The sequence below is a fragment of the Hypanus sabinus genome, unplaced genomic scaffold (assembly GCF_030144855.1).
Source record: "Hypanus sabinus isolate sHypSab1 unplaced genomic scaffold, sHypSab1.hap1 scaffold_81, whole genome shotgun sequence".
In the NCBI taxonomy this organism is placed as follows: Eukaryota; Metazoa; Chordata; class Chondrichthyes; order Myliobatiformes; family Dasyatidae; genus Hypanus; species Hypanus sabinus.
In genome coordinates this window covers 48,060-336,417 of record NW_026781662.1, presented here as the reverse complement: position 1 = coordinate 336,417, position 288,358 = coordinate 48,060, and positions in this window count along the sequence as shown.

Genomic DNA, 288,358 nt, shown 5'->3' with positions numbered 1-288,358 from the left:
ATCACACACTCCCAGGGTCAGACACACAGAGATTATTCCTCTACACGGTACCATCAAACACTTCCGGGGTCAGACACAGAGTGATTATTCCTCTACACGGTCCCATCAAACGCTCCCGGGGTCTGACATAGAGTGATTATTCCTCTACACGGTCCCATCAACCACTCCAGAGGTCAGACACAGAGTCATTATTCCTCTACACCGTCACATCAAACACTCCCGGGGTCAGACACAGAGTGAATCTCTCTCCACGCCGTCCCATCACACACTGCCGGGGTCAGACACAGAGTGATTATTCCTCTACACGGTCCGATCAAACACTCCCGGGGTCAGACACAGAGTGAATCTCAATCCGCACCGTCCGATCACACACTCCCGGGGTCAGACACACAGAGATTATTCCTCAACACGGTACCATCAAACACTCCAGGGGTCAGACACAGAGAGATTATTCCTCTACACGGTCCCATCAAACACTCCCGGGGTCAGACACAGAGTGATTTTTCCTCGACACGGTCCCATCAAACACTCCCGGGGTTAGACACAGAGTAATTATTCCTCTACACGGTCCCATCACAGCCGCCCGGGGTCTGACACAGAATGATACTCCCGCCACACTGTCCCATCACACGCTCCCGTGGTCACGCACAGAGTGAATCTTCCTCTACACAGCCCATCACACACTCCCTGGGTCAGGCACAGAGTGAATCTCCCTGCACACCGTCCCATCAAACACTCCCGGGGTTAGACACAGAGTAATTATTCCTCTACACGGTCCCATCACACACGCCCGGGGTCAGACACAGAGTGAATTTATATCCACACCGTCCCATCATACACTCCCGGGGTCAGACAAAGACTGATTATTCCTCTACACTGTACCATCAAACACTCCGTGGGTCAGACGCACAGTGATTATTCCTCTACACGGTCCCATCACACCCTCCCGCTATCAGACTCAGAGTGATTAATCCTCTACACCGTCACATCGCACACTCCCGTGTTCAAACACAGAGTGATTATTCCTCTACACGGTCCCATCAAACACTCGAGGGGTCAGACACAGAGTGAATCTCCTTCCACGCCGTCCCATCACACACTCCCAGGGTCAGACACAGAGTGATAATTCCTCTACACGGTCCCATCAAACATTCCCTGGGTCAGACACAGAGTGATTTTACCTCTACACGGTCCCATCAAACACTCCCGGGGTCAGACACAGAGTGATTATTCCTCTACACGATCCCATCAAACACTCCCGGCGTCAGACACAGAGTGATTTTTCTTCTACACGGTCCCATCAAACACTCCCGGGGTCAGACAAAGACTGAATCTCCCTCCATAACCGTCCCATCACACACTCCCAGGGTCAGACACAGAGTGATTAATCCTCTACACCGTCACATCACACACCCCCGTGGTCAAACACAGAGTGACTACTCCTCTACACGGTCCCATCAAACACTCCCGGGGTCAGAAACAGTGTGAATCTCCCTCCACACCGTCCCATCACACACTCCCAGGGTCAGACACAGAGTGGTTATTCCTCGACAGGGTCCCATCAACCACTCGAGGGGTCAGACACAGAGTGAATCTCAATCCGCACCGCCCGATCACACACTCCCGGGGTCAGACACAGAGTGATTATTCCTCTACACTGTCACATCAAACACTCCCAGGGTCAGACACAGAGTGAATCTCTCTCCACGCCGTCCCATCACACACTCCCGTGGTCAGACAGAGTGATTATTCCTCTACACGGTCCCATCAAACACTCCCAGGGTCAGACACAGTGTGAATCTCCCTCCACGCCGTCCCATCACACACTCCGTGGGTCAGACACAGAGTGATAATTCCTCTACACGGTACCATCAAACACTCCCGGGGTCAGACAAAGACTGAATCTCCCTCCATAACCGTCCCGTCACACACTCCCGGGGTCAGACAGAGTGATTATTCCTCTACACGGTCCCATCAAACACTCCCGGGGTCAGACACAGAGTGATTATTCCTCTACACGGTCCCAACAAACACTCCCGGTGTCAGTCACAGTGTGAATCTCCTTCCACGCCGTCCCATCGTATGCTCCCAGGGTCAGACACAGAGTGATTATTCCTCTACACTGTCCCAACAAACAATCCCGGGGTCAGACACAGAGTGATTATTCCTCTACACGGTCCCATCAAACACTACCGGGTGTCAGACACAGAGTGATTATTCCTCTACACGATCCCATCAAACACTCCCTGGTTCAGACACAGAGTGATTATTCCTCTACACCGTCACTTCACACACTCCCATGGTCAAACACAGAGTGACTATTCCTCTACACGGTCCCATCAAACACTCCCGGGTTCAGACACAGTGTGAATCTCCCTCCACACCGTCCCATCACACACTCCCAGGGTCAGACACACAGAGATTATTCCTCTACACGGTACCATCAAACGCTCCCGGGGTCTGACATAGAGTGATTATTCCTCTACACGGTCCCATCAAACACTCCAGAGGTCAGACACAGAGTCATTATTCCTCTACTCCGTCACATCAAACACTCCCGGGGTCTGACACAGAGTGAATCTCTCTCCACGCCGTCCCATCACACACTCCCGGGGTCAGACACAGAGTGATTATTCCTCTACACGATCCCATCAACCACTCCAGAGGTCAGAAACAGAGTCATTATTCCTCTACACCGTCACATCAAACACTCCCGGGGTCAGACACAGAGTGAATCTCTCTCCACGCCGTCCCATCACACACTCCCGGGGTCAGACACAGAGTGATTATTCCTCTACACGATCCCATCAAACACTCCCGGGGTCAGACACAGAGTGAATCTCTCTCCACGCCGTCCCATCACACACTCCCGGGGTCAGACACAGAGTGATTATTCCTCTACACGGTCCCATCAACCACTCCAGAGGTCAGACACAGAGTCATTATTCCTCTACACCGTCACATCAAACACTCCCGGGGTCAGACACAGAGTGAATCTCTCTCCACGCCGTCCCATCACACACTCCCGGGGTCAGACACAGAGTGATTATTCCTCTACACGATCCCATGAAACACACCCGGGGTCAGACACAGAGTGATTATTCCTCTACACGGTCACATCAAACACAACCGGGGTCAGACACAGAGTGCATCTCTGTCCACGCCGTCCCATCACACACTCCCGGGGTCAGACAGAGTGATTATTCCTCTACACGGTCCCATCAAACACTCCCGGGGTCAGACACAGAGTGATTATTCCTCTACACGGTCCCATCAAACACTCCCGGGGTCAGACACAGAGTGATTATTCCTCTACACGGTCCCATCAAACACTCCCGGGGTCAGACACAGTGTGAATCTCCCTCCACGCCGTCCCATCACACACTCCCTGCGTCAGACACAGAGTGATAATTCCTCTACACGGTCCCATCAAACACTCCCGGGGTCAGACAAAGACTGAATCTCCCTCCATAACCGTCCCATCACACACTCCCGGGGTCAGACAAAGAGTGATTATTCCTCTACACGGTCCCAACAAACACTCCCGGTGTCAGTCACAGTGTGAATCTCCTTCCACACCGTCCCATCACACACTCCCGGGGTCAGACAGAGTGATTATTCCTCTTCACGGTCCCATCAAACACTCCTGGGGTCAGACACAGAGTGATTAATCCTCTGCACGGTCCCATCAAACAGTACCGGGTGTCAGACACAGAGTGATGATTCCTCTACACGTTCCAATCAAACACTCCGGGGGTCAGACACAGAGTGAATCTCCCTCCACACCGTCCCATCACACACTCCCGTTTTCAGACACAGTGTGATTATTCCTCTACAAGGTCCCATCAAACACTCCCGGGGTCAGACACAGGGTGAATCTCCCTCCACACCGTCCCATCACACACTCCCAGGGTCAGACAAAGAGTGATTAATCCACTACACCGTCACATCACACAATCCCGTGGTCAAACACAGAGTGACTATTCCTCTACACGGTCCCATCAAACACTCCAGGGCTCAGACACAGTGTGAATCTCCCTCCACACCGTCCCATCACACACTCCCAGGGTCAGACACACAGAGATTATTCCTCTACACGGTCCCATCAAACGCTCCCGGGGTCTGACATAGAGTGATTATTCCTCTACACCGTCCCATCAACCACTCCAGAGGTCAGACACAGAGTCATTATTCCTCTACACCGTCACATCAAACACTCCCGGGGTCAGACACAGAGTGAATCTCTCTCCACGCCGTCCCATCACACACTCCCGGGGTCAGACACAGAGTGATTATTCCTCTACACGGTCACATCAAACACTCCCGGGGTCAGACACAGAGTGATTATTCCTCTACACTGTCCCAACAAACACTCCCGTTATCAGACACAGAGTGAATCTCCCTCCACACCGTCCCATCAAACACTCCCGTTTTCAGACACAGTGTGATTATTCCTCTACAAGGTCCCATCAAACACTCCCGGGGTCAGACACAGGGTGAATCTCCCTCCACACCGTCCCATCACACACTCCCAGGGTCAGACACAGAGTGATTAATCCTCTACACCGTCACATCACACACTCCCGTGGTCAAACACAGAGTGACTATTCCTCTACACGGTCCCATCAAACACTCCCGGGGTCAGACACGGAGTGAATTTATATCCGCACCGTCCCATCATACACTCCCGGGGTCAGACACAGAGTGATTATTCCTCTACACTGTACCATCAAACACTCCGTGGGTCAGACACACAGTGATTATTCCTCTACACGGTCCCATCAAACACTCCCGGGGTCAGACACAGAGTGAATCTCCCTCCACGCCGTCCCATCACACACTCCCGGGGTCAGACACAGAGAGATTATTCCTCTACACGGTCCCATTAAACACTCCCGGGGTCAGGCACAGAGTGAATTTATATCCACACCGTCCCATCATACACTCCCGGGGTCAGACAAAGAGTGATTATTCCTCTACACGGTCCCATCAAACACTCCCGGGGTCAGACACAGAGTGATTATTCCTCTACACTGTCCCATCAAACACTCCCGGGGTCAGACACAGAGTGATATTTCCTTGACACGGTCCCATCAAACACTCCCGGGGTTAGACACAGAGTAATTATTCCTGTACACGATCCCATCACACACGCCCGGGGTCTGACACAGAATGATACTCCCGCCACACTGTCCCATCACACGCTCCCGTGGTCAAGCACAGAGTGAATCTTCCTCTACACAGCCCATCACACACTCCCTGGGTCAGGCACAGAGTGAATCTCCCTCCACACCGTCCCAACACACATTCCCGGGTCAGACACAGACTGATTATTCCTCTACACGGTCCCATCAAACACTCCCGGGGTCAGACAGTGTGAATCTCCCTCCACACCGTCCCATCACACACTCCCAGGGTCAGACACACAGAGATTATTCCTCTACACGGTACCATCAAACACTTCCGGGGTCAGACACAGAGTGATTATTCCTCTACACGGTCCCATCAAACGCTCCCGGGGTCTGACATAGAGTGATTATTCCTCTACACGGTCCCATCAACCACTCCAGAGGTCAGACACAGAGTCATTATTCCTCTACACCGTCACATCAAACACTCCCGGGGTCAGACACAGAGTGAATCTCTCTCCACGCCGTCCCATCACACACTGCCGGGGTCAGACACAGAGTGATTATTCCTCTACACGGTCCGATCAAACACTCCCGGGGTCAGACACAGAGTGAATCTGAATCCGCACCGTCCGATCACACACTCCCGGGGTCAGACACACAGAGATTATTCCTCAACACGGTACCATCAAACACTCCAGGGGTCAGACACAGAGAGATTATTCCTCTACACGGTCCCATCAAACACTCCCGGGGTCAGACACAGAGTGATTTTTCCTCGACACGGTCCCATCAAACACTCCCGGGGTCAGACAGTGTGAATCTCCCTCCACACCGTCCCATCACACACTCCCAGGGTCAGACACACAGAGATTATTCCTCTACACGGTACCATCAAACACTCCCGGGGTCAGACACAGAGTGATTATTCCTCTACACGGTCCCATCAAACGCTCCCGGGGTCTGACATAGAGTGATTATTCCTCTACACGGTCCCATCAACCACTCCAGAGGTCAGACACAGAGTCATTATTCCTCTACACCGTCACATCAAACACTCCCGGGGTCAGACACAGAGTGAATCTCTCTCCACGCCGTCCCATCACACACTGCCGGGGTCCGACACAGAGTGATTATTCCTCTACACGGTCCGATCAAACACTCCCGGGGTCAGACACAGAGTGAATCTCAATCCGCACCGTCCGATCACACACTCCCGGGGTCAGACACACAGAGATTATTCCTCAACACGGTACCATCAAACACTCCAGGGGTCAGACACAGAGAGATTATTCCTCTACACGGTCCCATCAAACACTCCCGGGGTCAGACACAGAGTGATTTTTCCTCGACACGGTCCCATCAAACACTCCCGGGGTTAGACACAGAGTAATTATTCCTCTACACGGTCCCATCACACCCGCCCGGGGTCTGACACAGAATGATACTCCCGCCACACTGTCCCATCACACGCTCCCGTGGTCAAGCACAGAGTGAATCTTCCTCTACACAGCCCATCACACACTCCCTGGGTCAGGCACAGAGTGAATCTCCCTGCACGCCGTCCCATCAAACACTCCCGGGGTTAGACACAGAGTAATTATTCCTCTACACGGTCCCATCACACACGCCCGGGGTCAGACACAGAGTGAATTTATATCCACACCGTCCCATCATACACTCCCGGGGTCAGACAAAGACTGATTATTCCTCTACACTGTACCATCAAGCACTCCGAGGGTCAGACACACAGTGATTATTCCTCTACACGGTCCCATCACACCCTCCCGCTATCAGACTCAGAGTGATTAATCCTCTACACCGTCACATCGCACACTCCCGTGTTCAAACACAGAGTGATTATTCCTCTACACGGTCCCATCAAACACTCGAGGGGTCAGACACAGAGTGAATCTCCCTCCACGCCGTCCCATCACACACTCCCGGGGTCAGACACAGAGTGATAATTCCTCTACACGGTCCCATCAAACATTCCCTGGGTCAGACACAGAGTGATTTTACCTCTACACGGTCCCATCAAACACTCCCGGGGTCAGACACAGAGTGATTATTCCTCTACACGATCCCATCAAACACTCCCGGCGTCAGACACAGAGTGATTTTTCTTCTACACGGTCCCATCAAACACTCCCGGGGTCAGACAAAGACTGAATCTCCCTCCATAACCGTCCCATCACACACTCCCAGGGTCAGACACAGAGTGATTAATCCTCTACACCGTCACATCACACACCCCCGTGGTCAAACACAGAGTGACTACTCCTCTACACGGTCCAATCAAACACTCCCGGGGTCAGAAACAGTGTGAATCTCCCTCCACACCGTCCCATCACACACTCCCAGGGTCAGACACAGAGTGATTATTCCTCGACAGGGTCCCATCAACCACTCGAGGGGTCAGACACAGAGTGAATCTCAATCCGCACCGCCCGATCACACACTCCCGGGGTGAGACACAGAGTGATTATTCCTCTACACTGTCACATCAAACACTCCCAGGGTCAGACACAGAGTGAATCTCTCTCCACGCCGTCCCATCACACACTCCCGTGGTCAGACAGAGTGATTATTCCTCTACACGGTCCCATCAAACACTCCCAGGGTCAGACACAGTGTGAATCTCCCTCCACGCCGTCCCATCACACACTCCGTGGGTCAGACACAGAGTGATAATTCCTCTACACGGTACCATCAAACACTCCCGGGGTCAGACAAAGACTGAATCTCCCTCCATAACCGTCCCGTCACACACTCCCGGGGTCAGACAGAGTGATTATTCCTCTACACGGTCCCATCAAACACTCCCGGGGTCAGACACAGAGTGATTATTCCTCTACACGGTCCCAACAAACACTCCCGGTGTCAGTCACAGTGTGAATCTCCTTCCACGCCGTCCCATCGTATGCTCCCGGGGTCAGACACAGAGTGATTATTCCTCTACACTGTCCCAACAAACAATCCCGGGGTCAGACACAGAGTGATTATTCCTCTACACGGTCCCATCAAACACTACCGGGTGTCAGACAGAGAGTGATTATTCCTCTACACGATCCCATCAACCACTCCAGAGGTCAGAAACAGAGTCATTATTCCTCTACACCGTCACATCAAGCACTCCCGGGGTCAGACACAGAGTGAATCTCTCTCCACGCCGTCCCATCACACACTCCCGGGGTCAGACACAGAGTGATTATTCCTCTACACGATCCCATCAACCAATCCAGAGGTCAGAAACAGAGTCATTATTCCTCTACACCGTCACATCAAACACTCCCGGGGTCAGACACAGAGTGAATCTCTCTCCACGCCGTCCCATCACACACTCCCGGGGTCAGACACAGAGTAATTATTCCTCTACACGATCCCATCAAACACTCCCGGGGTCAGACACAGAGTGAATCTCTCTCCACGCCGTCCCATCACACACTCCCGGGGTCAGACACAGAGTGATTATTCCTCTACACGGTCCCATCAACCACTCCAGAGGTCAGACACAGAGTCATTATTCCTCTACACCGTCACATCAAACACTCCCGGGGTCAGACACAGAGTGAATCTCTCTCCACGCCGTCCCATCACACACTCCCGGGGTCAGACACAGAGTGATTATTCCTCTACACGATCCCATGAAACACTCCCGGGGTCAGACACAGAGTGATTATTCCTCTACACGGTCCCATCAAACACTCCCGGGGTCAGACACAGTGTGAATCTCCCTCCACGCCGTCCCATCACACACTCCCTGCGTCAGACACAGAGTGATAATTCCTCTACACGGTCCCATCAAACACTCCCGGGGTCAGACAAAGACTGAATCTCCCTCCATAACCGTCCCATCACACACTCCCGGGGTCAGACACAGAGTGATTATTCCTCTACACGGTCCCAACAAACACTCCCGGTGTCAGTCACAGTGTGAATCTCCTTCCACACCGTCCCATCACACTCTCCCGGGGTCAGACACAGAGTGACTATTCCTCTACACGGTCCCATCAAACACTCCCGGGGTCAGACACAGAGTGAATCTCTCTCCACGCCGTCCCATCACACACTCCCGGGGTCAGACAGAGTGATTATTCCTCTACACGGTCCCATCAAACACTCCCGGGGTCAGACACAGAGTGATTAATCCTCTGCACGGTCCCATCAAACACTACCGGGTGTCAGACACAGAGTGATGATTCCTCTACACGTTCCAATCAAACACTCCGGGGGTCAGACACAGAGTGAATCTCCCTCCACACCGTCCCATCACACACTCCCGTTTTCAGACACAGTGTGATTATTCCTCTACAAGGTCCCATCAAACACTCCCGGGGTCAGACACAGGGTGAATCTCCCTCCACACCGTCCCATCACACACTCCCAGGGTCAGACAAAGAGTGATTAATCCACTACACCGTCACATCACACACTCCCGTGGTCAAACACAGAGTGACTATTCCTCTACACGGTCCCATCAAACACTCCAGGGCTCAGACACAGTGTGAATCTCCCTCCACACCGTCCCATCACACACTCCCAGGGTCAGACACACAGAGATTATTCCTCTACACGGTCCCATCAAACGCTCCCGGGGTCTGACATAGAGTGATTATTCCTCTACACCGTCCCATCAACCACTCCAGAGGTCAGACACAGAGTCATTATTCCTCTACACCGTCACATCAAACACTCCCGGGGTCAGACACAGAGTGAATCTCTCTCCACGCCGTCCCATCACACACTCCCGGGGTCAGACACAGAGTCATTATTCCTCTACACGGTCCCAACAAACACTCCCGGTGTCTGACACAGTGTGAATCTCCTTCCACACAGTCCCATCTCACTCTCCAGGGGTCAGACACAGAGTGATTTTTCCTCTACACTGTCCCAACAAACACTCCCGGGGTCAGACACAGAGTGATATTTCCTTGACACGGTCCCATCAAACACTCCCGGGGTTAGACACAGAGTAATTATTCCTGTACACGATCCCATCACACCCGCCCGGGGTCTGACACAGAATGATACTCCCGCCATACTGTCCCATCACACGCTCCCGTGGTCAAGCACAGAGTGAATCTTCCTCTACACAGCCCATCACACACTCCCTGGGTCAGGCACAGAGTGAATCTCCCTCCACACCGTCCCAACACACATTCCCGGGTCAGACACAGACTGATTATTCCTCTACACGGTCCCATCAAACACTCCCGGGGTCAGACAGTGTGAATCTCCCTCCACACCGTCCCATCACACACTCCCAGGGTCAGACACACAGAGATTATTCCTCTACACGGTACCATCAAACACTTCCGGGGTCAGACACAGAGTGATTATTCCTCTACACGGTCCCATCAAACGCTCCCGGGGTCTGACATAGAGTGATTATTCCTCTACACGGTCCCATCAACCACTCCAGAGGTCAGACACAGAGTCATTATTCCTCTACACCGTCACATCAAACACTCCCGGGGTCAGACACAGAGTGAATCTCTCTCCACGCCGTCCCATCACACACTGCCGGGGTCAGACACAGAGTGATTATTCCTCTACACGGTCCGATCAAACACTCCCGGGGTCAGAAACAGAGTGAATCTCAATCCGCACCGTCCGATCACACACTCCCGGGGTCAGACACACAGAGATTATTCCTCAACACGGTACCATCTAACACTCCAGGGGTCAGACACAGAGAGATTATTCCTCTACACGGTCCCATCAAACTCTCCCGGGGTCAGACACAGAGTGATTTTTCCTCGACACGGTCCCATCAAACACTCCCGGGGTTAGACACAGAGGAATTATTCCTCTACACGGTCCCATCACACCCGCCCGGGGTCTGACACAGAATGATACTCCCGCCACACTGTCCCATCACACGGTCCCGTGGTCAAGCACAGAGTGAATCTTCCTCTACACAGCCCATCACACACTCCCTGGGTCAGGCACAGAGTGAATCTCCCTGCACACCGTCCCATCAAACACTCCCGGGGTTAGACACAGAGTAATTATTCCTCTACACGGTCCCATCACACACGCCCGGGGTCAGACACAGAGTGAATTTATATCCACACCGTCCCATCATACACTCCCGGGGTCAGACAAAGACTGATTATTCCTCTACACTGTACCATCAAGCACTCCGTGGGTCAGACACACAGTGATTATTCCTCTACACGGTCCCATCACCCCCTCCCGCTATCAGACTCAGAGTGATTAATCCTCTACACCGTCACATCGCACACTCCCGTCTTCAAACACAGAGTGATTATTCCTCTACACGGTCCCATCAAACACTCGAGGGGTCAGACACAGAGTGAATCTCCCTCCACGCCGTCCCATCACACACTCCCGGGGTCAGACACAGAGTGATAATTCCTCTACACGGTCCCATCAAACATTCCCTGGGTCAGACACAGAGTGATTTTACCTCTACACGGTCCCATCAAACACTCCCGGGGTCAGACACAGAGTGATTATTCCTCTACACGATCCCATCAAACACTCCCGGCGTCAGACACAGAGTGATTTTTCTTCTACACGGTCCCATCAAACACTCCCGGGGTCAGACAAAGACTGAATCTCCCTCCATAACCGTCCCATCACACACTCCCAGGGTCAGACACAGAGTGATTAATCCTCTACACCGTCACATCACACACCCCCGTGGTCAAACACAGAGTGACTACTCCTCTACACGGTCCCATCAAACACTCCCGGGGTCAGAAACAGTGTGAATCTCCCTCCACACCGTCCCATCACACACTCCCAGGGTCAGACACAGAGTGATTATTCCTCGACAGGGTCCCATCAACCACTCGAGGGGTCAGACACAGAGTGAATCTCAATCCGCACCGCCCGATCACACACTCCCGGGGTCAGACACAGAGTGATAATTCCTCTACACGGTACCATCAAACACTCCCGGGGTCAGACAAAGACTGAATCTCCCTCCATAACCGTCCCGTCACACACTCCCGGGGTCAGACAGAGTGATTATTCCTCTACACGGTCCCATCAAACACTCCCGGGGTCAGACACAGAGTGATTATTCCTCTACACGGTCCCAACAAACACTCCCGGTGTCAGTCACAGTGTGAATCTCCTTCCACGCCGTCCCATCGTATGCTCCCGGGGTCAGACACAGAGTGATTATTCCTCTACACTGTCCCAACAAACAATCCCGGGGTCAGACACAGAGTGATTATTCCTCTACACGGTCCCATCAAACACTACCGGGTGTCAGACACAGAGTGATTATTCCTCTACACGATCCCATCAAACACTCCCTGGTTCAGACACAGAGTGATTATTCTTCTACACGTTCCCATCAAACACTCCGGGGGTCAGACACAGAGTGAATCTCCCTCCACACCGTCCCATCACACATTCCCGTTTTCAGACACAGTGTGATTATTCCGCTACAAGGTCCCATCAAACACTCCCGGGGTCAGACACAGGGTGAATCTCCCTCCACACCGTCCCATCACACACTCCCAGGGTCAGACACAGAGTGATTAATCCTCTACACCGTCACATCACACACTCCCATGGTCAAACACAGAGTGACTATTCCTCTACACGGTCCCATCAAACACTCCCGGGTTCAGACACAGTGTGAATCTCCCTCCACACCGTCCCATCACACACTCCCAGGGTCAGACACACAGAGATTATTCCTCTACACGGTACCATCAAACGCTCCCGGGGTCTGACATAGAGTGATTATTCCTCTACACTGTCCCATCAACCACTCCAGAGGTCAGACACAGAGTCATTATTCCTCTACTCCGTCACATCAAACACTCCCGGGGTCAGACACAGAGTGAATCTCTCTCCACGCCGTCCCATCACACACTGCCGGGGTCAGACACAGAGTGATTATTCCTCTACACGATCCCATCAACCACTCCAGAGGTCAGAAACAGAGTCATTATTCCTCTACACCGTCACATCAAACACTCCCGGGGTCAGACACAGAGTGAATCTCTCTCCACGCCGTCCCATCACACACTCCCGGGGTCAGACACAGAGTGATTATTCCTCTACACGATCCCATCAAACACTCCCGGGGTCAGACACAGAGTGAATCTCTCTCCACGCCGTCCCATCACACACTCCCGGGGTCAGACACAGAGTGATTATTCCTCTACACGGTCCCATCAACCACTCCAGAGGTCAGACACAGAGTCATTATTCCTCTACACCGTCACATCAAACACTCCCGGGGTCAGACACAGAGTGAATCTCTCTACACGCCGTCCCATCACTCACTCCCGGGGTCAGACACAGAGTGATTATTCCTCTACACGATCCCATGAAACACACCCGGGGTCAGACACAGAGTGATTATTCCTCTACACGGTCACATCAAACACTCCTGGGGTCAGACACAGAGTGCATCTCTGTCCACGCCGTCCCATCACACACTCCCGGGGTCAGACAGAGTGATTATTCCTCTACACGGTCCCATCAAACACTCCCGGGGTCAGACACAGAGTGATTATTCCTCTACACGGTCCCATCAAACACTCCCGGGGTCAGACACAGTGTGAATCTCCCTCCACGCCGTCCCATCACACACTCCCTGCGTCAGACAAAGAGTGATAATTCCTCTACACGGTCCCATCAAACACTCCCGGGGTCAGACAAAGACTGAATCTCCCTCCATAACCGTCCCATCACACACTCCCGGGGTCAGACACAGAGTGATTATTCCTCTACACGGTCCCAACAAACACTCCCGGTGTCAGTCACAGTGTGAATCTCCTTCCACACCGTCCAATCACACTCTCCCGGGGTCAGACACAGAGTGACTATTCCTCTACACGGTCCCATCAAACACTCCCGGGGTCAGACACAGAGTGAATCTCTCTCCACGCCGTCCCATCACACACTCCCGGGGTCAGACAGAGTGATTATTCCTCTACACGGTCCCATCAAACACTCCCGGGGTCAGACACAGAGTGATTAATCCTCTGCACGGTCCCATCAAACACTACCGGGTGTCAGACACAGAGTGATGATTCCTCTACACGTTCCAATCAAACACTCCGGGGGTCAGACACAGAGTGAATCTCCCTCCACACCGTCCCATCACACACTCCCGTTTTCAGACACAGTGTGATTATTCCTCTACAAGGTCCCATCAAACACTCCCGGGGTCAGACACAGGGTGAATCTCCCTCCACACCGTCCCATCACACACTCCCAGGGTCAGACAAAGAGTGATTAATCCACTACACCGTCACATCACACACTCCCGTGGTCAAACACAGAGTGACTATTCCTCTACACGGTCCCATCAAACACTCCAGGGCTCAGACACAGTGTGAATCTCCCTCCACACCGTCCCATCACACACTCCCAGGGTCAGACACACAGAGATTATTCCTCTACACGGTCCCATCAAACGCTCCCGGGGTCTGACATAGAGTGATTATTCCTCTACACCGTCCCATCAACCACTCCAGAGGTCAGACACAGAGTCATTATTCCTCTACACCGTCACATCAAACACTCCCGGGGTCAGACACAGAGTGAATCTCTCTCCACGCCGTCCCATCACACACTCCCGGGGTCAGACACAGAGTGATTATTCCTCTACTCGGTCACATCAAACAGTCCCGGGGTCAGACACAGAGTGATTATTCCTCTACACGGTCCCAACAAACACTCCCGGTGTCTGACACAGTGTGAATCTCCTTCCACACAGTCCCATCTCACTCTCCAGGGGTCAGACACAGAGTGATTATTCCTCTACACTGTCCCAACAAACACTCCCGTTATCAGACACAGAGTGAATCTCCCTCCACACCGTCCCATCAAACACTCCCGTTTTCAGACACAGTGTGATTATTCCTCTACAAGGTCCCATCAAACACTCCCGGGGTCAGACACAGGGTGAATCTCCCTCCACACCGTCCCATCACACACTCCCAGGGTCAGACACAGAGTGATTAATCCTCTACACCGTCACATCAAACACTCCCGGGGTCAGACACGGAGTGAATTTATATCCGCACCGTCCCATCATACACTCCCGGGGTCAGACACAGAGTGATTATTCCTCTACACTGTACCATCAAACACTCCGTGGGTCAGACACACAGTGATTATTCCTCTACACGGTCCCATCAAACACTCCCGGGGTCAGACACAGAGTGAATCTCCCTCCATGCCGTGCCATCACACACTCCCGGGGTCAGACACAGTGAGATTATTCCTCTACACGGTCCCATTAAACACTCCCGGGGTCAGGAACAGAGTGAATTTATATCCACACCGTCCCATCATACACTCCCGGGGTCAGACAAAGAGTGATTATTCCTCTACACGGTCCCATCAAACACTCCCGGGGTCAGACACAGAGTGATTATTCCTCTACACTGTCCCATCAAACACTCCCGGGGTCAGACACAGAGTGATATTTCCTTGACACGGTCCCATCAAACACTCCCGGGGTTAGACACAGAGTAATTATTCCTGTACACGATCCCATCACACCCGCCCGGGGTCTGACACAGAATGATACTCCCGCCACACTGTCCCATCACACGCTGCCGTGGTCAAGCACAGAGTGAATCTTCCTCTACACAGCCCATCACACACTCCCTGGGTCAGGAACAGAGTGAATCTCCCTCCACACCGTCCCAACACACATTCCCGGGTCAGACACAGACTGATTATTCCTCTTCACGGTCCCATCAAACACTCCCGGGGTCAGACAGTGTGAATCTCCCTCCACACCGTCCCATCACACACTCCCAGGGTCAGACACACAGAGATTATTCCTCTACACGGTACCATCAAACACTTCCGGGGTCAGACACAGAGTGATTATTCCTCTACACGGTCCCATCAAACGCTCCCGGGGTCTGACATAGACTGATTATTCCTCTACACGGTCCCATCAACCACTCCAGAGGACAGACACAGAGTCATTATTCCTCTACACCGTCACATCAAACACTCCCGGGGTCAGACACAGAGTGAATCTCTCTCCACGCCGTCCCATCACACACTGCCGGGGTCAGACACAGAGTGATTATTCCTCTACACGGTCCGATCAAACACTCCCGGGGTCAGACACAGAGTGAATCTCAATCCGCACCGTCCGATCACACACTCCCGGGGTCAGACACACAGAGATTATTCCTCAACACGGTACCATCAAACACTCCAGGGGTCAGACACAGAGAGATTATTCCTCTACACGGTCCCATCAAACACTCCCTGGGTCAGACACAGAGTGATTTTTCCTCGACACGGTCCCATCAAACACTCCCGGGGTTAGACACAGAGTAATTATTCCTCTACACGGTCCCATCACACCCGCCCGGGGTCTGACACAGAATGATACTCCCGCCACACTGTCCCATCACACGCTCCCGTGGTCAAGCACAGAGTGAATCTTCCTCTACACAGCCCATCACACACTCCCTGGGTCAGGCACAGAGTGAATCTCCCTCCACACCGTCCCATCAAACACTCCCGGGGTTAGACAGAGAGTAATTATTCCTCTACACGGTCCCATCACACACGCCCGGGGTCAGACACAGAGTGAATTTATATCCACACCGTCCCATCATACACTCCCGGGGTCAGACAAAGACTGATTATTCCTCTACACTGTACCATCAAACACTCCGTGGGTCAGACACACAGTGATTATTCCTCTACACGGTCCCATCACACCCTCCCGCTATCAGACTCAGAGTGATTAATCCTCTACACCGTCACATCGCACACACCCGTGTTCAAACACAGAGTGATTATTCCTCTACACGGTCCCATCAAACACTCCAGGGCTCAGACACAGTGTGAATCTCCCTCCACACCGTCCCATCACACACTCCCAGGGTCAGACACACAGAGATTATTCCTCTACACGGTCCCATCAAACGCTCCCGGGGTCTGACATAGAGTGATTATTCCTCTACACGATCCCATCAAACACTCCCGGCGTCAGACACAGAGTGATTTTTCTTCTACACGGTCCCATCGAACACTCCCGGGGTCAGACAAAGACTGAATCTCCCTCCATAACCGTCCCATCACACACTCCCAGGGTCAGACACAGAGTGATTAATCCTCTACACCGTCACATCACACACCCCCGTGGTCAAACACAGAGTGACTACTCCTCTACACGGTCCCATCAAACACTCCCGGGGTCAGAAACAGTGTGAATCTCCCTAAACACCGTCCCATCACACACTCCCAGGGTCAGACACAGAGTGATTATTCCTCTACACGGTCCCATCAACCACTCCAGGGGTCAGACACAGAGTGAATCTCAATCCGCACCGCCAAATCACACACTCCCGGGGTCAGACACAGAGTGATTACTCCTCTACACGTTCACATCAAACACTCCCGGGGTCAGACACAGAGTGAATCTCTCTCCACGCCGTCCCATCACACACTCCCGGGGTCAGACACAGAGTGAATTTATATCCACACCGTCCCATCATACACTCCCGGGGTCAGACAAAGACTGATTATTCCTCTACACTGTACCATCAAACACTCCGTGGGTCAGACACACAGTGATTATTCCTCTACACGGTCCCATCACACCCTCCCGCTATCAGACTCAGAGTGATTAATCCTCTACACCGTCACATCGCACACTCCCGTGTTCAAACACAGAGTGATTATTCCTCTACACGGTCCCATCAAACACTCCTGGGGTCAGACACAGTGTGAATCTCCCTCCACGCCGTCCCATCACACACTCCCGGGGTCAGACACAGAGTGATTATTCCTCTACACGGTCCCATCAAACATTCCCTGGGTCAGACACAGAGTGATTTTACCTCTACACGGTCCCATCAAACACTCCCGGGGTCAGACACAGAGTGATTATTCCTCTACACGATCCCATCAAACACTCCCGGCGTCAGACACAGAGTGATTTTTCTTCTACACGGTCCCATCAAACACTCCCGGGGTCAGACAAAGACTGAATCTCCCTCCATAACCGTCCCATCACACACTCCCAGGGTCAGACACAGAGTGATTAATCCTCTACACCGTCACATCACACACCCCCGTGGTCAAACACAGAGTGACTACTCCTCTACACGGTCCCATCAAACACTCCCGGGGTCAGAAACAGTGTGAATCTCCCTCCACACCGTCCCATCACACACTCCCAGGGTCAGACACAGAGTGATTATTCCTCTACACGGTCCCATCAACCACTCCAGGGGTCAGACACAGAGTGAATCTCCCTCCACGCCGTCCCATCACACACTCCCGGGGTCAGACAGAGTGATTATTCCTCTACACGGTCCCATCAAACACTCCCGGGGTCAGACAAAGACTGAATCTCCCTCCATAACCGTCCCATCACACACTCCCGGGGTCAGACAGAGTGATTATTCCTCTACACGGTCCCATCAAACACTCCCGGGTTCAGACACAGAGTGATTATTCCTCTACACGGTCCCAACAAACACTCGCGGTGTCAGTCACAGTGTGAATCTCCTTCCACGCCGTCCCATCGTATGCTCCCGGGGTCAGACACAGAGTGATTATTCCTCTACACTGTCCCAACAAACAATCCCGGGGTCAGACACAGAGTGATTATTCCTCTACACGGTCCCATCAAACACTACCGGGTGTCAGACACAGAGTGATTATTCCTCTACACGATCCCATCAAACACTCCCTGGTTCAGACACAGAGTGATTATTCTTCTACACGTTCCCATCAAACACTCCGGGGGTCAAACACAGAGTGAATCTCCCTCCACACCGTCCCATCACACACTCCCGTTTTCATACACAGTGTGATTATTCCTCTACAAGGTCCCATCAAACACTCCCGGGGTCAGACACAGGGTGAATCTCCCTCCACACCGTCCCATCACACACTCCCAGGGTCAGACACAGAGTGATTAATCCTCTACACCGTCACATCACACACTCCCGTGGTCCAACACAGAGTGACTATTCCTCTACACGGTCCCATCAAACACTCTCGGGGTCAGACACAGTGTGAATCTCCCTCCACACAGTCCCATCACACACTCCCAGGGTCAGACGCACAGTGATTATTCCTCTACACGGTACCATCAAACACTCCCGGTGTCAGACACAGAGTAATTATTCCTGTACACGATCCCATCACACCCGCCCGGGGTCTGACACAGAATGATACTCCCGCCACACTGTCCCATCACACGCTCCCGTGGTCAAGCACAGAGTGAATCTTCCTCTACACAGCCCATCACACACTCCCTGGGTCAGGCACAGAGTGAATCTCCCTCCACACCGTCCCAACACACAATCCCGGGTCAGACACAGACTGATTATTCCTCTACACGGTCCCATCAAACACTCCCGGGGTCAGACACAGTGTGAATCTCCCTCCACACCGTCCCATCACACACTCACAGGGTCAGACACACAGAGATTATTCCTCTACACGGTATCATCAAACACTCCCGGGGTCAGACACAGAGTGATTATTCCTCTACACGGTCCCATCAAACGCTCCCGGGGTCTGACATAGAGTGATTATTCCTCTACACGGTCCCATCAACCACTCCAGAGGTCAGACACAGAGTGATTATTCCTCTACACGGTCCCAACAAACACTCCCGGGGTCAGACACAGAGTGAATCTCCCTCCACGCCGTCCCATCACACACTCCCGGGGTCAGACACAGAGAGATTATTCCTCTACACGGTCCCATTAAACACTCCCGGGGTCAGGCACAGAGTGAATTTATATCCACACCGTCCCATCATACACACCCGGGGTCAGACAAAGAGTGATTATTCCTCTACACTGTACCATCAAACACTCCGTGGGTCAGACACACAGTGATTATTCCTCTACACGGTCCCATCATACCCTCCCGCTATCAGACTCAAAGTGATTAATCCTCTACACCGTCACATCGCACACTCCCGTGGTCAAACTCAGAGTGATTATTCCTCTACACGGTCCCATCAAACACTCCCGGGGTCAGACACTGTGTGAATCTCCCTCCACACCGTCCCATCACACACTCCCAGGGTCAGACACACAGAGATTATTCCTTAACACGGTACCATCAAACACTCCAGGGGTCAGACACAGAGAGATTATTCCTCTACACGGTCCCATCAAACACTCCCGGGGTCAGACACAGAGTGATTTTTCCTCGACACGGTCCCATCAAACACTCCCGGGGTTAGACACAGAGTAATTATTCCTCTACACGGTCCCATCACACCCGCCCGGGTTCTGACACAGAATGATACTCCCGCCACACTGTCCCATCACACGCTCCCGTGGTCAAGCACAGAGTGAATCTTCCTCTACACAGCCCATCACACACTCCGTGGGTCAGGCACAGAGTGAATCTCCCTCGACACCGTCCCATCAAACACTCCCGGGGTTAGACACAGAGTAATTATTCCTCTACACGGTCCCATCACACACGCCCGGGGTCAGACACAGAGTGAATTTATATCCACACCGTCACATCATACACTCCCGGGGTCAGACAAAGACTGATTATTCCTCTACACTGTACCATCAAACACTCCGTGGGTCAGACACACAGTGATTATTCCTCTACACGGTCCCATCACACCCTACCGCTATCAGACTCAGAGTGATTAAACCTCTACACCGTCACATCGCACACTCCCGTGTTCAAACACAGTGTGATTATTCCTCTACACGGTCCCATCAAACACTCCTGGGGTCAGACACAGTGTGAATCTCCCTCCACGCCGTCCCATCACACACTCCCGGGGTCAGACACAGAGTGATTATTCCTCTACACGGTCCCATCAAACATTCCCTGGGTCAGACACAGAGTGATTTTACCTCTACACGGTCTCATCAAACACTCCCGGGGTCAGACACAGAGTGATTATTCCTCTACACGATCCCATCAAACACTCCCGGCGTCAGACACAGAGTGATTTTTCTTCTACACGGTCCCATCGAACACTCCCGGGGTCAGACAAAGACTGAATCTCCCTCCATAACCGTCCCATCACACACTCCCAGGGTCAGACACAGAGTGATTAATCCTCTACACCGTCACATCACACACCCCCGTGGTCAAACACAGAGTGACTACTCCTCTACACGGTTCCATCAAACACTCCCGGGGTCAGAAACAGTGTGAATCTCCCTCCACACCGTCCCATCACACACTCCCAGGGTCAGACACAGAGTGATTATTCCTCTACACGGTCCCATCAACCACTCCAGGGGTCAGACACAGAGTGAATCTCAATCCGCACCGCCCGATCACACACTCCCGGGGTCAGACACAGAGTGATTATTCCTCTACACTGTACCATCAAACACTCCGTGGGTCAGACACACAGTGATTATTCCTCTACATGGTCCCATCACACACTCCCGCTATCAGACTCAGAGTGATTAATCCTCTACACCGTCACATCGCACACTCCCGTGTTCAAACACAGAGTGATTATTCCTCTACACGGTCCCATCAAACACTCCCGGGGTCAGACACAGTGTGAATCTCCCTCCACGCCGTCCCATCACACACCCACGGGGTCAGACACAGAGTGATAATTCCTCTACACGGTCCCATCAAACATTCCCGGGGTCAGACACAAAGTGATTTTTCCTCTGCACGGTCCCATCAAACACTCCCGGGGTCAGACAAAGACTGAATCTCCCTCCATAACCGTCCCATCACACACTCCCAGGGTCAGACACAGAGTGATTAATCCTCTACACCGTCACATCACACACCCCCGTGGTCAAACACAGAGTGACTACTCCTCTACACGGTCCCATCAAACACTCCCGGGGTCAGACACGTAGTGAATTTATATCCACACCGTCCCATCATACACTCCCGGGGTCAGACACACAGAGATTATTCCTCTACACGGGATCATCAAACACTCCCGGGGTCAGACACAGAGAGTATTCCTCTACACGGTCCCATCAACCACTCCCGGGGTCTGACACAGAGTGAATATTCCTCTACACGGGCCCATCACACCCTCCCGCTATCAGACTCAAAGTGATTAATCCTCTACACCGTCACATCGCACACTCCCGTGGTCAAACTCAGAGTGATTATTCCTCTACACGGTCCCATCAAACACTCCCGGGGTCAGACACAGAGTGATTATTCCTCTACACTGTCCCATCAAACACTCCCGGGGTCAGACACAGAGTGATATTTCCTTGACACGGTCCCATCAAACACTCCCGGCGTCAGACACAGAGTGATTTTTCTTCTACACGGTCCCATCGAACACTCCCGGGGTCAGACAAAGACTGAATCTCCCTCCATAACCGTCCCATCACACACTCCCAGGGTCAGACACAGAGTGATTAATCCTCTACACCGTCACATCACACACCCCCGTGGTCAAACACAGAGTGACTACTCCTCTACACGGTCCCATCACACACTCCCAGGGTCAGACACAGAGTGATTATTCCTCTACACGGTCCCATCAACCACTCCAGGGGTCAGACACAGAGTGAATCTCAATCCGCACCGCCCGATCACACACTCCCGGGGTCAGACACAGAGTGATTATTCCTCTACACTGTACCATCAAACACTCCGTGGGTCAGACACACAGTGATTATTCCTCTACATGGTCCCATCACACACTCCCGCTATCAGACTCAGAGTGATTAATCCTCTACACCGTCACATCGCACACTCCCGTGTTCAAACACAGAGTGATTATTCCTCTACACGGTCCCATCAAACACTCCCGGGGTCAGACACAGTGTGAATCTCCCTCCACGCCGTCCCATCACACACCCACGGGGTCAGACACAGAGTGATAATTCCTCTACACGGTCCCATCAAACATTCCCGGGGTCAGACACAGAGTGATTTTTCCTCTGCACGGTCCCATCAAACACTCCCGGGGTCAGACACAGAGTGATTTTTCTTCTACACGGTCCCATCAAACACTCCCGGGGTCAGACAAAGACTGAATCTCCCTCCATAACCGTCCCATCACACACTCCCAGGGTCAGACACAGAGTGATTAATCCTCTACACCGTCACATCACACACCCCCGTGGTCAAACACAGAGTGACTACTCCTCTACACGGTCCCATCAAACACTCCCGGGGTCAGACACGTAGTGAATTTATATCCACACCGTCCCATCATACACTCCCGGGGTCAGACACACAGAGATTATTCCTCTACACGGGATCATCAAACACTCCCGGGGTCAGACACAGAGAGTATTCCTCTACACGGTCCCATCAACCACTCCCGGGGTCTGACACAGAGTGAATATTCCTCTACACGGTCCCATCACACCCTCCCGCTATCAGACTCAAAGTGATTAATCCTCTACACCGTCACATCGCACACTCCCGTGGTCAAACTCAGAGTGATTATTCCTCTACACGGTCCCATCAAACACTCCCGGGGTCAGACACAGAGTGATTATTCCTCTACACTGTCCCATCAAACACTCCCGGGGTCAGACACAGAGTGATATTTCCTTGACACGGTCCCATCAAACATTCCCGGGGTCAGACACAGAGAGATTTTTCCTCTGCACGGTCCCATCAAACACTCCCGGGGTCAGACACAGAGTGATTTTTCTTCTACACGGTCCCATCGAACACTCACGGGGTCAGACAAAGACTGAATCTCCCTCCATAACCGTCCCATCACACACTCCCAGGGTCAGACACAGAGTGATTAATCCTCTACACCGTCACATCACACACCCCCGTGGTCAAACACAGAGTGACTACTCCTCTACACGGTCCCATCAAACACTCCCGGGGTCAGACACGGAGTGAATTTATATCCACACCGTCCCATCATACACTCCTGGGGTCAGACACAGAGTGATTATTCCTCTACACTGTACCATCAAACACTCCGTGGGTCAGACACACAGTGATTATTCCTCTACACGGTCCCATCACACCCTCCCGCTATCAGACTCAGAGTGATTAATCCTCTACACCGTCACATCGCACACTCCCGTGTTCAAACACAGAGTGATTATTCCTCTACACGGTCCCATCAAACACTCCCGGGGTCAGACACAGTGTGAATCTCCCTCCACGCCGTCCCATCACACACTACCGGGGTCAGACACAGTGTGATAATTCCTCTACACGGTCCCATCAAACATTCCCGGGGTCAGACACAGAGTGATTTTTCCTCTGCACGGTCCCATCAAACACTCCCGGGGTCAGACAAAGACTGAATCTCCCTCCATAACCGTCCCATCACACACTCCCAGGGTCAGACACAGAGTGATTAATCCTCTACACCGTCACATCACACACCCCCGTGGTCAAACACAGAGTGACTACTCCTCTACACGGTCCCATCAAACACTCCCGGGGTCAGACACAGAGTGAATCTCAATCCGCACCGTCCGATCACACACTCCCGGGGTCAGACACACAGAGATTATTCCTCTACACGGGATCATCAAACACTCCCGGGGTCAGACACAGAGAGATTATTCCTCTACACGGTCCGATCAACCACTCCCGGGGTCTGACACAGAGTGAATATTCCTCTACACGGTCCCATCACACCCTCCCGCTATCAGACTCAAAGTGATTAATCCTCTACACCGTCACATCGCACACTCCCGTGGTCAAACACAGAGTGATTATTCCTCCACACGGTCCCATCAAACACTCCCGGGGTCAGACACAGAGTGATTATTCCTCTACACTGTCCCATCAAACACTCCCGTGGTCAGACACAGAGTGATATTTCCTTGACACGGTCCCATCACACCCTCCCGCTATCAGACTCAAAGTGATTAATCCTCTACACCGTCCCATCACACACCCCCGGGGTCAGACACAGAGTGATAATTCCTCTACACGGTCCCATCAAACATTCCCGGGGTCAGACACAGAGTGATTTTTCCTGTACACGATCCCATCACACACGCCCGGGGTCTAACACAGAATGATACTCCCGCCACACTGTCCCATCACACGCTCCCGTGGTCAAGCACAGAGTGAATCTCCCTCCACACCGTCCCAACACACACTCCCGGGTCAGACACAGACTGATTATTCCTCTACACGGTCCCATCAAACACTCCCGGGGTCAGACACGGAGTGAATTTATATCCACACCGTCCCATCATACACTCCCGGGGTCAGACACAGAGTGATTATTCCTCTACACTGTACCATCAAACACTCCGTGGGTCAGACACACAGTGATTATTCCTCTACAAGGTCCCATCAAACACTCCCGGGGTCAGACACAGAGTGAATTTATATCCACACCGTCCCATCATACGCTTCCGGGGTCAGACACAGCGTGATTATTCCTCTACAATGTACCATCAAACACTCCGTGGGTCAGACACAGAGTGATTATTCCTCTACACGATCCCATCAAACACTCCCGGGGTCAGACACAGAGTGATTATTCCCCTACACGGTCCCATCAAACACTCCCGGGGTCAGACACAGAGTGATTTTTCCTCTGCACGGTCCCATCAAACACTCCCGGGGTCAGACACAGAGTGATTTTTCTTCTACACGGTCCCATCAAACACTCCCGTGGTCAGACAAAGACTGAATCTCCCTCCATAACCGTCCCATCACACACTCCCAGGGTCAGACACAGAGTGATTAATCCTCTACACCGTCACATCACACACCCCCGTGGTCAAACACAGAGTGACTACTCCTCTACACGGTCCCATCAAACACTCCCGGGGTCAGACACAGAGTGAATCTCAATCCGCACCGTCGGATCACACACTCCGGGGTCAGACACACCGAGATTATTCCTCTACACGGGATCATCAAACACTCCCGGGGTCAGACACAGAGAGATTATTCCTCTACACGGTCCCATCAACCACTCCCGGGGTCTGACACAGAGTGAATATTCCTCTACACGGTCCCATCACACCCTCCCGCTATCAGTCACAAAGTGAATAATCGTCTACACCGTCACATCGCACACTCCCGTGGTCAAACTCAGAGTGATTATTCCTCTACACGGTCCCATCAAACACTCCCGGGGTCAGACACAGTGTGATTATTCCTCTACACTGTCCCATCAAACACTCCCGGGGTCAGACACAGAGTGATATTTCCTTGACACGGTCCCATCAAACATTCCCGGGGTCAGACACAGAGTGATTTTTCCTCTGCACGGTCCCATCAAACACTCACGGGGTCAGACACGGAGTGAATTTATATCCACACCGTCCCATCATACACTCCCGGGGTCAGACACAGAGTGATTATTCCTCTACACTGTACCATCAAACACTCCTTGGGTCAGACACACAGTGATTATTCCTCTACACGGTCCCATCACACCCTCCCGCTATCAGACTCAGAGTGATTAATCCTCTACACCGTCACATCGCACTCTCCCGTGTTCAAACACAGAGTGATTATTCCTCTACACGGTCCCATCAAACACTCCCGGGGTCAGACACAGTGTGAATCTCCCTCCACGCCGTCCCATCACACACCCCCGGGGTCAGACACAGAGTGATAATTCCTCTACACGGTCCCATCAAACATTCCCGGGGTCAGACACAGAGTGATTTTTCCTCTGCAAGGTCCCATCAAACACTCCCGGGGTCAGACACAGAGTGATTTTTCTTCTACACGGTCCCATCAAACACTCCCGGGGTCAGACAAAGACTGAATCTCCCTCCATAACCGTCCCATCACATACTCCCAGGGTCAGACACAGAGTGAATTTATATCCACACCGTCCCATCATACGCTTCCGGGGTCAGACACAGCGTGATTATTCCTCTACACTGTACAATCAAACACTCCGTGGGTCAGACACAGAGTGATTATTCCTCTACACGATCCCATCAAACACTCCCGGGGTCAGACACAGAGTGATTATTCCCCTACACGGTCCCATCAAACACTCCCGGGGACAGACACAGAGTGATTTTTCCTCTGCACGGTCCCATCAAACACTCCCGGGGTCAGACACAGAGTGATTTTTCTTCTACACGGTCCAATCAAACACTCCCGGGGTCAGACGAAGACTGAATCTCCCTCCATAACCGTCCCATCACACACTCCCAGGGTCAGACACAGAGTGATTAATCCTCTACACCGTCACATCACACACCCCCGTGGTCAAACACAGAGTGACTACTCCTCTGCACGGTCCCATCAAACACTCCCGGGGTCAGACAGAGAGTGAATCTCAATCCGCACCGTCGGATCACACACTCCCGGGGTCAGACACACAGAGATTATTCCTCTACACGGGATCATCAAACACTCCCGGGGTCAGACACAGAGAGATTATTCCTCTACACGGTCCCATCAACCACTCCCGGGGTCAGACACAGAGTGATTTTTCCTCTGCACGGTCCCATCAAACACTCCCGGGGTCAGACACAGAGTGATTTTTCTTCTACACGGTCCCATCACACCCTCCCGCTATCAGACTCAAAGTGATTAATCCTCTACACCGTCACATCGCACACTCCCGTGGTCAAACTCAGAGTGATTATTCCTCTACACGGTCCCATCAAACACTCCCGGGGTCAGACACAGAGTGATTATTCCTCTACACTGTCCCATCAAACACTCCCGGGGTCAGACACAGAGTGATATTTCCTTGACACGGTCCCATCAAACACTCCCGGCGTCAGACACAGAGTGATTTTTCTTCTACACGGTCCCATCGAACACTCCCGGGGTCAGACAAAGACTGAATCTCCCTCCATAACCGTCCCATCACACACTCCCAGGGTCAGACACAGAGTGATTAATCCTCTACACCGTCACATCACACACCCCCGTGGTCAAACACAGAGTGACTACTCCTCTACACGGTTCCATCAAACACTCCCGGGGTCAGAAACAGTGTGAATCTCCCTCCACACCGTCCCATCACACACTCCCAGGGTCAGACACAGAGTGATTATTCCTCTACACGGTCCCATCAACCACTCCAGGGGTCAGACACAGAGTGAATCTCAATCCGCACCGCCCGATCACACACTCCCGGGGTCAGACACAGAGTGATTATTCCTCTACACTGTACCATCAAACACTCCGTGGGTCAGACACACAGTGATTATTCCTCTACATGGTCCCATCACACACTCCCGCTATCAGACTCAGAGTGATTAATCCTCTACACCGTCACATCGCACACTCCCGTGTTCAAACACAGAGTGATTATTCCTCTACACGGTCCCATCAAACACTCCCGGGGTCAGACACAGTGTGAATCTCCCTCCACGCCGTCCCATCACACACCCACGGGGTCAGACACAGAGTGATAATTCCTCTACACGGTCCCATCAAACATTCCCGGGGTCAGACACAGAGTGATTTTTCCTCTGCACGGTCCCATCAAACACTCCCGGGGTCAGACACAGAGTGATTTTTCTTCTACACGGTCCCATCAAACACTCCCGGGGTCAGACAAAGACTGAATCTCCCTCCATAACCGTCCCATCACACACTCCCAGGGTCAGACACAGAGTGATTAATCCTCTACACCGTCACATCACACACCCCCGTGGTCAAACACAGAGTGACTACTCCTCTACACGGTCCCATCAAACACTCCCGGGGTCAGACACGTAGTGAATTTATATCCACACCGTCCCATCATACACTCCCGGGGTCAGACACACAGAGATTATTCCTCTACACGGGATCATCAAACACTCCCGGGGTCAGACACAGAGAGTATTCCTCTACACGGTCCCATCAACCACTCCCGGGGTCTGACACAGAGTGAATATTCCTCTACACGGTCCCATCACACCCTCCCGCTATCAGACTCAAAGTGATTAATCCTCTACACCGTCACATCGCACACTCCCGTGGTCAAACTCAGAGTGATTATTCCTCTACACGGTCCCATCAAACACTCCCGGGGTCAGACACAGAGTGATTATTCCTCTACACTGTCCCATCAAACACTCCCGGGGTCAGACACAGAGTGATATTTCCTTGACACGGTCCCATCAAACATTCCCGGGGTCAGACACAGAGAGATTTTTCCTCTGCACGGTCCCATCAAACACTCCCGGGGTCAGACACAGAGTGATTTTTCTTCTACACGGTCCCATCGAACACTCACGGGGTCAGACAAAGACTGAATCTCCCTCCATAACCGTCCCATCACACACTCCCAGGGTCAGACACAGAGTGATTAATCCTCTACACCGTCACATCACACACCCCCGTGGTCAAACACAGAGTGACTACTCCTCTACACGGTCCCATCAAACACTCCCGGGGTCAGACACGGAGTGAATTTATATCCACACCGTCCCATCATACACTCCTGGGGTCAGACACAGAGTGATTATTCCTCTACACTGTACCATCAAACACTCCGTGGGTCAGACACACAGTGATTATTCCTCTACACGGTCCCATCACACCCTCCCGCTATCAGACTCAGAGTGATTAATCCTCTACACCGTCACATCGCACACTCCCGTGTTCAAACACAGAGTGATTATTCCTCTACACGGTCCCATCAAACACTCCCGGGGTCAGACACAGTGTGAATCTCCCTCCACGCCGTCCCATCACACACTACCGGGGTCAGACACAGTGTGATAATTCCTCTACACGGTCCCATCAAACATTCCCGGGGTCAGACACAGAGTGATTTTTCCTCTGCACGGTCCCATCAAACACTCCCGGGGTCAGACAAAGACTGAATCTCCCTCCATAACCGTCCCATCACACACTCCCAGGGTCAGACACAGAGTGATTAATCCTCTACACCGTCACATCACACACCCCCGTGGTCAAACACAGAGTGACTACTCCTCTACACGGTCCCATCAAACACTCCCGGGGTCAGACACAGAGTGAATCTCAATCCGCACCGTCCGATCACACACTCCCGGGGTCAGACACACAGAGATTATTCCTCTACACGGGATCATCAAACACTCCCGGGGTCAGACACAGAGAGATTATTCCTCTACACGGTCCGATCAACCACTCCCGGGGTCTGACACAGAGTGAATATTCCTCTACACGGTCCCATCACACCCTCCCGCTATCAGACTCAAAGTGATTAATCCTCTACACCGTCACATCGCACACTCCCGTGGTCAAACACAGAGTGATTATTCCTCCACACGGTCCCATCAAACACTCCCGGGGTCAGACACAGAGTGATTATTCCTCTACACTGTCCCATCAAACACTCCCGTGGTCAGACACAGAGTGATATTTCCTTGACACGGTCCCATCACACCCTCCCGCTATCAGACTCAAAGTGATTAATCCTCTACACCGTCCCATCACACACCCCCGGGGTCAGACACAGAGTGATAATTCCTCTACACGGTCCCATCAAACATTCCCGGGGTCAGACACAGAGTGATTTTTCCTGTACACGATCCCATCACACACGCCCGGGGTCTAACACAGAATGATACTCCCGCCACACTGTCCCATCACACGCTCCCGTGGTCAAGCACAGAGTGAATCTCCCTCCACACCGTCCCAACACACACTCCCGGGTCAGACTCAGACTGATTATTCCTCTACACGGTCCCATCAAACACTCCCGGGGTCAGACACGGAGTGAATTTATATCCACACCGTCCCATCATACACTCCCGGGGTCAGACACAGAGTGATTATTCCTCTACACTGTACCATCAAACACTCCGTGGGTCAGACACACAGTGATTATTCCTCTACAAGGTCCCATCAAACACTCCCGGGGTCAGACACAGAGTGAATTTATATCCACACCGTCCCATCATACGCTTCCGGGGTCAGACACAGCGTGATTATTCCTCTACAATGTACCATCAAACACTCCGTGGGTCAGACACAGAGTGATTATTCCTCTACACGATCCCATCAAACACTCCCGGGGTCAGACACAGAGTGATTATTCCCCTACACGGTCCCATCAAACACTCCCGGGGTCAGACACAGAGTGATTTTTCCTCTGCACGGTCCCATCAAACACTCCCGGGGTCAGACACAGAGTGATTTTTCTTCTACACGGTCCCATCAAACACTCCCGTGGTCAGACAAAGACTGAATCTCCCTCCATAACCGTCCCATCACACACTCCCAGGGTCAGACACAGAGTGATTAATCCTCTACACCGTCACATCACACACCCCCGTGGTCAAACACAGAGTGACTACTCCTCTACACGGTCCCATCAAACACTCCCGGGGTCAGACACAGAGTGAATCTCAATCCGCACCGTCGGATCACACACTCCGGGGTCAGACACACCGAGATTATTCCTCTACACGGGATCATCAAACACTCCCGGGGTCAGACACAGAGAGATTATTCCTCTACACGGTCCCATCAACCACTCCCGGGGTCTGACACAGAGTGAATATTCCTCTACACGGTCCCATCACACCCTCCCGCTATCAGTCACAAAGTGAATAATCGTCTACACCGTCACATCGCACACTCCCGTGGTCAAACTCAGAGTGATTATTCCTCTACACGGTCCCATCAAACACTCCCGGGGTCAGACACAGTGTGATTATTCCTCTACACTGTCCCATCAAACACTCCCGGGGTCAGACACAGAGTGATATTTCCTTGACACGGTCCCATCAAACATTCCCGGGGTCAGACACAGAGTGATTTTTCCTCTGCACGGTCCCATCAAACACTCACGGGGTCAGACACGGAGTGAATTTATATCCACACCGTCCCATCATACACTCCCGGGGTCAGACACAGAGTGATTATTCCTCTACACTGTACCATCAAACACTCCTTGGGTCAGACACACAGTGATTATTCCTCTACACGGTCCCATCACACCCTCCCGCTATCAGACTCAGAGTGATTAATCCTCTACACCGTCACATCGCACTCTCCCGTGTTCAAACACAGAGTGATTATTCCTCTACACGGTCCCATCAAACACTCCCGTGGTCAGACACAGTGTGAATCTCCCTCCACGCCGTCCCATCACACACCCCCGGGGTCAGACACAGAGTGATAATTCCTCTACACGGTCCCATCAAACATTCCCGGGGTCAGACACAGAGTGATTTTTCCTCTGCAAGGTCCCATCAAACACTCCCGGGGTCAGACACAGAGTGATTTTTCTTCTACACGGTCCCATCAAACACTCCCGGGGTCAGACAAAGACTGAATCTCCCTCCATAACCGTCCCATCACATACTCCCAGGGTCAGACACAGAGTGAATTTATATCCACACCGTCCCATCATACGCTTCCGGGGTCAGACACAGCGTGATTATTCCTCTACACTGTACAATCAAACACTCCGTGGGTCAGACACAGAGTGATTATTCCTCTACACGATCCCATCAAACACTCCCGGGGTCAGACACAGAGTGATTATTCCCCTACACGGTCCCATCAAACACTCCCGGGGACAGACACAGAGTGATTTTTCCTCTGCACGGTCCCATCAAACACTCCCGGGGTCAGACACAGAGTGATTTTTCTTCTACACGGTCCAATCAAACACTCCCGGGGTCAGACGAAGACTGAATCTCCCTCCATAACCGTCCCATCACACACTCCCAGGGTCAGACACAGAGTGATTAATCCTCTACACCGTCACATCACACACCCCCGTGGTCAAACACAGAGTGACTACTCCTCTGCACGGTCCCATCAAACACTCCCGGGGTCAGACAGAGAGTGAATCTCAATCCGCACCGTCGGATCACACACTCCCGGGGTCAGACACACAGAGATTATTCCTCTACACGGGATCATCAAACACTCCCGGGGTCAGACACAGAGAGATTATTCCTCTACACGGTCCCATCAACCACTCCCGGGGTCAGACACAGAGTGATTTTTCCTCTGCACGGTCCCATCAAACACTCCCGGGGTCAGACACAGAGTGATTTTTCTTCTACACGGTCCCATCAAACACTCCCGGAGTCAGACAAAGACTGAATCTCCCTCCATAACCGTCCCATCACACACTCCCAGGGTCAGACACAGAGTGAATTTATATCCACACCGTCCCATCATACGCTTCCGGGGTCAGACACAGCGTGATTATTCCTCTACACTGTACCATCAAACACTCCGTGGGTCAGACACAGAGTGATTATTCCTCTACACTGTACCATCAAACACTCCGTGGGTCAGACACAGAGTGATTATTCCTCTACACTGTACCATCAAACACTCCGTGGGTCAGACACAGAGTGATTATTCCTCTACACAATCCCATCAAACACTCCCGGGGTCAGACACAGAGTGATTATTCCCCTACACGGTCCCATCAAACACTCCCGGGGTCAGACACAGAGTGATTTTTCCTCTGCACGGTCCCATCAAACACTCCCGGGGTCAGACACAGAGTGATTTTTCTTCTACACGGTCCCATCAAACACTCCCGGCGTCAGACAAAGACTGAATCTCCCTCCATAACCGTCCCATCACACACTCCCAGGGTCAGACACAGAGTGATTAATCCTCTACACCGTCACATCACACACACCCGTGGTCAAACACAGAGTGACTACTCCTCTACACGGTCCCATCAAACACTCCCGGGGTCAGACACAGAGTGAATCTCAATCCGCACCGTCGGATCACACACTCCCGGGGTCAGACACACAGAGATTATTCCTCTACACGGGATCATCAAACACTCCCGGGGTCAGACACAGAGAGATTATTCCTCTACACGGTCCCATCAACCACTCCCGGGGTCTGACACAGAGTGAATATTCCTCTACACGGTCCCATCACACCCTCCCGCTATCAGACTCAAAGTGATTAATCCTCTACACCGTCACATCGCACACTCCCGTGGTGAAACTCAGAGTGATTATTCCTCTACACGGTCCCATCAAACACTCCCGGGGTCAGACACAGAGTGATTATTCCTCTACACTGTCCCATCAAACACTCCCGGGGTCAGACACAGAGTGATATTTCCTTGACACGGTCCCATCAAACCCTCCCGGGGTTAGACACAGAGTAATTATTCCTGTACACGATCCCATCACACGCCCGGGGTCTGACACAGAGTGAATCTCCCTCCACACCGTCCCAACACACACTCCCGGGTCAGACACAGACTGATTATTCCTCTACACGGTCCCATCAAACACTCCCGGGGTCAGACACGGAGTGAATTTATATCCACACCGTCCCATCATACACTCCCGGGGTCAGACACAGAGTGATTATTCCTCTACACTGTACCATCAAACACTCCGTGGGTCAGACACACAGTGATTATTCCTCTACAAGGTCCCATCAAACACTCCCGGGGTCAGACACAGAGTGAATATATATCCACCCCGTCCCATCATACGCTTCCGGGGTCAGACACAGCGTGATTATTCCTCTACACTGTACCATCAAACACTCCGTGGGTCAGACACAGAGTGATTATTCCTCTACACGATCCCATCAAACACTCCCGGGGTCAGACACAGAGTGATTATTCCCCTACACGGTCCCATCAAACACTCCCGGGGTCAGACACAGAGTGAATATATATCCACCCCGTCCCATCATACGCTTCCGGGGTCAGACACAGCGTGATTATTCCTCTACACTGTACCATCAAACACTCCGTGGGTCAGACACAGAGTGATTATTCCTCTACACGATCCCATCAAACACTCCCGGGGTCAGACACAGAGTGATTATTCCCCTACACGGTCCCATCAAACACTCCCGGGGTCAGACACAGAGTGATTTTTCCTCTGCACGGTCCCATCAAACACTCCCGGGGTCAGACACAGAGTGATTTTTCCTCTGCACGGTCCCATCAAACACTCCCGGGGTCAGACACAGAGTGATTTTTCTTCTACACGGTCCCATCAAACACTCCCGGCGTCAGACAAAGACTGAATCTCCCTCCATAACCGTCCCATCACACACTCCCAGGGTCAAACACAGAGTGATTAATCCTCTACACCGTCACATCACACACACCCGTGGTCAAACACAGAGTGACTACTCCTCTACACGGTCCCATCAAACACTCCCGGGGTCAGACACACAGAGATTATTCCTCTACACGGGATCATCAAACACTCCCGGGGTCAGACACAGAGAGATTATTCCTCTACACGGTCCCATCAACCACTCCCGGGGTCTGACACAGAGTGAATATTCCTCTACACGGTCCCATCACACCCTCCCGCTATCAGACTCAAAGTGATTAATCCTCTACACCGTCACATCGCACACTCCCGTGGTGAAACTCAGAGTGATTATTCCTCTACACGGTCCCATCAAACACTCCCGGGGTCAGACACAGAGTGATTATTCCTCTACACTGTCCCATCAAACACTCCCGGGGTCAGACACAGAGTGATATTTCCTTGACACGGTCCCATCAAACACTCCCGGGGTTATACACAGAGTAATTATTCCTGTACACGATCCCATCACACACGCCCGGGGTCTGACACAGAATGATACTCCCGCCACACTGTCCCATCACACGCTCCCGTGGTCAAGCACAGAGTGAATCTTCCTCTACACAGCCCATCACACATCTCCCTGGGTCAGGCACAGAGTGAATCTCCCTCCACGCCGTCCCAACACACACTCCCGGGTCAGACACAGACTGATTATTCCTCTACACGGTCCCATCAAACACTCCCGGGGTCAGACACGGAGTGAATTTATATCCACACCGTCCCATCATACACTCCCGGGGTCAGACACAGAGTGATTATTCCTCTACACTGTACCATCAAACACTCCGTGGGTCAGACACACAGTGATTATTCCTCTACAAGGTCCCATCAAACACTCCCGGGGTCAGACACAGAGTGAATATATATCCACCCCGTCCCATCATACGCTTCCGGGGTCAGACACAGCGTGATTATTCCTCTACACTGTACCATCAAACACTCCGTGGGTCAGACACAGAGTGATTATTCCTCTACACGATCCCATCAAACACCCCCGGGGTCAGACACAGAGTGATTATTCCCCTACACGGTCCCATCAAACACTCCCGGGGTCAGACACAGAGTGATTTTTCCTCTGCACGGTCCCATCAAACACTCCCGGGGTCAGACACAGAGTGATTTTTCTTCTACACGGTCCCATCAAACACTCCCGGGGTCAGACAAAGACTGAATCTCCCTCCATAACCGTCCCATCACACACTCCCAGGGTCAGACACAGAGTGATTAATCCTCTACACCGTCACATCACACACCCCCGTGGTCAAACACAGAGTGACTACTCCTCTACACGGTCCCATCAAACACTCCCGGGGTCCGAAACAGTGTGAATCTCCCTCCACACCGTCCCATCACACACTCCCAGGGTCAGACACAGAGTGAATATTCCTCTACACGGTCCGATCAAACACTCCCGGTGTCAGACACAGAGTGAATCTCAATCCGCACCGTCCGATCACACACTCCCGGGGTCAGACACACAGAGATTATTCCTCTACACGGGACCATCAAACACTCCCGGGGTCAGACACAGAGAGATTATTCCTCTACACGGTCCCATCAACCACTCCCGGGGTCTGACACAGAGTGATTATTCCTCTACACGGTCCCATCAACCACTCCAGGGCTCAGACACAGAGTCATTATTCCTCTACACAGTCCCATCAAACACTCCCGGGGTCAGACACAGAGTGATTATTCCTCAACACGGTCCCAACAAACACTCCCGGTGTCAGTCACAGTGTGAATCTCCTTCCACACCGTCCCATCACACTCTCCCGGTGTCAGACACAGAGTGATTATTCCTCTACACTGTCCCAACAAACACTCCCGGGGTCAGACACAGAGTGATATTTCCTTGACACGGTCCCATCAAACACTCCCGGGGTTAGACACAGAGTAATTATTCCTGTACACGATCCCATCACACACGCCCGGGGTCTGACACAGAATGATACTCCCGCCACACTGTCCCATCACACGCTCCCGTGGTCAATCACAGAGTGAATCTTCCTCTACACAGCCCATCACACACTCCCTGGGTCAGGCACAGAGTGAATCTCCCTCCACACCGTCCCAACACACACTCCCGGGTCAGACACAGACTGATTATTCCTCTACACGGTCCCATCAAACACTCCCGGGGTCAGACACGGAGTGAATTTATATCCACACCGTCCCATCATACACTCCCGTGGTCAGACACAGAGTGATTATTCCTCTACACTGTACCATCAAACACTCCGTGGGTCAGACACACAGTGATTATTCCTCTACAAGGTCCCATCAAACACTCCCGGGGTCAGACACAGAGTGAATTTATATCCACACCGTCCCATCATACGCTTCCGGGGTCAGACAAAGCGTGATTATTCCTCTACACTGTACCATCAAACACTCCGTGGGTCAGACACAGAGTGACTATTCCTCTACACGATCCCATCAAACACTCCCGGGGTCAGACACAGAGTGATTATTCCCCTACACGGTCCCATCAAACACTCCCGGGGTCAGACACAGAGTGATTTTTCCTCTGCACGGTCCCATCAAACACTCCCGGGGTCAGACACAGAGTGATTTTTCTTCTACACGGTCCCATCAAACACTCCCGGGGTCAGACAAAGACTGAATCTCCCTCCATAACCGTCCCATCACACACTCCCAGGGTCAGACACAGAGTGATTAATCCTCTACACCGTCACATCACACACCCCCGTGGTCAAACACAGAGTGACTACTCCTCTACACGGTCCCATCAAACACTCCCGGGGTCAGACACAGAGTGAATCTCAATCCGCACCGTCGGATCACACACTCCCGGGGTCAGACACACAGAGATTATTCCTCTACACGGGATCATCAAACACTCCCGGGGTCAGACACAGAGAGATTATTCCTCTACAAGGTCCCATCAACCACTCCCGGGGTCTGACACAGAGTGAATATTCCTCTACACGGTCCCATCACACCCTCCCGCTATCAGACTCAAAGTGATTAATCCTCTACACCGTCACATCGCACACTCCCGTGGTCAAACTCAGAGTGATTATTCCTCTACACGGTCCCATCAACACTCCCGGGGTCAGACACAGAGTGATTATTCCTCTACACTGTCCCATCAAACACTCCCGGGGTCAGACACAGAGTGATATTTCCTTGACACGGTCCCATAAAACATTCCCGGGGTCAGACACAGAGTGATTTTTCCTCTGCACGGTCCCATCAAACACTCCCGGGGTCAGACACAGAGTGATTTTTCTTCTACACGGTCCCATCAAACACTCCCGGGGTCAGACAAAGACTGAATCTCCCTCCATAACCGTCCCATCACACACTCCCAGGGTCAGACACAGAGTGATTAATCCTCTACACCGTCACATCACACACCCCCGTGGTCAAACACAGAGTGACTACTCCTCTACACGGTCCCATCAAACACTCGCGGGGTCAGACACGGAGTGAATTTATATCCACACCGTCCCATCATACACTCCCGGGGTCAGACACAGAGTGATTATTCCTCTACACTGTACCATCAAACACTCCGTGGGTCAGACACACAGTGATTATTCCTCTACACGGTCCCATCACACCCTCCCGCTATCAGACTCAGAGTGATTAATCCTCTACACCGTCACATCGCACACTCCCGTGTTCAAAAAAAAGAGTGATTATTCCTCTACATGGTCCCATCAAACACTCCCGGGTTCAGACACAGTGTGAATCTCCCTCCACGCCGTCCCATCACACACCCCCGGGGTCAGACACAGAGTGATAATTCCTCTACACGGTCCCATCAAACATTCCCGGGGTCAGACACAGAGTGATTTTTCCTCTGCACGGTCCCATCAAACACTCCCGGGGTCAGACACAGAGTGATTTTTCTTCTACACGGTCCCATCAAACACTCCCGGGGTCAGACAAAGACTGAATCTCCCTCCATAACCGTCCCATCACACACTCCCAGGGTCAGACACAGAGTGAATTTATATCCACACCGTCCCATCATACGCTTCCGGGGTCAGACACAGCGTGATTATTCCTCTACACTGTACCATCAAACACTCCGTGGGTCAGACACAGAGTGATTATTCCTCTACACGATCCCATCAAACATTCCCGGGGTCAGACACAGAGTGATTATTCCCCTACACGGTCCCATCAAACACTCCCGGGATCAGAAACAGAGTGATTTTTCCTCTGCACGGTCCCATCAAACACTCCCGGGGTCAGACACAGAGTGATTTTTCTTCTACACGGTCCCATCAAACACTCCCGGGGTCAGACAAAGACTGAATCTCCCTCCATAACCGTCCCATCACACACTCCCAGGGTCAGATACAGAGTGATTAATCCTCTACACCGTCACATCACACACCCCCGTGGTCAAACACAGAGTGACTACTCCTCTACACGGTCCCATCAAACACTCCCGGGGTCAGACACAGAGTGAATCTCAATCCGCACCGTCGGATCACACACTCCCGGGGTCAGACACACAGAGATTATTCCTCTACACGGGATCATCAAACACTCCCGGGGTCAGACACAGAGAGATTATTCCTCTACACGGTCCCATCAACCACTCCCAGGGTCTGACACAGAGTGAATATTCCTCTACACGGTCCCATCACATCCTCCCGCTATCAGACTCAAAGTGATTAATCCTCTACACCGTCACATCGCACACTCCCGTGGTCAAACTCAGAGTGATTATTCCTCTACACGGTCCCATCAAACACTCCCGGGGTCAGACACAGAGTGATTATTCCTCTACAGTGTCCCATCAAACACTCCCGGGGTCAGAGACAGAGTGATATTTCCTTGACACGGTCCCATCAAACACTCCCGGGGTTAGACACAGAGTAATTATTCCTGTACACGATCCCATCACACACGCCCGGGGTCTGACACAGAATGATACTCCCGCCACACTGTCCCATCACACGCTCCCGTGGTCAAGCACAGAGTGAATCTTCCTCTACACAGCCCATCACACACTCCCTGGGTCAGGCACAGAGTGAATCTCCCTCCACACCGTCCCAACACACACTCCCGGGTCAGACACAGACTGATTTTTCCTCTACACGGTCCCATCAAACACTCCCGGGGTCAGACACGGAGTGAATTTATATCCACACCGTCCCATCATACACTCCCGGGGTCAGACACAGAGTGATTATTCCTCTACACTGTACCATCAAACACTCCGTGGGTCAGACACACAGTGATTATTCCTCTACAAGGTCCCATCAAACACTCCCGGGGTCAGACACAGAGTGAATTTATATCCACCCCGTCCCATCATACGCTTCCGGGGTCAGACACAGCGTGATTATTCCTCTACACTGTACCATCAAACACTCCGTGGGTCAGACACAGAGTGATTATTCCTCTACACGATCCCATCAAACACTCCCGGGGTCAGACACAGAGTGATTATTCCCCTACACGGTCCCATCAAACACTCCCGGGGTCAGACACAGAGTGATTTTTCTTCTACACGGTCCCATCAAACACTCCCGGGGTCAGACAAAGACTGATTCTCCCTCAATAACCGTCCCATCACACACTCCCAGGGTCAGACACAGAGTGATTAATCCTCTACACCGTCACATCACACACCCCCGTGGTCAAACACAGAGTGACTACTCCTCTACACGGTCCCATCAAACACTCCCGGGGTCAGACACAGAGTGAATCTCAATCCGCACCGTCGGATCACACACTCCGGGGTCAGACACACCGAGATTATTCCTCTACACGGGATGATCAAACACTCCCGGGGTCAGACACAGAGAGATTATTCCTCTACACGGTCCCATCAACCACTCCCGGGGTCTGACACAGAGTGAATATTCCTCTACACGGTCCCATCACACCCTCCCGCTATCAGTCACAAAGTGAATAATCGTCTACACCGTCACATCGCACACTCCCGTGGTCAAACTCAGAGTGATTATTCCTCTACACGGTCCCATCAAACACTCCCGGGGTCAGACACAGAGTGATATTTCCTTGACACGGTCCCATCAAACATTCCCGGGGTCAGACACAGAGTGATTTTTCCTCTGCACGGTCCCATCAAACACTCACGGGGTCAGACACGGAGTGAATTTATATCCACACCGTCCCATCATACACTCCCGGGGTCAGACACAGAGTGATTATTCCTCTACACTGTACCATCAAACACTCCTTGGGTCAGACACACCGAGATTATTCCTCTACACGGGATGATCAAACACTCCCGGGGTCAGACACAGAGAGATTATTCCTCTACACGGTCCCATCAACCACTCCCGGGGTCTGACACAGAGTGAATATTCCTCTACACGGTCCCATCACACCCTCCCGCTATCAGTCACAAAGTGAATAATCGTCTACACCGTCACATCGCACACTCCCGTGGTCAAACTCAGAGTGATTATTCCTCTACACGGTCCCATCAAACACTCCCGGGGTCAGACACAGTGTGATTATTCCTCTACACTGTCCCATCAAACACTCCCGGGGTCAGACACAGAGTGATATTTCCTTGACACGGTCCCATCAAACATTCCCGGGGTCAGACACAGAGTGATTTTTCCTCTGCACGGTCCCATCAAACACTCACGGGGTCAGACACGGAGTGAATTTATATCCACACCGTCCCATCATACACTCCCGGGGTCAGACACAGAGTGATTATTCCTCTACACTGTACCATCAAACACTCCTTGGGTCAGACACACAGTGATTATTCCTCTACACGGTCCCATCACACCCTCCCGCTATCAGACTCAGAGTGATTAATCCTCTACACCGTCACATCGCACTCTCCCGTGTTCAAACACAGAGTGGTTATTCCTCTACACGGTCCCATCAAACACTCCCGGGGTCAGACACAGTGTGAATCTCCCTCCACGCCGTCCCATCACACACCCCCGGGGTCAGACACAGAGTGATAATTCCTCTACACGGTCCCATCAAACATTCCCGGGGTCAGACACAGAGTGATTTTTCCTCTGCAAGGTCCCATCAAACACTCCCGGGGTCAGACACAGAGTGATTTTTCTTCTACACGGTCCCATCAAACACTCCCGGGGTCAGACAAAGACTGAATCTCCCTCCATAACCGTCCCATCACACACTCCCAGGGTCAGACACAGAGTGAATTTATATCCACACCGTCCCATCATACGCTTCCGGGGTCAGACACAGCGTGATTATTCCTCTACACTGTACAATCAAACACTCCGTGGGTCAGACACAGAGTGATTATTCCTCTACACGATCCCATCAAACACTCCCGGGGTCAGACACAGAGTGATTATTCCCCTACACGGTCCAATCAAACACTCCCGGGGTCAGACACAGAGTGATTTTTCCTCTGCACGGTCCCATCAAACACTCCCGGGGTCAGACACAGAGTGATTTTTCTTCTACACGGTCCCATCAAACACTCCCGGGGTCAGACACAGAGTGATTATTCCCCTACACGGTCCCATCAAACACTCCCGGGGTCAGACACAGAGTGATTTTTCCTCTGCACGGTCCCATCAAACACTCCCGGGGTCAGACACAGAGTGATTTTTCTTCTACACGGTCCCATCAAACACTCCCGGCGTCAGACAAAGACTGAATCTCCCTCCATAACCGTCCCATCACACACTCCCAGGGTCAGACACAGAGTGATTAATCCTCTACACCGTCACATCACACACACCCGTGGTCAAACACAGAGTGACTACTCCTCTACACGGTCCCATCAAACACTCCCGGGGTCAGACACAGAGTGAATCTCAATCCGCACCGTCGGATCACACACTCCCGGGGTCAGACACACAGAGATTATTCCTCTACACGGGATCATCAAACACTCCCGGGGTCAGACACAGAGAGATAATTCCTCTACACGGTCCCATCAACCACTCCCGGGGTCTGACACAGAGTGAATATTCCTCTACACGGTCCCATCACACCCTCCCGCTATCAGACTCAAAGTGATTAATCCTCTACACCGTCACATCGCACACTCCCGTGGTGAAACTCAGAGTGATTATTCCTCTACACGGTCCCATCAAACACTCCCGGGGTCAGACACAGAGTGATTATTCCTCTACACTGTCCCATCAAACACTCCCGGGGTCAGACACAGAGTGATATTTCCTTGACACGGTCCCATCAAACACTCCCGGGGTTATACACAGAGTAATTATTCCTGTACACGATCCCATCACACACGCCCGGGGTCTGACACAGAATGATACTCCCGCCACACTGTCCCATCACACGCTCCCGTGGTCAAGCACAGAGTGAATCTTCCTCTACACAGCCCATCACACATCTCCCTGGGTCAGGCACAGAGTGAATCTCCCTCCACGCCGTCCCAACACACACTCCCGGGTCAGACACAGACTGATTATTCCTCTACACGGTCCCATCAAACACTCCCGGGGTCAGACACGGAGTGAATTTATATCCACACCGTCCCATCATACACTCCCGGGGTCAGACACAGAGTGATTATTCCTCTACACTGTACCATCAAACACTCCGTGGGTCAGACACACAGTGATTATTCCTCTACAAGGTCCCATCAAACACTCCCGGGGTCAGACACAGAGTGAATATATATCCACCCCGTCCCATCATACGCTTCCGGGGTCAGACACAGCGTGATTATTCCTCTACACTGTACCATCAAACACTCCGTGGGTCATACACAGAGTGATTATTCCTCTACACGATCCCATCAAACACTCCCGGGGTCAGACACAGAGTGATTATTCCCCTACACGGTCCCATCAAACACTCCCGGGGTCAGACACAGAGTGATTTTTCCTCTGCACGGTCCCATCAAACACTCCCGGGGTCAGACACAGAGTGATTTTTCTTCTACACGGTCCCATCAAACACTCCCGGGGTCAGACAAAGACTGAATCTCCCTCCATAACCGTCCCATCACACACTCCCAGGGTCAGACACAGAGTGATTAATCCTCTACACCGTCACATCACACACCCCCGTGGTCAAACACAGAGTGACTACTCCTCTACACGGTCCCATCAAACACTCCCGGGGTCCGAAACAGTGTGAATCTCCCTCCACACCGTCCCATCACACACTCCCAGGGTCAGACACAGAGTGAATATTCCTCTACACGGTCCGATCAAACACTCCCGGGGTCAGACACAGAGTGAATCTCAATCCGCACCGTCCGATCACACACTCCCGGGGTCAGACACACAGAGATTATTCCTCTACACGGGACCATCAAACACTCCCGGGGTCAGACACAGTGAGATTATTCCTCTACACGGTCCCATCAACCACTCCCGGGGTCTGACACAGAGTGATTATTCCTCTACACGGTCCCATCAACCACTCCAGGGCTCAGACACAGTGTGAATCTCCTTCCACACCGTCCCATCACACTCTCCCGGGGTCAGACACAGAGTGATTATTCCTCTACACTGTCCCAACAAACACTCCCGGGGTCAGACACAGAGTGATTATTCCTCTACACGGTCCGATCAAACACTACCGGGGGTCAGACACAGAGTGATTATTCCTCTACACGATCCCATCAAACACTCCGGGGTCAGACCCAGAGTGATTATTCCTCTACACGGTCACATCAAACACTCCCGGGGTCAGACACAGAGTGAATCTCTCTCCACGCCGTCCCATCACAAACTCCCGGGGTCAGACACAGAGTGATTATTCCTCTGCACGGTCCCATCAAACACTCCCGGGGTCAGACACAGAGTGATTATTCCTCTACACTGTCCCATCAAACACTCCCGGGGTCAGACACAGTGTGATATTTCCTTGACACGGTCCCATCAAACACTCCCGGGGTTAGACACAGAGTAATTATTCCTGTACACGATCCCATCACACACGCCCGGGGTCTGACACAGAATGATACTCCCGCCACACTGTCCCATCACACGCTCCCGTGGTCAAGCACAGAGTGAATCTTCCTCTACACAGCCCATCACACACTCCCTGGGTCAGGCACAGAGTGAATCTCCCTCCACACCGTCCCAACACACACTCCCGGGTCAGACACAGACTGATTTTTCCTCTACACGGTCCCATCAAACACTCCCGGGGTCAGACACGGAGTGAATTTATATCCACACCGTCCCATCATACACTCCCGGGGTCAGACACAGAGTGATTATTCCTCTACACTGTACCATCAAACACTCCGTGGGTCAGACACTCAGTGATTATTCCTCTACAAGGTCCCATCAAACACTCCCGGGGTCAGACACAGAGTGAATTTATATCCACCCCGTCCCATCATACGCTTCCGGGGTCAGACACAGCGTGATTATTCCTCTACACTGTACCATCAAACACTCCGTGGGTCAGACACAGAGTGATTATTCCTCTACACGATCCCATCAAACACTCCCGGGGTCAGACACAGAGTGATTATTCCCCTACACGGTCCCATCATACACTCCCGGGGTCAGACACAGAGTGATTTTTCTTCTACACGGTCCCATCAAACACTCCCGGGGTCAGACAAAGACTGAATCTCCCTCAATAACCGTCCCATCACACACTCCCAGGGTCAGACACAGAGTGATTAATCCTCTACACCGTCACATCACACACCCCCGTGGTCAAACACAGAGTGACTACTCCTCTACACGGTCCCATCAAACACTCCCGGGGTCAGACACAGAGTGAATCTCAATCCGCACCGTCGGATCACACACTCCGGGGTCAGACACACCGAGATTATTCCTCTACACGGGATGATCAAACACTCCCGGGGTCAGACACAGAGAGATTATTCCTCTACACGGTCCCATCAACCACTCCCGGGGTCTGACACAGAGTGAATATTCCTCTACACGGTCCCATCACACCCTCCCGCTATCAGTCACAAAGTGAATAATCGTCTACACCGTCACATCGCACACTCCCGTGGTCAAACTCAGAGTGATTATTCCTCTACACGGTCCCATCAAACACTCCCGGGGTCAGACACAGTGTGATTATTCCTCTACACTGTCCCATCAAACACTCCCGGGGTCAGACACAGAGTGATATTTCCTTTACACGGTCCCATCAAACATTCCCGGGGTCAGACACAGAGTGATTTTTCCTCTGCACGGTCCCATCAAACACTCACGGGGTCAGACACGGAGTGAATTTATATCCACACCGTCCCATCATACACTCCCGGGGTCAGACACAGAGTGATTATTCCTCTACACTGTACCATCAAACACTCCTTGGGTCAGACACACAGTGATTATTCCTCTACACGGTCCCATCACACCCTCCCGCTATCAGACTCAGAGTGATTAATCCTCTACACCGTCACATCGCACTCTCCCGTGTTCAAACACAGAGTGGTTATTCCTCTACACGGTCCCATCAAACACTCCCGGGGTCAGACACAGTGTGAATCTCCCTCCACGCCGTCCCATCACACACCCCCGGGGTCAGACACAGAGTGATAATTCCTCTACACGGTCCCATCAAACATTCCCGGGGTCAGACACAGAGTGATTTTTCCTCTGCAAGGTCCCATCAAACACTCCCGGGGTCAGACACAGAGTGATTTTTCTTCTACACGGTCCCATCAAACACTCCCGGGGTCAGACAAAGACTGAATCTCCCTCCATAACCGTCCCATCACACACTCCCAGGGTCAGACACAGAGTGAATTTATATCCACACCGTCCCATCATACGCTTCCGGGGTCAGACACAGCGTGATTATTCCTCTACACTGTACAATCAAACACTCCGTGGGTCAGACACAGAGTGATTATTCCTCTACACGATCCCATCAAACACTCCCGGGGTCAGACACAGAGTGATTATTCCCCTACACGGTCCCATCAAACACTCCCGGGGTCAGACACAGAGTGATTTTTCCTCTGCACGGTCCCATCAAACACTCCCGGGGTCAGACACAGAGTGATTTTTCTTCTACACGGTCCCATCAAACACTCCCGGCGTCAGACAAAGACTGAATCTCCCTCCATAACCTTCCCATCACACTCTCCCAGGGTCAGACACAGAGTGATTAATCCTCTACACCGTCACATCACACACACCCGTGGTCAAACACAGAGTGACTACTCCTCTACACGGTCCCATCAAACACTCCCGGGGTCAGACACAGAGTGAATCTCAATCCGCACCGTCGGATCACACACTCCCGGGGTCAGACACACAGAGATTATTCCTCTACACGGGATCATCAAACACTCCCGGGGTCAGACACAGAGAGATAATTCCTCTACACGGTCCCATCAACCACTCCCGGGGTCTGACACAGAGTGAATATTCCTCTACACGGTCCCATCACACCCTCCCGCTATCAGACTCAAAGTGATTAATCCTCTACACCGTCACATCGCACACTCCCGTGGTGAAACTCAGAGTGATTATTCCTCTACACGGTCCCATCAAACACTCCCGGGGTCAGACACAGAGTGATTATTCCTCTACACTGTCCCATCAAACACTCCCGGGGTCAGACACAGAGTGATATTTCCTTGACACGGTCCCATCAAACACTCCCGGGGTTATACACAGAGTAATTATTCCTGTACACGATCCCATCACACACGCCCGGGGTCTGACACAGAATGATACTCCCGCCACACTGTCCCATCACACGCTCCCGTGGTCAAGCACAGAGTGAATCTTCCTCTACACAGCCCATCACACATCTCCCTGGGTCAGGCACAGAGTGAATCTCCCTCCACGCCGTCCCAACACACACTCCCGGGTCAGACACAGACTGATTATTCCTCTACACGGTCCCATCAAACACTCCCGGGGTCAGACACGGAGTGAATTTATATCCACACCGTCCCATCATACACTCCCGGGGTCAGACACAGAGTGATTATTCCTCTACACTGTACCATCAAACACTCCGTGGGTCAGACACACAGTGATTATTCCTCTACAAGGTCCCATCAAACACTCCCGGGGTCAGACACAGAGTGAATATATATCCACCCCGTCCCATCATACGCTTCCGGGGTCAGACACAGCGTGATTATTCCTCTACACTGTACCATCAAACACTCCGTGGGTCAGACACAGAGTGATTATTCCTCTACACGATCCCATCAAACACTCCCGGGGTCAGACACAGAGTGATTATTCCCCTACACGGTCCCATCAAACACTCCCGGGGTCAGACACCGAGTGATTTTTCCTCTGCACGGTCCCATCAAACACTCCCGGGGTCAGACACAGAGTGATTTTTCTTCTACACGGTCCCATCAAACACTCCCGGGGTCAGACAAAGACTGAATCTCCCTCCATAACCGTCCCATCACACACTCCCAGGGTCAGACACAGAGTGATTAATCCTCTACACCGTCACATCACACACCCCCGTTGTCAAACACAGAGTGACTACTCCTCTACACGGTCCCATCAAACACTCCCGGGGTCCGAAACAGTGTGAATCTCCCTCCACACCGTCCCATCACACACTCCCAGGGTCAGACACAGAGTGAATATTCCTCTACACGGTCCGATCAAACACTCCCGGGGTCAGACACAGAGTGATTCTCAATCCGCACCGTCCGATCACACACTCCCGGGGTCAGACACACAGAGATTATTCCTCTACACGGGACCATCAAACACTCCCGGGGTCAGACACAGTGAGATTATTCCTCTACACGGTCCCATCAACCACTCCCGGGGTCTGACACAGAGTGATTATTCCTCTACACGGTCCCATCAACCACTCCAGGGCTCAGACACAGAGTCATTATTCCTCTACACAGTCCCATCAAACACTCCCGGGGTCAGACACAGAGTGATTATTCCTCTACACGGTCCCAACAAACACTCCCGGTGTCAGTCACAGTGTGAATCTCCTTCCACACCGTCCCATCACACTCTCCCGGGGTCAGACACAGAGTGATTATTCCTCTACACTGTCCCAACAAACACTCCCGGGGTCAGACACAGAGTGATTATTCCTCTACACGGTCCGATCAAACACTACCGGGGGTCAGACACAGAGTGATTATTCCTCTACACGATCCCATCAAACACTCCCGGGGTCAGACCCAGAGTGATTATTCCTCTACACGGTCACATCAAACACTCCCGGGGTCAGACACAGAGTGAATCTCTCTCCACGCCGTCCCATCACACACTCCCGGGGTCAGACACAGAGTGATTATTCCTCTGCACGGTCCCATCAAACACTCCCGGGGTCAGACACAGAGTGATTATTCCTCTACACTGTCCCATCAAACACTCCCGGGGTCAGACACAGTGTGATATTTCCTTGACACGGTCCCATCAAACACTCCCGGGGTTAGACACAGAGTAATTATTCCTGTACACGATCCCATCACACACGCCCGGGGTCTGACACAGAATGATACTCCCGCCACACTGTCCCATCACACGCTCCCGTGGTCAATCACAGAGTGAATCTTCCTCTACACAGCCCATCACACACTCCCTGGGTCAGGCACAGAGTGAATCTCCCTCCACACCGTCCCAACACACACTCCCGGGTCAGACACAGACTGATTATTCCTCTACACGGTCCCATCAAACACTCCCGGGGTCAGACACGGAGTGAATTTATATCCACACCGTCCCATCATACACTCCCGTGGTCAGACACAGAGTGATTATTCCTCTACACTGTACCATCAAACACTCCGTGGGTCAGACACACAGTGATTATTCCTCTACAAGGTCCCATCAAACACTCCCGGGGTCAGACACAGAGTGAATTTATATCCACACCGTCCCATCATACGCTTCCGGGGTCAGACACAGCGTGATTATTCCTCTACACTGTACCATCAAACACTCCGTGGGTCAGACACAGAGTGATTATTCCTCTACACGATCCCATCAAACACTCCCGGGGTCAGACACAGAGTGATTATTCCCCTACACGGTCCCATCAAACACTCCCGGGATCAAACACAGAGTGATTTTTCCTCTGCACGGTCCCATCAAACACTCCCGGGGTCAGACACAGAGTGATTTTTCTTCTACACGGTCCCATCAAACACTCCCGGGGTCAGACAAAGACTGAATCTCCCTCCATAACCGTCCCATCACACACTCCCAGGGTCAGACACAGAGTGATTAATCCTCTACACCGTCACATCACACACCCCCGTGGTCAAACACAGAGTGACTACTCCTCTACACGGTCCCATCAAACACTCCCGGGGTCAGACACAGAGTGAATCTCAATCCGCACCGTCGGATCACACATCCCGGGGTCAGACACACAGAGATTATTCCTCTACACGGGATCATCAAACACTCCCGGGGTCAGACACAGAGAGATTATTCCTCTACAAGGTCCCATCAACCACTCCCGGGGTCTGACACAGAGTGAATATTCCTCTACACGGTCCCATCACACCCTCCCGCTATCAGACTCAAAGTGATTAATCCTCTACACCGTCACATCGCACACTCCCGTGGTCAAACTCAGAGTGATTATTCCTCTACACGGTCCCATCAAACACTCCCGGGGTCAGACACAGAGTGATTATTCCTCTACACTGTCCCATCAAACACTCCCGGGGTCAGACACAGAGTGATATTTCCTTGACACGGTCCCATAAAACATTCCCGGGGTCAGACACAGAGTGATTTTTCCTCTACACGGTCCCATCACACCCTCCCGCTATCAGTCTCAGAGTGATTAATCCTCTACACCGTCACATCGCACACTCCCGTGTTCAAAAAAAAGAGTGATTATTCCTCTACATGGTCCCATCAAACACTCCCGGGTTCAGACACAGTGTGAATCTCCCTCCACGCCGTCCCATCACACACCCCCGTGGTCAGACACAGTATGATTATTCCTCTCCACGGTCCCATCAAACACTCCCGTGGTCAGACACAGACTGAATCTCCCTCCACACCGTCCCATCACACACTCCCGTGGTCAGAGACAGAGTGATTATTCCTCTGCACGGTCCCATCAAACACTCCCGGGGTCTGACACAGAGTGAATCTCCTTCCACGCCGTCCCATCACACTCTCCCGGGGTCAGACACAGAGTGCTTATTCTTCTACACGGTCCCTTCAAACACTCCCGGGGTCAGACACAGAGTGATTATTCCTCTACACGGTCCCAACAAACACTCCCGGTGTCAGACACAGTGTGAATCTCCTTCCACACCGTCCCATCACACTCTCCCGGGGTCAGACACAGAGTGATTATTCCTCTACACTGTCCCAACAAACACTCCCGGGGTCAGACACAGAGTGATTATTCCTCTACACGGTCCCATCAAACACTACCGGGGGTCAGACACAGAGTGATTATTACTCTGCACGGTCCCATCAAACACTCCCGGTGTCAGACACAGAGTGAATCTCCCTCCACACGGACCCATCACACAATTCCGTGGTCAGACACAGAGTGATTATTCTTCTCCAAGGCCCCATCAAACACTCCCGGGGTCAGGCACAGACTGAATCTCCCTCCACACCGTCCCATCACACACTCCCGTGGTCAGAGACAGAGTGATTATTCCTCTGCACAGTCCCATCAAACACTCCCGGGGTCAGACACAGGGTGAATCTCCCTCCACGCCGTCCCATCACACTCTCCCGGGGTCAGACACAGAGTGATTATTCTTCCACACGGTCCCATCACACACGCCCGGGGTCTGACACAGAATGATACTCCCGCCACACTGTCCCAACAAACACTCCCGGGGTCAAACACAGAGTGAATCTTCCTCTACACAGCCCATCACACATTCCCCGGGTCAGACACAGAGAGAATCTCCCTCCACACGTCCCAAAACACACTCCCGGGTCAGACACAGACTGATTATTCCTCTGCACGGTCCCATCAAACGCTCCCGGGGTCTGACACAGAGTGATTATTCCTCTACTCTGTACCATCAAACACTCCGTGGGTCAGACACACAGTGATTATTCCTCTACACGGTCCCATCAAACACTCCCGGGTCAGACACAAATTGAATCACCCTCCACGCCGTCCCATCACACACTCCCGGGGTCAGACACAGAGTGATTATTCCTCTACACGGTTCCATCAAACAATCCCGGGGTCAGACACGGAGTGAATTTATATCCACACCGTCCCAACACGCACTCCCGGCTTCAGACAGAGAGACATTATTCCTCTACACGGTCACATCAAACTCTTCCTGGGTCAGAAACAGAGTTATTATTCCTCTACACGGTACCATCACACACTCCTGGGGTCAGACACAGTGTGAGTCTCCTTCCACACCGTCCCATCGCACTCTCCCGGGGTCAGACACAGAGTGATTATTCCTCTACACGGTCCCATCAAACTCTGCCGGGGTCAGACACAGAGTGAATCTCAATCCACACCGACCCATCACACACTCCCGGGGTCAGACACACAGAGATTATTCCTCTACTCGGTAACATCAAACACTCCCGGGGTCAGACACAGAGAGATTATTCCTCTACACGGTCCCATCACACACTCCTGGGGTCAGACACAGAGTCATTATTCCTCTACACGGTCACATCAAACTCTTCCTGGGTCAGAAACAGAGTTATTATTCCTCTACACGGTACCATCACACACTCCCAGGGTCAGACACAGTGTGAGTCTCCTTCCACACCGTCCCATCACACTCTCCCGGGGTCAGACACAGAGTGATTATTGCTCTACACCGTCCCAACAAACACTCCAGGTGTCAGACACAGAGTGAATCTCCGTCCACACCGTCCCATCGCACTCTCCCGGGGTAAGACACAGAGTCATTATTCCTCTACACGGTCACATCAAACGCTTCCGGGGTTAGACACAGAGAGATTATTCCTCTACACGGTCCCATCACACACTCCCGGGGTCAGACACAGAGTCATTATTCCTCTACACGGTCAGATCAACCTCTTCCGGGGTCAGACACAGAGTGAATTTATATCCACGCGGTCCCATCACACACTCCCGTGGTCAGACACAGAGTGATTATTCCTCTACACGGTCCCATCAAACACTCCCGGGGTCAGACAAAGAGTGAATCTCCCTACACACCGTCCCATCACACACTCCCTTGGTCAGACACAGTATGATTATTCCTCTCCACGGTCCCATCAAACACTCCCGGGGTCAGACACAGACTGAATCTCCCTCCACACCGTCCCATCACACACTCCCGTGGTCAGAGACAGAGTGATTATTCCTCTGCACGGTCCCATAAAACATTCCCGGGGTCAGACACAGAGTGATTTTTCCTCTACACGGTCCCATCACACCCTCCCGCTATCAGTCTCAGAGTGATTAATCCTCTACACCGTCACATCGCACACTCCCGTGTTCAAAAAAAAGAGTGATTATTCCTCTACATGGTCCCATCAAACACTCCCGGGTTCAGACACAGTGTGAATCTCCCTCCACGCCGTCCCATCACACACCCCCGTGGTCAGACACAGTATGATTATTCCTCTCCACGGTCCCATCAAACACTCCCGTGGTCAGACACAGACTGAATCTCCCTCCACACCGTCCCATCACACACTCCCGTGGTCAGAGACAGAGTGATTATTCCTCTGCACGGTCCCATCAAACACGCCCGGGGTCTGACACAGAGTGAATCTCCTTCCACGCGGTCCCATCACACTCTCCCGGGGTCAGACACAGAGTGCTTATTCTTCTACACGGTCCCTTCAAACACTCCCGGGGTCAGACACAGAGTGATTATTCCTCTACACGGTCCCAACAAACACTCCCGGTGTCAGACACAGTGTGAATCTCCTTCCACACCGTCCCATCACACTCTCCCGGGGTCAGACACAGAGTGATTATTCCTCTACACTGTCCCAACAAACACTCCCGGGGTCAGACACAGAGTGATTATTCCTCTACACGGTCCCATCAAACACTACCGGGGGTCAGACACAGAGTGATTATTACTCTGCACGGTCCCATCAAACACTCCCGGTGTCAGACACAGAGTGAATCTCCCTCCACACGGACCCATCACACAATTCCGTGGTCAGACACAGAGTGATTATTCTTCTCCACGGCCCCATCAAACACTCCCGGGGTCAGGCACAGACTGAATCTCCCTCCACACCGTCCCATCACACACTCCCGTGGTCAGAGACAGAGTGATTATTCCTCTGCACAGTCCCATCAAACACTCCCGGGGTCAGACACAGGGTGAATCTCCCTCCACGCCGTCCCATCACACTCTCCCGGGGTCAGACACAGAGTGATTATTCTTCCACACGGTCCCTTCAAACACTCCCGGGGTCAGACACAGAGTGATTATTCCTCTACACGTTCCCAACAAACACTCCCGGTGTCAGCCACAGTGTGAATCTCCTTCCACACCGTCCCATCACACACGCCCGGGGTCTGACACAGAATGATACTCCCGCCACACTGTCCCAACAAACACTCCCGGGGTCAAACACAGAGTGAATCTTCCTCTACACAGCCCATCACACATTCCCCGGGTCAGACACAGAGAGAATCTCCCTCCACACGTCCCAAAACACACTCCCGGGTCAGACACAGACTGATTATTCCTCTGCACGGTCCCATCAAACGCTCCCGGGGTCTGACACAGAGTGATTATTCCTCTACTCTGTACCATCAAACACTCCGTGGGTCAGACACACAGTGATTATTCCTCTACACGGTCCCATCAAACACTCCCGGGTCAGACACAAATTGAATCACCCTCCACGCCGTCCCATCACACACTCCCGGGGTCAGACACAGAGTGATTATTCCTCTACACGGTTCCATCAAACAATCCCGGGGTCAGACACGGAGTGAATTTATATCCACACCGTCCCAACACGCACTCCCGGCTTCAGACAGAGAGACATTATTCCTCTACACGGTCACATCAAACTCTTCCTGGGTCAGAAACAGAGTTATTATTCCTCTACACGGTACCATCACACACTCCCGGGGTCAGACACAGTGTGAGTCTCCTTCCACACCGTCCCATCGCACTCTCCCGGGGTCAGACACAGAGTGATTATTCCTCTACACGGTCCCATCAAACTCTGCCGGGGTCAGACACAGAGTGAATCTCAATCCACACCGACCCATCACACACTCCCGGGGTCAGACACACAGAGATTATTCCTCTACTCGGTAACATCAAACACTCCCGGGGTCAGACACAGAGAGATTATTCCTCTACACGGTCCCATCACACACTCCCGGGGTCAGACACAGAGTCATTATTCCTCTACACGGTCACATCAAACTCTTCCTGGGTCAGAAACAGAGTTATTATTCCTCTACACGGTACCATCACACACTCCCAGGGTCAGACACAGTGTGAGTCTCCTTCCACACCGTCCCATCACACTCTCCCGGGGTCAGACACAGAGTGATTATTGCTCTACACCGTCCCAACAAACACTCCAGGTGTCAGACACAGAGTGAATCTCCGTCCACACCGTCCCATCGCACTCTCCCGGGGTAAGACACAGAGTCATTATTCCTCTACACGGTCACATCAAACGCTTCCGGGGTTAGACACAGAGAGATTATTCCTCTACACGGTCCCATCACACACTCCCGGGGTCAGACACAGAGTCATTATTCCTCTACACGGTCAGATCAACCTCTTCCGGGGTCAGACACAGAGTGAATTTATATCCACGCGGTCCCATCACACACTCCCGTGGTCAGACACAGAGTGATTATTCCTCTACACGGTCCCATCAAACACTCCCGGGGTCAGACAAAGAGTGAATCTCCCTACACACCGTCCCATCACACACTCCCTTGGTCAGACACAGTATGATTATTCCTCTCCACGGTCCCATCAAACACTCCCGGGGTCAGACACAGACTGAATCTCCCTCCACACCGTCCCATCACACACTCCCGTGGTCAGAGACAGAGTGATTATTCCTCTGCACGGTCCCATCAAACACTCCCGGGGTCTGACACAGAATGAATCTCCTTCCACGCCGTCCCATCACACTCTCCCGGGGTCAGACACAGAGTGATTATTCTTCTACACGGTCCCTTCAAACACTCCCGGGGTCAGACACAGAGTGATTATTCCTCTACACGGTCCCAACAAACACTCCCGGTGTCAGACACAGTGTGAATCTCCTTCCACACCGTCCCATCACACTCTCCCGGGGTCAGTCACAGAGTGATTATTCCTCTACACTGTCCCAACAAACACTCCCGGGGTCAGACACAGAGTGATTATTCCTCTACACGGTCCCATCAAACACTACCGGGGGTCAGACACAGAGTGATTATTACTCTGCACGGTCCCATCAAACACTCCCGGTGTCAGACACAGAGTGAATCTCCCTCCACACGGACCCATCACACAATTCCGTGGTCAGACACAGAGTGATTATTCTTCTCCACGGCCCCATCAAACACTCCCGGGGTCAGGCACAGACTGAATCTCCCTCCACACCGTCCCACCACACACTCCCGTGGTCAGAGACAGAGTGATTATTCCTCTGCACAGTCCCATCAAACACTCCCGGGGTCAGACACAGGGTGAATCTCCCTCCACGCCGTCCCATCGCACTCTCCCGGGGTAAGACACAGAGTCATTATTCATCTACACGGTCACATCAAACGCTTCCGGGGTTAGACACAGAGAGATTATTCCTCTACACGGTCCCATCACACACTCCCGGGGTCAGACACAGAGTCATTATTCCTCTACACGGTCAGATCAACCTCTTCCGGGGTCAGACACAGAGTGAATTTATATCCACACGGTCCCATCACACACTCCCGTGGTCAGACACAGAGTGATTATTCCTCTACACGGTCCCATCAAACACTCCCGGGGTCAGACAAAGAGTGAATCTCCCTACACACCGTCCCATCACACACTCCCGTGGTCAGACACAGTATGATTATTCCTCTCCACGGTCCCATCAAACACTCCCGGGGTCAGACACAGACTGAATCTCCCTACACACCGTCCCATCACACACTCCCGTGGTCAGACACAGACTGAATCTCCCTACACACCGTCCCATCACACACTCCCGTGGTCAGAGACAGAGTGATTATTCCTCTGCACGGTCCCATCAAACACTCCCGGGGTCTGACACAGAATGAATCTCCTTCCACGCCGTCCCATCACACTCTCCCGGGGTCAGACACAGAGTGATTATTCTTCTACACGGTCCCTTCAAACACTCCCGGGGTCAGACACAGAGTGATTATTCCTCTACACGGTCCCAACAAACACTCCCGGTGTCAGACACAGTGTGAATCTCCTTCCACACCGTCCCATCACACTCTCCCGGGGTCAGACACAGAGTGATTATTCCTCTACACTGTCCCAACAAACACTCCAGGGGTCAGACACAGAGTGATTATTCCTCTACACGGTCCCATCAAACACTACCGGGGGTCAGACACAGAGTGATTATTACTCTGCACGGTCCCATCAAACACTCCCGGTGTCAGACACAGAGTGAATCTCCCTCCACACGGACACATCACACAATTCCGTGGTCAGACACAGAGTGATTATTCTTCTCCACGGCCCCATCAAACACTCCCGGGGTCAGGCACAGACTGAATCTCCCTCCACACCGTCCCATCACACACTCCCGTGGTCAGAGACAGAGTGATTATTCCTCTGCACAGTCCCATCAAACACTCCCGGGGTCAGACACAGGGTGAATCTCCCACCACGCCGTCCCATCACACTCTCCCGGGGTCAGACACAGAGTGATTATTCTTCCACACCGTCCCTTCAAACACTCCCGGGGTCAGACACAGAGTGATTATTCCTCTACGCGTTCCCAACAAACACTCCCGGTGTCAGCCACAGTGTGAATCTCCTTCCACACCGTCCCATCACACACGCCCGGGGTCTGACACAGAATGATACTCCCGCCACACTGTCCCAACAAACACTCCCGGGGTCAAACACAGAGTGAATCTTCCTCTACACAGCCCATCACACATTCCCCGGGTCAGACACAGAGAGAATCTCCCTCCACACGTCCCAAAACACACTCCCGGGTCAGACACAGACTGATTATTCCTCTGCACGGTCCCATCAAACGCTCCCGGGGTCTGACACAGAGTGATTATTCCTCTACTCTGTACCATCAAACACTCCGTGGGTCAGACACACAGTGATTATTCCTCTACACGGTCCCATCAAACACTCCCGGGTCAGACACAAATTGAATCACCCTCCACGCCGTCCCATCACACACTCCCGGGGTCAGACACTGAGTGATAATTCCTCTACACGATCCCATCAAACATCCCGGGGTCAGACACAGAGTGATTATTCCTCTACACGGTCCCATCAAACACTCCCCGGGTCAGACAGAGTGATTTTTCCTCGACACGGTCCCATCAAACACTCCCGGGGTCAGAAACAGAGTGATTATTCCTCTACACGGTCCCTTCAAACACTCCCGGGGTCAGACACAGAGTGATTATTCCTCTACACGGTCCCAACAAACACTCCCGGTGTCAGACACAGTGTGAATCTCCTTCCACACCGTCCCATCACACTCTCCCGGGGTCAGACACAGAGTGATTATTCCTCTACACTGTCCCAACAAACACTCCAGGGGTCAGACACAGAGTGATTATTCCTCTACACGGTCCCATCAAACACTACCGGGGGTCAGACACAGAGTGATTATTACTCTGCACGGTCCCATCAAACACTCCCGGTGTCAGACACAGAGTGAATCTCCCTCCACACGGACACATCACACAATTCCGTGGTCAGACACAGAGTGATTATTCTTCTCCACGGCCCCATCAAACACTCCCGGGGTCAGGCACAGACTGAATCTCCCTCCACACCGTCCCATCACACACTCCCGTGGTCAGAGACAGAGTGATTATTCCTCTGCACAGTCCCATCAAACACTCCCGGGGTCAGACACAGGGTGAATCTCCCACCACGCCGTCCCATCACACTCTCCCGGGGTCAGACACAGAGTGATTATTCTTCCACACCGTCCCTTCAAACACTCCCGGGGTCAGACACAGAGTGATTATTCCTCTACGCGTTCCCAACAAACACTCCCGGTGTCAGCCACAGTGTGAATCTCCTTCCACACCGTCCCATCACACACGCCCGGGGTCTGACACAGAATGATACTCCCGCCACACTGTCCCAACAAACACTCCCGGGGTCAAACACAGAGTGAATCTTCCTCTACACAGCCCATCACACATTCCCCGGGTCAGACACAGAGAGAATCTCCCTCCACACGTCCCAAAACACACTCCCGGGTCAGACACAGACTGATTATTCCTCTGCACGGTCCCATCAAACGCTCCCGGGGTCTGACACAGAGTGATTATTCCTCTACTCTGTACCATCAAACACTCCGTGGGTCAGACACACAGTGATTATTCCTCTACACGGTCCCATCAAACACTCCCGGGTCAGACACAAATTGAATCACCCTCCACGCCGTCCCATCACACACTCCCGGGGTCAGACACTGAGTGATAATTCCTCTACACGATCCCATCAAACATCCCGGGGTCAGACACAGAGTGATTATTCCTCTACACGGTCCCATCAAACACTCCCCGGGTCAGACAGAGTGATTTTTCCTCGACACGGTCCCATCAAACACTCCCGGGGTCAGAAACAGAGTGATTATTCCTCTACACGGTCCGATCACACACGCCCGGGGTCTGAAACAGAATGATACTCCCGCCACACTGTCCCATCACACGCTCCCGGGGTCAAACACAGAGTGAATCTTCCTCTACACAGCACATCACACGCTCCCTGGGTCAGACACAGAGTGATTATTCCTCTACACGGTCCCATCAAACAATCCCGGGGTCAGACACGGAGTGAATTTATATCCACACCGACCCATCACACACTCCCGGCTTCAGACAGAGAGTCATTATTCCTCTACACGGTCACATGAAACTCTTCCTGGGTCAGAAACAGAGTTATTAATCCTCTACACGGTACCATCACACACTCCCGGGGTCAGACACAGTGTGAGTCTCCTTCCACACCGTCCCATCACACTCTCCCGGGGTCAGACACAGAGTGATTATTCCTCTACACGGTCCCATCAAACTCTCCCGGGGTCAGACACAGAGTGAATCTCAATCCACACCGACCCATCACACACTCCCGGGGTCAGACACACAGAGATTATTCCTCTACACGGTAACATCAAACTCTCCCGGGGTCAGACACAGAGAGATTCTTCCTCTACACGGTCCCATCACACATTCCCGGGGTCAGGCACACAGTCATTATTCCTCTACACGGTCACATCAAACTCTTCCTGGTCAGAAACAGAGTTATTATTCCTCTACACGGTACCATCACACACTCCCGGGGTCAGACACAGAGTCATTATTCCTCTACACGGTCACATCAAACTCTTCCGGGGTCAGACACAGAGTGAATTTATATCCACACCGTCCCATCATAATCTCTCGGGGTCAGACACAGAGTGAATCTCCCTCCACACCGTCCCACCACACAGTCCAGTGGTCAGACACAGTATGATTATTCCTCTCCACGGTCTCATCAAACACTCCCGGGGTCAGACACAGAGAGATTATTACTCTACACGGTCCCAACTAACGCTCCCGGGGTCAGACACAGAGTCATTATTCCTCTACACGGTCCCATCAAACAATCCCGGGGTCAGACAAAGAGTGAATCTCCCTACACACCGTCCCATCACACACTCCCGTGGTCAGACACAGTATGATTATTCCTCTCCACGGTCCCATCAAACACTCCCGGGGTCAGACACAGACTGAATCTCCCTCCACACCGTCCCGTCACACACTCCCGTGGTCAGAGACAGAGTGATTATTCCTCTACACTGTCCCAACAAACACTCTCGGGGTCAGACACAGAGTGATTATTCCTCTACACGGTCCCATCAAACACTACCGGGGTCAGACACAGAGTGATTATTCCTCTACACGGTCCCAACAAACACTCCCGGTGTCAGACACAGTGTGAATCTCCTTCCACACCGTCCCATCACACTCTCCCGGGGTCAGACACAGAGTGATTATTCCTCTACACTGTCCCAACAAACACTCCCGGGGTCAGACACAGAGTGATTATTCCTCTACACGGTCCCATCAAACACTACCGGGGGTCAGACACAGAGTGATTATTACTCTACACGGTCCCATCAAACACACCCGGTGTCAGACACAGAGTGAATCTCCCTCCACACGGACCCATCACACAATTCCGTGGTCAGACACAGAGTGATTATTCTTCTCCACGGTCCCATCAAACACTCCCGGGGTCAGACACAGAGTGATTATTCCTCTACACGGTCCCATCATACGCTCCCGGGGTCAAACACAGAGTGAATCTTTCTCTACACAGCCCATCACACACTCCCTGGGTCAGACACAGAGAGAATCTCCCTCCACACGTCCCAAAACACACTCCCGGGGTCAGACACGGAGTGATTATTCCTCTACACCGTCCCATCAAACACTCCCGGGGTCAGACACGGAGTGATTATTCCTCTACACCGTCCCAACAAACACTCCCGGTGTCAGACACAATGTGAATTTATATCCACACCGTCCCATCATAATCTCTCGGGGTCAGACACAGAGTGAATCTCCCTCCACACCGTCCCATCACACACTCCAGTGGTCAGACACAGTATGATTATTCCTCTCCACGGTCTCATCAAACACTCCAGGGGTCAGACACAGAGTCATTATTCCTCTACACGGTCACATCAAACTCTTCCGGGGTCAGACACAGAGTCATTATTCCTCTACACGGTCCCATCAAACACTACCGGGGGTCAGACACAGAGTGATTATTCTTCTCCACGGTCCCATCAAACACTCCCGGGGTCAGACACAGAGTGATTATTCCTCTACACGGTCCCATCACACACGGCCGGGGTCTGACAAAGAATGATACACCCGCCACACTGTCCCATCACACGCTCCCGGGGTCAAACACAGAGTGAATCTTCCTCTACACAGCCCATCACACACTCCCTGGGTCAGACACAGAGAGAATCTCCCTCCACACGTCCCAAAACACACTCCCGGGTCAGACACAGAGTGATTATTCCTCTACTCTGTACCATCAAACACTCCGTGGGTCAGACACACAGTGATTATTCCTCTACACGGTCCCAACAAACACTCCCGGTGTCAGACACAGTGTGAATCTCCTTCCACACCGTCCCATCACACACGCCCGGGGTCTGACACAGAATGATACTCCTGCCACACTGTCCCAACAAACACTCCCGGGGTCAAACACAGAGTGAATCTTCCTCTACACAGCCCATCACACACTCCCTGGGTCAGACACAGAGTGATTATTCCTCTACACGGTCCCATCAAACTCTCCCGGGGTCAGACACAGAGTGAATCTCAATCCACACCGACCCATCACACACTCCCGGGGTCAGACACAGAGAGATTATTTCTCTACACGGTAACATCAAACACTCGCGGGGTCAGACACAGAGAGACTAATCCTCTACACGGCCCCAACTAACGCTCCCGGGGTCAGACACAGAGTCATTATTCCTCTACACGGTCACATCAAACTCTTCCGAGGTCAGACACAGAGAGATTATTCCTCTACACGGTCCCATCACACACTCCCGGGGTCAGACACAGAGTGAATTTATATCCACACCGTCCCATCATAATCTCTCGGGGTCAGACACAGAGTGAATCTCCCTCCACACCGTCCCACCACACACTCCAGTGGTCAGACACAGTATGATTATTCCTCTCGACGGTCTCATCAAACACTCCCGGGGTCAAACACAGAGAGATTATTCCTCTACACGGTCCCAACTAACGCTCCCGGGGTCAGACACAGAGTCATTATTCCTCTACACGGTCACATCAAACTATTCCGGGGTCAGACACAGAGTGAATTTATATCCACACCGTCCCATCACACACTCCCGTGGTCAGACACAGGGTGATTTTTCCTCCAAACGGTCCCATCAAACACTCCCGGGGTCAGACAAAGAGTGAATCTCCCTCCACACCGTCCCATCACACACTGCCGTGGTTCAGACACAGTATGATTATTCCTTTCCACGGTCCCATCAAACACTCCCGGGGTCAGACACAGACTGTATCTCCCTCCACACCGTCCCATCACACACTCCCGTGGTCAGAGACAGAGTTATTATTCCTCTGCACTGTCCCATCAAACACTCCCGGGGTCAGACACAGAGTGAATCTCCCTCCACGCCGTCCCATCACACACTCCCGGGGTCAGACACAGAGTGATTATTCCTCTACACGGTCCCATCAAACACTCCCGGGGTCAGACACAGAGTGATTATCCCTCTACACGGTCCCAACAAACACTCCCGGTGTCAGACACAGTGTGAATTTATATCCACACCGTCCCATCATAATTTCTCGGGATCAGACACAGAGTGAATCTCCCTCCACACCGTCCCATCACACACTCCAGTGGTCAGACACAGTATGATTATTCCTCTCCACGGTCTCATCAAACACTCCAGGGGTCAGACACAGAGTCATTATTCCTCTACACGGTCACATCAAACTCTTCCGGGGACAGACACAGAGAGATTATTCCTCTACACGGTCCCATCAACACACTCCCGGGGTCAGACACAGAGTCATTATTCCACTACACGGTCACATCAAACTCTTCCGGGGTCAGACACAGAGTGAATTTATATCCACACCGTCCCATCACACACTCCCGTGTTCAGACACAGTATGATTATTCCTCTCCACGGTCCCATCAAACACTCCCGGGGTCAGAAACAGAGTGATTTTTCCTCTACACAGTCCCATCAAACACTCCCGGGTTCAGACACAGAGTGAATCTCCCTCCACACCGTCCCATCACACACTCCCGGGGTCAGACACAGAGTGATTATTCCTCTACACGGTCCCATCACACACTCCCGGGGTCAGACACAGAGTGATTATTCCTCTACACGGTCCCTTCAAACACTCCCGGGGTCAGGCACAGAGAGATTATTCCTCTACACGGCCCCAACAAACGCTCCCGGGGTCAGACACAGAGTCATTATTCCTCTACACGGTCACATCAAACTCTTCCGGGGTTAGACACAGAGAGATTATTCCTCTACACGGTCCCATCACACACTCCCGGGGTCAGACACAGAGTCATCATTCCTCTACACGGTCAGATCAACCTCTTCCGGGGTCAGGCACAGAGTGAATTTATATCCACACGGTCCCATCACACACTCCCGTGGTCAGACACAGAGTGATTATTCCTCTACACGGTCCCATCAAAAACTCCCGGGGTCAGACAAAGAGTGAATCTCCCTACACACCGTCCCATCACACACTCCCGTGGTCAGACACAGTATGATTATTCCTCTCCACGGTCCCATCAAACACTCCCGGGGTCAGACACAGACTGAATCTCCCTCCACGCCGTCCCATCACACTCTCCCGGGGTCAGACACAGAGTGATTATTCTTCCACACGGTCCCTTCAAACACTCCCGGGGTCAGACACACAGTGATTATTCCTCTACACGGTCCCAACAAACACTCCCGGTGTCAGACACAGTGTGAATCTCCTTCCACACCGTCCCATCACACTCTCCCGGGGTCAGACGCAGAGTGATTATTCCTCTACACTGTCCCAACAAACACTCCCGGGGTCAGACACAGAGTGATTATTCCTCTACACGGTCCCATCAAACACTACCGGGGGTCAGACACAGAGTGAATCTCCCTCCACACGGTCCCATCACACAATTCCGTGGTCAGGCACAGAGTGATTATTCTTCTCCACGGTCCCATCAAACACTCCCGGTGTCAGACACAGAGTGATTATTCCTCTACACGGTCCCATCACACACGGCCGGGGTCTGACAAAGAATGATACACCCGCCACACTGTCCCATCACACGCTCCCGGGGTCAAACACAGAGTGAATCTTCCTCTACACAGCCCATCTCACACTCCCTGGGTCAGACACAGAGAGAATCTCCCTCCACACGTCCCAAAACACACTCCCGGGTCAGACACAGACTGATTATTCCTCTGCCCGGTCCCATCAAACACTCCCGGGGTCAGACACAGAGTGATTATTCCTCTACTCTGTACCATCAAACACTCCGTGGGTCAGACACACAGTGATTATTCCTCTACACGGTCCCAACAAACACTCCCGGTGTCAGACACAGTGTGAATCTCCTTCCACACCGTCCCATCACACACGCCCGGGGTCTGACACAGAATGATACTCCTGCCACACTGTCCCAACAAACACTCCCGGGGTCAAACACAGAGTGAATCTTCCTCTACACAGCCCATCACACACTCCCTGGGTCAGACACAGAGTGATTATTCCTCTACACGGTCCCATCAAACAATCCCGTGGTCAGACACGGAGTGAAATTATATCCACACCGTCCCATCACACACTCCCGGCTTCAGACAGAGAGACATTATTCCTCTAAACGGTCACATCAAACTCTTCCTGGGTCAGAAACAGAGTTATTATTCCTCTACACGGTACCATCACACACTCCCGGGGTCAGACACAGTGTGAGTCTCCTTTCACACCGTCCCATCACACTCTCCCGGGGTCAGACACAGAGTGATTATTCCTCTACACGGTCCCATCAAACTCTCCCGGGGTCAGACACAGAGTGAATCTCAATCCACACCGACCCATCACACACTCCCGGGGTCAGACACAGAGAGATTATTTCTCTACACGGTAACATCAAACACTCGCGGGGTCAGACACAGAGAGATTAATCCTCTACACGGCCCCAACTAACGCTCCCGGGGTCAGACACAGAGTCATTATTCCTCTACACGGTCACATCAAACTCTTCCGAGGTCAGACACAGAGAGATTATTACTCTACACGGTCCCATCACACACTCCCGGGGTCAGACACAGAGTGAATTTATATCCACACCGTCCCATCATAATCTCTCGGGGTCAGACACAGAGTGAATCTCCCTCCACACCGTCCCACCACACACTCCAGTGGTCAGACACAGTATGATTATTCCTCTCGACGGTCTCATCAAACACTCCCGGGGTCAAACACAGAGAGATTATTCCTCTACACGGTCCAAACTAACGCTCCCGGGGTCAGACACAGAGTCATTATTCCTCTACACGGTCACATCAAACTATTCCGGGGTCAGACACAGAGTGAATTTATATCCACACCGTCCCATCACACTCTCCCGTGGTCAGACACAGGGTGATTTTTCCTCCAAACGGTCCCATCAAACACTCCCGGGGTCAGACAAAGAGTGAATCTCCCTCCACACCGTCCCATCACACACTGCCGTGGTTCAGACACAGTATGATTATTCCTTTCCACGGTCCCATCAAACACTCCCGGGGTCAGACACAGACTGTATCTCCCTCCACACCGTCCCATCACACACTCCCGTGGTCAGAGACAGAGTTATTATTCCTCTGCACTGTCCCATCAAACACTCCCGGGGTCAGACACAGAGTGAATCTCCCTCCACGCCGTCCCATCACACACTCCCGGGGTCAGACACAGAGTGATTATTCCTCTACACGGTCCCATCAAACACTCCCGGGTCAGACACAGATTGAATCACCCTCCACGCCGTCCCATCACACATTCCCGGGGTCAGACACTGAGTGATTATTCCTCTACACGATCCCATCAAACATCCCGGGGCCAGACACAGAGTGATTATTCCTCTACACGGTCCCATCAAACACTCCCGGGGTCAGACAGAGTGATTTTTCCTCGACACGGTCCCATCAAACACTCCCGGGGTCAGAAACAGAGTGATTATTCCTCTACACGGTCCCATCACACACGCCCGGGGTCTGACACAGAATGATACTCCCGCCACACTGTCCCATCACACGCTCCCGGGGTCAAACACAGAGTGAATCTTCCTCTACACAGCCCATCACACACTCCCTGGGTCAGACACAGAGTGATTATTCCTCTACACGGTTCCATCAAACAATCCCGGGGTCAGACACGGAGTGAATTTATATCCACACCGTCCCAACACGCACTCCCGGCTTCAGACAGAGAGACATTATTCCTCTACACGGTCACATCAAACTCTTCCTGGGTCAGAAACAGAGTTATTATTCCTCTACACGGTACCATCACACACTCCCGGGGTCAGACACAGTGTGAGTCTCCTTCCACACCGTCCCATCGCACTCTCCCGGGGTCAGACACAGAGTGATTATTCCTCTACACGGTCCCATCAAACTCTGCCGGGGTCAGACACAGAGTGAATCTCAATCCACACCGACCCATCACACACTCCCGGGGTCAGACACACAGAGATTATTCCTCTACTCGGTAACATCAAACACTCCCGGGGTCAGACACAGAGAGATTATTCCTCTACACGGTCCCATCACACACTCCCGGGGTCAGACACAGAGTCATTATTCCTCTACACGGTCACATCAAACTCTTCCTGGGACAGAAACAGAGTTATTATTCCTCTACACGGTACCATCACACACTCCCAGGGTCAGACACAGTGTGAGTCTCCTTCCACACCGTCCCATCACACTCTCCCGGGGTCAGACACAGAGTGATTATTGCTCTACACCGTCCCAACAAACACTCCAGGTGTCAGACACAGAGTGAATCTCCGTCCACACCGTCCCATCGCACTCTCCCGGGGTAAGACACAGAGTCATTATTCCTCTACACGGTCACATCAAACGCTTCCGGGGTTAGACACAGAGAGATTATTCCTCTACACGGTCCCATCACACACTCCCGGGGTCAGACACAGAGTCATTATTCCTCTACACGGTCAGATCAACCTCTTCCGGGGTCAGACACAGAGTGAATTTATATCCACACGGTCCCATCACACACTCCCGTGGTCAGACACAGAGTGATTATTCCTCTACACGGTCCCATCAAACACTCCCGGGGTCAGACAAAGAGTGAATCTCCCTACACACCGTCCCATCACACACTCCCGTGGTCAGACACAGTATGATTATTCCTCTCCACGGTCCCATCAAACACTCCCGGGGTCAGACACAGACTGAATCTCCCTCCACACCGTCCCATCACACACTCCCGTGGTCAGAGACAGAGTGATTATTCCTCTGCACGGTCCCATCAAACACTCCCGGGGTCTGACACAGAGTGAATCTCCTTCCACGCCGTCCCATCACACTCTCCCGGGGTCAGACACAGAGTGATTATTCTTCTACACGGTCCCTTCAAACACTCCCGGGGTCAGACACAGAGTGATTATTCCTCTACACGGTCCCAACAAACACTCCCGGTGTCAGACACAGTGTGAATCTCCTTCCACACCGTCCCATCACACTCTCCCGGGGTCAGACACAGAGTGATTATTCCTCTACACTGTCCCAACAAACACTCCCGGGGTCAGACACAGAGTGATTATTCCTCTACACGGTCCCATCAAACACTACCGGGGGTCAGACACAGAGTGATTATTACTCTGCACGGTCCCATCAAACACTCCCGGTGTCAGACACAGAGTGAATCTCCCTCCACACGGACCCATCACACAATTCCGTGGTCAGACACAGAGTGATTATTCTTCTCCACGGCCCCATCAAACACTCCCGGGGTCAGGCACAGACTGAATCTCCCTCCACACCGTCCCATCACACACTCCCGTGGTCAGAGACAGAGTGATTATTCCTCTGCACAGTCCCATCAAACACTCCCGGGGTCAGACACAGGGTGAATCTTCCTCCACGCCGTCCCATCGCACTCTCCCGGGGTAAGACACAGAGTCATTATTCCTCTACACTGTCACATCAAACGCTTCCGGGGTTAGACACAGAGAGATTATTCCTCTACACGGTCCCATCACACACTCCCGGGGTCAGACACAGAGTCATTATTCCTCTACACGGTCAGATCAACCTCTTCCGGGGTCAGACACAGAGTGAATTTATATCCACACGGTCCCATCACACACTCCCGTGGTCAGACACAGAGTGATTATTCCTCTACACGGTCCCATCAAACACTCCCGGGGTCAGACAAAGAGTGAATCTCCCTACACACCGTCCCATCACACACTCCCGTGGTCAGACACAGTATGATTATTCCTCTCCACGGTCCCATCAAACACTCCCGGGGTCAGACACAGACTGAATCTCCCTCCACACCGTCCCATCACACACTCCCGTGGTCAGAGACGGAGTGATTATTCCTCTGCACGGTCCCATCAAACACTCCCGGGGTCTGACACAGAATGAATCTCCTTCCACGCCGTCCCATCACACTCTCCCGGGGTCAGACACAGAGTGATTATTCTTCTACACGGTCCCTTCAAACACTCCCGGGGTCAGACACAGAGTGATTATTCCTCTACACGGTCCCAACAAACACTCCCGGTGTCAGACACAGTGTGAATCTCCTTCCACACCGTCCCATCACACTCTCCCGGGGTCAGACACAGAGTGATTATTCCTCTACACTGTCCCAACAAACACTCCCGGGGTCAGACACAGAGTGATTATTCCTCTACACGGTCCCATCAAACACTACCGGGGGTCAGACACAGAGTGATTATTACTCTGCACGGTCCCATCAAACACTCCCGGTGTCAGACACAGAGTGAATCTCCCTCCACACGGACCCATCACACAATTCCGTGGTCAGACACAGAGTGATTATTCTTCTCCACGGCCCCATCAAACACTCCCGGGGTCAGGCACAGACTGAATCTCCCTCCACACCGTCCCATCACACACTCCCGTGGTCAGTGACAGAGTGATTATTCCTCTGCACAGTCCCATCAAACACTCCCGGGGTCAGACACAGGGTGAATCTCCCTCCACGCCGTCCCATCACACTCTCCCGGGGTCAGACACAGAGTGATTATTCTTCCACACGGTCCCTTCAAACACTCCCGGGGTCAGACACAGAGTGATTATTCCTCTACGCGTTCCCAACAAACACTCCCGGTGTCAGCCACAGTGTGAATCTCCTTCCACACCGTCCCATCACACACGCCCGGGGTCTGACACAGAATGATACTCCCGCCACACTGTCCCAACAAACACTCCCGGGGTCAAACACAGAGTGAATCTTCCTCTACACAGCCCATCACACATTCCCCGGGTCAGACACAGAGAGAATCTCCCTCCACACGTCCCAAAACACACTCCCGGGTCAGACACAGACTGATTATTCCTCTGCACGGTCCCATCAAACGCTCCCGGGGTCTGACACAGAGTGATTATTCCTCTACACGGTTCCATCAAACAATCCCGGGGTCAGACACGGAGTGAATTTATATCCACACCGTCCCAACACGCACTCCCGGCTTCAGACAGAGAGACATTATTCCTCTACACGGTCACATCAAACTCTTCCTGGGTCAGAAACAGAGTTATTATTCCTCTACACGGTACCATCAAACACTCCCGGGGTCAGACACAGTGTGAGTCTCCTTCCACACCGTCCCATCGCACTCTCCCGGGGTCAGACACAGAGTGATTATTCCTCTACACGGTCCCATCAAACTCTGCCGGGGTCAGACACAGAGTGAATCTCAATCCACACCGACCCATCACACACTCCCGGGGTCAGACACACAGAGATTATTCCTCTACTCGGTAACATCAAACACTCCCGGGGTCAGACACAGAGAGATTATTCCTCTACACGGTCCCATCACACACTCCCGGGGTCAGACACAGAGTCATTATTCCTCTACACGGTCACATCAAACTCTTCTTGGGTCAGAAACAGAGTTATTATTCCTCTACACGGTACCATCACACACTCCCAGGGTCAGACACAGTGTGAGTCTCCTTCCACACCGTCCTATCACACTCTCCCGGGGTCAGACACAGAGTGATTATTGCTCTACACCGTCCCAACAAACACTCCAGGTGTCAGACACAGAGTGAATCTCCGTCCACACCGTCCCATCGCACTCTCCCGGGGTAAGACACAGAGTCATTATTCCTCTACACGGTCACATCAAACGCTTCCGGGGTTAGACACAGAGAGATTATTCCTCTACACGGTCCCATCACACACTCCCGGGGTCAGACACAGAGTCATTATTCCTCTACACGGTCAGATCAACCTCTTCCGGGGTCAGACACAGAGTGAATTTATATCGACACGGTCCCATGACACACTCCCGTGGTCAGACACAGAGTGATTATTCCTCTACACGGTCCCATCAAACACTCCCGGGGTCAGACAAAGAGTGAATCTCCCTACACACCGTCCCATCACACACTCCCGTGGTCAGACACAGTATGATTATTCCTCTCCACGGTCCCATCAAACACTCCCGGGGTCAGACACAGACTGAATCTCCCTCCACACCGTCCCATCACACACTCCCGTGGTCAGAGACAGAGTGATTATTCCTCTGCACGGTCCCATGAAACACTCCCGGGGTCTGACACAGAGTGAATCTCCTTCCACGCCGTCCCATCACACTCTCCCGGGGTCAGACACAGAGTGATTATTCTTCTACACGGTCCCTTCAAACACTCCCGGGGTCAGACACAGAGTGATTATTCCTCTACACGGTTCCATCAAACAATCCCGGGGTCAGACACGGAGTGAATTTATATCCACACCGTCCCAACACGCACTCCCGGCTTCAGACAGAGAGACATTATTCCTCTACACGGTCACATCAAACTCTTCCTGGGTCAGAAACAGAGTTATTATTCCTCTACACGGTACCATCAAACACTCCCGGGGTCAGACACAGTGTGAGTCTCCTTCCACACCGTCCCATCGCACTCTCCCGGGGTCAGACACAGAGTGATTATTCCTCTACACGGTCCCATCAAACTCTGCCGGGGTCAGACACAGAGTGAATCTCAATCCACACCGACCCATCACACACTCCCGGGGTCAGACACACAGAGATTATTCCTCTACTCGGTAACATCAAACACTCCCGGGGTCAGACACAGAGAGATTATTCCTCTACACGGTCCCATCACACACTCCCGGGGTCAGACACAGAGTCATTATTCCTCTACACGGTCACATCAAACTCTTCTTGGGTCAGAAACAGAGTTATTATTCCTCTACACGGTACCATCACACACTCCCAGGGTCAGACACAGTGTGAGTCTCCTTCCACACCGTCCTATCACACTCTCCCGGGGTCAGACACAGAGTGATTATTGCTCTACACCGTCCCAACAAACACTCCAGGTGTCAGACACAGAGTGAATCTCCGTCCACACCGTCCCATCGCACTCTCCCGGGGTAAGACACAGAGTCATTATTCCTCTACACGGTCACATCAAACGCTTCCGGGGTTAGACACAGAGAGATTATTCCTCTACACGGTCCCATCACACACTCCCGGGGTCAGACACAGAGTCATTATTCCTCTACACGGTCAGATCAACCTCTTCCGGGGTCAGACACAGAGTGAATTTATATCGACACGGTCCCATGACACACTCCCGTGGTCAGACACAGAGTGATTATTCCTCTACACGGTCCCATCAAACACTCCCGGGGTCAGACAAAGAGTGAATCTCCCTACACACCGTCCCATCACACACTCCCGTGGTCAGACACAGTATGATTATTCCTCTCCACGGTCCCATCAAACACTCCCGGGGTCAGACACAGACTGAATCTCCCTCCACACCGTCCCATCACACACTCCCGTGGTCAGAGACAGAGTGATTATTCCTCTGCACGGTCCCATGAAACACTCCCGGGGTCTGACACAGAGTGAATCTCCTTCCACGCCGTCCCATCACACTCTCCCGGGGTCAGACACAGAGTGATTATTCTTCTACACGGTCCCTTCAAACACTCCCGGGGTCAGACACAGAGTGATTATTCCTCTACACGGTCCCAACAAACACTCCCGGTGTCAGACACAGTGTGAATCTCCTTCCACACCGTCCCATCACACTCTCCCGGGGTCAGACACAGAGTGATTATTCCTCTACACTGTCCCAACAAACACTCCCGGGGTCAGACACAGAGTGATTATTCCTCTACACGGTCCCATCAAACACTACCGGGGGTCAGACACAGAGTGATTATTACTCTGCACGGTCCCATCAAACACTCCCGGTGTCAGACACAGAGTGAATCTCCCTCCACACGGACCCATCACACAATTCCGTGGTCAGACACAGAGTGATTATTCTTCTCCACGGCCCCATCAAACACTCCCGGGGTCAGGCACAGACTGAATCTCCCTCCACACCGTCCCATCACACACTCCCGTGGTCAGAGACAGAGTGATTATTCCTCTGCACAGTCCCATCAAACACTCCCGGGGTCAGACACAGGGTGAATCTCCCTCCACGCCGTCCCATCACACTCTCCCGGGGTCAGACACAGAGTGATTATTCTTCCACACGGTCCCTTCAAACACTCCCGGGGTCAGACACAGAGTGATTATTCCTCTACACGTTCCCAACAAACACTCCCGGTGTCAGCCACAGTGTGAATCTCCTTCCACACCGTCCCATCACACACGCCCGGGATCTGACACAGAATGATACTCCCGCCACACTGTCCCAACAAACACTCCCGGGGTCAAACACAGAGTGAATCTTCCTCTACACAGCCCATCACACATTCCCCGGGTCAGACACAGAGAGAATCTCCCTCCACACGTCCCAAAACACACTCCCGGGTCAGACACAGACTGATTATTCCTCTGCACGGTCCCATCAAACGCTCCCGGGGTCTGACACAGAGTGATTATTCCTCTACTCTGTACCATCAAACACTCCGTGGGTCAGACACACAGTGATTATTCCTCTACACGGTCCCATCAAACACTCCCGGGTCAGACACAAATTGAATCACCCTCCACGCCGTCCCATCACACACTCCCGGGGTCAGACACAGAGTGATTATTCCTCTACACGGTTCCATCAAACAATCCCGGGGTCAGACACGGAGTGAATTTATATCCACACCGTCCCAACACGCACTCCCGGCTTCAGACAGAGAGACATTATTCCTCTACACGGTCACATCAAACTCTTCCTGGGTCAGAAACAGAGTTGTTATTCCTCTACACGGTACCATCACACACTCCCGGGGTCAGACACAGTGTGAGTCTCCTTCCACACCGTCCCATCGCACTCTCCCGGGGTCAGACACAGAGTGATTATTCCTCTACACGGTCCCATCAAACTCTGCCGGGGTCAGACACAGAGTGAATCTCAATCCACACCGACCCATCACACACTCCCGGGGTCAGACACACAGAGATTATTCCTCTACTCGGTAACATCAAACACTCCCGGGGTCAGACACAGAGAGATTATTCCTCTACACGGTCCCATCACACACTCCCGGGGTCAGACACAGAGTCATTATTCCTCTACACGGTCACATCAAACTCTTCCTGGGTCAGAAACAGAGTTATTATTCCTCTACACGGTACCATCACACACTCCCAGGGTCAGACACAGTGTGAGTCTCCTTCCACACCGTCCCATCACATTCTCCCGGGGTCAGACACAGAGTGATTATTGCTCTACACCGTCCCAACAAACACTCCAGGTGTCAGACACAGAGTGAATCTCCGTCCAGACCGTCGCATCGCACTCTCCCGGTGTAAGACACAGAGTCATTATTCCTCTACACGGTCACATCAAACGCTTCCGGGGTTAGACACAGAGAGATTATTCCTCTACACTGTCCCAACAAACACTCCCGGGGTCAGACACAGAGTGATTATTCCTCTACACGGTCCCATCAAACACTACCGGGGGTCAGACACAGAGTGATTATTACTCTGCACGGTCCCATCAAACACTCCCGGTGTCAGACACAGAGTGAATCTCCCTCCACACGGACCCATCACAATTCCGTGGTCAGACACAGAGTGATTATTCTTCTCCACGGCCCCATCAAACACTCCCGGGGTCAGGCACAGACTGAATCTCCCTCCACACCGTCCCATCACACACTCCCGTGGTCAGAGACAGAGTGATTATTCCTCTGCACAGTCCCATCAAACACTCCCGGGGTCAGACACAGGGTGAATCTCCTTCCACACCGTCCCATCACACACGCCCGGGATCTGACACAGAATGATACTCCCGCCACACTGTCCCAACAAACACTCCCGGGGTCAAACACAGAGTGAATCTTCCTCTACACAGCCCATCACACATTCCCCGGGTCAGACACAGAGAGAATCTCCCTCCACACGTCCCAAAACACACTCCCGGGTCAGACACAGACTGATTATTCCTCTGCACGGTCCCATCAAACGCTCCCGGGGTCTGACACAGAGTGATTATTCCTCTACTCTGTACCATCAAACACTCCGTGGGTCAGACACACAGTGATTATTCCTCTACACGGTCCCATCAAACACTCCCGGGTCAGACACAAATTGAATCACCCTCCACGCCGTCCCATCACACACTCCCGGGGTCAGACACAGAGTGATTATTCCTCTACACGGTTCCATCAAACAATCCCGGGGTCAGACACGGAGTGAATTTATATCCACACCGTCCCAACACGCACTCCCGGCTTCAGACAGAGAGACATTATTCCTCTACACGGTCACATCAAACTCTTCCTGGGTCAGAAACAGAGTTGTTATTCCTCTACACGGTACCATCACACACTCCCGGGGTCAGACACAGTGTGAGTCTCCTTCCACACCGTCCCATCGCACTCTCCCGGGGTCAGACACAGAGTGATTATTCCTCTACACGGTCCCATCAAACTCTGCCGGGGTCAGACACAGAGTGAATCTCAATCCACACCGACCCATCACACACTCCCGGGGTCAGACACACAGAGATTATTCCTCTACTCGGTAACATCAAACACTCCCGGGGTCAGACACAGAGAGATTATTCCTCTACACGGTCCCATCACACACTCCCGGGGTCAGACACAGAGTCATTATTCCTCTACACGGTCACATCAAACTCTTCCTGGGTCAGAAACAGAGTTATTATTCCTCTACACGGTACCATCACACACTCCCAGGGTCAGACACAGTGTGAGTCTCCTTCCACACCGTCCCATCACATTCTCCCGGGGTCAGACACAGAGTGATTATTGCTCTACACCGTCCCAACAAACACTCCAGGTGTCAGACACAGAGTGAATCTCCGTCCAGACCGTCGCATCGCACTCTCCCGGGGTAAGACACAGAGTCATTATTCCTCTACACGGTCACATCAAACGCTTCCGGGGTTAGACACAGAGAGATTATTCCTCTACACTGTCCCAACAAACACTCCCGGGGTCAGACACAGAGTGATTATTCCTCTACACGGTCCCATCAAACACTACCGGGGGTCAGACACAGAGTGATTATTACTCTGCACGGTCCCATCAAACACTCCCGGTGTCAGACACAGAGTGAATCTCCCTCCACACGGACCCATCACAATTCCGTGGTCAGACACAGAGTGATTATTCTTCTCCACGGCCCCATCAAACACTCCCGGGGTCAGGCACAGACTGAATCTCCCTCCACACCGTCCCATCACACACTCCCGTGGTCAGAGACAGAGTGATTATTCCTCTGCACAGTCCCATCAAACACTCCCGGGGTCAGACACAGGGTGAATCTCCCTCCACGCCGTCCCATCACACTCTCCCGGGGTCAGACACAGAGTGATTATTCTTCCACACGGTCCCTTCAAACACTCCCGGGGTCAGACACAGAGTGATTATTCCTCTACACGTTCCCAACAAACACTCCCGGTGTCAGCCACAGTGTGAATCTCCTTCCACACCGTCCCATCACACACGCCCGGGGTCAGACACAGAGTGATTATTGCTCTACACCGTCCCAACAAACACTCCAGGTGTCAGACACAGAGTGAATCTCCGTCCACACCGTCCCATCGCACTCTCCCGGGGTAAGACACAGAGTCATTATTCCTCTACACGGTCACATCAAACGCTTCCGGGGTTAGACACAGAGAGATTATTCCTCTACACGGTCCCATCACACACTCCCGGGGTCAGACACAGAGTCATTATTCCTCTACACGGTCAGATCAACCTCTTCCGGGGTCAGACACAGAGTGAATTTATATCCACACGGTCCCATCACACACTCCCGTGGTCAGACACAGAGTGATTATTCCTCCACACGGTCCCATCAAACACTCCCGGGGTCAGACAAAGAGTGAATCTCCCTACACACCGTCCCATCACATACTCCCGTGGTCAGACACAGTATGATTATTCCTCTCCACGGTCCCATCAAACACTCCCGGGGTCAGACACAGACTGAATCTCCCTCCACACCGTCCCATCACACACACCCGTGGTCAGAGACAGAGTGATTATTCCTCTGCACGGTCCCATCAAACACTCCCGGGGTCTGACACAGAGTGAATCTCCTTCCACGCCGTCCCATCACACTCTCCCGGGGTCAGACACAGAGTGATTATTCTTCTACACGGTCCCTTCAAACACTCCCGGGGTCAGACACAGAGTGATTATTCCTCTACACGGTCCCAACAAACACTCCCGGTGTCAGACACAGTGTGAATCTCCTTCCACACCGTCCCATCACACTCTCCCGGGGTCAGACACAGAGTGATTATTCCTCTACACTGTCCCAACAAACACTCCCGGGGTCAGACACAGAGTGATTATTCCTCTACACGGTCCCATCAAACACTACCGGGGGTCAGACACAGAGTGATTATTACTCTGCACGGTCCCATCAAACACTCCCGGGGTCAGACACAGAGTGAATTTATATCCACACGGTCCCATCACACACTCCCGTGGTCAGACACAGAGTGATTATTCCTCCACACGGTCCCATCAAACACTCCCGGGGTCAGACAAAGAGTGAATCTCCCTACACACCGTCCCATCACACACTCCCGTGGTCAGACACAGTATGATTATTCCTCTCCACGGTCCCATCAAACACTCCCGGGGTCAGACACAGACTGAATCTCCCTCCACACCGTCCCATCACACACTCCCGTGGTCAGAGACAGAGTGATTATTCCTCTGCACGGTCCCATCAAACACTCCCGGGGTCTGACACAGAGTGAATCTCCTTCCACGCCGTCCCATCACACTCTCCCGGGGTCAGACACAGAGTGATTATTCTTCTACACGGTCCCTTCAAACACTCCCGGGGTCAGACACAGAGTGATTATTCCTCTACACGGTCCCAACAAACACTCCCGGTGTCAGACACAGTGTGAATCTCCTTCCACACCGTCCCATCACACTCTCCCGGGGTCAGACACAGAGTGATTATTCCTCTACACTGTCCCAACAAACACTCCCGGGGTCAGACACAGAGTGATTATTCCTCTACACTGTCCCAACAAACACTCCCGGGGTCTGACACAGAGTGAATCTCCTTCCACGCCGTCCCATCACACTCTCCCGGGGTCAGACACAGAGTGATTATTCTTCTACACGGTCCCTTCAAACACTCCCGGGGTCAGACACAGAGTGATTATTCCTCTACACGGTCCCATCAAACACTTCCGGGGTCAGACACAGAGTGATTATTCCTCTACACGGTCCCATCAAACACTTCCGGGGGTCAGACACAGAGTGATTATTACTCTGCACGGTCCCATCAAACACTCCCGGTGTCAGACACAGAGTGAATCTCCCTCCACACGGACCCATCACACAATTCCGTGGTCAGACACAGAGTGATTATTCTTCTCCACGGCCCCATCAAACACTCCCGGTGTCAGGCACAGACTGAATCTCCCTCCACACCGTCCCATCACACACTCCCGTGGTCAGAGACAGAGTGATTATTCCTCTACACGGTCCCAACAAACACTCCCGGGGTCAGACACAGAGTGATTATTCCTCTACACTGTCCCAACAAACACTCCCGGGGTCAGACACAGAGTGATTATTCCTCTACACGGTCCCATCAAACACTTCCGGGGGTCAGACACAGAGTGATTATTACTCTGCACGGTCCCATCAAACACTCCCGGTGTCAGACACAGAGTGAATCTCCCTCCACACGGACCCATCACACAATTCCGTGGTCAGACACAGAGTGATTATTCTTCTCCACGGCCCCATCAAACACTCCCGGTGTCAGGCACAGACTGAATCTCCCTCCACACCGTCCCATCACACACTCCCGTGGTCAGAGACAGAGTGATTATTCCTCTGCACAGTCCCATCAAACACTCCCGGGGTCAGACACAGGGTGAATCTCCCTCCACGCCGTCCCATCACACTCTGCCGGGGTCAGACACAGAGTGATTATTCTTCCACACGGTCCCTTCAAACACTCCCGGGGTCAGACACAGAGTGATTATTCCTCTACACGTTCCCAACAAACACTCCCGGTGTCAGCCACAGTGTGAATCTCCTTCCACACCGTCCCATCACACACGCCCGGGGTCTGACACAGAATGATACTCCCGCCACACTGTCCCAACAAACACTCCCGGGGTCAAACACAGAGTGAATCATCCTCTACACAGCCCATCACACATTCCCCGGGTCAGACACAGAGAGAATCCCCCTCCACACGTCCCAAAACACACTCCCGGGTCAGACACAGACTGATTATTCCTCTGCACGGTCCCATCAAACGCTCCCGGGGTCTGACACAGAGTGATTATTCCTCTACTCTGTACCATCAAACACTCCGTGGGTCAGACACACAGTGATTATTCCTCTACACGGTCCCATCAAACACTCCCGGGTCAGACACAAATTGAATCACCCTCCACGCCGTCCCATCACACACTCCCGGGGTCAGACACAGAGTGATTATTCCTCTACACGGTTCCATCAAACAATCCCGGGGTCAGACACGGAGTGAATTTATATCCACACCGTCCCAACACGCACTCCCGGCTTCAGACAGAGAGACATTATTCCTCTACACGGTCACATCAAACTCATCCTGGGTCAGAAACAGAGTTATTATTCCTCTACACGGTACCATCACACACTCCCGGGGTCAGACACAGTGTGAGTCTCCTTCCACACCGTCCCATCGCACTCTCCCGGGGTCAGACACAGAGTGATTATTCCTCTACACGGTCCCATCAAACTCTGCCGGGGTCAGACACAGAGTGAATCTCAATCCACACCGACCCATCACACACTCCCGGGGTCAGACACACAGAGATTATTCCTCTACTCGGTAACATCAAACACTCCCGGGGTCAGACACAGAGAGATTATTCCTCTACACGGTCCCATCACACACTCCCGGGGTCAGACACAGAGTCATTATTCCTCTACACGGTCACATCAAACTCTTCCTGGGTCAGAAACAGAGTTATTATTCCTCTACACGGTACCATCACACACTCCCAGGGTCAGACACAGTGTGAGTCTCCTTCCACACCGTCCCATCACACTCTCCCGGGGTCAGACACAGAGTGATTATTGCTCTACACCGTCCCAACAAACACTCCAGGTGTCAGACACAGAGTGAATCTCCGTCCACACCGTCCCATCGCACTCTCCCGGGGTAAGACACAGAGTCATTATTCCTCTACACGGTCACATCAAACGCTTCCGGGGTTAGACACAGAGAGATTATTCCTCTACACGGTCCCATCACACACTCCCGGGGTCAGACACAGAGTCATTATTCCTCTACACGGTCAGATCAACCTCTTCCGGGGTCAGACACAGAGTGAATTTATATCCACACGGTCCCATCACACACTCCCGTGGTCAGACACAGAGTGATTATTCCTCTACACGGTCCCATCAAACACTCCCGGGGTCAGACAAAGAGTGAATCTCCCTACACACCGTCCCATCACACACTCCCGTGGTCAGACACAGTATGATTATTCCTCTCCACGGTCCCATCAAACACTCCCGGGGTCAGACACAGACTGAATCTCCCTCCACACCGTCCCATCACACACTCCCGTTGTCAGAGACAGAGTGATTATTCCTCTGCACGGTCCCATCAAACACTCCCGGGGTCTGACACAGAGTGATTATTCTTCTACACGGTCCCTTCAAACACTCCCGGGATCAGACACAGAGTGATTATTCCTCTACACGGTCCCAACAAACACTCCCGGTGTCAGACACAGTGTGAATCTCCTTCCACACTGTCCCATCACACTCTCCCGGGGTCAGACACAGAGTGATTATTCCTCTACACTGTCCCAACAAACACTCCCGGGGTCAGACACAGAGTGATTATTCCTCTACACGGTCCCATCAAACACTACCGGGGGTCAGACACAGAGTGATTATTACTCTGCACGGTCCCATCAAACACTCCCGGTGTCAGACACAGAGTGAATCTCCCTCCACATGGACCCATCACACAATTCCGTGGTCAGACACAGAGTGATTATTCTTCTCCACGGCCCCATCAAACACTCCCGGGGTCAGGCACAGACTGAATCTCCCTCCACACCGTCCCATCACACACTCCCGTGGTCAGAGACAGAGTGATTATTCCTCTGCACAGTCCCATCAAACACTCCCGGGGTCAGACACAGGGTGAATCTCCCTCCACGCCGTCCCATCACACTCTCCCGGGGTCAGACACAGAGTGATTATTCTTCCACACGGTCCCTTCAAACACTCCCGGGGTCAGACACAGAGTGATTATTCCTCTACACGTTCCCAACAAACACTCCCGGTGTCAGCCACAGTGTGAATCTCCTTCCACACCGTCCCATCACACACGCCCGGGGTCTGACACAGAATGATACTCCCGCCACACTGTCCCAACAAACACTCCCGGGGTCAAACACAGAGTGAATCTTCCTCTACACAGCCCATCACACATTCCCCGGGTCAGACACAGAGAGAATCTCCCTCCACACGTCCCAAAACACACTCCCGGGTCAGACACAGACTGATTATTCCTCTGCACGGTCCCATCAAACGCTCCCGGGGTCTGACACAGAGTGATTATTCCTCTACTCTGTACCATCAAACACTCCGTGGGTCAGACACACAGTGATTATTCCTCTACACGGTCCCATCAAACACTCCCGGGGTCAGGCACAGACTGAATCTCCCTCCACACCGTCCCATCACACACTCCCGTGGTCAGAGACAGAGTGATTATTCCTCTGCACAGTCCCATCAAACACTCCCGGGGTCAGACACAGGGTGAATCTCCCTCCACGCCGTCCCATCACACTCTCCCGGGGTCAGACACAGAGTGATTATTCTTCCACACGGTCCCTTCAAACAATCCCGGGGTCAGACACAGAGTGATTATTCCTCTACACGTTCCCAACAAACACTCCCGGTGTCAGCCACAGTGTGAATCTCCTTCCACACCGTCCCATCACACACGCCCGGGGTCTGACACAGAATGATACTCCCGCCACACTGTCCCAACAAACACTCCCGGGGTCAAACACAGAGTGAATCTTCCTCTACACAGCCCATCACACATTCCCCGGGTCAGACACAGAGAGAATCTCCCTCCACACGTCCCAAAACACACTCCCGGGTCAGACACAGACTGATTATTCCTCTGCACGGTCCCATCAAACGCTCCCGGGGTCTGACACAGAGTGATTATTCCTCTACTCTGTACCATCAAACACTCCGTGGGTCAGACACACAGTGATTATTCCTCTACACGGTCCCATCAAACACTCCCGGGTCAGACACAAATTGAATCACCCTCCACGCCGTCCCATCACACACTCCCGGGGTCAGACACTGAGTGATAATTCCTCTACACGATCCCATCAAACATCCCGTGGTCAGACACAGAGTGATTATTCCTCTACACGGTCCCATCAAACACTCCCGGGGTCAGACAGAGTGATTTTTCCTCGACACGGTCCCATCAAACACTCCCGGGGTCAGAAACAGAGTGATTATTCCTCTACACGGTCCGATCACACACGCCCGGGGTCTGAAACAGAATGATACTCCCGCCACACTGTCCCATCACACGCTCCCGGGGTCAAACACAGAGTGAATCTTCCTCTACACAGCACATCACACACTCCCTGGGTCAGACACAGAGTGATTATTCCTCTACACGGTCCCATCAAACAATCCCGGGGTCAGACACGGAGTGAATTTATATCCACACCGTCCCATCACACACTCCCGGCTTCAGACAGAGAGTCATTATTCCTCTACACGGTCACATGAAACTCTTCCTGGGTCAGAAACAGAGTTATTAATCCTCTACACGGTACCATCTCTCACTCCCGGGGTCAGACACAGTGTGAGTCTCCTTCCACACCGTCCCATCACACTCTCCCGGGGTCAGACACAGAGTGATTATTCCTCTACACGGTCCCATCAAACTCTCCCGGGGTCAGACACAGAGTGAATCTCAATCCACACCGACCCATCACACACTCCCGGGGTCAGACACACAGAGATTATTCCTCTACACGGTAACATCAAACTCTCCCGGGGTCAGACACAGAGAGATTATTCCTCTACACGGTCCCATCACACACTCCCGGGGTCAGGCACACAGTCATTATTCCTCTACACGGTCACATCAAACTCTTCCTGGTCAGAAACAGAGTTATTATTCCTCTACACGGTACCATCACACACTCCCGGGGTCAGACACAGAGTCATTATTCCTCTACACGGTCACATCAAACTCTTCCGGGGTCAGACACAGAGTGAATTTATATCCACACCGTCCCATCATAATCTCTCGGGGTCAGACACAGAGTGAATCTCCCTCCACACCGTCCCACCACACAGTCCAGTGGTCAGACACAGTATGATTATTCCTCTCCACGGTCTCATCAAACACTCCCAGGGTCAGACACAGAGAGATTATTCCTCTACACGGTCCCAACTAACGCTCCCGGGGTCAGACACAGAGTCATTATTCCTCTACACGGTCCCATCAAACAATCCCGGGGTCAGACAAAGAGTGAATCTCCCTACACACCGTCCCATCACACACTCCCGTGGTCAGACACAGTATGATTATTCCTCTCCACGGTCCCATCAAACACTCCCGGGGTCAGACACAGACTGAATCTCCCTCCACACCGTCCCGTCACACACTCCCGTGGTCAGAGACAGAGTGATTATTCCTCTGCACGGTCCCATCAAACACTCCCGGGGTCAGACACAGAGTGATTATTCTTCTACACGGTCCCTTCAAACACTCCCGGGGTCAGACACAGAGTGATTATTCCTCTACACTGTCCCAACAAACACTCTCGGGGTCAGACACAGAGTGATTATTCCTCTACACGGTCCCATCAAACACTACCGGGGTCAGACACAGAGTGATTATTCCTCTACACGGTCCCAACAAACACTCCCGGTGTCAGACACAGTGTGAATCTCCTTCCACACCGTCCCATCACACTCTCCCGGGGTCAGACACAGAGTGATTATTCCTCTACACTGTCCCAACAAACACTCCCGGGGTCAGACACAGAGTGATTATTCCTCTACACGGTCCCATCAAACACTACAGGGGGTCAGACACAGAGTGATTATTACTCTACACGGTCCCATCAAACACACCCGGTGTCAGACACAGAGTGAATCTCCCTCCACACGGACCCATCACACAATTCCGTGGTCAGACACAGAGTCATTATTCCTCTACACGGTCAGATCAACCTCTTCCGGGGTCAGACACAGAGTGAATTTATATCCACACGGTCCCATCACACACTCCCGTGGTCAGACACAGAGTGATTATTCCTCTACACGGTCCCATCAAACACTCCCGGGGTCAGACAAAGAGTGAATCTCCCTACACACCGTCCCATCACACACTCCCGTGGTCAGACACAGTATGATTATTCCTCTCCACGGTCCCATCAAACACTCCCGGGGTCAGACACAGACTGAATCTCCCTCCACACCGTCCCATCACACACTCCCGTGGTCAGAGACAGAGTGATTATTCCTCTGCACGGTCCCATCAAACACTCCCGGGGTCTGACACAGAGTGAATCTCCTTCCACGCCGTCCCATCACACTCTCCCGGGGTCAGACACAGAGTGATTATTCTTCTACACGGTCCCTTCAAACACTCCCGGGATCAGACACAGAGTGATTATTCCTCTACACGGTCCCAACAAACACTCCCGGTGTCAGACACAGTGTGAATCTCCTTCCACACCGTCCCATCACACTCTCCCGGGGTCAGACACAGAGTGATTATTCCTCTACACTGTCCCAACAAACACTCCCGGGGTCAGACACAGAGTGATTATTCCTCTACACGGTCCCATCAAACACTACCGGGGGTCAGACACAGAGTGATTATTACTCTGCACGGTCCCATCAAACACTCCCGGTGTCAGACACAGAGTGAATCTCCCTCCACATGGACCCATCACACAATTCCGTGGTCAGACACAGAGTGATTATTCTTCTCCACGGCCCCATCAAACACTCCCGGGGTCAGGCACAGACTGAATCTCCCTCCACACCGTCCCATCACACACTCCCGTGGTCAGAGACAGAGTGATTATTCCTCTGCACAGTCCCATCAAACACTCCCGGGGTCAGACACAGGGTGAATCTCCCTCCACGCCGTCCCATCACACTCTCCCTGGGTCAGACACAGAGTGATTATTCTTCCACACGGTCCCTTCAAACACTCCCGGGGTCAGACACAGAGTGATTATTCCTCTACACGTTCCCAACAAACACTCCCGGTGTCAGCCACAGTGTGAATCTCCTTCCACACCGTCCCATCACACACGCCCGGGGTCTGACACAGAATGATACTCCCGCCACACTGTCCCAACAAACACTCCCGGGGTCAAACACAGAGTGAATCTTCCTCTACACAGCCCATCACACATTCCCCGGGTCAGACACGGAGAGAATCTCCCTCCACACGTCCCAAAACACACTCCCGTGGTCAGAGACAGAGTGATTATTCCTCTGCACAGTCCCATCAAACACTCCCGGGGTCAGACACAGGGTGAATCTCCCTCCACGCCGTCCCATCACACTCTCCCGGGGTCAGACACAGAGTGATTATTCTTCCACACGGTCCCTTCAAACACTCCCGGGGTCAGACACAGAGTGATTATTCCTCTACACGTTCCCAACAAACACTCCCGGTGTCAGCCACAGTGTGAATCTCCTTCCACACCGTCCCATCACACACGCCCGGGGTCTGACACAGAATGATACTCCCGCCACACTGTCCCAACAAACACTCCCGGGGTCAAACACAGAGTGAATCTTCCTCTACACAGCCCATCACACATTCCCCGGGTCAGACACAGAGAGAATCTCCCTCCACACGTCCCAAAACACACTCCCGGGTCAGACACAGACTGATTATTCCTCTGCACGGTCCCATCAAACGCTCCCGGGGTCTGACACAGAGTGATTATTCCTCTACTCTGTACCATCAAACACTCCGTGGGTCAGACACACAGTGATTATTCCTCTACACGGTCCCATCAAACACTCCCGGGTCAGACACAAATTGAATCACCCTCCACGCCGTCCCATCACACACTCCCGGGGTCAGACACTGAGTGATAATTCCTCTACACGATCCCATCAAACATCCCGTGGTCAGACACAGAGTGATTATTCCTCTACACGGTCCCATCAAACACTCCCGGGGTCAGACAGAGTGATTTTTCCTCGACACGGTCCCATCAAACACTCCCGGGGTCAGAAACAGAGTGATTATTCCTCTACACGGTCCGATCACACACGCCCGGGGTCTGAAACAGAATGATACTCCCGCCACACTGTCCCATCACACGCTCCCGGGGTCAAACACAGAGTGAATCTTCCTCTACACAGCACATCACACACTCCCTGGGTCAGACACAGAGTGATTATTCCTCTACACGGTCCCATCAAACAATCCCGGGGTCAGACACGGAGTGAATTTATATCCACACCGTCCCATCACACACTCCCGGCTTCAGACAGAGAGTCATTATTCCTCTACACGGTCACATGAAACTCTTCCTGGGTCAGAAACAGAGTTATTAATCCTCTACACGGTACCATCTCACAATCCCGGGGTCAGACACAGTGTGAGTCTCCTTCCACACCGTCCCATCACACTCTCCCGGGGTCAGACACAGAGTGATTATTCCTCTACACGGTCCCATCAAACTCTCCCGGGGTCAGACACAGAGTGAATCTCAATCCACACCGACCCATCACACACTCCCGGGGTCAGACACACAGAGATTATTCCTCTACACGGTAACATCAAACTCTCCCGGGGTCAGACACAGAGAGATTATTCCTCTACACGGTCCCATCACACACTCCCGGGGTCAGGCACACAGTCATTATTCCTCTACACGGTCACATCAAACTCTTCCTGGTCAGAAACAGAGTTATTATTCCTCTACACGGTACCATCACACACTCCCGGGGTCAGACACAGAGTCATTATTCCTCTACACGGTCACATCAAACTCTTCCGGGGTCAGACACAGAGTGAATTTATATCCACACCGTCCCATCATAATCTCTCGGGGTCAGACACAGAGTGAATCTCCCTCCACACCGTCCCACCACACAGTCCAGTGGTCAGACACAGTATGATTATTCCTCTCCACGGTCTCATCAAACACTCCCAGGGTCAGACACAGAGAGATTATTCCTCTACACGGTCCCAACTAACGCTCCCGGGGTCAGACACAGAGTCATTATTCCTCTACACGGTCCCATCAAACAATCCCGGGGTCAGACAAAGAGTGAATCTCCCTACACACCGTCCCATCACACACTCCCGTGGTCAGACACAGTATGATTATTCCTCTCCACGGTCCCATCAAACACTCCCGGGGTCAGACACAGACTGAATCTCCCTCCACACCGTCCCGTCACACACTCCCGTGGTCAGAGACAGAGTGATTATTCCTCTGCACGGTCCCATCAAACACTCCCGGGGTCAGACACAGAGTGATTATTCTTCTACACGGTCCCTTCAAACACTCCCGGGGTCAGACACAGAGTGATTATTCCTCTACACTGTCCCAACAAACACTCTCGGGGTCAGACACAGAGTGATTATTCCTCTACACGGTCCCATCAAACACTACCGGGGTCAGACACAGAGTGATTATTCCTCTACACGGTCCCAACAAACACTCCCGGTGTCAGACACAGTGTGAATCTCCTTCCACACCGTCCCATCACACTCTCCCGGGGTCAGACACAGAGTGATTATTCCTCTACACTGTCCCAACAAACACTCCCGGGGTCAGACACAGAGTGATTATTCCTCTACACGGTCCCATCAAACACTACAGGGGGTCAGACACAGAGTGATTATTACTCTACACGGTCCCATCAAACACACCCGGTGTCAGACACAGAGTGAATCTCCCTCCACACGGACCCATCACACAATTCCGTGGTCAGACACAGAGTCATTATTCCTCTACACGGTCAGATCAACCTCTTCCGGGGTCAGACACAGAGTGAATTTATATCCACACGGTCCCATCACACACTCCCGTGGTCAGACACAGAGTGATTATTCCTCTACACGGTCCCATCAAACACTCCCGGGGTCAGACAAAGAGTGAATCTCCCTACACACCGTCCCATCACACACTCCCGTGGTCAGACACAGTATGATTATTCCTCTCCACGGTCCCATCAAACACTCCCGGGGTCAGACACAGACTGAATCTCCCTCCACACCGTCCCATCACACACTCCCGTGGTCAGAGACAGAGTGATTATTCCTCTGCACGGTCCCATCAAACACTCCCGGGGTCTGACACAGAGTGAATCTCCTTCCACGCCGTCCCATCACACTCTCCCGGGGTCAGACACAGAGTGATTATTCTTCTACACGGTCCCTTCAAACACTCCCGGGATCAGACACAGAGTGATTATTCCTCTACACGGTCCCAACAAACACTCCCGGTGTCAGACACAGTGTGAATCTCCTTCCACACCGTCCCATCACACTCTCCCGGGGTCAGACACAGAGTGATTATTCCTCTACACTGTCCCAACAAACACTCCCGGGGTCAGACACAGAGTGATTATTCCTCTACACGGTCCCATCAAACACTACCGGGGGTCAGACACAGAGTGATTATTACTCTGCACGGTCCCATCAAACACTCCCGGTGTCAGACACAGAGTGAATCTCCCTCCACATGGACCCATCACACAATTCCGTGGTCAGACACAGAGTGATTATTCTTCTCCACGGCCCCATCAAACACTCCCGGGGTCAGGCACAGACTGAATCTCCCTCCACACCGTCCCATCACACACTCCCGTGGTCAGAGACAGAGTGATTATTCCTCTGCACAGTCCCATCAAACACTCCCGGGGTCAGACACAGGGTGAATCTCCCTCCACGCCGTCCCATCACACTCTCCCTGGGTCAGACACAGAGTGATTATTCTTCCACACGGTCCCTTCAAACACTCCCGGGGTCAGACACAGAGTGATTATTCCTCTACACGTTCCCAACAAACACTCCCGGTGTCAGCCACAGTGTGAATCTCCTTCCACACCGTCCCATCACACACGCCCGGGGTCTGACACAGAATGATACTCCCGCCACACTGTCCCAACAAACACTCCCGGGGTCAAACACAGAGTGAATCTTCCTCTACACAGCCCATCACACATTCCCCGGGTCAGACACGGAGAGAATCTCCCTCCACACGTCCCAAAACACACTCCCGGGTCAGACACAGACTGATTATTCCTCTGCACGGTCCCATCAAACGCTCCCGGGGTCTGACACAGAGTGATTATTCCTCTACTCTGTACCATCAAACACTCCGTGGGTCAGACACACAGTGATTATTCCTCTACACGGTCCCATCAAACACTCCCGGGGTCAGGCACAGACTGAATCTCCCTCCACACCGTCCCATCACACACTCCCGTGGTCAGAGACAGAGTGATTATTCCTCTGCACAGTCCCATCAAACACTCCCGGGGTCAGACACAGGGTGAATCTCCCTCCACGCCGTCCCATCACACTCTCCCGGGGTCAGACACAGAGTGATTATTCTTCCACACGGTCCCTTCAAACACTCCCGGGGTCAGACACAGAGTGATTATTCCTCTACACGTTCCCAACAAACACTCCCGGTGTCAGCCACAGTGTGAATCTCCTTCCACACCGTCCCATCACACACGCCCGGGGTCTGACACAGAATGATACTCCCGCCACACTGTCCCAACAAACACTCCCGGGGTCAAACACAGAGTGAATCTTCCTCTACACAGCCCATCACACATTCCCCGGGTCAGACACAGAGAGAATCTCCCTCCACACGTCCCAAAACACACTCCCGGGTCAGACACAAACTGATTATTCCTCTGCACGGTCCCATCAAACGCTCCCGGGGTCTGACACAGAGTGATTATTCCTCTACTCTGTACCATCAAACACTCCGTGGGTCAGACACACAGTGATTATTCCTCTACACGGTCCCATCAAACACTCCCGGGTCAGACACAAATTGAATCACCCTCCACGCCGTCCCATCACACACTCCCGGGGTCAGACACTGAGTGATAATTCCTCTACACGATCCCATCAAACATCCCGTGGTCAGACACAGAGTGATTATTCCTCTACACGGTCCCATCAAACACTCCCGGGGTCAGACAGAGTGATTTTTCCTCGACACGGTCCCATCAAACACTCCCGGGGTCAGAAACAGAGTGATTATTCCTCTACACGGTCCGATCACACACGCCCGGGGTCTGAAACAGAATGATACTCCCGCCACACTGTCCCATCACACGCTCCCGGGGTCAAACACAGAGTGAATCTTCCTCTACACAGCACATCACACACTCCCTGGGTCAGACACAGAGTGATTATTCCTCTACACGGTGCCATCAAACAATCCCGGGGTCAGACACGGAGTGAATTTATATCCACACCGTCCCATCACACACTCCCGGCTTCAGACAGAGAGTCACTATTCCTCTACACGGTCACATGAAACTCTTCCTGGGTCAGAAACAGAGTTATTAATCCTCTACACGGTACCATCACACACTCCCGGGGTCAGACACAGAGTGAGTCTCCTTCCACACCGTCCCATCACACTCTCCCGGGGTCAGACACAGAGTGATTATTCCTCTACACGGTCCCATCAAACTCTCCCGGGGTCAGACACAGAGTGAATCTCAATCCACACCGACCCATCACACACTCCCGGGGTCAGACACACAGAGATTATTCCTCTACACGGTAACATCAAACTCTCCCGGGGTCAGACACAGAGAGATTATTCCTCTACACGGTCCCATCACACACTCCCGGGGTCAGGCACACAGTCATTATTCCTCTACACGGTCACATCAAACTCTTCCTGGTCAGAAACAGAGTTATTATTCCTCTACACGGTACCATCACACACTCCCGGGGTCAGACACAGAGTCATTATTCCTCTACACGGTCACATCAAACTCTTCCGGGGTCAGACACAGAGTGAATTTATATCCACACCGTCCCATCATAATCTCTCGGGGTCAGACACAGAGTAAATCTCCCTCCACACCGTCCCACCACACAGTCCAGTGGTCAGACACAGTATGATTATTCCTCTCCACGGTCTCATCAAACACTCCCAGGGTCAGACACAGAGAGATTATTCCTCTACACGGTCCCAACTAACGCTCCCGGGGTCAGACACAGAGTCATTATTCCTCTACACGGTCCCATCAAACAATCCCGGGGTCAGACAAAGAGTGAATCTCCCTACACACCGTCCCATCACACACTCCCGTGGTCAGACACAGTATGATTATTCCTCTCCACGGTCCCATCAAACACTCCCGGGGTCAGACACAGACTGAATCTCCCTCCACACCGTCCCGTCACACACTCCCGTGGTCAGAGACAGAGTGATTATTCCTCTGCACGGTCCCATCAAACACTCCCGGGGTCAGACACAGAGTGATTATTCTTCTACACGGTCCCTTCAAACACTCCCGGGGTCAGACACAGAGTGATTATTCCTCTACACTGTCCCAACAAACACTCTCGGGGTCAGACACAGAGTGATTATTCCTCTACACGGTCCCATCAAACACTACCGGGGTCAGACACAGAGTGATTATTCCTCTACACGGTCCCAACAAACACTCCCGGTGTCAGACACAGTGTGAATCTCCTTCCACACCGTCCCATCACACTCTCCCGGGGTCAGACACAGAGTGATTATTCCTCTACACTGTCCCAACAAACACTCCCGGGGTCAGACACAGAGTGATTATTCCTCTACACGGTCCCATCAAACACTACAGGGGGTCAGACACAGAGTGATTATTACTCTACACGGTCCCATCAAACACACCCGGTGTCAGACACAGAGTGAATCTCCCTCCACACGGACCCATCACACAATTCCGTGGTCAGACACAGAGTGATTATTCTTCTCCACGGTCCCATCAAACACTCCCGGGGTCAGACACAGAGTGATTATTCCTCTACACGGTCCCATCACACACGCCCGGGTCTGACACAGAATGATACTCCCGCCACACTGTCCCATCATACGCTCCCGGGGTCAAACACAGAGTGAATCTTTCTCTACACAGCCCATCACACACTCCCAGGGTCAGACACAGAGAGAATCTCCCTCCACACGTCCCAAAACACACTCCCGGGGTCAGACACGGAGTGATTATTCCTCTACACGGTCCCATCAAACACTCCCGGGGTCAGACACAGAGTGATTATTCCTGTACACGGTCCCAACAAACACTCCCGGTGTCAGACACAATGTGAATTTATATCCACACCGTCCCATCATAATCTCTCGGGGTCAGACACAGAGTGAATCTCCCTCCACACCGTCCCATCACACACTCCAGTGGTCAGACACAGTATGATTATTCCTCTCCACGGTCTCATCAAACACTCCAGGGGTCAGACACAGAGTCATTATTCCTCTACACGGTCACATCAAACTCTTCCGGGGTCAGACGCAGAGTCATTATTCCTCTACACGGTCACATCAAACTCTTCCGGGGTCAGACACAGAGTGAATTTATATCCACACCGTCCCATCACACAATCCCGTGGTCAGACACAGAGTGATTATTCCTCTACACGGTCCCATCAAACAATCCCAGGGTCATACAAGGAGTGAATCTCCCTACACACCGTCCCATCACACACTCCCGTGGTCAGGCACAGTATGATTATTCCTCTCCACGGTCCCATCAAACACTCCCGGGGTCAGACACAGACTGAATCTCCCTCCACACCGTCCCATCACACACTCCCGTGGTCAGACACAGTATGATTATTCCTCTACACGGTCCCTTCAAACACTCCCGGGGTCAGGCACAGAGAGATTATTCCTCTACACGGCCCCTACTAACGCTCCCGGGGTCAGACACAGAGTCATTATTCCTCTACACGGTCACATCAAACTCTTCCGGGGTTAGACACAGAGAGATTATTCCTCTACACGGTCCCATCACACACTCCCGGGGTCAGACACAGAGTCATTATTCCTCTACACGGTCAGATCAACCTCTTCCGCGGTCAGACACAGAGTGAATTTATATCCACACGGTCCCATCACACACTCCCGTGGTCAGACACATTGTGATTATTCCTCTACACGGTCCCATCAAACACTCCCGGTGTCAGACAAAGAGTGAATCTCCCTACACACCGTCCCATCACACACTCCCGTGGTCAGACACAGTATGATTATTCCTCTCCACGGTCCCATCAAACACTCCCGGGGTCAGACACAGACTGAATCTCCCTCCACACCGTCCCATCACACACTCCCGTGGTCAGAGAGAGTGTGATTATTCCTCTGCACGGTCCCATCAAACACTCCCGGGGTCAGACACAGGGTGAATCTCCCTCCACGCCGTCCCATCACACTCTCCCGGGGTCAGACACAGAGTGATTATTCTTCCACACGGTCCCTTCAAACACTCCCGGGGTCAGACACAGAGTGATTATTCCTCTACACGGTCCCAACAAACACTCCCGGTGTCAGACACAGTGTGAATCTCATTCCACACCGTCCCATCACACACGCCCGGGGTCTGACACAGAATGATACTCCCGCCACACTGTCCCAACAAACACTCCCGGGGTCAAACACAGAGTGAATCTTCCTCTACACAGCCCATCACACACTCCCCGGGTCAGACACAGAGAGAATCTCCCTCCACACGTCCCAAAACACACTCCCGGGTCAGACACAGACTGATTATTCCTCTGCACGGTCCCATCAAACACTCCCGGGGTCAGACACAGAGTGATTATTCCTCTACTCTGTACCATCAAACACTCCGTGGGTCAGACACACAGTGATTATTCCTCTACACGGTCCCCTCAAACACTCCCGGGTCAGACACAAATTGAATCACCCTCCACGCCGTCCCATCACACACTCCCGGGGTCAGACACTGAGTGATAATTCCTCTACACGATCCCATCAAACATCCCGGGGTCAGACACAGAATGATTATTCCTCTACACGGTCCCATCAAACACTCCCGGGGTCAGACAGAGTGATTTTTCCTCGACACGGTCCCACCAAACACTCCCGGGGTCAGAAACAGAGTGATTATTCCTCTACACGGTCCGATCACACACGCCCGGGGTCTGAAACAGAATGATACTCCCGCCACACTGTCCCATCACACGCTCCCGGGGTCAAACACAGAGTGAATCTTCCTCTACACAGCACATCACACACTCCCTGGGTCAGACACAGAGTGATTATTCCTCTACACGGTCCCATCAAACAATCCCGGGGTCAGACACGGAGTGAATTTATATCCACACCGTCCCATCACACACTCCCGGCTTCAGACAGAGAGTCATTATTCCTCTACACGGTCACATCAAACTCTTCCTGGGTCAGAAACAGAGTTATTATTCCTCTACACGGTACCATCACACACTCCCGGGGTCAGACACAGTGTGAGTCTCCTTCCACACCGTCCCATCACACTCTCCCGGGGTCAGACACAGAGTGATTATTCCTCTACACGGTCCCATCAAACTCTCCCGGGGTCAGACACAGAGTGAATCTCAATCCACACCGACCCATCACACACTCCCGGGGTCAGACACACAGAGATTATTCCTCTACACGGTAACATCAAACTCTCCCGGGATCAGACACAGAGAGATTATTCCTCTACACGGTCCCATCAAACACTACAGGGGTCAGAAACGGAGTCATTATTCCTCTACACGGTCACATCAAACTCTTCCGGGGACAGACACAGAGAGATTATTCCTCTACACGGTCCCATCAAACACTCCCGGGGTCAGACACAGATTGATTATTCCTGTACACGGTCCCAACAAACACTCCCGGTGTCAGACACAATGTGAATTTATATCCACACCGTCCCATCATAATCTCTCGGGGTCAGACACAGAGTGAATCTCCCTCCACACCGTCCCATCACACACTCCAGTGGTCAGACACAGTATGATTATTCCTCTCCACGGTCTCATCAAACACTCCAGGGGTCAGACACAGAGTCATTATTCCTCTACACGGTCACATCAAACTCTTCCGGGGTCAGACGCAGAGTCATTATTCCTCTACACGGTCACATCAAACTCTTCCGGGGTCAGACACAGAGTGAATTTATATCCACACCGTCCCATCACACAATCCCGTGGTCAGACACAGAGTGATTATTCCTCTACACGGTCCCATCAAACAATCCCAGGGTCATACAAGGAGTGAATCTCCATACACACCGTCCCATCACACACTCCCGTGGTCAGGCACAGTATGATTATTCCTCTCCACGGTCCCATCAAACACTCCCGGGGTCAGACACAGACTGAATCTCCCTCCACACCGTCCCATCACACACTCCCGTGGTCAGACACAGTATGATTATTCCTCTACACGGTCCCTTCAAACACTCCCGGGGTCAGGCACAGAGAGATTATTCCTCTACACGGCCCCAACTAACGCTCCCGGGGTCAGACACAGAGTCATTATTCCTCTACACGGTCACATCAAACTCTTCCGGGGTTAGACACAGAGAGATTATTCCTCTACACGGTCCCATCACACACTCCCGGGGTCAGACACAGAGTCATTATTCCTCTACACGGTCAGATCAACCTCTTCCGCGGTCAGACACAGAGTGAATTTATATCCACACGGTCCCATCACACACTCCCGTGGTCAGACACATTGTGATTATTCCTCTACACGGTCCCCTCAAACACTCCCGGGTCAGACACAAATTGAATCACCCTCCACGCCGTCCCATCACACACTCCCGGGGTCAGACACTGAGTGATAATTCCTCTACACGATCCCATCAAACATCCCGGGGTCAGACACAGAATGATTATTCCTCTACACGGTCCCATCAAACACTCCCGGGGTCAGACAGAGTGATTTTTCCTCGACACGGTCCCACCAAACACTCCCGGGGTCAGAAACAGAGTGATTATTCCTCTACACGGTCCGATCACACACGCCCGGGGTCTGAAACAGAATGATACTCCCGCCACACTGTCCCATCACACGCTCCCGGGGTCAAACACAGAGTGAATCTTCCTCTACACAGCACATCACACACTCCCTGGGTCAGACACAGAGTGATTATTCCTCTACACGGTCCCATCAAACAATCCCGGGGTCAGACACGGAGTGAATTTATATCCACACCGTCCCATCACACACTCCCGGCTTCAGACAGAGAGTCATTATTCCTCTACACGGTCACATCAAACTCTTCCTGGGTCAGAAACAGAGTTATTATTCCTCTACACGGTACCATCACACACTCCCGGGGTCAGACACAGTGTGAGTCTCCTTCCACACCGTCCCAACACACTCTCCCGGGGTCAGACACAGAGTGATTATTCCTCTACACGGTCCCATCAAACTCTCCCGGGGTCAGACACAGAGTGAATCTCAATCCACACCGACCCATCACACACTCCCGGGGTCAGACACACAGAGATTATTCCTCTACACGGTAACATCAAACTCTCCCGGGATCAGACACAGAGAGATTATTCCTCTACACGGTCCCATCAAACACTACAGGGGTCAGAAACGGAGTCATTATTCCTCTACACGGTCACATCAAACTCTTCCGGGGACAGACACAGAGAGATTATTCCTCTACACGGTCCCATCAAAACCCTCCCGGGGTCAGACACAGAGTCATTATTCCTCTACACGGTCACATCAAACTCTTCCGGGGTCAGACACAGAGTGAATTTTTATCCACACCGTCCCATCACACAATCCCGTCGTCAGACACAGAGTGATTATTCCTCTACACGGTCCCATCAAACAATCCCGGGTCATACAAAGAGTGAATCTCCCTACACACCGTCCCATCACACACTCCCGTGGTCAGACACAGTATGATTATTCCTCTACACGGTCACATCAAACTCTTCCGGGGTCAGACACAGAGTGAATTTTTATCCACACCGTCCCATCACACAATCCCGTGGTCAGACACAGAGTGATTATTCCTCTACACGGTCCCATCAAACAATCCCGGGTCATACAAAGAGTGAATCTCCCTCCACGCTGTCCCATCACACACTCAGGGGGTCAGACACAGAGTGATTATTCCTCTACACGGTCCCATCAAACACTACAGGGGGTCAGACACAGAGTGATTATTACTCTACACGGTCGCATCAAACACACCCGGTGTCAGACACAGAGTGAATCTCCCTCCACACGGACCCATCACACAATTCCGTGGTCAGACACAGAGTGATTATTCTTCTCCACGGTCCCATCAAACACTCCCGGGGTCAGACACAGAGTGATTATTCCTCTACACGGTCCCATCACACACGCCCGGGGTCTGACACAGAATGATACTCCCGCCACACTGTCCCATCATACGCTCCCGGGGTCAAACACAGAGTGAATCTTTCTCTACACAGCCCATCACACACTCCCTGGGTCAGACACAGAGAGAATCTCCCTCCACACGTCCCAAAACACACTCCCGGGGTCAGACACGGAGTGATTATTCCTCTACACGGTCCCATCAAACACTCCCGGGGTCAGACACAGAGTGATTATTCCTGTACACGGTCCCAACAAACACTCCCGGTGTCAGACACAATGTGAATTTATATCCACACCGTCCCATCATAATCTCTCGGGGTCAGACACAGAGTGAATCTCCCTCCACACCGTCCCATCACACACTCCAGTGGTCAGACACAGTATGATTATTCCTCTCCACGGTCTCATCAAACACTCCAGGGGTCAGACACAGAGTCATTATTCCTCTACACGGTCACATCAAACTCTTCCGGGGTCAGACACAGAGTCATTATTCCTCTACACGGTCACATCAAACTCTTCCGGGGTCAGACACAGAGTGAATTTATATCCACACCGTCCCATCACACAATCCCGTGGTCAGACACAGAGTGATTATTCCTCTACACGGTCCCATCAAACAATCCCAGGGTCATACAAGGAGTGAATCTCCCTACACACCGTCCCATCACACACTCCCGTGGTCAGGCACAGTATGATTATTCCTCTCCACGGTCCCATCAAACACTCCCGGGGTCAGACACAGACTGAATCTCCCTCCACACCGTCCCATCACACACTCCCGTGGTCAGACACAGTATGATTATTCCTCTACACGGTCCCTTCAAACACTCCCGGGGTCAGGCACAGAGAGATTATTCCTCTACACGGCCCCAACTAACGCTCCCGGGGTCAGACACAGAGTCATTATTCCTCTACACGGTCACATCAAACTCTTCCGGGGTTAGACACAGAGAGATTATTCCTCTACACGGTCCCATCACACACTCCCGGGGTCAGACACAGAGTCATTATTCCTCTACACGGTCAGATCAACCTCTTCCGCGGTCAGACACAGAGTGAATTTATATCCACACGGTCCCATCACACACTCCCGTGGTCAGACACATTGTGATTATTCCTCTACACGGTCCCATCAAACACTCCCGGTGTCAGACAAAGAGTGAATCTCCCTACAAACCGTCCCATCACACACTCCCGTGGTCAGACACAGTATGATTATTCCTCTCCACGGTCCCATCAAACACTCCCGGGGTCAGACACAGACTGAATCTCCCTCCACACCGTCCCATCACACACTCCCGTGGTCAGAGAGAGTGTGATTATTCCTCTGCACGGTCCCATCAAACACTCCCGGGGTCAGACACAGGGTGAATCTCCCTCCACGCCGTCCCATCACACTCTCCCGGGGTCAGACACAGAGTGATTATTCTTCCACACGGTCCCTTCAAACACTCCCGGGGTCAGACACAGAGTGATTATTCCTCTACACGGTCCCAACAAACACTCCCGGTGTCAGACACAGTGTGAATCTCATTCCACACCGTCCCATCACACACGCCCGGGGTCTGACACAGAATGATACTCCCGCCACACTGTCCCAACAAACACTCCCGGGGTCAAACACAGAGTGAATCTTCCTCTACACAGCCCATCACAAACTCCCCGGGTCAGACACAGAGAGAATCTCCCTCCACACGTCCCAAAACACACTCCCGGGTCAGACACAGACTGATTATTCCTCTGCACGGTCCCATCAAACACTCCCGGGGTCAGACACAGAGTGATTATTCCTCTACTCTGTACCATCAAACACTCCGTGGGTCAGACACACAGTGATTATTCCTCTACACGGTCCCCTCAAACACTCCCGGGTCAGACACAAATTGAATCACCCTCCACGCCGTCCCATCACACACTCCCGGGGTCAGACACTGAGTGATAATTCCTCTACACGATCCCATCAAACATCCCGGGGTCAGACACAGAATGATTATTCCTCTACACGGTCCCATCAAACACTCCCGGGGTCAGACAGAGTGATTTTTCCTCGACACGGTCCCACCAAACACTCCCGGGGTCAGAAACAGAGTGATTATTCCTCTACACGGTCCGATCACACACGCCCGGGTTCTGAAACAGAATGATACTCCCGCCACACTGTCCCATCACACGCTCCCGGGGTCAAACACAGAGTGAATCTTCCTCTACACAGCACATCACACACTCCCTGGGTCAGACACAGAGTGATTATTCCTCTACACGGTCCCATCAAACAATCCCGGGGTCAGACACGGAGTGAATTTATATCCACACCGTCCCATCACACACTCCCGGCTTCAGACAGAGAGTCATTATTCCTCAACACGGTCACATCAAACTCTTCCTGGGTCAGAAACAGAGTTATTATTCCTCTACACGGTACCATCACACACTCCCGGGGTCAGACACAGTGTGAGTCTCCTTCCACACCGTCCCATCACACTCTCCCGGGGTCAGACACAGAGTGATTATTCCTCTACACGGTCCCATCAAACTCTCCCGGGGTCAGACACAGAGTGAATCTCAATCGACACCGACCCATCACACACTCCCGGGGTCAGACACACAGAGATTATTCCTCTACACGGTAACATCAAACTCTCCCGGGATCAGACACAGAGAGATTATTCCTCTACACGGTCCCATCAAACACTACAGGGGTCAGACACGGAGTCATTATTCCTCTACACGGTCACATCAAACTCTTCCGGGGACAGACACAGAGAGATTATTCCTCTACACGGTCCCATCAAAACCCTCCCGGGGTCAGACACAGAGTCATTATTCCTCTACACGGTCACATCAAACTCTTCCGGGGTCAGACACAGAGTTAATTTTTATCCACACCGTCCCATCACACAATCCCGTGGTCAGACACAGAGTGATTATTCCTCTACACGGTCCCATCAAACAATCCCGGGTCATACAAAGAGTGAATCTCCCTACACACCGTCCCATCACACACTCCCGTGGTCAGACACAGTATGATTATTCCTCTACACGGTCACATCAAACTCTTCCGGGGTCAGACACAGAGTGAATTTTTATCCACACCGTCCCATCACACAATCCCGTGGTCAGACACAGAGTGATTATTCCTCTACACGGTCCCATCAAACAATCCCGGGTCATACAAAGAGTGAATCTCCCTCCACGCTGTCCCATCACACACTCAGGGGGTCAGACACAGAGTGATTATTCCTCTACACGGTCCCATCAAACACTACAGGGGGTCAGACACAGAGTGATTATTACTCTACACGGTCCCATCAAACACACCCGGTGTCAGACACAGAGTGAATCTCCCTCCACACGGACCCATATCACAATTCCGTGGTCAGACACAGAGTGATTATTCTTCTCCACGGTCCCATCAAACACTCCCGGGGTCAGACACAGAGTGATTATTCCTCTACACGGTCCCATCACACACGCCCGGGGTCTGACACAGAATGATACTCCCGCCACACTGTCCCATCATACGCTCCCGGGGTCAAACACAGAGTGAATCTTTCTCTACACAGCCCATCACACATTCCCTGGGTCAGACACAGAGAGAATCTCCCTCCACACGTCCCAAAACACACTCCCGGGGTCAGACACGGAGTGATTATTCCTCTACACGGTCCCATCAAACACTCCCGGGGTCAGACACAGAGTGATTATTCCTGTACACGGTCCCAACAAACACTCCCGGTGTCAGACACAATGTGAATTTATATCCACACCGTCCCATCATAATCTCTCGGGGTCAGACACAGAGTGAATCTCCCTCCACACCGTCCCATCACACACTCCAGTGGTCAGACACAGTATGATTATTCCTCTCCACGGTCTCATCAAACACTCCAGGGGTCAGACACAGAGTCATTATTCCTCTACACGGTCACATCAAACTCTTCCGGGGTCAGACACAGAGTCATTATTCCTCTACACGGTCACATCAAACTCTTCCGGGGTCAGACACAGAGTGAATTTATATCCACACCGTCCCATCACACAATCCCGTGGTCAGACACAGAGTGATTATTCCTCTACACGGTCCCATCAAACAATCCCAGGGTCATACAAGGAGTGAATCTCCCTACACACCGTCCCATCACACACTCCCGTGGTCAGGCACAGTATGATTATTCCTCTCCACGGTCCCATCAAACACTCCCGGGGTCAGACACAGACTGAATCTCCCTCCACACCGTCCCATCACACACTCCCGTGGTCAGACACAATATGATTATTCCTCTACACGGTCCCTTCAAACACTCCCGGGGTCAGGCACAGAGAGATTATTCCTCTACACGGCCCCAACTAACGCTCCCGGGGTCAGACACAGAGTCATTATTCCTCTACACGGTCACATCAAACTCTTCCGGGGTTAGACACAGAGAGATTATTCCTCTACACGGTCCCATCACACACTCCCGGGGTCAGACACAGAGTCATTATTCCTCTACACGGTCAGATCAACCTCTTCCGCGGTCAGACACAGAGTGAATTTATATCCACACGGTCCCATCACACACTCCCGTGGTCAGACACATTGTGATTATTCCTCTACACGGTCCCATCAAACAATCCCAGGGTCATACAAGGAGTGAATCTCCCTACACACCGTCCCATCACACACTCCCGTGGTCAGACACAGTATGATTATTCCTCTACACGGTCCCTTCAAACACTCCCGGGGTCAGGCACAGAGAGATTATTCCTCTACACGGCCCCAACTAACGCTCCCGGGGTCAGACACAGAGTCATTATTCCTCTACACGGTCACATCAAACTCTTCCGGGGTTAGACACAGAGAGATTATTCCTCTACACGGTCCCATCACACACTCCCGGGGTCAGACACAGAGTCATTATTCCTCTACACGGTCAGATCAACCTCTTCCGCGGTCAGAAACAGAGTGAATTTATATCCACACGGTCCCATCACACACTCCCGTGGTCAGACACAGTATGATTATTCCTCTCCACGGTCCCATCAAACACTCCCGGGGTCAGACACAGACTGAATCTCCCTCCACACCGTCCCATCACACACTCCCGTGGTCAGAGAGAGTGTGATTATTCCTCTGCACGGTCCCATCAAACACTCCCGGGGTCAGACACAGGGTGAATCTCCCTCCACGCCGTCCCATCACACTCTCCCGGGGTCAGACACAGAGTGATTATTCTTCCACACGGTCCCTTCAAACACTCCCGGGGTCAGACACAGAGTGATTATTCCTCTACACGGTCCCAACAAACACTCCCGGTGTCAGACACAGTGTGAATCTCATTCCACACCGTCCCATCACACACGCCCGGGGTCTGACACAGAATGATACTCCCGCCACACTGTCCCAACAAACACTCCCGGGGTCAAACACAGAGTGAATCTTCCTCTACACAGCCCATCACACACTCCCCGGGTCAGACACAGAGAGAATCTCCCTCCACACGTCCCAAAACACACTCCCGGGTCAGACACAGAGTGATTATTCCTCTACTCTGTACCATCAAACACTCCGTGGGTCAGACACACAGTGATTATTCCTCTACACGGTCCCCTCAAACACTCCCGGGTCAGACACAAATTGAATCACCCTCCACGCCGTCCCATCACACACTCCCGGGGTCAGACACTGAGTGATAATTCCTCTACACGATCCCATCAAACATCCCGGGGTCAGACACAGAATGATTATTCCTCTACACGGTCCCATCAAACACTCCCGGGGTCAGACAGAGTGATTTTTCCTCGACACGGTCCCACCAAACACTCCCGGGGTCAGAAACAGAGTGATTATTCCTCTACACGGTCCGATCACACACGCCCGGGGTCTGAAACAGAATGATACTCCCGCCACACTGTCCCATCAAACGCTCCCGGGGTCAAACACAGAGTGAATCTTCCTCTACACAGCACATCACACACTCCCTGGGTCAGACACAGTGTGATTATTCCTCTACACGGTCCCATCAAACAATCCCGGGGTCAGACACGGAGTGAATTTATATCCACACCGTCCCATCACACACTCCCGGCTTCAGACAGAGAGTCATTATTCCTCTACACGGTCACATCAAACTCTTCCTGGGTCAGAAACAGAGTTATTATTCCTCTACACGGTACCATCACACACTCCCGGGGTCAGACACAGTGTGAGTCTCCTTCCACACCGTCCCATCACACTCTCCCGGGGTCAGACACGGAGTCATTATTCCTCTACACGGTCCCATCAAACACTACAGGGGTCAGACACGGAGTCATTATTCCTCTACACGGTCACATCAAACTCTTCCGGGGACAGACACAGAGAGATTATTCCTCTACACGGTCCCATCAAAACCCTCCCGGGGTCAGACACAGAGTCATTATTCCTCTACACGGTCACATCAAACTCTTCCGGGGTCAGACACAGAGTGAATTTTTATCCACACCGTCCCATCACACAATCCCGTGGTCAGACACAGAGTGATTATTCCTCTACACGGTCCCATCAAACAATCCCGGGTCATACAAAGAGTGAATCTCCCTACACACCGTCCCATCACACACTCCCGTGGTCAGACACAGTATGATTATTCCTCTACACGGTCACATCAAACTCTTCCGGGGTCAGACACAGAGTGAATTTTTATCCACACCGTCCCATCACACAATCCCGTGGTCAGACACAGAGTGATTATTCCTCTACACGGTCCCATCAAACAATCCCGGGTCATACAAAGAGTGAATCTCCCTCCACGCTGTCCCATCACACACTCAGGGGGTCAGACACAGAGTGATTATTCCTCTACACGGTCCCATCAAACAATCCCGGGTTCAGACACAGAGTGAATCTCCCTCCACGCCGTCCCATCACACACTCCCGGGGTCAGACACAGAGTGATTATTCCTCTACACGGTCCCTTCAAATACTCCCGGGGTCAGGCACCGAGAGATAATTCCTCTACACGGCCACAACTAACGCTCCCGGGGTCAGACACAGAGTCATTATTCCTCTACACGGTCAGATCAACCTCTTCCGGGGTCAGACACAGAGTGAATTTATATCCACACGGTCCCATCACACAATCCCGTGGTCAGACACAGAGTGATTATTCCTCTACACGTTCCCATCAAACACTCCCGGGGTCAGTCAAAGAGTGAATCTCCCTACACACCGTCCCATCACACACTCCCGTGGTCAGACACAGTATGAGTATTCCTCTCCACGGTCCCATCAAACACTCCCGGGGTCAGACACAGACTGAATCTCCCTCCACACCGTCTCATCACACACTCCCGTGGTCAGACACAGTATGATTATTCCTCTCCACGGTCTCATCAAACACTCCCGGGGTCAGACACAGAGTCATTATTCCTCTACACGGTCCCATCAAACGCTTCCGGGGTCAGACACAGAGAGATTATTCCTCTACACGGTCCCATCACACACTCCCGGGGTCAGACACAGAGTGATTATTCCTCCACACGGTCCCATCAAACACTCCCGGGGTCAGACAAAGAGTGAATCTCCCTACACACCGTCCCATCACACACTCCCGTGGTCAGACACAGTATGATTATTCCTCTCCACGGTCCCATCAAACACCCCCGGGGTCAGATACAGACTGAATCTCCCTCCACACCGTCCCATCACACACTCCCGTGGTCAGAGACAGAGTGATTATTCCTCTGCACTGTCCCATCAAACACTCCCGGGGTCAGACACAGAGTGAATCTCCCTCCACGCCGTCCCATCACACACTCCCGGGGTCAGACACAGAGTGATTATTCCTCTACAGGGTCCCATCAAACACTCCCGGGGTCAGACACAGAGTGATTATTCCTCTACATGGTCCCAACAAACACTCCCGGTGTCAGACACAGTGTGAATTTATATCCACACCGTCCCATCATAATCTCTCGGGGTCAGACACAGAGTGAATCTCCCTCCACACCGTCCCATCACACACTCCAGTGGTCAGACACAGTATGATTTTTCCTCTCCACGGTCTCATCAAACACTCCAGGGGTCAGACACAGATTCATTATTCCTCTACACGGTCACATCAAACTCTTCCGGGGACAGACACAGAGAGATTATTCCACTACACGGTCCCATCAACACACTCCCGGGGTCAGACACAGAGACATTATTCCTCTACACGGTCCCATCAAACAATCCCGGGGTCATACAAAGAGTGAATCTCCCTCCACACCGTCCCATCACACACTCCCGTGGTAAGACACAGAGTGATTATTACTCTCCACGGTCCCATCAAACACTCCCGGGTTCAGACACACAGTGAATCTCCCTCCACGCCGTCCCATCACACACTCCCGGGGTCAGACACAGAGTGATTATTCCTCTACACGGTCCCATCAAACACTCCTGGGTCAGACAAAGAGTGAATCTCCCTACACACCGTCCCATCACACACTCCCGTGGTCAGACACAGTATGATTATTCCTCTCCACGGTCCCATCAAACACTCCCGGGGTCAGACACAGACTGAATCTCCCTCCACACCGTCCCATCACACACTCCCGTGGTCAGACACAGAGTGATTATTCTTCTACACGGTCCCTTCAAACACTCCCGGGGTCAGACACAGAGTGATTATTCCTCTACATTGTCCCAACAAACACTCCCGGTGTCAGACTCAGTGTGAATCTCCTTCCACACCGTCCCATCACACTCTCCCGGGGTCAGACACAGAGTGATTATTCCTCTACACGGTCAGATCAACCTCTTCCGGGGTCAGACACAGAGTGAATTTATATCCAAACTGTCCCATCACACACTCCCGTGGTCAGACACAGAGTGATTATTCCTCTACACGGTCACATCAAACTCTTCCGGGGTCAGACACAGAGTCATTATTCCTCTACACGGTCAGATCAACCTCTTCCGGGGTCAGACACAGAGTGAATTTATATCCAAACTGTCCCATCACACACTCCCGTGGTCAGACACAGAGTGATTATTCCTCTACACGGTCCCATCAAACACTCCTGGGTCAGACAAAGAGTGAATCTCCCTACACACCGTCCCATCACACACTCCCGTGGTCAGACACAGTATGATTATTCCTCTCCACGGTCCCATCAAACACTCCCGGGGTCAGACACAGACTGAATCTCCCTCCACACCGTCCCATCACACACTCCCGTGGTCAGACACAGAGTGATTATTCCTCTACACGGTCCCTTCAAACACTCCCGGGGTCAGGCACCGAGAGATAATTCCTCTACACGGCCCCAACTAACGCTCCCGGGGTCAGACACAGAGTCATTATTCCTCTACACGGTCAGATCAACCTCTTCCGGGGTCAGACACAGAGTGAATTTATATCCACACGGTCCCATCACACACTCCCGTGGTCAGACACAGAGTGATTATTCCTCTACACGTTCCCATCAAACACTCCCGGGGTCAGACAAAGAGTGAATCTCCCTACACACCGTCCCATCACACACTCCCGTGGTCAGACACAGTATGAGTATTCCTCTCCACGGTCCCATCAAACACTCCCGGGGTCAGACACAGACTGAATCTCCCTCCACACCGTCTCATCACACACTCCCGTGGTCAGACACAGTATGATTATTCCTCTCCACGGTCTCATCAAACACTCCCGGGGTCAGACACAGAGTCATTATTCCTCTACACGGTCCCATCAAACTCTTCCGGGGTCAGACACAGAGAGATTATTCCTCTACACGGTCCCATCACGCACTCCCGGGGTCAGACACAGAGTAATTATTCCTCCACACGGTCCCATCAAACACTCCCGGGGTCAGACAAAGAGTGAATCTCCCTACACACCGTCCCATCACACACTCCCGTGGTGAGACACAGTATGATTATTCCTCTCCACGGTCCCATCAAACACTCCCGGGGTCAGACACAGACTGAATCTCCCTCCACACCGTCCCATCACACACTCCCGTGGTCAGAGACAGAGTGATTATTCCTCTGCACTGTCCCATCAAACACTCCCGGGGTCAGACACAGATTGAATCTCCCTCCACGCCGTCCCATCACACACTCCCGGGGTCAGACACAGAGTGATTATTCCTCTACACGGTCCCATCAAACACTCCCGGGGTCAGACACAGAGTGATTATTCCTCTACATGGTCCCAACAAACACTCCCGGTGTCAGACACAGTGTGAATTTATATCCACACCGTCCCATCATAATCTCTCGGGGTCAGACACAGAGTGAATCTCCCTCCACACCGTCCCATCACACACTCCAGTGGTCAGACACAGTATGATTTTTCCTCTCCACGGTCTCATCAAACACTCCAGGGGTCAGACACAGAGTCATTATTCCTCTACACGGTCACATCAAACTCTTCCGGGGACAGACACAGAGAGATTATTCCTCTACACGGTCCCATCAACACACTCCCGGGGTCAGACACAGAGACATTATTCCTCTACCCGGTCACATCAAACTCTTCCGGGGTCAGACACAGAGTGAATTTTTATCCACAGCGTCCCATCACACAATCCCGTGGTCAGACACAGAGTGATTATTCCTCTACACGGTCCCATCAAACAATCCCGGGGTCATACAAAGAGTGAATCTCCCTCCACACCGTCCCATCACACACTCCCTTGGTAAGACACAGAGTGATTATTCCTCTCCACGGTCCCATCAAACACTCCCGGGGTCAGACACAGACAGAATCTCCCACCACACCGTCCCATCACACACTCCCGTGGTCAGAGACAGAGTGATTATTCCTCTGCACGATCCCATCAAACACTCCCGGGTTCAGACACACAGTGAATCTCCCTCCAGGCCGTCCCATCACACACTCAGGGGGTCAGACACAGAGAGATTATTCCTCTACACGGTCCCATCAAACAATCCCGGGGTCAGGCACAGAGTGATTTTTCCTCTACACGGTCCCATCAAACACTCCCGGGTTCAGACACAGAGTGAATCTCCCTCCACGCCGTCCCATCACACACTCCCGGGGTCAGACACAGAGTGATTATTCCTCTACACGGTCCCTTCAAACACTCCCGGGGTCAGGCACCGAGAGATTATTCCTCTACACGGCCCCAACTAACGCTCCAGGGGTCAGACACAGAGTCATTATTCCTCTACACGGTCACATCAAACTCTTCCGGGGTCAGACACAGAGTCATTATTCCTCTACACGGTCAGATCAACCTCTTCCGGGGTCAGACACAGAGTGAATTTATATCCACACTGTCCCATCACACACTCCCGTGGTCAGACACAGAGTGATTATTCCTCTACACGGTCCCATCAAACACTCCTGGGTCAGACAAAGAGTGAATCTCCCTACACACCGTCCCATCACACACTCCCGTGGTCAGACACAGTATGATTATTCCTCTCCACGGTCCCATCAAACACTCCCGGGGTCAGACACAGACTGAATCTCCTTCCACACCGTCCCATCACACACTCCCGTGGTCAGACACAGAGTGATTATTCTTCTACACGGTCCCTTCAAACACTCCCGGGGTCAGACACACAGTGATTATTCCTCTACATTGTCCCAACAAACACTCCCGTTGTCAGACACAGTGTGAATCTCCTTCCACACCGTCCCATCACACTCTCCCGGGGTCAGACACAGAGTGATTAGTCCTCTACACTGTCCCAACAAACACTCCCGGGGTCAGACACAGAGTGATTATTCCTCTACACGGTCCCATCAAACACTACCGGGGGTCAGACACAGAGTGATTATTACTCTACACGGTCCCATCAAACACTCCCGGGGTCAGACACAGAGTGAATCTCCCTCCACACGGTCCCATCACACACTTCCGTGGTCAGACACAGAGTGATTATTCTTCTCCACGGTCCCATCAAACACTCCAGGGGTCAGACACAGATTGATTATTCCTCTACACGGTCCCATCACACACGCCCTGGGTCTGACACAGAATGATACTCCCTCCACACTGTCCCATCACTCGCTCCCGGGGTCAAACACAGAGTGAATCTTCCGCTACACAGCCCATCACACACTCCCTGGGTCAGACACAGAGAGAATCTTCCTCCACACGTCCCAAAACACACTCCCGGGTCAGACACAGACTGATTATTCCTCTGCACGGTCCCATCAAACACTCCCGGGGTCAGACACAGAGTGATTATTCCTCTACACTGTACCATCAAACACTCCGTGGGTCAGACACAGATTGAATCACCCTCCACGCCGTCCCATCATACACTCCCGTGGTCAGACACTGAGTGATTATTCCTATACACTGTCCCATCAAACTCTCCCTGGGTCAGACACAGAGTGAATCTCAATCCACACCGACCCATCACTCACTCCCGGGGTCAGACACACAGTGATTATTCCTCTACACGGTAACATCAAACACTCCCGGGGTCAGACACAGAGAGATTATTCCTCTACACGGTCCCATCACACACACACGGGGTCAGACACAGAGTCATTATTCCTCTACACGGTCACATCAAACTCTTCCTGGGTCAGAAACAGAGTTATTATTCCTCTACACGGTACCATCACACACTCCCGGGGTCAGACACAGTGTGAGTCTCCTTCCACACCGTCCCATCACACTCTCCCGGGGTCAGACACAGAGTGATTATTGCTCTACACCGTCCCATCAAACACTCCAGGTGTCAGACACAGAGTGAATCTCCGTCCACACCGTCCCATCACACACTCCCGGGGTCAGTCACAGAGTGATTATTCTTCTACACGGTCCCTTCAAACACTCCCGGGGTCAGACACAGAGTGATTATTCCTCTACACGTTCCCAACAAACTCTCCCTGGGTCAGACACAGAGTGAATCTCAATCCACACCGACCCATCACACACTCCCGGGGTCAGACACACAGTGATTATTCCTCTACACGGTAACATCAAACACTCCCGGGGTCAGACACAGAGAGATTTTTCCTCTACACGGTCCCAACAAACGCTCCCGGGGTGAGACACAGAGTCATTATTCCTCTACACGGTAACATCAAACACTCCCGGGGTCAGACACAGAGAGATTTTTCCTCTACACGGTCCCAACAAACGCTCCCGGGGTGAGACACAGAGTCATTATTCCTCTACACGGTCACATCATACTCTTCCGGGGACAGGCACAGAGTGAATCTCCCTCCACACCGTCCCATCACACACTCCCGTGGTCAGACACAGTATGATTATTCCTCTCCACGGTCCCATCAAACACTCCCGGGGTCAGACACAGACTGAATCTCCCTCCACACCGTCCCATCACACACTCCCGTGGTCAGAGACAGAGTGATTATTCCTCTGCACGGTCCCATCAAACACTCCCGGGGTCAGACACACAGTGAATCTCCCTCCACGCCGTCCCATCACACACTCCCGGGGTCAGACACAGAGTGATTATTCCTCTACACGGTCCCAACAAACACTCCCGGGGTCAGACACAGAGTGATTATTCCTCTACATGGTCCCAACAAACACTCCCGGTGTCAGACACAGTGTGAATTTATATCCACACCGTCCCATCATAATCTCTCGGGGTCAGACACAGAGTGAATCTCCCTCCACACCGTCCCATCACACACTCCAGCGGTCAGACACAGTATGATTTTTCCTCTCCACGGTCTCATCAAACACTCCAGGGGTCAGACACAGAGTCATTATTCCTCTACACGGTCACATCAAACTCTTCCGGGGACAGACACAGAGAGATTATTCCTCTACACGGTCCCATCAACACACTCCAGGGGTCAGACACAGAGACATTATTCCTCTACACGGTCACATCAAACTCTTCCGGGGTCAGACACAGAGTGAATTTTTATCCACAGCGTCCCATCACACAATCCCGTGGTCAGACACAGAGTGATTATTCCTCTACACGGTCCCATCAAACAATCCCGGGGTCATACAAAGAGTGAATCTCCCTCCACACCGTCCCATCACACACTCCCTGGGTCAGACACAGAGAGAATCTCCCTCCACACGTCCCAAAACACACTCCCGGGTCAGACACAGACTGATTATTCCTCTGCACGGTCCCATCAAACACTCCCGGGGTCAGACACAGAGTGATTATTCCTCTACACTGTACCATCAAACACTCCGTGGGTCAGACACAGATTGAATCACCCTCCACGCCGTCCCATCATACACTCCCGTGGTCAGACACTGAGTGATTATTCCTATACACTGTCCCATCAAACTCTCCCTGGGTCAGACACAGAGTGAATCTCAATCCACACCGACCCATCACTCACTCCCGGGGTCAGACACACAGTGATTATTCCTCTACACGGTAACATCAAACACTCCCGGGGTCAGACACAGAGAGATTATTCCTCTACACGGTCCCATCACACACACACGGGGTCAGACACAGAGTCATTATTCCTCTACACGGTCACATCAAACTCTTCCTGGGTCAGAAACAGAGTTATTATTCCTCTACACGGTACCATCACACACTCCCGGGGTCAGACACAGTGTGAGTCTCCTTCCACACCGTCCCATCACACTCTCCCGGGGTCAGACACAGAGTGATTATTGCTCTACACCGTCCCATCAAACACTCCAGGTGTCAGACACAGAGTGAATCTCCGTCCACACCGTCCCATCACACACTCCCGGGGTCAGACACAGAGTGATTATTCTTCTACACGGTCCCTTCAAACACTCCCGGGGTCAGACACAGAGTGATTATTCCTCTACACGTTCCCAACAAACTCTCCCTGGGTCAGACACAGAGTGAATCTCAATCCACACCGACCCATCACACACTCCCGGGGTCAGACACACAGTGATTATTCCTCTACACGGTAACATCAAACACTCCCGGGGTCAGACACAGAGAGATTTTTCCTCTACACGGTCCCAACAAACGCTCCCGGGGTGAGACACAGAGTCATTATTCCTCTACACGGTAACATCAAACACTCCCGGGGTCAGACACAGAGAGATTTTTCCTCTACACGGTCCCAACAAACGCTCCCGGGGTGAGACACAGAGTCATTATTCCTCTACACGGTCACATCATACTCTTCCGGGGACAGGCACAGAGTGAATCTCCCTCCACACCGTCCCATCACACACTCCCGTGGTCAGACACAGTATGATTATTCCTCTCCACGGTCCCATCAAACACTCCCGGGGTCAGACACAGACTGAATCTCCCTCCACACCGTCCCATCACACACTCCCGTGGTCAGAGACAGAGTGATTATTCCTCTGCACGGTCCCATCAAACACTCCCGGGGTCAGACACAGAGTGAATCTCCCTCCACGCCGTCCCATCACACACTCCCGGGGTCAGACACAGAGTGATTATTCCTCTACACGGTCCCAACAAACACTCCCGGGGTCAGACACAGAGTGATTATTCCTCTACATGGTCCCAACAAACACTCCCGGTGTCAGACACAGTGTGAATTTATATCCACACCGTCCCATCATAATCTCTCGGGGTCAGACACAGAGTGAATCTCCCTCCACACCGTCCCATCACACACTCCAGCGGTCAGACACAGTATGATTTTTCCTCTCCACGGTCTCATCAAACACTCCAGGGGTCAGACACAGAGTCATTATTCCTCTACACGGTCACATCAAACTCTTCCGGGGACAGACACAGAGAGATTATTCCTCTACACGGTCCCATCAACACACTCCAGGGGTCAGACACAGAGACATTATTCCTCTACACGGTCACATCAAACTCTTCCGGGGTCAGACACAGAGTGAATTTTTATCCACAGCGTCCCATCACACAATCCCGTGGTCAGACACAGAGTGATTATTCCTCTACACGGTCCCATCAAACAATCCCGGGGTCATACAAAGAGTGAATCTCCCTCCACACCGTCCCATCACACACTCCCGTGGTCAGAGACAGAGTGATTATTCCTCTGCACGGTCCCATCAAACACTCCCGGGTTCAGACACACAGTGAATCTCCCTCCACGCCGTCCCATCACACACTCAGGGGGTCAGACACAGAGTGATTATTCCTCTACACGGTCCCATCAAACAATCCCGGGGTCAGGCACAGAGTGATTTTTCCTCTACACGGTCCCATCAAACACTCCCGGGTTCAGACACAGAGTGAATCTCCCTCCACGCCGTCCCATCACACACTCCCGGGGTCAGACACAGAGTGATTATTCCTCTACACGGTCCCTTCAAACACTCCCGGGGTCAGGCACCGAGAGATTATTCCTCTACACGGCCCCAACTAACGCTCCAGGGGTCAGACACAGAGTCATTATTCCTCTACACGGTCACATCAAACTCTTCCGGGGTCAGACACAGAGTCATTATTCCTCTACACGGTCAGATCAACCTCTTCCGGGGTCAGACACAGAGTGAATTTATATCCACACTGTCCCATCACACACTCCCGTGGTCAGACACAGAGTGATTATTCCTCTACACGGTCCCATCAAACACTCCCGGGGTCAGACAAAGAGTGAATCTCCCTACACACCGTCCCATCACACACTCCCGTGGTCAGACACAGTATGATTATTCCTCTCCACGGTCCCATCAAACACTCCCGGGGTCAGACACAGACTGAATCTCCCTCCACACCGTCCCATCACACACTCCCGTGGTCAGACACAGAGTGATTATTCTTCTACACGGTCCCTTCAAACACTCCCGGGGTCAGACACAGAGTGATTATTCCTCTACATTGTCCCAACAAACACTCCCGGTGTCAGACACAGTGTGAATCTCCTTCCACACTGTCCCATCACACTCTCCCGGGGTCAGACACAGAGTGATTATTACTCTACACGGTCCCATCAAACACTCCCGGGGTGAAACACAGAGTGAATCTTCCTCTACACAGCCCATCACGCACTCCCTGGGTCAGACACAGAGAGAATCTCCCTCCACACGTCCCAAAACACACTCCCGGGTCAGACACAGAGTGATTATTCCTCTGCACGGTCCCATCAAACACTCCCGGGATCAGACACAGAGTGATTATTCCTCTACACTGTACCATCAAACACTCCGTGGGTCAGACACAGATTGAATCACCCTCCACGCCGTCCCATCATACACTCCCGTGGTCAGACACTGAGTGATTATTCCTATACACTGTCCCATCAAACTCTCCCTGGGTCAGACACAGAGTGAATCTCAATCCACACCGACCCATCACACACTCCCGGGGTCAGACACACAGTGATTATTCCTCTACACGGTAACATCAAACACTCCCGGGGTCAGACACAGAGTGAATCTCTCTCCACGCCGTCCCATCACACACTCCCGGGGTCAGACACAGAGTCATTATTCCTCTACACGGTCACATCAAACTCTTCCGGGGTCAGACACAGAGTGAATTTATATCCACACCGTCCCATCACACAATCCCTTGGTCAGAAACAGAGTGATTATTCCTCTACACGGTCCCATCAAACAATCCCGGGGTCATACAAAGAGTGAATCTCCCTACACACCGTCCCATCACACACTCCCGTGGTCAGACACAGTATGATTATTCCTCTCCACGGTCCCATCAAACACTCCCGGGGTCAGAAACAGAGTGATTTTTCCTCTACACAGTCCCATCAAACACTCCCGGGTTCAGACACAGAGTGAATCTCCCTCCACACCGTCCCATCACACACTCCCGGGGTCAGACACAGAGTGATTATTCCTCTACACGGTCCCATCACACACTCCCGGGGTCAGACACAGAGTGATTATTCCTCTACACGGTCCCTTCAAACACTCCCGGGGTCAGGCACAGAGAGATTATTCCTCTACACGGCCCCAACAAACGCTCCCGGGGTCAGACACAGAGGCATTATTCCTCTACACGGTCACATCAAACTCTTCCGGGGTTAGACACAGAGAGATTATTCCTCTACACGGTCCCATCACACACTCCCGGGGTCAGACACAGAGTCATCATTCCTCTACACGGTCAGATCAACCTCTTCCGGGGTCAGGCACAGAGTGAATTTATATCCACACGGTCCCATCACACACTCCCGTGGTCAGACACAGTGTGATTATTCCTCTACACGGTCCCATCAAACACTCCCGGGGTCAGACACAGACTGAATCTCCCTCCACGCCGTCCCATCACACTCTCCCGGGGTCAGACACAGAGTGATTATTCTTCCACACGGTCCCTTCAAACACTCCCGTGGTCAGACACACAGTGATTATTCCTCTACACGGTCCCAACAAACACTCCCGGTGTCAGACACAGTGTGAATCTCCTTCCAGACCGTCCCATCACACTCTCCCGGGGTCAGACGCAGAGTGATTATTCCTCTACACTGTCCCAACAAACACTCCCGGGGTCAGACACAGAGTGATTATTCCTCTACACGGTCCCATCAAACACTACCGGGGGTCAGACACAGAGTGATTATTATTCTACACCGTCCCATCAAACACTCCCGGGGTCAGACACAGAGTGAATCTCCCTCCACACGGTCCCATCACACAATTCCGTGGTCAGGCACAGAGTGATTACTCTTCTCCACGGTCCCATCAAACACTCCCGGGGTCAGACACAGTGTGATTATTCCTCTACACGGTCCCATCACACACGGCCGGGGTCTGACAAAGAATGATACACCCGCCACACTGTCCCATCACACGCTCCCGGGTTCAAACACAGAGTGAATCTTCCTCTACACAGCCTGGGTCTCTACACTCCCTGGGTCAGACACAGAGAGAATCTCCCTCCACACGTCCCAAAACACACTCCCGGGTCAGACACAGACTGATTATTCCTCTGCCCGGGCCCATCAAACACTCCCGGGGTCAGACACAGAGTGATTATTCCTCTACTCTGTACCATCAAACACTCCGTGGGTCAGACACACAGTGATTATTCCTCTACAGGGTCCCAACAAACACTCCCGGTGTCAGACACAGTGTGAATCTCCTTCCACACCGTCCCATCACACACGCCCGGGGTCTGACACAGAATGATACTCCTGCCACACTGTCCCAACAAACACTCCCGGGGTCAAACACAGAGTGAATCTTCCTCTACACAGCCCATCACACACTCCCTGGGTCAGACACAGAGTGATTATTCCTCTACACGGTCCCATCAAACAATCCCGTGGTCAGACACGGAGTGAATTTATATCCACACCGTCCCATCACACACTCCCGGCTTCAGACAGAGAGTCATTATTCCTCTAAACGGTCACATCAAACTCTTCCTGGGTCAGAAACAGAGTTATTATTCCTCTACACGGTACCATCACACACTCCCGGGGTCAGACACAGTGTGAGTCTCCTTCCACACCGTCCCATCACACTCTCCCGGGGTCAGACACAGAGTGATTATTCCTCTACACGGTCCCATCAAACTCTCCCGGGGTCAGACACAGAGTGAATCTCAATCCACACCGACCCATCACACACTCCCGGGGTCAGACACAGAGAGATTATTCCTCTACACGGTAACATCAAACACTCGCGGGGTCAGATACAGAGAGATTATTCCTCTACACGGTCCCATCACACACTCCCGGGTTCAGACACACAGTCATTATTCCTCTAAACGGTCCCATCAAACTCTTCCTGGTCAGAAACAGAGTTATTATTCCTCTACACGGTACCATCACACACTCCCGGGGTCAGACACAGAGTGATTATTCCTCTACACGGTCCCTTCAAACACTCCCGGGGTCAGGCACAGAGAGATTATTCCTCTACACGGCCCCAACAAACGCTCCCGGGGTCAGACACAGAGTCATCATTCCTCTACACGGTCAGATCAACCTCTTCCGGGGTCAGGCACAGAGTGAATTTATATCCACACGGTCCCATCACACACTCCCGTGGTCAGACACAGAGTGATTATTCCTCTACACGGTCCCATCAAAAACTCCCGGGGTCAGACAAAGAGTGAATCTCCCTACACACCGTCCCATCACACACTCCCGTGGTCAGACACAGTATGATTATTCCTCTCCACGGTCCCATCAAACACTCCCGGGGTCAGACACAGACTGAATCTCCCTCCACGCCGTCCCATCACACTCTCCCGGGGTCAGACACAGAGTGATTATTCTTCCACACGGTCCCTTCAAACACTCCCGGGGTCAGACACACAGTGATTATTCCTCTACACGGTCCCAACAAACACTCCCGGTGTCAGACACAGTGTGAATCTCCTTCCACACCGTCCCATCACACTCTCCCGGGGTCAGACGCAGAGTGATTATTCCTCTACACTGTCCCAACAAACACTCCCGGGGTCAGACACAGAGTGATTATTCCTCTACACGGTCCCATCAAACACTACCGGGGGTCAGACACAGAGTGATTATTACTCTACACCGTCCCATCAAACACTCCCGGGGTCAGACACAGTGTGAATCTCCCTCCACACGGTCCCATCACACAATTCCGTGGTCAGGCACAGAGTGATTATTCTTCTCCACGGTCCCATCAAACACTCCCGGGGTCAGACACAGAGTGATTATTCCTCTACACGGTCCCATCACACACGGCCGGGGTCTGACAAAGAATGATACACCCGCCACACTGTCCCATCACACGCTCCCGGGGTCAAACACAGAGTGAATCTTCCTCTACACAGCCCATCACACACTCCCTGGGTCAGACACAGAGAGAATCTCCCTCCACACGTCCCAAAACAAACTCCCGGTTCAGACACAGACTGATTATTCCTCTGCCCGGTCCCATCAAACACTCCCGGGGTCAGACACAGAGTGATTATTCCTCTAGTCTGTACCATCAAACACTCCGTGGGTCAGACACACAGTGATTATTCCTCTACACGGTCCCATCAAACACTCCCGGGTCAGACACAGATTGAATCACCCTCCACGCCGTCCCATCACACACTCCCGGGGTCAGACACTGAGTGATTATTCCTCTACACGATCCCATCAAACATCCCGGGGCCAGACACAGAGTGATTATTCCTCTACACGGTCCCATCAAACAATCCCGGGGTCAGACAGAGTGATTTTTCCTCGACACGGTCCCATCAAACACTCCAGGGGTCAGAAACAGAGTGATTATTCCTCTACACGGTCCCATCACACACGCCCGGGGTCTGACACAGAATGATACTCCCGCCACACTGTCCCATCACACGCTCCCGGGGTCAAACACAGAGTGAATCTTCCTCTACACAGCCCATCACACACTCCCTGGGTCAGACACAGAGTGATTATTCCTCTACACGGTTCCATCAAACAATCCCGGGGTCAGACATGGAGTGAATTTATATCCACACCGTCCCAACACGCACTCCCGGCTTCAGACAGAGAGACATTATTCCTCTACACGGTCACATCAAACTCTTCCTGGGTCAGAAACAGAGTTATTATTCCTCTACACGGTACCATCACACACTCCCAGGGTCAGACACAGTGTGAGTCTCCTTCCACACCGTCCCATCACACTCTCCCGGGGTCAGACACAGAGTGATTATTGCTCTACACCGTCCCATCACACACTCCCGGGGTCAGACACAGAGTCATTATTCCTCTACACGGTCAGATCAACCTCTTCCGGGGTCAGACACAGAGTGAATTTATATCCACACGGTCCCATCACACACTCCCGTGGTCAGACACAAAGTGATTATTCCTCTACACGGTCCCATCAAACACTCCCGGGGTCAGACAAAGAGTGAATCTCCCTACACACCGTCCCATCACACACTCCCGTGGTCAGACACAGTATGATTATTCCTCTCCACGGCCCCATCAAACACTCCCGGGGTCAGACACAGACTGAATCTCCTTCCACACCGTCCCATCACACTCTCCAGGTGTCAGACACAGAGTGAATCTCCGTCCACACCGTCCCATCGCACTCTCCCGGGGTAAGACACAGAGTCATTATTCCTCTACACGGTCACATCAAACGCTTCCGGGGTTAGACACAGAGAGATTATTCCTCTACACGGTCCCATCACACACTCCCGGGGTCAGACACAGAGTCATTATTCCTCTACACGGTCAGATCAACCTCTTCCGGGGTCAGACACAGAGTGAATTTATATCCACACGGTCCCATCACACACTCCCGTGGTCAGACACAGAGTGATTATTCCTCTACACGGTCCCATCAAACACTCCCGGGGTCAGACAAAGAGTGAATCTCCCTACACACCGTCCCATCACACACTCCCGTGGTCAGACACAGTATGATTATTCCTCTCCACGGTCCCATCAAACACTCCCGGGGTCAGACACAGAGTGATTATTCCTCTACTCTGTACCATCAAACACTCCGTGGGTCAGACACACAGTGATTATTCCTCTACACGGTCCCAACAAACACTCCCGGTGTCAGACACAGTGTGAATCTCCTTCCACACCGTCCCATCACACACGCCCGGGGTCTGACACAGAATGATACTCCTGCCACACTGTCCCAACAAACACTCCCGGGGTCAAACACAGAGTGAATCTTCCTCTACACAGCCCATCACACACTCCCTGGGTCAGACACAGTGTGATTATTCCTCTACACGGTCCCATCAAACAATCCCGTGGTCAGACACGGAGTGAATTTATATCCACACCGTCCCATCACACACTCCCGGCTTCAGACAGAGAGTCATTATTCCTCTAAACGGTCACATCAAACTCTTCCTGGGTCAGAAACAGAGTTATTATTCCTCGACACGGTACCATCACACACTCCCGGGGTCAGACACAGTGTGAGTCTCCTTCCACACCGTCCCATCACACTCTCCCGGGGTCAGACACAGAGTGATTATTCCTCTACACGGTCCCATCAAACTCTCCCGGGGTCAGACACAGAGTGAATCTCAATCCACACCGACCCATCACACACTCCCGGGGTCAGACACAGAGAGATTATTCCTCTACACGGTAACATCAAACACTCGCGGGGTCAGACACAGAGAGATTATTCCTCTACACGGTCCCATCACACACTCCCGGGGTCAGACACACAGTCATTATTCCTCTAAACGGTCCCATCAAACTCTTCCTGGTCAGAAACAGAGTTATTATTCCTCTACACGGTACCATCACACACTCCCGGGGTAAGGCACAGAGAGATTAATCCTCTACACGGCCCCAACTAACGCTCCCGGGGTCAGACACAGAGTCATTATTCCTCTACACGGTCCCATCACACACTCCCGGGGTCAGACACAGAGTGAATTTATATCCACACCGTCCCATCATAATCTCTCGGGGTCAGACACAGAGTGAATCTCCCTCCACACCGTCCCACCACACACTCCAGTGGTCAGACACAGTATGATTATTCCTCTCGACGGTCTCATCAAACACTCCCGGGGTCAAACACAGAGAGATTATTCCTCTACACGGTCCCAACTAACGCTCCCGGGGTCAGACACAGAGGCATTATTCCTCTACACGGTCACATCAAACTATTCCGGGGTCAGACACAGAGTGAATTTATATCCACACCGTCCCATCACACAATCCCGTGGTCAGACACAGAGTCATTATTCCTCTACACGGTCACATCAAACTCTTCCGGGGACAGACACAGAGAGATTATTCCTCTACACGGTCCCATCAACACACTCCCGGGGTCAGACACAGAGACATTATTCCTCTACCCGGTCACATCAAACTCTTCCGGGGTCAGACACAGAGTGAATTTTTATCCACAGCGTCCCATCACACAATCCCGTGGTCAGACACAGAGTGATTATTCCTCTACACGGTCCCATCAAACAATCCCGGGGTCATACAAAGAGTGAATCTCCCTCCACACCGTCCCATCACACACTCCCTTGGTAAGACACAGAGTGATTATTCCTCTCCACGGTCCCATCAAACACTCCCGGGGTCAGACACAGACAGAATCTCCCACCACACCGTCCCATCACACACTCCCGTGGTCAGAGACAGAGTGATTATTCCTCTGCACGATCCCATCAAACACTCCCGGGTTCAGACACACAGTGAATCTCCCTCCAGGCCGTCCCATCACACACTCAGGGGGTCAGACACAGAGAGATTATTCCTCTACACGGTCCCATCAAACAATCCCGGGGTCAGGCACAGAGTGATTTTTCCTCTACACGGTCCCATCAAACACTCCCGGGTTCAGACACAGAGTGAATCTCCCTCCACGCCGTCCCATCACACACTCCCGGGGTCAGACACAGAGTGATTATTCCTCTACACGGTCCCTTCAAACACTCCCGGGGTCAGGCACCGAGAGATTATTCCTCTACACGGCCCCAACTAACGCTCCAGGGGTCAGACACAGAGTCATTATTCCTCTACACGGTCACATCAAACTCTTCCGGGGTCAGACACAGAGTCATTATTCCTCTACACGGTCAGATCAACCTCTTCCGGGGTCAGACACAGAGTGAATTTATATCCACACTGTCCCATCACACACTCCCGTGGTCAGACACAGAGTGATTATTCCTCTACACGGTCCCATCAAACACTCCTGGGTCAGACAAAGAGTGAATCTCCCTACACACCGTCCCATCACACACTCCCGTGGTCAGACACAGTATGATTATTCCTCTCCACGGTCCCATCAAACACTCCCGGGGTCAGACACAGACTGAATCTCCTTCCACACCGTCCCATCACACACTCCCGTGGTCAGACACAGAGTGATTATTCTTCTACACGGTCCCTTCAAACACTCCCGGGGTCAGACACACAGTGATTATTCCTCTACATTGTCCCAACAAACACTCCCGTTGTCAGACACAGTGTGAATCTCCTTCCACACCGTCCCATCACACTCTCCCGGGGTCAGACACAGAGTGATTAGTCCTCTACACTGTCCCAACAAACACTCCCGGGGTCAGACACAGAGTGATTATTCCTCTACACGGTCCCATCAAACACTACCGGGGGTCAGACACAGAGTGATTATTACTCTACACGGTCCCATCAAACACTCCCGGGGTCAGACACAGAGTGAATCTCCCTCCACACGGTCCCATCACACACTTCCGTGGTCAGACACAGAGTGATTATTCTTCTCCACGGTCCCATCAAACACTCCAGGGGTCAGACACAGATTGATTATTCCTCTACACGGTCCCATCACACACGCCCTGGGTCTGACACAGAATGATACTCCCTCCACACTGTCCCATCACTCGCTCCCGGGGTCAAACACAGAGTGAATCTTCCGCTACACAGCCCATCACACACTCCCTGGGTCAGACACAGAGAGAATCTTCCTCCACACGTCCCAAAACACACTCCCGGGTCAGACACAGACTGATTATTCCTCTGCACGGTCCCATCAAACACTCCCGGGGTCAGACACAGAGTGATTATTCCTCTACACTGTACCATCAAACACTCCGTGGGTCAGACACAGATTGAATCACCCTCCACGCCGTCCCATCATACACTCCCGTGGTCAGACACTGAGTGATTATTCCTATACACTGTCCCATCAAACTCTCCCTGGGTCAGACACAGAGTGAATCTCAATCCACACCGACCCATCACTCACTCCCGGGGTCAGACACACAGTGATTATTCCTCTACACGGTAACATCAAACACTCCCGGGGTCAGACACAGAGAGATTATTCCTCTACACGGTCCCATCACACACACACGGGGTCAGACACAGAGTCATTATTCCTCTACACGGTCACATCAAACTCTTCCTGGGTCAGAAACAGAGTTATTATTCCTCTACACGGTACCATCACACACTCCCGGGGTCAGACACAGTGTGAGTCTCCTTCCACACCGTCCCATCACACTCTCCCGGGGTCAGACACAGAGTGATTATTGCTCTACACCGTCCCATCAAACACTCCAGGTGTCAGACACAGAGTGAATCTCCGTCCACACCGTCCCATCACACACTCCCGGGGTCAGTCACAGAGTGATTATTCTTCTACACGGTCCCTTCAAACACTCCCGGGGTCAGACACAGAGTGATTATTCCTCTACACGTTCCCAACAAACTCTCCCTGGGTCAGACACAGAGTGAATCTCAATCCACACCGACCCATCACACACTCCCGGGGTCAGACACACAGTGATTATTCCTCTACACGGTAACATCAAACACTCCCGGGGTCAGACACAGAGAGATTTTTCCTCTACACGGTCCCAACAAACGCTCCCGGGGTGAGACACAGAGTCATTATTCCTCTACACGGTAACATCAAACACTCCCGGGGTCAGACACAGAGAGATTTTTCCTCTACACGGTCCCAACAAACGCTCCCGGGGTGAGACACAGAGTCATTATTCCTCTACACGGTCACATCATACTCTTCCGGGGACAGGCACAGAGTGAATCTCCCTCCACACCGTCCCATCACACACTCCCGTGGTCAGACACAGTATGATTATTCCTCTCCACGGTCCCATCAAACACTCCCGGGGTCAGACACAGACTGAATCTCCCTCCACACCGTCCCATCACACACTCCCGTGGTCAGAGACAGAGTGATTATTCCTCTGCACGGTCCCATCAAACACTCCCGGGGTCAGACACACAGTGAATCTCCCTCCACGCCGTCCCATCACACACTCCCGGGGTCAGACACAGAGTGATTATTCCTCTACACGGTCCCAACAAACACTCCCGGGGTCAGACACAGAGTGATTATTCCTCTACATGGTCCCAACAAACACTCCCGGTGTCAGACACAGTGTGAATTTATATCCACACCGTCCCATCATAATCTCTCGGGGTCAGACACAGAGTGAATCTCCCTCCACACCGTCCCATCACACACTCCAGCGGTCAGACACAGTATGATTTTTCCTCTCCACGGTCTCATCAAACACTCCAGGGGTCAGACACAGAGTCATTATTCCTCTACACGGTCACATCAAACTCTTCCGGGGACAGACACAGAGAGATTATTCCTCTACACGGTCCCATCAACACACTCCAGGGGTCAGACACAGAGACATTATTCCTCTACACGGTCACATCAAACTCTTCCGGGGTCAGACACAGAGTGAATTTTTATCCACAGCGTCCCATCACACAATCCCGTGGTCAGACACAGAGTGATTATTCCTCTACACGGTCCCATCAAACAATCCCGGGGTCATACAAAGAGTGAATCTCCCTCCACACCGTCCCATCACACACTCCCTGGGTCAGACACAGAGAGAATCTCCCTCCACACGTCCCAAAACACACTCCCGGGTCAGACACAGACTGATTATTCCTCTGCACGGTCCCATCAAACACTCCCGGGGTCAGACACAGAGTGATTATTCCTCTACACTGTACCATCAAACACTCCGTGGGTCAGACACAGATTGAATCACCCTCCACGCCGTCCCATCATACACTCCCGTGGTCAGACACTGAGTGATTATTCCTATACACTGTCCCATCAAACTCTCCCTGGGTCAGACACAGAGTGAATCTCAATCCACACCGACCCATCACTCACTCCCGGGGTCAGACACACAGTGATTATTCCTCTACACGGTAACATCAAACACTCCCGGGGTCAGACACAGAGAGATTATTCCTCTACACGGTCCCATCACACACACACGGGGTCAGACACAGAGTCATTATTCCTCTACACGGTCACATCAAACTCTTCCTGGGTCAGAAACAGAGTTATTATTCCTCTACACGGTACCATCACACACTCCCGGGGTCAGACACAGTGTGAGTCTCCTTCCACACCGTCCCATCACACTCTCCCGGGGTCAGACACAGAGTGATTATTGCTCTACACCGTCCCATCAAACACTCCAGGTGTCAGACACAGAGTGAATCTCCGTCCACACCGTCCCATCACACACTCCCGGGGTCAGACACAGAGTGATTATTCTTCTACACGGTCCCTTCAAACACTCCCGGGGTCAGACACAGAGTGATTATTCCTCTACACGTTCCCAACAAACTCTCCCTGGGTCAGACACAGAGTGAATCTCAATCCACACCGACCCATCACACACTCCCGGGGTCAGACACACAGTGATTATTCCTCTACACGGTAACATCAAACACTCCCGGGGTCAGACACAGAGAGATTTTTCCTCTACACGGTCCCAACAAACGCTCCCGGGGTGAGACACAGAGTCATTATTCCTCTACACGGTAACATCAAACACTCCCGGGGTCAGACACAGAGAGATTTTTCCTCTACACGGTCCCAACAAACGCTCCCGGGGTGAGACACAGAGTCATTATTCCTCTACACGGTCACATCATACTCTTCCGGGGACAGGCACAGAGTGAATCTCCCTCCACACCGTCCCATCACACACTCCCGTGGTCAGACACAGTATGATTATTCCTCTCCACGGTCCCATCAAACACTCCCGGGGTCAGACACAGACTGAATCTCCCTCCACACCGTCCCATCACACACTCCCGTGGTCAGAGACAGAGTGATTATTCCTCTGCACGGTCCCATCAAACACTCCCGGGGTCAGACACAGAGTGAATCTCCCTCCACGCCGTCCCATCACACACTCCCGGGGTCAGACACAGAGTGATTATTCCTCTACACGGTCCCAACAAACACTCCCGGGGTCAGACACAGAGTGATTATTCCTCTACATGGTCCCAACAAACACTCCCGGTGTCAGACACAGTGTGAATTTATATCCACACCGTCCCATCATAATCTCTCGGGGTCAGACACAGAGTGAATCTCCCTCCACACCGTCCCATCACACACTCCAGCGGTCAGACACAGTATGATTTTTCCTCTCCACGGTCTCATCAAACACTCCAGGGGTCAGACACAGAGTCATTATTCCTCTACACGGTCACATCAAACTCTTCCGGGGACAGACACAGAGAGATTATTCCTCTACACGGTCCCATCAACACACTCCAGGGGTCAGACACAGAGACATTATTCCTCTACACGGTCACATCAAACTCTTCCGGGGTCAGACACAGAGTGAATTTTTATCCACAGCGTCCCATCACACAATCCCGTGGTCAGACACAGAGTGATTATTCCTCTACACGGTCCCATCAAACAATCCCGGGGTCATACAAAGAGTGAATCTCCCTCCACACCGTCCCATCACACACTCCCGTGGTCAGAGACAGAGTGATTATTCCTCTGCACGGTCCCATCAAACACTCCCGGGTTCAGACACACAGTGAATCTCCCTCCACGCCGTCCCATCACACACTCAGGGGGTCAGACACAGAGTGATTATTCCTCTACACGGTCCCATCAAACAATCCCGGGGTCAGGCACAGAGTGATTTTTCCTCTACACGGTCCCATCAAACACTCCCGGGTTCAGACACAGAGTGAATCTCCCTCCACGCCGTCCCATCACACACTCCCGGGGTCAGACACAGAGTGATTATTCCTCTACACGGTCCCTTCAAACACTCCCGGGGTCAGGCACCGAGAGATTATTCCTCTACACGGCCCCAACTAACGCTCCAGGGGTCAGACACAGAGTCATTATTCCTCTACACGGTCACATCAAACTCTTCCGGGGTCAGACACAGAGTCATTATTCCTCTACACGGTCAGATCAACCTCTTCCGGGGTCAGACACAGAGTGAATTTATATCCACACTGTCCCATCACACACTCCCGTGGTCAGACACAGAGTGATTATTCCTCTACACGGTCCCATCAAACACTCCCGGGGTCAGACAAAGAGTGAATCTCCCTACACACCGTCCCATCACACACTCCCGTGGTCAGACACAGTATGATTATTCCTCTCCACGGTCCCATCAAACACTCCCGGGGTCAGACACAGACTGAATCTCCCTCCACACCGTCCCATCACACACTCCCGTGGTCAGACACAGAGTGATTATTCTTCTACACGGTCCCTTCAAACACTCCCGGGGTCAGACACAGAGTGATTATTCCTCTACATTGTCCCAACAAACACTCCCGGTGTCAGACACAGTGTGAATCTCCTTCCACACTGTCCCATCACACTCTCCCGGGGTCAGACACAGAGTGATTATTACTCTACACGGTCCCATCAAACACTCCCGGGGTGAAACACAGAGTGAATCTTCCTCTACACAGCCCATCACGCACTCCCTGGGTCAGACACAGAGAGAATCTCCCTCCACACGTCCCAAAACACACTCCCGGGTCAGACACAGAGTGATTATTCCTCTGCACGGTCCCATCAAACACTCCCGGGATCAGACACAGAGTGATTATTCCTCTACACTGTACCATCAAACACTCCGTGGGTCAGACACAGATTGAATCACCCTCCACGCCGTCCCATCATACACTCCCGTGGTCAGACACTGAGTGATTATTCCTATACACTGTCCCATCAAACTCTCCCTGGGTCAGACACAGAGTGAATCTCAATCCACACCGACCCATCACACACTCCCGGGGTCAGACACACAGTGATTATTCCTCTACACGGTAACATCAAACACTCCCGGGGTCAGACACAGAGTGAATCTCTCTCCACGCCGTCCCATCACACACTCCCGGGGTCAGACACAGAGTCATTATTCCTCTACACGGTCACATCAAACTCTTCCGGGGTCAGACACAGAGTGAATTTATATCCACACCGTCCCATCACACAATCCCTTGGTCAGAACAGAGTGATTATTCCTCTACACGGTCCCATCAAACAATCCCGGGGTCATACAAAGAGTGAATCTCCCTACACACCGTCCCATCACACACTCCCGTGGTCAGACACAGTATGATTATTCCTCTCCACGGTCCCATCAAACACTCCCGGGGTCAGAAACAGAGTGATTTTTCCTCTACACAGTCCCATCAAACACTCCCGGGTTCAGACACAGAGTGAATCTCCCTCCACACCGTCCCATCACACACTCCCGGGGTCAGACACAGAGTGATTATTCCTCTACACGGTCCCATCACACACTCCCGGGGTCAGACACAGAGTGATTATTCCTCTACACGGTCCCTTCAAACACTCCCGGGGTCAGGCACAGAGAGATTATTCCTCTACACGGCCCCAACAAACGCTCCCGGGGTCAGACACAGAGGCATTATTCCTCTACACGGTCACATCAAACTCTTCCGGGGTTAGACACAGAGAGATTATTCCTCTACACGGTCCCATCACACACTCCCGGGGTCAGACACAGAGTCATCATTCCTCTACACGGTCAGATCAACCTCTTCCGGGGTCAGGCACAGAGTGAATTTATATCCACACGGTCCCATCACACACTCCCGTGGTCAGACACAGTGTGATTATTCCTCTACACGGTCCCATCAAACACTCCCGGGGTCAGACACAGACTGAATCTCCCTCCACGCCGTCCCATCACACTCTCCCGGGGTCAGACACAGAGTGATTATTCTTCCACACGGTCCCTTCAAACACTCCCGTGGTCAGACACACAGTGATTATTCCTCTACACGGTCCCAACAAACACTCCCGGTGTCAGACACAGTGTGAATCTCCTTCCAGACCGTCCCATCACACTCTCCCGGGGTCAGACGCAGAGTGATTATTCCTCTACACTGTCCCAACAAACACTCCCGGGGTCAGACACAGAGTGATTATTCCTCTACACGGTCCCATCAAACACTACCGGGGGTCAGACACAGAGTGATTATTATTCTACACCGTCCCATCAAACACTCCCGGGGTCAGACACAGAGTGAATCTCCCTCCACACGGTCCCATCACACAATTCCGTGGTCAGGCACAGAGTGATTACTCTTCTCCACGGTCCCATCAAACACTCCCGGGGTCAGACACAGTGTGATTATTCCTCTACACGGTCCCATCACACACGGCCGGGGTCTGACAAAGAATGATACACCCGCCACACTGTCCCATCACACGCTCCCGGGTTCAAACACAGAGTGAATCTTCCTCTACACAGCCTGGGTCTCTACACTCCCTGGGTCAGACACAGAGAGAATCTCCCTCCACACGTCCCAAAACACACTCCCGGGTCAGACACAGACTGATTATTCCTCTGCCCGGGCCCATCAAACACTCCCGGGGTCAGACACAGAGTGATTATTCCTCTACTCTGTACCATCAAACACTCCGTGGGTCAGACACACAGTGATTATTCCTCTACAGGGTCCCAACAAACACTCCCGGTGTCAGACACAGTGTGAATCTCCTTCCACACCGTCCCATCACACACGCCCGGGGTCTGACACAGAATGATACTCCTGCCACACTGTCCCAACAAACACTCCCGGGGTCAAACACAGAGTGAATCTTCCTCTACACAGCCCATCACACACTCCCTGGGTCAGACACAGAGTGATTATTCCTCTACACGGTCCCATCAAACAATCCCGTGGTCAGACACGGAGTGAATTTATATCCACACCGTCCCATCACACACTCCCGGCTTCAGACAGAGAGTCATTATTCCTCTAAACGGTCACATCAAACTCTTCCTGGGTCAGAAACAGAGTTATTATTCCTCTACACGGTACCATCACACACTCCCGGGGTCAGACACAGTGTGAGTCTCCTTCCACACCGTCCCATCACACTCTCCCGGGGTCAGACACAGAGTGATTATTCCTCTACACGGTCCCATCAAACTCTCCCGGGGTCAGACACAGAGTGAATCTCAATCCACACCGACCCATCACACACTCCCGGGGTCAGACACAGAGAGATTATTCCTCTACACGGTAACATCAAACACTCGCGGGGTCAGATACAGAGAGATTATTCCTCTACACGGTCCCATCACACACTCCCGGGTTCAGACACACAGTCATTATTCCTCTAAACGGTCCCATCAAACTCTTCCTGGTCAGAAACAGAGTTATTATTCCTCTACACGGTACCATCACACACTCCCGGGGTCAGACACAGAGTGATTATTCCTCTACACGGTCCCTTCAAACACTCCCGGGGTCAGGCACAGAGAGATTATTCCTCTACACGGCCCCAACAAACGCTCCCGGGGTCAGACACAGAGTCATCATTCCTCTACACGGTCAGATCAACCTCTTCCGGGGTCAGGCACAGAGTGAATTTATATCCACACGGTCCCATCACACACTCCCGTGGTCAGACACAGAGTGATTATTCCTCTACACGGTCCCATCAAAAACTCCCGGGGTCAGACAAAGAGTGAATCTCCCTACACACCGTCCCATCACACACTCCCGTGGTCAGACACAGTATGATTATTCCTCTCCACGGTCCCATCAAACACTCCCGGGGTCAGACACAGACTGAATCTCCCTCCACGCCGTCCCATCACACTCTCCCGGGGTCAGACACAGAGTGATTATTCTTCCACACGGTCCCTTCAAACACTCCCGGGGTCAGACACACAGTGATTATTCCTCTACACGGTCCCAACAAACACTCCCGGTGTCAGACACAGTGTGAATCTCCTTCCACACCGTCCCATCACACTCTCCCGGGGTCAGACGCAGAGTGATTATTCCTCTACACTGTCCCAACAAACACTCCCGGGGTCAGACACAGAGTGATTATTCCTCTACACGGTCCCATCAAACACTACCGGGGGTCAGACACAGAGTGATTATTACTCTACACCGTCCCATCAAACACTCCCGGGGTCAGACACAGTGTGAATCTCCCTCCACACGGTCCCATCACACAATTCCGTGGTCAGGCACAGAGTGATTATTCTTCTCCACGGTCCCATCAAACACTCCCGGGGTCAGACACAGAGTGATTATTCCTCTACACGGTCCCATCACACACGGCCGGGGTCTGACAAAGAATGATACACCCGCCACACTGTCCCATCACACGCTCCCGGGGTCAAACACAGAGTGAATCTTCCTCTACACAGCCCATCACACACTCCCTGGGTCAGACACAGAGAGAATCTCCCTCCACACGTCCCAAAACAAACTCCCGGTTCAGACACAGACTGATTATTCCTCTGCCCGGTCCCATCAAACACTCCCGGGGTCAGACACAGAGTGATTATTCCTCTAGTCTGTACCATCAAACACTCCGTGGGTCAGACACACAGTGATTATTCCTCTACACGGTCCCATCAAACACTCCCGGGTCAGACACAGATTGAATCACCCTCCACGCCGTCCCATCACACACTCCCGGGGTCAGACACTGAGTGATTATTCCTCTACACGATCCCATCAAACATCCCGGGGCCAGACACAGAGTGATTATTCCTCTACACGGTCCCATCAAACAATCCCGGGGTCAGACAGAGTGATTTTTCCTCGACACGGTCCCATCAAACACTCCAGGGGTCAGAAACAGAGTGATTATTCCTCTACACGGTCCCATCACACACGCCCGGGGTCTGACACAGAATGATACTCCCGCCACACTGTCCCATCACACGCTCCCGGGGTCAAACACAGAGTGAATCTTCCTCTACACAGCCCATCACACACTCCCTGGGTCAGACACAGAGTGATTATTCCTCTACACGGTTCCATCAAACAATCCCGGGGTCAGACATGGAGTGAATTTATATCCACACCGTCCCAACACGCACTCCCGGCTTCAGACAGAGAGACATTATTCCTCTACACGGTCACATCAAACTCTTCCTGGGTCAGAAACAGAGTTATTATTCCTCTACACGGTACCATCACACACTCCCAGGGTCAGACACAGTGTGAGTCTCCTTCCACACCGTCCCATCACACTCTCCCGGGGTCAGACACAGAGTGATTATTGCTCTACACCGTCCCATCACACACTCCCGGGGTCAGACACAGAGTCATTATTCCTCTACACGGTCAGATCAACCTCTTCCGGGGTCAGACACAGAGTGAATTTATATCCACACGGTCCCATCACACACTCCCGTGGTCAGACACAAAGTGATTATTCCTCTACACGGTCCCATCAAACACTCCCGGGGTCAGACAAAGAGTGAATCTCCCTACACACCGTCCCATCACACACTCCCGTGGTCAGACACAGTATGATTATTCCTCTCCACGGCCCCATCAAACACTCCCGGGGTCAGACACAGACTGAATCTCCTTCCACACCGTCCCATCACACTCTCCAGGTGTCAGACACAGAGTGAATCTCCGTCCACACCGTCCCATCGCACTCTCCCGGGGTAAGACACAGAGTCATTATTCCTCTACACGGTCACATCAAACGCTTCCGGGGTTAGACACAGAGAGATTATTCCTCTACACGGTCCCATCACACACTCCCGGGGTCAGACACAGAGTCATTATTCCTCTACACGGTCAGATCAACCTCTTCCGGGGTCAGACACAGAGTGAATTTATATCCACACGGTCCCATCACACACTCCCGTGGTCAGACACAGAGTGATTATTCCTCTACACGGTCCCATCAAACACTCCCGGGGTCAGACAAAGAGTGAATCTCCCTACACACCGTCCCATCACACACTCCCGTGGTCAGACACAGTATGATTATTCCTCTCCACGGTCCCATCAAACACTCCCGGGGTCAGACACAGAGTGATTATTCCTCTACTCTGTACCATCAAACACTCCGTGGGTCAGACACACAGTGATTATTCCTCTACACGGTCCCAACAAACACTCCCGGTGTCAGACACAGTGTGAATCTCCTTCCACACCGTCCCATCACACACGCCCGGGGTCTGACACAGAATGATACTCCTGCCACACTGTCCCAACAAACACTCCCGGGGTCAAACACAGAGTGAATCTTCCTCTACACAGCCCATCACACACTCCCTGGGTCAGACACAGTGTGATTATTCCTCTACACGGTCCCATCAAACAATCCCGTGGTCAGACACGGAGTGAATTTATATCCACACCGTCCCATCACACACTCCCGGCTTCAGACAGAGAGTCATTATTCCTCTAAACGGTCACATCAAACTCTTCCTGGGTCAGAAACAGAGTTATTATTCCTCGACACGGTACCATCACACACTCCCGGGGTCAGACACAGTGTGAGTCTCCTTCCACACCGTCCCATCACACTCTCCCGGGGTCAGACACAGAGTGATTATTCCTCTACACGGTCCCATCAAACTCTCCCGGGGTCAGACACAGAGTGAATCTCAATCCACACCGACCCATCACACACTCCCGGGGTCAGACACAGAGAGATTATTCCTCTACACGGTAACATCAAACACTCGCGGGGTCAGACACAGAGAGATTATTCCTCTACACGGTCCCATCACACACTCCCGGGGTCAGACACACAGTCATTATTCCTCTAAACGGTCCCATCAAACTCTTCCTGGTCAGAAACAGAGTTATTATTCCTCTACACGGTACCATCACACACTCCCGGGGTAAGGCACAGAGAGATTAATCCTCTACACGGCCCCAACTAACGCTCCCGGGGTCAGACACAGAGTCATTATTCCTCTACACGGTCCCATCACACACTCCCGGGGTCAGACACAGAGTGAATTTATATCCACACCGTCCCATCATAATCTCTCGGGGTCAGACACAGAGTGAATCTCCCTCCACACCGTCCCACCACACACTCCAGTGGTCAGACACAGTATGATTATTCCTCTCGACGGTCTCATCAAACACTCCCGGGGTCAAACACAGAGAGATTATTCCTCTACACGGTCCCAACTAACGCTCCCGGGGTCAGACACAGAGGCATTATTCCTCTACACGGTCACATCAAACTATTCCGGGGTCAGACACAGAGTGAATTTATATCCACACCGTCCCATCACACACTCCCGTGGTCAGACACAGGGTGATTTTTCCTCCAAACGGTCCCATCAAACACTCCCGGGGTCAGACAAAGAGTGAATCTCCCTACACACCGTCCCATCACACACTCCCGTGGTTCAGACACAGTATGATTATTCCTTTCCACGGTCCCATCAAACACTCCCGGGGTCAGACACAGACTGTATCTCCCTCCACACCGTCCCATCACACACTCCCGTGGTCAGAGACAGAGTTATTATTCCTCTGAACTGTCCCATCAAACACTCCCGGGGTCAGACACAGAGTGAATCTCCCTCCTCGCCGACCCATCACACACTCCCGGGGTCAGACACAGAGTGATTATTCCTCTACACGGTCCCATCAAACACTCCCGGGGTCAGACACAGAGTGATTATCCCTCTACACGGTCCCAACAAACACTCCCGGTGTCAGACACAGTGTGAATTTATATCCACACCGTCCCATCATAATCTCTCGGGATCAGACACAGAGTGAATCTCCCTCCACACCGTCCCATCACACACTCCAGTGGTCAGACACAGTATGATTATTCCTCTCCACGGTCTCATCAAACACTCCAGGGGTCAGACACAGAGTCATTATTCCTCTACACGGTCACATCAAACTCTTCCGGGGACAGACACAGAGAGATTATTCCTCTACACGGTCCCATCAACACACTCCCGGGGTCAGACACAGAGTCATTATTCCTCTACACGGTCACATCAAACTCTTCCGGGGTCAGACACAGAGTGAATTTATATCCACACCGTCCCATCACACAAACCCTTGGTCAGAAACAGAGTGATTATTCCTCTACCCGGTCCCATCAAACAATCCCGGGGTCATACAAAGAGTGAATCTCCCTACACACCGTCCCATCACACACTCCCGTGGTCAGACACAGTATGATTATTCCTCTCCACGGTCCCATCAAACACTCCCGGGGTCAGAAACAGAGTGATTTTTCCTCTACACAGTCCCATCAAACACTCCCGGGTTCAGACACAGAGTGAATCTCCCTCCACACCGTCCCATCACACACTCCCGGGGTCAGACACAGAGTGATTATTCCTCTACACGGTCCCATCACACACTCCCGGGGTCAGACACAGAGTGATTATTCCTCTACACGGTCCCTTCAAACACTCCCGGGGTCAGGCACAGAGAGATTATTCCTCTACACGGCCCCAACAAACGCTCCCGGGGTCAGACACAGAGTCATTATTCCTCTACACGGTCACAACAAACTCTTCCGGGGTTAGACACAGAGAGATTATTCCTCTACACGGTCCCATCACACACTCCCGGGGTAAGACACAGAGTCATCATTCCTCTACACGGTCAGATCAACCTCTTCCGGGGTCAGACACAGAGTCATTATTCCTCTACACGGTCACATCAAACTCTTCCGGGGACAGACACAGAGAGATTATTCCTCTACACGGTCCCATCAACACACTCCCGGGGTCAGACACAGAGTCATTATTCCTCTACACGGTCACATCAAACTCTTCCGGGGTCAGACACAGAGTGAATTTATATCCACACCGTCCCATCACACAATCCCTTGGTCAGAAACAGAGTGATTATTCCTCTACACGGTCCCATCAAACAATCCCGGGGTCATACAAAGAGTGAATCTCCCTACACACCGTCCCATCACACACTCCCGTGGTCAGACACAGTATGATTATTCCTCTCCACGGTCCCATCAAACACTCCCGGGGTCAGAAACAGAGTGATTTTTCCTCTACACAGTCCCATCAAACACTCCCGGGTTCTGACACAGAGTGAATCTCCCTCCACACCGTCCCATCACACACTCCCGGGGTCAGACACAGAGTGATTATTCCTCTACACGGTCCCATCACACACTCCCGGGGTCAGACACAGAGTGATTATTCCTCTACACGGTCCCTTCAAACACTCCCGGGGTCAGGCACAGAGAGATTATTCCTCTACACGGCCCCAACAAACGCTCCCGGGGTCAGACACAGAGTCATCATTCCTCTACACGGTCAGATCAACCTCTTCCGGGGTCAGGCACAGAGTGAATTTATATCCACACGGTCCCATCACACACTCCCGTGGTCAGACACAGAGTGATTATTCCTCTACACGGTCCCATCAAAAACTCCCGGGGTCAGACAAAGAGTGAATCTCCCTACACACCGTCCCATCACACACTCCCGTTGTCAGACACAGTATGATTATTCCTCTCCACGGTCCCATCAAACACTCCCGGGGTCAGACACAGACTGAATCTCCCTCCACGCCGTCCCATCACACTCTCCCGGGGTCAGACACAGAGTGATTATTCTTCCACACGGTCCCTTCAAACACTCCCGGGGTCAGACACACAGTGATTATTCCTCTACACGGTCCCAACAAACACTCCCGGTGTCAGACACAGTGTGAATCTCCTTCCACACCGTCCCATCACAATCTCCCGGGGTCAGACGCAGAGTGATTATTCCTCTACACTGTCCCAACAAACACTCCCGGGGTCAGACACAGAGTGATTATTCCTCTACACGGTCCCATCAAACACTACCGGGGGTCAGACACAGAGTGATTATTACTCTACACCGTCCCATCAAACACTCCCGGGGTCAGACACAGAGTGAATCTCCCTCCACACGGTCCCATCACACAATTCCGTGGTCAGGCACAGAGTGATTATTCTTCTCCACGGTCCCATCAAACACTCCCGGGGTCAGACACAGAGTGATTATTCCTCTACACGGTCCCATCACACACGGCCGGGGTCTGACAAAGAATGATACACCCGCCACACTGTCCCATCACACGCTCCCGGGGTCAAACACAGAGTGAATCTTCCTCTACACAGCCCATCACACACTCCCTGGGTCAGACACAGAGAGAATCTCCCTCCACACGTCCCAAAACACACTCCCGGGTCAGACACAGACTGATTATTCCTCTGCCCGGTCCCATCAAACACTCCCGGGGTCAGACACAGAGTGATTATTCCTCTACTCTGTACCATCAAACACTCCGTGGGTCAGACACACAGTGATTATTCCTCTACACGGTCCCATCAAACACTCCCGGGTCAGACACAGTTTGAATCACCCTCCACGCCGTCCCATCACACACTCCCGGGGTCAGACACTGAGTGATTATTCCTCTACACGATCCCATCAAACATCCCGGGGCCAGACACAGAGTGATTATTCCTCTACACGGTCCCATCAAACAATCCCGGGGTCAGACAGAGTGATTTTTCCTCGACACGGTCCCATCAAACACTCCAGGGGTCAGAAACAGAGTGATTATTCCTCTACACGGTCCCATCACACACGCCCGGGGTCTGACACAGAATGATACTCCCGCCACACTGTCCCATCACACGCTCCCGGGGTCAAACACAGAGTGAATCTTCCTCTACACAGCCCATCACACACTCCCTGGGTCAGACACAGAGTGATCATTCCTCTACACGGTTCCATCAAACAATCCCGGGGTCAGACATGGAGTGAATTTATATCCACACCGTCCCAACACGCACTCCCGGCTTCAGACAGAGAGACATTATTCCTCTACACGGTCACATCAAACTCTTCCTGGGTCAGAAACAGAGTTATTATTCCTCTACACGGTACCATCACACACTCCCAGGGTCAGACACAGTGTGAGTCTCCTTCCACACCGTCCCATCACACTCTCCCGGGGTCAGACACAGAGTGATTATTCCTCTACACGGTCCCATCAAACTCTCCCGGGGTCAGACACAGAGTGAATCTCAATCCACACCGACCCATCACACACTCCCGGGGTCAGACACACAGAGATTATTCCTCTACACGGTAACATCAAACTCTCCCGGGGTCAGACACAGAGAGATTATTCCTCTACACGGTCCCATCACACACTCCCGGGGTCAGGCACACAGTCATTATTCCTCTACACGGTCACATCAAACTCTTCCTGGGACAGAAACAGAGTTATTATTCCTCTACACGGTACCATCACACACTCCCGGGGTCAGACACAGAGTCATTATTCCTCTACACGGTCACATCAAACTCTTCCGGGGTCAGACACAGAGTGAATTTATATCCACACCGTCCCATCATAATCTCTCGGGGTCAGACACAGAGTGAATCTCCCTCCACACCGTCCCACCACACAGTCCAGTGGTCAGACACAGTATGATTATTCCTCTCCACGGTCTCATCAAACACTCCCGGGGTCAGACACAGAGAGATTATTCCTCTACACGGTCCCAACTAACGCTCCCGGGGTCAGACACAGAGTCATTATTCCTCTACACGGTCCCATCAAACAATCCCGGGGTCAGACAAAGAGTGAATCTCCCTACACACCGTCCCATCACACACTCCCGTGGTCAGACACAGTATGATTATTCCTCTCCACGGTCCCATCAAACACTCCCGGGGTCAGACACAGACTGAATCTCCCTCCACACCGTCCCGTCACACACTCCCGTGGTCAGAGACAGAGTGATTATTCCTCTGCACGGTCCCATCAAACACTCCCGGGGTCAGACACAGAGTGATTATTCTTCTACACGGTCCCTTCAAACACTCCCGGGGTCAGACACAGAGTGATTATTCCTCTACACTGTCCCAACAAACACTCTCGGGGTCAGACACAGAGTGATTATTCCTCTACACGGTCCCATCAAACACTACCGGGGTCAGACACAGAGTGATTATTCCTCTACACGGTCCCAACAAACACTCCCGGTGTCAGACACAGTGTGAATCTCCTTCCACACCGTCCCATCACACTCTCCCGGGGTCAGACACAGAGTGATTATTCCTCTACACTGTCCCAACAAACACTCCCGGGGTCAGACACAGAGTGATTATTCCTCTACACGGTCCCATCAAACACTACCGGGGGTCAGACAGAGTGATTTTTCCTCGACACGGTCCCATCAAACACTCCCGGTGTCAGAAACAGAGTGATTATTCCTCTACACGGTCCGATCACACACGCCCGGGGTCTGAAACAGAATGATACTCCCGCCACACTGTCCCATCACACGCTCCCGGGGTCAAACACAGAGTGAATCATCCTCTACACAGCACATCACACACTCCCGGGGTCAGACACAGTGTGAGTCTCCTTCCACACCGTCCCATCACACTCTCCCGGGGTCAGACACAGAGTGATTATTCCTCTACACGGTCCCATCAAACTCTCCCGGGGTCAGACACAGAGTGAATCTCAATCCACACCGACCCATCACACACTCCCGGGGTCAGACACACAGAGATTATTCCTCTACACGGTAACATCAAACTCTCCCGGGGTCAGACACAGAGAGATTATTCCTCTACACGGTCCCATCACACACTCCCGGGGTCAGGCACACAGTCATTATTCCTCTACACGGTCACATCAAACTCTTCCTGGTCAGAAACAGAGTTATTATTCCTCTACACGGTACCATCACACACTCCCGGGGTCAGACACAGAGTCATTATTCCTCTACACGGTCACATCAAACTCTTCCGGGGTCAGACACAGAGTGAACTTATATCCACACCGTCCCATCATAATCTCTCGGGGTCAGACACAGAGTGAATCTCCCTCCACACCGTCCCACCACACAGTCCAGTGGTCAGACACAGTATGATTATTCCTCTCCACGGTCTCATCAAACACTCCCGCGGTCAGACACAGAGAGATAATTCCTCTAAACGGTCCCAACTAACGCTCCCGGGGTCAGACACAGAGTCATTATTCCTCTACACGGTCCCATCAAACAATCCCGGGGTCAGACAAAGAGTGAATCTCCCTACACACCGTCCCATCACACACTCCCGTGGTCAGACACAGTATGATTATTCCTCTCCACGGTCCCATCAAACACTCCCGGGGTCAGACACAGACTGAATCTCCCTCCACACCGTCCCGTCACACACTCCCGTGGTCAGAGACAGAGTGATTATTCCTCTGCACGGTCCCATCAAACACTCCCGGCGTCAGACACAGAGTGATTATTCTTCTACACGGTCCCTTCAAACACTCCCGGGGTCAGACACAGAGTGATTATTCCTCTACACTGTCCCAACAAACACTCTCGGGGTCAGACACAGAGTGATTATTCCTCTACACGGTCCCATCAAACACTACCGGGGTCAGACACAGAGCGATTATTCCTCTACACGATCCCAACAAACACTCCCGGTGTCAGACACAGTGTGAATCTCCTTCCACACCGTCCCATCACACTCTCCCGGGGTCAGACACAGAGTGATTATTCCTCTACACTGTCCCAACAAACACTCCCGGGGTCAGACACAGAGTGATTATTCCTCTACACGGTCCCATCAAACACTACCGGGGGTCAGACACAGAGTGATTATTACTCTACACGGTCCCATCAAACACACCCGGTGTCAGACACAGAGTGAATCTCCCTCCACACGGACCCATCACACAATTCCGTGGTCAGACACAGAGTGATTATTCCTCTACACGGTCCCATCACACACGCCCGGGGTCTGACACAGAATGATACTCCCGCCACACTGTCCCATCATACGCTCCCGGGGTCAAACACAGAGTGAATCTTTCTCTACACAGCCCATCACACACTCCCTGGGTCAGACACAGAGAGAATCTCCCTCCACACGTCCCAAAACACACTCCCGGGGTCAGACACGGAGTGATTATTCCTCTACACGGTCCCATCAAACACTCCCGGGGTCAGACACAGATTGATTATTCCTCTACACGGTCCCAACAAACACTACCGGTGGCAGACACAATGTGAATTTATATCCACACCGTCCCATCATAATCTCTCGGGGTCAGACACAGAGTGAATCTCCCTCCACACCGTCCCATCACACACTCCAGTGGTCAGACACAGTATGATTATTCCTCTCCACGGTCTCATCAAACACTCCAGGGGTCAGACACAGAGTCATTATTCCTCTACACGGTCACATCAAACTCTTCCTGGGTCAGACACAGAGTCATTATTCCTCTACACGGTCACATCAAACTCTTCCGGGGTCAGACACAGAGTGAATTTATATCCACACCGTCCCATCACACAATCCCGTGGTCAGACACAGAGTGATTATTCCTCTACACGGTCCCATCAAACAATCCCGGGGTCAGACACAGACTGAATCTCCCTCCACACCGTCCCATCACACACTCCCGTGGTCAGACACAGTATGATTATTCCTCTACACGGTCCCTTCAAACACTCCCGGGGTCAGGCATAGAGAGATTATTCCTCTACACGGCCCCAACTAACGCTCCCGGGGTCAGACACAGAGTCATTATTCCTCTACACGGTCACATCAAACTCTTCCGGGGTTAGACACAGAGAGATTATTCCTCTACACCGTCCCATCACACACTCCCGGGGTCAGACACAGAGTCATTATTCCTCTACACGGTCAGATCAACCTCTTCCGGGGTCAGACACAGAGTGAATTTATATCCACACGGTCCCATCACACACTCCCGTGGTCAGACACATTGTGATTATTCCTCTACACGGTCCCATCAAACACTCCCGGTGTCAGACAAAGAGTGAATCTCCCTACACACCGTCCCATCACACACTCCCGTGGTCAGACACAGTATGATTATTCCTCTCCACGGTCCCATCAAACACTCCCGGGGTCAGACACAGACTGAATCTCCCTCCACGCCGTCCCATCACACACTCCCGGGGTCAGACACAGAGTGATTATTCCTCTACACGGTCCCATCAAACACTCCCGGGGTCAGACACAGAGTGATTATTCCTCTACATGGTCCCAACAAACACTCCCGGTGTCAGACACAGTGTGAATTTATATCCACACCGTCCCATCATAATCTCCCGGGGTCAGACACAGAGTGATTATTCCTCTACACGGTCCCATCAAACACTCCCGGGGTCAGACACAGAGTGATTATTCCTCTACACGGTCCCATCAAACAATCCCGGGGTCAGACACAGACTGAATCTCCCTCCACACCGTCCCATCACACACTCCCGTGGTCAGACACAGTATGATTATTCCTCTACACGGTCCCATCACACACTCCCGGGGTCAGGCACCGAGAGATTATTCCTCTACACGGTCTCATCAAACACTCCAGGGGTCAGACACAGAGTCATTATTCCTCTACACGGTCACATCAAACTCTTCCGGGGACAGACACAGAGAGATTATTCCTCTACACGGTCCCATCAACACACTCCCGGGGTCAGACACAGAGACATTATTCCTCTACACGGTCACATCAAACTCTTCCGGGGTCAGACACAGAGTGAATTTTTATCCACAGCGTCCCATCACACAATCCCGTGGTCAGACACAGAGTGATTATTCCTCTACACGGTCCCATCAAACAATCCCGGGGTCATACAAAGAGTGAATCTCCCTCCACACCGTCCCATCACACACTCCCGTGGTAAGACACAGAGTGATTATTCCTCTCCACGGTCCCATCAAACACTCCCGGGGTCAGACACAGACAGAATCTCCCTCCACACCGTCCCATCACACACTCCCGTGGTCAGAGACAGAGTGATTATTCCTCTGCACGATCCCATCAAACACTCCCGGGTTCAGACACACAGTGAATCTCCCTCCACGCCGTCCCATCACACATTCAGGGGGTCAGACACAGAGTGATTATTCCTCTACACGGTCCCATCAAACAATCCCGGGGTCAGGCACAGAGTGATTTTTCCTCTACACGGTCCCATCAAACACTCCCGGGTTCAGACACAGAGTGAATCTCCCTCCACGCCGTCCCATCACACACTCCCGGGGTCAGACACAGAGTGATTATTCCTCTACACGGTCCCTTCAAACACTCCCGGGGTCAGGCACCGAGAGATTATTCCTCTACACGGCCCCAACTAACGCTCCAGGGGTCAGACACAGAGTCATTATTCCTCTACACGGTCACATCAAACTCTTCCGGGGTCAGACACAGAGTCATTATTTCTCTACACGGTCAGATCAACCTCTTCCGGGGTCAGACACAGAGTGAATTTATATCCACACTGTCCCATCACACACTCCCGTGGTCAGACACAGAGTGATTATTCCTCTACACGGTCCCATCAAACACTACTGGGTCAGACAAAGAGTGAATCTCCCTACACACCGTCCCATCACACACTCCCGTGGTCAGACACAGTATGATTATTCCTCTCCACGGTCCCATCAAACACTCCAGGGGTCAGACACAGACTGAATCTCCCTCCACACCGTCCCATCACACACTCCCGTGGTCAGACACAGAGTGATTATTCTTCTACACGGTCCCTTCAAACACTCCCGGGGTCAGACACAGAGTGATTATTCCTCTACATTGTCCCAACAAACACTCCCAGTGTCAGACACAGTGTGAATCTCCTTCCACACCGTCCCATCACATTCTCCCGGGGTCAGACACAGAGTGATTATTCCTCTACACGGCCCCAACTAACGCTCCAGGGGTCAGACACAGAGTCATTATTCCTCTACACGGTCACATCAAACTCTTCCGGGGTCAGACACAGAGTCATTATTCCTCTACACGGTCAGATCAACCTCTTCCGGGGTCAGACACAGAGTGAATTTATATCCACACGGTCCCATCACACACTCCCGTGGTCAGACACAGAGTGATTATTCCTCTACACGTTCCCATCAAACACTCCCGGGGTCAGACAAAGAGTGAATCTCCCTACACACCGTCCCATCACACACTCCCGTGGTCAGACACAGTATGAGTATTCCTCTCCACGGTCCCATCAAACACTACCGGGGTCAGACACAGACTGAATCTCCCTCCACCCCGTCTCATCACACACTCCCGTGGTCAGACACAGTATGATTATTCCTCTCCACGGTCTCATCAAACACTCCCGGGGTCAGACACAGAGTCATTATTCCTCTACACGGTCCCATCAAACTCTTCCGGGGTCAGACACAGAGAGATTATTCCTCTACACGGTCCCATCACACACTCCCGTGGTCAGACACAGTATGATTATTCCTCTCCACGGTCCCATCAAACACTCCCGGGGTCAGATACAGACTGAATCTCCCTCCACACCGTCCCATCACACACTCCCGTGGTCAGAGACAGAGTGATTATTCCTCTGCACTGTCCCATCAAACACTCCCGGGGTCAGACACAGAGTGAATCTCCCTCCACGCCGTCCCATCACACACTCCCGGGGTCAGACACAGAGTGATTATTCCTCTACACGGTCCCATCAAACACTCCCGGGGTCAGACACAGAGTGATTATTCCTCTACATGGTCCCAACAAACACTCCCGGTGTCAAACACAGTGTGAATTTATATCCACACCGTCCCATCATAATCTCTCGGGGTCAGACACAGAGTGAATCTCCCTCCACACCGTCCCATCACACACTCCAGTGGTCAGACACAGTATGATTTTTCCTCTCCACGGTCTCATCAAACACTCCAGGGGTCAGACACAGAGTCATTATTCCTCTACACGGTCACATCAAACTCTTCCGGGGACAGACACAGAGAGATTATTCCTCTACACTGTCCCATCAACACACTCCCGGGGTCAGACACAGAGACATTATTCCTCTACACGGTCACATCAAACTCTTCCGGGGTCAGACACAGAGTGAATTTTTATCCACAGCGTCCCATCACACAATCCCGTGTTCAGACACAGAGTGATTATTCCTCTACACGGTCCCATCAAACAATCCCGGGGTCATACAAAGAGTGAATCTCCCTCCACACCGTCCCATCACACACTCCCGTGGTAAGACACAGAGTGATTATTCCTCTCCACGGTCCCATCAAACACTCCCGGGGTCAGACACAGACAGAATCTCCCTCCACACCGTCCCATCACACACTCCCGTGGTCAGAGACAGAGTGATTATTCCTCTGCACGATCCCATCAAACACTCCCGGGTTCAGACACAGAGTGAATCTCCCTCCACGCCGTCCCATCACACACTCCCGGGGTCAGACACAGAGTGATTATTCCTCTACACGGTCCCTTCAAACACTCCCGGGTTCAGGCACCGAGAGATTATTCCTCTACACGGCCCCAACTAACGCTCCAGGGGTCAGACACAGAGTCATTATTCCTCTACACGGTCACATCAAACTCTTCCGGGGTCAGACACAGAGTCATTATTCCTCTACACGGTCAGATCAACCTCTTCCGGGGTCAGACACAGAGTGTATTTATATCCACACTGTACCATCACACACTCCCGTGGTCAGACACAGAGTGATTATTCCTCTACACGGTCCCATCAAACACTCCTGGGTCAGACAAAGAGTGAATCTCCCTACACACCGTCCCATCACACACTCCCGTGGTCAGACACAGTATGATTATTCCTCTCCACGGTCCCATCAAACACTCCCGGGGTCAGACACAGACTGAATCTCCCTCCACACCGTCCCATCACACACTCCCGTGGTCAGACACAGAGTGATTATTCTTCTACACGGTCCCTTCAAACACTCCCGGGGTCAGACACAGAGTGATTATTCCTCTACATTGTCCCAACAAACACTCCCGGTGTCAGACACAGTGTGAATCTCCTTCCACACCGTCCCATCACACTCTCCCGGGGTCAGACACAGAGTGATTATTCCTCTACACGGTAACATCAAACACTCCCGGGGTCAGACACAGAGAGATTATTCCTCTACACGGTCCCATCACACACACACGGGGTCAGACACAGAGTCATTATTCCTCTACACGGTCACATCAAACTCTTCCTGGGTCAGAAACAGAGTTATTATTCCTCTACACGGTACCATCACACACTCCCGGGGTCAGACACAGTGTGAGTCTCCTTCCACACCGTCCCATCACACTCTCCCGGGGTCAGACACAGAGTGATTATTGCTCTACACCGTCCCATCAAACACTCCAGGTGTCAGACACAGAGTGAATCTCCGTCCACACCGTCCCATCACACACTCCCGGGGTCAGACACAGAGTGATTATTCTTCTACACGGTCCCTTCAAACACTCCCGGGGTCAGACACAGAGTGATTATTCCTCTACACGGTCCCAACAAACTCTCCCTGGGTCAGACACAGAGTGAATCTCAATCCACACCGACCCATCACACACTCCCGGGGTCAGACACACAGTGATTATTCCTCTACACGGTAACATCAAACACTCCCGGGGTCAGACACAGAGAGATTTTTCCGCTACACGGTCCCAACAAACGCTCCCGGGGTCAGACACAGAGTCATTATTCCTCTACACGGTCACATCATACTCTTCCGGGGACAGGCACAGAGTGAATCTCCCTCCACACCGTCCCATCACACACTCCCGTGGTCAGACACAGTATGATTATTCCTCTCCACGGTCCCATCAAACACTCCCGGGGTCAGACACAGACTGAATCTCCCTCCACACCGTCCCATCACACACTCCCTTGGTCAGAGACAGAGTGATTATTCCTCTGCACTGTCCCATCAAACACTCCCGGGGTCAGACACAGAGTGAATCTCCCTCCACGCCGTCCCATCACACACTCCCGGGGTCAGACACAGAGTGATTATTCCTCTACACGGTCCCAACAAACACTCCCGGGGTCAGACACAGAGTGATTATTCCTCTACATGGTCCCAACAAACACTCCCGGTGTCAGACACAGTGTGAATTTATATCCACACCGTCCCATCATAATCTCTCGGGGTCAGACACAGAGTGAATCTCCCTCCACACCGTCCCATCACACACTCCAGTGGTCAGACACAGTATGATTTTTCCTCTCCACGGTCTCATCAAACACTCCAGGGGTCAGACACAGAGTCATTATTCCTCTACACGGTCACATCAAACTCTTCCGGGGACAGACACAGAGAGATTATTCCTCTACACGGTCCCATCAACACACTCCCGGGGTCAGACACAGAGACATTATTCCTCTACACGGTCACATCAAACTCTTCCGGGGTCAGACACAGAGTGAATTTTTATCCACAGCGTCCCATCACACAATCCCGTGGTCAGACACAGAGTGATTATTACTCTACACGGTCCCATCAAACAATCCCGGGGTCATACAAAGAGTGAATCTCCCTCCACACCGTCCCATCACACACACCCGTGGTCAGAGACAGAGTGATTATTCCTCTGCACGGTCCCATCAAACACTCCCGGGTTCAGACACACAGTGAATCTCCCTCCACGCCGTCCCATCACACACTCAGGGGGTCAGACACAGAGTGATTATTCCTCTACACGGTCCCATCAAACAATCCCGGGGTCAGGCACAGAGTGATTTTTCCTCTACACGGTCCCATCAAACACTCCCGGGTTCAGACACAGAGTGAATCTCCCTCCACGCCGTCCCATCACACACTCCCGGGGTCAGACACGGAGTGATTATTCCTCTACACGGTCCCTTCAAACACTCCCGGGGTCAGGCACCGAGAGATTATTCCTCTACACGGCCCAAACTAACGCTCCAGGGGTCAGACACAGAGTCATTATTCCTCTACACGGTCACATCAAACTCTTCCGGGGTCAGACACAGAGTCATTATTCCTCTACACGGTCAGATCAACCTCTTCCGGGGTCAGACACAGAGTGAATTTATATCCACACTGTCCCATCACACACTCCCGTGGTCAGACACAGAGTGATTATTCCTCTACACGGTCCCATCAAACACTCCCGGGGTCAGACAAAGAGTGAATCTCCCTACACACCGTCCCATCACACACTCCCGTGGTCAGACACAGTATGATTATTCCTCTCCACGGTCCCATCAAACACTCCCGGGGTCAGATACAGACTGAATCTCCCTCCACACCGTCCCATCACACACTCCCGTGGTCAGACACAGAGTGATTATTCTTCTACACGGTCCCTTCAAACACTCCCGGGGTCAGACACAGAGTGATTATTCCTCTACATTGTCCCAACAAACACTCCCGGTGTCAGACACAGTGTGAATCTCCTTCCACACTGTCCCATCACACTCTCCCGGGGTCAGACACAGAGTGATTATTCCTCTACACTGTCCCAACAAACACTCCCGGGGTCAGACACAGAGTGATTATTCCTCTACACGGTCCCATCAAACACTACCGGGGGTCAGACACAGAGTGATTATTACTCTACACGGTCCCATCACACACTTCCGTGGTCAGACTCGGAGTGATTATTCTTCTCCACGGTCCCATCAAACACTCCAGGGGTCAGACACAGATTGATTATTCCTCTACACGGTCCCATCACACACGCCCGGGGTCTGACACAGAATGATACTCCCTCCACACTGTCCCATCACACGCTCCCGGGGTGAAACACAGAGTGAATCTTCCTCTACACAGCCCATCACACACTCCCTGTGTCAGACACAGAGAGAATCTCCCTCCACACGTCCCGAAACACACTCCCGTGGTCAGACACAGACTGATTATTCCTCTGCACGGTCCCATCAAACACTCCCGGGGTCAGACACAGAGTGATTATTCCTCTACACTGTACCATCAAACACTCCGTGTGTCAGACACAGATTGAATCACCCTCCACGCCGTCCCATCATACACTCCCGTGGTCAGACACTGAGTGATTATTCCTATACACTGTCCCATCAAACTCTCCCTGGGTCAGACACAGAGTGAATCTCAATCCACACCGACCCATCACACACTCCCGGGGTCAGACACACAGTGATTATTCCTCTACACGGTAACATCAAACACTCCCGGGGTCAGACACAGAGTGAATCTCTCTCCACGCCGTCCCATCACACACTCCCGGGGTCAGACACAGAGTGAATCTCCCTCCACACCGTCCCATCACACACTCCAGTGGTCAGACACAGTATGATTTTTCCTCTCCACGGTCTCATCAAACACTCCAGGGGTCAGACACAGAGTCATTATTCCTCTACACGGTCACATCAAACTCTTCCGGGGACAGACACAGAGAGATTATTCCTCTACACGGTCCCATCAACACACTCCCGGGGTCAGACACAGAGACATTATTCCTCTACACGGTCACATCAAACTCTTCCGGGGTCAGACACAGAGTGAATTTTTATCCACAGCGTCCCATCACACAATCCCGTGGTCAGACACAGAGTGATTATTCCTCTACACGGTCCCATCAAACAATCCCGGGGTCATACAAAGAGTGAATCTCCCTCCACACCGTCCCATCACACACTCCCGTGGTAAGACACAGAGTGATTATTCCTCTCCACGGTCCCATCACACACTCCAGGGGTCAGACACAGAGTGATTATTCCTCTACACGGTCCCTTCAAACACTCCCGGGGTCAGGCACAGAGAGATTATTCCTCTACACGGCCCCAACAAACGCTCCCGGGGTCAGACACAGAGTCATTATTCCTCTACACGGTCACATCAAACTCTTCCGGGGTTAGACACAGAGAGATTATTCCTCTACACGGTCCCATCACACACTCCCGGGGTCAGACACAGAGTCATCATTCCTCTACACGGTCAGATCAACCTGTTCCGGGGTCAGGCACAGAGTGAATTTATATCCACACGGTCCCATCACACACTCCCGTGGTCAGACACAGAGTGATTATTCCTCTACACGGTCCCATCAAAAACTCCCGGGGTCAGACAAAGAGTGAATCTCCCTACACACCGTCCCATCACACACTCCCGTGGTCAGACACAGTATGATTATTCCTCTCCACGGTCCCATCAAACACTCCCGGGGTCAGACACAGACTGAATCTCCCTCCACGCCGTCCCATCACACTCTCCCGGGGTCAGACACAGAGTGATTATTCTTCCACACGGTCCCTTCAAACACTCCCGGGGTCAGACACACAGTGATTATTCCTCTACACGGTCCCAACAAACATTCCCGGTGTCAGACACAGTGTGAATCTCCTTCCACACCGTCCCATCACACTCTCCCGGGGTCAGACACAGATTGATTATTCCTCTACACGGTCCCATCACACACGCCCGGGGTCTGACACAGAATGATACTCCCTCCACACTGTCCCATCACACGCTCCCGGGGTGAAACACAGAGTGAATCTTCCTCTACACAGCCCATCACACACTCCCTGGGTCAGACACAGAGAGAATCTCCCTCCACACGTCCCAAAACACACTCCCGGGTCAGACACAGACTGATTATTCCTCTGCACGGTCCCATCAAACACTCCCGGGGTCAGACACAGAGTGATTATTCCTCTACACTGTACCATCAAACACTCCGTGGGTCAGACACAGATTGAATCACCCTCCACGCCGTCCCATCATACACTCCCGTGGTCAGACACTGAGTGATTATTCCTATACACTGTCCCATCAAACTCTCCCTGGGTCAGACACAGAGTGAATCTCAATCCACACCGACCCATCACACACTCCCGGGGTCAGACAAACAGTGATTATTCCTCTACACGGTAACATCAAACACTCCCGGGGTCAGACACAGAGTCATTATTCCTCTACACGGTCACATTATACTCTTCCGGGGACAGGCACAGAGTGAATCTCCCTCCACACCGTCCCATCACACACTCCCGTGGTCAGACACAGTATGATTATTCCTCTCCACGGTCCCATCAAACACTCCCGGGGTCAGACACAGACTGAATCTCCCTCCACACCGTCCCATCACACACTCCCTTGGTCAGAGACAGAGTGATTATTCCTCTGCACTGTCCCATCAAACACTCCCGGGGTCAGACACAGAGTGAATCTCCCTCCACGCCGTCCCATCACACACTCCCGGGGTCAGACACAGAGTGATTATTCCTCTACACGGTCCCAACAAACACTCCCGGGGTCAGACACAGAGTGATTATTCCTCTACATGGTCCCAACAAACACTCCCGGTGTCAGACACAGTGTGAATTTATATCCACACCGTCCCATCATAATCTCTCGGGGTCAGACACAGAGTGAATCTCCCTCCACGCCGTCCCATCACACACTCAGGGGGTCAGACACAGAGTGATTATTCTTCTACACGGTCCCTTCAAACACTCCCGGGGTCAGACACAGAGTGATTATTCCTCTACATTGTCCCAACAAACACTCCCAGTGTCAGACACAGTGTGAATCTCCTTCCACACCGTCCCATCACATTCTCCCGGGGTCAGACACAGAGTGATTATTCCTCTACACGGCCCCAACTAACGCTCCAGGGGTCAGACACAGAGTCATTATTCCTCTACACGGTCACATCAAACTCTTCCGGGGTCAGACACAGAGTCATTATTCCTCTACACGGTCAGATCAACCTCTTCCGGGGTCAGACACAGAGTGAATTTATATCCACACGGTCCCATCACACACTCCCGTGGTCAGACACAGAGTGATTATTCCTCTACACGTTCCCATCAAACACTCCCGGGGTCAGACAAAGAGTGAATCTCCCTACACACCGTCCCATCACACACTCCCGTGGTCAGACACAGTATGAGTATTCCTCTCCACGGTCCCATGAAACACTCCCGGGGTCAGACACAGACTGAATCTCCCTCCACCCCGTCTCATCACACATCCCGTGGTCAGACACAGTATGATTATTCCTCTCCACGGTCTCATCAAACACTCCCGGGGTCAGACACAGAGTCATTATTCCTCTACACGGTCCCATCAAACTCTTCCGGGGTCAGACACAGAGAGATTATTCCTCTACACGGTCCCATCACACACTCCCGTGGTCAGACACAGTATGATTATTCCTCTCCACGGTCCCATCAAACACTCCCGGGGTCAGATACAGACTGAATCTCCCTCCACACCGTCCCATCACACACTCCCGTGGTCAGAGACAGAGTGATTATTCCTCTGCACTGTCCCATCAAACACTCCCGGGGTCAGACACAGAGTGAATCTCCCTCCACGCCGTCCCATCACACACTCCCGGGGTCAGACACAGAGTGATTATTCCTCTACACGGTCCCATCAAACACTCCCGGGGTCAGACACAGAGTGATTATTCCTCTACATGGTCCCAACAAACACTCCCGGTGTCAAACACAGTGTGAATTTATATCCACACCGTCCCATCATAATCTCTCGGGGTCAGACACAGAGTGAATCTCCCTCCACACCGTCCCATCACACACTCCAGTGGTCAGACACAGTATGATTTTTCCTCTCCACGGTCTCATCAAACACTCCAGGGGTCAGACACAGAGTCATTATTCCTCTACACGGTCACATCAAACTCTTCCGGGGACAGACACAGAGAGATTATTCCTATACACGGTCCCATCAACACACTCCCGGGGTCAGACACAGAGACATTATTCCTCTACACGGTCACATCAAACTCTTCCGGGGTCAGACACAGAGTGAATTTTTATCCACAGCGTCCCATCACACAATCCCGTGTTCAGACACAGAGTGATTATTCCTCTACACGGTCCCATCAAACAATCCCGGGGTCATACAAAGAGTGAATCTCCCTCCACACCGTCCCATCACACACTCCCGTGGTAAGACACAGAGTGATTATTCCTCTCCACGGTCCCATCAAACACTCCCGGGGTCAGACACAGACAGAATCTCCCTCCACACCGTCCCATCACACACTCCCGTGGTCAGAGACAGAGTGATTATTCCTCTGCACGATCCCATCAAACACTCCCGGGTTCAGACACACAGTGAATCTCCCTCCACGCCGTCCCATCACACACTCAGGGGGTCAGACACAGAGTGATTATTCCTCTACACGGTCCCATCAAACAATCCCGGGGTCTGGCACAGAGTGATTTTTCCTCTACACGGTCCCATCAAACACTCCCGGGTTCAGACACAGAGTGAATCTCCCTCCACGCCGTCCCATCACACACTCCCGGGGTCAGACACAGAGTGATTATTCCTCTACACGGTCCCTTCAAACACTCCCGGGTTCAGGCACCGAGAGATTATTCCTCTACACGGCCCCAACTAACGCTCCAGGGGTCAGACACAGAGTCTTTATTCCTCTACACGGTCACATCAAACTCTTCCGGGGTCAGACACAGAGTCATTATTCCTCTACACGGTCACATCAAACTCTTCCGGGGTCAGACACAGAGTGAATTTTTATCCACAGCGTCCCATCACACAATCCCGTGTTCAGACACAGAGTGATTATTCCTCTACACGGTCCCATCAAACAATCCCGGGGTCATACAAAGAGTGAATCTCCCTCCACACCGTCCCATCACACACTCCCGTGGTAAGACACAGAGTGATTATTCCTCTCCACGGTCCCATCAAACACTCCCGGGGTCAGACACAGACAGAATCTCCCTCCACACCGTCCCATCACACACTCCCGTGGTCAGAGACAGAGTGATTATTCCTCTGCACGATCCCATCAAACACTCCCGGGTTCAGACACACAGTGAATCTCCCTCCACGCCGTCCCATCACACACTCAGGGGGTCAGACACAGAGTGATTATTCCTCTACACGGTCCCATCAAACAATCCCGGGGTCTGGCACAGAGTGATTTTTCCTCTACACGGTCCCATCAAACACTCCCGGGTTCAGACACAGAGTGAATCTCCCTCCACGCCGTCCCATCACACACTCCCGGGGTCAGACACAGAGTGATTATTCCTCTACACGGTCCCTTCAAACACTCCCGGGTTCAGGCACCGAGAGATTATTCCTCTACACGGCCCCAACTAACGCTCCAGGGGTCAGACACAGAGTCATTATTCCTCTACACGGTCACATCAAACTCTTCCGGGGTCAGACACAGAGTCATTATTCCTCTACACGGTCAGATCAACCTCTTCCGGGGTCAGACACAGAGTGAATTTATATCCACACTGTCCCATCACACACTCCCGTGGTCAGACACAGAGTGATTATTCCTCTACAAGGTCCCATCAAACACTCCTGGGTCAGACAAAGAGTGAATCTCCCTACACACCGTCCCATCACACACTCCCGTGGTCAGACACAGTATGATTATTCCTCTCCACGGTCCCATCAAACACTCCCGGGGTCAGACACAGACTGAATCTCCCTCCACACCGTCCCATCACACACTCCCGTGGTCAGACACAGAGTGATTATTCTTCTACACGGTCCCTTCAAACACTCCCGGGGTCAGACACAGAGTGATTATTCCTCTACATTGTCCCAACAAACACTCCCGGTGTCAGACACAGTGTGAATCTCCTTCCACACCGTCCCATCACACTCTCCCGGGGTCAGACACAGAGTGATTATTCCTCTACACGGTAACATCAAACACTCCCGGGGTCAGACACAGAGAGATTATTCCTCTACACGGTCCCATCACACACACACGGGGTCAGACACAGAGTCATTATTCCTCTACACGGTCACATCAAACTCTTCCTGGGTCAGAAACAGAGTTATTATTCCTCTACACGGTACCATCACACACTCCCGGGGTCAGACACAGTGTGAGTCTCCTTCCACACCGTCCCATCACACTCTCCCGGGGTCAGACACAGAGTGATTATTGCTCTACACCGTCCCATCAAACACTCCAGGTGTCAGACACAGAGTGAATCTCCGTCCACACCGTCCCATCACACACTCCCGGGGTCAGACACAGAGTGATTATTCTTCTACACGGTCCCTTCAAACACTCCCGGGGTCAGACACAGAGTGATTATTCCTCTACACGGTCCCAACAAACTCTCCCTGGGTCAGACACAGAGTGAATCTCAATCCACACCGACCCATCACACACTCCCGGGGTCAGACACACAGAGATTATTCCTCTACACGGTAACATCAAACGCTCCCGGGGTCAGACACAGAGTCATTATTCCTCTACACGGTCACATCATACTCTTCCGGGGACAGGCACAGAGTGAATCTCCCTCCACACCGTCCCATCACACACTCCCGTGGTCAGACACAGTATGAATATTCCTCTCCACGGACCCATCAAACACTCCCGGGGTCAGACACAGACTGAATCTCCCTCCACACCGTCCCATCACACACTCCCTTGGTCAGAGACAGAGTGATTATTCCTCTGCACTGTCCCATCAAACACTCCCGGGGTCAGACACAGAGTGAATCTCCCTCCACGCCGTCCCATCACACACTCCCGGGGTCAGACACAGAGTGATTATTCCTCTACACGGTCCCAACAAACACTCCCGGGGTCAGACACAGAGTGATTATTCCTCTACATGGTCCCAACAAACACTCCCGGTGTCAGACACAGTGTGAATTTATATCCACACCGTCCCATCATAATCTCTCGGGGTCAGACACAGAGTGAATCTCCCTCCACACCGTCCCATCACACACTCCAGTGGTCAGACACAGTATGATTTTTCCTCTACACGGTCCCATCAACACACTCCCGGGGTCAGACACAGAGACATTATTCCTCTACACGGTCACATCAAACTCTTCCGGGGTCAGACACAGAGTGAATTTTTATCCACAGCGTCCCATCACACAATCCCGTGGTCAGACACAGAGTGATTATTACTCTACACGGTCCCATCAAACAATCCCGGGGTCATACAAAGAGTGAATCTCCCTCCACACCGTCCCATCACACACACCCGTGGTCAGAGACAGAGTGATTATTCCTCTGCACGGTCCCATCAAACACTCCCCGGTTCAGACACACAGTGAATCTCCCTCCACGCCGTCCCATCACACACTCAGGGGGTCAGACACAGAGTGATTATTCCTCTACACGGTCCCATCAAACAATCCCGGGGTCAGGCACAGAGTGATTTTTCCTCTACACGGTCCCATCAAACACTCCCGGGTTCAGACACAGAGTGAATCTCCCTCCACGCCGTCCCATCACACACTCCCGGGGTCAGACACAGAGTGATTATTCCTCTACACGGTCCCTTCAAACACTCCCGGGGTCAGGCACCGAGAGATTATTCCTCTACACGGCCCCAACTAACGCTCCAGGGGTCAGACACAGAGTCATTATTCCTCTACACGGTCACATCAAACTCTTCCGGGGTCAGACACAGAGTCATTATTCCTCTACACGGTCAGATCAACCTCTTCCGGGGTCAGACACAGAGTGAATTTATATCCACACTGTCCCATCACACACTCCCGTGGTCAGACACAGAGTGATTATTCCTCTACACGGTCCCATCAAACACTCCCGGGGTCAGACAAAGAGTGAATCTCCCTACACACCGTCCCATCACACACTCCCGTGGTCAGACACAGTATGATTATTCCTCTCCACGGTCCCATCAAACACTCCCGGGGTCAGATACAGACTGAATCTCCCTCCACACCGTCCCATCACACACTCCCGTGGTCAGACACAGAGTGATTATTCTTCTACACGGTCCCTTCAAACACTCCCGGGGTCAGACACAGAGTGATTATTCCTCTACATTGTCCCAACAAACACTCCCGGTGTCAGACACAGTGTGAATCTCCTTCCACACTGTCCCATCACACTCTCCCGGGGTCAGACACAGAGTGATTATTCCTCTACACTGTCCCAACAAACACTCCCGGGGTCAGACACAGAGTGATTATTCCTCTACACGGTCCCATCAAACACTACCGGGGGTCAGAAACAGAGTGATTATTACTCTACACGGTCCCATCACACACTTCCGTGGTCAGACTCGGAGTGATTATTCTTCTCCACGGTCCCATCAAACACTCCAGGGGTCAGACACAGATTGATTATTCCTCTACACGGTCCCATCACACACGCCCGGGGTCTGACACAGAATGATACTCCCTCCACACTGTCCCATCACACGCTCCCGGGGTGAAACACAGAGTGAATCTTCCTCTACACAGCCCATCACACACTCCCTGGGTCAGACACAGAGAGAATCTCCCTCCACACGTCCCGAAACACACTCCCGGGTCAGACACAGACTGATTATTCCTCTGCACGGTCCCATCAAACACTCCCGGGGTCAGACACAGAGTGATTATTCCTCTACACTGTACCATCAAACACTCCGTGGGTCAGACACAGATTGAATCACCCTCCACGCCGTCACATCATACACTCCCGTGGTCAGACACTGAGTGATTATTCCTATACACTGTCCCATCAAACTCTCCCTGGGTCAGACACAGAGTGAATCTCAATCCACACCGACCCATCACACACTCCCGGGGTCAGACACACAGTGATTATTCCTCTACACGGTAACATCAAACACTCCCGGGGTCAGACACAGAGTGAATCTCTCTCCACGCCGTCCCATCACACACTCCCGGGGTCAGACACAGAGTGAATCTCCCTCCACACCGTCCCATCACACACTCCAGTGGTCAGACACAGTATGATTTTTCCTCTCCACGGTCTCATCAAACACTCCAGGGGTCAGACACAGAGTCATTATTCCTCTACACGGTCACATCAAACTCTTCCGGGGACAGACACAGAGAGATTATTCCTCTACACGGTCCCATCAACACACTCCCGGGGTCAGACACAGAGACATTATTCCTCTACACGGTCACATCAAACTCTTCCGGGGTCAGACACAGAGTGAATTTTTATCCACAGCGTCCCATCACACAATCCCGTGGTCAGACACAGAGTGATTATTCCTCTACACGGTCCCATCAAACAATCCCGGGGTCATACAAAGAGTGAATCTCCCTCCACACCGTCCCATCACACACTCCCGTGGTAAGACACAGAGTGATTATTCCTCTCCACGGTCCCATCACACACTCCAGGGGTCAGACACAGAGTGATTATTCCTCTACACGGTCCCTTCAAACACTCCCGGGGTCAGGCACAGAGAGATTATTCCTCTACACGGCCCCAACAAACGCTCCCGGGGTCAGACACAGAGTCATTATTCCTCTACACGGTCACATCAAACTCTTCCGGGGTTAGACACAGAGAGATTATTCCTCTACACGGTCCCATCACACACTCCCGGGGTCAGACACAGAGTCATCATTCCTCTACACGGTCAGATCAACCTCTTCCGGGGTCAGGCACAGAGTGAATTTATATCCACACGGTCCCATCACACACTCCCGTGGTCAGACACAGAGTGATTATTCCTCTACACGGTCCCATCAAAAACTCCCGGGGTCAGACAAAGAGTGAATCTCCCTACACACCGTCCCATCACACACTCCCGTGGTCAGACACAGTATGATTATTCCTCTCCACGGTCCCATCAAACACTCCCGGGGTCAGACACAGACTGAATCTCCCTCCACGCCGTCCCATCACACTCTCCCGGGGTCAGACACAGAGTGATTATTCTTCCACACGGTCCCTTCAAACACTCCCGGGGTCAGACACACAGTGATTATTCCTCTACACGGTCCCAACAAACATTCCCGGTGTCAGACACAGTGTGAATCTCCTTCCACACCGTCCCATCACACTCTCCCGGGGTCAGACACAGATTGATTATTCCTCTACACGGTCCCATCACACACGCCCGGGGTCTGACACAGAATGATACTCCCTCCACACTGTCCCATCACACGCTCCCGGGGTGAAACACAGAGTGAATCTTCCTCTACACAGCCCATCACACACTCCCTGGGTCAGACACAGAGAGAATCTCCCTCCACACGTCCCAAAACACACTCCCGTGTCAGACACAGACTGATTATTCCTCTGCACGGTCCCATCAAACACTCCCGGGGTCAGACACAGAGTGATTATTCCTCTACACTGTACCATCAAACACTCCGTGGGTCAGACACAGATTGAATCACCCTCCACGCCGTCCCATCATACACTCCCGTGGTCAGACACTGAGTGATTATTCCTATACACTGTCCCATCAAACTCTCCCTGGGTCAGACACAGAGTGAATCTCAATCCACACCGACCCATCACACACTCCCGGGGTCAGACAAACAGTGATTATTCCTCTACACGGTAACATCAAACACTCCCGGGGTCAGACACAGAGAGATTATTCCTCTACACGGTCCCATCACACACACACGGGGTCAGACACAGAGTCATTATTCCTCTACACGGTCACATCAAACTCTTCCTGGGTCAGAAACAGAGTTATTATTCCTCTACACGGTACCATCACACACTCCCGGGGTCAGACACAGTGTGAGTCTCCTTCCACACCGTCCCATCACACTCTCCCGGGGTCAGACACAGAGTGATTATTGCTCTACACCGTCCCATCAAACACTCCAGGTGTCAGACACAGAGTGAATCTCCGTCCACACCGTCCCATCACACAATCCCGTGGTCAGACACAGAGTGATTATTACTCTACACGGTCCCATCAAACAATCCCGGGGTCATACAAAGAGTGAATCTCCCTCCACACCGTCCCATCACACACTCCCGTGGTCAGAGACAGAGTGATTATTCCTCTGCACGGTCCCATCAAACACTCCCGGGTTCAGACACACAGTGAATCTCCCTCCACGCCGTCCCATCACACACTCAGGGGGTCAGACACAGAGTGATTATTCCTCTACAGGGTCCCATCAAACAATCCCGGGGTCAGGCACAGAGTGATTTTTCCTCTACACGGTCCCATCAAACACTCCCGGGTTCAGACACAGAGTGAATCTCCCTCCACGCCGTCCCATCACACACTCCCGGGGTCAGACACAGAGTGATTATTCCTCTACACGGTCCCTTCAAACACTCCCGGGGTCAGGCACCGAGAGATTATTCCTCTACACGGCCCCAACTAACGCTCCAGGGGTCAGACACAGAGTCATTATTCCTCTACACGGTCACATCAAACTCTTCCGGGGTCAGACACAGAGCCATTATTCCTCTACACGGTCAGATCAACCTCTTCCGGGGTCAGACACAGAGTGAATTTATATCCACACTGTCCCATCACACACTCCCGTGGTCAGACACAGAGTGATTATTCCTCTACACGGTCCCATCAAACACTCCCGGGGTCAGACCAAGAGTGAATCTCCCTACACACCGTCCCATCACACACTCCCGTGGTCAGACACAGTATGATTATTCCTCTCCACGGTCCCATCAAACACTCCCGGGGTCAGACACAGACTGAATCTCCCTCCACACCGTCCCATCACACACTCCCGTGGTCAGACACAGAGTGATTATTCTTCTACACGGTCCCTTCAAACACTCCCGGGGTCAGACACAGAGTGATTATTCCTCTACATTGTCCCAACAAACACTCCCGGTGTCAGACACAGTGTGAATCTCCTTCCACACCGTCCCATCACACTCTCCCGGGGTCAGACACAGAGTGATTATTCCTCTACACTGTCCCAACAAACACTCCCGGGGTCAGACACAGAGTGATTATTCCTCTAAACGGTCCCATCAAACACTACAGGGGGTCAGACACAGAGTGATTATTACTCTACACGGTCCCATCACACACTCCCGTGGTCAGAGACAGAGTTATTATTCCTCTGCACTGTCCCATCAAACACTCCCGGGGTCAGACACAGAGTGAATCTCCCTCCACGCCGTCCCATCACACACTCCCGGGGTCAGACACAGAGTGATTATTCCTCTACACGGTCCCATCAAACACTCCCGGGGTCAGACACAGAATGATTATCCCTCTACACGGTCCCAACAAACACTCCCGGTGTCAGACACAGTGTGAATTTATATCCACTCCGTCCCATCATAATCTCTCGGGATCAGACACAGAGTGAATCTCCCTCCACACCGTCCCATCACACACTCCAGTGGTCAGACACAGTATGATTATTCCTCTCCACGGTCTCATCAAACACTCCAGGGGTCAGACACAGAGTCATTATTCCTCTACACGGTCACATCAAACTCTTCCGGGGACAGACACAGAGAGATTATTCCTCTACACGGTCCCATCAACACACTCCCGGGGTCAGACACAGAGTCATTATTCCCCTACACGGTCACATCAAACTCTTCCGGGGTCAGACCCAGAGTGAATTTATATCCACACCGTCCCATCACACAATCCCTTGGTCAGAAACAGAGTGATTATTCCTCTACACGGTCCCATCAAACAATCCCGGGGTCATACAAAGAGTGAATCTCCCTACACACCGTCCCATCACACACTCCCGTGGTCAGACACAGTATGATTATTCCTCTCCACGGTCCCATCAAACACTCCCGGGGTCAGAAACAGAGTGATTTTTCCTCTACACAGTCCCATCAAACACTCCCGGGTTCAGACACAGAGTGAATCTCCCTCCACACCGTCCCATCACACACTCCCGGGGTCAGACACAGAGTGATTATTCCTCTACACGGTCCCATCACACACTCCAGGGGTCAGGCACAGAGAGATTATTCCTCTACACGGCCCCAACAAACGCTCCCGGGGTCAGACACAGAGTCATTATTCCTCTACACGGTCACATCAAACTCTTCCGGGGTTAGACACAGAGAGATTATTCCTCTACACGGTCCCATCACACACTCCCGGGGTCAGACACAGAGTCATCATTCCTCTACACGGTCAGATCAACCTCTTCCGGGGTCAGGCACAGAGTGAATTTATATCCACACGGTCCCATCACACACTCCCGGGGTCAGACAAAGAGTGAATCTCCCTACACACCGTCCCATCACACACTCCCGTGGTCAGACACAGTATGATTATTCCTCTCCACGGTCCCATCAAACACTCCCGGGGTCAGACACAGACTGAATCTCCCTCCACGCCGTCCCATCACACTCTCCCGGGGTCAGACACAGAGTGATTATTCTTCCACACGGTCCCTTCAAACACTCCCGGGGTCAGACACACAGTGATTATTCCTCTACACGGTCCCAACAAACACTCCCGGTGTCAGACACAGTGTGAATCTCCTTCCACACCGTCCCATCACACTCTCCCGGGGTCAGACACAGATTGATTATTCCTCTACACGGTCCCATCACACACGCCCGGGGTCTGACACAGAATGATACTCCCTCCACACTGTCCCATCACACGCTCCCGGGGTGAAACACAGAGTGAATCTTCCACTACACAGCCCATCACACACTCCCTGGGTCAGACACAGAGTGAATCTCCCTCCACACCGTCCCATCACACACTCCCGGGGTCAGACACAGAGTGATTATTCCTCTACACGGTCCCTTCAAACACTCCCGGGGTCAGGCACCGAGAGATTATTCCTCTACACGGCCCCAACTAACGCTCCAGGGGTCAGACACAGAGTCATTATTCCTCTACACGGTCACATCAAACTCTTCCGGGGTCAGACACAGAGCCATTATTCCTCTACACGGTCAGATCAACCTCTTCCGGGGTCAGACACAGAGTGAATTTATATCCACACTGTCCCATCACACACTCCCGTGGTCAGACACAGAGTGATTATTCCTCTACACGGTCCCATCAAACACTCCCGGGGTCAGACAAAGAGTGAATCTCCCTACACACCGTCCCATCACACACTCCCGTGGTCAGACACAGTATGATTATTCCTCTCCACGGTCCCATCAAACACTCCCGGGGTCAGACACAGACTGAATCTCCCTCCACACCGTCCCATCACACACTCCCGTGGTCAGACACAGAGTGATTATTCCTCTACACTGTCCCAACAAACACTCCCGGGGTCAGACACAGAGTGATTATTCCTCTACACGGTCCCATCAAACACTCCCGGGGTCAGACAAAGAGTGAATCTCCCTACACACCGTCCCATCACACACTCCCGTGGTCAGACACAGTATGATTATTCCTCTCCACGGTCCCATCAAACACTCCCGGGGTCAGACACAGACTGAATCTCCCTCCACACCGTCCCATCACACACTCCCGTGGTCAGACACAGAGTGATTATTCCTCTACACTGTCCCAACAAACACTCCCGGGGTCAGACACAGAGTGATTATTCCTCTACACGGTCCCATCAAACACTACAGGGGGTCAGACACAGAGTGATTATTACTCTACACGGTCCCATCACACACTCCCGTGGTCAGAGACAGAGTTATTATTCCTCTGCACTGTCCCATCAAACACTCCCGGGGTCAGACACAGAGTGAATCTCCCTCCACGCCGTCCCATCACACACTCCCGGGGTCAGACACAGAGTGATTATTCCTCTACATTGTCCCAACAAACACTCCCGGTGTCAGACACAGTGTGAATCTCCTTCCACACCGTCCCATCACACTCTCCCGGGGTCAGACACAGAGTGATTATTCCTCTACACGGTCCCAACAAACACTCCCGGTGTCAGACACAGTGTGAATTTATATCCACACCGTCCCATCATAATCTCTCGGGATCAGACACAGAGTGAATCTCCCTCCACACCGTCCCTTCACACACTCCAGTGGTCAGACACAGTATGATTATTCCTCTCCACGGTCTCATCAAACACTCCAGGGGTCAGACACAGAGTCATTATTCCTCTACACGGTCACATCAAACTCTTCCGGGGACAGACACAGAGAGATTATTCCTCTACACGGTCCCATCAACACACTCCCGGGGTCAGACACAGAGTCATTATTCCTCTACACGGTCACATCAAACTCTTCCGGGGTCAGACCCAGAGTGAATTTATATCCACACCGTCCCATCACACAATCCCTTGGTCAGAAACAGAGTGATTTTTCCTCTACACAGTCCCATCAAACACTCCCGGGTTCAGACACAGAGTGAATCTCCCTCCACACCGTCCCATCACACACTCCCGGGGTCAGACACAGAGTGATTATTCCTCTACACGGTCCCATCACACACTCCAGGGGTCAGACACAGAGTGATTATTCCTCTACACGGTCCCTTCAAACACTCCCGGGGTCAGGCACAGAGAGATTATTCCTCTACACGGCCCCAACAAACGCTCCCGGGGTCAGACACAGAGTCATTATTCCTCTACACGGTCACATCAAACTCTTCCTGGGTTAGACACAGAGAGATTATTCCTCTACACGGTCCCATCACACACTCCCGGGGTCAGACACAGAGTCATCATTCCTCTACACGGTCAGATCAACCTCTTCCGGGGTCAGGCACAGAGTGAATTTATATCCACACGGTCCCATCACACACTCCCGTGGTCAGACACAGAGTGATTATTCCTCTACACGGTCCCATCAAAAACTCCCGGGGTCAGACAAAGAGTGAATCTCCCTACACACCGTCCCATCACACACTCCCTTGGTCAGACACAGTATGATTATTCCTCTCCACGGTCCCATCAAACACTCCCGGGGTCAGACACAGACTGAATCTCCCTCCACGCCGTCCCATCACACTCTCCCGGGGTCAGACACAGAGTGATTATTCTTCCACACGGTCCCTTCAAACACTCCCGGGGTCAGACACACAGTGATTATTCCTCTACACGGTCCCAACAAACACTCCCGGTGTCAGACACAGTGTGAATCTCCTTCCACACCGTCCCATCACACTCTCCCGGGGTCAGACACAGATTGATTATTCCTCTACACGGTCCCATCACACACGCCCGGGGTCTGACACAGAATGATACTCCCTCCACACTGTCCCATCACACGCTCCCGGGGTGAAACACAGAGTGAATCTTCCTCTACACAGCCCATCACACACTCCCTGGGTCAGACACAGAGAGAATCTCCCTCCACACGTCCCAAAACACACTCCCGGGTCAGACACAGACTGATTATTCCTCTGCACGGTCCCATCAAACACTCCCGGGGTCAGACACAGAGTGATTATTCCTCTACACTGTACCATCAAACACTCCGTGGGTCAGACACAGATTGAATCACCCTCCACGCCGTCCCATCATACACTCCCGTGGTCAGACACTGAGTGATTATTCCTATACACTGTCCCATCAAACTCTCCCTGGGTCAGACACAGAGTGAATCTCAATCCACACCGACCCATCACACACTCCCGGGGTCAGACAAACAGTGATTATTCCTCTACACGGTAACATCAAACACTCCCGGGGTCAGACACAGAGAGATTATTCCTCTACACGGTCCCATCACACACACACGGGGTCAGACACAGAGTCATTATTCCTCTACACGGTCACATCAAACTCTTCCTGGGTCAGAAACAGAGTTATTATTCCTCTACACGGTACCATCACACACTCCCGGGGTCAGACACAGTGTGAGTCTCCTTCCACACCGTCCCATCACACTCTCCCGGGGTCAGACACAGAGTGATTATTGCTCTACACCGTCCCATCAAACACTCCAGGTGTCAGACACAGAGTGAATCTCCGTCCACACCGTCCCATCACACACTCCCGGGGTCAGACACAGAGTGATTATTCTTCTACACGGTCCCTTCAAACACTCCCGGGGTCAGACACAGAGTGATTATTCCTCTACACGGTAACATCAAACACTCCCGGGGTCAGACACAGAGAGATTTTTCCTCTACACGGTCCCAACAAACGCTCCAGCGGTTAGACACAGAGTCATTATTCCTCTACACGGTCACATCAAACTCTTCCGGGGACAGGCACAGAGAGATTATTCCTCTACACGGTCCCATCACACACTCCCGGTGTCAGACACAGAGTGATTATTCCTCTACACGGTCCCATCATACACGCCCGGGGTCTGACACAGAATGATACTCCCGCCACACTGTCCAATCACACGCTCCCGGGGTCAAACACAGAGTGAATCTTCCTCTACACAGCCCATCACACACTCCCTGGGTCAGACACAGAGTGATTATTCCTCTACACGGTCCCATCAAACAATCCCGTGGTCAGACACGGAGTAAATTTATATCCACACCGTCCCATCACACAATCCCGGCTTCAGGCACAGAGTCATTATTCCTCTACACGGTCACATCAAACTCTTCCTGGGTCAGAAACAGAGTTATTATTACTCTACACGGTACCATCACACACTCCCGGGGTCAGACACAGTGTGAGTCTCCTTCCACACCGTCGCATCACACTCTCCCGGGGTCAGACACAGAGTGATTATTCCTCTACACGGTCCCATCAAACTCTCCCGGGGTCAGACACAGAGTGAATCTCAATCCACACCGACCCATCACACACTCCCTTGGTCAGAGACAGAGTGATTATTCCTCTACACGGTCCCAACTAACGCTCCCGGGGTCAGACACAGAGTCATTATTCCTCTACACGGTCACATCAAACTATTCCGGGGTCAGACACAGAGTGAATTTATATCCACACCGTCCCATCACACACTCCCGTGGTCAGACACAGGGTGATTTTTCCTCCAAACGGTCCCATCAAACACTCCCGGGGTCAGACAAAGAGTGAATCTCCCTCCACACCGTCCCATCACACACTCCCGTGGTTCAGACACAGTATGATTATTCCTTTCCACGGTCCCATCAAACACTCCCGGGGTCAGACACAGACTGTATCTCCCTCCACACCGTCCCATCACACACTCCCGTGGTCAGAGACAGAGTTATTATTCCTCTGCACTGTCCCATCAAACACTCCCGGGGTCAGACACAGAGTGAATCTCCCTCCACGCCGTCCCATCACACACTCCCGGGGTCAGACACAGAGTGATTATTCCTCTACACGGTCCCATCAAACACTCCCGGGGTCAGACACAGAGTGATTATCCCTCTACACGGTCCCAACAAACACTCCCGGTGTCAGACACAGTGTGAATTTATATCCACACCGTCCCATCATAACCTCTCGGGATCAGACACAGAGTGAATCTCCCTCCACACCGTCCCATCACACACTCCAGTGGTCTGACACAGTATGATTATTCCTCTCCACGGTCTCATCAAACACTCCAGGGGTCAGACACAGAGTCATTATTCCTCTACACGGTCACATCAAACTCTTCCGGGGACAGACACAGAGAGATTATTCCTCTACACGGTCCCATCAACACACTCCCGGGGTCAGACACAGAGACATTATTCCTCTACACGGTCACATCAAACTCTTCCGGGGTCAGACACAGAGTGAATTTATATCCACACCGTCCCATCACACAATCCCTTTGTTAGAAACAGAGTGATTATTCCTCTACACGGTCCCATCAAACAATCCCGGGGTCATACAAAGAGTGAATCTCCCTACACACCGTCCCATCACACACTCCCGGCTTCAGACACAGAGTCATTATTCCTCTACACGGTCACATCAAACTCTTCCGGGGTCAGACACAGAGTGAATTTATATCCACACCGTCCCATCACACAATCCCTTGGTCAGAATCAGAGTGATTATTCCTCTACACGGTCCCATCAAACAATCCCGGGGTCATACAAAGAGTGAATCTCCCTACACACCGTCCCATCACACACTCCCGTGGTCAGACACAGTATGATTATTCCTCTCCACGGTCCCATCAAACACTCCTGGGGTCAGAAACAGAGTGAATTTTCCTCTAGACAGTCCCATCAAACACTCCCGGGTTCAGACACAGAGTGAATCTCCCTCCACACCGTCCCATCACACACTCCCGGGGTCAGACACAGAGTGATTATTCCTCTACACGGTCCCATCACACACTCCCGGGGTCAGACACAGAGTGATTATTCCTCTACACGGTCCCTTTAAACACTCCCGGGGTCAGGCACAGAGAGATTATTCCTCTACACGGCCCCAACAAACGCTCCCGGGGTCAGACACAGAGTCATTATTCCTCTACACGGTCACATCAAACTCTTCCGGGGTTAGACACAGAGAGATTATTCCTCTACACGGTCCCATCACACACTCCCGGGGTCAGACACAGAGTCATCATTCCTCTACACGGTCAGATCAACCTCTTCCGGGGTCAGGCACAGAGTGAATTTATATCCACACGGTCCCATCACACACTCCCGTGGTCAGACACAGAGTGATTATTCCTCTACACGGTCCCATCAAAAACTCCCGGGGTCAGACAAAGAGTGAATCTCCCTACACACCGTCCCATCACACACTCCCGTGGTCAGACACAGTATGATTATTCCTCTCCACGGTCCCATCAAACACTCCCGGGGTCAGACACAGACTGAATCTCCCTCCACGCCGTCCCATCACACTCTCCCGGGGTCAGACACAGAGTGATTATTCTTCCACACGGTCCCTTCAAACACTCCCGGGGTCAGACACACAGTGATTATTCCTCTACACGGTCCCAACAAACACTCCCGGTGTCAGACACAGTGTGAATCTCCTTCCACACCGTCCCATCACACTCTCCCGGGGTCAGACGCAGAGTGATTATTCCTCTACACTGTCCCAACAAACACTCCCGGGGTCAGACACAGAGTGATTATTCCTCTACACGGTCCCATCAAACACTACCGGGGGTCAGACACAGAGTGATTATTACTCTACACCGTCCCATCAAACACTCCCGGGGTCAGACACAGAGTGAATTTATATCCACACCGTCCCATCATAACCTCTCGGGATCAGACACAGAGTGAATCTCCCTCCACACCGTCCCATCACACACTCCAGTGGTCTGACACAGTATGATTATTCCTCTCCACGGTCTCATCAAACACTCCAGGGGTCAGACACAGAGTCATTATTCCTCTACACGGTCACATCAAACTCTTCCGGGGACAGACACAGAGAGATTATTCCTCTACACGGTCCCATCAACACACTCCCGGGGTCAGACACAGAGTCATTATTCCTCTACACGGTCACATCAAACTCTTCCGGGGTCAGACACAGAGTGAATTTATATCCACACCGTCCCATCACACAATCCCTTGGTCAGAAACAGAGTGATTATTCCTCTACACGGTCCCATCAAACAATCCCGGGGTCATACAAAGAGTGAATCTCCCTACACACCGTCCCATCACACACTCCCGGCTTCAGACACAGAGTCATTATTCCTCTACACGGTCACATCAAACTCTTCCGGGGTCAGACACAGAGTGAATTTATATCCACACCGTCCCATCACACAATCCCTTGGTCAGAAACAGAGTGATTATTCCTCTACACGGTCCCATCAAACAATCCCGGGGTCATACAAAGAGTGAATCTCCCTACACACCGTCCCATCACACACTCCCGTGGTCAGACACAGTATGATTATTCCTCTCCACGGTCCCATCAAACACTCCCGGGGTCAGAAACAGAGTGATTTTTCCTCTACACAGTCCCATCAAACACTCCCGGGTTCAGACACAGAGTGAATCTCCCTCCAAACCGTCCCATCACACACTCCCGGGGTCAGACACAGAGTGATTATTCCTCTACACGGTCCCATCACACACTCCCGGGGTCAGACACAGAGTGATTATTCCTCTACACGGTCCCTTCAAACACTCCCGGGGTCAGGCACAGAGAGATTATTCCTCTACACGGCCCCAACAAACGCTCCCGGGGTCAGACACAGAGTCATTATTCCTCTACACGGTCACATCAAACTCTTCCGGGGTTAGACACAGAGAGATTATTCCTCTACACGGTCCCATCACACACTCCCGGGGTCAGACACAGAGTCATCATTCCTCTACACGGTCAGATCAACCTCTTCCGGGGTCAGGCACAGAGTGAATTTATATCCACACGGTCCCATCACACACTCCCGTGGTCAGACACAGAGTGATTATTCCTCTACACGGTCCCATCAAAAACTCCCGGGGTCAGACAAAGAGTGAATCTCCCTACACACCGTCCCATCACACACTCCCGTGGTCAGACACAGTATGATTATTCCTCTCCACGGTCCCATCAAACACTCCCGGGGTCAGACACAGACTGAATCTCCCTCCACGCCGTCCCATCACACTCTCCCGGGGTCAGACACAGAGTGATTATTCTTCCACACGGTCCCTTCAAACACTCCCGGGGTCAGACACACAGTGATTATTCCTCTACACGGTCCCAACAAACACTCCCGGTGTCAGACACAGTGTGAATCTCCTTCCACACCGTCCCATCACACTCTCCCGGGGTCAGACGCAGAGTGATTATTCCTCTACACTGTCCCAACAAACACTCCCGGGGTCAGACACAGAGTGATTATTCCTCTACACGGTCCCATCAAACACTACCGGGGGTCAGACACAGAGTGATTATTACTCTACACCGTCCCATCAAACACTCCCGGGGTCAGACACAGAGTGAATCTCCCTCCACACGGTCCCATCACACAATTCCGTGGTCAGGCACAGAGTGATTATTCTTCTCCACGGTCCCATCAAACACTCCCGGCGTCAGACACAGAGTGATTATTGCTCTACACGGTCCCATCACACACGGCCGGGGTCTGACAAAGAATGATACACCCGCCACACTGTCCCATCACACGCTCCCGGGGTCAAACACAGAGTGAATCTTCCTCTACACAGCCCATCACACACTCCCTGGGTCAGACACAGAGAGAATCTCCCTCCACACGTCCCAAAACACACTCCCGGGTCAGACACAGACTGATTATTCCTCTGCCCGGTCCCATCAAACACTCCCGGGGTCAGACACAGAGTGATTATTCCTCTACTCTGTACCATCAAACACTCCGTGGGTCAGACACACAGTGATTATTCCTCTACACGGTCCCAACAAACACTCCCGGTGTCAGACACAGTGTGAATCTCCTTCCACACCGTCCCATCACACACGCCCGGGGTCTGACACAGAATGATACTCCTGCCACACTGTCCCAACAAACACTCCCGGGGTCAAACACAGAGTGAATCTTCCTCTACACAGCCCATCACACACTCCCTGGGTCAGACACAGAGTGATTATTCCTCTACACGGTCCCATCAAACAATCCCGTGGTCAGACAGGGAGTGAATTTATATCCACACCGTCCCATCACACACTCCCGGCTTCAGACAGAGAGTCATTATTCCTCTAAACGGTCACATCAAACTCTTCCTGGGTCAGAAACAGAGTTATTATTCCTCTACACGGTACCATCACACACTCCCGGGGTCAGACACAGTGTGAGTCTCCTTCCACACCGTCCCATCACACTCTCCCGGGGTCAGACACAGAGTGATTATTCCTCTACACGGTCCCATCAAACTCTCCCGGGGTCAGACACAGAGTGAATCTCAATCCACACCGACCCATCACACACTCCCGGGGTCAGACACAGAGAGATTATTCCTCTACACGGTAACATCACACACTCCCGGGGTCAGACACACAGTCATTATTCCTCTAAACGGACCCATCAAACTCTTCCTGGTCAGAAACAGAGTTATTATTCCTCTACACGGTACCATCACACACTGCCGGGGTAAGGCACAGAGAGATTAATCCTCTACACGGCCCCAACTAACGCTCCCGGGGTCAGACACAGAGTCATTATTCCTCTACACGGTCACATCAAACTCTTCCGAGGTCAGACACAGTATGATTATTCCTTTCCACGGTCCCATCAAACACTCCCGGGGTCAGACACAGACTGTATCTCCCTCCACACCGTCCCATCACACACTCCCGTGGTCAGAGACAGAGTTATTATTCCTCTGCACTGTCCCATCAAACACTCCCGGGGTCAGACACAGAGTGAATCTCCCTCCACGCCGTCCCATCAGACACTCCCGGGGTCAGACACAGAGTGATTATTCCTCTACACGGTCCCATCAAACACTCCCGGGGTCAGACACAGAGTGATTATCCCTCTACACGGTCCCAACAAACACTCCCGGTGTCAGACACAGTGTGAATTTATATCCACACCGTCCCAACATAATCTCTCGGGATCAGACACAGAGTGAATCTCCCTCCACACCGTCCCATCACACACTCCAGTGGTCAGACACAGTATGAATATTCCTCTCCACGGTCTCATCAAACACTCCAGGGGTCAGACACAGAGTCATTATTCCTCTACACGGTCACATCAAACTCTTCCGGGGACAGACACAGAGAGATTATTCCTCTACACGGTCCCATCACACACTCCCGGGGTCAGACACAGAGTGATTATTCCTCTACACGGTCCCATCAACACACTCCCGGGGTCAGACACAGAGTCATTATTCCTCTACACGGTCACATCATACTCTTCCGGGGTCAGACACAGAGTGAATTTATATCCACACCGTCCCATCACACAATCCCTTGGTCAGAAACAGAGTGATTATTCCTCTACACGGTCCCATCAAACAATCCCGGGGTCATACAAAGAGTGAATCTCCCTACACACCGTCCCATCACACACTCCCGTGGTCAGACACAGTATGATTATTCCTCTCCACGGTCCCATCAAACACTCCCGGGGTCAGAAACAGAGTGATTTTTCCTCTACACAGTCCCATCAAACACTCCCGGGTTCAGACACAGAGTGAATCTCCCTCCACACCGTCCCATCACACACTCCCGGGGTCAGACACAGATTGATTATTCCTCTACACGGTCCAATCACACACTCCCGGGGTCAGACACAGAGTGATTATTCCTCTACACGGTCCCTTCAAACACTCCCGGGGTCAGGCACAGAGAGATTATTCCTCTACACGGCCCCAACAAACGCTCCCGGGGTCAGACACAGAGTCATTATTCCTCTACACGGTCACATCACACACTCCCGGGGTCAGACACAGAGAGATTATTCCTCTACACGGTCCCATCACACACTCCCGGGGTCAGACACAGAGTCATCATTCCTCTACACGGTCAGATCAACCTCTTCCGGGGTCAGGCACAGAGTGAATTTATATCCACACGGTCCCATCACACACTCCCGTGGTCAGACACAGAGTGATTATTCCTCTACACGGTCCCATCAAAAACTCCCGGGGTCAGACAAAGAGTGAATCTCCCTACACACCGTCCCATCACACACTCCCGTGGTCAGACACAGTATGATTATTCCTCTCCACGGTCCCATCAAACACTCCCGGGGTCAGACACAGACTGAATCTCCCTCCACGCCGTCCCATCACACTCTCCCGGGGTCAGACACAGAGTGATTATTCTTCCACACGGTCCCTTCAAACACTCCCGGGGTCAGACACACAGTGATTATTCCTCTATACGGTCCCAACAAACACTCCCGGTGTCAGACACAGTGCGAATCTCCTTCCACACCGTCCCATCACACTCTCCCGGGGTCAGACGCAGAGTGATTATTCCTCTACACTGTCCCAACAAACACTCCCGGGGTCAGACACAGAGTGATTATTCCTCTACACGGTCCCATTAAACACTACCGGGGGTCAGACACAGAGTGATTATTACTCTACACCGTCCCATCAAACACTCCCGGGGTCAGACACAGAGTGAATCTCCCTCCACACGGTCCCATCACACAATTCCGTGGTCAGGCACAGAGTGATTATTCTTCTCCACGGTCCCCTCAAACACTCCCGGGGTCAGACACAGAGTGATTATTCCTCTACACGGTCCCATCACACACGGCCGGGGTCTGACAAAGAATGATACACCCGCCACACTGTCCCATCACACGCTCCCGGGGTCAAACACAGAGTGAATCTTCCTCTACACAGCCCATCACACACTCCCTGGGTCAGACACAGAGAGAATCTCCCTCCACACGTCCCAAAACACACTCCCGGGTCAGACACAGACTGATTATTCCTCTGCCCGGTCCCATCAAACACTCCCGGGGTCAGACACAGAGTGATTATTCCTCTACTCTGTACCATCAAACACTCCGTGGGTCAGACACACAGTGATTATTCCTCTACACGGTCCCATCAAACACTCCCGGGTCAGACACAGATTGAATCACCCTCCACGCCGTCCCATCACACACTCCCGGGGTCAGACACTGAGTGATTATTCCTCTACACGATCCCATCAAACATCCCGGGGCCAGACACAGAGTGATTATTCCTCTACACGGTCCCATCAAACACTCCCGGGGTCAGACAGAGTGATTTTTCCTCGACACGGTCCCATCAAACACTCCAGGGGTCAGAAACAGAGTGATTATTCCTCTACACGGTCCCATCACACACGCCCGGGGTCTGACACAGAATGATACTCCCGCCACACTGTCCCATCACCCGCTCCCGGGGTCAAACACAGAGTGAATCTTCCTCTACACAGCCCATCACACACTCCCTGGGTCAGACACAGAGTGATTATTCCTCTACACTGTCCCAACAAACACTCCCGGGGTCAGACACAGAGTGATTATTCCTCTACACGGTCCCATCAAACACTACCGGGGGTCAGACACAGAGTGATTATTACTCTACACCGTCCCATCAAACACTCCCGGGGTCAGACACAGAGTGAATCTCCCTCCACACGGTCCCATCACACAATTCCGTGGTCAGGCACAGAGTGATTATTCTTCTCCACGGTCCCATCAAACACTCCCGGCGTCAGACACAGAGTGATTATTCCTCTACACGGTCCCATCACACACGGCCGGGGTCTGACAAAGAATGATACACCCGCCACACTGTCCCATCACACGCTCCCGGGGTCAAACACAGAGTGAATCTTCCTCTACACAGCCCATCACACACTCCCTGGGTCAGACACAGAGAGAATCTCCCTCCACACGTCCCAAAACACACTCCCGGGTCAGACACAGACTGATTATTCCTCTGCCCGGTCCCATCAAACACTCCCGGGGTCAGACACAGAGTGATTATTCCTCTACTCTGTACCATCAAACACTCCGTGGGTCAGACACACAGTGATTATTCCTCTACACGGTCCCAACAAACACTCCCGGTGTCAGACACAGTGTGAATCTCCTTCCACACCGTCCCATCACACACGCCCGGGGTCTGACACAGAATGATACTCCTGCCACACTGTCCCAACAAACACTCCCGGGGTCAAACACAGAGTGAATCTTCCTCTACACAGCCCATCACACACTCCCTGGGTCAGACACAGAGTGATTATTCCTCTACACGGTCCCATCAAACAATCCCGTGGTCAGACAGGGAGTGAATTTATATCCACACCGTCCCATCACACACTCCCGGCTTCAGACAGAGAGTCATTATTCCTCTAAACGGTCACATCAAACTCTTCCTGGGTTAGAAACAGAGTTATTATTCCTCTACACGGTACCATCACATACTCCCGGGGTCAGACACAGTGTGAGTCTCCTTCCACACCGTCCCATCACACTCTCCCGGGGTCAGACACAGAGTGATTATTCCTCTACACGGTCCCATCAAACTCTCCCGGGGTCAGACACAGAGTGAATCTCAATCCACACCGACCCATCACACACTCCCGGGGTCAGACACAGAGAGATTATTCCTCTACACGGTAACATCACACACTCCCGGGGTCAGACACACAGTCATTATTCCTCTAAACGGACCCATCAAACTCTTCCTGGTCAGAAACAGAGTTATTATTCCTCTACACGGTACCATCACACACTGCCGGGGTAAGGCACAGAGAGATTAATCCTCTACACGGCCCCAACTAACGCTCCCGGGGTCAGACACAGAGTCATTATTCCTCTACACGGTCACATCAAACTCTTCCGAGGTCAGACACAGTATGATTATTCCTTTCCACGGTCCCATCAAACACTCCCGGGGTCAGACACAGACTGTATCTCCCTCCACACCGTCCCATCACACACTCCCGTGGTCAGAGACAGAGTTATTATTCCTCTGCACTGTCCCATCAAACACTCCCGGGGTCAGACACAGAGTGAATCTCCCTCCACGCCGTCCCATCAGACACTCCCGGGGTCAGACACAGAGTGATTATTCCTCTACACGGTCCCATCAAACACTCCCGGGGTCAGACACAGAGTGATTATCCCTCTACACGGTCCCAACAAACACTCCCGGTGTCAGACACAGTGTGAATTTATATCCACACCGTCCCAACATAATCTCTCGGGATCAGACACAGAGTGAATCTCCCTCCACACCGTCCCATCACACACTCCAGTGGTCAGACACAGTATGAATATTCCTCTCCACGGTCTCATCAAACACTCCAGGGGTCAGACACAGAGTCATTATTCCTCTACACGGTCACATCAAACTCTTCCGAGGTCAGACACAGAGAGATTATTCCTCTACACGGTCCCATCACACACTCCCGGGGTCAGACACAGAGTGAATTTATATCCACACCGTCCCATCACACACTCCCGTGGTCAGACACATGGTGATTTTTCCTCCAAACGGTCCCATCAAACACTCCCGGGGTCAGACAAAGAGTGAATCTCCCTACACACCGTCCCATCACACACTCCCGTGGTTCAGACACAGTATGATTATTCCTTTCCACGGTCCCATCAAACACTCCCGGGGTCAGACACAGACTGTATCTCCCTCCACACCGTCCCATCACACACTCCCGTGGTCAGAGACAGAGTTATTATTCCTCTGCACTGTCCCATCAAACACTCCCGGGGTCAGACACAGAGTGAATCTCCCTCCACGCCGTCCCATCACACACTCCCGGGGTCAGACACAGAGTGATTATTCCTCTACACGGTCCCATCAAACACTCCCGGGGTCAGACAAAGAGTGAATCTCCCTACACACCGTCCCATCACACACTCCCGTGGTTCAGACACAGTATGATTATTCCTTTCCACGGTCCCATCAAACACTCCCGGGGTCAGACACAGACTGTATCTCCCTCCACACCGTCCCATCACACACTCCCGTGGTCAGAGACAGAGTTATTATTCCTCTGCACTGTCCCATCAAACACTCCCGGGGTCAGACACAGAGTGAATCTCCCTCCACGCCGTCCCAACAAACACTCCCGGTGTCAGACACAGTGTGAATTTATATCCACACCGTCCCAACATAATCTCTCGGGATCAGACACAGAGTGAATCTCCCTCCACACCGTCCCATCACACACTCCAGTGGTCAGACACAGTATGATTATTCCTCTCCACGGTCTCATCAAACACTCCAGGGGTCAGACACAGAGTCATTATTCCTCTACACGGTCACATCAAACTCTTCCGAGGTCAGACACAGAGAGATTATTCCTCTACACGGTCCCATCACACACTCCCGGGGTCAGACACAGAGTGAATTTATATCCACACCGTCCCATCACACACTCCCGTGGTCAGACACATGGTGATTTTTCCTCCAAACGGTCCCATCAAACACTCCCGGGGTCAGACAAAGAGTGAATCTCCCTACACACCGTCCCATCACACACTCCCGTGGTTCAGACACAGTATGATTATTCCTTTCCACGGTCCCATCAAACACTCCCGGGGTCAGACACAGACTGTATCTCCCTCCACACCGTCCCATCACACACTCCCGTGGTCAGAGACAGAGTTATTATTCCTCTGCACTGTCCCATCAAACACTCCCGGGGTCAGACACAGAGTGAATCTCCCTCCACGCCGTCCCATCACACACTCCCGGGGTCAGACACAGAGTGATTATTCCTCTACACGGTCCCATCAAACACTCCCGGGGTCAGACAAAGAGTGAATCTCCCTACACACCGTCCCATCACACACTCCCGTGGTTCAGACACAGTATGATTATTCCTTTCCACGGTCCCATCAAACACTCCCGGGGTCAGACACAGACTGTATCTCCCTCCACACCGTCCCATCACACACTCCCGTGGTCAGAGACAGAGTTATTATTCCTCTGCACTGTCCCATCAAACACTCCCGGGGTCAGACACAGAGTGAATCTCCCTCCACGCCGTCCCAACAAACACTCCCGGTGTCAGACACAGTGTGAATTTATATCCACACCGTCCCAACATAATCTCTCGGGATCAGACACAGAGTGAATCTCCCTCCACACCGTCCCATCACACACTCCAGTGGTCAGACACAGTATGATTATTCCTCTCCACGGTCTCATCAAACACTCCAGGGGTCAGACACAGAGTCATTATTCCTCTACACGGTCACATCAAACTCTTCCGGGGACAGACACAGAGAGATTATTCCTCTACACGGTCCCATCAACACACTCCCGGGGTCAGACACAGAGTCATTATTCCTCTACACGGTCACATCAAACTCTTCCGGGGTCAGACACAGAGTGAATTTATATCCACACCGTCCCATCACACAATCCCTTGGTCAGAAACAGAGTGATTATTCCTCTACACGGTCCCATCAAACAATCCCGGGGTCATACAAAGAGTGAATCTCCCTACACACCGTCCCATCACACACTCCCGTGGTCAGACACAGTATGATTATTCCTCTCCACGGTCCCATCAAACACTCCCGGGGTCAGAAACAGAGTGATTTTTCCTCTACACAGTCCCATCAAACACTCCCGGGTTCAGACACAGAGTGAATCTCCCTCCACACCGTCCCATCACACACTCCCGGGGTCAGACACAGATTGATTATTCCTCTACACGGTCCCATCACACACTCCCGGGGTCAGACACAGAGTGATTATTCCTCTACACGGTCCCTTCAAACACTCCCGGGGTCAGGCACAGAGAGATTATTCCTCTACACGGCCCCAACAAACGCTCCCGGGGTCAGACACAGAGTCATTATTCCTCTACACGGTCACATCACACACTCCCGGGGTCAGACACAGAGAGATTATTCCTCTACACGGTCCCATCACACTCTCCCGGGGTCAGACACAGAGTCATCATTCCTCTACACGGTCAGATCAACCTCTTCCGGGGTCAGGCACAGAGTGAATTTATATCCACACGGTCCCATCACACACTCCCGTGGTCAGACACAGAGTGATTATTCCTCTACACGGTCCCATCAAAAACTCCCGGGGTCAGACAAAGAGTGAATCTCCCTACACACCGTCCCATCACACACTCCCGTGGTCAGACACAGTATGATTATTCCTCTCCACGGTCCCATCAAACACTCCCGGGGTCAGACACAGACTGAATCTCCCTCCACGCCGTCCCATCACACACTCCCGTGGTCAGACACAGTATGATTATTCTTCCACACGGTCCCATCAAACACTCCCGGGGTCAGACACACAGTGATTATTCCTCTATACCGGGGGTCGGCAACCTGCGGCTCCCGAGCCATTTGTGGCTCTTTCACCTCTGTGCTGCGGCTCCCTGTGGCTTTGGGAAATAATTGGTCAGTATTTAATTAAAATGTATTTTATGTTAGTTTGTTAGCTTTTGAAATGTAATTATGGTGATCTTGTACAACCTAAGTGTAGCGACACATTTCCTGCCACATCATAAAACGGCTCACAATTAGCCAGCATTCCGGCTAAGGGAGATAGCCTACGGGGGTTTGTGAGTACGCGTCTTTTGCAGCATCTGCGTCCATGGGGGCTGGGTTGAGGGAAGCTGAAAAGCAAGGCTGTTTAGTTCGAATAAAGCTATCTTTGACTGCAGTTTACTGACACCGCTACAACGTGTTTTTATCGCTGGCTGTCCAGACGGAAGGTGCTGAAACGCTTTGTCGCGTGTCTGGAAGAAGTGAAAACTTTCCTGGGCAGCAAAGGGCTCACCTTTCCTGAGCTGGAACAGCCAGAGTGGCTGGAAAAGCTACACTTCATGGTAGACATGACAGCGCACCTGAACACGCTGAACACAGCTCTTCAGGGGAAAGGACGTACAGCCCTGCACATGTTGGAGGATGTTTTGGCATTCGAGCGCAAGTTGACAGTGCTTGCCAGAGATTTACAGAAAGGCACTTTGTCTCACTTCCCCAATTTGAGAGAGTTCAAACAAGGTCACGACATGATAATTTCGGAGTATTTACATTCTGCAATCATCGCAATGCAAACATCGTTTGGGAAACGCTTCTGTGAGTTCAGAGAGGAAAAAAACACATTATCCTTCCCGGTCACTCCCTTAAGCATCGATCCTTCCCTACTGAATACGACTGCATTGGCAGGTGTGAGTCAACCTGATCTTGAGATGGAACTGGCCGACATAGCCGACAAAGACATATGGGTGTCCAAGTTTAGACGCTTGACAGCAGACCTTGAAGATGTTGCCCGTCAGAAGGCCGTTCTTGCTCAGAAACACAAATGGAGTGATATTGAAAACCTCACAGATGACAGCTTGCGATCCTGTGTAAAGATGAAGGTGACATCATACAGCCCTGATGTGCAGACGCTGTGCGCTGAGGTCCAGGAGCAGAAATCCCATTAACCAAGTATGATAAATATTTTAATTGCCTATTATTTTACTCATGTTCATATTTTTTCATTGTTCAGTGAAATAGTCCTTTCATTTTTCAGGATGACAGCTGGCTGACGTTATTTTTGGTTTGCTGCTGGCGGAAAATTTAAGTTCGGCGTTTTTCATAAATACAAGAAGGACTCAAATAGACATTGAATATTTTACTTAAAAGTAACTTTCAACCCAAAGTCTTTTTTTCGGAGTTCAAAATGTTTTTGTTGCATGCAGAAATGTAATTTCGTTTTCTCTGCAGGAGTTCATCAATTTCATAAATGCAACACATTATAGTTTGTTTATACATAGCATAAAGGCAAAAAAAACGTTGTATGCAGTGTTATTTCATTTTAAATGTCAAACGGGTTTTGCGGCTCCCAGTGTTTTCTTTTCTGTGGGAAACGGGTCCAAGTGGCTCTTTCAGTGGTAAAGGTTGCTGACCCCTGCTCTATACGGTCCCAACAAACACTCCCGGTGTCAGACACAGTGTGAATCTCCTTCCACACCGTCCCATCACACTCTCCCGGGGTCAGACGCAGAGTGATTATTCCTCTACACTGTCCCAACAAACACTCCCGGGGTCAGACACAGAGTGATTATTCCTCTACACGGTCCCATTAAACACTACCGGGGGTCAGACACAGAGTGATTATTACTCTACACCGTCCCATCAAACACTCCCGGGGTCAGACACAGAGTGAATCTCCCTCCACACGGTCCCATCACACAATTCCGTGGTCAGGCACAGAGTGATTATTCTTCTCCACGGTCCCATCAAACACTCCCGGGGTCAGACACAGAGTGATTATTCCTCTACACGGTCCCATCACACACGGCCGGGGTCTGACAAAGAATGATACACCCGCCACACTGTCCCATCACACGCTCCCGGGGTCAAACACAGAGTGAATCTTCCTCTACACAGCCCATCACACACTCCCTGGGTCAGTCACAGAGAGAATCTCCCTCCACACGTCCCAAAACACACTCCCGGGTCAGACACAGACTGATTATTCCTCTGCCCGGTCCCATCAAACACTCCCGGGGTCAGACACAGAGTGATTATTCCTCTACTCTGTACCATCAAACACTCCGTGGGTCAGACACACAGTGATTATTCCTCTACACGGTCCCATCAAACACTCCCGGGTCAGACACAGATTGAATCACCCTCCACGCCGTCCCATCACACACTCCCGGGGTCAGACACTGAGTGATTATTCCTCTACACGATCCCATCAAACATCCCGGGGCCAGACACAGAGTGATTATTCCTCTACACGGTCCCATCAAACACTCCCGGGGTCAGACAGAGTGATTTTTCCTCGACACGGTCCCATCAAACACTCCAGGGGTCAGAAACAGAGTGATTATTCCTCTACACGGTCCCATCACACACGCCCGGGGTCTGACACAGAATGATACTCCCGCCACACTGTCCCATCACACGCTCCCGGGGTCAAACACAGAGTGAATCTTCCTCTACACAGCCCATCACACACTCCCTGGGTCAGACACAGAGTGATTATTCCTCTACACGGTTCCATCAAACAATCCCGGGGTCAGACACGGAGTGAATTTATATCCACACCGTCCCAACACGCACTCCCGGCTTCAGACAGAGAGACATTATTCCTCTACACGGTCACATCAAACTCTTCCTGGGTCAGAAACAGAGTTATTATTCCTCTACACGGTACCATCACACACTCCCGGGGTCAGACACAGTGTGAGACTCCTTCCACACCGTCCCATCGCACTCTCCCGGGGTCAGACACAGAGTGATTATTCCTTAACACGGTCCCATCAAACTCTGCCGGGGTCAGACACAGAGTGAATCTCAATCCACACCGACCCATCACACACTCCCGGGGTCAGACACACAGAGATTATTCCTCTACTCAGTAACATCAAACACTCCCGGGGTCAGACACAGAGAGATTATTCCTCTACACGGTCACATCAAACTCTTCCTGGGTCAGAAACAGAGTTATTATTCCTCTACACGGTACCATCACACACTCCCAGGGTCAGACACAGTGTGAATCTCCTTCCACACCGTCCCATCACCCTCTCCCGGGGTCAGACACAGAGTGATTATTGCTCTACACCGTCCCATCAAACACTCCAGGTGTCAGACACAGAGTGAATCTCCGTCCACACCGTCCCATCGCACTCTCCCGGGGTAAGGCACAGAGTCATTATTCCTCTACACGGTCACATCAAACGCTTCCGGGGTTAGACACAGAGAGATTATTCCTCTACACGGTCCCATCACACACTCCCGGGGTCAGACACAGAGTCATTATTCCTCTACACGGTCAGATCAACCTCTTCCGGGGTCAGACACAGAGTGAATTTATATCCACACGGTCCCATCACACACTCCCGTGGTCAGACACAGAGTGATTATTCCTCTACACGGTCCCATGAAACACTCCCGGGGTCAGACAAAGAGTGAATCTCCCTACACACCGTCCCATCACACACTCCCGTGGTCAGACACAGTATGATTATTCCTCTCCACGGTCCCATCAAACACTCCCGGGGTCAGACACAGACTGAATCTCCCTCCACACCGTCCCATCACACACTCCCGTGGTCAGAGACAGAGTGATTATTCCTCTGCACGGTTCCATCAAACACTCCCGGGGTCTGACACAGAGTGAATCTCCCTCCACTCCGTCCCATCACACTCTCCCGGGGTCAGACACAGAGTGATTATTCTTCTACACGGTCCCTTCAAACACTCCCGGGGTCAGACACAGAGTGATTATTCCTCTACACGGTCCCAACAAACACTCCCGGTGTCAGACACAGTGTGAATCTCCTTCCACACCGTCCCATCACACTCTCCCGGGGTCAGACACAGAGTGATTATTCCTCTACACTGTCCCAACAAACACTCCCGGGGTCAGACACAGAGTGATTATTCCTCTACACGGTCCCATCAAACACTACCGGGGGTCAGACACAGAGTGATTATTACTCTGCACGGTCCCATCAAACACTCCCGGTGTCAGACACAGAGTGAATCTCCCTCCACACGGACCCATCACACAATTCCGTGGTCAGACACAGAGTGATTATTCTTCTCCACGGTCCCATCAAACACTCCCGGGGTCAGACACAGAGTGATTATTCCTCTACACGGTCCCATCACACACGCCCGGGGTCTGACACAGAATGATACTCCCGCCACACTGTCCCATCATAAGCTCCCGGGGTCAAACACAGAGTGAATCTTCCTCTACACAGCCCATCACACACTCCCGGGGTCAGACACGGAGTGATTATTCCTCTACACGGCCCCAACTAACGCTCCCGGGGTCAGACACAGAGTCATTATTCCTCTACACGGTCACATCACACACTCCCGGGGTCAGACACAGAGTCATTATTCCTCTACACGGTCAGATCAACCTCTTCCGGGGTCAGACACAGAGTGAATTTATATTCACACGGTCCCATCACACACTCCCGTGGTCAGACACAGAGTGATTATTCCTCTATACGGTCCCATCAAACACTCCCGGGGTCAGACAAAGAGTGAATCTCCCTACACACCGTCCCATCACACACTCCCGTGGTCAGACACAGTATGATTATTCCTCTCCACGGTCCCATCAAACACTCCCGGGGTCAGGCACAGACTGAATCTCCCTCCACACCGTCTCATCACACACTCCCGTGGTCAGACACAGTATGATTATTCCTCTCCACGGTCTCATCAAACACTCCCGGGGTCAGACACAGAGTCATTATTCCTCTACACGGTCCCATCAAACTCTTCCGGGGTCAGACACAGAGTGATTATTCTTCCACACGGTCCCTTCAAACACTCCCGGGGTCAGACACAGAGTGATTATTCCTCTACACGTTCCCAACAAACACTCCCGGTGTCAGCCACAGTGTGAATCTCCTTCCACACCGTCCCATCACACACGCCCGGGGTCTGACACAGAATGATACTCCCGCCACACTGTCCCAACAAACACTCCCGGGGTCAAACACAGAGTGAATCTTCCTCTACACAGCCCATCACACATTCCCCGGGTCAGACACAGAGAGAATCTCCCTCCACACGTCCCAAAACACACTCCCGGGTCAGACACAGACTGATTATTCCTCTGCACGGTCCCATCTAACACTCCCGGGGTCTGACACAGAGTGATTATTCCTCTACTCTGTACCATCAAACACTCCGTGGGTCAGACACACAGTGATTATTCCTCTACACGGTCCCATCAAACACTCCCGGGTCAGCCACATATTGAATCACCCTCCACGCCGTCCCATCACACACTCCCGGGGTCAGACACTGAGTGATAATTCCTCTACACGATCCCATCAAACATCCCGGGGTCAGACACAGAGTGATTATTCCTCTACACGGTCCCATCAAACACTCCCGGGGTCAGACAGAGTGATTTTTCCTCGACACGGTCCCATCAAACACTCCCGGGGTCAGAAACAGAGTGATTATTCCTCTACACGGTCCGATCACACACGCCCGGGGTCTGAAACAGAATGATACTCCCGCCACACTGTCCCATCACACGCTCCCGGGGTCAAACACAGAGTGAATCTTCCTCTACACAGCACATCACACACTCCCTGGGTCAGACACAGAGTGATTATTCCTCTACACGGTCCCATCAAACAATCCCGGGGTCAGACACGGAGTGAATTTATATCCACACCGTCCCATCACACACTCCCGGCTTCAGACAGAGAGTCATTATTCCTCTACACGGTCACATCAAACTCTTCCTGGGTCAGAAACAGAGTTATTATTCCTCTACACGGTACCATCACACACTCCCGGGGTCAGACACAGTGTGAGTCTCCTTCCACACCGTCCCATCACACTCTCCCGGGGTCAGACACAGAGTGATTATTCCTCTACACGGTCCCATCAAACTCTCCCGGGGTCAGACACAGAGTGAATCTCAATCCACACCGACCCATCACACACTCCCGGGGTCAGACACACAGAGATTATTCCTCTACACGGTAACATCAAACTCTCCCGGGGTCAGACACAGAGAGATTATTCCTCTACACGGTCCCATCACACACTCCCGGGGTCAGGCACACAGTCATTATTCCTCTACACGGTCACATCAAACTCTTCCTGGTCAGACACAGAGTGAATTTATATCCACACCGTCCCATCATAATCTCTCGGGGTCAGACACAGAGTGAATCTCCCTCCACACCGTCCCACCACACAGTCCAGTGGTCAGACACAGTATGATTATTCCTCTCCACGGTCTCATCAAACACTCCCGGGGTTAGACACAGAGAGATTATTCCTCTACACGGTCCCAACTAACGCTCCCGGGGTCAGACACAGAGTCATTATTCCTCTACACGGTCCCATCAAACAATCCCGGGGTCAGACAAAGAGTGAATCTCCCTACACACCGTCCCATCACACACTCCCGTGGTCAGACACAGTATGAGTATTCCTCTCCACGGTCCCATCAAACACTCCCGGGGTCAGACACAGACTGAATCTCCCTCCACACCGTCTCATCACACACTCCCGTGGTCAGACACAGTATGATTATTCCTCTCCACGGTCTCATCAAACACTCCCGGGGTCAGACACAGAGTCATTATTCCTCTACACGGTCCCATCAAACTCTTCCGGGGTCAGACACAGAGAGATTATTCCTCTACACGGTCCCATCACACACTCCCGGGGTCAGACACAGAGTGATTACTCCTCCACACGGTCCCATCAAACACTCCCGGGGTCAGACAAAGAGTGAATCTCCCTACACACCGTCCCATCACACACTCCCGTGGTCAGACACAGTATGATTATTCCTCTCCACGGTCCCATCAAACACTCCCGGGGTCAAACACAGACTGAATCTCCCTCCACACCGTCCCATCACACACTCCCGTGGTCAGAGACAGAGTGATTATTCCTCTGCACTGTCCCATCAAACACTCCCGGGGTCAGACACAGAGTGAATCTCCCTCCACGCCGTCCCATCACACATTCCAGTGGTCAGACACAGTATGATTTTTCCTCTCCACGGTCTCATCAAACACTCCAGGGGTCAGACACAGAGTCATTATTCCTCTACACGGTCACATCAAACTCTTCCGGGGACAGACACAGAGAGATTATTCCTCTACACGGTCCCATCAACACACTCCCGGGGTCAGACACAGAGACATTATTCCTCTACACGGTCACATCAAACTCTTCCGGGGTCAGACACAGAGTGAATTTTTATCCACAGCGTCCCATCACACAATCCCGTGGTCAGACACAGAGTGATTATTCCTCTACACGGTCCCATCAAACAATCCCGGGGTCATACAAAGAGTGAATCTCCCTCCACACCGTCCAATCACACACTCCCGTGGTAAGACACAGAGTGATTATTCCTCTCCACGGTCCCATCAAACACTCCCGGGGTCAGACACAGACAGAATCTCCCTCCACACCGTCCCATCACACACTCCCGTGGTCAGAGACAGAGTGATTATTCCTCTGCACGGTCCCATCAAACACTCCCGGGTTCAGACACACAGTGAATCTCCCTCCACGCCGTCCCATCACACACTCAGGGGGTCAGACACAGAGTGATTATTCCTCTACACGGTCCCATCAAACAATCCCGGGGTCAGGCACAGAGTGATTTTTCCTCTACACGGTCCCATCAAACACTCCCGGGTTCAGACACAGAGTGAATCTCCCTCCACGCCGTCCCATCACACACTCCCGGGGTCAGACACAGAGTGATTATTCCTCTACACGGTCCCTTCAAACACTCCCGGGGTCAGGCACCGAGAGATTATTCCTCTCCACGGCCCCAACTAACGCTCCAGGGGTCAGACACAGAGTCATTATTCCTCTACACGGTCACATCAAACTCTTCCGGTGTCAGACACAGAGTCATTATTCCTCTACACGGTCAGATCAACCTCTTCCGGGGTCAGACACAGAGTGAATTTATATCCACACTGTCCCATCACACACTCCCGTGGTCAGACACAGAGTGATTATTCCTCTACACGGTCCCATCAAACACTCCTGGGTCAGACAAAGAGTGAATCTCCCTACACACCGTCCCATCACACACTCCCGTGGTCAGACACAGTATGATTATTCCTCTCCACGGTCCCATCAAACACTCCCGGGGTCAGACACAGACTGAATCTCCCTCCACACCGTCCCATCACACACTCCCGTGGTCAGACACAGAGTGATTATTCTTCTACACGGTCCCTTCAAACACTCCCGGGGTCAGACACAGAGTGATTATTCCTCTACATTGTCCCAACAAACACTCCCGGTGTCAGACACAGTGTGAATCTCCTTCCACACCGTCCCATCACACTCTCCCGGGGTCAGACACAGAGTGATTATTCCTCTACACTGTCCCAACAAACACTCCCGGGGTCAGACACAGAGTGATTATTCCTCTACACGGTCCCATCAAACACTACCGGGGGTCAGACACAGAGTGATTATTACTCTACACGGTCCCATCAAACACTCCCGGGGTCAGACACAGAGTGAATCTCCCTCCACACGGTCCCATCACACACTTCCGTGGTCAGACACAGAGTGATTATTCTTCTCCACGGTCCCATCAAACACTCCAGGGGTCAGACACAGATTGATTATTCCTCTACACGGTCCCATCACACACGCCCGGGGTCTGACACAGAATGATACTCCCTCCACACTGTCCCATCACACGCTCCCGGGGTCAACCACAGAGTGAATCTTCCTCTACACAGCCAATCACACACTCCCTGGGTCAGACACAGAGAGAATCTCCCTCCACACGTCCCAAAACACCCTCCCGGTTCAGACACAGACTGATTATTCCTCTGCACGGTCCCATCAAACACTCCCGGGGTCAGACACAGAGTGATTATTCCTCTACACTGTACCATCAAACACTCCGTGGGTCTGACACAGATTGAATCACCCTCCACGCCGTCCCATCATACACTCCCGTGGTCAGACACTGAGTGATTATTCCTATACACTGTCCCATCAAACTCTCCCTGGGTCAGACACAGAGTGAATCTCAATCCACACCGACCCATCACTCACTCCCGGGGTCAGACACACAGTGATTATTCCTCTACACGGTAACATCAAACACTCCCGGGGTCAGATACAGAGAGATTATTCCTCTACACGGTCCCATCACACACACACGGGGTCAGACACAGAGTCATTATTCCTCTACACGGTCACATCAAACTCTTCCTGGGTCAGAAACAGAGTTATTATTCCTCTACACGGTACCATCACACACTCCCGGGGTCAGACACAGTGTGAGTCTCCTTCCACACCGTCGCATCACACTCTCCCGGGGTCAGACACAGAGTGATTATTGCTCTACACCGTCCCATCAAACACTCCCGGGGTGAGACACAGAGTGATTATTCTTCTACACGGTCCCTTCAAACACTCCCGGGGTCAGACACAGAGTGATTATTCCTCTACACGGTCCCAACAAACTCTCCCTGGGTCAGACACAGAGTGAATCTCAATCCACACCGACCCATCACACACTCCCGGGGTCAGACACACAGTGATTATTCCTCTACACGGTAACATCAAACACTCCCGGGGTCAGACACAGAGAGATTTTTCCTATACACTATCCCAACAAACGCTCCCGGGGTTAGACACAGAGTCATTATTCCTCTACACGGTCACATCATACTCTTCCGGGGACAGGCACAGAGTGAATCTCCCTCCACACCGTCCCATCACACACTCCCGTGGTCAGACACAGTATGATTATTCCTCTCCACGGTCCCATCAAACACTCCCGGGGTCAGACACAGACTGAATCTCCCTCCACACCGTCCCATCACACACTCCCGTGGTCAGAGACAGAGTGATTATTCCTCTGCACTGTCCAATCAAACACTCCCGGGGTCAGACACAGAGTGAATCTCCCTCCACGCCGTCCCATCACACACTCCCGGGGTCAGACACAGAGTGATTATTCCTCTACACGGTCCCAACAAACACTCCCGGGGTCAGACACAGAGTGATTATTCCTCTACACGGTCCCATCAAACACTACCGGGGGTCAGACACAGAGTGATTATTACTCTACACGGTCCCATCAAACACTCCCGGGGTCAGACACAGAGTGAATCTCCCTCCACACGGTCCCATCACACACTTCCGTGGTCAGACACAGAGTGATTATTCTTCTCCACGGTCCCATCAAACACTCCAGGGGTCAGACACAGATTGATTATTCCTCTACACGGTCCCATCACATACGCCCGGGGTCTGACACAGAATGATACTCCCTCCACACTGTCCCATCACACGCTCCCGGGGTCAACCACAGAGTGAATCTTCCTCTACACAGCCCATCACACACTCCCTGGGTCAGACACAGAGAGAATCTCCCTCCACACGTCCCAAAACACACTCCCGGTTCAGACACAGACTGATTATTCCTCTGCACGGTCCCATCAAACACTCCCGGGGTCAGACACAGAGTGATTATTCCTCTACACTGTACCATCAAACACTCCGTGGGTCAGACACAGATTGAATCACCCTCCACGCCGTCCCATCATACACTCCCGTGGTCAGACACTGAGTGATTATTCCTATACACTGTCCCATCAAACTCTCCCTGGGTCAGACACAGAGTGAATCTCAATCCACACCGACCCATCACTCACTCCCGGGGTCAGACACACAGTGATTATTCCTCTACACGGTAACATCAAACACTCCCGGGGTCAGACACAGAGAGATTATTCCTCTACACGGTCCCATCACACACACACGGGGTCAGAAACAGAGTCATTATTCCTCTACACGGTCACATCAAACTCTTCCTGGGTCAGAAACAGAGTTATTATTCCTCTACACGGTACCATCACACACTCCCGGGGTCAGACACAGTGTGAGTCTCCTTCCACACCGTCCCATCACACTCTCCCGGGGTCAGACACAGAGTGATTATTGCTCTACACGGTCCCATCAAACAATCCCGGGGTCAGACAAAGAGTGAATCTCCCTACACACCGTCCCATCACACACTCCCGTGGTCAGACACAGTATGAGTATTCCTCTCCACGGTCCCATCAAACACTCCCGGGGTCAGACACAGACTGAATCTCCCTCCACACCGTCTCATCACACACTCCCGTGGTCAGACACAGTATGATTATTCCTCTCCACGGTCTCATCAAACACTCCCGGGGTCAGACACAGAGTCATTATTCCTCTACACGGTCCCATCAAACTCTTCCGGGGTCAGACACAGAGAGATTATTCCTCTACACGGTCCCATCACACACTCCCGGGGTCAGACACAGAGTGATTACTCCTCCACACCGTCCCATCACACACTCCCGTGGTCAGACACAGTATGATTATTCCTCTCCACGGTCCCATCAAACACTCCCGGGGTCAGACACAGACTGAATCTCCCTCCACACCGTCCCATCACACACTCCCGTGGTCAGAGACAGAGTGATTATTCCTCTGCACTGTCCCATCAAACACTCCCGGGGTCAGACACAGAGTGAATCTCCCTCCACGCCGTCCCATCACACATTCCAGTGGTCAGACACAGTATGATTTTTCCTCTCCACGGTCTCATCAAACACTCCAGGGGTCAGACACAGAGTCATTATTCCTCTACACGGTCACATCAAACTCTTCCGGGGACAGACACAGAGAGATTATTCCTCTACACGGTCCCATCAACACACTCCCGGGGTCAGACACAGAGACATTATTCCTCTACACGGTCACATCAAACTCTTCCGGGGTCAGACACAGAGTGAATTTTTATCCACAGCGTCCCATCACACAATCCCGTGGTCAGACACAGAGTGATTATTCCTCTACACGGTCCCATCAAACAATCCCGGGGTCATACAAAGAGTGAATCTCCCTCCACACCGTCCAATCACACACTCCCGTGGTAAGACACAGAGTGATTATTCCTCTCCACGGTCCCATCAAACACTCCCGGGGTCAGACACAGACAGAATCTCCCTCCACACCGTCCCATCACACACTCCCGTGGTCAGAGACAGAGTGATTATTCCTCTGCACGGTCCCATCAAACACTCCCGGGTTCAGACACACAGTGAATCTCCCTCCACGCCGTCCCATCACACACTCAGGGGGTCAGACACAGAGTGATTATTCCTCTACACGGTCCCATCAAACAATCCCGGGGTCAGGCACAGAGTGATTTTTCCTCTACACGGTCCCATCAAACACTCCCGGGTTCAGACACAGAGTGAATCTCCCTCCACGCCGTCCCATCACACACTCCCGGGGTCAGACACAGAGTGATTATTCCTCTACACGGTCCCTTCAAACACTCCCGGGGTCAGGCACCGAGAGATTATTCCTCTCCACGGCCCCAACTAACGCTCCAGGGGTCAGACACAGAGTCATTATTCCTCTACACGGTCACATCAAACTCTTCCGGTGTCAGACACAGAGTCATTATTCCTCTACACGGTCAGATCAACCTCTTCCGGGGTCAGACACAGAGTGAATTTATATCCACACTGTCCCATCACACACTCCTGGGTCAGACAAAGAGTGAATCTCCCTACACACCGTCCCATCACACACTCCCGTGGTCAGACACAGTATGATTATTCCTCTCCACGGTCCCATCAAACACTCCCGGGGTCAGACACAGACTGAATCTCCCTCCACACCGTCCCATCACACACTCCCGTGGTCAGACACAGAGTGATTATTCTTCTACACGGTCCCTTCAAACACTCCCGGGGTCAGACACAGAGTGATTATTCCTCTACATTGTCCCAACAAACACTCCCGGTGTCAGACACAGTGTGAATCTCCTTCCACACCGTCCCATCACACTCTCCCGGGGTCAGACACAGAGTGATTATTCCTCTACACTGTCCCAACAAACACTCCCGGGGTCAGACACAGAGTGATTATTCCTCTACACGGTCCCATCAAACACTACCGGGGGTCAGACACAGAGTGATTATTACTCTACACGGTCCCATCAAACACTCCCGGGGTCAGACACAGAGTGAATCTCCCTCCACACGGTCCCATCACACACTTCCGTGGTCAGACACAGAGTGATTATTCTTCTCCACGGTCCCATCAAACACTCCAGGGGTCAGACACAGATTGATTATTCCTCTACACGGTCCCATCACACACGCCCGGGGTCTGACACAGAATGATACTCCCTCCACACTGTCCCATCACACGCTCCCGGGGTCAACCACAGAGTGAATCTTCCTCTACACAGCCCATCACACACTCCCTGGGTCAGACACAGAGAGAATCTCCCTCCACACGTCCCAAAACACACTCCCGGTTCAGACACAGACTGATTATTCCTCTGCACGGTCCCATCAAACACTCCCGGGGTCAGACACAGAGTGATTATTCCTCTACACTGTACCATCAAACACTCCGTGGGTCTGACACAGATTGAATCACCCTCCACGCCGTCCCATCATACACTCCCGTGGTCAGACACTGAGTGATTATTCCTATACACTGTCCCATCAAACTCTCCCTGGGTCAGACACAGAGTGAATCTCAATCCACACCGACCCATCACTCACTCCCGGGGTCAGACACACAGTGATTATTCCTCTACACGGTAACATCAAACACTCCCGGGGTCAGATACAGAGAGATTATTCCTCTACACGGTCCCATCACACACACACGGGGTCAGACACAGAGTCATTATTCCTCTACACGGTCACATCAAACTCTTCCTGGGTCAGAAACAGAGTTATTATTCCTCTACACGGTACCATCACACACTCCCGGGGTCAGACACAGTGTGAGTCTCCTTCCACACCGTCGCATCACACTCTCCCGGGGTCAGACACAGAGTGATTATTGCTCTACACCGTCCCATCAAACACTCCAGGTGTCAGACACAGAGTGAATCTCCGTCCACACCGTCCCATCACACACTCCCGGGGTGAGACACAGAGTGATTATTCTTCTACACGGTCCCTTCAAACACTCCCGGGGTCAGACACAGAGTGATTATTCCTCTACACGGTCCCAACAAACTCTCCCTGGGTCAGACACAGAGTGAATCTCAATCCACACCGACCCATCACACACTCCCGGGGTCAGACACACAGTGATTATTCCTCTACACGGTAACATCAAACACTCCCGGGGTCAGACACAGAGAGATTTTTCCTATACACTATCCCAACAAACGCTCCCGGGGTTAGACACAGAGTCATTATTCCTCTACACGGTCACATCATACTCTTCCGGGGACAGGCACAGAGTGAATCTCCCTCCACACCGTCCCATCACACACTCCCGTGGTCAGACACAGTATGATTATTCCTCTCCACGGTCCCATCAAACACTCCCGGGGTCAGACACAGACTGAATCTCCCTCCACACCGTCCCATCACACACTCCCGTGGTCAGAGACAGAGTGATTATTCCTCTGCACTGTCCAATCAAACACTCCCGGGGTCAGACACAGAGTGAATCTCCCTCCACGCCGTCCCATCACACACTCCCGGGGTCAGACACAGAGTGATTATTCCTCTACACGGTCCCAACAAACACTCCCGGGGTCAGACACAGAGTGATTATTCCTCTACACGGTCCCATCAAACACTACCGGGGGTCAGACACAGAGTGATTATTACTCTACACGGTCAAATCAAACACTCCCGGGGTCAGACACAGAGTGAATCTCCCTCCACACGGTCCCATCACACACTTCCGTGGTCAGACACAGAGTGATTATTCTTCTCCACGGTCCCATCAAACACTCCAGGGGTCAGACACAGATTGATTATTCCTCTACACGGTCCCATCACATACGCCCGGGGTCTGACACAGAATGATACTCCCTCCACACTGTCCCATCACACGCTCCCGGGGTCAACCACAGAGTGAATCTTCCTCTACACAGCCCATCACACACTCCCTGGGTCAGACACAGAGAGAATCTCCCTCCACACGTCCCAAAACACACTCCCGGTTCAGACACAGACTGATTATTCCTCTGCACGGTCCCATCAAACACTCCCGGGGTCAGACACAGAGTGATTATTCCTCTACACTGTACCATCAAACACTCCGTGGGTCAGACACAGATTGAATCACCCTCCACGCCGTCCCATCATACACTCCCGTGGTCAGACACTGAGTGATTATTCCTATACACTGTCCCATCAAACTCTCCCTGGGTCAGACACAGAGTGAATCTCAATCCACACCGACCCATCACTCACTCCCGGGGTCAGACACACAGTGATTATTCCTCTACACGGTAACATCAAACACTCCCGGGGTCAGACACAGAGAGATTATTCCTCTACACGGTCCCATCACACACACACGGGGTCAGACACAGAGTCATTATTCCTCTACACGGTCACATCAAACTCTTCCTGGGTCAGAAACAGAGTTATTATTCCTCTACACGGTACCATCACACACTCCCGGGGTCAGACACAGTGTGAGTCTCCTTCCACACCGTCCCATCACACTCTCCCGGGGTCAGACACAGAGTGATTATTGCTCTACACCGTCCCATCAAACACTCCAGGTGTCAGACACAGAGTGAATCTCCCTCCACACCGTCCCATCACACACTCCCGTGGTCAGACACAGTATGATTATTCCTCTCCACGGTCCCATCAAACACTCCCGGGGTCAGACACAGACTGAATCTCCCTCCACACCGTCCCATCACACACTCCCGTGGTCAGAGACAGAGTGATTATTCCTCTGCACTGTCCAATCAAACACTCCCGGGGTCAGACACAGAGTGAATCTCCCTCCACGCCGTCCCATCACACACTCCCGGGGTCAGACACAGAGTGAATTTATATCCACACTGTCCCATCACACACTCCCGTGGTCAGACACAGAGTGATTATTCCTCTACACGGTCCCATCAAACACTCCTGGGTCAGACAAAGAGTGAATCTCCCTACACACCGTCCCATCACACACTCCCGTGGTCAGACACAGTATGATTATTCCTCTCCACGGTCCCATCAAACACTCCCGGGGTCAGACACAGACTGAATCTCCCTCCACACCGTCCCATCACACACTCCCGTGGTCAGACACAGAGTGATTATTCTTCTACACGGTCCCTTCAAACACTCCCGGGGTCAGACACAGAGTGATTATTCCTCTACATTGTCCCAACAAACACTCCCGGTGTCAGACACAGAGAGAATCTCCCTCCACACGTCCCAAAACACACTCCCGGTTCAGACACAGACTGATTATTCCTCTGCACGGTCCCATCAAACACTCCCGGGGTCAGACACAGAGTGATTATTCCTCTACACTGTACCATCAAACACTCCGTGGGTCTGACACAGATTGAATCACCCTCCACGCCGTCCCATCATACACTCCCGTGGTCAGACACTGAGTGATTATTCCTATACACTGTCCCATCAAACTCTCCCTGGGTCAGACACAGAGTGAATCTCAATCCACACCGACCCATCACTCACTCCCGGGGTCAGACACACAGTGATTATTCCTCTACACGGTAACATCAAACACTCCCGGGGTCAGATACAGAGAGATTATTCCTCTACACGGTCCCATCACACACACACGGGGTCAGACACAGAGTCATTATTCCTCTACACGGTCACATCAAACTCTTCCTGGGTCAGAAACAGAGTTATTATTCCTCTACACGGTACCATCACACACTCCCGGGGTCAGACACAGTGTGAGTCTCCTTCCACACCGTCGCATCACACTCTCCCGGGGTCAGACACAGAGTGATTATTGCTCTACACCGTCCCATCAAACACTCCAGGTGTCAGACACAGAGTGAATCTCCGTCCACACCGTCCCATCACACACTCCCGGGGTGAGACACAGAGTGATTATTCTTCTACACGGTCCCTTCAAACACTCCCGGGGTCAGACACAGAGTGATTATTCCTCTACACGGTCCCAACAAACTCTCCCTGGGTCAGACACAGAGTGAATCTCAATCCACACCGACCCATCACACACTCCCGGGGTCAGACACACAGTGATTATTCCTCTACACGGTAACATCAAACACTCCCGGGGTCAGACACAGAGAGATTTTTCCTATACACTATCCCAACAAACGCTCCCGGGGTTAGACACAGAGTGATTATTCCTCTACACGGTCACATCATACTCTTCCGGGGACAGGCACAGAGTGAATCTCCCTCCACACCGTCCCATCACACACTCCCGTGGTCAGACACAGTATGATTATTCCTCTCCACGGTCCCATCAAACACTCCCGGGGTCAGACACAGACTGAATCTCCCTCCACACCGTCCCATCACACACTCCCGTGGTCAGAGACAGAGTGATTATTCCTCTGCACTGTCCAATCAAACACTCCCGGGGTCAGACACAGAGTGAATCTCCCTCCACGCCGTCCCATCACACACTCCCGGGGTCAGACACAGAGTGATTATTCCTCTACACGGTCCCAACAAACACTCCCGGGGTCAGACACAGAGTGATTATTCCTCTACACGGTCCCATCAAACACTACCGGGGGTCAGACACAGAGTGATTATTACTCTACACGGTCCCATCAAACACTCCCGGGGTCAGACACAGAGTGAATCTCCCTCCACACGGTCCCATCACACACTTCCGTGGTCAGACACAGAGTGATTATTCTTCTCCACGGTCCCATCAAACACTCCAGGGGTCAGACACAGATTGATTATTCCTCTACACGGTCCCATCACATACGCCCGGGGTCTGACACAGAATGATACTCCCTCCACACTGTCCCATCACACGCTCCCGGGGTCAACCACAGAGTGAATCTTCCTCTACACAGCCCATCACACACTCCCTGGGTCAGACACAGAGAGAATCTCCCTCCACACGTCCCAAAACACACTCCCGGTTCAGACACAGACTGATTATTCCTCTGCACGGTCCCATCAAACACTCCCGGGGTCAGACACAGAGTGATTATTCCTCTACACTGTACCATCAAACACTCCGTGGGTCAGACACAGATTGAATCACCCTCCACGCCGTCCCATCATACACTCCCGTGGTCAGACACTGAGTGATTATTCCTATACACTGTCCCATCAAACTCTCCCTGGGTCAGACACAGAGTGAATCTCAATCCATCACTCACTCCCGGGGTCAGACACACAGTGATTATTCCTCTACACGGTAACATCAAACACTCCCGGGGTCAGACACAGAGAGATTATTCCTCTACACGGTCCCATCACACACACACTGGGTCAGACACAGAGTCATTATTCCTCTACACGGTCACATCAAACTCTTCCTGGGTCAGAAACAGAGTTATTATTCCTCTACACGGTACCATCACACACTCCCGGGGTCAGACACAGTGTGAGTCTCCTTCCACACCGTCCCATCACACTCTCCCGGGGTCAGACACAGAGTGATTAATGCTCTACACCGTCCCATCAAACACTCCAGGTGTCAGACACAGAGTGAATCTCCCTCCACACCGTCCCATCACACACTCCCGTGGTCAGACACAGTATGATTATTCCTCTCCACGGTCCCATCAAACACTCCCGGGGTCAGACACAGACTGAATCTCCCTCCACACCGTCCCATCACACACTCCCGTGGTCAGAGACAGAGTGATTATTCCTCTGCACTGTCCAATCAAACACTCCCGGGGTCAGACACAGAGTGAATCTCCCTCCACGCCGTCCCATCACACACTCCCGGGGTCAGACACAGAGTGATTATTCCTCTACACGGTCCCAACAAACACTCCCGGGGTCAGACACAGAGTGATTATTCCTCTACACGGTCCCATCAAACACTACCGGGGGTCAGACACAGAGTGATTATTACTCTACACGGTCCCATCAAACACTCCCGGGGTCAGACACAGAGTGAATCTCCCTCCACACGGTCCCATCACACACTTCCGTGGTCAGACACAGAGTGATTATTCTTCTCCACGGTCCCATCAAACACTCCAGGGGTCAGACACAGATTGATTATTCCTCTACACGGTCCCATCACATACGCCCGGGGTCTGACACAGAATGATACTCCCTCCACACTGTCCCATCACACGCTCCCGGGGTCAACCACAGAGTGAATCTTCCTCTACACAGCCCATCACACACTCCCTAGGTCAGACACAGAGAGAATCTCCCTCCACACGTCCCAAAACACACTCCCGGTTCAGACACAGACTGATTATTCCTCTGCACGGTCCCATCAAACACTCCCGGGGTCAGACACAGAGTGATTATTCCTCTACACTGTACCATCAAACACTCCGTGGGTCAGACACAGATTGAATCACCCTCCACGCCGTCCCATCATACACTCCCGTGGTCAGACACTGAGTGATTATTCCTATACACTGTCCCATCAAACTCTCCCTGGGTCAGACACAGAGTGAATCTCAATCCACACCGACCCATCACTCACTCCCGGGGTCAGACACACAGTGATTATTCCTCTACACGGTAACATCAAACACTCCCGGGGTCAGACACAGAGAGATTATTCCTCTACACGGTCCCATCACACACACACGGGGTCAGACACAGAGTCATTATTCCTCTACACGGTCACATCAAACTCTTCCTGGGTCAGAAACAGAGTTATTATTCCTCTACACGGTACCATCACACACTCCCGGGGTCAGACACAGTGTGAGTCTCCTTCCACACCGTCCCATCACACTCTCCCGGGGTCAGACACAGAGTGATTATTGCTCTACACCGTCCCATCAAACACTCCAGGTGTCAGACACAGAGTGAATCTCCGTCCACACCGTCCCATCACACACTCCCGGGGTGAGACACAGAGTGATTATTCTTCTACACGGTCCCTTCAAACACTCCCGGGGTCAGACACAGAGTGATTATTCCTCTACACGGTCCCAACAAACTCTCCCTGGGTCAGACACAGAGTGAATCTCAATCCACACCGACCCATCACACACTCCCGGGGTCAGACACACAGTGATTATTCCTCTACACGGTAACATCAAACACTCCCGGGGTCAGACACAGAGAGATTTTTCCTATACACTATCCCAACAAACGCTCCCGGGGTTAGACACAGAGTCATTATTCCTCTACACGGTCACATCAAACTCTTCCGGGGACAGGCACAGAGTGAATCTCCCTCCACACCGTCCCATCACACACTCCCGTGGTCAGACACAGTATGATTATTCCTCTCCACGGTCCCATCAAACACTCCCGGGGTCAGACACAGACTGAATCTCCCTCCACACCGTCCCATCACACACTCCCGTGGTCAGAGACAGAGTGATTATTCCTCTGCACTGTCCAATCAAACACTCCCGGGGTCAGACACAGAGTGAATCTCCCTCCACGCCGTCCCATCACACACTCCCGGGGTCAGACACAGAGTGATTATTCTTCTACACGGTCCCAACAAACACTCCCGGGGTCAGACACAGAGTGATTATTCCTCTACATGGTCCCAACAAACACTCCCGGCGTCAGACACAGTGTGAATTTATATCCACACCGTCCCATCATAATCTCTCGGGGTCAGACACAGAGTGAATCTCCCTCCACACCGTCCCATCACACACTCCAGTGGTCAGACACAGTATGATTTTTCCTCTCCACGGTCTCATCAAACACTCCAGGGGTCAGACACAGAGTCATTATTCCTCTACACGGTCACATCAAACTCTTCCGGGGACAGACACAGAGAGATTATTCCTCTACACGGTCCCATCAACACACTCCCGGGGTCAGACACAGAGAAATTATTCCTCTACACGGTCACATCAAACTCTTCCGGGGTCAGACACAGAGTGAATTTTTATCCACAGCGTCCCATCACACAATCCCGTGGTCAGACACAGAGTGATTATTCCTCTACACGGTCCCATCAAACAATCCCGGGGTCATACAAAGAGTGAATCTCCCTCCACACCGTCCCATCACACACTCCCGTGGTCAGAGACAGAGTGATTATTCCTCTGCACGGTCCCATCAAACACTCCCGGGTTCAGACACACAGTGAATCTCCCTCCACGCCGTCCCATCACACACTCAGGGGGTCAGACACAGAGTGATTATTCCTCTACACGGTCCCATCAAACAATCCCGGGGTCATGCACAGAGTGATTTTTCCTCTACACGGTCCCATCAAACACTCCCGGGTTCAGACACAGAGTGAATCTCCCTCCACGCCGTCCCATCACACACTCCCGGGGTCAGACACAGAGTGATTATTCCTCTACACGGTCCCTTCAAACACTCCCGGGGTCAGGCACCGAGAGATTATTCCTCTACACGGCCCCAACTAACGCTCCAGGGGTCAGACACAGAGTCATTATTCCTCTACACGGTCAGATCAACCTCTTCCGGGGTCAGACACAGAGTGAATTTATATCCACACTGTCCCATCACACACTCCCGTGGTCAGACACAGAGTGATTATTCCTCTACACGGTCCCATCAAACACTCCCGGGGTCAGACAAAGAGTGAATCTCCCTACACACCGTCCCATCACACACTCCCGTGGTCAGACACAGTATGATTATTCCTCTCCACGGTCCCATCAAACACTCCCGGGGTCAGACACAGACTGAATTTCCCTCCACACCGTCCCATCACACACTCCCGTGGTCAGACACAGAGTGATTATTCTTCTACACGGTCCCTTCAAACACTCCCGGGGTCAGACACAGAGTGATTATTCCTCTACATTGTCCCAACAAACACTCCCGGTGTCAGACACAGTGTGAATCTCCTTCCACACTGTCCCATCACACTCTCCCGGGGTCAGACACAGAGTGATTATTCCTCTACACTGTCCCAACAAACACTCCCGGGGTCAGACACAGAGTGATTATTCCTCTACACGGTCCCATCAAACACTACCGGGGGTCAGACACAGAGTGATTATTACTCTACACGGTCCCATCAAACACTCCCGGGGTCAGACACAGAGTGAATCTCCCTCCACACGGTCCCATCACACACTTCCGTGGTCAGACACGGAGTGATTATTCTTCTCCACGGTCCCATCAAACACTCCAGGTGTCAGACACAGATTGATTATTCCTCTACACGGTCCCATCACACACGCCCGGGGTCTGACACAGAATGATACTCCCTCCACACTGTCCCATCACACACTCCCGGGGTGAAACACAGAGTGAATCTTCCTCTACACAGCCCATCACACACTCCCTGGGTCAGACACAGAGAGAATCTCCCTCCACACGTCCCAAAACACACTCCCGGGTCAGACACAGACTGATTATTCCTCTGCACGGTCCCATCACACACTCCCGGGGTCAGACACAGAGTGATTATTCCTCTACACTGTACCATCAAACACTCCGTGGGTCAGACACAGATTGAATCACCCTCCACGCCGTCCCATCATACACTCCCGTGGTCAGACACTGAGTGATTATTCCTATACACTGTCCCATCAAACTCTCCCTGGGTCAGACACAGAGTGAATCTGAATCCACACCGACCCATCACACACTCCCGGGGTCAGACACACAGTGATTATTCCTCTACACGGTAACATCAAACACTCCCGGGGTCAGACACAGAGTTAATCTCTCTCCACGCCGTCCCATCACACACTCCCGGGGTCAGACACAGAGTGAATATCCCTCCACACCGTCCCATCACACACTCCAGTGGTCAGACACAGTATGATTTTTCCTCTCCACGGTCTCATCAAACACTCCAGGGGTCAGACACAGAGTCATTATTCCTCTACACGGTCACATCAAACTCTTCCGGGGACAGACACAGAGAGATTATTCCTCTACACGGTCCCATCAACACACTCCCGGGGTCAGACACAGAGACATTATTCCTCTACACGGTCACATCAAACACTCCCGGGTTCAGACACACAGTGAATCTCCCTCCACGCCGTCCCATCCCACACTCAGGGGGTCAGACACAGAGTGATTATTCCTCTACACGGTCCCATCAAACAATCCCGGGGTCAGGCACAGAGTGATTTTTCCTCTACACGGTCCCATCAAACACTCCCGGGTTCAGACACAGAGTGAATCTCCCTCCACGCCGTCCCATCACACACTCCCGGGGTCAGACACAGAGTGAATTTTTATCCACAGCGTCCCATCACACAATCCCGTGGTCAGACACTGAGTGATTATTCCTATACACTGTCCCATCAAACTCTCCCTGGGTCAGACACAGAGTGAATCTCAATCCACACCGACCCATCACTCACTCCCGGGGTCAGACACACAGTGATTATTCCTCTACACGGTAACATCAAACACTCCCGGGGTCAGACACAGAGTGATTATTGCTCTACACCGTCCCATCAAACACTCCAGGTGTCAGACACAGAGTGAATCTCCCTCCACACCGTCCCATCACACACTCCCGTGGTCAGACACAGTATGATTATTCCTCTCCACGGTCCCATCAAACACTCCCGGGGTCAGACACAGACTGAATCTCCCTCCACACCGTCCCATCACACACTCCCGTGGTCAGAGACAGAGTGATTATTCCTCTGCACTGTCCAATCAAACACTCCCGGGGTCAGACACAGAGTGAATCTCCCTCCACGCCGTCCCATCACACACTCCCGGGGTCAGACACAGAGTGATTATTCCTCTACACGGTCCCAACAAACACTCCCGGGGTCAGACACAGAGTGATTATTCCTCTACACGGTCCCATCAAACACTACCGGGGGTCAGACACAGAGTGATTATTACTCTACACGGTCCCATCAAACACTCCCGGGGTCAGACACAGAGAGATTATTCCTCTACACGGTCCCATCACACACACACGGGGTCAGACACAGAGTCATTATTCCTCTACACGGTCACATCAAACTCTTCCTGGGTCAGAAACAGAGTTATTATTCCTCTACACGGTACCATCACACTCTCCCGGGGTCAGACACAGTGTGAGTCTCCTTCCACACCGTCCCATCACACTCTCCCGGGGTCAGACACAGAGTGATTATTGCTCTACACCGTCCCATCAAACACTCCAGGTGTCAGACACAGAGTGAATCTCCCTCCACACCGTCCCATCACACACTCCCGTGGTCAGACACAGTATGATTATTCCTCTCCACGGTCCCATCAAACACTCCCGGGGTCAGACACAGACTGAATCTCCCTCCACACCGTCCCATCACACACTCCCGTGGTCAGAGACAGAGTGATTATTCCTCTGCACTGTCCAATCAAACACTCCCGGGGTCAGACACAGAGTGAATCTCCCTCCACGCCGTCCCATCACACACTCCCGGGGTCAGACACAGAGTGATTATTCCTCTACACGGTCCCAACAAACACTCCCGGGGTCAGACACAGAGTGATTATTCCTCTACACGGTCCCATCAAACACTACCGGGGGTCAGACACAGAGTGATTATTACTCTACACGGTCCCATCAAACACTCCCGGGGTCAGACACAGAGTGAATCTCCCTCCACACGGTCCCATCACACACTTCCGTGGTCAGACACAGAGTGATTATTCTTCTCCACGGTCCCATCAAACACTCCAGGGGTCAGACACAGATTGATTATTCCTCTACACGGTCCCATCACATACGCCCGGGGTCTGACACAGAATGATACTCCCTCCACACTGTCCCATCACACGCTCCCGGGGTCAACCACAGAGTGAATCTTCCTCTACACAGCCCATCACACACTCCCTGGGTCAGACACAGAGAGAATCTCCCTCCACACGTCCCAAAACACACTCCCGGTTCAGACACAGACTGATTATTCCTCTGCACGGTCCCATCAAACACTCCCGGGGTCAGACACAGAGTGATTATTCCTCTACACTGTACCATCAAACACTCCGTGGGTCAGACACAGATTGAATCACCCTCCACGCCGTCCCATCATACACTCCCGTGGTCAGACACTGAGTGATTATTCCTATACACTGTCCCATCAAACTCTCCCTGGGTCAGACACAGAGTGAATCTCAATCCACACCGACCCATCACTCACTCCCGGGGTCAGACACACAGTGATTATTCCTCTACACGGTAACATCAAACACTCCCGGGGTCAGACACAGAGAGATTATTCCTCTACACGGTCCCATCACACACACACGGGGTCAGACACAGAGTCATTATTCCTCTACACGGTCACATCAAACTCTTCCTGGGTCAGAAACAGAGTTATTATTCCTCTACACGGTACCATCACACACTCCCGGGGTCAGACACAGTGTGAGTCTCCTTCCACACCGTCCCATCACACTCTCCCGGGGTCAGACACAGAGTGAATCTCCTTCCACACCGTCCCATCACACTCTCCCGGGGTCAGACACAGAGTGATTATTGCTCTACACCGTCCCATCAAACACTCCAGGTGTCAGACACAGAGTGAATCTCCGTCCACACCGTCCCATCACACACTCCCGGGGTGAGACACAGAGTGATTATTCTTCTACACGGTCCCTTCAAACACTCCCGGGGTCAGACACAGAGTGATTATTCCTCTACACGGTCCCAACAAACTCTCCCTGGGTCAGACACAGAGTGAATCTCAATCCACACCGACCCATCACACACTCCCGGGGTCAGACACACAGTGATTATTCCTCTACACGGTAACATCAAACACTCCCGGGGTCAGACACAGAGAGATTTTTCCTATACACTATCCCAACAAACGCTCCCGGGGTTAGACACAGAGTCATTATTCCTCTACACGGTCACATCATACTCTTCCGGGGACAGGCACAGAGTGAATCTCCCTCCACACCGTCCCATCACACACTCCCGTGGTCAGACACAGTATGATTATTCCTCTCCACGGTCCCATCAAACACTCCCGGGGTCAGACACATACTGAATCTCCCTCCACACCGTCCCATCACACACGCCCGTGGTCAGAGACAGAGTGATTATTCCTCTGCACTGTCCAATCAAACACTCCCGGGGTCAGACACAGAGTGAATCTCCCTCCACGCCGTCCCATCACACACTCCCGGGGTCAGACACAGAGTGATTATTCCTCTACACGGTCCCAACAAACACTCCCGGGGTCAGACACAGTGTGAATTTATATCCACACCGTCCCATCATAATCTCTCGGGGTCAGACACAGAGTGAATCTCCCTCCACACCGTCCCATCACACACTCCAGTGGTCAGACACAGTATGATTTTTCCTCTCCACGGTCTCATCAAACACTCCAGGGGTCAGACACAGAGTCATTATTCCTCTACACGGTCACATCAAACTCTTCCGGGGACAGACACAGAGAGATTATTCCTCTACACGGTCCCATCAACACACTCCCGGGGTCCGACACAGAGAAATTATTCCTCTACACGGTCACATCAAACTCTTCCGGGGTCAGACACAGAGTGAATTTTTATCCACAGCGTCCCATCACACAATCCCGTGGTCAGACACAGAGTGATTATTCCTCTACACGGTCCCATCAAACAATCCCGGGGTCATACAAAGAGTGAATCTCCCTCCACACCGTCCCATCACACACTCCCGTGGTCAGAGACAGAGTGATTATTCCTCTGCACGGTCCCATCAAACACTCCCGGGTTCAGACACACAGTGAATCTCCCTCCACGCCGTCCCATCACACACTCAGGGGGTCAGACACAGAGTGATTATTCCTCTACACGGTCCCATCTAACAATCCCGGGGTCATGCACAGAGTGATTTTTCCTCTACACGGTCCCATCAAACACTCCCGGGTTCAGACACAGAGTGAATCTCCCTCCACGCCGTCCCATCACACACTCCCGGGGTCAGACACAGAGTGATTATTCCTCTACACGGTCCCTTCAAACACTCCCGGGGTCAGGCACCGAGAGATTATTCCTCTACACGGCCCCAACTAACGCTCCAGGGGTCAGACACAGACTCATTATTCCTCTACACGGTCACATCAAACTCTTCCGGGGTCAGACACAGAGTCATTATTCCTCTACACGGTCAGATCAACCTCTTCCGGGGTCAGACACAGAGTGAATTTATATCCACACTGTCCCATCACACACTCCCGTGGTCAGACACAGAGTGATTATTCCTCTACACGGTCCCATCAAACACTCCCGGGGTCAGACAAAGAGTGAATCTCCCTACACACCGTCCCATCACACACTCCCGTGGTCAGACACAGTATGATTATTCCTCTCCACGGTCCCATCAAACACTCCCGGGGTCAGACACAGACTGAATTTCCCTCCACACCGTCCCATCACACACTCCCGTGGTCAGACACAGAGTGATTATTCTTCTACACGGTCCCTTCAAACACTCCCGGGGTCAGACACAGAGTGATTATTCCTCTACATTGTCCCAACAAACACTCCCGGTGTCAGACACAGTGTGAATCTCCTTCCACACTGTCCCATCACACTCTCCCGGGGTCAGACACAGAGTGATTATTCCTCTACACTGTCCCAACAAACACTCCCGGGGTCAGACACAGAGTGATTATTCCTCTACACGGTCCCATCAAACACTACCGGGGGTCAGACACAGAGTGATTATTACTCTACACGGTCCCATCAAACACTCCCGGGGTCAGACACAGAGTGAATCTCCCTCCACACGGTCCCATCACACACTTCCGTGGTCAGACACGGAGTGATTATTCTTCTCCACGGTCCCATCAAACACTCCAGGTGTCAGACACAGATTGATTATTCCTCTACACGGTCCCATCACACACGCCCGGGGTCTGACACAGAATGATACTCCCTCCACACTGTCCCATCACACACTCCCGGGGTGAAACACGGAGTGAATCTTCCTCTACACAGCCCATCACACACTCCCTGGGTCAGACACAGAGAGAATCTCCCTCCACACGTCCCAAAACACACTCCCGGGTCAGACACAGACTGATTATTCCTCTGCACGGTCCCATCAAACACTCCCGGGGTCAGACACAGAGTGATTATTCCTCTACACTGTACCATCAAACACTCCGTGGGTCAGACACAGATTGAATCACCCTCCACGCCGTCCCATCATACACTCCCGTGGTCAGACACTGAGTGATTATTCCTATACACTGTCCCATCAAACTCTCCCTGGGTCAGACACAGAGTGAATCTCAATCCACACCGACCCATCACACACTCCCGGGGTCAGACACACAGTGATTATTCCTCTACACGGTAACATCAAACACTCCCGGGGTCAGACACAGAGTTAATCTCTCTCCACGCCGTCCCATCACACACTCCCGGGGTCAGACACAGAGTGAATATCCCTCCACACCGTCCCATCACACACTCCAGTGGTCAGACACAGTATGATTTTTCCTCTCCACGGTCTCATCAAACACTCCAGGGGTCAGACACAGAGTCATTATTCCTCTACACGGTCACATCAAACTCTTCCGGGGACAGACACAGAGAGATTATTCCTCTACACGGTCCCATCAACACACTCCCGGGGTCAGACACAGAGACATTATTCCTCTACACGGTCACATCAAACACTCCCGGGTTCAGACACACAGTGAATCTCCCTCCACGCCGTCCCATCCCACACTCAGGGGGTCAGACACAGAGTGATTATTCCTCTACACGGTCCCATCAAACAATCCCGGGGTCAGGCACAGAGTGATTTTTCCTCTACACGGTCCCATCAAACACTCCCGGGTTCAGACACAGAGTGAATCTCCCTCCACGCCGTCCCATCACACACTCCCGGGGTCAGACACAGAGTGAATTTTTATCCACAGCGTCCCATCACACAATCCCGTGGTCAGACACAGAGTGATTATTCCTCTACACGGTCCCATCAAACACTCCCGGGTTCAGACACACAGTGAATCTCCCTCCACGCCGTCCCATCCCACACTCAGGGGGTCAGACACAGAGTGATTATTCCTCTACACGGTCCCATCAAACAATCCCGGGGTCAGGCACAGAGTGATTTTTCCTCTACACGGTCCCATCAAACACTCCCGGGTTCAGACACAGAGTGAATCTCCCTCCACGCCGTCCCATCACACACTCCCGGGGTCAGACACAGAGTGATTATTCCTCTACACGGTCCCTTCAAACACTCCCGGGGTCAGGCACCGAGAGATTATTCCTCTACACGGCCCCAACTAACGCTCCAGGGGTCAGACACAGAGTCATTATTCCTCTACACGGTCACATCAAACTCTTCCGGGGTCAGACACAGTGTCATTATTCCTCTACACGGTCAGATCAACCTCTACCGGGGTCAGACACAGAGTGAATTTATATCCACACTGTCCCATCACACACTCCCGTGATCAGACACAGAGTGATTATTCCTCTACACGGTCCCATCAAACACTCCCGGGGTCAGACAAAGAGTGAATCTCCCTACACACCGTCCCATCACACACTTCTGTGGTCAGACACAGTATGATTATTCCTCTCCACGGTCCCATCAAACACTCCCGGGGTCAGACACAGACTGAATCTCCCTCCACACCGTCACATCACACACTCCCGTGGTCAGACACAGAGTGATTATTCTTCTACACGGTCCCTTCAAACACTCCCGGGGTCAGACACAGAGTGATTATTCCTCTACATTGTCCCAACAAACACTCCCGGTGTCAGACACAGTGTGAATCTCCTTCCACACCGTCCCATCACACTCTCCCGGGGTCAGACACAGAGTGATTATTCCTCTACACTGTCCCAACAAACACTCCCGGGGTCAGACACAGAGTGATTATTCCTCTACACGGTCCCATCAAACACTACCGGGGGTCAGACACGGAGTGATTATTCTTCTCCACGGTCCCATCAAACACTCCAGGGGTCAGACACAGATTGATTATTCCTCTACACGGTCCCATCACACACGCCCGGGGTCTGACACAGAATGATACTCCCTCCACACTGTCCCATCACACGCTTGCGGGGTGAAATACAGAGTGAATCTTCCTCTACACAGCCCATCACACACTCCCTGGGTCAGACACAGAGAGAATCTCCCTCCACACGTCCCAAAACACACTCCCGGGTCAGACACAGACTGATTATTCCTCTGCACGGTCCCATCAAACACTCCCGGGGTCAGACACAGAGTGATTATTCCTCTACACTGTACCATCAAACACTCCGTGGGTCAGACACAGATTGAATCACCCTCCACGCCGTCCCATCATACACTCCCGTGGTCAGACACTGAGTGATTATTCCTATACACTGTCCCATCAAACACTCCAGGTGTCAGACACAGAGTGAATCTCCGTCCACACCGTCCCATCACACACTCCCGGGGTCAGACACAGAGTGATTATTCTTCTACACGGTCCCTTCAAACACTCCCGGGGTCAGACACAGAGTGATTATTCCTCTACACGGTCCCAACAAACTCTCCCTGGGTCAGACACAGAGTGAATCTCAATCCACACCGACCCATCACACACTCCCGGGGTCAGACACACAGTGATTATTCCTCTACACGGTAACATCAAACACTCCCGGGGTCAGACACAGAGAGATTTTTCCTCTACACGGTCCCAACAAACGCTCCCGCGGTTAGACACAGAGTCATTATTCCTCTACACGGTCACATCAAACTCTTCCGGGGACAGGCACAGAGAGATTATTCCTCTACACGGTCCCATCATACACGCCCGGGGTCTGACACAGAATGATACTCCCGCCACACTGTCCAATCACACGCTCCCGGGGTCAAACACAGAGTGAATCTTCCTCTACACAGCCCATCACACACTCCCTGGGTCAGACACAGAGTGATTATTCCTCTACACGGTCCCATCAAACAATCCCGTGGTCAGACGCGGAGTGAATTTATATCCACACCGTCCCATCACACAATCCCGGCTTCAGGCACAGAGTCATTATTCCTCTACACGGTCACATCAAACTCTTCCTGGGTCAGAAACAGAGTTATTATTCCTCTACACGGTACCATCACACACTCCCGGGGTCAGACACAGTGTGAGTCTCCTTCCACACCGTCCCATCACACTCTCCCGGGGTCAGACACAGAGTGATTATTCCTCTACACGGTCCCATCAAACTCTCCCGGGGTCAGACACAGAGTGAATCTCAATCCACACCGACCCATCACACACTCCCTTGGTCAGAGACAGAGTGATTATTCCTCTGCACGGTCCCATCAAACACTCCCGGGGTCAGACTCAGAGTGATTATTCCTCTACACGGTACCATCACACACTCCCGGGGTCAGACACAGTGTGAGCCTCCTTCCACACCGTCCCATCACACTCTCCCGGGGTCAGACACAGAGTGATTATTGCTCTACACCGTCCCATCAAACACTCCAGGTGTCAGACACATAGTGAATCTCCGTCCACACCGTCCCATCACACACTCCCGGGGTCAGACACAGAGAGATTATTCCTCTACACGTTCCCATCACACACTCCCGGGGTCAGACACAGAGTCATTATTCCTCTACACGGTCGCATCAAACTCTTCCTTGTCAGAAACAGAGTTATTATTCCTCTACACGGTACCATCACACACTCCCGGGGTCAGACACAGAGTGATTATTTCTCTACACGGTCCCATCAAACACTCCCGGGGTCAGACACAGAGTGAATTTATATCCACACCGTCCCATCATAATCTCTCGGGGTCAGACACAGAGTGAATCTCCCTCCACACCGTCCCACCACACACTCCAGTGGTCAGACACAGTATGATTCTTCCTCTCCACGGTCTCATCAAACACTCCCGGGGTCAGACACAGAGAGATTATTCCTCTACACGGTCCCAACTAACGCTCCCGGGGTCAGACACAGAGTCATTATTCCTCTACACGGTCCCATCAAACTCTTCCGGGGTCAGACACAGAGAGATTATTCCTCTACACGGTCCCATCACACACTCCCGGGGTCAGACACAGAGTCATTATTCCTCTACACGGTCAGATCAAACTCTTCCGGGGTCAGACACAGAGTGAATTTATATCCACACCGTCCCTTCACACACTCCCGTGGTCAGACACAGAGTGATTATTCCTCCACACGGTCCCATCAAACACTCCCGGGGTCAGACAAAGAGTGAATCTCCCTACAAACCGTCCCATCACACACTCCCGTGGTCAGACACTGTATGATTATTCCTCTCCACGGTCCCATCAAACACTCCCGGGGTCAGACACAGACTGAATCTCCCTCCACACCGTCCCATCACACACTCCCGTGGTCAGAGACAGAGTGATTATTCCTCTGCACTGTCCCATCAAACACTCCCGGGGTCAGACACAGAGTGAATCTCCCTCCACGCCGTCCCATCACACACTCCCGGGGTCAGACACAGAGTGATTATTCCTCTACACGGTCCCATCAAACAATCCCGGGGTCAGACACAGAGTGATTATTCCTCTACACGGACCCAACAAACACTCCCGGTGTCAGACACAGTGTGAATTTATATCCACACCGTCCCATCATAATCTCTCGGGGTCAGACACAGAGTGAATCTCCCTCCACACCGTCCCATCACACACTCCAGTGGTCAGACACAGTATGATTATTCCTCTCCACGGTCTCATCAAACACTCCAGGGGTCAGACACAGAGTCATTATTCCTCTACACGGTCACATCAAACTCTTCCGGGGACAGACACAGAGAGATTATTCCTCTACACGGTCCCATCAACACACTCCCGGGGTCAGACACAGAGTCATTATTCCTCTACACGGTCACATCAAACACTTCCGGGGTCAGACACAGAGTGAATTTATATCCACACCGTCCCATCACACAATCCCGTGGTCAGACACAGAGTGATTATTTCTCTACACGGTCCCATCAAACAATCCCGGGGTCATACAAAGAGTGAATCTCCCTACACACCGTCCCATCACACACTCCCGTGGTCAGACACAGTATGATTATTCCTCTCTACGGTCCCATCAAACACTCCCGGGGTCAGACAATGTGTGAATCTCCCTACACACCGTCCCATCACACACTCCCGTGCTCAGACACAGTATGATTATTCCTCTCCACGGTCCCATCAAACACTCCCGGGGTCAGACACAGACTGAATCTCCCTCCACACCGTCCTATCACACACTCCCGTGGTCAGAGACAGAGTGATTATTCCTCTGCAAGGTCCCATCAAACACTCCCGGGGTCAGACACAGAGTGAATCTCCCTCCACGCCGTCCCATCACACTCTCCCGGGGTCAGACACAGAGTGATTATTCTTCTACACGGTCCCTTCAAACACTCCCGGGGTCAGACACAGAGTGATTATTCCTCTACACGGTCCCAACAAACACTCCCGGTGTCAGACACAGTGTGAATCTCCTTCCACACCGTCCCATCACACTCTCCCGGGGTCAGACACAGAGTGATTATTCCTCTACACTGTCCCAACAAACACTCCCGGGGTCAGACACAGAGTGATTATTACTCTACACGGTCCCATCAAACACTCCCGGGGTCAGACACAGAGTGATTATTCCTCTACACGGTCCCAACAAACTCTCCCGGGGTCAGACACAGAGTGAATCTCAATCCACACCGACCCATCACACACTCCCGTGGTCAGAGACAGAGTGATTCTTCCTCTGCACGGTCCCATCAAACACTCCCGGGGTCAGACACAGAGTGATTATTCCTCTACCCGGTTCCATCAAACACTCCCGGGGTCAGACTCAGAGTGATTATTCCTCTACACGGTCCCAACAAACTCTCCCGGGGTCAGACACAGAGTGAATCTCAATCCACACCGACCCATCACACACTCCCGGGGTCAGACACAGAGTGATTATTCCTCTACACGGTCCCAACAAACACTCCCGGTGTCAGACACAGTGTGAATCTCCTTCCACACTGTCCCATCACACTCTCCCGGGGTCAGACACAGAGTGATTATTCCTCTACACTGTCCCAACAAACACTCCCGGGGTCAGACTCAGAGTGATTAATCCTCTACACGGTCACATCAAACTCTTCCTTGGTCAGAAACAGAGTTATTATTCCTCTACACGGTACCATCACACACTCCCGGGGTCAGACACTGTGTGAGTCTCCTTCCACACCGTCCCATCACACTCTCCCGGCTTCAGACACAGAGTCATTATTCCTCTACACCGTCCCATCAAACACTCCAGGTGTCAGACACAGAGTGAATCTCCGTCCACACCGTCCCATCACACACCCCCGGGGTCAGACACAGAGAGATTATTCCTCTACACGGTCCCAACAAACGCTCCCGGGGTCAGACGCAGAGTCATTATTCCTCTACACGGTCACATCAAACTCTTCCGGGGTCAGACACAGAGTGATTATTCCTCAACACGGTCCCATCACACACTCCCGGGGTCAGACACAGAGTGATTATTCCTCTACACGGTCCTATCAAATACTCCCGGGGTCAGACACAGAGTGATTATTCCTCTACACTCTACCATCAAACAATCCGTGGGTCAGACACACAGTGATTATTCCTCTACACGGTCCCATCAAACACTCCCGGGTTCAGACACAGTGTGAATCTCGCTCCACGCCGTCGCATCACACACTCCCGGGGTCAGACACAGAGTGATTATGCTTCTACACGATCCCATCAAACACTCCCGGGGTCAGACAGAGTGATTATTCCTCTTCACGGTCCTATCAAACACTCCCGGGGTCAGACACAGAGTGAATCTCCCTCCACGCCGTCCCATCACACTCTCCCGGGGTCAGACACAGAGTGATTATTCCTCTACACGGTCCCATCAAACACTCCGTGGGTCAGACACACAGTGATTATTCCTCTACTCGGTCCCATCAAACACTCCCGGGGTCAGACACAGAGTGAATTTATATCCACACCGTCCCATCATACACTCCCGGCGTCAGACACAGAGTGATCATTCCTCTACACTGTACCATCAAACACTCCGTGGGTCAGACACACAGTGATTATTCCTCTACACGGTCCCATCAAACACTCCCGGGGTCAGACACAGAGTGATTATTCCTCTACACGATCCCATCAAACACTCCCGGGGTCAGACACAGAGTGATTATTCCTCTACACGGTCCCATCAAACACTCCCGGGGTCAGACACAGAGTGATTATTCCTCTACACGGTCCCATCACACACGCCCGGGGTCTGACACAGAATGATACTCCCGTCACACTGTCCAATCACACGCTCCCGGGGTCAAACACAGAGGGAATCTTACTCTACACAGCCCATCACACACTCCCTGGGTCAGACACAGAGAGAATCTCCCTCCACACCGTCCCAAAACACACTCCCGGGGTCAGACACAGAGTGATTATTCCTCTACACTGTACCATCAAACACTCCGTGGGTCAGACACACTGTGATTATTCCTCTACACGGTCCCATCAAACACTCCCGTGGTCAGACACAGAGTGATTATTCCTCTACACGGTCCCATCAAACACACCCGGGGTCAGACACAGAGTGAATTTATTTCAGCACCGTCCCATCATACTCTCCCGGGGTCAGACACAGAGTGATTATTCCTCTACACTGTACTATCAAACACTCCGTGGGTCAGACACAGAGTGATTATTCCTCTACACGATCGCATCAAACACTCCCGGGGTCAGACACAGACTGAATATTCCTCTACACGGTCCCATCACACACTCCCGGGGTCTGGCACAGAGTGACTTTTCCTCCACACGGTCCCATCAAACACTCCCGGGGTCAGACACAGAGTGAATCTCCCTCCACGCCGTCCCATCACACACTCCCGGGGTCAGACACAGAGAGAATTTATATCCACACCGTCCCATCATACACTCCCGGGGTCAGGCACAGAGTGAATCTCCCTCCACGCCGTCCCATCACACACTCCCGGGGTCAAACCCAGAGTGAATCTTCCTCTACACAGCCCATCACACACTCCCTGGGTCAGACACAGAGAGAATCTCCCTCCACACCGTCCCAAAACACACTCCCGGGTCAGACACAGACTGATTATTCCTCTACACTGTACCATCAAACACTCCATGGGTCAGACACACAATGATTATTCCTCTACACGGTCCCAACAAACTCTCCCTGGGTCAGACACAGAGTGAATCTCAATCCACACCGACCCATCACACACTCCCGGGGTCAGACACACAGTGATTATTCCTCTACACGGTAACATCAAACACTCCCGGGGTCAGACACAGAGAGATTTTTCCTCTACACGGTCCCAACAAACGCTCCCGCGGTTAGACACAGAGTCATTATTCCTCTACACGGTCACATCAAACTCTTCCGGGGACAGGCACAGAGAGATTATTCCTCTACACGGTCCCATCATACACGCCCGGGGTCTGACACAGAATGATACTCCCGCCACACTGTCCAATCACACGCTCCCGGGGTCAAACACAGAGTGAATCTTCCTCTACACAGCCCATCACACACTCCCTGGGTCAGACACAGAGTGATTATTCCTCTACACGGTCCCATCAAACAATCCCGTGGTCAGACGCGGAGTGAATTTATATCCACACCGTCCCATCACACAATCCCGGCTTCAGGCACAGAGTCATTATTCCTCTACACGGTCACATCAAACTCTTCCTGGGTCAGAAACAGAGTTATTATTCCTCTACACGGTACCATCACACACTCCCGGGGTCAGACACAGTGTGAGTCTCCTTCCACACCGTCCCATCACACTCTCCCGGGGTCAGACACAGAGTGATTATTCCTCTACACGGTCCCATCAAACTCTCCCGGGGTCAGACACAGAGTGAATCTCAATCCACACCGACCCATCACACACTCCCTTGGTCAGAGACAGAGTGATTATTCCTCTGCACGGTCCCATCAAACACTCCCGGGGTCAGACTCAGAGTGATTATTCCTCTACACGGTACCATCACACACTCCCGGGGTCAGACACAGTGTGAGTCTCCTTCCACACCGTCCCATCACACTCTCCCGGGGTCAGACACAGAGTGATTATTGCTCTACACCGTCCCATCAAACACTCCAGGTGTCAGACACATAGTGAATCTCCGTCCACACCGTCCCATCACACACTCCCGGGGTCAGACACAGAGAGATTATTCCTCTACACGTTCCCATCACACACTCCCGGGGTCAGACACAGAGTCATTATTCCTCTACACGGTCGCATCAAACTCTTCCTTGTCAGAAACAGAGTTATTATTCCTCTACACGGTACCATCACACACTCCCGGGGTCAGACACAGAGTGATTATTTCTCTACACGGTCCCATCAAACACTCCCGGGGTCAGACACAGAGTGAATTTATATCCACACCGTCCCATCATAATCTCTCGGGGTCAGACACAGAGTGAATCTCCCTCCACACCGTCCCACCACACACTCCAGTGGTCAGACACAGTATGATTCTTCCTCTCCACGGTCTCATCAAACACTCCCGGGGTCAGACACAGAGAGATTATTCCTCTACACGGTCCCAACTAACGCTCCCGGGGTCAGACACAGAGTCATTATTCCTCTACACGGTCCCATCAAACTCTTCCGGGGTCAGACACAGAGAGATTATTCCTCTACACGGTCCCATCACACACTCCCGGGGTCAGACACAGAGTCATTATTCCTCTACACGGTCAGATCAAACTCTTCCGGGGTCAGACACAGAGTGAATTTATATCCACACCGTCCCTTCACACACTCCCGTGGTCAGACACAGAGTGATTATTCCTCCACACGGTCCCATCAAACACTCCCGGGGTCAGACAAAGAGTGAATCTCCCTACAAACCGTCCCATCACACACTCCCGTGGTCAGACACTGTATGATTATTCCTCTCCACGGTCCCATCAAACACTCCCGGGGTCAGACACAGACTGAATCTCCCTCCACACCGTCCCATCACACACTCCCGTGGTCAGAGACAGAGTGATTATTCCTCTGCACTGTCCCATCAAACACTCCCGGGGTCAGACACAGAGTGAATATTCCTCTACACGGTCCCATCAAACAATCCCGGGGTCAGACACAGAGTGATTATTCCTCTACACGGACCCAACAAACACTCCCGGTGTCAGACACAGTGTGAATTTATATCCACACCGTCCCATCATAATCTCTCGGGGTCAGACACAGAGTGAATCTCCCTCCACACCGTCCCATCACACACTCCAGTGGTCAGACACAGTATGATTATTCCTCTCCACGGTCTCATCAAACACTCCAGGGGTCAGACACAGAGTCATTATTCCTCTACACGGTCACATCAAACTCTTCCGGGGACAGACACAGAGAGATTATTCCTCTACACGGTCCCATCAACACACTCCCGGGGTCAGACACAGAGTCATTATTCCTCTACACGGTCACATCAAACACTTCCGGGGTCAGACACAGAGTGAATTTATATCCACACCGTCCCATCACACAATCCCGTGGTCAGACACAGAGTGATTATTTCTCTACACGGTCCCATCAAACAATCCCGGGGTCATACAAAGAGTGAATCTCCCTACACACCGTCCCATCACACACTCCCGTGGTCAGACACAGTATGATTATTCCTCTCTACGGTCCCATCAAACACTCCCGGGGTCAGACAATGTGTGAATCTCCCTACACACCGTCCCATCACACACTCCCGTGCTCAGACACAGTATGATTATTCCTCTCCACGGTCCCATCAAACACTCCCGGGGTCAGACACAGACTGAATCTCCCTCCACACCGTCCCATCACACACTCCCGTGGTCAGAGACAGAGTGATTATTCCTCTGCAAGGTCCCATCAAACACTCCCGGGGTCAGACACAGAGTGAATCTCCCTCCACGCCGTCCCATCACACTCTCCCGGGGTCAGACACAGAGTGATTATTCTTCTACACGGTCCCTTCAAACACTCCCGGGGTCAGACACAGAGTGATTATTCCTCTACACGGTCCCAACAAACACTCCCGGTGTCAGACACAGTGTGAATCTCCTTCCACACCGTCCCATCACACTCTCCCGGGGTCAGACACAGAGTGATTATTCCTCTACACTGTCCCAACAAACACTCCCGGGGTCAGACACAGAGTGATTATTACTCTACACGGTCCCATCAAACACTCCCGGGGTCAGACACAGAGTGATTATTCCTCTACACGGTCCCAACAAACTCTCCCGGGGTCAGACACAGAGTGAATCTCAATCCACACCGACCCATCACACACTCCCGTGGTCAGAGACAGAGTGATTCTTCCTCTGCACGGTCCCATCAAACACTCCCGGGGTCAGACACAGAGTGATTATTCCTCTACCCGGTTCCATCAAACACTCCCGGGGTCAGACTCAGAGTGATTATTCCTCTACACGGTCCCAACAATCTCTCCCGGGGTCAGACACAGAGTGAATCTCAATCCACACCGACCCATCACACACTCCCGGGGTCAGACACAGAGTGATTATTCCTCTACACGGTCCCAACAAACACTCCCGGTGTCAGACACAGTGTGAATCTCCTTCCACACTGTCCCATCACACTCTCCCGGGGTCAGACACAGAGTGATTATTCCTCTACACTGTCCCAACAAACACTCCCGGGGTCAGACTCAGAGTGATTAATCCTCTACACGGTCACATCAAACTCTTCCTGGGTCAGAAACAGAGTTATTATTCCTCTACACGGTACCATCACACACTCCCGGGGTCAGACACTGTGTGAGTCTCCTTCCACACCGTCCCATCACACTCTCCCGGCTTCAGACACAGAGTCATTATTCCTCTACACCGTCCCATCAAACACTCCAGGTGTCAGACACAGAGTGAATCTCCGTCCACACCGTCCCATCACACACCCCCGGGGTCAGACACAGAGAGATTATTCCTCTACACGGTCCCAACAAACGCTCCCGGGGTCAGACGCAGAGTCATTATTCCTCTACACGGTCACATCAAACTCTTCCGGGGTCAGACACAGAGTGATTATTCCTCAACACGGTCCCATCACACACTCCCGGGGTCAGACACAGAGTGATTATTCCTCTACACGGTCCTATCAAATACTCCCGGGGTCAGACACAGAGTGATTATTCCTCTACACTCTACCATCAAACAATCCGTGGGTCAGACACACAGTGATTATTCCTCTACTCGGTCCCATCAAACACTCCCGGGTTCAGACACAGTGTGAATCTCCCTCCACGCCGTCGCATCACACACTCCCGGGGTCAGACACAGAGTGATTATTCCTCTACACGATCCCATCAAACACTCCCGGGGTCAGACACAGAGTAATTATTCCTCTTCACGGTCCTATCAAACACTCCCGGGGTCAGACACAGAGTGAATCTCCCTCCACGCCGTCCCATCACACTCTCCCGGGGTCAGACACAGAGTGATTATTCCTCTACACGGTCCCATCAAACACTCCCGGGGTCAGACACAGAGTGAATCTTCCTCTACACAGCACATCACACACTCCCTGTGTCAGACACAGAGTGAATCTCCCTCTACACCGTCCCAACACACACTACCGGGTCAGACACAGACTGATTATTCCTCTACACGGTCCCATCAAACACTCCCGGGGTCAGGCACAGAGTGAATTTATATCCACACCGTCCCATCATACACTCCCGGGGTCAGACACAGAGTGATTATTCCTCTACACTGTACCATCAAACACTCCGTGGGACAGACACACAGTGATTATTCCTCTACACGGTCCCATCAAACACACCCGGGGTCAGACACAGAGTGAATCTCCCTCCACACAGCCCCATCACACACTCCCGTGGTCCGACACACTGTAATTATTCTTATCCACGGTCCCATCAAACACTCCCTGGGTCAGACACAGAGTGATTATTCCTCTACACTCTACCATCAAAAACTCCGTGGGTCAGACACACAGAGATTATTCCTCTACACGGTCCCATCGAACACTCCCTGGTTCAGACACAGAGTAAATCTCCCTCCACGCCGCCCCATCACACACTCCCGGGGTCAGACACAGAGTGATTATTCCTCTACACGATCCCATCAAACACTCCCGGGGTCAGACACAGAGTGATTATTCCTCTAAACGGTCCCATCAAACACTCCCGGGGTCAGACACAGAGTGAATCTCCCTCCACGCCGTCCTATCACACACTCCCGGGGTCAGACACAGAGTGATCATTTCTCTACACGGTCCCATCCAACACTCCCGGGGTCAGACACAGAGTGATTATTCCTCAACACGGTCCCATCACACACTCCCGGGGTCAGACACAGAGTGATTATTCCTCTACACGGTCCCATCAAACACTCCCGGGGTCAGACACAGAGTGATTATTCCTCTACACGGTCCCAACAAACACTCCAGGTGTCAGACACAGTGTGAATCTCCTTCCAGACCGTCCCATCAAACTCTGCCGGGGTCAGACACAGAGTGATTATTCCTCTGCACGGTCCCAACAAACACTTCCGGGGTCAGACACAGAGTGAATCTCCCTCCACACCGTCCCATCACACATGCCCGGGGTCTGACACAGAATGATACTCCCGTCACACTGTCCCATCACACGCTCCCGGGGTCAAACACAGAGTGAATCTTCCTCTACACAGCCCATCACACACTCCCTGGGTCAGACACAGAGTGAATCTCCCTCCACACCGTCCCAACACACACTCCCGGGTCAGACACAGACTGATTATTCCTCTACACTGTACCATCAAGCACTCCGTGGGTCAGACACACAGTGATTATTCTTCTACACGGTCAGATCAAACACTCCCGGGGTCAGACACAGAGTGAATCTCTCTCCACGCCGTCCCATCACACACTCCCGGGGTCAGACACAGAGTGATTATTCCTCTACAGAGTCCCATCAAACACTCCCGTTGTCAGACACAGTGTGAATTTATATCCACACCGTCCCATCATACACTCCCGGGGTCAGACACAGAGTGATTATTCCTCTACACTGTACCATCAAACACTCCGTGGGTCAGACACACAGTGATTATTCCTCTACCCGGTCCCATCAAACACTCTCTGGTCAGACACAGACTGATTATTCCTCTACTCGGTCCCATCAAACACACCCGGGGTCAGATACAGAGTGAATCTCCCTCCACACAGCCCCATCACACACTCCCGTGGTCCGACACACTGTAATTATTCTTATCCACGGTCCCATCAAACACTCCCTGGGTCAGACACAGAGTGATTATTCCTCTACACTCTACCATCAAACACTCCGTGGGTCAGACACACAGAGATTATTCCTCTACACGGTCCCATCGAACACTCCCTGGTTCAGACACAGAGTGAATCTCCCTCCACTCCGTCCTATCACACACTCCCGGGGTCAGACACAGAGTGATCATTTCTCTACACGGTCCCATCCAACACTCCCGGGGTCAGACACAGAGTGATTATTCCTCAACACGGTCCCATCACACACTCCCGGGGTCAGACACAGAGTGATTATTCCTCTGCACGATCCCATCAAACACTCCCGGGGTCAGACACAGAGTGATTATTCCTCTAAACGGTCCCATCGAACACTCCCGGGGTCAGACACAGAGTGAATCTCCCTCCACGCCGTCCCATCACACACTCCCTGTGTCAGACACAGAGTGAATCTCCCTCTACACCGTCCCAACACACACTCCCGGGTCAGACACAGACTGATTATTCCTCTACACGGTCCCATCAAACACTCCCGGGGTCAGGCACAGAGTGAATTTATATCCACACCGTCCCATCATACACTCCCGGGGTCAGACACAGAGTGATTATTCCTCTACACTGTACCATCAAACACTCCGTGGTTCAGACACACAGTGATTATTCCTCTACACGGTCCCATCAAACACACCCGGGGTCAGACACAGAGTGAATCTCCCTCCACACAGCCCCATCACACACTCCCGTGGTCCGACACACTGTAATTATTCTTATCCACGGTCCCATCAAACACTCCCTGGGTCAGACACAGAGTGATTATTCCTCTACAATCTACCATCAAAAACTCCGTGGGTCAGACACACAGAGATTATTCCTCTACACGGTCCCATCGAACACTCCCTGGTTCAGACACAGAGTAAATCTCCCTCCACGCCGCCCCATCACACACTCCCGGGGTCAGACACAGAGTGATTATTCCTCTACACGATCCCATCAAACACTCCCGGGGTCAGACACAGAGTGATTATTCCTCTAAACGGTCCCATCAAACACTCCCGGGGTCAGACACAGAGTGAATCTCCCTCCACGCCGTCCTATCACACACTCCCGGGGTCAGACACAGAGTGATTATTCCTCAACACGGTCCCATCACACACTCCCGGGGTCAGACACAGAGTGATCATTCCTCTACACGGTCCCATCAAACACTCCCGGGGTCAGACACAGAGTGATTATTCCTCTACACGGTCCCAACAAACACTCCAGGTGTCAGACACAGTGTGAATCTCCTTCCAGACCGTCCCATCAAACTCTGCCGGGGTCAGACACAGAGTGATTATTCCTCTGCACGGTCCCAACAAAAACTTCCGGGGTTAGACACAGAGTGAATCTCCCTCCACACCGTCCCATCACACATGCCCGGGGTCTGACACAGAATGATACTCCCGCCACACTGTCCCATCACACGCTCCCGGGGTCAAACACAGAGTGAATCTTCCTCTACACACCCCATCACACACTCCCGGGGTCAGACACAGAGTGAATCTCCCTCCACACCGTCCCAACACACACTCCCGGGTCAGACACAGACTGATTATTCCTCTACACTGTACCATCAAGCACTCCGTGGGTCAGACACACAGTGATTATTCTTCTACACGGTCAGATCAAACACTCCCGGGGTCAGACACAGAGTGAATCTCTCTCCACGCCGTCCCATCACACACTCCCGGGGTCAGACACAGAGTGATTATTCCTCTACAGAGTCCCATCAAACACTCCCGTTGTCAGACACAGTGTGAATTTATATCCACACCGTCCCATCATACACTCCCGGGGTCAGACACAGAGTGATTATTCCTCTACACTGTACCATCAAACACTCCGTGGGTCAGACACACAGTGATTATTCCTCTACACGGTCCCATCAAACACTCTCTGGTCAGACACAGACTGATTATTCCTCTACTCGGTCCCATCAAACACACCCGGGGTCAGATACAGAGTGAATCTCCCTCCACACAGCCCCATCACACACTCCCGTGGTCCGACACACTGTAATTATTCTTATCCACGGTCCCATCAAACACTCCCTGGGTCAGACACAGAGTGATTATTCCTCTACACTCTACCATCAAACACTCCGTGGGTCAGACACACAGAGATTATTCCTCTACACGGTCCCATCGAACACTCCCTGGTTCAGACACAGAGTGAATCTCCCTCCACTCCGTCCTATCACACACTCCCGGGGTCAGATACAGAGTGACCATTTCTCTACACGGTCCCATCCAACACTCCCGGGGTCAGACACAGAGTGATTATTCCTCAACACGGTCCCATCACACACTCCCGGGGTCAGACACAGAGTGATTATTCCTCTGCACGATCCCATCAAACACTCCCGGGGTCAGACACAGAGTGATTATTCCTCTAAACGGTCCCATCGAACACTCCCGGGGTCAGACACAGAGTGAATCTCCCTCCACGCCGTCCTATCACACACTCCCGGGGTCAGACACAGAGTGATCATTTCTCTACACGGTCCCATCCAACACTCCCGGGGTCAGACACAGAGTGATTATTCCTCTACACGGTCCCATCAAACACTCCCGGGGTCAGACACAGAGTGATTATTCCTCTACACGGTCCCAACAAACACTCCAGGTGTCAGACACAGTGTGAATCTCCTTCCAGACCGTCCCATCAAACTCTGCCGGGGTCAGACACAGAGTGATTATTCCTCTACACGGTCCCAACAAACACTCCAGGGTTCAGACACAGAGTGATTATTCCTCTACACGGTCCCATCCAACACTACCGGGGGTCAGACACAGAGTGATTATTCCTCTACACGGTCCCAACAAACACTCCCGGGGTCAGACACAGAGTGAATCTCCCTCCACACCGTCCCATCACACACGTCCGGGGTCTGACACAGAATGATACTCCCCCCACACTGTCCCATCACACGCTCCCGGGGCAAACACAGAGTGAATCTTCCTCTACACAGCCCATCACACACTCCCTGGGTCAGACACAGAGTGAATCTCCCTCCACACCGTCCCAACACACACTCCCGGGTCAGACACAGACTGATTATTCCTCTACACAGTACCATCAAGCACTCCGTGGGTCAGACACACAGTGATTATTCTTCTACACGGTCAAATCAAACACTCCCGGGGTCAGACACAGAGTGAATCTCTCTCCACGCCGTCCCATCACACACTCCCGGGGTCAGACACAGAGTGATTATTCCTCTACACGGTCCCATCAAACACTCCCGGGGTCAGACACAGAGTGATTATTCCTCTACAGGGTCCCATCAAACACTCCCGTTGTCAGACACAGTGTGAATCTCCTTCCACACCGTCCCATCACACTCTCCCGGGGTCAGACACAGTGTGATTATTCCTCTACACTGTCCCAACAAACACTCCGGGGGTCAGACACAGAGCGATTATTCCTCTACACGGTCGCATCAAACACTACCGGTGGTCAGACACAGAGTGATTACTCCTCTACACGGTCCCATCAAACACTCCCGGGGTCAGACACAGAGTGATTATTCCTCTGCACGATCCCATCAAACACACCCGGGGTCAGACAAAGAGTGATTATTCCTCTAAACGGTCCCATCAAACACTCCCGGGGTCAGACACAGTGTGAATCTCCCTCCACGCCGTCCTATCACACACTCCCGGGGTCAGACACAGAGTGATCATTTCTCTACACGGTCCCATCCAACACTCCCGGGGTCAGACACAGAGTGATTATTCCTCAACACGGTCCCATCACACACTCCCGGGGTCAGACACAGAGTGATTATTCCTCTACACGGTCCCAACAAACACTCCAGGTGTCAGACACAGTGTGAATCTCCTTCCAGACCGTCCCATCAAACTCTGCCGGGATCAGACACAGAGTGATTATTCCTCTACACGGTCCCAACAAACACTCCCGGGTTCAGACACAGAGTGATTATTCCTCTACACGGTCCCATCCAACACTACCGGGGGTCAGACACAGAGTGATTATTCCTCTACACGGTCCCAACAAACACTCCCGGGGTCAGACACAGAGTGAATCTCCCTCCACACCGTCCCATTACACACTCCCGTGGTCCGACACACTGTAATTATTCTTATCCACGGTCCCATCAAACACTCCCTGGGTCAGACACAGAGTGATTATTCCTCTACACTCTACCATCAAACACTCCGTGGGTCAGACACACAGAGATTATTCCTCTACATGGTCCCATCGAACACTCCCTGGTTCAGACACAGAGTGAATCTCCCTCCACTCCGTCCTATCACACACTCCCGGGGTCAGACACAGAGTGATCATTTCTCTACACGGTCCCATCCAACACTCCCGGGGTCAGACACAGAGTGATTATTCCTCAACACGGTCCCATCACACACTCCCGGGGTCAGACACAGAGTGATTATTCCTCTGCACGATCCCATCAAACACTCCCGGGGTCAGACACAGAGTGATTATTCCTCTAAACGGTCCCATCGAACACTCCCGGGGTCAGACACAGAGTGAATCTCCCTCCACGCCGTCGCATCACACACTCCCGGGGTCAGACACAGAGTGATTATTCCTCTACACGATCCCATCAAACACTCCCGGGGTCAGACACAGACTGATTATTCCTCTTCACGGTCCTATCAAACACTCCCGGGGTCAGACACAGAGTGAATCTCCCTCCACGCCGTCCCATCACACTCTCCCGGGGTCAGACACAGAGTGATTATTCCTCTACACGGTCCCATCAAACACTCCCGGGGTCAGACACAGAGTGAATCTTCCTCTACACAGCCCATCACACACTCCCTGTGTCAGACACAGAGTGAATCTCCCTCTACACCGTCCCATCAAACACTCCCGGGGTCAGGCACAGAGTGAATTTATATCCACACCGTCCCATCATACACTCCCGGGGTCAGACACAGAGTGATTATTCCTCTACACTGTACCATCAAACACTCCGTGGGTCAGACACACAGTGATTATTCCTCTACACGGTCCCATCAAACACACCCGGGGTCAGACACAGAGTGAATCTCCCTCCACACAGCCCCATCACACACTCCCGTGGTCCGACACACTGTAATTATTCTTATCCACGGTCCCATCAAACACTCCCTGGGTCAGACACAGAGTGATTATTCCTCTACAATCTACCATCAAAAACTCCGTGGGTCAGACACACAGAGATTATTCCTCTACACGGTCCCATCGAACACTCCCTGGTTCAGACACAGAGTAAATCTCCCTCCACGCCGCCCCATCACACACTCCCGGGGTCAGACACAGAGTGATTATTCCTCTACACGATCCCATCAAACACTCCCGGGGTCAGACACAGAGTGATTATTCCTCTAAACGGTCCCATCAAACACTCCCGGGGTCAGACACAGAGTGAATCTCCCTCCACGCCGTCCTATCACACACTCCCGGGGTCAGACACAGAGTGATTATTCCTCAACACGGTCCCATCACACACTCCCGGGGTCAGACACAGAGTGATTATTCCTCTACACGGTCCCATCAAACACTCCCGGGGTCAGACACAGAGTGATTATTCCTCTACACGGTCCCAACAAACACTCCAGGTGTCAGACACAGTGTGAATCTCCTTCCAGACCGTCCCATCAAACTCTGCCGGGGTCAGACACAGAGTGATTATTCCTCTGCACGGTCCCAACAAAAACTTCCGGGGTCAGACACAGAGTGAATCTCCCTCCACACCGTCCCATCACACATGCCCGGGGTCTGACACAGAATGATACTCCCGCCACACTGTCCCATCACACGCTCCCGGGGTCAAACACAGAGTGAATCTTCCTCTACACACCCCATCACACACTCCCTGGGTCAGACACAGAGTGAATCTCCCTCCACACCGTCCCAACACACACTCCCGGGTCAGACACAGACTGATTATTCCTCTACACTGTACCATCAAGCACTCCGTGGGTCAGACACACAGTGATTATTCTTCTACACGGTCAGATCAAACACTCCCGGGGGTCAGACACAGAGTGAATCTCTCTCCACGCCGTCCCATCACACACTCCCGGGGTCAGACACAGAGTGATTATTCCTCTACAGAGTCCCATCAAACACTCCCGTTGTCAGACACAGTGTGAATTTATATCCACACCGTCCCATCATACACTCCCGGGGTCAGACACAGAGTGATTATTCCTCTACACTGTACCATCAAACACTCCGTGGGTCAGACACACAGTGATTATTCCTCTACACGGTCCCATCAAACACTCTCTGGTCAGACACAGACTGATTATTCCTCTACTCGGTCCCAACAAACACACCCGGGGTCAGATACAGAGTGAATCTCCCTCCACACAGCCCCATCACACACTCCCGTGGTCCGACACACTGTAATTATTCTTATCCACGGTCCCATCAAACACTCCCTGGGTCAGACACAGAGTGATTATTCCTCTACACTCTACCATCAAACACTCCGTGGGTCAGACACACAGAGATTATTCCTCTACACGGTCCCATCGAACACTCCCTGGTTCAGACACAGAGTGAATCTCCCTCCACTCCGTCCTATCACACACTCCCGGGGTCAGATACAGAGTGACCATTTCTCTACACGGTCCCATCCAACACTCCCGGGGTCAGACACAGAGTGATTATTCCTCAACACGGTCCCATCACACACTCCCGGGGTCAGACACAGAGTGATTATTCCTCTGCACGATCCCATCAAACACTCCCGGGGTCAGACACAGAGTGATTATTCCTCTAAACGGTCCCATCGAACACTCCCGGGGTCAGACACAGAGTGAATCTCCCTCCACGCCGTCCTATCACACACTCCCGGGGTCAGACACAGAGTGATCATTTCTCTACACGGTCCCATCCAACACTCCCGGGGTCAGACACAGAGTGATTATTCCTCTACACGGTCCCATCAAACACTCCCGGGGTCAGACACAGAGTGATTATTCCTCTACACGGTCCCAACAAACACTCCAGGTGTCAGACACAGTGTGAATCTCCTTCCAGACCGTCCCATCAAACTCTGCCGGGGTCAGACACAGAGTGATTATTCCTCTACACGGTCCCAACAAACACTCCAGGGTTCAGACACAGAGTGATTATTCCTCTACACGGTCCCATCCAACACTACCGGGGGTCAGACACAGAGTGATTATTCCTCTAAACGGTCCCATCAAACACTCCCGGGGTCAGACACAGTGTGAATCTCCCTCCACGCCGTCCTATCACACACTCCCGGGGTCAGACACAGAGTGATCATTTCTCTACACGGTCCCATCCAACACTCCCGGGGTCAGACACAGAGTGATTATTCCTCAACACGGTCCCATCACACACTCCCGGGGTCAGACACAGAGTGATTATTCCTCTACACGGTCCCAACAAACACTCCAGGTGTCAGACACAGTGTGAATCTCCTTCCAGACCGTCCCATCAAACTCTGCCGGGGTCAGACACAGAGTGATTATTCCTCTACACGGTCCCAACAAACACTCCCGGGTTCAGACACAGAGTGATTATTCCTCTACACGGTCCCATCCAACACTACCGGGGGTCAGACACAGAGTGATTATTCCTCTACACGGTCCCAACAAACACTCCCGGGGTCAGACACAGAGTGAATCTCCCTCCACACCGTCCCATCACACACTCCCGTGGTCCGACACACTGTAATTATTCTTATCCACGGTCCCATCAAACACTCCCTGGGTCAGACACAGAGTGATTATTCCTCTACACTCTACCATCAAACACTCCGTGGGTCAGACACACAGAGATTATTCCTCTACATGGTCCCATCGAACACTCCCTGGTTCAGACACAGAGTGAATCTCCCTCCACTCCGTCCTATCACACACTCCCGGGGTCAGACACAGAGTGATCATTTCTCTACACGGTCCCATCCAACACTCCCGGGGTCAGACACAGAGTGATTATTCCTCAACACGGTCCCATCACACACTCCCGGGGTCAGACACAGAGTGATTATTCCTCTGCACGATCCCATCAAACACTCCCGGGGTCAGACACAGAGTGATTATTCCTCTAAACGGTCCCATCGAACACTCCCGGGGTCAGACACAGAGTGAATCTCCCTCCACGCCGTCGCATCACACACTCCCGGGGTCAGACACAGAGTGATTATTCCTCTACACGATCCCATCAAACACTCCCGGGGTCAGACACAGACTGATTATTCCTCTTCACGGTCCTATCAAACACTCCCGGGGTCAGACACAGAGTGAATCTCCCTCCACGCCGTCCCATCACACTCCCCCGGGGTCAGACACAGAGTGATTATTCCTCTACACGGTCCCATCAAACACTCCCGGGGTCAGACACAGAGTGAATCTTCCTCTACACAGCCCATCACACACTCCCTGTGTCAGACACAGAGTGAATCTCCCTCTACACCGTCCCAACACACACTCCCGGGTCAGACACAGACTGATTATTCCTCTACACGGTCCCATCAAACACTCCTGGGGTCAGGCACAGAGTGAATTTATATCCACACCGTCCCATCATACACTCCCGGGGTCAGACACAGAGTGATTATTCCTCTACACTGTACCATCAAACACTCCGTGGGTCAGACACACAGTGATTATTCCTCTACACGGTCCCATCAAACACACCCGGGGTCAGACACAGAGTGAATCTCCCTCCACACAGCCCCATCACACACTCCCGTGGTCCGACACACTGTAATTATTCTTATCCACGGTCCCATCAAACACTCCCTGGGTCAGACACAGAGTGATTATTCCTCTACAATCTACCATCAAAAACTCCGTGGGTCAGACACACAGAGATTATTCCTCTACACGGTCCCATCGAACACTCCCTGGTTCAGACACAGAGTAAATCTCCCTCCACGCCGCCCCATCACACACTCCCGGGGTCAGACACAGAGTGATTATTCCTCTACACGATCCCATCAAACACTCCCGGGGTCAGACACAGAGTGATTATTCCTCTAAACGGTCCCATCAAACACTCCCGGGGTCAGACACAGAGTGAATCTCCCTCCACGCCGTCCTATCACACACTCCCGGGGTCAGACACAGAGTGATTATTCCTCAACACGGTCCCATCACACACTCCCGGGGTCAGACACAGAGTGATTATTCCTCTACACGGTCCCATCAAACACTCCCGGGGTCAGACACAGAGTGATTATTCCTCTACACGGTCCCAACAAACACTCCAGGTGTCAGACACAGTGTGAATCTCCTTCCAGACCGTCCCATCAAACTCTGCCGGGGTCAGACACAGAGTGATTATTCCTCTGCACGGTCCCAACAAAAACTTCCGGGGTCAGACACAGAGTGAATCTCCCTCCACACCGTCCCATCACACATGCCCGGGGTCTGACACAGAATGATACTCCCGCCACACTGTCCCATCACACGCTCCCGGGGTCAAACACAGAGTGAATCTTCCTCTACACACCCCATCACACACTCCCTGGGTCAGACACAGAGTGAATCTCCCTCCACACCGTCCCAACACACACTCCCGGGTCAGACACAGACTGATTATTCCTCTACACTGTACCATCAAGCACTCCGTGGGTCAGACACACAGTGATTATTCTTCTACACGGTCAGATCAAACACTCCCGGGGTCAGACACAGAGTGAATCTCTCTCCACGCCGTCCCATCACACACTCCCGGGGTCAGACACAGAGTGATTATTCCTCTACAGAGTCCCATCAAACACACCCGTTGTCAGACACAGTGTGAATTTATATCCACACCGTCCCATCATACACTCCCGGGGTCAGACACAGAGTGATTATTCCTCTACACTGTACCATCAAACACTCCGTGGGTCAGACACACAGTGATTATTCCTCTACACGGTCCCATCAAACACTCTCTGGTCAGACACAGACTGATTATTCCTCTACACGGTCCCATCAAACACACCCGGGGTCAGATACAGAGTGAATCTCCCTCCACACAGCCCCATCACACACTCCCGTGGTCCGACACACTGTAATTATTCTTATCCACGGTCCCATCAAACACTCCCTGGGTCAGACACAGAGTGATTATTCCTCTACACTCTACCATCAAACACTCCGTGGGTCAGACACACAGAGATTATTCCTCTACACGGTCCCATCGAACACTCCCTGGTTCAGACACAGAGTGAATCTCCCTCCACTCCGTCCTATCACACACTCCCGGGGTCAGATACAGAGTGACCATTTCTCTACACGGTCCCATCCAACACTCCCGGGGTCAGACACAGAGTGATTATTCCTCAACACGGTCCCATCACACACTCCCGGGGTCAGACACAGAGTGATTATTCCTCTGCACGATCCCATCAAACACTCCCGGGGTCAGACACAGAGTGATTATTCCTCTAAACGGTCCCATCGAACACTCCCGGGGTCAGACACAGAGTGAATCTCCCTCCACGCCGTCCTATCACACACTCCCGGGGTCAGACACAGAGTGATCATTTCTCTACACGGTCCCATCCAACACTCCCGGGGTCAGACACAGAGTGATTATTCCTCTACACGGTCCCATCAAACACTCCCGGGGTCAGACACAGAGTGATTATTCCTCTACACGGTCCCAACAAACACTCCAGGTGTCAGACACAGTGTGAATCTCCTTCCAGACCGTCCCATCAAACTCTGCCGGGGTCAGACACAGAGTGATTATTCCTCTACACGGTCCCAACAAACACTCCAGGGTTCAGACACAGAGTGATTATTCCTCTACACGGTCCCATCCAACACTACCGGGGGTCAGACACAGAGTGATTATTCCTCTACACGGTCCCAACAAACACTCCCGGGGTCAGACACAGAGTGAATCTCCCTCCACACCGTCCCATCACACACGTCCGGGGTCTGACACAGAATGATACTCCCCCCACACTGTCCCATCACACGCTCCCGGGGCAAACACAGAGTGAATCTTCCTCTACACAGCCCATCACACACTCCCTGGGTCAGACACAGAGTGAATCTCCCTCCACACCGTCCCAACACACACTCCCGGGTCAGACACAGACTGATTATTCCTCTACACAGTACCATCAAGCACTCCGTGGGTCAGACACACAGTGATTATTCTTCTACACGGTCAAATCAAACACTCCCGGGGTCAGACACAGAGTGAATCTCTCTCCACGCCGTCCCATCACACACTCCCGGGGTCAGACACAGAGTGATTATTCCTCTACACGGTCCCATCAAACACTCCCGGGGTCAGACACAGAGTGATTATTCCTCTACAGGGTCCCATCAAACACTCCCGTTGTCAGACACAGTGTGAATCTCCTTCCACACCGTCCCATCACACTCTCCCGGGGTCAGACACAGTGTGATTATTCCTCTACACTGTCCCAACAAACACTCCGGGGGTCAGACACAGAGCGATTATTCCTCTACACGGTCGCATCAAACACTACCGGTGGTCAGACACAGAGTGATTACTCCTCTACACGGTCCCATCAAACACTCCCGGGGTCAGACACAGAGTGATTATTCCTCTGCACGATCCCATCAAACACACCCGGGGTCAGACACAGAGTGATTATTCCTCTAAACGGTCCCATCAAACACTCCCGGGGTCAGACACAGTGTGAATCTCCCTCCACGCCGTCCTATCACACACTCCCGGGGTCAGACACAGAGTGATCATTTCTCTACACGGTCCCATCCAACACTCCCGGGGTCAGACACAGAGTGATTATTCCTCAACACGGTCCCATCACACACTCCCGGGGTCAGACACAGAGTGATTATTCCTCTACACGGTCCCAACAAACACTCCAGGTGTCAGACACAGAGTGAATCTCCCTCCACACCGTCCCATCACACATGCCCGGGGTCTGACACAGAATGATACTCCCGCCACACTGTCCCATCACACGCTCCCGGGGTCAAACACAGAGTGAATCTTCCTCTACACACCCCATCACACACTCCCTGGGTCAGACACAGAGTGAATCTCCCTCCACACCGTCCCAACACACACTCCCGGGTCAGACACAGACTGATTATTCCTCTACACTGTACCATCAAGCACTCCGTGTGTCAGACACACAGTGATTATTCTTCTACACGGTCAGATCAAACACTCCCGGGGTCAGACACAGAGTGAATCTCTCTCCACGCCGTCCCATCACACACTCCCGGGGTCAGACACAGAGTGATTATTCCTCTACAGAGTCCCATCAAACACTCCCGTTGTCAGACACAGTGTGAATTTATATCCACACCGTCCCATCATACACTCCCGGGGTCAGACACAGAGTGATTATTCCTCTACACTGTACCATCAAACACTCCGTGGGTCAGACACACAGTGATTATTCCTCTACACGGTCCCATCAAACACTCTCTGGTCAGACACAGACTGATTATTCCTCTACTCGGTCCCATCAAACACACCCGGGGTCAGATACAGAGTGAATCTCCCTCCACACAGCCCCATCACACACTCCCGTGGTCCGACACACTGTAATTATTCTTATCCACGGTCCCATCAAACACTCCCTGGGTCAGACACAGAGTGATTATTCCTCTACACTCTACCATCAAACACTCCGTGGGTCAGACACACAGAGATTATTACTCTACACGGTCCCATCGAACACTCCCTGGTTCAGACACAGAGTGAATCTCCCTCCACTCCGTCCTATCACACACTCCCGGGGTCAGATACAGAGTGACCATTTCTCTACACGGTCCCATCCAACACTCCCGGGGTCAGACACAGAGTGATTATTCCTCAACACGGTCCCATCACACACTCCCGGGGTCAGACACAGAGTGATTATTCCTCTGCACGATCCCATCAAACACTCCCGGGGTCAGACACAGAGTGATTATTCCTCTAAACGGTCCCATCGAACACTCCCGGGGTCAGACACAGAGTGAATCTCCCTCCACGCCGTCCTATCACACACTCCCGGGGTCAGACACAGAGTGATCATTTCTCTACACGGTCCCATCCAACACTCCCGGGGTCAGACACAGAGTGATTATTCCTCTACACGGTCCCATCAAACACTCCCGGGGTCAGACACAGAGTGATTATTCCTCTACACGGTCCCAACAAACACTCCAGGTGTCAGACACAGTGTGAATCTCCTTCCAGACCGTCCCATCAAACTCTGCCGGGGTCAGACACAGAGTGATTATTCCTCTACACGGTCCCAACAAACACTCCAGGGTTCAGACACAGAGTGATTATTCCTCTACACGGTCCCATCCAACACTACCGGGGGTCAGACACAGAGTGATTATTCCTCTACACGGTCCCAACAAACACTCCCGGGGTCAGACACAGAGTGAATCTCCCTCCACACCGTCCCATCACACACGTCCGGGGTCTGACACAGAATGATACTCCCCCCACACTGTCCCATCACACGCTCCCGGGGCAAACACAGAGTGAATCTTCCTCTACACAGCCCATCACACACTCCCTGGGTCAGACACAGAGTGAATCTCCCTCCACACCGTCCCAACACACACTCCCGGGTCAGACACAGACTGATTATTCCTCTACACAGTACCATCAAGCACTCCGTGGGTCAGACACACAGTGATTATTCTTCTACACGGTCAAATCAAACACTCCCGGGGTCAGACACAGAGTGAATCTCTCTCCACGCCGTCCCATCACACACTCCCGGGGTCAGACACAGAGTGATTATTCCTCTACACGGTCCCATCAAACACTCCCGGGGTCAGACACAGAGTGATTATTCCTCTACAGGGTCCCATCAAACACTCCCGTTGTCAGACACAGTGTGAATCTCCTTCCACACCGTCCCATCACACTCTCCCGGGGTCAGACACAGTGTGATTATTCCTCTACACTGTCCCAACAAACACTCCGGGGGTCAGACACAGAGCGATTATTCCTCTACACGGTCGCATCAAACACTACCGGTGGTCAGACACAGAGTGATTACTCCTCTACACGGTCCCATCAAACACTCCCGGGGTCAGACACAGAGTGATTATTCCTCTGCACAATCCCATCAAACACACCCGGGGTCAGACACAGAGTGATTATTCCTCTAAACGGTCCCATCAAACACTCCCGGGGTCAGACACAGTGTGAATCTCCCTCCACGCCGTCCTATCACACACTCCCGGGGTCAGACACAGAGTGATCATTTCTCTACACGGTCCCATCCAACACTCCCGGGGTCAGACACAGAGTGATTATTCCTCAACACGGTCCCATCACACACTCCCGGGGTCAGACACAGAGTGATTATTCCTCTACACGGTCCCAACAAACACTCCAGGTGTCAGACACAGTGTGAATCTCCTTCCAGACCGTCCCATCAAACTCTGCCTGGGTCAGACACAGAGTGATTATTCCTCTACACGGTCCCAACAAACACTCCCGGGTTCAGACACAGAGTGATTATTCCTCTACACGGTCCCATCCAACACTACCGGGGGTCAGACACAGAGTGATTATTCCTCTACACGGTCCCAACAAACACTCCCGGGGTCAGACACAGAGTGAATCTCCCTCCACACCGCCCCATCACACACGCCCGGGGTCTGACACAGAATGATACTCCCCCCACACTGTCCCATCACACGCTCCCGGGGCAAACACAGAGTGAATCTTACTCTACACAGCCCATCACACACTCCCTGGGTCAGACACAGAGTGAATCTCCCTCCACACCGTCCCAACACACACTCCCGGGTCAGACACAGACTGATTATTCCTCTACACTGTACCATCAAGCACTCCGTGGGTCAGACACAGAGTGATTATTCCTCTACACTGTCCCAACAAACACTCCAGGTGTCAGACACAGTGTGAATCTCCTTCCAGACCGTCCCATCAAACTCTGCCGGGGTCAGACACAGAGTGATTATTCCTCTACACGGTCCCAACAAACACTCCCGGGTTCAGACACAGAGTGATTATTCCTCTACACGGTCCCATCCAACACTACCGGGGGTCAGACACTCAGTGATTATTCTTCTACACGGTCAAATCAAACACTCCCGGGGTCAGACACAGAGTGAATCTCTCTCCACGCCGTCCCATCACACACTCCCGGGGTCAGACACAGAGTGATTATTCCTCTACACGGTCCCATCAAACACTCCCGGGGTCAGACACAGAGTGATTATTCCTCTACAGGGTCCCATCAAACACTCAGTTGTCAGACACAGTGTGAATCTCCTTCCACACCGTCCCATCACACTCTCCCGGGGTCAGACACAGTGTGATTATTCCTCTACACTGTCCCAACAAACACTCCGGGGGTCAGACACAGAGCGATTATTCCTCTACACGGTCGCATCAAACACTACCGGTGGTCAGACACAGAGTGATTACTCCTCTACACGGTCCCATCAAACACTCCCGGGGTCAGACACAGAGTGATTATTCCTCTACACGGTCCCATCACACGCTCCCGGGGTCAAACACAGAGTGAATCTTCCTCTACGCCGCCCATCACACACTCCCTGTGTCAGACACAGAGTGAATCTCCCTCCACACCGTCCCAACACACACTGACGGTTCAGAAACAGACTGATTATTCCTCTACACGGTCCAATCAAACACTCCCGGGGTCAGGCACTGAGTGAATTAATATCCACACCGTCCCATCATACACTCCCGGGGTCCGACGCAGAGGATTTATTCTTCTCCGCGGTCCCATCAAACACTCCCGGGGTCAGACACTGAGTGATTATTCCTCTACACGGTCCCATCACACACGCCCGGGGTCTGACACAGAATGATACTCCCGCCACACTGTCCCATCATACGCTCCCGGAGTCAAACACAGAGTGAATCTTTCTCTACACAGCCCATCACACACTCCCTGGGTCAGACACAGAGAGATTATTCCTCTACACTGTACCATCAAGCACTCCGTGGGTCAGACACACAGTGATTATTCTTCTACACGGTCCCATCAAACACTCCCGGGTTCAGACACAGTGTGAATGTCCCTCCACGCCGTCCCATCACACACTCCCGGGGTCAGACACAGAGTGATTATTCCTCTACACGATCCCATCAAACACTCCCGGGGTCAGACACAGAGTGATTATTCCTCTTCACGGTCCTATCAAACACTCCCGGGGTCAGACACAGAGTGAATCTCCCTCCACGCCGTCCCATCACACTCTCCCGGGGTCAGACACAGAGTGATTATTCCTCTACACCGTCCCATCAAACACTCCCGGGGTCAGACACAATGATTATTCCTCAACACGGTCCCATCAAACACTCCCGGGGTCAGACACAGAGTGATTATTCCTCTACACGGACCCATCAAACACTCCCGGGGTCAGACACAGAGTGAATTTATATCCACACCGTCCCATCACACTCTCCCGGGGTCAGACACAGAGTTAATCTCCCTCCTCACCGTCCCATCACACACTCCCGTGGTCAGACACAGTGATTATTCCTCTACAGGCTCCCATCAAACACTCCCGGGGTCAGACAAAGAGTGAATCTCCCAACACATCGTCCCATCACACACTCCCGTGGTCAGACACAGTATGATTATTCCTCTACACGGTCCCATCAAACACTCCAGGGGTCAGACACAGAGTTAATCTCCCTCCACACCGTCCCATCACACACTCCCGTGGTCAGACACAGAGTGATTATTCCTCTACACGGTCCCATCAAACACTGCAGGGGTCAGACGCAGAGTGAATCTCCCTCCACACCGTCCCATCACACACTCTCAGGGTCAGACACAGAGTGATTAATCCTCTACACCGTCACATCACACACTCCCGTGGTCAAACAGAGAGTGATTATTCCTCTACACGGTCCCATCAAACACTTCCGGGGTCAGACACAGTGTGAATCTCACTCCACACCGTCCCATCGCACACTACCAGGGTCAGACACAGAGTGATTATTCCTCTACACGGTACCATCAAACACTCCCGGGGTCAGACACAGAGAGATTATTCCTCTACACGGTCCCATCAAACACTGCCGGGGTCAGACACAGAGTCATTATTCCTCTACACGGTCAAATCAAACTCTTTCTGGGTCAGAAACAGTGTGATTATTCCTCTGCACGGTACCATCACACACTTCCGGTGTCAGACACAGTGTGAATCTCCTTCCACACAGTCCCATCACACACTCCCGTGGTCAGACACAGTAAGATTATTCCTCTACACGGTCCCATCAAACACTCCCGGGGTCAGACACAGACTGAAACTCCCTCCACACAGTCCCATCACACACTCCCGTGGTCAGACACAGAGAGATTATTCCTCTACACGGTCCCATTAAATACTCCCGGGGTCAGACACAGAGTGATTATTCCTCTACACGGTCCCAACAAACACTCCCGGTGTCAGATACAGTGTGAATCTCCTTCCACACCGTCCCATCAAACCTTCCCGGGGTCAGACACAGGTTGAATCTCCTTCCACACAGTCCCATCACACTCTCCCGGGGTCAGACACAGAGTGATTATTCCTCTACACGATCCCATCAAACACTCCCGGGGTCAGACACAGAGTGATTATTCCTCTAAACGGTCCCATCAAACACTCCCGGGGTCAGACACAGAGTGAATCTCCCTCCACGCCGTCCTATCACACACTCCCGGGGTCAGACACAGAGTGATTATTCCTCAACACGGTCCCATCACACACTCCCGGGGTCAGACACAGAGTGATTATTCCTCTACACGGTCCCATCAAACACTCCCGGGGTCAGACACAGAGTGATTATTCCTCTACACGGTCCCAACAAAAACTTCCGGGGTCAGACACAGAGTGAATCTCCCTCCACACCGTCCCATCACACATGCCCGGGGTCTGACACAGAATGATACTCCCGCCACACTGTCCCATCACACGCTCCCGGGGTCAAACACAGAGTGAATCTTCCTCTACACACCCCATCACACACTCCCTGGGTCAGACACAGAGTGAATCTCCCTCCACACCGTCCCAACACACACTCCCGGGTCAGACACAGACTGATTATTCTTCTACACTGTACCATCAAGCACTCCGTGGGTCAGACACACAGTGATTATTCTTCTACACGGTCAGATCAAACACTCCCGGGGTCAGACACAGAGTGAATCTCTCTCCACGCCGTCCCATCACACACTCCCGGGGTCAGACACAGAGTGATTATTCCTCTACAGAGTCCCATCAAACACTCCCGTTGTCAGACACAGTGTGAATTTATATCCACACCGTCCCATCATACACTCCCGGGGTCAGACACAGAGTGATTATTCCTCTACACTGTACCATCAAACACTCCGTGGGTCAGACACACAGTGATTATTCCTCTACACGGTCCCATCAAACACTCTCTGGTCAGACACAGACTGATTATTCCTCTACTCGGTCCCATCAAACACACCCGGGGTCAGATACAGAGTGAATCTCCCTCCACACAGCCCCATCACACACTCCCGTGGTCCGACACACTGTAATTATTCTTATCCACGGTCCCATCAAACACTCCCTGGGTCAGACACAGAGTGATTATTCCTCTACACTCTACCATCAAACACTCCGTGGGTCAGACACACAGAGATTATTCCTCTACACGGTCCCATCGAACACTCCCTGGTTCAGACACAGAGTGAATCTCCCTCCACTCCGTCCTATCACACACTCCCGGGGTCAGATACAGAGTGACCATTTCTCTACACGGTCCCATCCAACACTCCCGGGGTCAGACACAGAGTGATTATTCCTCAACACGGTCCCATCACACACTCCCGGGGTCAGACACAGAGTGATTATTCCTCTGCACGATCCCATCAAACACTCCCGGGGTCAGACACAGAGTGATTATTCCTCTAAACGGTCCCATCGAACACTCCCGGGGTCAGACACAGAGTGAATCTCCCTCCACGCCGTCCTATCACACACTCCCGGGGTCAGACACAGAGTGATCATTTCTCTACACGGTCCCATCCAACACTCCCGGGGTCAGACACAGAGTGATTATTCCTCTACACGGTCCCATCAAACACTCCCGGGGTCAGACACAGAGTGATTATTCCTCTACACGGTCCCAACAAACACTCCAGGTGTCAGACACAGTGTGAATCTCCTTCCAGACCGTCCCATCAAACTCTGCCGGGGTCAGACACAGAGTGATTATTCCTCTACACGGTCCCAACAAACACTCCAGGGTTCAGACACAGAGTGATTATTCCTCTACACGGTCCCATCCAACACTACCGGGGGTCAGACACAGAGTGATTATTCCTCTACACGGTCCCAACAAACACTCCCTGGGTCAGACACAGAGTGAATCTCCCTCCACACCGTCCCAACACACACTCCCGGGTCAGACACAGACTGATTATTCCTCTACACAGTACCATCAAGCACTCCGTGGGTCAGACACACAGTGATTATTCTTCTACACGGTCAAATCAAACACTCCCGGGGTCAGACATAGAGTGAATCTCTCTCCACGCCGTCCCATCACACACTCCCGGGGTCAGACACAGAGTGATTATTCCTCTACACGGTCCCATCAAACACTCCCGGGGTCAGACACAGAGTGATTATTCCTCTACAGGGTCCCATCAAACACTCCCGTTGTCAGACACAGTGTGAATCTCCTTCCACACCGTCCCATCACACTCTCCCGGGGTCAGACACAGTGTGATTATTCCTCTACACTGTCCCAACAAACACTCCGGGGGTCAGACACAGAGCGATTATTCCTCTACACGGTCGCATCAAACACTACCGGTGGTCAGACACAGAGTGATTACTCCTCTACACGGTCCCATCAAACACTCCCGGGGTCAGACACAGAGTGATTATTCCTCTGCACGATCCCATCAAACACACCCGGGGTCAGACACAGAGTGATTATTCCTCTAAACGGTCCCATCAAACACTCCCGGGGTCAGACACAGTGTGAATCTCCCTCCACGCCGTCCTATCACACACTCCCGGGGTCAGACACAGAGTGATCATTTCTCTACACGGTCCCATCCAACACTCCCGGGGTCAGACACAGAGTGATTATTCCTCAACACGGTCCCATCACACACTCCCGGGGTCAGACACAGAGTGATTATTCCTCTACACGGTCCCAACAAACACTCCAGGTGTCAGACACAGTGTGAATCTCCTTCCAGACCGTCCCATCAAACTCTGCCTGGGTCAGACACAGAGTGATTATTCCTCTACACGGTCCCAACAAACACTCCCGGGTTCAGACACAGAGTGATTATTCCTCTACACGGTCCCATCCAACACTACCGGGGGTCAGACACAGAGTGATTATTCCTCTACACGGTCCCAACAAACACTCCCGGGGTCAGACACAGAGTGAATCTCCCTCCACACCGCCCCATCACACACGCCCGGGGTCTGACACAGAATGATACTCCCCCCACACTGTCCCATCACACGCTCCCGGGGCAAACACAGAGTGAATCTTACTCTACACAGCCCATCACACACTCCCTGGGTCAGACACAGAGTGAATCTCCCTCCACACCGTCCCAACACACACTCCCGGGTCAGACACAGACTGATTATTCCTCTACACTGTACCATCAAGCACTCCGTGGGTCAGACACAGAGTGATTATTCCTCTACACTGTCCCAACAAACACTCCAGGTGTCAGACACAGTGTGAATCTCCTTCCAGACCGTCCCATCAAACTCTGCCGGGGTCAGACACAGAGTGATTATTCCTCTACACGGTCCCAACAAACACTCCCGGGTTCAGACACAGAGTGATTATTCCTCTACACGGTCCCATCCAACACTACCGGGGGTCAGACACTCAGTGATTATTCTTCTACACGGTCAAATCAAACACTCCCGGGGTCAGACACAGAGTGAATCTCTCTCCACGCCGTCCCATCACACACTCCCGGGGTCAGACACAGAGTGATTATTCCTCTACACGGTCCCATCAAACACTCCCGGGGTCAGACACAGAGTGATTATTCCTCTACAGGGTCCCATCAAACACTCAGTTGTCAGACACAGTGTGAATCTCCTTCCACACCGTCCCATCACACTCTCCCGGGGTCAGACACAGTGTGATTATTCCTCTACACTGTCCCAACAAACACTCCGGGGGTCAGACACAGAGCGATTATTCCTCTACACGGTCGCATCAAACACTACCGGTGGTCAGACACAGAGTGATTACTCCTCTACACGGTCCCATCAAACACTCCCGGGGTCAGACACAGAGTGATTATTCCTCTACACGGTCCCATCACACGCTCCCGGGGTCAAACACAGAGTGAATCTTCCTCTACGCCGCCCATCACACACTCCCTGTGTCAGTCACAGAGTGAATCTCCCTCCACACCGTCCCAACACACACTGACGGTTCAGAAACAGACTGATTATTCCTCTACACGGTCCAATCAAACACTCCCGGGGTCAGGCACTGAGTGAATTAATATCCACACCGTCCCATCATACACTCCCGGGGTCCGACGCAGAGGATTTATTCTTCTCCGCGGTCCCATCAAACACTCCCGGGGTCAGACACTGAGTGATTATTCCTCTACACGGTCCCATCACACACGCCCGGGGTCTGACACAGAATGATACTCCCGCCACACTGTCCCATCATACGCTCCCGGAGTCAAACACAGAGTGAATCTTTCTCTACACAGCCCATCACACACTCCCTGGGTCAGACACAGAGAGATTATTCCTCTACACTGTACCATCAAGCACTCCGTGGGTCAGACACACAGTGATTATTCTTCTACACGGTCCCATCAAACACTCCCGGGTTCAGACACAGTGTGAATGTCCCTCCACGCCGTCCCATCACACACTCCCGGGGTCAGACACAGAGTGATTATTCCTCTACACGATCCCATCAAACACTCCCGGGGTCAGACACAGAGTGATTATTCCTCTTCACGGTCCTATCAAACACTCCCGGGGTCAGACACAGAGTGAATCTCCCTCCACGCCGTCCCATCACACTCTCCCGGGGTCAGACACAGAGTGATTATTCCTCTACACCGTCCCATCAAACACTCCCGGGGTCAGACACAATGATTATTCCTCAACACGGTCCCATCAAACACTCCCGGGGTCAGACACAGAGTGATTATTCCTCTACACGGACCCATCAAACACTCCCGGGGTCAGACACAGAGTGAATTTATATCCACACCGTCCCATCACACTCTCCCGGGGTCAGACACAGAGTTAATCTCCCTCCTCACCGTCCCATCACACACTCCCGTGGTCAGACACAGAGTGATTATTCCTCTACAGGCTCCCATCAAACACTCCCGGGGTCAGACAAAGAGTGAATCTCCCAACACATCGTCCCATCACACACTCCCGTGGTCAGACACAGTATGATTATTCCTCTACACGGTCCCATCAAACACTCCAGGGGTCAGACACAGAGTTAATCTCCCTCCACACCGTCCCATCACACACTCCCGTGGTCAGACACAGAGTGATTATTCCTCTACACGGTCCCATCAAACACTGCAGGGGTCAGACGCAGAGTGAATCTCCCTCCACACCGTCCCATCACACACTCTCAGGGTCAGACACAGAGTGATTAATCCTCTACACCGTCACATCACACACTCCCGTGGTCAAACAGAGAGTGATTATTCCTCTACACGGTCCCATCAAACACTTCCGGGGTCAGACACAGTGTGAATCTCACTCCACACCGTCCCATCGCACACTACCAGGGTCAGACACAGAGTGATTATTCCTCTACACGGTACCATCAAACACTCCCGGGGTCAGACACAGAGAGATTATTCCTCTACACGGTCCCATCAAACACTGCCGGGGTCAGACACAGAGTCATTATTCCTCTACACGGTCACATCAAACTCTTTCTGGGTCAGAAACAGTGTGATTATTCCTCTGCACGGTACCATCACACACTTCCGGTGTCAGACACAGTGTGAATCTCCTTCCACACAGTCCCATCACACACTCCCGTGGTCAGACACAGTAAGATTATTCCTCTACACGGTCCCATCAAACACTCCCGGGGTCAGACACAGACTGAAACTCCCTCCACACAGTCCCATCACACACTCCCGTGGTCAGACACAGAGAGATTATTCCTCTACACGGTCCCATTAAATACTCCCGGGGTCAGACACAGAGTGATTATTCCTCTACACGGTCCCAACAAACACTCCCGGTGTCAGATACAGTGTGAATCTCCTTCCACACCGTCCCATCAAACCTTCCCGGGGTCAGACACAGGTTGAATCTCCTTCCACACAGTCCCATCACACACTCCCGGGGTCAGACACAGAGTGATTATTCCTCTACACGGTCCCATCAAACACTCCCGGGGTCAGACACAGTGTGAATCTCCTTCCACACCATCCCATCACACTCTCCCGGGGTCAGACACTGAGTGATTATTGCTCTACCCCCTCCCATCAAACACTCCAGGTGTCAGACACAGAGTGAATCTCCGTCCACACCGTCCCATCACACACTCCCGGGGTCAGACACAGAGTGATTATTCCTCTACAAGGTCCGATCAAACACTCCCGGGGTCAGACAAAGAGTGATTATTCCTCTACACGGTCCCAACAAACACTCCCGGTGTCAGATACAGTGTGAATCTCCTTCCACACCGTCCCATCACACACTCCCAGGGTCAGACACAGGGTGATTATTCCTCTTCACGGTCCGAACAAACACTCCCGGGGTCAGACACAGGTTGAATCTCCCTCCACACCGTCCCATTACACACTCCCAGGGTCAGACACAGGGTGATTATTCCTCTACATGGTCCCATCAAACCCTCCCGGGGTCAGACACAGGTTGAATCTACCTCCACACCGTCCCATCACACACTCCCGGGGTCAGACACAGAGTGATAATTCCTCTGCACGGTACCATCAAACACTCCCGGGTTCAGACTCAGAGAAATTATTCCTCTACACGGTCCCAACAAACGCTCCCGTGGTCAGACACAGAATCATTATTCCTCTACACGGTACCATCACACACTCCCGGTGTCAGACACAGTGTGAATCTCCTTCCACACCGTCCCATCACACTCACCCGGGGTCAGACACAGTATGATTATTCCTCTACACGGTCCCAACAAACACTCCCGGTGTCAGATACAGTGTGAATCTCCTTCCACACCGTCCCATCAACCCCTCCCGGGGTCAGACACAGGTTGAATCTCCCTCCACACCGTCCCATCACACACTCCCAGGGTCAGACGCAGAGTGATTATTCCTCTACACGGTCCCATCAAACCCTCCCGGGGTCAGACACAGGTTGAATCTCCCTCCACACCGTCCCATCACACACTCCCGGGGTCAGACACAGAGTGATTATTCCTCTACACGGTCCCAACAAAAAATCCCGGTGTCAGATACAGTGTGAATCTCCTTCCACACCGTCCCATCACACTCTCCCGGGGTCAGACACAGAGTGATTATTCCACTACACGGTCCCATCAACCACTCCCGGGGTCAGACACAGTGTGAATCTCCTTCCACTCCGTCCCATCACACTCTCCCGGGGTCAGACACAGAGTGATTATTGCTCTACCCCCTCCCATCAAACACTCAAGGCGTCAGACACAGAGTGATTATTCCACTACACGGTCCCATCAAACACTCCCGTGGTCAGACACAGTGTGAATCTCCTTCCACACCGTCCCATCACACTCTCCCGGGGTCAGACACAGAGTGATTATTCCTCTACACGGTCCCATCAAACACTCCCGGGGTCAGACACAGAGTGATTATTCCTCTACACGGTCCCAACAAACTCTCCCGGTGTCAGATACAGTGTGAATCTCCTTCCACACCGTCCCATCAAACCCTCCCGGGGTCAGACACAGGTTGAATCTCCCTCCACACCGTCCCATCACACACTCCCGGGGTCAGACACAGAGTGATAATTCCTCTGCACGGTACCATCAAACACTCCCGGGGTCAGACACAGAGAAATTATTCCTCTACACGGTCCCAACAAACGCTCCCGTGGTCAGACACAGAGTGATTATTCCTCTACACGGTCCCATCAAACCCTCCCGGGGTCAGACACAGGTTGAATCTCCCTCCACACCGTCCCATCACACTCTCCCGGGGTCAGACACAGAGTGATTATTCCTCTACACGGTCCCATCAAACCCTCCCGGGGTCAGACACAGGTTGAATCTCCCTCCACACCGTCCCATCACACACTCCCGGGGTCAGACACAGAGTGATAATTCCTCTGCACGGTACCATCAAACACTCCCGGGGTCAGACACAGAGAAATTATTCCTCTACACGGTCCCAACAAACGCTCCCGTGGTCAGACACAGAGTGATTATTCCTCTACACGGTCCCATCAAACCCTCCCGGGGTCAGACACAGGTTGAATCTCCCTCCACACCGTCCCATCACACACTCCCGGGGTCAGACACAGAGTGATAATTCCTCTGCACGGTACCATCAAACACTCCCGGGGTCAGACACAGAGAAATTATTCCTCTACACGGTCCCAACAAACGCTCCCGGGGTCAGACACAGAGTGATAATTCCTCTGCACGGTACCATCAAACACTCCCGGGGTCAGACACAGAGAAATTATTCCTCTACACGGTCCCAACAAACGCTCCCGTGGTCAGAGACAGTGTGAATCTCCTTCCACACCGTCCCATCACACACTCCTGACCTCAGACACAGGGTGAATCTCCCTCCACACTGTTCCATCACACACTCCCGGGGTCAGACACAGAGTGAATCTCCCTCCACAGCGTCGCATCACACTCCCCTTGGTACGGACAAAGAGTGAAACTTCTTCCCTGTCCCATTACACACTCGCGGTTCAGACATTATTTACAGCTCCCCTCCACCCAGTCATTTCGAGAGCACTAAAATGTAAAAGCAGGGATGCAATTCAAAGAATAATAATGAGCTTTGCTCATCTACGAGTCGGGTTCAATTAGCAGAGGTGCTACCAAAGGGTTGAGACAGAATGCGGAAATGGGCAAAGCTATGGCTGATGGAATAGTGTGCCGGGAAGGGTACGGAGTTGCAATTCGGTCGAATAAATGGAAGTGCAGTCTATTTTCGAAATGGAGAGAAAAATCAACTATCTAGGGCCTAAAGGGATTTGAGAGTCCGTGTACAGGTTTTCCTCTAGGTTAATTAATTTGTGGTGTCGGTGATGAGGAAGGCAAATACAACGGTCGCGTTGCTTTCCAGAGGGCTAATATATTAATTTTAACGCGTTATTCGGAGGCCTACCCTGCGGCATTATGAGCTGTTTTTGGACCCTTATGTAGGAAAGGGTGTGTTGACATGGTAAGTGGTGCAATGGGAGTTGTTTCCGGGATTGAAACGCGTACCACTTGAGGAGTGTTTGATGAACCTGGGCCGGTACTCACTGGGATTCAGATGAATGAGTGATGACGTCATTGAGAACTATCAAATGTTGAAGGTTCTCGACAGAGTGAATCGGGAGAGAGATGGCGGGGGAGACTGAGACCTGAGGGGACAGCCTCAGCATGCAAGGATGAGAATTTAGAACGCAGTTTTGTAGGAAATTCTGCCTTAGAGGTGTGAATTTGAGAAATTCCTTACAGCAGGAAGGAATCCCATCTCTGAGAATACTTTCCTTTAATTTACCCACAACTGACGTAAAAATGTGAGGCCTATAATTGCTACGTTTATTCATAGAACCCTTTTCAAAAAATATAACCACATGAGCAATGCGCCAATCCTCCGGCATCATCCCCGATTCTAATGACATTTGAAGTGTTCTTTCTGTCAGAGCCTCTGCAATTTCTACACTAACTTCCCTCTACATCCTGGGAAATATCCTGGCAGGACACCGAGACTTTTATATTCGTTAAAAGCTCTAGTACTTCCTCCTCTTTAATCATCATAGTTTCCATAACTGTTCAACTTGTTTCCCTTACACAATTCAATATCCTTCTCCTTAGTGAATTGCGATGAAAATAGTGAATACGTGAATACGCATAAGTAAAGTGGGCAAACGAATGGCTGGTGGTTTACCGTGTCTGGAGGTGCGTGGGCATGCGATTTGTTAGAGAAAATAAAAGTGTAGACTGTTTTCTACATGGAGAGAAAAATTCAAGGGGTTTTGGCAAATTAAAAATATATATATATAAATAATTCATCCCTTCCTCTTTCTTGAAAGGGTGCCCATCACGTTTGTAATCACAATGGCACTCACTCCTGCTCCCTGACACGCATGGATCTCTGGCACACTGCTACTTTCGTCCACTGTGAAGATATATGAAGCGTTCAGCTGCCATTTTTTTACTACCTCGACAGCATTATTTTCCAATTAACGAAAATCCATCCTCATCTTCTTATTAACATTTGTATAACTGAAGAATAGACCTCGACTATCCTGCTTTAGATTACTGGCTATTTTGTCATCATATTTCACTTTCATTTCAATTTCAGCGCCTTTTTATTTGACTTCTGTTTGGCTTTAAAAACTTTCAAATCATCCATTTCCCACTCACTTTTGTCACCGTTTATGACCTTCCGTTGGCTCACCTGCAGCCCCTAACTTTCCTTTGCCAGCCACGGATGACTTCACTTATCATTTTAGAACTCCTTCTGTGGGACAAATCTATCCTGCTCATTGTGCACAATCAGCAGAAATTACAGCCATCTCTGCTGTGCCTGCATCCCAGCCGTTATCCCCATCCATTCTACCCGGGCAAGCTCCTCTCTGATGCCTCTGAAAATTCCATAATTCCATTGCGGAAATGATACATGTGACTAATGCTTCTCCTTCACAAATTGCAGAATGAATTGAATCATACCTCTTCAGTGAGCAGACTTGCAAATTTCCACTTCCGAATGCTGAGGACGTGGTTTGAGGTATCCCGGACCCTGGCACGCGGGAGACAACATACCATCCGGAATCTCATTCTGGCACAGCGAACTTCCTGTCTGTTCCCATGACTAACGAATCCATAATCACCACAGTGTGTCTCTTCTTTCCCCTTCCTTTTCGAGTCACTCCAAACCCATTGCAAACAGCCGAACCCTGGGACCTCTCTCTATTAGTTCGTTTACACGACTGTATCTGAAGTGTTATACCTTCTAATGAGGATGACCACAGGGGTACTCTGCACTGGTTCTTTAACCGCTTTCCCCTTCCTGGCTGTCACCCACTTTCCTGTGTCCTCCACTTTGGGTGTAACTGCCTCTCTATAAGTCATATCTATCACCCGGCAAGTCTCTCGAATTATTTGAATATCCCGGATGTTAGCATCTCAGAGGATCTACACAGGGCCCAGAACGTTGATCAGCTGCTCTTTGTTTCGCTCCACGATAGATCCACAACAGGTGCAATCTCTTTTACTCTCCACTGGGCCTTGGACCATCTGGACAACAACAATATTTACGTCAGGCGGCATTTCACTGGCAACAGTTCAGCGTTCAGCACAATCATTTCCTCAGTTGTAATCCACAAGCTCCAAATCATGGGTCAGGGCATCTCCCTCTGCAGCGGACTATTTGTCTGCGTCATCGGGGAATCACAGTCAGTGTAGACCATATATGTCAAACTCAAGGCCCACGGGTCAAATCCCGGGACAGGGCATCTCCCTCTGCAGCGGACTATTTGTCTGCGTCATCCGGGAATCACAGTCAGTGTAGACCATATATGTCAAACTCAAGGCCCACGGGTCAAATCCCGGGACAGGGCATCTCCCTCTGCAGCGGACTATTTGTCTGCGTCATCCGGGAATCACAAGTCAGTGTAGACCATATATGTCAAACTCAAGGCCCACGGGCCAAATCCCGGGACAGGGCATCTCCCTCTGCAGCGGACTATTTGTCTGCGTCATCGGGGAATCACAGTCAGTGTGAACCATATATGTCAAACGCAAGGCCCACGGGCCAAATCCCGGGACAGGGCATCTCCCTCTGCAGCGGACTATTTGACTGCGTCATCGGGGAATCATAGTCAGTGTAGACCATATCTGTCAAACTCAAGGCCCACGGGCCAAACCCCGGGACAGGGCATCTCCCTCTGCAGCGGACTATTTGTCTGCGTCATCCGGGAATCACAGTCAGTGTAGACCATATATGTCAAACTCAAGGCCCACGGGCCAAATCCCGGGACAGGGCATCTCCCTCTGCAGCAGACTATTTGTCTGCGTCATCGGGGAATCACAGTCAGTGTGAACCATATATGTCAAACGCAAGGCCCACGGGCCAAACCCCGGGACAGGGTATCTCCCTCTGCAGCGGACTATTTGTCTGCGTCATCGGGGAATCACAGTCAGTGTGGACCATATCTGTCAAACTCAAGGCCCACGGGCCAAACCCCGGGACAGGGTATCTCCCTCTGCAGCGGACTATTTGTCTGCGTCATCGGGGAATCACAGTCAGTGTGGACCATATCTGTCAAACGCAAGGCCCACGGGCCAAACCCCGGGACAGGGTATCTCCCTCTGCAGCGGACTATTTGTCTTCGTCATCGGGGAATCACAGTCAGTGTAGACCAGTAATAACATTACCGATCTACAGGTGGTGTTGAGGTGATTGTAATCCACAAGCTCCAAACCCCGGGTCAGGGCATCTCCCTCTGCAGCGGACTATTTGTCTGCGTCATCGGGGAATCACATTCAGTGTGAACCATACATGTCAAAGTCAAGGCCCACGGGCCAAATCCGGCCCGCGGTGGAATTATCTTTGGCCCGCGAGATAATATCTAATTACTATTAAAGCTGGCCCCAGTAATCGAAGCGCCTATGGCGTATGATATGGCTAATGCTGAGTTTATTCAGGTACCAGGTTTTCAGGGTTTTTAGTGTTTATTCGGCAGTCTTGCTCGGCAGTCTTCTTCATATGGAACGGAATTTGTAAAGTGAAACACTTTGTAGTTATAGCAGAGACTGAGACACATGAGAACAGGCTGAGAAAACGGAGACAATGAAAGCTGCCCTACTGATCCGGCCGCATGAAGATGCATTTTGCCCAATCCGTCCCGGGACCTAAAATGAGTTTGACACCCCTGGCCTAGGCAATGTCTCTACTTGTCAGAGTTCCTCAATACTGAACTCACTACACTGAAAGCTGCCCGACTGATCCGGCCGCATGAAGCTGCATTTTGCCCAATCCGGCCCGGGACCTAAAATGAGTTTGACACCCCTGGTGTAGACCAATAATAACATTACCGATCTACAGGTAGTGTTGAGGTAGCAGAGAGGCTACAGAAGGTCTTAAACAGATCTGGCAAATGAACAAAGGTGCAGCAGGTAGATTACAGTGTCGGAGAGTGTATGGTCATACTCTTTGGTAGAAAAAAATTGAAGCGCCGATTATTTTCGAAGTGAAGAGGTAACTAAAATATCTAGGGTGTGAAGGATTCGTTTATGATCAATTTCCAGGTTCAGTCCGCACCGAGGTTTGGTCCCCCTCAGGTTCAGGTGTAACCTGTCCTCTTTTTACATGTCATCTCTTCCCCTGAAAAGACCCCCATGATCTAGAAATCTGATCCTCTACCACGCACTAGTTCTTCAGACACGCATTCATCTTCCAAATCATCCTCTTTGTACCGTCACCGGCATGTGGTACAGACAGCAACCCGGAGGTGACTACCCTGGAGGTGCTGCTTCGCAGCTTTCTACCTAACTCCTTATATTCAGGACCTCCTCCCTTTATCGACCTGTGCCAGGGATGGCCAACCTATGGCGCTTGTGCCAGAAGGGGCGCATGGGATGATTACAAGTGGCACATTGCACCCCAGTGATAATAATAAAAAAGTAAGCCTACTCTTGCCAGAAGTATTAACCAAAAACCGAGTTGTAGAAACGAAACAGGAATTCTAGAAGCTTAGAGCTAGAAATAGGTTTTGCTGAGAATAAATCTAAAACTTAGCAATTAATTTTAGCGATTTTATTATTTTGTGCACATCTTTTGGTGACTGTGATGTTATTTACATTTCGGAGGGCTGGAATATGTAAACAAGGATGTAATTTTAAGTCTCTGCAAGGCACTGGTGAGGCCTAACTCGAGGTGTTGTGGAGTTTCGGAACCCTGATCGAGGAAAGGATGAGCTTCCATCAGAGAGGTTTAACAGGAGTTTGACAAGAATTATTCGAGGATTGAAAGTCCTATCATGCGGAGAAACTTTCACGGCTCTGGTCCTGTACTCACTGGAATTCAGAGAATAAGGGGTGCACAAAGGGCACCCTCTCTATTCTGAGATGTCGTTCACTCTCCAACCGGCAGGAAAGTCCTTCCCATCTCCTCTTGAGCAAAGCCTTTTCACCACTCGAGAGGTTTCGATGAAGTCACCTTTTTTTTTAATTAAACTCCTGTGCATCAACCACAGAGTCATCAAACGCTCTTGATGGAATCATTTCTGTGAAGCACCTTTGAAAGCTCTTCAGCTTCAGCACTCCTTCTGCAAGTGCAGGGGCCCACAATTGTTCACAATGCTCCACCGGAGGCCTCCCCATTGTTTTGTAAAGTCACAATATTACATCCTTTTGTTATATTCTCACACTTTTGAAATACATGCCAACTTTGCATTTACCTTCCACAGCGTGTAAATTGATCTTTAAGTGATCCCATTCTGCCTTAGCTGAATATACACATCATTTAGAATATAGTCTACGTCCTGACTACTTCCCCAAAATCGCTTGCCCCTTCCGCCTGACGTCATTTCGTCTACAAACTTCGCAAAAACGGGTTGATTTCCGATCGATTTTCACATGATTGACAGACAAGGTAAAAAGTTTTGGTCCCAACATAGACTACCTGTGCAAAGTGATCAGTCATAAATAACACTTGCAGCACGGAAACAGGCCATCACGGCTGTTCTCTTCTGTGCCGAACGCATACTCTCACCTAGTCCCACTGACTGCACTCAGCCCATAACCCTCCATTCCTTTCCTGTCCATACACCTATACAATTTTATTTTTTTTTTTTAATGACAATATCGAACCTGTCTCTACCACTTCTTCTGGAAGCTCGTTCCACACAGCTACCACTCTCTGAGTAAAGAAATTTCCCCTCGTGTTACCCTTAAACTTTTGCCTCCTAACTCTCTTCGCATATCCTCTTGTATGCATCTCCCCTACTCTCAATGGAAAAAGCTTAGACTCGTCGTCTATCTATACCCTTCATAATTGTAAATACCTCTATCAAGTCCCCCCTCAATCTACTATGCTCTAAAGTATAAAGACCTAACTTGTTCAAACTTTCCCTGTAACTTACCCAGGTAACAATCTAGTACATACTCTCTCTATTTTCTTGACATCTTTCCTATAATTCGGTGACCAGAACTGTACACAATGCTCCAAATTTGGGCTCACCAATGCCTTGTGCAATTTTAACATTACATTCCAACTCCTATACTCAATGCTCTGATTTATAAAGGCCAGCATACCAAAATCTTTTTTTCACCACCCTATTCACATGATATTCTACCTTCAGGGAACTATGCACCATTATTCCTAGATCATTCTGTTCTGCTGCATTCCTCAATGACCTACCATTTACCATGTATGTCCTATTTTGATTAGTCCTATCAACATGTAGCACCTCACACTTATCAGCCTTAAACTCCATTTGCCATCTTCAGCCCACTCTTCTAACGGGCCTAAATCTCTCTGCAAGCTTTGAAAACCTACTCCATTATCCACAACGGAACCTATCCAAGTATTATCTGCATACTTACTAATCCAGTTTACCACCCCAACATCCGGATCATTAATGTGTATAACAAACAACATTGGACCCAGTACAGGTCTCTGGAACACAACTAGTCACCGGCCTCCAACCTGACAAACAGTTATCCACCACTACACACTGGCATTTCCCATCCAGCCACTCTTGATTCAATTTTACATTCCTAACTAACCTTCCGTGTGGAACCTTGTCCAGGGTCTTACTGAAGTCCATATAGACAACATCCACTGCTTTACCCTCGTCAACTTTTCCAGTAACCTCTTCAATAAGATTTGTCAAATGTGACCTTCCACGCACAAATCCGTGTTAAAGCCTGCATGGTCAACCTCAGCATGCAGGGATGAGAATTTAGAAGGTAGGATCGGAGGGATTTCTTCTGTCATGAGGGGTGACTAGAGGAATTCTTTGCGGCAGGTAGTGGTGGAAACCAAGTCACTGTGTACATGCAATACATCGGTAGATCCAGGTAAACGCTTCTGCTGAGGGAATTCAGCAGCTACGGTTATAAAAAAGCTAAACCAAAATGGAGGTAATCTCCTGTTTACAACCTCAGCCATGTGAAATTGGCTTAAGGTAAAGGAGATTAGAGAGTTAAATGCGTGGGTCAAGGATTGGTGTGGGAGAACTGGGTTTGAATTCATGGGAAATCGGCAACAGTATTGTGGAAGGAGGGATCTGTTCCAAAGGGACGAGATGCATCTGATCCGGGATGGGACCTGGATCCCAGCGGGACGCACAACGACGGTTTCTGTTCAACAGACTGGCGGAGTATGGATAAAGTAAACGTGGGAAGTGTGGATAAAGATCCAGTAAAATCAAAAGTTAAAAAAGAGAAAAGTAAGAGTGGAGTGAAGGGAAACGAAGAAAATTCAAGTGTAAAGAGAGAACGATGACATGATTTTAAAAGCACAATGAGTGTAAAATCACTTTATCTGAATTCCCTTAGTTTTCCAAATAAGGTCAGTGAACTTGTGACCCAAATTAGTACAAAGGGGAGTGATTTAGTGGTCATTATAGAGACGTGGTTGCAAAGTGGAGAGGATTGGGAATTCAATATCCAAGGATATCAGGGAATACGAAAGGATGAGCAGGAATGTCAAGGAGGTGGGGTAGCGCTCTTGATTGAGGCTGAGGTCAGGGCGATAGTCGGAGACGACGTAGGATCTATGGAGCAGAACGTGGAATCCATCAGCCTGGAGATAGCACATTCACTGAAACACGAAGAAGGTGTCACGTTCCCGACGGAACAGCGACAGGCGTCCAGGTTTCGGCGCGTCCATTCCCCGGAGTGTGGTGAGCGGTTACATTCCCTTTAAGGCTCAGAGTGCCAATTGTTGCCCGTCAACAACCCTCCCCTCCATCGAGGACATGGTCAAGAAGGACTGCCTCGGGAAGACCGCATCCATCAGCGAGGACCCCCTCCCGCCGGGAAATGCCCTGTGCTCATCGGTACCATCGGGGAGGGGGTACAGGCGCCTGTAAACTCAACAATTTACAAGCCGTTGCTTCCCCTCCGCCATCAGATTGCGAACGCTCCCTGAACACTTAAACACTCCCTCGGTATTCACCTTCTTTGCAGTATTTATTAATTCTCCCAATTTACGTTCATTTTACATCTTTGCACCGTACCGGGGTCACGTTGAAGTTGTGCAAGGCGTCGGTGAGGCCGCGCTTGGAGGGCGGTGTTGAGTTCTGGTCCCCGGCCTGTAGGAAAGATGCCACTGAGCTGGGAAGAGTGCAGAGGGAGATTTACGAGGATGTTGCCGGGTCTCGAGGGTCTGTTACGGATAGAAGGCAAGCAGGAAGGATGTGTTTACATTTCTTGGAGCGAGGGTATGAAGCCAGGAGGGGCACAGTGAGGGTAAATGTGCACAGTCTATTCCCCTGGGTTGGGGAATTGAGAGCCAGAGTTCACAGAATTGAGGTGAGAGTGTGTGGTGAGAACGGAGAGCGGAGAGGCAGAGAATGGGGTCCGAGGGGGAGAGAGCAAGGGCAGAAGCGGAATGAGCTGGGGAGAAGGGCAAAGAGAGGAGTAGAAAGGGGGATTAAAAGGGGGGATCGAGGGAGAGCAGGGCGGGAAGGGTGAAAAGTGGTCTAGATGGGGAGAGAGAGAGGTGCGGGAGAATGGGGATGCGAGTAGAGGAGGAGACTGGGGTAGGAAGGAGGGGAAGAGAGGGTGGGAAGGAGTAAAAAGATGGGAGTTTCAGAGTGGGGTAGATTGAATGTGGAGAAGTGGAATGCATTCATTAGATTTAAGTCTTCCCCTCGGGGTGTTGACAGAGACCTCGGATCTCTGCAGGAATATCCGGGTATAAATGTGCCGACTTCTCGCAGATGAATCTGCGTTTACTTTTGCAAGTATTGTAGCCCCGGTGGGCGTCGCATTTTCTGCAGCTGAGCAGGCTATAGGACTTGTACAGAAGAATAGAGTCCACATTCCTATGAAAGAGGGTTAGACAATGTCAACAGTGTCAAAACAGATCCTGCAGGCGACCGGAGATCGTCGAAAACAACTAATCGACTGATCTGCGCTCGCCCCCCAGCCCCGGATCCACGGCCGGACGAATCCCACTACACCCCTCTCCCCGACAATCCCGAGTCAGATCCCAAATCAATCCCACTGCACCGCCCTCTCCCGACAATCCAGGCTCAGTCAACAGACTAATCCCACTGACCCACTCTCTCCACACGGCCTGGTGTCAGACTCCAAACTAATCCCAATCTCCCATACTCTCCACACGGGCCCCTGTCACACTCACACCACCGACCTGTAACAGTCCAAATCTCACCCGTATCTGCATTTTCCAATCCAGTAAGTTTGGTATACTTTGCCGATAGAGGTGGAAACAAATTCCTGTAAAATTAAATCCCTTCCATTAGTATGCATGCAACGCCCTGGGAAATGTTTCACTACTAATGTAATGGTTTCTCTGTAGCAGCAGTGTGTTTGAGTTATGACGAGAGATAACGGGGGCTTCGGAATGGGTGACGTTCCCTGATGGGAGGGATTTTCTTTCCTGTGAGACCGAGAGTGAGGGATTCGCGGCCTTTTGTTCGGCAGAAGATGGAGAGAGAAGATGCCAGAACGGGGTAATCGTAGACTGCAGGCCTGAGCGGACTTGGAATGGGGTCGGGAGTCGACCACGCCCAGGGGAAATCGATGGAAAACGGACGGACGGGAAAACAGTCAGCTCCAAGGAGCGCATTAGACTGTTTCGTTAAAATGGTAAAATTGTTTTCCAGACTAACCCTGTAGTTAAATGAAGAATCATAAAGTTCAATTGTTTAATTGCAAATGGTGTACTGCTCGTTATTTCGTGCGATTGATTTGTAACCGGGCAACACAGCCACACAAACAAGCTTTTCTCGGTTTGGCCTGGCCGAAGGAGGTATCGCCCTCACACACCAGACGAAGCATGCTGGTAGAACCTAACGGTTAAATTTAGCGTCTCTCCTTGCCTGACCACGGGAAAATGTGAAGAGACGGCGCAGGGATGGAATCCCCCAGTGTCAGATCCCAGGAATGGGTGATGGGACAGGTTTGTGGGAGTTTCACTCTGTGCCTGACCCAGGGAGTGTCTGACGGGACGGCGTGGAGGGACTTCATTCTGTCACAATCAAAAACTTCCATAATTGTACCGTGCAGAGCATTCTGAAAGTCTGAATGACTGTTTGGTATGTTGGGGGGGGGGGGGTGGCTGCTGCACAGGACCGAAAGAAGCTCCGGAAGGTTGTAAATCTAGCCAGCTCCATATTGGGCGCTTGCCTACAAAAGGACATCTTCAGGGAGCGGAGTCTCGGAAAGACAGCGACCATTATTGAAGACCTCCAGCACCAATGGCTTGCCCTTTACTCACTGTTCCGATCAGGTAGGAGATACAGAAGCCTGAAGGCACACACTAAGTGATTCAGGAACAGCTTCTTCTCCTCTGTCATCCGATTCTTGAATGGTCTGGAAACTTTGTAGATTACCTCACTTCTTATAATGTAGACCATTTCTGTTCTTTTTACATTTTAAATAATCTATTCAATGTTCGTGTTTGATTTACTTGTTTATTTTTATTATGTTTTATTTCACCTATTGTTATTTTCTCTCTCTCTGCCAGGTTATGTCTGGCATTGAATTGGTGATGCTAAGTTAACAAATTTCACGTCAAAAGCCGGTGTTAATAAACCTGATTCTGATTCTGCTTCTGGAGGGAGATTCACTCTCTGTCTATCGCGGGAGTGTGTGATGGGACGGTGCGGAAAGATTCAAACTATGTTAGACCCCGGAAATCACTTACCTCTTCCTGGTTTGAATCTATTTCGAGGAGCCTTGCATCAAAGTTTGAACAATGTTCCCTCGATCCATCATAAGATTTCTGCAAGATGGATAGGAAATAACATCCATCTTCGTTTCCTTTCCAGTTCTGAGGACACGCTGGCACTGCAAAACAGGAACAAACAAAAGTGAATCTCCCTCCATTACTCCCATTGCACCGAATGGGATCAGAAACGGTCAACGTCCCATCACCGATTCAGACAGCAGGTGTCGCTGCTTTCACTCCGACCCATCACACACTCCTCCGGACAGACATAGAGGGAATCTCCATCCACACCGTCCCATCACACACTCCCGGGGTCAGACACAGAGTGAATCTCCCTCCACAACGTCCCATCACACACGACTCTAACCCTAATTCACACTCTGACACACTCCTTGGGTCAAACACCGAGTGACCCTTCCTCCACACTACCCCAATACAACCTCCCGTGGTCAGATAGGAAATGAAACACTCTCTGCTTCATCCCGCCGCACATTCCCGTGGTCAACAATAGTATGGTGCTCCTTCTACCCGGAGACATCACAGGGGTCAGTAAACGCGAGAAGTTCCTTCTGCACCGTCCTATCATAGAGATATCTGACACAGAGCGGAATACCATCCAGGCCCGCGTTCCCTGTGTCAGACAAACACATAACCCCCCTCACATCCACCAAAGGCATTCTCCCACCCTCCCTCCTTCGCGCAGTAGCTCCTCATCACACGCAACTGTGTCGAACTCAGAGTCCCATCTGACACACACGGAGTGAGACATAGATTTAAGCTCCCTGCACAACGTCCGATCACACACGAACACGGCGAGACTCAGGCTGAAATTCTGAAGGTCACTGGTTCGAGCTGAGGCAGCGTGTTGTGTCCTTGAGAAAGGGACTTAACCACACATTGCTGTGCGATGTCACCGGGGCCAAGCTGCATGGGTCGTAGTGTCCTTCCCTTGGACAACATCGGTGGCGTGGAGAGGGGAGACCTGCAGATTGGGCAACTTCCGGTCTCCCACACAACCCTGCCTAGGCCTGCGCCCTGGAAACCAAGTCCATGGTCTCACTAGAACAACGGGGGCCTAGAAACTGAAATTTGAAAAAAAAACGTATAGTGTCCTGCTTTATATTATTGGCTAGTTTGCCATCATATTACAGTTAAATTCCGTTTTTTTTTATTTCACAGCCTTTCTAGTTGCCTTTTGTTTGATTTTAAAAGATTTCAAGTCATCCAATTCCTACTCACTTTTGCCATTTTACATGAGCTTTCCTTGGCTTAACTGTAATCCTTAATTTCCTTTGTCAGCCACGGATGCCTACTCTTGTCATGTGAGAACCTGTTCTTCGTTGGGGCGTATGTATCCTGTTCATTGTGTAAAATTACCAGAAATTTCAGACTGCCGGCATTCCATCCAGTCCCCACCTCCTGTCTACATGGGCAAGCTCCTCTCTGATGCCTCTGTCAGTCCCATTATTCCATTTTGATACTGATGCATGTGACTGACGCTTCCCCCCTCACAAATTACAGAATGAATTTAATCACACCTCCTCAGTGAACAGACTTGTGACTTCTGGCCCTCGCACTGAGGAGTGTTGAGGATTCGGTTTGAGATTTCCCGGACCCTGGCAAGCGGGAGACAACATACCATCCGGGAATCTCATTCTGGCACGGCGAACCTCCTGTCTGTTCCCAAAACGCACAAATCCCCCAACACCGCAGCGTGTCTCTTCTTTCCCCCCTGCCTTCTGAGTCAGGAGGCAGACCCACTCCAAACAGCCGACCACTGGGACCTCCCTCTATTAGTCCGTACGCCCGACTGCATCTGAAGTGTTATACCGGCTGCTGATGAGGATGACGACTGCATTGGCTTCTGAACCGCTTTCCCCTTCCCGGCTGTCAACCAGTTACCTATGTCCACCTTGGATGTAACTGCCTCTCGGTATATGTCTCCGTTTATTCCCACGCTTGACCTTCTGCCTCAGAAGCGCCGCGTTATCCACACTACACTTTCACATCAGACACTCCCGTGGTCAGACACTGAGTGAATCTCCCTCCGCACCGTCCCATGACACATTCCCGTGGTCAGACACAGAGTGAATCTCCCACAGCACCGTCCAATGACACATTCCTGGGGTCAGACACACAGTGAATCTCCCTCCACACCGTCCCATCACACACTCCCGGGGTCAGACACAGAGTGAATCTCCCTCCACACCGTCCCATCACACACTCCCGGGATCAGACACAGAGTGAATCTCCCTCCACACCGTCCCATCACACACTCCCGTTGTCAGACACAGAGTGAATCTCCCTCCACACCGTCCCACAACAGTCTCCCGGGGTCAGACACTGAGTGAATCTCCCTCCACACCGTCCCATCACACAAAGTCCCGTCACGCACAGCCTGTGAATCTCTTCCGGCATGGCCTCATCACACATTCCATCGTTCAGACGTGTAGTGAAATTTCCTGCACCCCGTCCAGTCACACTCCCCCGGTGTCAGTTTCACCGTGTTTCTCCATAGAACCATAAAGCCATAGAACACTACAGCACAGTACAGGCCCTTCAGCCCTCCATGTTGTGCTGACCCATATAACCCTTAAAAATGTACTAAACCAACACTACCCCATAACCCTCCATTTTTCTTTCATCCATGCGCCTGTCCAATAGGCTCTTAAATACCCCTAAAGTTTTAGCCACCACCACCATCCCTGGCAAGTCATTGCAGGCAATCACAACCCTGTGTAAAAAAACTTACCCCTGATGTCTCCCCAAAACATCCCTCCCTTAATTTTGTACCTATGCCTCTGGTGTTTTTTTCTGCTGGTGCCCTGGGAAACAGGTCCAGACTAACCAGCCTATCTATGCCTCTTATAATCTTATAGACCTCTATCAAGTCCGCTCTCATTCTTCTACGCTCCAAAGAGAAAAGTCCCAGCTCTGCTAACCTTGCTTCATGTGACTTGTCCCCCAATCCAGGCAACATCCTAGTAAATTTCCTCTGCACCCTGTCCATAGCTTCCATATCCTTCCTATAATGAGGTGCCCGGAATTGAACACTATATACTCTAAGTGTAGTCTCACCAGGGATTTGTAGAGTTGCAACATGACCTCTCTACTCTTGAACTCAATCCCCCTGTTAATGAAGCCTAGCATCCCATCGGCTTAATTACCGTATCAACCTGCGCCGCGAGCTTGAGTGATATATGGATTTCAAAGCCAAGGTCCCTTTGTTCACCCACAATCTTAAGTAACCGACCATTAAATCTGTACTCTGTCTTCTGGTTTGTCCTTCCAAAATGCATCACCTCACACTTGTCCGGATTGAACTCCATCTGCCATTTTTATGTACAACTCTGCAGCCTGTCTGTATCCTCTTGTAACCCTCGACAACCTGCAGTTCCATCCACAACTCCTCCAATCTTCGTGTCCTCCACAAAGTTACTCACCCTTCTTTCCACCTGTACCTCCAGGTCATTTATTTATTATATTCACGAACAGCAGGTGTCCAAGGACAGATCCCTGCGGCACTCCACTAGTAACCGACCTCCAGGAAGAATACTTCCCTTTCACAACTACACTCTGCTTTCTTCTTTTAAGTCATTTTTTTTTTTATCCAGGCACCTTCCACAACGTCTCAGCACACACTCCCGGGATCAAAAACTGAGTGAAACCCCTTCTACAACGTCCCATAACTCACTCCCGGATTCAGACACAGAGTGAAGCCCTCGCTGCACCGTCTCGTCACACTCTCCCAGATTCAGAGTGAAACTCTCTCTCCACGGTGCTATAACACACTTCAGAGGTTAGACATGGGGTGAATCTCTCTGAGCACTGTCCCAACATACAATCCCTCTGTCAGACACAGAGTGAAGCTGGATCCATACGGTCACATCAGAGATTCACGGAGTCAGACATAGAATAAAATTTTAAGGTTACGTCTCACAATCCCGAGGTCAGACCCAGAGTGAATCCACCTCTACAACATCCCGCCACACTCTCCTGGGTTCAGTGACAGAATACAACTTCTTCCAGACAGACACGTAACACACTCACCGGGTCAAACACAGAGGGAATCACCCTCCATACCATCTCTTCACACACTCCCGATGTCAAGCACAGAGTGACGCTTCCTCTCTCCATGCTTGCCCTGTGATGAGGAGCGGATGAAAGTGGGGGATGATGCCTCACCTCTTCTGCTGGTCAACAATTCACAGATTCGAGCCTTGATTTCGTTGGCAGATCTGTACTTCGTTTCCATCTCCGTGAACTTGTGACGGAGATCGCTGTGCATTCGGTTAAGATCGGATAGATTAGAGTTGAGCCCAGAGAGATTTTTCAGACAGGTTCTCCGGGAGAAATTAAGGTGGGTATTCTCGGATATCTTGGATTGAAGGGTTGAGTTTAACTCATAGTAATTTCTGTCGGGTGTGATCTGAGACTGACGAATCTGTGACACTGCGAGAGATGGTGAAGGATGTTTAGCCTTTTCAGTGACACATGAGTCAGCGTCACGCTACCGAACGAGTCACCGAGAGTGTCGTGTCAGTGTCACGATGAAGGGTGTCACAGTGAAGAATGTGCTGGTGGCACAGTGAGAGGAGTCGGCACCATTTTGAGGGTCGTGTCTGTGGCACGCTGAGGGGTATATCAATGTCCCGGTGAAGATTTTGTTGATTTTCCAATGGGGGTCTGCGTCAGTATCATGGGGGACATGTCCGAGTTGCTCTGATGAAAGTGTCGGTGTCACTGTGATAGGTGTTTAGGGGCACTGTCGAGAGTTGAGGCGGTTCATAATGAAGTGTTTCTCGATGTCACTGCGAGGGAAATCGCAGAGTGAGGGGCTTGGGGTGTCACTGTGGTTAGAGTACCTGTGACATGGTTTGGGGTGCACTGGTCGCACAGAGAGGGGTGTGTCTGTGTCACGGTGAGCGGCATGTCATGGCTACGGAAGGTGTGGCAGTGTCACGCCAAGGTGTGCGTCGATGTCACTGAGGTTTCGCTGTGAATTTCGGAGCCGGTATCACGCTCAGGTGTCTGCCTGTGTCAGGGTGAGGTGAAGGTAATTGCGTCAGTGAGCGGTGCATCTGTGTTATGTTGAGGGGCGCAATCGTCTCGGTGAGGGGTGTTCCAGTGACGTGTGAGTCTTTGTCATGGTGCGGAGCTGGTCGGGTCAGGGGGAGATGCGTGTTGGTGTCACAGAGACTGGTGTCTCAGTGTCACTGTTCAGGGCGTGTCGATGTCACTGTGGTGCTGTACAATAACAATTTATTTACATTTGGAGCCCGTTCGGCTCACCTTGGGTCGAGAGCCCGTCAACAATCACGGTAATGGCGGAAGTAACTAGGCAGAGTTGGCAGATCCTACGGTGCGATCTATTCCCCATGCTCTCTTTCAGTGTGTTGGTGAATGAAGCCATGTCGCCCACTGGGACTCTCTTCCACCCACCAGACGCGGTCTCTCCTTCAACGACCAACACCCCTCCCTCTCTCAATCTCAGTTACATTGAGCCTCATCGCTGAGATTCCAAATAGCTTGATTTCCCAGGGCTGACCAGCGTCTCTCTGATTCCAGAAACTTAATCACGTCTCCCGAATGTCATCGTTTAAGTTGAAACTGTGGGTGTTTGACTGAGCCCTCAGGGGAGGCTTATCCAGAATATGGGAATACATGGGATGCACGGGGAATTGGCAGTCTGGATTCAGAGTTTTACAGTCATGTTTTATTCCACACTCCCAGCTTACGGTCTGACTCCAACCGGAGTCCGTTCGACTCACCATGGATCGAGAGCCCGACCACTGTCGCGAAGAGTACGAACGTAACCAGGCAGAGTAGACAGATCTTACGGTCCGGTCTGTTTCCGATGTTCTCGTTCGTCTGCTCTTTATGCGGACCTGTAGAGAGACGATTCAGAGAAACAGAAGGAGAATTCAGGGGATGGTGTGAGAGGACCGATGGGCCGGAAAATGGGAAACAATGGGGGAGAGAAAACGAGAAGAGAGAGGACCTAGGAAGTAGCCGCGTGAGAAGAGGAATCGATTTTCGGTGTGAATGGGGAGTGGGATGTGCGAGACAGAAGAGAGGGAAGAGAGGCGAAATGACGATTTAGAAAAGTGGGAGAGAGGGGGGAAGAGACAATGGAGCGAGAGAGAGGGGTGGGAAAGAGTGGAAAGAGAGTGTGTCACGGGTTTATTATTTTTCCTATCTGTATCACAGTTTGACCGCTTTGTTCATTTTTCACGCATGAGATAAATGACTGTCTTCTGTGGATGAAGATGTTGTGGTGATTTCGTGGACTCCATTGCGTTTCTATGTTTTGTGGCTGCTGACAAGGAGAAGGGCAGCACGGACACGTGATGGTTAGCGCAGCGCTTTACAGTACCAGCGACCCGGGTTCAGTTCCCGTCACTGCCTGCAAGGAGTTTCCAATACTCCCTATGAGCCAGTGGATTTCCTCCGGGCGATCTGGGATCCTCCCGTAGTACAAAGACATATCGGTTTTTCGGTTAATTGTTTATTGTAAATTTAACTGTCATTAAAAAGGAATAGTTCGGAGTATTGTTGGGCAACGCGGCCTGAATGGCCGGAAGAGCCGATTCTGAAATGTTTTTCTATAAGAAAAAAAAAACAAAATAAATTTTGAGGAAGGAATGATAAAGGATGGTGGGAAATGGTCTACATATACAACCGGACCATCCGGTGTTTGTGGTGGGTGTGACTGTCCGGGAAGAATGTAGAGCTGGAAGGCTGTAAAATCTCAGACGACACAGAATGTGAAGGGATAGGAGACAGTTAACGACAGAACCCTTAACTGTCGACAGGGAAAGAGATCTCGGGTTGATCACGCGGTTCAATGGAGAGATAAAGATTTGACTGCAGGCGGGCCTTTGACAAAATCTCTCTCATGGGAGATCCATTCACAAGATTGTGATGGCCGCGATTCACAGTGAATTGGGAATTAAGTCGCCGTACTGGCTTGTCCACAGAACCCAGAGGCCGGCGGCCGTCCGTGACTGGTGGTGCTACCCACGGGACCTCTAATGTCTGTGGCCAAGACCTGTGAGAACCTAGGGATTTAACAAGGCTTTGTGTGTTTCGAACATCCTGCATCGTCGTCCAGCCAGTACAGCAGAGGAACAGGCCCTTCGGCCGGCAATGCTGTCCGGGATGCATTCCCACTGGTGTCAGACATTTCACATTTGGGAATGATATCCTCTGTAACTCTTATGATCTTGTGTTATCTCTGAGCATTTCGCCTACCAAGGTGCAACATTTTACGTTTGTCCGGGTTAAACACCACCTGCCATTCCTCCATCCCATATCAGAAACTGATCCAAGTCCCACGGAATTGAATGCAGGCCATCTAAGCGATGCACAACACCCATCAGCCTATCATCTACAAACTTACCAAACCACCCATCTACATTCTCACCCAGATCGTTCATTTATATAAAACAATATAACAATCACATCTCGGACCTTCTAGTCCGTGACGAACGCTTCCTCTCACCTAGTCCCACCGACCCGCACTCATCCTATATCCTTCCATTCCTTTCCTATTCATATACCTATCCATTTTTAAATAACAATATCGAACCTGCTTCCACCACTTCCACTGGAAGCTCGTTCCACACATCTACCACTCTTTGTGCAAAAATGTCCTCTCTAAACTTTTGCTCCTTAACTCTCAACTCATGTCCTATTCTTTGAATGTTCCCTGCTCTCAATGAAAAAATAAACCTATCCACTTCAACTTGATCAATCCCCCTCATAATTTTTCAATGCCTCTATCAAGTCCCCCCTCAGGCTTCTAACGATGCAAAGAATAAAGGCCTAACTTTTTCAAACTTTCTTTGTAACTTAGGTGCTGAAACCCAAGTAACATTCTCGTAAATCTCCCCTCTACTCCCTCTATTTTATTGACATCTTTCCTAAAGCTCGGTGTCCAGAACTGTGCACAATGCTAGAAATTGGTCTTCAACAATACCTTGTACAATTTTAACTTTACATCCCAACTCCTATACTCAGTGCTCTGATTCATAAAGGCCAGCATACAAAAAGCTTTCTTCACCTTCCTATCCACATGAGATTCTACATTCAGGGAACTGTGCGCCTTTATTCCTCGATCACTCTGTTCTACTGCATTTCTCAATGCCCTGACATGTACCATGTATGTCCTATTTTGATTAGGCCTACCAAAATTTAACACCTCAAACCTATCAGTATTAAATTCCATCTGCCATCTTTCAGCCCACATTTCTAACTGACCCAAATCTCTCTTCAAGCTTTGAATTCTTGCTTCCCTATCCACAACGCCACCTATCTAAGTATCGTTTGCAAACTTACTAATCCAATTAAACACCCCATCATCCAGATCATTAATGTATATGATAAACAACACTGGACCCAGTACAGATCCCTGCGGCACACCACTAGTCACCGGCCTCCAAACTGACAAACAGTTATCCACCACTACTCTCTGGCATCTCCCATCCAGCGACTGTTGAATAAATTTTACTACTTCAATATTAATACCTAACAGTTGAAACTTCCTATCTAAGCTTCCGTGTGGAAACTTGTCAATTACTTACTGAAGTCGATACAGATAACATCCACTGCTTCACTATCGTCAACTTTCCTAGTAACCTTTCCAAAAAAGTTCAATGAGATCTGTCAAACATGAACTTCCACTCACAAATCCATGTTGACTGTTGCTAATCAGACCCTGTCTATCCAGATAATTAGATGTAATCTAGATATACATCAGAGACAGGAGAGATCGCACCCACACCCACAGATACAGGTCACTTCATTGGAGTAGAACAAGGTTACTCTATCACAGAATGCAGAATAAAGTATCAAAATTTCAGATAAATTGTAGTGCAGGCGGACTACAGGTTTCAAGAGCCGTGAAGAGGAAGATTTGATGTCAAGAGCACATCTTATCGTATTTGGTGTCCGTTCAATATTCTGATTGCTATTGTGTAGAAGCTATCCTTGAGCCTCCGGATACATGCTTTCGTATTTTCCCTCCGATGGGAGGGTGTAGAAGACAGAATGTCCGGGGACCTTTGATGACGCTGGGTGCTTTATCGGAGCAGCAGTATGTGCTGAGAGAGATCATGGAGGGGAGGATGGTTTCGGAGCTGGGCTCAGCTATTTCCACAACGCTCTGCAGTTCCCTGCGGTCATGGGCGGTGGAGTGTTTATATTTTTAGTGAGGAACCAGGACGTTTTATGAGAACAGGGTAGTGGACATTGTGAACAAGGAACAAAATAAGACTTTTTTTTTTACTTGGTAGTCTAATCTGTGTAATGGTGTGGGACCCAGGGGAATTTGACCGAATGATATGTCCGGATTGATAGGCATAATAAACGCTTGACAAGTCCCGTATCAAGTTCCCAGATGGTAGATCACTCTGCAAGATGGGAGAGAGGAATTGAGAGAGAGATCCAAGAAGGAATGGAGCGGTGAGACTCGGCGGGAGAGGGAAAGATAGGGAGAGTAGAAGAAAGAAGGGGGAAGGAGATGGCAGGTGGCGTGAGACCCAGTTAGATATGCCGGCGGATTTAACTGGGGAGAACAGACCAGTAATTGGTAGTAGATGTTCCATACAGAGGCTTGTACAAGGCTATTAACAAGGGCTCAGATAGGAGACTGGTCTGAAGATGCTGTGGAACCCAAGGAGATCTCTCTGACCGATTTGATTGAGGAGGACTGATCAGGTCGAGCTGCTGGATGTAATGTACACAGATTTTAACAAGGCCCCAGAGGGTGTACCACTCTGGGAGATGGTGTGCGACGCGGGGAGGGATGGCTGATCCAGTATACAATTGACTCAGAGATAGGAGACACGGTTTAGTGTCGCAGTCCGTTTCCCAAACCGGAAGCCCGTCACTAGCGCTGTTCACGGGTGGTCGGTGGTGGGCCGATCGATCTCTGTCAATTATATCGACAATTTATAGCAGATTGCACAGTACACAGTATGTGTGCTTGCAGACGACATTAACGTTGATGTCGTTTTATACAGTGAAGACAGAGTTTACTTACAGTGGGATCTCGATTCTCCGGGGAAGTCGGCCGAGCAGAAGCAGATGCAATTTAGTTTGAACTTTCGTATTTCAGGAAGACAAACAACAGGGTAGGACTTGCACGGTCAACGGGAGGAAACTAGGGAAAGTTTGTAGAACGTACGGCGAGAGGTACGCTGTTCCCTGAAAGTGGAGTCACAGGTAGACAGAACCGTGGAGAGTATTGTAGAAGAGAGTGACCCAAGGGCATAATGGTACACGGTTCTCTGAAGGTGGAGTCACAGGTAGACAAGGTGGTGAAGAGCGTTGTCGAGCTGAGGGACCCGGGGTATAGGTACACGGTTCTCTGAAAGTGGAGTCACAGGTAGACAAGGTGGTGAAGAGAGTTGTCGAGCAGAGGGACCCGGGGTATAGGTACACGGTTCTCTGAAAGTGGAGTCACAGGTAGACAAGGTGGTGAAGAGCGTTGTCGAGCAGAGGGACCCGGGGTATAGGTACACGGTTCTCTGAAAGTGGAGTCACAGTTGGACAGGGCGGTGAAGAAAGCAGTCAGGGCAATAAGTACAGGAGTAGGGAGGTCAGGTTGGAATTGAAGAGAGAGAGGGGTAGGGACTGAGAGGGAAGGGAGAGGGGGTAGTGACTGAGAGGGGGCAAAGAGAGTGTAGGGTCCAAGACGGAGGAGAGAGAAAGGGTAGGGATTGAGAGGGAGGAGGGAGACAACATTAGGAACTGATAAGGAGGGAGAGAAAAAGTAGCGACCAAGCGAGAGGAGAGATTAGGGTCGGGACCAGGAGGTGTGAGCCAGTGCAGGGACGAGAGAGAGGGGAGAGTGAGTAGGGACCCAAAGGGAGGAGGGAGAGCAGAGTAGTGACCGAGGTGAGGTGAGGGAGAGTTTGAGAACAAGAAGGAGGGGAGAGAGAGGGGTAGGGACTGAGAGGGAGGAGGGAGACAACATTAGGAACTGATAAGGGGAGAGAGAAAAAGTAGCGACCAAGCGAGAGGAGAGATCAGGGTCGGGACCAGGAGGTGTGAGCCAGTGTAGGGACGAGAGAGAGGGGAGAGTGAGTAGGGACCCAAAGGGAGGAGGGAGAGCAGAGTAGTGACCGAGGTGAGGTTAGGGAGAGTTTGAGAACAAGAAGGAGGGGAGAGAGAGGGATAGGGACTGAGAGGGACAGAGTGGTCGAGACCGAGAGGAAGGGGGCACAGAGGGTTTGAGAACGAGGGGGAGGAGAAAGGGAAGGGAGTATAGAACGAGAAGGAAGGCAGAGAGAGAGTGGTAGGGACCGAGAAAGACAGGGCATAGGGGGTAGTGACCGAGAGGGAAGAGAGAGAGAGAGAGAGAGAGAGAGAGAGAGAGAGAGAGAGAGAGAGAGAGAGAGAGAGAGAGAGAGAGAGAGAGAGAGAGAGAGAGAGAGAGAGAGAGAGAGAGAGAGAGAGAGAGAGAGAGAGAGAGAGGGAGAGAGAGAGAGTAGTAGGGACAGAGTGAGAAAGAGGAGTAGGGCCTGAGAGGGAGGAGAGAGAGATTTGGACTGAGAGGGAGGACAGAGAGAATAGTAGGGACTGAGAGCTAGGAGATTCAGAGGAATTGGGACTGAGATGAATGGAGGGGTAGGGAGTTAGGACAGGGTCATTTTTCTGTAGGCTTGGATAATCGAGGGCCAAAATGCTCAGGGATGAAGAGAAAGCAGTAGATGATGCAACTGGGGACAAGAATGACAACATCTTGTTTACCCCGACAGTGGTCCGTCTGTGGAACGAGCGGCCAAAGGAAGTGGTCGAAGCAGATTCATTAAAACTTGAACACTTGTGCATAACACACGTGACCCCTTAAGAGTGAGGTCGTTATTGTGAACTCTGACCTGTCTGTGCAACCACTGACATTTCCGCAGGTCCCGGTGCAATGGGAGGAACTTCATACTCTTCGGTGATATGTTCGTCATTAGGAAGTTTGAGCACTGAGTAGGTGGAGTTCAGACCGTCTGAGAGGTGAGAGAGAAAAAGAGAGAAATAAAAGGAGAGGCGTCAACAGACGTTTTCTCGTAGGTCTGCGGCGGCTATTTGAAAAGGTGGTTTCGAGAGCGTTAGTCCATTGAACGTGGGCTGTCACTGGCTCTAACCGGATGGCCAATCGGCAGTTGGATAGCAGGGTAGGTTCAGGGAGCTACTGGCCCATGGAGCGTTTACCAAAGGAGCGGTTATCAAAGGAGTGACCTGAGGCAGAGCGGCAGGGCTTTGATACATCCGGGCTTCGGCGATAACGGGTCAAGGCGAGGTGAGCTTCCTGTGAGGAACAGAACAGGAAGAGTGTCTGTGAGGCCAGTGTTATATATTGCGTGTTAGATGTGGGAAGTCCGGGAGAATCTCAGCTTCCCGGATGGCCACTTCCACACCAGCTACGTCGAGCTACAGCTCCTTAGGGACCGCGATAGAGAAATAGAGACGCAGCTCAATGACCTTCGTCTGGACAGGGAGAGTGCGAAGATGATAGAGGGGATTTACAGGCAAGCAGTCACAGCGGGTCCTGGGGAGACAAATAAATGGGTAACAGTCAGGAGAGGGAAACGTCTGGTCAGCGAGAGTGCGGAGATGATAGACGGGATTTACAGGCAAGCAGTCACACCGGGTCCTGGGGAGACAAATAAATGGGTAACAGTCAGGAGAGGGAAACGTCTGGTCAGGGAGATTGAGGAGATGATAGACGGGATTTACAGGCAAGCAGTCACACCGGGTCTTGGGGAGACAGATAAATGGGTGACAGTCAGGAGAGGGAAACGTCTGGTCAGGGTGAGTGAGGAGATGATAGAGGAGATTTACAGGCAAGCAGTCACTCCGGGCCCTCGGGAGACAGATAAATGGGTAACAGTCAGGAGAGGGAAACGTCTGGTCAGCGAGAGTGCGGAGATGATAGAGGGGATTTACAGGCATGCAGTCACACCGGGTCCTGGGGAGACAGATAAATGGGTAACAGTCAGGAGAGGGAAACGTCTGGTCAGGGTGAGTGAGGAGATGATAGAGGAGATTCACAGGCAAGCAGTCACTCCGGGCCCTCGGGAGACAGATGAATGGGTAACAGTCAGGAGAGGGAAACGTCTGGTCAGGGAGAGTGAGGAGATGATAGACGGGATTTACAGGCATGCAGTCACACCGGGTCCTGGGGAGACAGATAAATGGGTAACAGTCAGGAGAGGGAAACGTCTGGTCAGGAGAGTAAGGAGATGATAGAGGAGATTTACAGGCAAGCAGTCACACCGGGTCCTGGGGAGACAGATAAATGGGCAACAGTCAGGGGAGGGAAACGTCTGGTCAGGGAGAGTGAGGAGATGAATGAGGAGATTTACAGGCATGCAGTCACACCGGGTCCCCGGGAGAAAGATAAATATGTAACAGTCAGGAGAGGGAAACGTCTGGTCAGGGAGAGTGAGGAGATGAAAGACGGGATTTACAGGCAAGCAGTCACAGCGGGTCCTGGGGTGACAGATAAATGGGTAACAGTCAGGAGAGGGAAACGTCTGGTCAGGGAGAGTGAGGAGATGATAGACGGGATTTACAGGCATGCAGTCACACGGGGTCCTGGGGAGACAGATAAATGGGTAACAGTCAGGAGAGGGAAACGTCTGGTCAGGGAGAGTGAGGAGATGATAGACGGGATTTACAGGCAAGCTGTCACACCGGGTCCTGGGGAGACAGATAAATGGGTAACAGTCAGGAGAGGGAAACGTCTGGTCAGGGAGAGTAAGGAGATGATAGAGGAGATTTACAGGCAAGCAGTCACACCGGGTCCTGGGGAGACAGATAAATGGGTAACAGTCAGGAGAGGGAAACGTCTGGTCAGGGAGAGTGAGGAGATGAAAGACGGGATTTACAGGCAAGCAGTCACAGAGGGTCCTGGGGTGACAGATAAATGTGTAACAGTCAGGAGAGGGAAACGTCTGGTCAGGGAGAGTGAGGAGATGATAGACGGGATTTACAGGCATGCAGTCACACCGGGTCCTGGGGAGACAGATAAATGGGTAACAGTCAGGAGAGGGAAACGTCTGGTCAGGGAGAGTGAGGAGATGATAGACGGGATTTACAGGCAAGCTATCACACCGGGTCCTGGGGAGACAGATAAATGGGTAACAGTCAGGAGAGGGAAACGTCTGGTCAGGGAGAGTGCGGTGATGATAGAGGGGATTTACAGGCAACCAGTCACAGCGGGTCCCCGGGAGACAGATAAATGGGTCACAGTCAGGAGAGGGAAACGTCTGGTCAGGGAGAGTGTGGAGATGATAGACGGGATTTACAGGCATGCAGTCACTCCGGGCCCTCGGGAGACAGATAAATGGGAAACGTCTGGTCAGGGAGAGTGCGGAGATGATAGAGGGGATTTACAGGCATGCAGTCACTCCGGGTCCTGGGGAGACAGATAAATGGTTAACAGTCAGGAGAGGGAAACGTCTGGTCAGGGAGAGTGCGGAGATGATAGACGGGATTTACAGGCAAGCAGTCACACCGGGTCCTGGGGAGACAGATAAATGGGTAACAGTCAGGAGAGGGAAACGTCTGGTCAGGGAGAGTGCGGAGATGATAGAGGGGATTTACAGGCATGCAGTCACTCCGGGTCCTGGGGAGACAGATAAATGGGTAACAGTCAGGAGAGGGAAACGTCTGGTCAGGGAGAGTGCGGAGATGATATACGGGATTTACAGGCAAGCTGTCACAGCGGGTCCTGGGGAGACAGATAAATGGGTAACAGTCAGGAGAGGGAAACGTCTGGTCAGCGAGAGTGCGGAGATGATAGACGGGAATTACAGGCAAGCAGTCACACCGGGTCCTGGGGAGACAAATAAATGGGTAACAGTCAGGAGAGGGAAACGTCTGGTCAGGGAGAGTGCGGAGATGATAGACGGGATTTACAGGCAAGCAGTCACACCGGGTCCTGGGGTGACAGATAAATGGGTAACAGTCAGGAGAGGGAAACGTCTTGTCAGGGTGAGTGAGGAGATGATAGAGGGCATTTACAGTCAAGCAGTCACACCGGGCCCTCGGGAGACAGATAAATGTGTAACAGTCAGGAGAGGGAAACATCTGGTCAGGGAGAGTGCGGAGATGATGGAGGGGATTTACAGGCATGCAGTCACTCCGGGTCCTGGGGAGACAGATAAATGGGTAACAGTCAGGAGAGGGAAACGTCTGGTCAGGGAGAGTGCGAAGATGATAGAGGGGTTTACAGGCAAGGAGTCACACCGGGTCCCCGGGAGACAGGTAAATGGGTAACAGTCAGGAGAGGGAAACGTCTGGTCAGGGAGAGTGCGGAGATGATAGACGGGATTTACAGGCAAGCAGTCACACCGTGTCCTCGGGAGACAGATAAATGGGTAACAGTCAGGAGAGGGAAACTTCTGGTCAGGGAGAGTGCGGAGATGATGGAGGGGATTTACAGGCATGCAGTCACTCCGGGTCCTGTGGAGACAGATAAATGGGTAACAGTCAGGAGAGGGAAACGTCTGGTCAGGGAGAGTGCGAAGATGATAGAGGGGATTAACAGGCAAGGAGTCACACCGGGTCCCCGGGAGACAGATAAATGGGTAACAGTCAGAAGAGGGAAACGTCTGGTCAGGGAGAGTGCGGAGATGATAGACGGGATTTACAGGCAAGCAGTCACACCGGGTCCCCGGGAGACAGATAAATGGGTAACAGTCAGGAGAGGGAAACGTCTGGTCAGGGAGAGTGCGCAGATGATAGAGGGGATTTACAGGCATGCAGTCACTCCGGGTCCTGGGGAGACAGATAAATGGGTAACAGTCAGGAGAGGGAAACGTCTGGTCAGGGAGAGTGCGGAGATGATAGACGGGATTAACAGGCATGCAGTCACTACGGATCCTGGGGAGACAGATAAATGGGTAACAGTCAGGAGAGGGAAACGTCTGGTCAGGGAGAGTGCGGAGATGATAGACGGGATTTACAGGCAAGCAGTCACAGCGGGTCCAGGGGAGACAGATAAATGGGTAACAGTCAGGAGAGGGAAACGTCTGGTCAGGGAGAGTGCGGAGATGATAGACGGGATTTACAGGCAAGCAGTCACAACGGGTCCTGGGGTGACAGATATATGGGTAACAGTCATGAGAGGGAAACTTCTGGTCAGGGAGAGTGCGGAGATGATAGAGGCGATTTACAGGCAAGCATTCACACCGGGTCCCCGGGAGACAGATAAGTGGGTAACAGTCAGGAGAGGGAAACGTCTGGTCAGGGAGAGTGCGGAGATGATAGAGGGGATTTACAGGCAAGCAGTCACACCGGGTCTTGGGGAGACAGATAAATGGGTAACAGTCAGGAGAGGGAAACGTCTGGTCAGGGAGAGTGTGGAGATGATAGACGGGATTTACAGGCAAGCAGTCACACCGGGTCCTGTGGTGACAGATAAATGGGTAACAGTCAGGAGTGGGAAACGTCTGGTCAGGGTGAGTGAGGAGATGATAGAGGGGATTTACAGTCAAGCAGTCACAGCGGGCCCTCGGGAGACAGATAAATGTGTAACAGTCAGGAGAGGGAAACTTCTGGTCAGGGAGAGTGCGGAGATGATGGAGGGGATTAACAGGCAAGGATTCACACCGGGTCCCCGGGGGACAGATAAATGGGTAACAGTCAGGAGAGGGAAACGTCTGGTCAGGGAGAGTGCGGAGATGATAGACGGGATTTACAGGCAAGCAGTCACACCGGGTCTTGGGTAGACAGATAAATGTGTAACAGTCAGGAGAGGGGAACGGCTGGTCAGGGAGAGTGCGGAGATGTAAGAGGGGATTTACAGGCATGCAGTCACTCCGGGTCCTGGGGAGACAGATAAATGGGTAACAGTCAGGAGAGAGAAACGTCTGGTCAGGGAGAGTGCGGAGATGATAGAGGGGATTTACAGGCATGCAGTCACTCCGGGTCCTGGGGAGACAGATAAATGGGTAACAGTCAGGAGAGGGAAACGTCTGGTCAGGGAGAGTGCGGAGATGATAGACGGGATTTACAGGCAAGCAGTCACAGCGGGTCCAGGGGAGACAGATAAATGGGTAACAGTCAGGAGAGGGGAACGTCTGGTCAGGCAGAGTGCGGAGATGATAGAGGGGATTTAAAGGCAAGCAGTCACAGCGGGTCCTCGGGAGACAGATAAATGTGTAACAGTCAGGAGAGGGAAACGTCTGGTCAGGGAGAGTGCGGAGATGATAGACGGGATTTACAGGCAAGCAGTCACACCGGGTCCTGGGGAGACAGATAAATGGGTAACAGTCAGGAGAGGGAAACGTCTGGTCAGGGAGAGTGCGGAGATGATAGAGGGGATTTACAGGCAAGCAGTCACACCGGGTCCTGGGGAGAGAGATAAATGGGTAACAGTCAGGAGAGGGAAACGTCTGGTCAGGGAGAGTGAGGAGATGATAGATGGGATTTACAGGCATGCAGTCATTCCGGGTCCCCGGGAGACAGATAAATGGGTAACAGTCAGGAGAGGGAAACGTCTGGTCAGGGAGAGTGCGGAGATGATAGACGGGATTTACAGGCAAGCATTCACACCGGGTCTTGGGTAGACAGATAAATGTGTAACAGTCAGGAGAGGGAAACGGCTGGTCAGGGTGAGTGAGGAGATGATAGAGGGGATTTACAGTCAAGCAGTCACAGCGGGCCCTCGGGAGACAGATAAATGTGTAACAGTCAGGAGAGGGAAACTTCTGGTCAGGGAGTGTGCGGAGATGATGGAGGGGATTTACAGGCATGCAGTCACTCCGGATCCTGGGGAGACAGATAAATGGGTAACAGTCAGGAGAGGGAAACGTCTGGTCAGGGAGAGTGAGGAGATGATAGACGGGATTTACAGGCATGCAGTCACTCCGGGTCCTGGGGAGACAGATAAATGGGTAACAGTCAGGAGAGGGAAACGTCTGGTCAGGGAGAGTGCGGAGATGATAGACGGGATTAACAGGCATGCAGTCACTCCGGATCCTGGGGAGACAGATAAATGGGTAACAGTCAGGAGAGGGAAACGTCTGGTCAGGCAGAGTGCGGAGATGATAGAGGGGATTTACAGGCAAGCAGTCACAGCGGGTCCTCGGGAGACAGATAAATGTGTAACAGTCAGGAGAGAGAAACGTCTGGTCAGGGAGAGTGCGGAGATGATAGACGGGATTTACAGGCAAGCAGTCACACCGGGTCCTGGGGAGACAGATATATGGGTAACAGTCATGAGAGGGAAACTTCTGGTCAGGGAGAGTGCGGAGATGATAGAGGCGATTTACAGGCAAGCATTCACACCGGGTCCCCGGGAGACAGATAAATGGGTAACAGTCAGGAGAGGGAAACGTCTGGTCAGGGAGAGTGCGGAGATGATAGAGGGGATTTACAGGCAAGCAGTCACACCGGGTCCTGGGGAGAGAGATAAATGGGTAACAGTCAGGAGAGGGAAACGTCTGGTCAGGGAGAGTGCGGAGATGATAGACGGGATTTACAGGCAAGCAGTCACACCGGGTCTTGGGGAGACAGATAAATGGGTAACAGTCAGGAGAGGGAAACGTCTGGTCAGGGAGAGTGAGGAGATGATAGACGGGATTTACAGGCAATCAGTCACACCGGGTCTTAGGGAGACAGATAAATGGGTAACAGTCAGGAGAGGGAAACGTCTGGTGAGGGAGAGTGCGGAGATGATAGACGGGATTTACAGGCAAGCAGTCACACCGGGTCCTGTGGTGACAGATAAATGGGTAACAGTCAGGAGAGGGAAACGTCTGGTCAGGGTGAGTGAGGAGATGATAGAGGGGGTTTACAGTCAAGCAGTCACAGCGGGCCCTCGGGAGACAGATAAATGTGTAACAGTCAGGAGAGGGAAACTTCTGGTCAGGGAGAGTGCGGAGATGATGGAGGGGATTTACAGGCATGCAGTCACTACGGGTCCTGGGGAGTCAGATAAATGGGCAACAGTCAGGAGAGGGAAACGTCTGGTCAGGGAGAGTGCGAAGATGATAGAGGGGATTTACAGGCAAGCAGTCACACCGGGTCCCCGGGAGACAGATAAATGGGTAACAGTCAGGAGAGGGAAACGTCTGGTCAGGGAGAGTGCGAAGATGATAGAGGGGATTAACAGGCAAGGAGTCACACCGGGTCCCCGGCGGACAGATAAGTGGGTAACAGTCAGGAGAGGGAAACGTCTGGTCAGGGAGAGTGCGGAGATGATAGACGGCATTTACAGGCCAGCAGTCACACCGGGTCCCCGGGAGACAGATAAATGGGTAACAGTCAGGAGAGGGAAACGTCTGGTCAGGGAGAGTGCGGAGATGATAGAGGAGATTTACAGGCATGCAGTCACTCCGGGTCCTGGGGAGACAGATAAATGGGTAACAGTCAGGAGAGAGAAACGACTGGTCAGGGAGAGTGCGGAGATGATAGAGGGGCTTTACAGGCATGCAGTCACTCCGGATCCTGGGGAGACAGATAAATGGGTAACAGTCAGGAGAGGGAAACGTCTGGTCAGGGAGAGTGCGGAGATGATAGACGGGATTTACAGGCAAGCAGTCACAGCGGGTCCAGGGGAGACAGATAAATGGGTAACAGTCAGGAGAGGGAAACGTCTGGTCAGGCAGAGTGCGGAGATGATAGAGGGGATTTACAGGCAAGCAGTCACAGCGGGTCCTCGGGAGACAGATAAATGTGTAACACTCAGGAGAGAGAAACGTCTGGTCAGGGAGAGTGCGGAGATGATAGACGGGATTTACAGGCAAGCAGTCACACCGGGTCCTGGGGAGACAGCTATATGGGTAACACTCATGAGAGGGAAACTTCTGGTCAGGGAGAGTGCGGAGATGATAGAGGCGATTTACAGGCAAGCATTCACACCGGGTCCCCGGGAGACAGATAAATGGGTAACAGTCAGGAGAGGGAAACGTCTGGTCAGGGAGAGTGCGGAGATGATAGAGGGGATTTACAGGCAAGCAGTCACACCGGGTCCTGGGGAGAGAGATAAATGGGTAACAGTCAGGAGAGGGAAACGTCTGGTCAGGGAGAGTGCGGAGATGATAGACGGGATTTACAGGCAAGCAGTCACACCGGGTCTTGGGGAGACAGATAAATGGGTAACAGTCAGGAGAGGGAAACGTCTGGTCAGGGAGAGTGAGGAGATGATAGACGGGATTTACAGGCAAGCAGTCACACCGGGTCTTGGGGAGACAGATAAATGGGTAACAGTCAGGAGAGGGAAACGTCTGGTGAGAGAGAGTGCGGAGATGATAGACGGGATTTACAGGCAAGCAGTCACACCGGGTCCTGTGGTGACAGATAAATGGGTAACAGTCAGGAGAGGGAAACGTCTGGTCAGGGTGAGTGAGGAGATGATAGAGGGGGTTTACAGTCAAGCAGTCACAGCGGGCCCTCGGGAGACAGATAAATGGGTAACAGTCAGGAGAGGGAAACGTCTGGTCAGGGAGAGTGCGGAGATGATAGAGGAGATTTACAGGCATGCAGTCACTCCGGGTCCTGGGGAGACAGATAAATGGGTAACAGTCAGGAGAGAGAAACGACTGGTCAGGGAGAGTGCGGAGATGATAGAGGGGATTTACAGGCATGCAGTCACTCCGGGTCCTGGGGAGACAGATAAATGGGTAACAGTCAGGAGAGGGAAACGTCTGGTCAGGGAGAGTGCGAAGATGATAGAGGGGATTAACAGGCAAGGAGTCACACCGGGTCCCCGGGGGACAGATATGTGGGTAACAGTCAGGAGAGGGAAACGTCTGGTCAGGGAGAGTGCGGAGATGATAGACGGCATTTACAGGCAAGCAGTCACACCGGGTCCCCGGGAGACAGATAAATGGGTAACAGTCAGGAGAGGGAAACGTCTGGTCAGGGAGAGTGCGGAGATGATAGAGGAGATTTACAGGCATGCAGTCACTCCGGGTCCTGGGGAGACAGATAAATGGGTAACAGTCAGGAGAGAGAAACGACTGTTCAGGGAGAGTGCGGAGATGATAGAGGGGCTTTACAGGCATGCAGTCACTCCGGGTCCTGGGGAGACAGATAAATGGGTAACAGTCAGGAGAGGGAAACGTCTGGTCAGGGAGAATACGGAGATGATAGACGGGATTTACAGGCAAGCAGTCACTCCGGATCCTGGGGAGACAGATAAATGGGTAACAGTCAGGAGAGGGAAACGTCTGGTCAGGGAGAGTGCGGAGATGATAGACGGGATTTACAGGCAAGCAGTCACACCGGGTCCTGGGGAGACAGATATATGGGTAACAGTCATGAGAGGGAAACTTCTGGTCAGAGAGAGTGCGGAGATGATAGAGGCGATTTACAGGCAAGCATTCACACCGGGTCCCCGGGAGACAGATAAATGGGTAACAGTCAGGAGAGGGAAACGTCTGGTCAGGGAGAGTGCGGAGATGATAGAGGGGATTTATAGGCAAGCAGTCACACCGGGTCCTGGGGAGAGAGATAAATGGGTAACAGTCAGGAGAGGGAAACGTCTGGTCAGGGAGAGTGCGGAGATGATAGACGGGATTTACAGGCAAGCAGTCACACCGGGTCTTGGGGAGACAGATAAATGGGTAACAGTCAGGAGAGGGAAACGTCTGGTCAGGGAGAGTGAGGAGATGATAGACGGGATTTACAGGCAAGCAGTCACACCGGGTCTTGGGGAGACAGATAAATGGGTAACAGTCAGGAGAGGGAAACGTCTGGTCAGGGAGAGTGCGGAGATGATAGACGGGATTTACAGGCAAGCAGTCACACCGGGTCCTGTGGTGACAGATAAATGGGTAACAGTCAGGAGAGGGAAACGTCTGGTCAGGGTGAGTGAGGAGATGATAGAGGGGATTTACAGTCAAGCAGTCACAGCGGGCCCTCGGGAGACAGATAAATGTGTAACAGTCAAGAGAGGGAAACTTCTGGTCAGGGAGAGTGCGGAGATGATGGAGGGGATTTACAGGCATGCAGTCACTCCGGGTCCTGGGGAGTCAGATAAATGGGTAACAGTCAGGAGAGGGAAACGTCTGGTCAGGGAGAGTGCGAAGATGATAGAGGGGATTTACAGGCAAGCAGTCACACCGGGTCCCCGGGAGACAGATAAATGGGTAACAGTCAGGAGAGGGAAACGTCTGGTCAGGGAGAGTGCGAAGATGATAGAGGGGATTAACAGGCAAGGAGTCACACCGGGTCCCCGGGGGACAGATATGTGGGTAACAGTCAGGAGAGGGAAACGTCTGGTCAGGGAGAGTGCGGAGATGATAGAGGAGATTTACAGGCATGCAGTCACTCCGGGTCCTGGGGAGACAGATAAATGGGTAACAGTCAGGAGAGAGAAACGACTGTTCAGGGAGAGTGCGGAGATGATAGAGGGGTTTTACAGGCATGCAGTCACTCCGGGTCCTGGGGAGACAGATAAATGGGTAACAGTCAGGAGAGGGAAACGTCTGGTCAGGGAGAATACGGAGATGATAGACGGGATTTACAGGCAAGCAGTCACTCCGGATCCTGGGGAGACAGATAAATGGGTAACAGTCAGGAGAGGGAAACGTCTGGTCAGGGAGAGTGCGGAGATGATAGACGGGATTTACAGGCAAGCAGTCACACCGGGTCCTGGGGAGACAGATATATGGGTAACAGTCATGAGAGGGAAACTTCTGGTCAGAGAGAGTGCGGAGATGATAGAGGCGATTTACAGGCAAGCATTCACACCGGGTCCCCGGGAGACAGATAAATGGGTAACAGTCAGGAGAGGGAAACGTCTGGTCAGGGAGAGTGCGGAGATGATAGAGGGGATTTACAGGCAAGCAGTCACACCGGGTCCTGGGGAGAGAGATAAATGGGTAACAGTCAGGAGAGGGAAACGTCTGGTCAGGGAGAGTGCGGAGATGATAGACGGGATTTACAGGCAAGCAGTCACACCGGGTCTTGGGGAGACAGATAAATGGGTAACAGTCAGGAGAGGGAAACGTCTGGTCAGGGAGAGTGAGGAGATGATAGACGGGATTTACAGGCAAGCAGTCACACCGGGTCTTGGGGAGACAGATAAATGGGTAACAGTCAGGAGAGGGAAACGTCTGGTCAGGGAGAGTGCGGAGATGATAGACGGGATTTACAGGCAAGCAGTCACACCGGGTCCTGTGGTGACAGATAAATGGGTAACAGTCAGGAGAGGGAAACGTCTGGTCAGGGTGAGTGAGGAGATGATAGAGGGGATTTACAGTCAAGCAGTCACAGCGGGCCCTCGGGAGACAGATAAATGTGTAACAGTCAAGAGAGGGAAACTTCTGGTCAGGGAGAGTGCGGAGATGATGGAGGGGATTTACAGGCATGCAGTCACTCCGGGTCCTGGGGAGTCAGATAAATGGGTAACAGTCAGGAGAGGGAAACGTCTGGTCAGGGAGAGTGCGAAGATGATAGAGGGGATTTACAGGCAAGCAGTCACACCGGGTCCCCGGGAGACAGATAAATGGGTAACAGTCAGGAGAGGGAAACGTCTGGTCAGGGAGAGTGCGGAGATGATAGACGGGATTTACAGGCAAGCAGTCACACCGGGTCCCCGGGAGACAGATAAATGGGTAACAGTCAGGAGAGGGAAACGTCTGGTCAGGGAGAGTGCGGAGATGATAGAGGAGATTTACAGGCATGCAGTCACTCCGGGTCCTGGGGAGACAGATAAATGGGTAACAGGCAGGAGAGAGAAACGACTGGTCAGGGAGAGTGCGGAGATGATAGAGGGGATTTACAGGCATGCAGTCACTCCGGGTCCTGGGGAGACAGATAAATGGGTAACAGTCAGGAGAGGGAAACGTCTGGTCAGGGAGAGTGCGGAGATGATAGACGGGATTTACAGGCAAGCAGTCACAGCGGGTCCAGGGGAGACAGATAAATGGGTAACAGTCAGGAGAGGGAAACGTCTGGTCAGGCAGAGTGCGGAGATGATAGAGGGGATTTACAGGCAAGCAGTCACAGCGGGTCCTCGGGAGACAGATAAATGTGTAACAGTCAGGAGAGGGAAACGTCTGGTCAGGGAGAGTGCGGAGATGATAGACGGGATTTACAGGCAAGCAGTCACACCGGGTCCTGGGGAGACAGATATATGGGTAACAGTCATGAGAGGGAAACTTCTGGTCAGGGAGAGTGCGGAGATGATAGAGGGGATTTACAGGCAAGCAGTCACACCGGGTCCTGGGGAGAGAGATAAATGGGTAACAGTCAGGAGAGGGAAACGTCTGGTCAGGGAGAGTGAGGAGATGATAGATGGGATTTACAGGCATGCAGTCATTCCGGGTCCCCGGGAGACAGATAAATGTGTAAGAGTCAGGAGAGGGAAACGTCTGGTCAGGGAGAGTGCGGAGATGATAGACGGGATTTACAGGCAAGCAGTCACACCTGGTCTTGGGGAGACAGATAAATGGGTAACAGTCAGGAGAGGGAAACGTCTGGTCAGGGAGAGTGAGGAGATGATAGACGGGATTTACAGGCAAGCAGTTCCACCGGGTCTTGGGGAGACAGATAAATGGGTAACAGTCAGGAGAGGGAAACGTCTGGTCAGGGAGAGTGCGGAGATGATAGACGGGATTTACAGGCAAGCAGTCACACCGGGTCCTGTGGTGACAGATAAATGGGTAACAGTCAGGAGAGGGAAACGGCTGGTCAGGGTGAGGGAGGAGATGATAGAGGGGATTTACAGTCAAGCAGTCACAGCGGGCCCTCGGGAGACAGATAAATGTGTAACAGTCAGGAGAGGGAAACTTCTGGTCAGGGAGAGTGCGGAGATGATGGAGGGGATTTACAGGCATGCAGTCACTCCGGGTCCTGGGGAGACAGATAAATGGGTAACAGTCAGGAGAGGGAAACGTCTGGTCAGGGAGAGTGCGAAGATGATAGAGGGGATTTACAGGCATGCAGTCACTCCGGGTCCCCGGGAGACAGATAAATGGGTAACAGTCAGGAGAGGGAAACGTCTGGTCAGGGAGAGTGCGAAGATGATAGAGGGGATTAACAGGCAAGGAGTCACACCGGGTCCCCGGGAGACAGATAAATGGGTAACAGTCAGGAGAGGGAAACGTCTGGTCAGGGAGAGTGCGGAGATGATAGACGGGATTTACAGGCAAGCAGTCACACCGGGTCCCCGGGAGACAGATAAATGGGTAACAGTCAGGAGAGGGAAACGTCTGGTCAGGGAGAGTGCGGAGATGATAGAGGGGATTTACAGGCATGCAGTCACTCCGGGTCCTGGGGAGACAGATAAATGGGTAACAGTCAGGAGAGGGAAACGTCTGGTCAGTGAGAGTGCGGAGATGATAGAGGGGATTTACAGGCATGCAGTCACTCCGGGTCCTGGGGAGACAGATAAATGGGTAACAGTCAGGAGAGGGAAACGTCTGGTCAGGGAGAGTGCGGAGATGATAGACGGGATTTACAGGCAAGCAGTCACAGCGGGTCCAGGGGAGACAGATAAATGGGTAACAGTCAGGAGAGGGAAACGTCTGGTCAGGCAGAGTGCGGAGATGATAGAGGGGATTTACAGGCAAGCAGTCACAGCGGGTCCTCGGGAGACAGATATATGGGTAACAGTCATGAGAGGGAAACTTCTGGTCAGGGAGAGTGCGGAGATGATAGAGGCGATTTACAGGCAAGCATTCACACCGGGTCCCCGGGAGACAGATAAATGGGTAACAGTCAGGAGAGGGAAACGTCTGGTCAGGGAGAGTGCGGAGATGATAGAGGGGATTTACAGGCAAGCAGTCACACCGGGTCCTGGGGAGAGAGATAAATGGGTAACAGTCAGGAGAGGGAAACGTCTGGTCAGGGAGAGTGAGGAGATGATAGATGGGATTTACAGGCATGCAGTCATTCCGGGTCCCCGGGAGACAGATAAATGTGTAACAGTCAGGAGAGGGAAACGTCTGGTCAGGGAGAGTGCGGAGATGATAGACGGGATTTACAGGCAAGCAGTCACACCGGGTCTTGGGGAGACAGATAAATGGGTAACAGTCAGGAGAGGGAAACGTCTGGTCAGGGAGAGTGAGGAGATTATAGACGGGATTTACAGGCAAGCAGTCACACCGGGTCTTGGGGAGACAGATAAATGGGTAACAGTCAGGAGAGGGAAACGTCTGGTCAGCGAGAGTGCGGAGATGATAGACGGGATTTACAGGCAAGCAGTCACACCGGGTCCTGTGGTGACAGATAAATGGGTAACAGTCAGGAGAGGGAAACGGCTGGTCAGGGTGAGTGAGGAGATGATAGAGGAGATTTACAGTCAAGCAGTCACAGCGGGCCCTCGGGAGACAGATAAATGTGTAACAGTCAGGAGAGGGAAACTTCTGGTCAGGGAGAGTGCGGAGATGATGGAGGGGATTTACAGGCATGCAGTCACTCCGGGTCCTGGGGAGACAGATAAATGGCTAACAGTCAGGAGAGGGAAACGTCTGGTCAGGGAGAGTGCGAAGATGATAGAGGGGATTAACAGGCAAGGAGTCACACCGGGTCCCCGGGAGACAGATAAATGGGTAACAGTCAGGAGAGGGAATCGTCTGGTCAGGGAGAGTGCGGAGATGATAGACGGGATTTACAGGCAAGCAGTCACACCGGGTCCCCGGGAGACAGATAAATGGGTAACAGTCAGGAGAGGGAAACGTCTGGTCAGGGAGAGTGCGGAGATGATAGAGGGGATTTACAGGCATGCAGTCACTCCGGGTCCTGGGGAGACAGATAAATGGGTAACAGTCAGGAGAGGGAAACGTCTGGTCAGTGAGAGTGCGGAGATGATAGAGGGGATTTACAGGCATGCAGCCACTCCGGGTCCTGGGGAGACAGATAAATGGGTAACAGTCAGGAGAGGGAAACGTCTGGTCAGGGAGAGTGCGGAGATGATAGACGGGATTTACAGGCAAGCAGTCACAGCGGGTCCAGGGGAGACAGATAAATGGGTAACAGTCAGGAGAGGGAAACGTCTGGTCAGGCAGAGTGCGGAGATGATAGAGGGGATTTACAGGCAAGCAGTCACAGCGGGTCCTCGGGAGACAGATAAATGTGTAACAGTCAGGAGAGGGAAACGTCTGGTCAGGGAGAGTGCGGAGATGATAGACGGGATTTACAGGCAAGCAGTCACACCGGGTCCTGGGGAGACAGATATATGGGTAACAGTCATGAGAGGGAAACTTCTGGTCAGGGAGAGTGCGGAGATGATAGAGGCGATTTACAGGCAAGCATTCACACCGGGTCCTGGGGAGAGAGATAAATGGGTAACAGTCAGGAGAGGGAAACGTCTGGTCAGGGAGAGTGAGGAGATGATAGACGGGATTTACAGGCATGCAGTCACTCCGGGTCCTGGGGAGACAGATAAATGGGTAACAGTCAGGAGAGGGAAACGTCTGGTCAAGGAGAGTGAAGAGATGATAGACGGGATTTACAGGCAAGCAGTCACACCGGGTCCTGGGGAGAGTGATAAATGGGTAACAGTCAGGAGAGGGAAACGTCTGGTCAGCGAGAGTGCGGAGATGATAGAGGGGATTTACAGGCAAGCAGTCATACCGGGTCCTGGGGAGACAGATAAATGGGTAACAGTCAGGAGAGGGAAACGTCTGGTCAGGGAGAGTGCGGATATGATAGAGGGGATTTACAGGCAAAAGGTCACACCGGGTCCTGGGGAGACAGATAAATGTGTAACAGTCAGGAGAGGGAAACGTCTGGTCAGGGAGAGTGAGGAGATGATAGACGGGATTTACAGGTAAGCAGTCACACCGGGTCCCCGGGAGACAGATAAATGGGTAACAGTCAGGAGAGGAAACGCAGAAGTCAGATAATTGAGAGTACCCGTGTGGCTGTCCCTTTAAACTATAAGTGCTCCTGTTTGAGTACTGTTGGAGGGGTCTGGATACCTATGGGATGCAACAACTGACGCGCTCTTGGCACAGGGTCTGTCCCTGTTGCTCAGTAGGGTAGAGAACACAAGCAGTAAATCGGGACTCTATAGTTAAGGGGTCAGACAGGCGATTCTGAGGACGCTGGAAAGATACACGGGTGGTTGCTTCCCTCCCTGTTGCCTGGGACCAGGATGTTTCTGATCGCGTCCATGATATCCTGTAGAAGGAAGCAGAACAGCCAGAGGTCCTGATACCTATTGGCGACCGTGGCTAACAAGAGAAGTCAAGGACAGTATAACAATAAAAGAGAAGAAGTCTAACATAGCAAAGATGAGCGGGAAGCCAGAGGACTGGGAAACTTTCAGAGCAACAGAATATAACAAAAAAGGCAATAAGGGAAGAAATTTTGAGGTACGAAGGTAAGCTAGCAAAGAATATAGATGAGGATAGTAAAAGCTTCATTTGGTATTCATGATAAAATATATTAGTTAAGACCAAATTTGGGCCCTTGAAGACAGAAACAGTTGAATTTATTATGGGGAACAAGGGAATGGCAGATGAGATGAACAGTTGGATCTGTCTTCACTGGGGTAGACACAGGCAATATCCCAGACGGGATTGGGGCATATCTCAATGCAGGAAGCTTTAAGGAAATGCGGTTTAGATCAGGGAATGAATCAATACAGTGAGTTATAAGATTGTAGCCATTACTGAGAATTGTGTGCAGAAAGAGCAAGCAGGAGAGCACCATATTTCGATGTGAGAAGGCAGAAGGAATTAAAGGAGGAGGGGTGACATTACTAGGCTTAGAATATGTTACCGTAGTGGACAATCAGGACAAGCAAGATAATTCGTCTAAGTGAGGCTTTATGGGTGGAAATGACGAGCAAGAAATGCATGACAATGTTACAACGTAGAACATAGAATAGTACACACAGTACAGGCACTTCGGGCCACTTTTAAACCCTTCTTCTCATGTAACCCTCCACCTGAAATTCCTCCATATAGATGTATAGTAATCTCTTAAATTTCACTAGTGTATCTGCCTCTACCACTGACTCAGGCAGTGCATTCTCCGTACCAACCACTCTCTGATTTAAAAACCTTTCTCTGATATCGCCCTTAAACTTTCCACCCTCTTACCGTAAAGCCCTGTCACCTTGTATTGAGCAGTGTTGACCTGGAGAAGTGGCGCTGGCTGTCCACTCTATCTATTCCTCTTAATATTTTGTATAACTTAACATGTCTTCTCTCATCCTCTTTCTCTCCAGAGAGAGAAAATAAAGCATAGCCATCTTAATCTCTGTTCATTATGCATATTCTATAAACCAGGCAGCATCCTGGTAAATATCCTCTTTACCCTTTCCAATGAATCCACATACTTCCTATACTGAGGCGACCAGAACTGGACACAATACTCCAAGTGTGTCCTAACAGTTCTAGAGCTGCATCATTGCCCGCGACTCTTAAATTCTATCCCTCGTCTTATGAAACACTCCGTAATCTTTCTTAACTAACCTAAATACCTGTGAGTCAACTTTCAGGAATCTATGGACATATATTTCCAGATATCTCTTCTCCTCCACGCTACCAAGTATGCTGCCATATACGTTGTACTCTGCCTTGGGGTTTGTCCTTCCAAAGTGTACCACCTCACACTTCTCCGGCTTGAGCTCCATCTTCCAATTCTCAGCCCACTTCTGTATCCTTTCAATGTCTCTCTGCAATCTTCAACAAACCGCAACACTATCTGCAACACCACCAACATTTGTGTCGTCTGCAATCTTGCTAAACCACTCTTCTACCCCCACATCCAGTTCGTTAATAAAAATCACAAAAAGTAAGGGACCAGAACAGATCCTTGTGGGGCACCTCTAGCCACAATCCTCCAATCAGAATGGACTCCGTCCACAACGACCCTCTGCCTTCTGCAGGCAAGCCAATTCTGAATCTTCCCTGGATTCCGTGGCTTCTGACTTTCTGTATAAGCCTACGGTTAGGTATTTCAGGAAGACGAGCCAGGATGGGACACTCACAGTGAAGAGGATGAACCTTGGGAAGAGCTAAAGGATAGATGGACCCAGATTACGGGAAAACGTTTCCCAGAAA